At 42.2% G+C, this 238,134-nt stretch overlaps 2 protein-coding genes across 2 annotated transcripts; both read left to right on the top strand.

Annotated features, from left to right (window-relative positions):
* Positions 1–6,744: 6,744 nt before the first annotated feature.
* LOC135557178 (ras-related and estrogen-regulated growth inhibitor-like) lies at positions 6,745–9,414 on the top strand. Its single transcript, XM_064990417.1, has 4 exons — positions 6,745–7,343; positions 7,529–7,585; positions 7,759–7,832; positions 8,555–9,414. The coding sequence occupies exons 1-4, from the start codon at positions 7,223–7,225 to the stop codon at positions 9,038–9,040; spliced, it is 738 nt and encodes a 245-aa protein (XP_064846489.1). The 5' UTR covers positions 6,745–7,222; the 3' UTR covers positions 9,041–9,414.
* Positions 9,415–28,050: 18,636 nt separating this feature from the next.
* Positions 28,051–223,903, top strand: LOC135546763 (leucine zipper protein 2-like). Its single transcript, XM_064975403.1, has 12 exons — positions 28,051–28,307; positions 140,186–140,303; positions 144,313–144,383; positions 145,955–146,036; positions 153,754–153,816; positions 176,261–176,323; positions 188,493–188,555; positions 203,933–204,007; positions 205,352–205,519; positions 208,966–209,073; positions 216,550–216,624; positions 223,039–223,903. The coding sequence occupies exons 1-12, from the start codon at positions 28,246–28,248 to the stop codon at positions 223,141–223,143; spliced, it is 1,053 nt and encodes a 350-aa protein (XP_064831475.1). The 5' UTR covers positions 28,051–28,245; the 3' UTR covers positions 223,144–223,903.
* The last annotated feature ends 14,231 nt before the right edge of the window (positions 223,904–238,134 follow it).

Genomic DNA, 238,134 nt, shown 5'->3' with positions numbered 1-238,134 from the left:
TACAGCTGCAGCGATCGGTTAGCTGCTCAGATAGCTGATGTTTGAAGTTGGTGAGGGAGATAAAGGTCTCCAACTTCAGCGATTTTTGCAATTCGTTCCAGTCACAGGCAGCAGAGTACTGGAACGAAAGGCGGCCGAATGAGGTGTTGGCTTTAGGGATGATCAGTGAGATACACCTGCTGGAGCGCGAACTGAGATAAGGCGGAGCTTTACCTAGCATGGCCTTGTAGACGACCTGGAGCCAGTGGGACTTGCGACGAATATGTAGCGAGGGCCAGCCGACTAGAGCATACAAGTCGCAGTGGTGGGAAGTATAAGGTGCTTTAGTGACAAAACGGATGGCACTGTGATAAACTGCATCCAGTTTGCTGAGAAGAGTGTTGGAAGCAATTTTGTAGATGACATCGCCGAAGTCGAGGATCGGTAGGATAGTCAGTTTTACTAGGGTAAGCTTGGCAGCGTGAGTGAAGGAGGCTTTGTTACGGAATAGAAAGCCGACTCTTGATTTGATTTTCGATTGGAGATGTTTGATATGGGTCTGGAAGGAGAGTTTGCAGTCTAGCCAGACACCTAGGTACTTATAGGTGTCCACATATTCAAGGTAGGAACCATCCAGTGTGGTGATGCTAGTCGGGCAAGCGGGTGCAGGCAGCGATCGGTTGAAAAGCATGCATTTGGTTTTACTAGCGTTTAAGAGCAGTTGGAGGCCACGGAAGGAGTGTTGTATGGCATTGAAGCTCGTTTGGAGGTTAGATAGCACAGTGTCCAATGACGGGCCGAAAGTATATAGAATGGTGTCGTCTGCGTAGAGGTGGATCAGGGAATCGCCCGCAGCAAGAGCAACATCATTGATATATACAGAGAAAAGAGTCGGCCCGAGAATTGAACCCTGTGGCACCCCCACAGAGACTGCCAGAGGACCGGACAGCATGCCCTCCGATTTGACACACTGAACTCCGTCTGCAAAGTAATTGGTGAACCAGGCAAGGCAGTCATCCGAAAAACCGAGGCTACTGAGTCTGCCGATAAGAATATGGTGATTGACAGAGTCGAAAGCCTTGGCAAGGTCGATGAAGACGGCTGCACAGTACTGTCTTTTATCGATGGCGGTTATGATGTCGTTTAGTACCTTGAGTGTGGCTGAGGTGCACCCGTGACCGGCTCGGAAACCAGATTGCATAGCGGAGAAGGTACGGTGGGATTCGAGATGGTCAGTGACCTGTTTGTTGACTTGGCTTTCGAAGACCTTAGATAGGCAAGGCAGAATGGATATAGGTCTGTAACAGTTTGGGTCCAGGGTGTCTCCCCCTTTGAAGAGGGGGATGACTGCGGCAGCTTTCAATCCTTGGGGATCTCAGACGTTATGAAAGAGAGGTTGAACAGGCTGGTAATAGGGGTTGCGACACTGGCGGCGGATAGTTTCAGAAATAGAGGGTCCAGATTGTCAAGCCCAGCTGATTTATACGGGTCCAGGTTTTGCAGCTCTTTCAGAACATCTGCTATCTGGATTTGGGTAAAGGAGAACCTGGAGAGGCTTGGGCGAGGAGCTGCGGGGGGCCGGAGCTGTTGGTCGAGGTTGGAGTAGCCAGGCGGAAGGCATGGCCAGCCGTTGAGAAATGCTTGTTGAAGTTTTCAATAATCATGGATTTGTCGGTGGTGACCGTGTTCCCTAGCCTCAGTGCAGTGGGCAGCTGGGAGGAGGTGCTCTTGTTCTCCATGGACTTCACAGTGTCCCAGAACTTTTTGGAGTTGGAGCTACAGGATGCAAACTTCTGCCTGAAGAAGCTGGCCTTAGCTTTCCTGACTGACTGCGTGTATTGGTTCCGGACTTCCCTGAACAGTTGCATATCGCGGGGACTGTTCGATGCTATTGCAGTCCGCCACAGGATGTTTTTGTGCTGGTCGAGGGCAGTCAGGTCTGGAGTGAACCAAGGGCTATATCTGTTCTTAGTTCTGCATTTTTTGAACGGAGCATGCTTATCTAAAATGGTGAGGAAGTTACTCTTAAAGAATGACCAGGCATCCTCAACTGACGGTGTCTTGATTTACTGCAATTTGTAAAAGCAGGATAGGCCCATTCTCCTGCTGGGAGTAAGAGTTACACTCTTCATTTCATAGCGTTCCTCTTGGTTGCACTGCTTCCAGCCCCAGGTTGCCCCAGGTTGAGATTTGGAGGGCTGGTCTTTATGTTAGATATTTTATCCAATCATATTCAGCCATCATGTGTTGCCAGGGGTCTAAAATCTGCCCTCAGGCCTTCAGAATCAACAGTGCCAGCACTTGTAGCTTAAAGTGAATGGAAATTAAAATTTAGTGTCAACCAATCAGCTTTAGAGTTGGCTATTGTACGCCTGCTGGCTGGCTCCAGTGTTACACAGGAGCCAGCTAGCAGGCGGAGTGCCTGCACGTCTTTTGATTGGATTACCAATATTGAGAGGCAGGGCCTATATGGGCAGGTCTCAGAACTAGGAAACTGAAATTGATCAACAAATTAATTTGCGTACTACTAAACTGTTTTTTCAACCCACAATGGCGGAAGGAGAAGATATCGATTTGGTCGAGAATATAATTATAACGCCATTCTCAAGACAAACTTTTCAAGAAAAGTTAGACATTGTCAGGAGAGGTAGACGCCGACGCTACAAAGCCTACGCTACAAAGACAGGCTCCGAGAAGCACTGCAAACTGTACTGCTGGGAATGCCTATTATTTGCAAGTGATCGATTTGGTGTTTGGAGCCACACTGGCTTTGCAAACCTGAGTTGTCTAACCAAGGCAGCAACGAGACACCAAAGTACGGCTGGGCACTTACAAACAATGGTGCTTTTGAAAACTTTTGGGGACACCCGAGTGGATCTACAGCTCAACGAACAAGCGCGCAGGGCAACAAAGCTGCACAATGAAAAGGTATTGTACTCTTCCCCTGCAATTCTCTGAATAAAAATGTCAATTTCAAGGTGACGCAACACCTGCTTATACTGCGTTTCTGTCTAAATGTATAGTGTCTAGAGCCATGGCATCATAATGATGGTAAGAAGAGGTGGATTAATTCGGGTGGGACTGTGTAGGACTTCACTAAAGGCCCAGGCCCCAGAACCACGGCGCGCTACTGCGTCTTATTAATGATATATGTTATTTTTTAGGTATGTGGCAGCATATTTCTCATTCATTCACACCTATTTCTGCCTTCCACTGCATTTATTTATTCAATACTTGTTTTGCAACAACAAAAAAGTGAAATGTTGGTTCTTAAAGCTGCAATATGTAATTTTTTGGGGCGACAGACCAAATGCACATAGAAATGTGCGTTATATATCTAATTGAAACCAGTAGCTCTGTTCTATGTGCGCTATTGAAATGCTTCCTATTCTTACATTCATTTTTTGTTATTTTTCTTTCGGTTTTGTACACCAGCTTCAAACAGCTAAAAATACAAATATTTTTGGTTATGGAAATTATATTTCACAGCGGTTTAGACCGTACAATACATCTCCATACTACTCTTGCTTGTTTTGTCACAACATGAAATTAGGCAACTATTATAATTTTAGCAACCAGCAAATGGCGAAGGGATTTATGTATAATGCATCTTTAATTTCCTAATAGGAATAGTTTTTTATGGAACTTATTTTACTTGACAGTTATCCGGGGAATGTAATGACTGTAACGCCCACCGTTCACTGGCAATATGGCGCTGACTTTAGAGGAATGGATATCTGGAGATGCTGAGAGCGTGTTGGAGATTACAAGCACATTTGAAATTTCTTGTTCTTAATCAAATGGGTAGGTCGTTTACCCGTATGTCCACAAATCTAAACTGGTCGAATTATTCGTGCAGTGTATTATCTCTGAAATAGAGCAAGCTAAATTTGCACATTAGCTAACCATTACATATGATAAGCTTGATGGCTGTTGTGTTGAAATCAAAAGGAAATCAGCAGCTTTCATTAATGTGTCTCATCTGTATAAAATTGGTCGCAATTGAATGTATTGAGCATAATCTTGGTGTGTAAGTAATTTATAGCCAGTGAGTAGTTACACAACAAGCATGTATTTCAGAGATGAATGAATAGGATCAATCTCTCTCTGAGGGAAATAACTAATTGAAGAGCTGTCGTTCAGGACTTCTGTGTCCTGCCCTTGCACGTCATCAAAGTTCTCAGATCATCAAATTACCATCAATGTACAGTATATCCACTCAACTTCATAATGTAAAATTATTACTTCATACTCCATATTGATTCTAGATTACAATTCTTATTGTGTGATGTCTGATTTCAAGTTATTTAAAGAGAACACCTTCACCCACCCAAAATATGTTAGAATCAAAATAACGCAATTTCGGCTCATGTTCCCCAGCAGTTATGTACCACAGACGTCCATTCCAAATAGTAATAACACTCAGAATATAAAGCACACAGACCTTCTCAAGTCTAATCTGGTCACCACATTCACCATCAATGTGGTTTTCAATGAGGATCAGGTACTCATTTGTCACTTTCCATTGTCGACTTGCAAAATGGACACTCAGCTTCTCAATGACAGTTGCCTCTACTCTGACCAAATCACGACTACATGTGAATAGAGGAGGGGAAATGGCTGTTAGAATATGAATATGACAACAACAAAAAAGTGCAGTATATTCTACGCCTTACTGCATACATTCAAAACCCAAACATGGGTTTCACAAAGTTCACATGCGGTTCTGGAAAAGACACAGATACCAGAAGAAAAAAAGTATATATATATATATATATATATATATATATTTTTTTTTTACATGTTGATTGTTTTTCTTGATATTTTAGCAATGAGGTTAAAATAATATCTTAAACTGTGTAGTGTACAAATCTAAGCTAACACAACATTATTCCTTTATTCCCTTAATATTCATATGAAGGGTATTTTAATTTAATTGGGAAACAATCTAAACAACAACACTCTAATGTAAACGTCAAATATAATTTCCCAGGGAGAATTGTCAGCATGAACAAGTGTGTAAAAGCTGCAAGAGTTTTAGTGTGGGAAAGTGACACATTCCAGGGTAGCTAGTAGAAAAGGAAAGTGGGAAACCACTGTATGAATGGGTACACTACACACTTTTTAATTAAGGGATACATAGTTGGGTGATCACTGGATCATAATCATTTTTTTTAGATTCAATGAATGACCTAAATTCCTCTGTCCACACATGCCAATTACTGGTCAAGTATAATTTGATATTGTTTTCTTGGAGTAAACAGGAACATTAAATTTCTCCAGAGAGCGGAAATGACCCAGGATATCACAACAGAAAAGAGAGGCACACTTGAGGCCTTGCATTTTTCATGAATTATATGTTCATATATTCTAAAGGATATTCATCCTCTGAAGTAAATTCTGTGAAAGCAATATGAATAAACTGACAGTGTGTTTTTCAGAATAATTCTACATAAGTGTGGCTGCTGCAAGACTAACTATTGTCTTTTCCTTTTTCAGTTATTGTACAACCACAGACAGTGCTTCGGATCAACACAATTGAAGTTGCTCCCAGATTGACATGATGCTATATGTTTTGAATTGTAAATAAACGTTTGGTCAGTGAATGTGGCACTGAAATTGAGAACACGTGCTCAGTATGAAAATATAATGGGAAAACGTATTTATACACAACATTTGGTAACTTTAAAGTCACTCTGTACATTTACCTTTTTTATGTAAGCAGATGTGCTTATATTGTACATCTACAACAATCTGTCATAGGTCAATTATTTATGAATCTGTTATGAAATAGGTGAAATTCAGGCACAGTTTCTCGCCTATATGACAAATAGCAATATGATATGTTGCTGAGTTGAGAAACCTAGCTTGAAGAGAGAAAAGAAGGAAAACTTGAGGTATTCCAGCCTGGTATCATACACTAGACATAATATAGTAAACGAAAATCTGAGACAACGTTTTCACACTTGGTCCCTTTCAGACAGTTTTTGTGAACTCAATGTGGTTTGTTTAATTTTGTTTTGTGCAGTGCAGTGCGAACACTCCAAAATAACTCAGACCCCTCAAAAGAGCCCCGAAGCGATCCGAACTGAGACCATCTCGAGAGGTGGTCTGACTTCGCTTTGCTTGAATTTTGGGTCTGGTTCCATTTTTTTTAGGACAATGAACGCCAAGCTCCCCAAATTCGCTTGTCATTATTCCCGCACAACACACAAGACTACTGCAACACTGTTTTCCCTGCCATAAACCCTCACGTTGGTGTCACAAAAGAGAAGATGAGGATGTGCATGTTCGTGGGGAAAAACTGCTGTTTTTTGGATATTTACTAGCAATTGTCAAGGACTTTAATTTTTGTTGAGATATTTTTTTTTATATATGTGATCTATAGGCTAAGAGAGCTTCATAAGCTGTTTATTGATTTTGGAGATTGAATAATGTGAGAAGGCAATCTATTCTAGCTCTTAAAAGGGCAGTAGCCCCTTTGGGTGTACAATTTTCAATGACAGCATTATTTAGTAGTTACTCTATTGCTATGTATTATGTTACCAATCAAATGTACATGTTAATAGTATCTTCTGATTATAATTAATGTCTCATTTTTTAACTAAATGCAACCTATTAGATTCTAAAATGTAAGTAGTTATATCTAGCTGTCCGGGAACACATTTGGATAAAATGGCTTGTCCTGCACTTTGTAAAAACCCAGAGTGCATGTTGGAAAAAGATCTTGGTTCCATTCTAAACATAGCAATGTGAATGCAAAGAGGACTTGGCCCACAAATAGGTGACGTAAACTGGCAAAAGATTTGAGTCCTCATTGAAAGGTCGGTTGTTACTGTCTTCGGAGGGTGATTGGGCAGAGTGGACGTCTAGTAACCCAAATGTTGCGTGTCTGAATGTCATCACTAGCAACATTCGCATTTTAGCTAATTAGCAATTTTGCAACTACTTAGTATGTTAGGTTAAATTGTTAAGGTTAGCTAACCATACGAATTCTAATACCTAACATATAATAAATGGATAATGGACCCACAAATTAATACATACCATACATAACTTATCATACTAATTTGAGGGCCAGGCTTTTTGTTTACTATGTTACGTCGACCCCTGAGTCGAGGTTGCTACTCAGGAGTGTGGGTGCTGGTACAATCTCGTAGAGCTCGGGGAACGCATCGAATATGAATTGAAAACTTTTTATGGTTTTGCATGTTGAATTTGATGACTAATTTAACAACATCCAATGGATAAAGAAACCATGTCCACCAATTTTGGTCTATCAAGAACTATGAAAAGGACAGGCAGTTTGTCTTCGAGAACGGTCAGGATAGTGATATTGGGCCAAGCGGCTGTTGGCAAAACTGGTAAGCACAGAGCCACTTTAGCATAGAAACAATAATTGATGTAGAAAATATTATAGCATAGGTTATGTGTTATCATCAGATTATCCTGATTTGTGCTCTAGTTCCAGACTTGCTTCAGTTTCACACGTGTAATATCTATCAAAAGTAATTTTCATAAAACTCATATTTCATTTCGTATTTTACAGCAATGGCTGTGCGCTTTATCACTAGAAGATTCATTGGCGAGTATGACCCAACGCTCGGTAGGTATTCAGAGGGAGAGGGATTGCGTCGACTTTAATCCGATATGTCATGCCATGCGTAAAGACGCAGTGTAGCCTAGTGTATTAAGGATTCATAAATAATTATAATGAATATAATATAAATATGGATCACTCTATCAAGTTTGACAAACAATTGGCATGTATTTCTGCAGAGACCATATACAGACATGAGATGTCTATTGGTGGTGATGTGGTACACTTTGAAATACTGGACACAGCAGGGCAGGTGAGCGTGCTTGGCTTAACCTAACAGTTATGCAATCATCCTATGAAACAATCTAAATTGTTTTAACATAGCCTACAATTCTATCTAATCATCATTGACCACTCATGTTTCTGTCCAGATTCAGAATCCCGAGTATTCATTATAATGCAACCATGGTCAGCAGGTTGAAGACCTATGTGTTACCAGTCAATTGGCTATATTATTTCTGCAAATACATTCCACTCAATCATATACACTGAGTATACAAAACATTAAGAACACCTGCTCCATGACATAGGCTGACCAGATGATTTTAAAGTCTTGAGACATGGATTGTGTATGTGTGCCATTCAGAGGGTGAATGGGCAAGACAAAAGATTTAAGTGCCTTTGAACGGAGTATGGTAGTAGGTGCCAGGCGTGCATGTTTGTGTCAAGAACATCAACACTGCTGGGTTTTTCATACTCAACAGTTTTGTGTGTATCAAGAATGGTGCACCATCCAAAGGACATCCAGCCAACTTGGCACAACTGTGGGAAGCATCCCTGTGGAACGCTTTTAACACCTTGTCCATACCCCAACGAGTTGAGGCTGTTCTGAGGGCAAAAGGGAGAGGGTGGGTGCAACTCTATATTAAGGAAGGTGTTCCTAATATTTGGTATACTCAGTGTATAGTTTTTTATTGATATATGATTTTTGTGTTGTTGTTACAGTTCTATATCTAAATATATATTTATTGTAAGGAGGAAGATGCCCTGCTGATCGAAGAGAAGATAAAGTGGGGAGATGGATTTGTGATTGTGTACTCTGTAACAGACAGGTGTAGCTTTGACGAGGTCATGCGCCTCTGTTTCCTCGTCAATCACATCCACTCCTCTTCAGGCGCCCGCAAGTGCAGCCCTGACCCTCCTCCCATAGTTATTGTGGCCAACAAGAAGGACCTTGAGTTTGACCGAATGGTGAGTACTGAGGATGGAGAGGGCCTGTCACAGGGCCTAAAACTGCCCTTCCACGAGATTTCAGTGCGTGACGGATGGGAAGAGACAGCGGCCGTCTTTAGTGTTCTTTATGGAGATGTGATCCAGCAACTTGACACTTCCCCAGCCTCATTTCGCAGGAGAGCAGTCTCCAAGCTGATGGAGAAGATCCCCAGGATCAACTCCAATCCTCCTGGCCCCTCTGGCCGCAGCTTCAGCTTCAGCTCATTCAGGGACTTCCTGCCTGACTGAGCCGGATGGGTTGGGGCTCTGAACAGCGTCTGTGATTTGGGTATTCACAGGGGGAAAGTGAAACATGTTGTTTTGGCAGCATGCCTCTCTAGAATAGCTGTGTTAGTGCTCTATGGAAAGTGATACACTTGGACACCTGGATACCTGGATAAGAGACTTGGACACATTCGATCGGAAGATGGACCTAGCAACTACTGTAGAATGTAATTCTATAAATATTTGTGGGGATAAGATTAAAATCAAGCGTAATAAGAGTATTACAATTCTGTTTGTATTTTGATGAGACATGAACAACAAACTAAATATCAAAAACATCTAGTAATAAAATGTAAATATTTGTTACAGTATCATGAGAATAAAATGAACATTCTGAAGATGTGCACAGAGAGTATATTTTCGAAAGTAGAAGAGGCAGGTATATTTGATCTTTCCTCAAGATCGATATTTAAGGCAGTAGAAAGCATTACCTTTTTAGATGTTTATGTTTAAGTATATTCTTTGAAAACCACAAACTACACCTGCTATCTGAGGTACTGTATATACACAAAAGATAAAATGGAACTTAAAGTGGCCCCATCAAATATTCATGTTAACCATATACTCAGCACAGTTTAGGGCTTTTGAGTAAAAAGGGCATTTAAAAGGATCCTATTTCTGAAACCTGATACGGGCCTTTACGATTAGGGGCACCTGCAATAGAAAAGACTTCTATAGTTGCTTTGATGTGCTGGGGGTGCAAGGAATGTATTGTATATTGGCTATACTAATTTGATGTTTATACACATGGAAAGATGGATAGTTGTGAACACCAGGGAGAAGATGACTAAACCAAGCTTATGGGTTCTATTGAACAAAAAATATATATGCAACATGCAACAATTTCACAGATTCTACTGAGTTACAGTTCATATAAGGAAATCAGTCAATTTAAATAAATAAATTAGGCCCTAATCTATGGATTTCAGATATGCATCTGTTGGTCACAGATACATTTAAAAAAAAAAGAGGTAGGGGTGTGGATCAGAAAACAGTCAGTATCTGGTGTGACCACCATTTGCCTCATGCAGCATGACACATCTTCTTCGCATAGAGTTGATCTGGATGTTGATTGTGGCCTGTGGAATGTTGTCTCACTCTTCTTCAATGTCTGTGTGAAGTTGTTGGATATTGCCATGAACTGGAACAATTGGTCGTACACATCGATCCAGAGCATCCCAAACATACTCAATGGGTGACTTGTCTGGTGAGTATGAGGCCATGAAAGAACTGGGACATTTCCAGCTTCCAGGAATTGTGTACAGATCCTTGTGACATGGGCCTGTCCATTATCATGCTGAAACGAGGTGGTGGCGGCTGATGAATGGCACGACAATGGGCCTCAGGATCTCGTCACGCAATCTCTGTGCATTCAAATTGCCATCAATAAAATGCAGTAGTGTTTGCTGTCCGTAGCTTATGCCTGCCCATCCCATAACCCCACCGCCACCATGGGGCACTCTGTTCACAACGTTGACATCAGCAAACCACTCGCCCTAACACGACGCCATAAACACTTGCTATCTTCCAGCTACAATTGAAACAGATTTATTTGTGAAGAGCACACATCTCCACTCATCGAAGGTAAGCATTTGCCCACTGAAGTCGGTTACGACGCCAAACTGCAGTCAGGTCAAGACCCTGGTGAGGACGACGAGCATGCAGATGAGCTTCCCTTAGACGGCTTCTGACAGTTTTTGCAGAAATTCTTCGGTTGTGCAAACCCATTGTGCCATCAGTTGTCTGGGTGGCTGGTCTCAGACAATTCCACAGGTGAAGAGGCCAGATTTGGATGTCCTGGGCTAGCGTGGTTAAGCGTTTTCTTCGATTGTGAGTCTGGTTGGACGTACTGCCAAATTGTCTCAAACGGCGTTAGAGGTGGCTTAAGGTAGAGAAATTAAAATGAGATTTTCTGTCAACAGCTCTGGTGGACATTCCTGCAGTCAGCTTGCCAATTGTAAACTCCCTGTAAACTTGAGATATCTATGGCATTGTGTTGACAAAACTGCACATTTTAGAGTGGCCTTTTATTGTCACCAGCACAAGGTGCAATTGTGTAATGACCGTGCTATTTAATTAGCTTCATGAAATGCCACATCTGTCAGCTGGATGGATTATCTTGGCAAAGGACAAATGCTCACATTACAGGGATGTAAACAACTTTGTGCACAACAATTGAGAGAAGCTTTTTGTGCATATGTAACATTTCTAGCATCTTTTGTTTTAGCTCATGAAACATGGGATCAACATACTGTGTTTATATTTTTGGTCAGTGTAATATCAAAAAAAGCAGATTCTGAGGTTTCCAAACACTTTCCTTTGCCAAATATCTTGAATTGAAAAGATTAGCTTTATTTCACAATATCACTTTTCCAAGAATAAAGCTGTTCCATGTACTAGCGGCAGACGATACCCTACAGTAATATAAACCAGCCTTAGGCTTAATTCCACATTTTGTAATTGACTCCGATTTAACTCATTAATTGAAATTTGAATTGAATTGGCCACACCCCGCAGGCTGCAGTGATGCCACAATACTGCGATGCAGTGCCTTAGACCGCTGCACCACTATATTACATTTTAATCATGGTGCTGTTTTTGTACAATTTGAGAATTTGAGTGACAGGAAGTAGAATTGAATTCAGTGCAATTCAAAGAAATCCCACTCATTACATTTACATTTAAGTCATTTAGCAGACGCTCTTATCCAGAGCGACTTACAAATTGGTGAATTCACCTTCTGACATCCAGTGGAACAGCCACTTTACAATAGTGCATCTAAATCATTAAGGGGGGGGTGGTGAGAAGGATTACTTATCCTATCCTAGGTATTCCTTGAAGAGGTGGGGTTTCAGGTGTCTCCGGAAGGTGGTGATTGACTCCGCTGTCCTGGCGTCGTGAGGGAGTTTGTTCCACCATTGGGGGGCCAGAGCAGCGAACAGTTTTGACTGGGCTGAGCGGGAACTGTACTTCCTCAATGGTAGGGAGGCGAGCAGGCCAGAGGTGGATGAACGCAGTGCCCTTGCTTGGGTGTAGGGCCTGATCAGAGCCTGGAGGTACTGCGGTGCCGTTCCCCTCACAGCTCCGTAGGCAAGCACCATGGTCTTGTAGCGGATGCGAGCTTCAACTGGAAGCCAGTGGAGAGAGCGGAGGAGCGGGGTGACGTGAGAGAACTTGGGAAGGTTGAACACCAGACGGGCTGCGGCGTTCTGGATGAGTTGTAGGGGTTTAATGGCACAGGCAGGGAGCCCAGCCAACAGCGAGTTGCAGTAATCCAGACGGGAGATGACAAGTGCCTGGATTAGGACCTGCGCCGCTTCCTGTGTGAGGCAGGGTCGTACTCTGCGGAAGTTGTAGAGCATGAACCTACAGGAACGGGCCACCACCATGATGTTGGTTGAGAACGACAGGGTGTTGTCCAGGATCACGCCAAGGTTCTTAGCGCTCTGGGAGGAGGACACAATGGAGTTGTCAACCGTGATGGCGAGATCATGGAACGGGCAGTCCTTCCCCGGGAGGAAGAGCAGCTCCGTCTTGCCGAGGTTCAGCTTGAGGTGGTGATCCGTCATCCACACTGATATGTCTGCCAGACATGCAGAGATGCGATTCGCCACCTGGTCATCAGAAGGGGGAAAGGAGAAGATTAATTGTGTGTCGTCTGCATAGCAATGATAGGAGAGACCATGTGAGGTTATGACAGAGCCAAGTGACTTGGTGTATAGCGAGAATAGGAGAGGGCCTAGAACAGAGCCCTGGGGGACACCAGTGGTGAGAGCGCGTGGCGAGGAGACAGATTCTCGCCACGCCACCTGGTAGGAGCGACCTGTCAGGTAGGACGCAATCCAAGCGTGGGCCGCGCCGGAGATGCCCAACTCGGAGAGGGTGGAGAGGAGGATCTGATGGTTCACAGTATCGAAGGCAGCCGATAGGTCTAGAAGGATGAGAGCAGAGGAGAGAGAGTTAGCTTTAGCAGTGCGGAGCGCCTCCGTGATACAGAGAAGAGCAGTCTCAGTTGAATGACTAGTCTTGAAACCTGACTGATTTGGATCAAGAAGGTCATTCTGAGAGAGATAGCGGGAGAGCTGGCCAAGGACGGCACGTTCAAGAGTTTTGGAGAGAAAAGAAAGAAGGGATACTGGTCTGTAGTTGTTGACATCGGAGGGATCGAGTGTAGGTTTTTTCAGAAGGGGTGCAACTCTCGCTCTCTTGAAGACGGAAGGGACGTAGCCAGCGGTCAGGGATGAGTTGATGAGCGAGGTGAGGTAAGGGAGAAGGTCTCCGGAAATGGTCTGGAGAAGAGAGGAGGGGATAGGGTCAAGCGGGCAGGTTGTTGGGCGGCCGGCCGTCACAAGAAGCGAGATTTCATCTGGAGAGAGAGGGGAAAAGAGGTCAGAGCACAGGGTAGGGCAGTGTGAGCAGAACCAGCGGTGTCGTTTGACTTAGCAAACGAGGATCGGATGTCGTCGACCTTCTTTTCAAAATGGTTGACGAAGTCATCTGCAGAGAGGGAGGGGGAGGAGGATTCAGGAGGGAGGAGAAGGTGGCAAAGAGCTTCCTAGGGTTAGAGGCAGATGCTTGGAATTTAGAGTGGTAGAAAGTGGCTTTAGCAGCAGAGACAGAGGAGGAAAATGTAGAGAGGAGGGAGTGAAAGGATGCCAGGTCCGCAGGGAGGCGAGTTTTCCTCCATTTCCGCTCGGCTGCCCGGAGCTCTGTTCTGTGAGCTCGCAATGAGTCATCGAGCCACGGAGCGGGAGGGGAGGACCGAGCCGGCCTGGAGGATAGGGGACATAGAGAGTCAAAGGATGCAGAAAGGGAAGAGAGGAGGGTTGAGGAGGCAGAATCAGGAGAAAGGTTGGAGAAGGTATGAGCAGAGGGAAGAGATGATAGGATGGAAGAGGAGAGAGTAGCGGGGGAGAGAGAGCGAAGGTTGGGACGGCGCGATACCATCCGAGTAGGGGCAGTGTGGGAAGTGTTGGATGAGAGCGAGAGGGAAAAGGATACAAGGTAGTGGTCGGAGACTTGGAGGGGAGTTGCAATGAGGTTAGTGGAAGAACAGCATCTAGTAAAGATGAGGTCGAGCGTATTGCCTGCCTTGTGAGTAGGGGGAAGGTGAGAGGGTGAGGTCAAAAGAGGAGAGGAGTGGAAAGAAGGAGGCAGAGAGGAATGAGTCAAAGGTAGACGTGGGGAGGTTAAAGTCGCCCAGGACTGTGAGAGGTGAGCCGTCCTCAGGAAAGGAGCTTATCAAGGCATCAAGCTCATTGATGAACTCTCCGAGGGAACCTGGAGGGCGATAAATGATAAGGATGTTAAGCTTGAAAGGGCTGGTAACTGTGACAGCATGGAATTCAAAGGAGGTGATAGATAGATGGGTAAGGGGAGAGAGAGAGAATGACCACTTGGGAGAGATGAGGATCCCGGTGCCACCACCCCGCTGACCAGAAGCTCTCGGGGTGTGCGAGAACACGTGGGCGGACGAAGAGAGAGCAGTAGGAGTAGCAGTGTTATCTGTGGTGATCCATGTTTCCGTCAGTGCCAGGAAGTCGAGGGACTGGAGGGAGGCATAGGCTGAGATGAACTCTGCCTTGTTGGCCGCAGATCGGCAGTTCCAGAGGCTACCGGAGACCAGGAACTCCACGTGGGTCGTGCGCGCTGGGACCACCAGATTAGGGTGGCCGCGGCCACACGGTGTGGAGCGTTTGTATGGTCTGTGCAGAGAGGAGAGAACAGGGATAGATAGACACATAGTTGACAGGGTACAGAAGAGGCTATGCTAATGCAAAGGAGATTGGAATGACAAGTGGACTACACGTCTCGAATGTTCAGAAAGTTAAGCTTACGTAGCAAGAATCTTATTGACTAAAATGATTGAAATGATACAGTACTGCTGGAGTAGGCTAGCTGGTAGTGGCTGCGATGTTGACACTACACTAATCAAGTTGTTCCGTCGAGTGTAATAGTTTCTACAGTGCTGCTATTCGGGGGCTAGCTGGCTAGCTAGCAGGTTGATTGCGTTACGTTACCTTAAAAGAACGACAATAGCTGGCTAGCTAACCTAGAAAATCGCTCTAGGCTACACAATTGTCTTAGATACAAAGACGGCTATGTAGCTAGCTAGCTACGATCAAACAAAACAAACCATTGTACTGTAATAGTTACTACAGTGCTGCTATTCGGGGGCTAGCTGGCTAGCTACGTTAAAAGAACGACAATAGCTGGCCAGCTAACCTAGAAAATCGCTCTAGACTACACAATTGTCTTAGATACAAAGACGGCTATGTAGCTGGCTAGCTACGATCAAACAAAACAAACCGTTGTACTGTAATAGTTACTACAGTGCTGCTATTCGGGGCCTAGCTGGCTAGCTACGTTAAAAGAACGACAATAGCTGGCCAGCTAACCTAGAAAATCGCTCTAGACTACACAATTGTCTTAGATACAAAGACGGCTATGTAGCTGGCTAGCTACGATCAAACAAATCAAACCGTTGTACTGTAATGAAGTGAAATGAAAATGTGATACTACCTGTGGAGCGACGCGGAATGTTGACCGGGTAGTTGGAGTTCAATTCGGTAGAGGTTGGCTAGCTGTTGGCTAGCTAGCTAGCAGCATCTCCTACGTTAAGGACGACAAATAGCTGGCTAGCTAACCTCGGTAAATTAAGATAATCACTCTAAGTCTACACACTCTAAACTGCACATTTATCTTGGATACGAAGACAGCGAAGACAACTATGTAGCTAGCTGACACTACGCTAATCGAGTCGTTCAGTTGAGTGTAATAGTTTCTACAGTGCTGGTGGACAGTGGATGTTAGCTAGCTGCTTAGCTAGCTGCTGGGCAGATACGTTAGGACGACGAAATACGATAATTATGCAATTATCTTTGATACAAAGACGGCTATGTAGCTAGCTAAGAAGAAGTTGCTAAGATTAGACAAATCAAACCGTTGTACTATAACGAAATGTAATGAAAAGTTATACTACCTGCGGACCGAAGTGTAGATGCGACCGCTCGCTCCAACCGGAACCGGAAGTTTCACTGAAACTCTAACCCTCACCGTAACCATTTATTTACCCCCTTTTTTCTCTCCAATTTGGTGATTACGATCTTGTCTAATCACTGCAACTCCCCAACGGACTCGGAAGAGTCCCCCCGTCCAAACCCTCCCCTAAACCAGACGATACTGGCTTCCGGGTTAAGTCCCTATGGGACTCCCGGGCACTGCCAGTAATGGCACAGCCGGGGATCGAACCCCAGGCTGTAGTGATGCCGCAATACTGCGATGCAGTGCCTTAGACCGCTGCACCACTATATTACATTTTAATCAGTGTGCTGTTTTTGTACAATTTGGGTGCATTCAGTCTTTTGACAATTATTTGGAATATCTGATACATCTTTTCTAACATATAAACAGCAAATCCATATGAGACCTCGGTTTGGACGCTCAGATCTGTTTATCTTTATCGTGTGCCTTTTGACACAACTAGTACCTCAAATTGGATAGTACTGGGAGGGGAAATCCACCTGATGGCAGCAGATGACAAGTAGACTTTCAACAGATGTGTGTGCATGTTCGTGCGTGTGCGCGAGCGTGTGTGTTGTAATGCCTCAATTCCGGTCTTTAGGATTTGTATTCTAGTTTGGAAAAAAAAATGCAAAAATATATATATCCTTAGATGGCAGCATAGGCCAACTAATAACAAAGGTTCCTTTACAGCAGGCAGGTTGAAGTAAAGAACACTTGGACAAAGGTAACCTATGTATGAAACTGAATTGATACAGACTAACAGACACTATTTGACAGACTGACAAAATGTTGACCATTAAATGGACATTACACTCCAAAATCAAAGTTTGTTGGATGGTTTCAGATGTCAAAAGTAATGTCAGGATTAATCCATTCACCACACCATCAGGTGTGTATATCTAACTATATACCACAATCCAAAATGAATGGAAAAGATAATCGTCATGTCCAGATTTCTTCCATTTATTTGGCGTTAAGGCATATAGCTGGGTACACACAATTGATAAGCGACATTTCTAGTCATAAGAGGCCGCTATGTCAGTCGGGGTCTCCACTTGCTGTTGGTTAGAATAGCAGAATACACATCGTGCAATATCAACATTTGGTTGTGCATCAGCAGTTTTCCCTCTTGTTATGTCAGTCACTGACAGTCACTCAATTAGCCAAAGTCAGCTACGATTTTATAGATACATTAGTCTAGCAGCTAGCCTTGCCTGGCTACCCAGCCTTATTGCTAAGACCAATTGCAACTCCACGCAGACGAACATTCGTTTTTTCTCCGCAATGAAGTATGTAGCGGCCGATAGAGCAGCGGAAGAATTCAGTCGTCAGGCAACTGCTAGTCAGCTATCGAAACCTTGTAGTAACTATGGGTAAATTACTGACCGGGAACGCAAGGCACGTACGTGCCCAGGGGGAGACGTCTCTATCAATGGCTTCTAATCAATAGATCCCTTGTACGGAGTCTAGACAGGAAGTCTAACCCACAAAATAAATTATTAAAAGATGATCGAAGCTGCCTTTCCTTACCTGACCCGATTATTTGGATTTTGTTGGCGATTCATATCAAAGATTTGTCTACTGGTCGTGCAGGATCTTTGATTTGAGCCAATTTGCGACACAAAAATCATCCTGCAGCAACAGGAAATGGGAATATTTAAATGGTTTATAATTGATGGACATTTTTGTTGGGGTTGAAAAATGTTTCTGAAATTTTAAAGTGGAAATTACGAACTTTAGAAAGTATTTTTAAACCTACATTTTAAACCTGCATTGCAGGAAGGTTCTCCCGCAACAGGGTGATCAAATTAAGATCCTATGTCTGTACCAGAGTGGCATCCATGAAAGAAGCAAATCTACAGCTATATTCTGAACTTCTTGAAAATGCCTTTACATATGTTTTATAAACATTTCTAGTTTCCAGGCTTCCACTATATATATCTTGAGTGTTTTGAAGTTACAAGAATAAAACTTTATTTGATGTATCTTGTAACAAATCAGGTTTTCTTCAAATACATTTCACAGAAATACTGTCCTTCCTTATATCTTATTTTTCTGTGAGTCTTTGTGAACAAAAGCAATATATGATAATCCTTTTTATTTACTTTTGTCTTCTGATGTGATTGTGCATTTTTAGGAGTGTGTCTATTGATTCCTTGCTGTATCTGTTTATTAGAGGATACAGGCATTATAACGTGGACTTGGACCAAAACAATTTTTTATTGGTTGATTATTTTGTGTTGATGTTTGCCATGTACTCACTATATCGCAAAATTATAGTCAATACACCCATCTATTAACATGACAATTGTACCTTCCCAGTAGGTTCTATCACTTGTGTAAGGCATAGTGATAACCATCTGCACTGTGGCTCTGTGAGGCAGTCCATTGCCAGTGTTTTGAGGTCTCTCATCAAGTTCTCCCACACTGTATTCTATCAGCCCACACTATGATGGAAGACACTTGCAGCGTTTGCAGTGTGCGCCTTGCTCAACCATATGCTTTCATATTGCCAGGATTGAAAACTGCCTTGGGCCTCAACACTCTTGCCAACTTCCAGTTTATAGTGGGCTTTTACTGTGCCGTCTGGTGATTCTGTCCATTTCTTACAAAAAGGTCAGAATAAAATTGATTAAAGTGAGGACTGAAGCTCCTGCTATGTTTACACTTTGGTAATCAGAGAACAGGCTCAACTTAATTAAACATGCAATACAGTATTGATTTTTTACAAAGTTGCATTTTTGGTTGTCAAGTAATATCTCAGATATTACTCTATACATACTGGAAACATAGCACATAATGTACTGTAGATTCCCTCTGTGTGTGTGCACTGGCACCTACTTGTTACAAAACCAAAACCATGATAATTAGTTTATTCACACATTCATGATTTATGCTTTCATTCAAATGTGAGAATATTCCGACACTTCAGATTTCAGTTGAATTATTTTAGTCTCCAACTCTTTTCCCTTAAAATAATAAATGTGTTGAATTGAAGAAGTTACATGTTGTTTGGTCCTTCATTCTAAATCCTCTGGGACTCACTTTTGAGAAGTTCTATCACATCTACCCACTTTGCACCCGAGGGACTATAGGCTGCTCTTCAGCACCCCCTGCTGTGTTTGTGTGTGTGTGTGTGTGTGTGTGTGTGTGTGTATGTGTGTGTCATCATTAGTGCCGTAGAGGTATAATGGCAACAGCAGTGGGAGTTGTATACATTTATGGTTGTAGGGGTACTGAAGCCTGGAGGGATTGTGGGGCAGGAGAGGTAGAGTTTAGGATAGTGAGGACCAACGCTGTAGGGTCAGTGAGAGCTGTAGAAGCAGTTACAGTAGAGGCTGTAGCTCCTGCTGCTGCTGTGGAGGAGGTTGCAGATGTAGAATCCTCAGATGGAACTATGGTGCTTTGATCACACCGGGTCCATCATTCCGACAATGTTTACCATGTTTTCCCCCACAAGGTTCGGTGATGAATTTCGAGTGGATCTCAAGCTGATTGGGTTTTGGGGTTGTTTACATTTCCTCAAACAAACAACTAGCAACGTCTGAAAGCTAAAAACACATTTTGAGTGAAAGCTAACATTATTGTGCATCTATCAGCATTGTTTTGATGCTGTTGCACCCTGACTGACTCAGATTCTGTCCTAAAGTATCCGAGCAGATACTAAACGGTTATGAAGAAATTTCAACAAAAATTGAAAGAGCTCATACTTTTTTACTTTAGAACTCTATGTTAAAAACCTCTTAAGGATCATAACCTTTTTTTTTCAATTTTCGCCTAAAATGACATACCCAAATCTTACTGCCTGTAGCTCAGGACCTGAAGCATATTCTTAATACCACTTGAAAGGAAACACTTTGAAGGTTATGGAAATGTGAAATTAATGTCGGAGAATATAACACATTAGATCTGATAAAAGAATGAACATCATCTTTGAAATGCAAGAGAAAGGCTATACTTTAAGATAGGAGTCTAAGGGTTATTTTGATTTTGGCCACCCGATGGCAGCAGTGTGTGTGCAAAGTTTCAGACTGATCCAGTGAAGAATTACATTATTGCACAATAGTTTGTATCAAGTCTGCCAGGAGTTTGCCCAAATGTGCCGACTTGTTCAATTGATACATTTTCAAGTACATACAGTGGCAAGAAAAAGTATGTAAACCCTTTGAAATGACCTGGATTTCTGCATAAATCAGTCAAATAATTTGATATGATCTTCATCTAAGTCACAACAATAGACAATCACAGTGTGCTTAAACTGATAACACACAAATTGTTGCATTTTTTGTTGTTGTCTATATTGAATGCATAATTTAAACATTCACATTGTAGGTTGGAAAAAGTATGTGAACCCCTAGGCTAATTGGAGTCAGGAGTCAGCTAACTTGGAGTCCAATCAATGAGATGAGATTGGAGATGATGTTTTGAACTGCCCTATAAAAAAAAAACTCAAAATTTGAGTTTGCTATTAACAGGAAGCATTGCCTTATGTGAACCATGCCTCGAACAAAAGAGATCTCAGAAGACCTAAGATTAAGAAAAGCCTTGATGTTCATCAGTCCATGGAGTGGCCGTCCTGCAAAGATGACTGCAAGAGCACAGTGCAGAAAGCTCAACGAGGTTAATTAAGAAGAATCCTAGAGTGTCAGCTAAAGACTTACAGAAATCTCTGGAACATGCTAGCATCTCTGTTGACGAGTCTACAATATGGAAAACACAAAACAAGAATGGTGTTCATTGGAGGACATCACGGAAGAAGGCACTGCTGTCCAAAAAAAAAACATTGCTGCACGTTTGAAGTTCGCTAAAGTGCACCTGGATGTTCGACAGCGCTTCGGGAAAAATATTCTGTGAACAGATTAAACTAAAGTTGATTTGTTTGGAAGGAACACACAACACTATGTGTGGAGAAGTAAAGGCACAGCACACCAACATCAAAACCTCATCCCAAATGTAAAGTATGATGGAGGGAGCATCCTGGTTTAGAGCTGCTTTGCTGCCTCACGGCCTGGACAGCTTGCTTTCATCGACGGGAAAATGAATCAAGACATTTTGCAGGAGAATGTAAGGCTATCTGTCCATCAATTGAAGCTCAACAGAATTTGGGTGATGCAACAGGACAACGACCCAAAACACAGAAGTAAATCAACAACAGAATGGCTTCAACAGAAGAAAATACACCTTCTGGAGTGGCCCAGTCAGAGTCCTGACCAAAACCCGATTTAAAATGCTGTGGCATGACCTCAAGAGTGGTTCACACCAGACATCCTAAGAATATTGCTGAACTGAAACAGTTTTGTAAAGATGAACAGTCCAAAATTCCTTCTGGCCGTTGTGCAGGTCTGATCCGCAACTACAGAAAACTACATTGGCTCACGTTCTTTTTCCACTCAACACTGTGAATGTTTACACGGTGTGTTCAATAAGGACATGAAAACGTATACTTTTTTGTGTGCTATTAGTTTAAACAGACTGTGTTTGTCTATTGTTGTGACTTTGATGAAGATCAGATCAAATTTTATGACCAATTTATGCAGATATCCAGGTAATTCCAAAGTTTTCACATACTTTCTCTTGCCACTGTAACTATAGAGAACATAAAAAAATGATAAGGTAATAAAAAATGTAAGTTTACACACTCCCAGGAATTTCATACATGATGGATCATTAGCTTTTACACTAACTTTCACACATCTAGATGGCCGGGCGGGGTGGGTGTGGAGCCAGAGACAGCAGTGGGGTCAAACTCTAGACCTCAGTTCCTACATTTGAACATACAAATTGATTTTATCAAACAAAACTATGTTACATTTTATCTCTGGGACTCTCACCGTGACAAATCAGAGCAAGATTACCGAATGTAAGTACATTATTTACCTTCAGAGGTGAATGTATCAAACCAGTTGCCATGATACATTTTTTTGTTGTTGTGCACTCTTCTCAAACAATAGCATGGTATTTTTTCACTATAATAGCTACTGTTAATTGGACACTGCAGTTAGATTAATACGAATTTAAGCTTTCTGCCCACATAAGACATGTCTATGTCCCGGAAAGTTGGCTGTTGTATACAACATAATTCTAGTCACATTAGCGCACGTTAGCAACAACTGTCCTGGTTAAGGGACACCCATCCCGTAGAGGTTAAAGATGTGTAAGATGTCTGTTTCCCCAGCCACTTAGAGGCTATGACATTGACTCACTGACACACAGTAATGTGTGAGGATGTGAGGAGATAAACTACACACACAAATTTGGGTTCCTCAAGGGTTATTTTGTAAGGATGATGGTTCTATGTGGAAGGAACCATAATGACTCAAAGAACCCTTTGAGTTATTCAATGATTCATTACAGTTCACAAAAGGTTTATTTGCTTTTTTCGTGGTCATATCAATGTAGAGGAGGTGGCTCAGAATATTTTGGAGCGTTGTTTGCGCACAGAAACCATGAGTGGTGTGTCATTCTAGTTTATCTAATGTGTTGTGTTGTTCTATTACATGTTATATATGGCTACGGACATTGAGGGTGTATTGTTAAAGACTCACATATGGCATTGGGTCAATTGAGAACACTTGACTAAATCAGACAGTGCTTCTCAAATCTCTCCGCAGGAACCGCCAGCTGTTCCAGAGTTAGCTCACTTAATTGTTCCAGAGGTAGCTAACTTGATCATCTTGTCAATCAACACAATAATAACACCTATGGCATTTTAACAATATACTGTAATATGGCTGACAAGAATAAAAAACTCTGAATGGTTATTTTAATTGAGAAAAGTTCTTTATTTAACCATCCCCCATAAAGGTTCTTTAAAGAACCATAAAAAGTGTTGTTGTAATCATAGTGGAACTCTTTCTTTTGTGTTAAATATAACCTTTTTTAATGGTTCTTGATAGAACCTTAGGAAATGGTTCTTTATAGACAGGTTCCAACCGTATGAGCATGGTTCTTTATTGAACCTTCAAAAAAGGGTTATATATACAGTGGGGCGAAAAAGTATTTAGTCAGCCACCAATTGTGCAAGTTCTCCCACTTAAAAAGATGAGAGAGGCCTGTAATGTTCCTCATAGGTACACTTCAACTATGACAGACAAAATGAGAAAGAAAATCCAGAAAATCACTGTAGGATTTTTAATGAATTTATTTGCAAATAAGTATTTGGTCACCTACAAACAAGCGAAATTTCTGGCTCTCACAGACCTGTAACTTCTTCTTTAAGAGGGTCCTCTGTCCTCCACTAGTTACCTGTATTAATGGCACCTGTTTGAACTTGTTATCAGTATAAAAGACAAAAACAAATTACAGGCCTCTCTCATCTTTTTAAGTGGGAGAACTTGCACAATTGGTGGCTGACTAAATACGTTTTTGCCCCACTGTAGCTATGGTTACAAGTCAAGTAACCCCTATCTGGTACCTTTTAGAACAATTATTTTTAGTGTGTAGTATTCAGAGCTCTGAGTCATTTCAAGATATCTGAGAAATGTAATACAGAAACTCAACTAGAGGTTGATATGAATATAACACTGTGTGAAGGCCATTGGAAACCTATGTTGCGCTTGTAAAATAAAATAGTCACAGTGTATATTTATTTGACCTATGTGTAATTAAATGGTCTTTGTAATTAAATGACTATATCTCAGCATTCAACACCAGAGTACCCTCCAAGCTCATCAATAAGCTCGAAGCCCTGGGTCTGAACCCCGCCCTGTGCAACTGGGTCCTGGACTTCCTGACGGGCTGCCCCTAGGTGTTGAAGGTAGGAAACAACACCTCCACATCACTTATCCACAACACTGGGGCCCCACAAGGATGCGTGCTCAGCCCCCTCCTGTACTCCCTGTTCACCCATGGTTGCATGGCCTGGCACGACTACAACACCATCATTAAATTTGCCGATGACACAACAGTGATAGGCCTAATCACCGACAATGATGAGACAGCCTATAGGGAGAAGGTGAGGGCCTTGGAAGTGTGGTGCAAGGAAAATAACCTCTCACTCAACGTCAACAAACAAATGAGCTGATTGTGGACTTCAGAAAACAGCAGAGGGAGCACCTCCCTATCCATATCGACAGGACCGCAGCGGAGAAGGTGGAAACCTTCACATTCCTCAGTGTACACATCACTGATGTGTACTCCTAACTTGCGCTGATCAACTTGCAAGTTTCTTCACCGACATTTTCAACCTTATACTGAGTCTGTAATACCAACATGTTTTAAGCAGACCACCATAGTCTCTGTTCCCAAGAACACTAAGGTCATCTTCCTAAATGATTGCCGACCCGTAGGACTCACGTCCCCTCCTGTACTACCTATTCACTCATGACTGCATGGCCTGGCAAGATTCCAACACCGTCATTAAATTTGCCAATGATGGGTCTCCCGGGTGGTGCAGTGGTTAAGGCCGCTGTACTGCAGCGCCAGCTGCGCCACCAGAGACTCTGTCGTAACCGGCCGCGACCGGGTTTGGCCTAAAGGGAAATCCTTGTCTCATCTCGCACCAGCGACTCCTGTGGTGGGCCGGGCGCAGTGCGTGCTAACCAAGGTTGCCAGGTGCACGGTGTTTCCTCCGACACATTGGTGCGGCTGGCTTTCGGGTTGGATGGCGCTTTGTTAAGAAGCAGTGCGGCTTGGTTGGGTTGTGTATCGGAGGACGCATGACTTTCAACCTTCGTCTCTCCCGAGCCCGTACGGGAGTTGTAGCGATGAGACAAGATAGTAGCTACTAAAAAACAATTGGATACCACGGAATTGGGGAGAAGAAAAGGGCTAAAATTCACACAAAAAATTAAAATAAAAAATATTTTTTTAAATTGCCGATCAGCGACAACGATGAGACAGCCTATAGGGAGGAGGTCAGAGACCTGGCCGTGTGGTGCCACGACAAAAACCTCTCCCTCAACATGATCAAGACAAAGGAGATGATTGTGGATTACAGGAAAAGGAAGACCGAGATTCGCATCGACGAGGTGGTTGTGGAGCAGGTTGAGAGCTTCAAGTTCCTTGGTGTCCACATCACCATCAGACTATCATGGTCCAAACACACCAAGACAATTGTGAAGAGGGCATGACAAAGTCTATTCCCCTCAGGAGACAAAGGATTTGGCATGGGTCCTCACATCCTCAAAAAGTTGTGAGTGCATCCTGGTTGCATCAAATCAAATCAAATTTATTTATATAGCCCTTCGTACATCAGCTGATATCTCAAAGTGCTATACAGAAACCCAGCCTAAAACCCCAAACAGCAAGCAATGCAGGTGTAGAAGCAACATCACTGCCTGGTATGGCAACTGCTCGGCCTCCAACCGCAAGGCTCTACAGAGGGTAGTGCGTACAGCCCAGTACATCACTGGGGCCAAGCTTCCTACAATCCAGGACCTCTATACCAGGCGTTGTCAGAGGAAGGCCCTAAAATTTGTCAAAGACTCCAGCCACCCTAGTCATAGACTGTTCTCTCTGCAACCGCACGGCAAGCGGTTTTGGAGTGCCATGTCTAGGTCCAAAATACTTCTTAACAGCTTCTACCCCCAAGCCATAAGCTAATCAAATGGCTACCCAGACTATTTGCATTGCCCCCCCCCCCCTTTATGATGCTGCTACTCTGTTTATTATCTATGCATAGTCACTTTAACTCTATTTGGCTCGGCACCTAAAACCCTGACAACATTTTACAGATGCACAATTGAGAGCATCCTGTCAGGCTGTATCATCGCCTGGTACGGCAACTGCACCGTCTGCAACTGCAGGGCTCTCCAGAGGGTGGTGCAGTCTGCCCGACGCATCACTGGGGGCAAACTACCTGCCCTCCAGGACACTTACAGCACCCGATGTTACAGGAAGGCCAAAAGGAGCATCAAGGACAACAAACACCTGAGCCACTGCCTGTTCACCCCGCTATCATCCAGAAGGCAAGGTCAGTACAGGTGCATCAAAGCTGGGAGTCTCTGCTAGAGACGGAAAAACAGCTTCTATCTCAAGGCCATCAGACTGTTAAATAGCAATTCCTAGCACATTAGAGGCTGCTGCCTTATATACATATACTTGAAATCACTGGCCACTTTGATAATGGAACACTAGTCACATGAATAATGTTTACATATTTTGCATTACTCATCTCATATGTACAGTATATACTGTATTCTATCCTATTCTGCTGCATCATAGTCTATGCCGCTCTGACATTGCTCATCCAGATATTATATATTCTTAATTCCATTCCTTTACTTTAGATTGTGTGTATGGTTAGATATTACTTGTTAGATATTACTGCACTGTTGGAGCTAGAAACACAAGCATGGATCAGGGCAGGCAGAATGGTCAAAACCAGGAATACTAGAAAATGGGAACTATAGAAAAGACAGGAGCAACGGGGAAAACACTGGTAGGCTTGACTAACAAAACGAACTGGCAACAGACCAACAGAGAACACGTGTATAAATACACAGGGGATAATGAGGGGAGATGGGAGACACCTGGTGGGGGGTAGAGACAAGCACAAAGACAGGCGATACACATCAGGGTGTGACATTTACAATGACAGTAATGAAGTAATTATAAATAACATACAATTAACTCTTGGGCATTGCATTAATTTTCCCATAATAATGCCTGAAACAGGTTCACTCTCACTACCATTGGGACGTCAGCTTTCTGGCTGATAAGCTACATAATTGAGACGGATTATGGTGCCTCTTTTAGGTCACTCTCCGGTCACCAAAGCATGCCGAGGTCCAAAGCTCTCATCGAGAACTGGTCACTGTGTGTTTCCATGCATGGGGTTTGGACTAATTAGACCCCAATGAATGGGCAGAAGTCCTACAAAACGAGGTGTAGGTTACTACCCCGTGCACAATGGACTCCAAACTCTTTTAAATCCTTAATGGAAATCATTTATCATGCCTATGGCGTATGACCTCCACCCTTTTGTGTTGTCATGTTGAATATTCTGCCCGTATTTCACACCGCTCTATGCCTAATTTAAAACATGCACAAAATCCTCTACATCATGTTGAAGAGCACCCATCTCACTAAATATTTGATGAGGTCAAACAGACACCCAAAAAGTCTGAAGAAAGGATGGTGTGAAACAGGGTTGAAGGAATGATACATTTATCACTTGATATTTCCATCCCCCCTTTCTATCAAAAAGACACTTAAACTCTAGACCATTTGTTTGTAGCATTTACAGGTGTAATATTCAGCATGCTGAATAAATAGAATACATCCCACTGTGTTTGTTATGCTGGTGACCCCGTTGCTCCCATCCTCGCATAATTGCTCCTGTAGTCCCTTAGAGTGCAGGCAATAATAGGTGCTGAGTGAAAGGCGGGGGAGCTGCATTTGCCAGGGATTCTTCAAGCCACAATGAGGAAGAATGCCTCTCAGCTCTCGTCACCAGTGGCAGCCCACTGGGCAAAAACTGGTTGAATCAATGTTGTTTCCACGTAACAACAAAAAAAAAATGTGATGACGTTGAATCAACGTGGGAAACTGACTGGATTTGCAAAAAGTCCTCAACGTAAGAGAATTCCATAATTTTTTCTACCAACTTTAAAACTAAATCCAAAGTCATGGGGCTATTTATTTGTTGAATTCACGTTGAATTCCCCTATAGTGAACTCAGCCAAATGTAAATCAAAAATAGACATTGAACTGAAGTCGGTGTAGCCAGAAATACTGAGGAGTATTTTTGTTTTGTTTTTGCTAAATCTAATTGGGTGGGCCTGGCAGGGACTGGCTCCCTAGTGGGTGGGCCAGCGTCCACCGAGGCCCACCCATGCCTACGCCCCTGCTATGCTCAGTGGGAGCTGCTCTCATCTCTTCAGTCTGAATCTGCCAGTATCCCCCCCCCCATCCCCATTCATTTCCTCATTAATAAGTCTGTCTGTGTCACTGTGTTATTTAAAGCCAGAGATCCTCCCTTGCTCTGTTAGAGCCACTGGGTTGCATCTGTCTGCTTTTCTCTCTCTCTCTCTGTGTGTGTGTGCGTGTGCGTCGTGTGCGTGTGTGCGTGCCTGAGTGAGTGCGCGCAGGCAAGCGATCGAGCCAGTGAGTGAGCAAGCGAGAGAGAGAGAGAGAGAAAGGGAAAAAGAAAGCAATCGAGAGGGAGAGAGCGAATCGGAGTGCGAGTGCAAGACAAAGCTATGAAATTAATCCGAGCTATATGCCTCCTGCTTCTTTGTCCAGCTTTGAGCCTCAACACTAGGTAAGTCTAAAATATGAATGGTCTATTATTCTTACTTCACCTTCAATGATTCTGAAAGAAAGGGGGATGGTGAATGCAGAATGGCTAATCATAGAAGATACTAATCTTTAGCTCCGGCCAGTCCTGCGAAATAGGTTAGGCAGCCTGGGTTCTGGCGGGAGATGCATCTGTGCTGAGCATGATGTTCTGAGGCAGTCGACTGAAGGCAAAATAAAGCTTTATCTGTTGAACTATTCTCTGTGTTAAACTGAAAGAGATATGTCTTTGGTGGTGAAATTCACTGGCTAAAAATGCCTTGGAATTGTGTATGCATCGCTTACTGGGATTTGCGGCAGTTCTTGTCTCCGGCTTGCTGGAAAGGAGCAAGTTAAGTCAGAGAAGGAACTAAAGAAGGAACTGGGCTGCTCAGAATATTGCAATTTCTTGAGAGAGAGAGAGGGAAAGAAAGAGAGAGAGAGAGAGAGAGAGAGAGAGAGAGAGAGAGAGAGAGAGAGAGAGAGTGTGTGTGTGTGTGTGTGTGTCTGTGTGTGTGTCTGTGTCTGTGTCTGTGTCTGTGTCTGTGTGTGTGTGTGTGTGTGTGTGTGTGTGTGTGTGTGTGTGTGTGTGTGTGTGTGTGTGTGTGTGTGTGTGTGTGCAGAATAATGCATTGGGGGGAATAGTAGGAGGAGGAGGGGATAGAGGAGGAGGAGAGGCGAGAGAAATGGAGAGATGAGTCGACGTGCAGTGAGGAGGGAGGTTTTAATGATTAATTAAACCATTGATAAAATCATTCCTCTTTCAAACGAGTGCCTGAACACTACTCCCATTACTGGGGTCTTTGTGAAAGATAAGCCAAGGTTGTCAGAGAGTCTTAAATATGTCTTAAAGACAGATACACATTATAAAACTTGCACTCCTCTCATTGCAGTTTTGCCTACTTTGACCTGATGGAATTTTAGCTTGGGTTGGTAGACCTCTCTACAAGTGATGAATGTAGTGGCAGAAGATGCATGGAACAGAGACATAGACACATAGACAATCAATGCATCGGCACATTTTGCAGAGCCCTGAGATATTTGAATAAGCTAATTTGGTGATGCTGGAGATTCCGTTGAAAGCACAGTTTATATTGGATTATGAATATGTTGATGAATGTTTGAAGTTTGGATTGAGTTCACGAAGTTGAATGAGATACACTACATGATCAAAAGTATGTGGACACCTGTACTTCGAATATCTCATTCCAAAATCATGGGCATTAATATGGAGTTGGTCCCTCCACTCTTATGGGAAGGCTTTCCACTAGATGTTGAAACATTGCTGCGGGGACTTGCTTCTGTTCAGCCACAAGAGCATTAGTGAGGTCGGGCGCTGATGTTGGGCGATTAGGCCTGGCTCACAGTCGGCGTTCCAATTCTTCCCAAAGTTGATCGGTGGGGTTGAGGTCAGGAATCTGTGCAGACCAGTCATGTTTCTTCCACTCTGATCTCGACAAACAATTTCTGTATGGACCTCGCTTTGTGCATGGGGGCACTGATTTGCCTAGTTAAATAAAGGTTAAATACATATTTTTTTAAAATAGTCATTCTGAAACAGGAAAGGTGTTCCCTGGAAGCACAGAATTGTCTATAATATAATTGTATAATGTAGCGTTAAGATTTCCCTTCACTTGAACTAAGGGGCCTAGCCCGAACCGTGAAAAACAGCCCCAGACCATTATTCCATTATTCAAGAGTCTCCTATGACAGACCATTATTCAAGAGTCTCCTATGACAGCGCCACGTTGAAAGTCACTAAGCTCTTCAGTAAGGCCATTCTACTGCAAATGTTTGTCTATGGAGATCGCATGGCTGTGTGCTCGATCCCTGCTCGACCCCTGTCAAAAACGGGTGTAGCTGAAATAGCTGAATCCACTAATTTGAAGGGGTGTCCACATACTTTTGTATATATAATGATATATAGTGTAAATGTGTAAATGACCCCAATGAGACACTTGAAGTCATGATTAAGTGACTGACTGACTGGCTGCTTGATTGACATATTTAGCTAATAACTTATATGTAACAAGTGGCATTAATGTGTCAGAGGCTCAATGGATGTGTTAAGCTTATAAAGATATTTATAAAGATATACTGTTGAAGTCTGAAGTTTAAATACACCTTAGCCAAATACATTTAAACTCCATTTTTTCACAGTTCCTGACATTTAATCCTAGTAAAAATACCCTGTCTTAGGTCAGTTAGGATCACCACTTTATTTTAAGAATGTGAAATGTCAGAATAATAGTAGAGATAATGACTTGTTTCAGATTTTATTTCTTTCATCACATTCCCAGTGGGTCAGAAGTTTACATACACTCAATTAGTATTTGGTAGCATTGCCTTTAAATTGTTTAACCTGGGTCAAACGTTACGGGTAGCCTTCCACAAGCTTCTCACAATAAGTTGGGTGAATTTTGGCCCATTCCACCTGACAGAACTCGTGTAACTGAGTCAGGTTTGTAGGCCTCCTTGCTTGCACATGCTTTTTCAGTTATGCCCACAAATGTTCTATGGGATTGAGGTCAGGGCTTTGTGATGGCCACTCCAATACCTTGATTTTGTTGTCCTTAAGCCATTTTGCCACAACTTTGGAAGTATGCTTGGGGCCATTGTCCATTTGGAAGACCCATTTGCGACCAAGCTTTAACTTCCTGACTGATGTCTTGAGATGTTGCTTCAATATAGCCACATAATTTTCCATCCTCACGATGCTGCCACCCCTGTGCTTCAGGGTCGGGATGGTGTTCTTTGTTATGGCCAGTTACGGTCCTATTTTTGTTTCACCAGACCAGAGTCCCCATGTGCAGTTGCAAACCGCAGTCTTGCTTTTTTATGGCGGTTTTGGAGCAGTGGTGTCTTCCTTGCTGAGCGGCCTGTCAGGTTATGTCGATATAGGACTCGTTTTACTGTGGATATAGATACTTTTGTACCTGATTCCTCCAGCATTTTCACAAGGTCCTTTGCTATTGTTCTGGGATTTTTTTGTACTTTTCACCCCAAAGTACGTTCATCTCTAGGAGACAGAACGCGTCTCCTTCCTTGAGCGGTATGACGGCTGCGTTGTCCCATGGTGTTTATACTTGCGTACTATTGTTTATACAGATGAACGTGGTACCTTTAGCCATTTGGAACCAGGATGAACCAGACTTGTGAAGGTCTACACATTTTTTTCTGAGGTCTTGGCTGATTTCTTTTGATTTTCCCATGATCTCAAGAAAAGAGGCACTGAGTTTGAAAGTGGGCATTGAAATACATCCACAGTTACACCTCCAATTGAGTGAAATTATGTCAATTAGCCTATCAGAAGCTTCTAAAGCCATGACATAATTTTCTGGAATTTTGCAAGCTGTTGAAAGGCACAGTCAATTTAGTTTATGTAAACATCTGACCCACTGGAATTGTGATACAGTGAAATATAAGTGAAATAATCTGTCTGTAAACAATTGTTAGAAAAGTTATTTGTGTCATGCACAAAGTAGATGTCCTAATCGACTTCCCGAAACTATAGTTTGTTAACAAGACATTTGTGGAGTGGTTGAAAAACTAGTTTTAATGACTCCAACCTAAGGTGTAGGTAAACTTCCCGAATTCAACTGTGTCTATATACTGCCCTGACACCATGCCCTTTACTTCCCTTGAGAGTCCTCCATAATTGGCCAAATAATGACCATTTTGCACAAAAGCCCCAATTTTGACAGGCACACTCTGCCCATCTGGGATTTGCCAGAACTCCCCTATGGCCAGTCCATTTCTGTATATGGCTCTGACCTAGACTAATTCAGTGGTCCCTAAGCAGGTATCACTACTAGACAAATCTGGCCGTGTCTAGACTTGACAGTTCATGCAGCTTTAATATTTTGATCATAGAGTTCTGATCATGGAATTCTAAACCCATCTATCTACACCTACTTTGTGCGTCCGAATTCCCTTTTCCCACGCTATATTCCGTTTACAGTATGCATTCTACAAATGGTGGAATAGGTGCACAACAATAATAACACAATAACAACTGATGGCACCAGCTAACTACTGTAGCCAACTAGCCAGCTAACCTCTGTAGCAAGCCAGCCAGCTAGCAAGCAACGCTAAAGGGATTACAAACGGGTTAGCATAATAGTTTTGGTAAATATTTGAGGCCAGTCAGCATGTTCCTCACACTCTAGGAATGTATTTCCTCCAAATGGTATAATGAAAAGACACCTCTCGGTCCCAAAACACATGTTTTCTGGAGACTTGTGGTAGGAGTGTTGATGATGTCAGCCACTGAATGCGCTTTCGGGAGCCTGATTGCGTCCAGACTGAGGAGAACTCTGCAAAACAATGCTTCCCAGACCACCTCCTGAAGTGGCCAGCCAGATCTGAACACAATCAGACCACATAGCGACTTTTGTGAGTCTAGACCAGTCTTTTCAATGCTATCTTCATATTCTGAAAGCAGAAGTCAAAGGTAAGTGTCAAATGTGGACACAACCTCTGAATAAACTGATCTCAATATGCCGAGTAATGGTACCAGAGAAATTATATTCTGGTTGCTAATTGACATGAAAGGTGTCATGTTGACTTTTTGGTTTACGAAATGAATTGAAGTACATTGATGTGTGCATGAAGTATTATATTGTAGCATTCTATTATAGAGTAAACAAACGCAAAAACCGTAAATATGTTTTCATGAAGGTTCTTATTGCTAAACCTCCCCACAAACAAACAACACTAGCGGTTTTCTTATGATCAAATACATCCAGACCAGTTGCTTATCAGCTTTACTGACCTCTAATTGCTTCTTTTACCAAGCAGTACATTACTGCTGCTTGAGAGGCTGTGGTTCATACAAGTGTTCCCCACTTACAGTAGTGTCCTGCTGAGATTGAGGCTATCCTAATATGGACACCATAGGGTTAATAACATCCTGATCAGGACTACAGTTTGTATGTGTGTCAGTAACATACACAATGTGTTTAGTCTTTAGCCCCAAACCTGGTCCAAGTGGCCCACAATGTGTGTTGGATAATTATGAAGAGTAGGTCTTGATACATTTGGAGCTTCTTATTTTTAATGCTAAACTTAGCAAAAAAAGAAACGTTCCTTTTTCAGGACCCTGTATTTCAAAGATAATTCGTAAAAATCCAAATAACTTCACATATCTTAATTGTAAAGGGTTTAGACACTGTTTCCCATGCTTGTTCACTGAACCATAAAATAATAATGAACATGCACCTGTGGAACGGTTGTTAAGACACTAACAGCTTACAGATGGTAGGCAATTAAGGTCACAGTTATGAAAACATAGGACACTAAAGGCCTTTCTACTGACTCTGAAAAACACCAAAAGAAAGATGCCCAGGGTCCCTGCTCATCTGCGTGAACGTGCCTTAGGCATGCTGCAAGGAAGCATGAGGACTGCAGATGTGGCCAGGGCAATAAATTGCAATGTCCGTACTGTGAGACGCCTAAGACAGTGCTACAGGGAGACAGGACAGACAGCTGATTGTTCTCGCAGTGGCAGACCACCTGTAATAACACCTGCACAAGATCGTTACATCCGAACATCACACCTGCGGGACAGGTACAGGATGGCAACAACAACTGACCGAGTTACACCAGGAACGCACAATCCCTCCATCAGTGCTCAGACTGTCCGTAATAGGCTGAGAGAGGCTGGACTGAGGGCTTGTAAGCCTGTTGTAAGGCAGGTCCTCACCAGACATCACCGGCAACAACGTCGCCTATGGGCACAGACCCACCGTTGCTGGACCAGACAGGACTGGCAAAAATTGCTCTTAACTGACGAGTCGCGGATTGTCTCACCAGGGTTGATAGTCGGATTTGCGTTTATTGTCGAAGGAATGAGCGTTACACCGAGGCCTGTACTCTGAAGAGGGAGCGATTTAGAGGTGGAGGGTCCGTCATGGTCTGGGGCGATGTGTCACAGCATCATTGGACTGAGCTTGTTGTCATTGCAGGCAATCTCAATGCTGTGCGTTACAGGGAAGACATCCTCCCTCATGTGGTACCCTTCCTGCAGGTTCATCCTGACATGACCCACCAGCATGACAATTTCACCAGCCATACTGCTCGTTCTGTGCGTGATTTCCTGCCAGACAGGAATGTCAGTGTTGACAGGAATGTCAGTGTGCCCGGATCTCAATCCCTCCCAGAAATGTCCGGGAACTTGCAGGTGCCTTGGTGGAAGAGTGTGGTAACATCTCACAGCAAGAACTGGCAAATCTGGTGCAGTCCATGAGGAGGAGATGCACTGCAATACTTAATACAGCTGGTGGCCACACCAGATACTGACTGTGACTTTTGATTTTGAGCCCCCCTTTGTTCAGGGACACATTATTCAATTTCTGTTAGTCTGTCGAACTTGTTCAGTTTATGTCTCAGTCGTTGAATCTTGTTATGTTCATACAAATATTTACACATGTTAAGTTTGCTGAAAATAAACGCAGTTGACACTGAGAGGACATTTCTTTTTTTGCTGAGTTCACTTTCTCAGATTTAAAAACAACAAAGCGGCCACCCCACCAGTTGTTTTGTTATACAGCTGAGGGATGGGGCTAGGGAAATGTAACCCCTCTCAATTTCACAGGCAGTGGTCTTGATGGAAGAACTGACAGTCCATGACACCCAATAAATAGGTTTAACCATATTTTGAGGCTTTACACACTTGTTTTTAGAAAAAAACAAGTTCTAATTACAATGAATTGGTATCAAGAATTGAAATGACCACTGAAAATCCTAAAGGCTTCCGATGCTTCCCTCCCAGAATGTAGCTTTAAGATTCTGGGGACCAAACACCTATAACATAATATTTTTTTCTAGATAGAATTATTTGAGAGTACTTTGGATATCTCAACGATTTTATGGAGCTGAGTTGTTGGTTGATGTCAAAATTGGCACATAGTTGACCAGGGAGAAAGTAACTGTATAGAATTGATTAGGGGAAATTCAACCCACTTTTGCCACACTTCCTCATTGCATCTGATTTGGCTGAGAGTACTGTAACTGTTCCTGAGTGTGTGAGTGTGTGTGTATTTGTGTGTGTGCGTGAGTGTATATGCACGCATAAGCGCCTGTGGCTGCTCACTACTCACTACAATGCAGTCTAGCCTATTCGCCATTCATGGCTTTGCAAAGTCTCTTTTATGGTATTTACACAAAAGTTCTAATTATTGACACTAACTTTGATGTTTCCTACCTAGGCAACCATGTCTGGTAAATGCCGGTGTCCATTGGGACCTCCATAACATTAAATATTTAGCTACTGGCCCGCAATTAAAGACTGCCAACATCCTTGGATTATACTGTACATGTCACAAAGACAGGGCCTGCATTGCTTAGTCTCTTCACATCTGGCTGTAAACACTAAACCTATTGCATTTTAAGTTATTTCTTTGATGTTGGATAGTGTGGGGCATTAAAGAGGAACGCGGTTTATGACTGAGATTAACAATGGGAGCCTGGCAGTAGCTGTAATCGCCTGATAATACATGCTAATATCCAGTAGGTCATCTTGCTGAAAGGTGATGGGGAATCGAACAGGTCCTTTTGCAGTGAGAGCATAATGACCTAGCAGCTATACATGACAGTCGGTGGCTACTCAACTGATGGGTATCAGAAGCTTCCCATTGAAATGATGGACTACATTTCTAATTTGCCAAGATACAGTATATCCTGTGGCTAAGAAATTGTAATCTCTGAAAAATTGTAATCTTTCCCGAGAGTAACCCCAATTTGCCCGTCATTAATCCCCAAAGCCCTCGATGGCCGTCTAACCATGACAGATTCCTCCATATTTGTGGAATGCGTCATACTTATTGAGATCATATAACGGAGATAAATCTTATTTAACAAAAACGTTTGACTATAATATTATGTTTAGGCCTGCTTGTCTTTGGTTTACAACTTATTTCATAACTAATTGTTTTCCCACTGTATGTGATCCATACGTCATGTTCATGGCTAACAGCAAGCATTTACTCTCTAAAGCAGAGTTTCCAAAACCTATCCTTGATCCCCCCCCCCCAGCTAGCTCTACTTATTCATACAAAGTTCAAACTTATCTGGAATTGTGCTATAGATAATCAATTGTATTATATAGGTACCTATTAAGTAATTTAATAAAACAATCACATTTTACTTAAAAGACACAATCCCTTCTTGCAACATGGTAAAAAAATCAACCCCAAGAATGTTATTTTGTTTCTTTAAATGTTTTTCTCCCCTTAACTCTTGTGAATGGGTTTTGTTCAAATTGGGCCCTTGATCTAATTGGCCCTTTTGTGTAGTTCTAAGCAATGTTTGACAGAGAAGAAAAGCAGTGATTGACTAGACCAGAGGGTCAAGTGCAGGGCATCCTGTGAATTAGACTGAACTATTGACAGCGGCAAGAAGGTAACGATAATAATTATATGCATTGATGGACTGTGCATGCTTGGACGAGGGTAATGACCAAAGAGATCATCTCGTCTCATCGACCGCTATTGTTCAGCACCTGAGGTATTGAAAGGTAAATGTGAGTGTGATGGTGCTTGCTAGCCGTCACTTTGTCTATCATCAGGAAGCAGCTTTGGCTCCACTGCCAAGTAGTTTTAAGTTGTCTCTGTGATTACGGAGTGAAGGGTTCATCATTATTTTAATTAAATGCTCTGCTTGATTTATAACACAAGCATTTGGGAGACGGGTTTGTTGGATTGACATCTTGCTCAAATACTCATGTATTTTGCACAGTAGCAATTTGGAACAATAGTGGACGTTTTCAGGTGGTTGGTCATGGTGAAAAATGTATTCTTAAGAGTCCAAGCCGTTGAGGGGGGGGTTCTTAGTTGACATAATTAATTGTTTTAATCTCATACCATGGATAATTTTGCTATTTGGTTTGGCATTTTAGGACCTCTTTAGGTAGAAAAAAATATATTTCTAATGATTTGATAATATATGCAATTTGGCCTCACTATAGCCCATATAAATACATTGAATAACACATTAATAAATGTCAAAAAAGAGAGTCAAAGATGTATCATAAGAAATAAGGTTTTGACGTTTCTGTCCTATATCTAGCTCACATATTTAACCCCTTTTATTTGGCACAAATGTACCTCCATACTTCCATTCATTTGTATGGGTTACCTTTAGACGAGTACCGTGACACTTGTGGGGGTCATAGAGAAAAAGGGAGAGCACCATCGTGAGAGTCTCCACTTTCTATAGGCCATTCAGATGCTACAGAACTATACGTGAGAAGAGCGATTTTTGGGATGTCTCCTGGTCTGACAAACAGCGTTGTAGCTCTGCCACTTTTCATCGCAGATCTCGAAGGGCGACATAGGCGGATGTGGTGGATTGAGACGCAGCCCATGCAAAAAAAATAAAAACAGTTTGCTTAAATTTACGGAATTTCACTGGGATTTTTTTATTATGTTACTTACACATGGTTTCTTCAGTTGTCCCCATAGGATAACCCTTTTTGGTTCCAGGTAGAATCCTCTGTAGAACGGTTTCCACCTTTCTTTTCTAAGACTGACACACCGGTTGTCAGGACCCGGTTACGAACCTGGGTCTCCGGAGTGAGAAACAGTCACTTAACCAACTGAGCCACGAATAGTCAGCAGAACCCAGAAGATGAGGCAGACACAGCAGTACTTAAGACGGTGTATTTAATAAAGTAAAAAAGGAGAAGTCCTTCAATACAAAAATGGCAAATCCAAAAGGTGGTAGGAATAGCACAAAAAAGCCTCAAGAGATACTCAAAACAAAAACAGAATTCCACAAGCGCATCCACCGGAATCGACAAGAAAACACAGAACACTAGGGCTGGGTGCTAACATACAAACACAGAGCCCAGAACTGAGGGAAACTAAGGGTTTAAATACAATCAGGGGAAACGAGGCACAGGTGCAAATAATAATGGGGAACAAGGGAAAAAACATAAGGTCAAAAAGCACAATGGGGGCATCTAGTGACCAAAACCCGGAACAACCCTGGCCAAATCCTGACACCGGTGTGTCAATAGACTAGGGTTTACGCGCTGAAGGAAAGACTACCGTTAAGTTGCAGCTTGGCAGGGAACTGTTCGATGTTGGATGTCACCTGTTGTAATTGATAAGTTGTTAAATGGGGAGATCTTTTTTTAACCCTTTACTGCATGGTGTTGCAATATGGCAAAAATGAAAAAATACAAACACAATAACTTTTTACAGAAGTGTGTGTGTGTGTGTGTGTTTGTGTGTGTGTGTTGGGGGAGGGGGGGCATAGGCAGATGATAGTTGAACTGCATTTCAAGTGGGATGGGCCTGGTCATAGGAAAATTACAGTGAAATCATAATCATAACAATAGTTGTTATATATGCGTGGATTAAACAGTTATGTTTAATATTCATAACATTATAATAATGATCATATTATTTATGATAATATTATTTGTGTTTTCTTATTTTTACAAGAAAACACAATTTCAGATAGTGTGAATGAATAAAAACAATACAATTATAACTCAAACAGCACATTTCCATAAGAAAAACACATTTCTTATGTTTTTAGTGGTTGGAGATTGCCATACGGCAAAAATCCCAAAATTACACTTACATTTTTTTCCCCTCAAAAATGTAATTTTGGGCATTTTACATGAGGAAAACTTTTTTTGCATGGTTCTATTATAATGCATGCCGTAGAGGGTTAATTCGATTGAAGATTGCCTCTATGATTAGATTTTTTAATGTGCCTCCATCATTACCATTGTAAACAAAGCCCATGAGCTTTTAATCCCAATGACACAGCTCGAGACGGCCGGCCTGATTTTTTTTCTTGTCATCATATGATTTCTTAAATGCAGAGGCAGGGTAGGTCTCAAGCCCCGAGATGAGAAAAATGACATTTGTGTAAGACGGTAATGTCCTTATAGTGTGAGGCAAGATGTGAATGATAATTGAAATTCAAAGACACAGGGTAATTGGTGTGCCATGGCAACCACATTGGCCACATGACAGTAATGAAGTGGGCCACAATAAATAGAACCTTTGGTAGCTCCCGTCCAATGAGAAATTAATTAGAGGACACCATGATACTGTCATTTGGTATTCAAGGCCATACGTGAAGTAACACACCAAGTTTGTTTGTCTTCTTGCAAGACATTTGATATGACTGCTTCTTTGTTACTCAAATAAAGTTACAGTGAATAACTCCTTTGGTCTTCACCTAGTTCCCGGGAAACGAGAAGTTTTCCCGTCAAATGTTATCTGCATCTGCTTTTGTGTCTAAGATATCCTTAATGATGTTTTCTTGTGAGCTCGATGTTGAGGAATGAATGTGAACTATACAGACGTGCCAAGCAGGCTTTATTGCTGAAGGTATAAACAAAGATCAATACACATTATAGAGCAGGATTGTCCTCTCCATGCTGCTGCTGAGTGTAATAACATAGTAATGGGATTTTAAGGGTCAAATAAATAAATAAGTCAGAGGATTTTCTATTGGGAGAGATGGAAGCAAGCAGGCAAAAAGGGAGAAAAGAATATGCAGGGAGCTATTCTACAAAGTTAGTGAATGGTGCATTCAAAATGTAATGTTAAAGAGCCCTGCTCAAGGAGAATATTGCTAATGTCAAGCTGTGCTTCAAATGAAATCCTGGCAAAACAAAGCTACGCAAAAGAGGGGAATGATTCATTTGAAACATGTTGGCTGGAGTTCTACTGTTATCTATTGCCAGGGAAGGAAAGTTGTGACATATGTCGAGTGGGACTGGCAAATAGTATTTTTCTTTAGAACGTTCATAACAATGGCGTGGCTATGGTAAAAGTTAGATACGTTAACCGTGGCCAGGTTTGTCGGGGAATGCTTCATTGTTTTTTCTTCACATTTGCTTATTTTTTAGATTTTTTTAGTAGATGTTCTTATCCAGAGCGACTTAAAGTAGTAAGTGTATACATTTCCGCACTGGTCCCCAATGGGAATCGATCCCACAACCCTGGTGTTGCAAGCACGATGCTCTACCAACTGAGCCACACGGGACTTTTTTACTGGTTTAAAGCCAATTTCTGGCAAATCTCCACATTTTGCCATGGGACAGACACAACATTTTACAGTTTTTAAGCAAAGTTCCTGCAATTCTACACATTTTGCCATGGTACTGCAACCAAAAATGAATTTTTAAAGTTAATTTCCTGCAATTATATATATTATGCCATGGCTTTTGACATGTTTTTATGCTATCTGAGTGACTCAAACATTATTACAAAATCAATGCCAGACTGTCTAGTTTTTAATTTGGTTATTGTTAGTTCTCAAAGATGATCTTATTAAAAAAGATATAGCTCCATTATCATTTCTGCATACATTTATATTAGTTGTTTAAGTTTACACTGAAAACGTTTTACCAATCCTACATTACTCGGCTATCGCCTCGTATCTTCGACCGCAGCACAGCCAGGCAAAAGCAGTCGTATAACAGGCCCTCTCATGTGCAATTACTTCAATATACCCTTAAAATGTGTAGTGAAGGTTAAGACAGTCTGTTTCATCGTTTTAGCTGTCAAGATAGAAGATCATATATTTACAAGTATAACCACGTCATATTTGACGAGCAGGTGACTTTGAAAGAACGACTCCCACCCCTTTGTGCTTGCACGGCGGGAGAATTCAGACAGCCTTGACTCCTTCAAGACACTGTTACATGTCTTTGTCTGTTGGAGTACGTCGCTCCGATCGCTCAGGTCTCATGGCAGCGTACAAAGACCACAGGGGCGAGTGGCTACACAGGCAAGTCGTTGGTTGTTTTTAGTCAAACATCAATCAACCCATCAGTGCCACTCCCGAGGCCCCGCGAGGGTGAATGCACATTCTGACGTTCGGCGTGACGCTTAATGTCATTCCAGTGTGTCGAATCCTGAAGGGCAAAGCTGTGTTATGGAGACTGTGTGTTTTGAATATGTTTATATATTAAATAGAAAAACTGCTTTATTAAGTAAAATATTTCGAGTTGGCAGTAGCTGAAAAAGATAGTCAATTCAAAGGAGCACCGCCTAAAATTTGTTTTAAACGTTTGGAGTTTGTAGACCTCAAGGATCTGAGTAGATGTGTCAAGCGTCAATATGCAGAAACGGCAGAGAAATGACGAGAGATGGAATCCCAATGTAATGCATGACATGGTCTGATCAACTCTATGCCACCCCTATAATTACTATTCTTATCATTATTGGAATGTTACACATTTGGGAATATAGCCCACAGGTTACACGATGGTCCCGATCAAATATCATACAACATACAAAGATGGATATTTCAGTAATCACTACTCCACTGGTTTTTATCTACCCTATAATCATGACAGGTCGGCAGCATCCTACAGTATCATATCTGACTTATCTGAAGGATGATCTTGTCTCCCACTCCCTGGGTTCTGCATCTATTTATTCTCCCTTTTTGTCTTTTGGCTTTCTAATGGCCCATGATTGGTACCCTATGGGCAAACCAAAGTGCTCAGAGGCATTACTCACAAATGATTAGAGAGATCAGAGTGTGTGGAGAGAGATGGGTCTGGGCATGAACAAAAGAGCGGAATCATAAATAATACAGTTTAGAATTAAAGCAGAGTGTTTTTATAGTGTCGTTTTTCCCCCCTTCATCCTTTATTTATTCATTTATTTTCGCCAGCTACGTATCTCTGATTCTGACTATTCGCCTCTGAATGGCGGGGGGGAAATAACAGTTGTTTCCCACCCAGACCACACCCCAGATGGATTTGGTACCACTAGGGGGGACGTATCATGAGATCTATGTCTGGGAACAAAGGCAGGTGGCAAGCTCAGTGGGAGATGTATTGTTAATGTTTAAGGACAAACAAAAACTGTCTCACTCCATGCTAGAGCAAAAACTCAAATAACAGAATAGATTTTATGGGTCACATTTAGTCACAACAGACAGCTCCTTTTTCATTTCCTGCCTTTTATTAACCCCTCGCTATTCTCTCTCTCTCTCTCTCTTCTCTCTCTCGCTCCTCTCTCTCGCTCTCTCCTCCACTGAGCATACACGCTGCCAGTGCCCTGCATTCATTTTCAGGCAACATTATATTTGCTCTTTTCCTCAGGTAGAGCTACATACATTTGAATCCTTTATCAGCCACCTGCACACCTCTGCCAACGTTTGGATGGATTCTGTTATTTTTATCTAATCTCTCCTCCCGAAGCTTATTTGGTGTCTGGGATCCATCTTGGCTGACAAGTGCGGGTTCCATTTGAGTCCCTATCTCCCGTGTTTTGCCGGTGTTTTGCCATGACACCTGACTCCTGATAAGTGTATCCTCCTGTGTGTTTGGAGAGGGAGTGTTTTGCATGGGATACCTGCACAAATGAAATGGATAAACCATTCAATGAGGCTGTGGAGGTAGTTTATCTTTGGCGGTGGCCATGTTTTTTTTATCTTTATTTCAATGTGCCTTCATGCCCGGCGGAGAATTCAGCAATATGCTGGCGCTTCAGATACCATGCCTATTATATTCCCTGCAAATTGAGTATTGGATTAATGGAATGGTGAAGAGGCAGCAATGTTTCTTGATTATGCAAGGCCCAGCCTCAAGATTCTACTTCCTACACAACAACATTGTCATGGTGACCTTTCGAACACCTTATCGATTGTACAATCTTCATTTAGGCAAACTGAATAGGTTCAAGCTATGTACTCCTGGGAATGCCACAGAAGGGGGTAAAAAAAACAGAGGCCATTGGTATTTGCCACACATTTGTGGCATCCTTGAATTCTACATGCAAGTTTACCTACATCTGGACTAATGGGGGGTCATTGAGGTGAATCATAGCTTGGTAATAGTACTTTAGAGATCATTTGTGATGTGTCCAAGAAAAGAGTTGGATGTTGGCGGGCAAGAAAGCCATGTGTGGACACGCATGCTCGGGTGTTTGTGTGCGTGTGCACTGAACCCTGCCACTGGGCTGAGGGGTGGTGAGAGGGTGTTATGTTGCTGAGGTCCACCTCCTCCCATTTGCCTGTCTGTCAGAAGGCTTGCTTGGCCGCGCTCCACACAGTGACGGTGTTGACAAAATGACAGGAGGGAGCATACTCCAGTGAATGTCAATTTGGCATGCAAGCACTGTTTCCCAGGGAGCATAGAGGCTCCCTACTCTGCCAGACCTGCAGTGGTGCTATGTGTAGAGAGAGCAATGCAGGCTGCAGGCTCTGTGGAGCTGTGGGGCGTGCACACACACACACACACACACACACACACACACACACACACACACACACACACACAGAGAGAGAGAGAGGATCACATTCTCAAATGATTAGCTGTTTAATTTGCAGTGATTCTGAAGATTGAATGCACTGATACAAACACTAAAACATTTTTACAATTGTGACAGAATTGTTGTTAGCTCAGCTAGGCCTCCACAGTTCAGCAAACAAAGGAACGTAGGACGGGTCCTCAACAACAATATCAGGAATAAAAAATAGGGCTTACCCAGGAAAGTAGTCCATGTTAACTCTTGACACAGCACTTTGGGATTCTGCAGCTTCCTATAAAACATCTTCGGGAGGTAGCCTAGTCGAATGTTCTGATTTGACACAGAGGATTAGCGAAGCTTTCTAATGTGTTTATAATCTTATAATCTTTATAATAGGGGGCACATTATGAATATGGATGCTTTTTATGAATAAATGTTGTTGGAATCGGAGACTGTTGAGGTTACCGGGTAGAATGACAAGTAAAGAACTAGATCATCGAAGAACTAGATCACCCTAAATCCTGAAAGCAATCACTTTAAGTGGATGGAGTTGGTTTAACAGTGCTTGTTCTTAAATGTTTGTCTATCGAGTCACCACACAATCTGCTTGAGTATCCTGGTTAGCTAAGTAGCCGTTTTTCTTACAGGAGTGTGGATTTGAAAGTTTGACAAATGCCCCGGTAGGGTGGAGGTAGAGCAACATTTTGGATACTTGGGTTCTGTTCTGGTTCCGTCCCAATATCCATACATACACTTCCGTTCAAAAGTTTGGGGTCACTTAGAAATGTCCTTATTTTTTAAAGAAAAGCACATTTTTTTGTCCATTAAAATAGCATCAAATTGATCAGAAATACAATAACAATTGTAGCTGTAAACGGCTGATTTTTAATGGAATATCTACATAGGCGTACAGAGGCCCATTATCAGCAACCATCACTCCTGTGTTCCAATGACACATTGTGTTAGCTAAGCTAAGTTTATAATTTTAAAAGGCTAATTGATCATTAGAAAACCCTTTTGCAAATATGTTAGCACAGCTGAATATTGTTGTCCTGATTAAAGAAGCAATAAAACTGGCCTTTAGACTAGTTGAGAATCTGGAGCATCAGGATTTGTGGGTTCGATTACAGGCTCAAAATGCCCAGAAACAAATACATTTCTACTGAAACTCGTCAGTCTATTCTTGTTCTGAGAAATGAAGGCTATTCCATGCAAGGAATTTCCAAACAACTGAAGATCTCGTACAACGCTGTGAACTACTCCCGTCACAGAACAGTGCAAACTGTCTCTAACCAGAATAGAAAGAGGAGTGAGAGGCCCTGGTGCACAACTGAGCAAGAGGACAAGTACATTAGAGTGTCCAATTTGAGAAACAGACGCCTCTCAAGTCCTCAACTGGCAGCTTCATTAAATAGTACCCACAAATAGTATGGGCCTCCCACTCCTGTTTCTATCAAATTGTATTTGTCACATGTGACGAATACAACAGGTGTAGGTAGACCTTACAGTGAAATGCTTACTTACAAGCCCTTAACTAACAATGCAGTTTTAAGAAAAAAAAGGGAAAAAAAGATTAGATAAGTAAACAAATCAAAATAACAGTAACAAATAATTAAAGCACAGCAGTAAAATGACAAAAGTGAGGCCATATACAGGTGGTACTGGTACAGAGTCAATGTGCGGGGGCACCGGTTAGTCGAGGAAATTTAGGTAATATGTACATGTAGGTAGAGTTAAAGTGACTATGAATAGATAATAAACAGAGTAGCAGCATTGTAAAAGAGAGGGGGGATGCAAATAGTCTGGGTAGACATTTGATTAGCTGTTCATGAGTCTTATGGCTTGGCGGTAGAAGGTATTTAGGAGCCTCTTGGACCTAGACTTGGTGCTCCGGTACCGCTTGCCGTGCTGGAGTCTTTGACAATTTTTAGGGCCTTCCTCTGACAACGGGTGGTATTCAGAAAGGCCATCGTGCCCACAGAAGAGCAGCATGACCATGAAAGTCCATACAATATGTTAAGGCCATAAACTACTCAAATGCAAGATATAAAATAAACGTAAGGCCAGAAAATAAAACCCTGAGCAGTCTGTGAAACGCTGATGTGTGGAGCTGTGGTATTTTGCAACGCAACAGTGGTTGTCTCACATGTGGTCAAAATGTCTCCAGTGAACATGACCAATTCTCTACCTTATAAGGCACCATGCAGACAAAAGGGTCCCCCATGACACTTGTCATGGGCATTGACTTCACACTCTGTAGCTGGCCAGTTCTTCCTGGTTTCCTTCCTGTCCTTGAATGTGAGAGAATCTTTACCCACTATTGACTTGCATCATGGCAGATCCTGCATATGTAAATGAACAATAAGCTAACTATATTTAATTGATAACTTTAGTCATTCAACTTCAGAAAAAGGGCTTTGGGAAGTTATCACCTAGTATGAGAGAATTAATTCACATTCAATAAAAGATAATAACATTTGGTAATAAATAGTATTACGTTCCCAAATCTATTATTTAATATCAACAGTTCAGTTGAGTATTGCTTTCATGGATCTTTGAAAAGGATTTTCATTATAGCTTGTTCATCAGAATTTCGTGTTCCATCCCCTGAACGTTCATTTCGTTAAGTGACTGAAAGGTTGTGTAACGCGTTATACAACTTCCATTAATCCAACTACCAAGCCGACCTGACAACAACAGCATTCTGAATATAGAGCCTGGTAGCATGGTGAAGGGAATCCCATTATCTAAATGGATAGGACTAATAATAAAACATTACTTCTAACCTAACCGGATTAGTAATGATCATGTGCTCTTAGGGATCTGTTGAGCTGCCTCTCTACATAAATGCCTTTTATGTACAAAGCCTTTAAGCAACTCCGTTCACTTTGCCGCATTGTGTACCGAGGGCAAATTACGCATACCGGACAGATAGAGTGAAAGAAAATAGTATGCTTTTAAAAGGGAGGCTTTGGCTGTTGATATGTGTTAACACCAGCACTTTAACCAATAGAGACCAGAAGTGCACCGAATGCATTGCGACACCCAAGCAAACTTGGTGACGGCAGAAGACATGTTTACCGTTAAACTGAGACCCTTTAAGGTCTAATTGATCCATAACTATGGTTCTTATTGCAATTACACACATAGACATGTCAGCCACAGTTTTTCATCAACCTAATAGTTTGGAATGGAAGCAGCACTCAGCAAGATGCACATTTACACTACTGGTCAATTTTTTTAGAACATTTAAGGGTTTTTCTTTATTTTTTTGTATTTTCTACATTGTAGAATAATAGTGAAGACATCAAAACTATGAAACAACACATGGAATCATGTAGTAACCAAAAAGGGTCAAACAAATCAAAATATATTTTATTTGGCAAAGTAGCCACCCTTTGCCTTGATGACAGCTTTGCACGCTCTTGGCATTCTCTCAACCAGCTTCACTTGGAATGCTTTTCCAACAATCTTGAAGGAGTTCCTACATATGCTGAGCACTTGTTGGCTGCTTTTCCTTCACTCTGCGGTCCAACTCCTCCTAAACCATCTCAATTTGTTACATTATTCATATTTCATAATCAACAATATAATTAAAAAAAACTGAAAATCCGGTGTTTCTATGTCAAACGGTTTTGATATATTGCAGTATTCTGTGATGTATACTGAACAAGAATATAAATGCAACATGTAAAGTGTTGGTCTGATGTTTCATGAGCAGAAATAAAAGATCCCATTAGCACAAAAAGCTTATTTATCAAAACAAATGTGCACAAATTTGTTTACATCCCTGTTAGTGAGCATTTCTCTTTTGCCAACATCCATCCACCAGACAGTTGTGGCATATCAAGAAGCTAATTAAACAGCATGATCATTATACAGTGGCACCTTGTGCTGGTGACAATAAAAGGTCATTGTAAAATGTGCAGTTTTGTCACACAACACAATGCCACAGATATCTCAAGTTTTGAGGGAGCTTACAATTAGCAGACCATGTGTATGGCGTTGTGTGGGCGAGCGGTTTTCTGTCAGCGATGTGAACAGAGTGCCCCATGGCGGCGGTGTGGTTATGGTATTGGCAGGCATAAGCTACAGACAACAAACACAATTGCATTTTATCATTGGCAATTTGAATGCACAGAGATACCGTGATGAGATCCTGAGGCCCATTGTCATGCCATTCATCCACCGCCATCACCTCATGTTTCAGCATGATAATGCACAGCCCCATGTCACAAGGATCTGTACACAATACCTGGAAGCTGAAAATGTCCCAGTTCCTCCATGGCCTGCAAAATCACCAGACATGTCATCAATTGAGCATGTTTACAACAGCGTGTTCCAGTTCCTGCCAATATCCAGCAACTTTCCCACAGCCATTGAAGAGTAGTGGGACAACATTACATTGCACAGGCCACTATCAACAGCCTGATCAACTCTATGCGAAGGAGATGTGTCACGCTGCATGAGGCAAATGGTGTTCACACAAGATACTGATTTGTTTTCTTATCCACACTCCTACCACACTCATACCTTTTTAAGGTATATGTTGCCACCAGATGCATATCTTTTTCTAAACCCATAACCATGTGTGTGAGGTGTATACTTTTGTTTCAAAGTAGATTGGTTTAAGACTACCAAGAAACACTGTGTGACCCTGAAGGTTAAAAGCCCCTACCTCCTCTTTCCCAAACCTGGGTCCTATACTTTTAAAAGCCTAGAATACAAAACTAATAAAAATGTGTCACTCAAAGTTATGGGAAGTAAGTGAAATAATTATGAGTTTATTTGCTTTGAATCAATTAATGTTTCCCCCACAGAAAAGGCTTACTTACATAAGCCTGTGCTATCAAAGTACACGTAAGATACAGGGTGAACTTGTAACGGCTTTCTTCCAGGGAAGGAGAGGACCAAAGTGCAGCGTGGTAAGTGTCCATGGTTTTTTATTAAACACATACACTGAACACTCCATACAAAACAATCAACGTACTGTGAATTATGAAAACCGAAAACAGTACCGTGTGGTGTAAAACACAGACACGGAAACAATCATCCACAAACAAACAGTGAAACCCAGGCTACCTAAGTATGATTCTCAATCAGAGACAACTAACGACACCTGCCTCTGATTGAGAACCATACTAGGCCGAACACAGAAAAACAACCTAGACACACAAAACATAGAATGCCCACCCAACTCACGTCCTGACCAACTAAAACAAACAATTAACACAATAACTAGGGTCAGAACGTGACAGAACTCTTCTATTGCATTACATTGAATGAAAAAAATTGTACTGTAGAAGAATTTGATTCTTTATAATGCACAACAATAATGAATCACAAGGGACGCTCTAAGAAACAGAGAAAATGACTCCCGATAATGTATTTCTGATGCATGTGTAGTTGTGTATCCATATCTAGTTGGGAAATGTTATAATACAATGAGAGCATCGGGAAATAAATATGAAATATAGCTAGAATTATTCCAACTGATAATGATGTAGCATTTACTCATTTTAAGTTGTTTATATGAAGAAGGCCTATGTTGATGATAAAAACATTAAAGGTCCAATGTAGCTGTTTTATCTCAATATGAAATCATGTGTGGTTAGCAATTAAGTACTTTACTGTGATTGTTTTCAATTAAAATGGTCAAAAAGAAACAAAAATAGCTTCTTAAAAAAAGAGCAATATCTCAAGCAAGATTTTTGCGATGTCACCAGGCAGACCAAAAATCCAACCCACCAAAAGAAGCCAAAATGTAGGTTAGCTGTATGCATTTAATGTGCATTAGTGTATGCTTATTCAAAAAGTTACATATGCGTAGTTCATAGTATGAACTTGCACATGTTTGTTAATATAAATGCACAGGGATCATTTGAGCTTAGTAACATTTTGGAGCTCAAGAAGCTACTGGAGCTACATGTTTAGCCAGGCAGAAAACACTAATGAGACACACTGTTGTAAAGTTTTTACAAACGCAGAATCATCAGTGTTTCCCCTATATTCATAGGGGAAAACATTTTCAGTGTAAACTTAAATGACTAAAACCAGATAATGGAGATATATATTTTGAAATAAGATAATCTTGAGAACTAACAACCACCAGAAGAAAAACAAGACAGTAATCAGGGGCCTCTTTTATTAAAAAAAAACGTAGATTTATACTTGAACTTAGTCGTAAGATAATTTCCGACGGTGTGCTTACGTTCGATTCATAAAAGATACTGAGCATAAAAAACCTTGCTTACGCAAGTTCTAAGAAGCCCATTTGTAACTTACGCACCTGTGATCTATAAATCTCAAATTAACTTAAAATTGACGGTACCTGAACGTGCCTTACAATCAGTGATTTCCCCTTATAGAATACTAGCACAAATGATGTTTAGTCAGGAATAGCCATGGAACAAAAGAGAAAAGCAACATTTTTGGAAGACGAGATCACGGGGATGGTGGATCACGTATATATTCAGTGGACTAAATAGTGGGTTGACAAACAAATCCAAACAGGTAGCTTTGGGAGTGTGTTGCCGCTGCAGTGAACGAGGTGGGGCAGCAAGACAGAACTGGGGCTGATGTGAAAAAGAAATGGTCTGACCTTAAACTGGCCATACATAACCAGCAGGAAAATCCCTTACCTCAAGTCTAGACTTTGCGTCGAGATAAGATACAGGTTTTATACATAACTACTTTTGCGTTGTTTTCTGCGTAAGTCATACTTAAGATCAAAATTGATCATAAGTCCGTTTTATAAATGAAGCCCCAGGTTTCCCTCCAACCTTTTTATGCGAGTAAAGTACATGTTGGATAAAAAATGTTACGACAGGCCTGATGGAAACAGCAAATTTGTTGGTAAACTTGACAAGGTGTTAATTATGCTTGAAATGTTGGTAGAAATACCTGTATGAGCAAATATTGATATAATAACCATCATATCGAAGTAAACTTAGAGTAACGTGATGATACAATACATGACCATATGTGTGTGGACAAACTGCGATGCAGTGCCTTAGACCGCTGCGGTACTCGGGAGGTGCATTCGGAAAGTGTTCAGACCCCTTGACTTTTCCCACATTGTGATAGGCTACTGCCTTATTTTTTTATTTATTAAAAAATGTCTCATCAATTGAATCACAATACCCCATAATGACAAAGTAAAAAATCGTTTTTTAGAATATTTTGCAAAATGTATAATAATAAAAATAAATACCTTATTTACATAATTATTCAGTACCTTTTCTCAGGTGCATCCTGTTGCTATTCATCGTCCTTAAGATGTTTCTAAAACTTTACCCCTCATATACCAGTCGGAGTCACTGATCAGGCAGAAACAGAAATTGTTGGGACTTCAAAATACCTCTTTATTTAGGTTGATGGCACAGCGTTTAAACGATGATGTTGATTCAAACATATTCAAACATAGCATTTTACTATTGACATTGAAACCAGGTCAAATACAAATATTTCGAATCAAATCTACAGTTCAACATAATTTCAACCACCCAATCACTATATGAATACAGGATGTTCATTTTTTTTATGTTTCTACTGTGCCTTCAGAAAGTATTCACACCTCTTGACTTATTCCACATTTTTTTGGTGTTACAAAGTGGGATTAAAATGGATTTAATTGTATTTTCTTGTCAACAATCTACACAAAATACTCAAAGTGGAAGAATAATAAAACACTAATATAAATATTCAACCCCCTGAGTAAATACATGTTAGAATCACCTTTGGCAGCAAATTCAGCTGTTTTTCTAGGTAATTCTCTAAGAGCTTTCAACACTTGGATTGTGCAACATTTGCCCATGTTCTTCAAAATTCTTCAAGCTCTGTCAAATTGGTTGTTGATCATTGCTAGACAAACCTCTTCACTTCTTGCCATATATTTTCAAGCAGATTTAAGTCAAAACTGTATCTCGGCCACTCAGGAACATTCTCTATCTTCTTCGTAAGCAACTACAGTGTAGATTTGGCCTTGTGTTTTAGGTTATTCTCCTGCTGTAAGGTGAATTCATCTCCCAGTGTCTGGTGGAAAGCAGACTGAACCAGGTTTTCCTCTAGGATTTTGCCTTTGCTTAGTCCATTCTGTTTTGTTTTTTATCCGGAAAAACTCCCCAGTCGTTAATGATTACAAGCATACACATAACATAATGCAGCCAACACTATGCTTGAAAATATGAAGAGTGGTACTCAGTAATGTGTAGCAATGGATTTACCCCAAACATAACACTTTGTGTTCAGTACAAAAAGTTAATTGCTTTGCCAAATTTTTCTAGTGTTACTTTAGTGCCTTGTTGCGAACAGGATGCATGTTTGGGAATATTTTAATTTTCAATCTGTCAATTAGGTTAGTATGGTGGAGTAACTACAATGTTGTTGATCCATCCTCAGTTTTCTCCTATCACAGCCATTCAACTCTGTAACTGTTTTTAAGTAACCATTGGCCAATTTCATGGTGAAATTCCTGAGCGGTTTCCTTTCCCTCTCCGGCAACTGAGTTAGGAAGGATGCCTGTGTCTTTGTAGTGACTGAGTGTATTGATACCACATCCAAAGTGTAATTAAAACTTCACCATGCTATTTTTATGTTTACCCAGTCCATGCAATTTATTATGTGATTGTCCTGAACTTATTTAGGCTTGAATACTTATTGACCCAAGACATTTCAGCTTTTCATTTTGAATTAATTGATTTTAAAAAATTAACAAATTATTCCACTTTTACATTTTGGGTTAATGTGTGTAGGCCAGTGACAAAAATCTAAATTGATATCACAACCTGTTAGTAAGGTTAGGTACATGTATTTAAGTTGAAAGTTTTACCCTAATTTCAATGTTTACAATGCTGGTTGAAATGAGATGAAAACAGTACTGGTTGATGACTTTATTCAAATCCAATGTATTTTGCACGTTGATTCCACGTCACAATACGTTGAGAAATCACATTGAAACAACGTTGATTCAACCAGTGTGTGCCCAGTGGGGAAGCAGTTCAATCAAATGTATTTATAAAGCCCCTTTTTACATCCGCCAATGTCACAAAGTGCTATACAGAAACTCAGCCTAAAACCCCAAACAGCAAGCAATGCAGATGTAGATGCACGGTGGCTAGGAAAAACTCCCTCGGAGGGCAGGAACCTAGGAAGAAACCTAGAGAGGAACCAGGCACTATAGGATCACAGTTGGCCACTTAATTGTCTTGTGAAAGTATTTTCATTCACAGTAGGGTTGTTCATCCACTCTTGTTCTCTTGTGATATTAGAATAATGCACTCTGTAAGATGGAAACCCACCGGAAATTAATACCATTATATGTCTCGCCATCCTTTTGACAACAGACACTGACTTCTGTAGGTTGCAGGAATTGTATTATTGACGTATCACTGAGTCAAGAGGAATGACAAAGTCGACATTGCTCCTTGACAACCTATTGATTGACAGTCGCCTCTACTTTTGGACACATCGTTTATCAGGCACAGGGATGTGTCACACCCAAATAGCTGATTGAAATTCAGCTACTACGTACGTACCTATCATGCTGACAAAAAGTAATGTCAAACTATGTTGTTGGGGAGCCTTGAATGAGGAAAAAGCCACATAAAAGGGCCTCAGAGGCTTATGGACCATTGCTGGTGATGTGAAAAAATGGTGTTGTTCAATGTCATAATTGGAGATCCTTAGCACTTAGAGCTCGGACGATTTTACTTACTTTGGTAGTTGTCTGTTATTTTGCTACACAACATTCCTGTAGATTGTTCTAAAACCATTATTTTGTAAAGAGTAATAGCTCATGCATAATGTTGATTCATGCTATGAAAGTATCTGCCTGTCTCAGTTTCACTGTTGGCTGCTGACTCACTCCCTCTCCCGACTGTGAGCACTGAGGAGGGAGAGATGCATTCTGAGAAGCACAAACATATGACCATTGCTCAAAATGGTATTGAGTGAAAAAGTACAGTTTTCAAAGCAACTACTGTTATTGTAGTATAGTAGAGGAAAGTCATCTTTCTGTCAGTATATAACGTATATCTCACCTCTTAATATTGAGTTCCACTTGGTACCATTGGTACCACTTTGCAAACGGCGTAGGCTGCAGTTCAGGGTTTTCATTAGCCCGGCTTTTGGCACTAAAGCAGATAAATAAAATTGGCACTGGCCAATGGTCTGGAAAAGAAAAAAAATCCCATTGCAAAAAAAATGCTTTTTAGCCTATTCATTGATGGAAATTCAAGTCGATAGAAATACATGTAACCTGTGATGCTTTCTTTATCTTTTCTCGCACAGAACTACAAGCTGACTAATAGAATAGGTCAACTTTTCTACTATGGGGGATAGTAGATTGACATAGGCTAGTGATTTTGCTGTTTGTTATTTGTCTTGTTGACTGAGGAAAAGTAAATGTGGGCAGTTATTCTAACATCTTCAAAGTATGCATTGGAATTCGATAAGAAGGACTCGCGCCATTGCATCCTTGAGTTGCATGTTCTGTTAAGAATCATTTCCATATTCTAAATGTGACTTGGTCATTCTGAGCACTGTGGGTGGACGCCCTGATCAGGTTACGCACCCAATGCATATAGTACATTTCCAGGAAATGTATCAATTGTCTGGTAAATTTGAATGCTGCTGGTGTAATTTCCGGCACCTACATCAAGTAGCCTAGTTCTAGCTCTGGAAAGTTTTTGTATGACACTCCATTTACTGATAGATGAATCAATTAGCCTACTTGGCTATCTAGCAACTATTGTATTTAGAGTTAGCAATCTAGCTAGTGTTTTGACTTCCAAAGGTGGTGAATAATATAGCCTATAGATGTCAGCAAATTCTCAGAAGAGACCAAAATAATTAGAATAATTTCTGGATCCTATTTTGACAGGTTGCTACATCAAAATATCAATCATGCATTTCCTGGATAGATTAGATGAAATAGCTTACTTTTTTAGTCATAGGCTACCATCTAAATGGGCTTGCTTGCCACTGGTCTAGAGCCCTGCTGCTAATGTAAAGTAACTGTCCATTCTATCTTTTTTTTGTGTTATCGATATTATCTCGCAAAATAGTTACATTTATCGCAATATGACTTTTTGTCCATATCGCCCAGCATTAGCACCTCCCCCCCAAATGGTTTATCATAATTTATCACTGATTTACTGTTATCTAAAAATTTATCGTAATATAAATCCATATCACCCAACTCTAGGTACACAGTAATCTGGCCTACTGAAGTAAAATAGCTAGTTCCTACTGATATGAAATGGCTAGTTCCTACTGACATAAAATGGGTAGTTCCTACTGACGTGAAATGGGTAGTTCCTACTGACGTGAAATGGGTAGTTCCTACCGACGTGAAATGGGTAGTTCCTACCGACATAAAATAGGTAGTTCCCAATTAAATAAAATGGGTAGTTCCTACTGAAATGGTTAGTTCCTACTGACATTAAATGGGTAGTTCCTACTGACATAAAATGGGTAGTTCCTACTGACATAAAATGGGTAGATCCTACTGAAATGAAATGGCTAGTTCCTACTGACGTGAAATGGTTAGTTCCTACTGACGTGAAATGGTTAGTTCCTACTGACATACAAGGAGTAGTTCCTACTGACATAAAATGGGTAGTTCCTACTGAAATGAAATGGTTAGTTCCTACTGACGTGAGATGGCTAGTTCCTACTGACGTGAGATGGCTAGTTCCTACTGACATGAGATGGCTAGTTCCTACTGACATGAAATGGCTAGTTCCTACTGACATGAAATGGCTAGTTCCTACTGATATGAAATGGATAGTACTATAACGTGTTGTTAGAGTTGACCACGTTCTATTATTTTTCCTTAACTCCACACCTCGGTAATTATCCCTGTTGGAGATAACTTGTCACCAGACAATGGCTAATGAGGTTAATGTTAGGGAAACTTCACTGAGGTATGAAATACCCAGTGCACGAGGGAACTGCTTCTTTAGTTTATTGGGCATAAGATTAGATATGAGAATGTGTATGAGACGCTGTCACTTCAGCTAATTGGATTTTGTGGGTTCGTGCGAGCAGTAAGAAATGAGCTGTGTACCATGCAAACAGGACCTTTAGCATTATCTAGTGCCTGAATTGCTGGAACAATGCCCATGTGAAATAGCGGGACCCCAATGAACCAATGCCTGCTGCTGCTGAGGCCACACCAGACAGGTAGACATATGTGCACCTTCCAGGGATGCGGAAAAGGTTTCTCTGAGCCAGTTTCCTACCCGACAGGGTCCAAACTCTTCACAGGAGCACACACGGCGGGAGAGTGTTCCGACAACGCCAACCCAATGAAGAAATGATCTGGAAGCACAGCGGCCAATACTCAGCTCTGATGCGCGTGTACCTACAAGGGTACATTGCCCTCTTCCGATTTCAGCAGGCGCATATGGCGCCTCGCTCCCTTTCCTGCCTTTCACGCAACCACAGCTCTATTTTCAGAGTGTACACAGAGTTCATACGCTCCGTGCCGAGCTGCGTTGTTTTCCGGTTATCTGCCAGTATATTTGAAGTGCACGCAGTAGACAGAGCAGTCGTGGTTGGTCACGTTGCTGAGGGTGAGTTTTGCTTGGTTATCTCTCAAGGATAACTGTGATTCCGTGAAAATGACGTTGACGTGCCATGTGCACGGCTTGATTGACATTTCCCAACCAACCATTGACTGCATGGCTGGCATTCTTCTCATCCCTCAGGAGAAAGAAATCCTGCTGAGCCCCTTGTGAGCTACTCCAACCACTCCACTCTATTTATTTAAGTATATGTTTCACCCCTATATCTAATGTGACAGCCAACTTCACATGGGGACATTGATTACATTGACCCCTAAGGGAGCTAGGATGCATATTTATTTTGCAGTGGACAGCTGTCCTTAAGAATATTGTCATGAAGAGGGCCGGTGAGACGGCTTGACAGTGAAGAGTGGCCTTCCCAAAAGAGGCTTCTAAACTGCCCACATCATCAGCTTTTCTTGTATTCAAAATCTACATTCACCTTGAATTAGTTGATAAGCTTGACCTTGGGGGTGGAAAAAGTACCCAGTTGTCATACTTGAGTAAGAGTAAAGATACATTAACAGAAAATGACTCAAGTAAAAGTGAATGTCACCCAGTAAAATTCTACTTGAGTAAAAGTCTAAAGCTGTTTGGTTTTAAATATACTCAAGTTTCTAAAGTAAATGTAATTGCTTAAATATACTTAAGTATTAAAAGTGAAAGTATAAATCATTTCAAATCCCTTATATTAAGCAAACCAGATGGCACAATTCCAGAGGCACACTACCAACAATAAGATCATATACAAACCAAGCAAACAAAGTATTTGTGTTTAGTGAGTCCTCCAGATCAGAGGCAGTAGGGATGACCAGGTATGTTCTCTTGATAAGTGTGTGAATTGGACCATTTTCCTGACCTGCTCATCATTCAAATGTAACGGGTACTTTTGGGTGTCAGGGAAAATGTATGGAGTAAAAAGTGCATCATTTTGTTGAGGAATGTAGTGAAATAAGTGAGAAATGTAGTGAAATAAAAGTTTAAAACAAAATAATGTTGCTCAAGGTATCCCTAAGGCCAACCAGCAACATGTAACAACACTCAGCCAATTCCCTCATGCATATAACTCCATCCATATCACCATAATATTACACTTCAATACCCAGGGCTTAACGCCTTTCAATTTTTCTACTTCAGAACTATACAATAAGCTACGGCACTTTACCATTGCACATAAAGCCATATGTTTAAAATGTAGTATGTATGATCTTGACATGCGGATGTTATATAATTTTTAACCTGGCAATGCCCTCTTAATTGCCACTGAGGGGATAAATAAAGTTTTCTTGGATATACCAGAATCCCTACTCTTTCACTACTTTGTACAATAACTAATGTTACATAACCTTGACTGGCATGTCTACTCACTCAGTTCACTCACCCAGGCAAGGTTCAGAGTGTTTTGCTAGCCAGACTTTTAATATTGAGCTCAATAAAAGGACTGCCGGGATATGTCAAAACCCTGCTGAGTGCTTTGGCCTGGAAGCAATAAACACCTATTGTGTCGGCACCCCGACAATGCTGATGTCCTGGAGCAACCACTTGGTCTCACACAGACTTACTGCCGAGGAAGGGGTGAGAATACCCCGTGAAACAGTATAAAAACAGAATTCCAACACATTGGAAACAGTGGTTAGTAAAATCAGCAAAGGGAAATAATATTCATATACACTAATATGAATGTCCAAATATGCATCAAACCCATGTAGATTTTGTGGGTTAGGATCATGGCAAGGCTGTTGTACAATACTCATGAGGCATATTAGTTATATTCTTCAAGAATTAATTGGCATATAATTAATTTCAAAGTAGGCCTATACCGCACACCCATCATAACATACCGTATATTGTATTATCAAAATCTTAATTTCACTTTTATATATCATTCATTTAAATTAACATTGAACAGAGCATATCTTCCAAGTTGTGCTTTTAAGTCTTGTTCTGGTTAAGTCTGGTTTGCTCTCATGTCTTAGTCTCTGGTTTGCTCTCAGGGCTTCTGTCCCCTGGGGACTACTCTGTGTGGTCTGGCAGTGTGAAAGCCACAAAGATTTACACAGCTTCATCACCATGGGAACTCCCATAGTCTCTCGCTGACCTATATACAGTAGATATCCACAGTTCCACAACCACCATTCTTCATGGAGCTATGAGGAGCTTGCTTTGGTACAGTAGAAATGCTTTTACATGTTGTTGAATATGTGCCGCCATTGAGGTGAACTGTCAATCCTCGACAGTGACTCGGTGGTAGCTATGGTGGCAGATACCGCCCTTGATTATATTCAGGTTCAGGGGAGGATGGTGGATGTAATATTGTTATTGACACACGTGACCCGGTGACGTAAAAAATGCTGCCATAGAAGGTAGCATTTCAACTACTTTAACACCACACTCAGTTTTGAGGTCTGAAAACAAATGTTCAATTTGGCGTTGTCTGTCCCTCCAATGTCTAGTTAAAATGGTAACAGGACAAAAAGGGTTAGTTCAGCCAACTCCAATTGCTCTGATTTGATTTTAATTGCAGACTCTCCCTAGGTTACAGGAAACTGCTATGTGATGTTCTTTCTTGACAAAACCATCACAATGCATAAAAAAGGCGAGAAGGATCGGAGGACCAAAATGCGGCATGGTATGTGTTCATGATGAAATTTAATAAAGAAAACACACTATACAAAAACAATAAACGAAATAATGACGTGAAGCTAATGAGAACTGTGCTGACACAAGCAATCAACATAGACAATCACCCACAAAACCCAACACAAAACAGGCTTCCTAAATATGGTTCCCAATCAGAGACAATGACTAACACCTGCCTCTGATTGAGAACCATATCAGGCCCAAATACAGAAACAGACAAACTAGACATCCAACATAGAGTGGCCACTCAGATCACACCCTGACCAAACAAAACATAGAGACATACAAAGCAAACTATGGTCAGGGTGTGACTGTAACCCCCCCCCCCAAGGTGCGGACTTCGGCCGCAAAAGCTGAACCTATTGGGGAGGGTCTGGGTGGGCATCTGTCCGCGGTGGCGGCTCTGGTGCTGGACATAGCACCCCACTTCACCACAGTCTTAGTCCGCCTCATTGTCCGCTTCCGTGGCCTCCTAACCACGCCGACCCTTCTAAATGACCCCACTGGACAGAGGGGCAGCTCGGGGCAGAAGGGCACTGGCACCTCTGGACTGAGGGGCTCTGGCGCCTCTGAGGCGGGAGACTCCGGCAGCGCCGGACAGGCGGGAACACCCGTAGAGAGGAGACAGAGAGACAGCCTGGTGCGTGGGGCTGCCACAGGACCCACCAGGCTGGGGAGACCTCCAGGAGGCTTGGTGCTAGGAGGAGGCACCTGAAGGACCAGGCTGTGGGGGAGCACTGGAGCTCTGGTGCCCAGCCTTGGCACCACTCCCCCAGGCTGGATCACTACTCTAGCCCGGCCCTCCAGAGTGCAGGCACAGGTTGAACCGGGCTGTAGGTAAGCACGGGAGATCTAGTGCCTACTATGCGCACCTCTCACTTAGGCTCCACTCCCACATTTGCCTGGCATGAGCGGAGTGCAGGCATAGGACGCACTGCACCCTCCCAGCACCCCGGAGACACAGTATGCAGAGCCGGCGCAGGATACCCTGGACCAAAACTGTGTACCGGCGACCAGACACGCTGAGCAGGCACCATACGCCCTGGCTCGATGCCCACACTCGCATGACACCTTCGGGGGCCGGCCCTATAGCGCACCGGGCTATGGGCACGTACTGGCGACACAGTACGCTTAACCTCATAACACGATGACTGACCAGTAACGCGCTGCTTATAATAAGCACAAGGAGTGAGCTCAGGTCTGCTACCTGGCTTAGCCCCACACCTCGTGTGCCACCCCCCAATTTTTTGGTGGGCAGTCTCTCGTACCTGTCGCGCTGCCGTGCTGCCTCCTCATATCGCCACCGCTCAGCATTCGCTGCCTCCAGCGCTGCTTTGGGGGTGGCGATATTCCTCAGCCTGTGCCCAGGGTCACACTCCGTTCAATATGTCCTCCCATGTCCAGGAGTCCTGTGATGCTGGCCGCTGTTGTTGCTGCTGCTGCTGCTGTTGTCGCTGTCTTTTACCACGCCGCTTGGTCCTTGGTTGGTGGGTGATTCTGTCACGGTCCTCCTCCTCTTCATCTGAAGAGGAGAGGCGAGAAGGATCGGAGGACCAAAATGCGGCGTGGTATGTGTTCATGATGAAATTGAATAAAGAAAACACTGAACACTGAAACACACTATACAAAAACAATAAACTAAATAACGACCGTGACGCTAATGAGGACTGTGCTGACACAAGCAATCAACATAGACAATCACCCACAAAACCCCAACACAAAACAGGCTACCTAAATATGGTTACCAATCAGAGACAATGACTAACACCTGCCTCTGAATGAGAACCATATCAGCCCAAACACAGAAACAGACAAACTAGACATCCAACATAGAATGCCCACTCAGATCACACCCTGACCAAACAAAACATAGAAACATACAAAGCAAACTATGGTCAGGGTGTGACACACAGTCACATATGCCTCAATGCAGTCATATGCTTGGCTTATTGGGGGTGTGGCTTCCAGTTAGTTATTTTTGTCAGAGCCATTCCGTGAGAGTGAATGTCATTCCAGTTAAACTGTTCTGTTATATTTAATCAAATCTGACTAACCCAGTGTCCTTCTTGCTATGAATACTATTGGGTGGTGTTTGCATGTTTAGGTGAAAAGACAAATAATGTCCTGTTTAGGACACTGTCAAATAATCTGATTGGGTGGGCCTGGCTCCCCAGCGGATGGGCATGGGCGTGCCTCCACCCTTGACTAAGGTCACTGGATGATAGATACAATTGCAGCCATGTCTGAGGAAAGTATAGACCAACGCATGAGCAACTGAAAGTAAAAAAGAAACACATTTTTATTTGAATGTTTTAATAAATGTTTGTGACTTGATAATTAGCATGTTTTGTTCACTGTTAAGCGCTTCTAATAAATATTCCAGGATTGGGTAACACTTAATGATTAGGTGTGAAGATGGCAACATGAAAATGCCTCCCCCATCATTGATCACTGTCCTGTGACATTTCTCAAGTCTAATGTGATGCTTTCCTTCTTCTGTCACAACATCGTGGTTGTGTGCTTAACATTTAAGAATTAGACACTTTACATTTGCAAAGTCACGGATGACATGCTCTAAATGACGATGGCCGCTTGGCACTGTCAACTAATAGGTGTAACAATAATCCCTGACAGTTTGTCACACCGCACAAACCCTTGGGCTGCGAGTTTGAACCTCCATTTTCTCCCTCTGTCTTGCTGTCATGTCACTCCTGCTATCTCTGACCTCCACTTCCCACCTCTCTCTAGAGTAGCTGCTCAGATAGTGACTTCCTGTTGTGGTACAATTTACCAAAATAGCACTGCTTCAAAGTGCCCAGCTTTGTGTCAACTTGGTAATGGGTTTACAAAAGATGCTGTGATCAAATGTAAAATTATTTAATCTGCGAGGAGGCAGGTAATAATATGTTAATCCATACAAGGCATTTACAGCGCATGGGGATTTTCATTTCAAGAAGGGTGGGAATGGAGTGATCACAGAGAGTTATAGCATACTGGTGGTGAGTTTAAAAAGGAACTATCCTGTACCAGCTAAGATAACTAAACTGAATAAAAATAAAACAAAGATACATTATATAAAAAATGATAGGATAAAGCTTTGGATCACCTTAAATTAAATTTTGGGCAAAAAGGCAAACTCAGCTCCATCATTCATTGAATCAGATGGCTCATTCATCACAAAACCCACTGATATTGCCAACTACTTTAATAATTTTTTTCATTGTCAAGCTTAGCAAACTTAGGTATGACATGCCAGCAACAAACGCCGACACTACACAAATAACTGACCAAATTATAAAAGACAATTATTTTGAATTCTGAAAGTGAGTGTGGAAGAGGTGAAAAAAGTATTATTGTCTATCAACAATGACAAGCCATCGGTGTCTGATAAATTGGATGGAAAATTACTGAGGATAATAGAGGTTTGATATTGCCACTCCTATTTTCTATATCTTCAATTTAAGCCAACTAGAAAGTGTGTGCCCTCAGGCCTGGAGGGAAGCAAAAGTCATTCCGCTACCTAAGAATAGTAGAGCCCTAATTACTGGCACAAATAGCCGACCAGTCAGCCTGTTACTAACCCTTAGTAAACTTTTGGAATAAAATGTGTTTGACCAGATACAATGCTATTTTACAGTAAACAAATTGACAACAGCCTTTCAGCACGCTTATATGGAATGATATTCTACAAGCACAGCACTTACTGATGATGACTGATGATTGGCTGAGAGAAATTGATAATAAAAAGATTGTGGGGATGTTTTTCTAGGCGGCTTTTGATATTATTGATTATAGTCTGCTGCTGGAAAAACATATATGTTATGGCTTTACACCCCCTGTTATATTTTGGATAAAAGTCTAACAGATCACAGAGGGTGTTTTTTAATAGAAGCTGTCGAGATCCCTTACTTTTTTCAATCTTTACTAATGACATGCCGCCAGTGTGTAAATGTATGCAGATGACTCAACTAGAGGTCGACCGATTAATTGGAATGGCCGATTAATTAGGGCCGATTTCAAGTTTCCATAACAATCGGAAATCGGTATTTTTGGGTTTCTAATTTTTATATATTTTAAATTTTATTTTTTTAAACCTTTATTTAACTAGGCAAGTCAGTTAAGAACACATTCTTATTTTCAATGACGGCCTAGGAACGGTGGGTTAACTGCCTCGTTCAGGGGCAGAACGACAGATTTTCACCTTGTCAGCTCGGGGGATCCAATCTTGCAACCTTACAGTTAATTAGTCCAACGCAATAACGACCTGCCTCTCTCTCGTTGCACTCCACAAGGAGACTGCCTGTTACGCGAATGCAGTAAGCTAAGGTAATTTGCTAGCTAGCTTTAGTCTTTCTTATAAAAAACAATCAATCATAATCACTACAATATAATCACTAAAAACTACACATGGTTGATGATATTGCTAGATATTATCTAGCGTTTCCTGCGTTGCATATAATCTGACTGAGCATACAAGTATCTAAGTATCTGACTGAGTGTTGGCAGGCAGAAGCAGGCGCATAAACATTCATTCAAACAGCACTTTTGTGTGTTTTGCCAGCAGCTCTTCATTGTGCGTCAAGCATTGCGCTGTTTATGACTTCAAGCCTATCAACTCCCGAGATGAGGCTAATGTAACCGAAGTGATATGGCTAGCTAATAGCGTTTCAAACGTCACTCGCTCTGAGCCTTCTAGTAGTTGTTCCCCTTGCTCTGCATGGGTAATGATGCTTCGATGGTGGCTGTTGTTGTTGTGTTGCTGGTTCGAGCCCAGGGAGGAGCGAGGAGAGGGATGGAAGCTATACTGTTACACTAGTGCCTATAAGAACATCCAATAGTCAAAGGTATATGAAATACAAATGGTATAGAGAAAAAAAGTCCTATAATTCCTATAATAACTACAACCTAAAACTTCTTACCTGGGAATATTGAAGACTCATGTTAAAAGGAACCACCAGCTTTCATATGTTCACATGTTCTGAGCAAGGAACTAAAACTTTTTTTTTCTTACATAGCACATATTGTACTTTTACTTTCTTCTCCAACACTTTGTGTTTGCATTATTTAAACCAAATTGAACATGTTTCATTATTTACTTGAGGCTAAATAGATTTTATTGATGTATTATATTAAGTTAAAATAAGTGTTCATTCAGTATTGTTGTAATTGTCATTATTACAAATAAATAAATAAAAACCGTCCGATTGGTCGGTTACGGCTTTTTTGGTCCTCCAATAATCGGTACCGGTATCTGCGTTGAAAAATCTTTATCGGTCGACCTCTAGACTCAACACTATACACGTCAGCTACTATAACAACTGAAAGGACAGCAACACTTAACAAAGAACTGCAGTCAGTTTCAGAATGGGTGGCAAGGAATAAGTTAGTCCCAAATATTTCAAAACAGAAAACATTGTATTTAGGACAAATAAATCCTAAAATCCAAACATTAATCTTGTAATGAATAATGTGGAAATTGAACAAGTTGAGTTGACTAAACTGCTTGGAGTAATCCTGGATTGTAAACTGTCAAAGTCTAAACATGTTGATACAAAAGTAGATAAGATGGGGGGTGCATACCCCACAAGACATGCCATCAGAGGTCTCTTCACAAACCCCAAGTCCAGAACAGACTATGGGAGGTGCACAGTACTACATAGAGCCATGACTACATGGAACTCTATTCCACATCAGGTAACTGATTCAAGCAGTAGAATCAGATAAAAAAAAACAGATACCAATACACCTTATGGAACAGCGGGGACTGTGAAGATACACGCACATAGGTACAGACACACACATACAAACACTAGCACTCGCACTCTACAGACACGTATATTGTAATTTTGTTGTATGATGGTATTATACATTTTGTATAGTAGATATGTAGTGGTTTAATAATGTTAAATTATGTACTGTTTTATCTTTTGTTTGATGTGTAATGTAAGTGCATTAATGTGTTTGGACCCCAGGAAGAGTAGCAGCTGTCTTGGCAGCATCTAATGGGGTGTTGGGTAGGATTCTAATTTCTGCCAAAGTTTTTCAGTATTTTAGGACCCTTTCAGGTTTAAAAGTGTTGCATGATACTTAAGAGATTCACATAATGTAACGGGAAATATACACTGAGTGTACAAAACATTAACTTATGGCTGCAGGGGCAGTATTGAGTAGCTTGGACGAAAGGTGCCCAGAGGTGCCCAGAGTAAACAGCCTTATTATTATTAGTATTGGATAGAAAACACTCTGCAGTTTCTCAAACCGTTTGAATGATGTCTGTGAGTATAACAGAACTCATATGGCAGGCAAAAACCTGAGAAGAAATCCAAACAGGAAGTGAGAAATCTGAGGTTGGTATATTTTCAACCCAGGCCCTATTGAATTCACATTAGGATATGAATGAAGTTGCACTTCCTAGGGCTTCTACTAGATGTCAACCGTCTTTAGAAACTTGAATGAGGCTTCTACTGTGTTGTGGGACTGAACAAGAGCTGAATGAGTCAGGTTACTGGCAGAGAGCCTTTTCCTGGTCACGCGCATTCCACATGATATCGACTTGTGTTCAGTTGCTCCTCTGCACACAAAGGAATTCTCCGGTTGGAACTTTATTGAAGATTTATGATAAAAACATTCTAATGATTGATTCTATACTTAGTTTGAAATGTTTCTTCGACCTGTAATATAACCTTTTAAAGTTTTTGTCCGAAGTAATGCACGAGCGTTTGGATATGTGTACCTAACGCTAACAAAAGTACCTACTTAGACATAAATAACGGACATTATCGAACGAATCAAGCATTTATTGTGGAACTTCAATTCCTGGGAGTGCATTCTGATGAAGATCATCAAAGGTAAGGGAATATTTATAATGTGACTTCTGGTTTCTGTTGACTCCAACATGGTGGCAAATTTGATTATTTTTTCTGAGCGCCGTCTCAGATTTTTGCATGGTTTGCTTTTTCTGTAAAGTTTTTATGAAATCTGACACAGCAGTTGCATAACGTGTATTATCATCTACATTTGTGATGAGTATTTCTGTTGAATCGATGTAGCTATGCAAAATCACTGGATGTTTTTGAAACTAGTGAACGTAATGCGCCAATGTAAACTCAGATTGTCTGATATAAATATGAACTTTATCAAACAAAACATACATGTATTGTGTAACATGAAGTCCTATGAGTGTCATCTGATGAAGATCATCAAAGCGGCAGGGTAGCCTATTGGTTAGAGCGTTGGACTAGTAACCGGAAGGTTGTGAGTTCAAACCCCCGAACTGACAAGGTACAAATCTGTCGTTCTGTCGTTCTGCCCCTGAACAGGCAGTTAACCCACTGTTCCCAGGCCTTCATTGAAAATAAAAATTTCTTCTTAACTGACTTGCCTGGTTAAATAAAGGTAAAAAAAAGGTTAGTGATTAATTTTATCTCTATTTGTGCTTTTTGTGACTCCTCTCTTTGGCTGGAAAAATGGCAGAGTTTTTCTTTGGTGGTGACCTAACATAATCGTTTGTGGTGCTTTCGCTATGAAGCCTATTTGAAAAATGGTATAAAATACATGTAAGTTTGAGGAATTTTAATTATGAGATTTCTGTTGTTTTGAATTTGACGCCCTGCACTTTCACTGGCTGTTGTCATATCATCCCGTTAACGGGATTGCAGCCCAAAGAAGTTGTTTAAGGTCACCTGCTCTTTCCATGACACAGATTGACCAGGTGAATCCAGGTAAAATCTATGATCCCTTATTGATGTCACTTGTTAAATCCACTTCAATTAGTGTAGATGAAGGGGAGGATTTCTAAGCCTTGAGACAATTGAGACATGGCTTGTGTATGTGTGCCATTCAGAGGTTGAATGGGCAAGACAAAATATTTAAGTGCCTTTGAACAGGTTGTGGTAGGTGCCAGGCGAACTGGTTTGTGTCAAGAACTGCAATGCTGCTGGGTTTTTCATGCTCAATAGTTTCCTGTGTGTCAAGAATGGTTCACCACCCAAAGGACATCCAGCCAACTTGACACAGGTGTGGGAAGCATTGGAGTCGACATGGGCCAGCATCCCAGACCTTGTAGAGTCCATGCCATGATGTATTGAGGCTGTTCTGATGGCAAAAGAGTGGGGAACAACTCAATATTAGGATGGTGTGCTTAATATTTTGTACACTCTGTGTAGTCTGTACCTGTAGAAGTTGTTCTCTACTATACCCACTTGCATGTGTTCTATATGTGAGAATTGGAGAATCAGATCTGTAAAGGGAGATGTTGTAGACAATGATGACTGGCTAAACATGTAATTTAGGCTACTTCATTTTGTTTGCAAAATTCAGACAGCTCAGGTAATCAAGATTTTGGAGTAACAAAACAGAAAAACACAATATACTGCAAGAATACATGTTTGAGTTTTAATCGTGCAATTAATAAGGAAAAGCTTACAGAGTCAACCCAACAGAGACTCTTTGAACACAAACATTATTTCATGGTATTGCCAGGCCAGAAATGGTTTCATCTCAACCTGGAAATCTTTTATGAAGAGTTATTGCAGTTCTTCGGCCCTGACACACGTGTATCAAAATAGAAGCCTTATGTATTGCTTTCAATCAGGTCTGTAGTACACTGTTGTCTGTAAGAGAAGTACAGCATGAGTAATCCTCAATGACCTTGCTTCCTCAATGAAGCCCACCAAAGCCTTGTGGTATTTCTAAGACTTTTCAGGATCTGTGGACTCTAAGAACCCATTTTGTGTGAGATGGGGGGGAAAAATGTAATTTATATTATGTTTGATGTCCTTGGGAGGTTTGTTCGTAGTGAATACATTTCTATGTATGCATTCAACACATTACACTTACCGTACAACACTTCTTGGTTTTAGAAGTGGCGTTTCAGCTGTACTTGATTCTGTAGTCGAGTGATTACAGTGGAAGTTGGAATTTTACATACACCTTAGCCAAATACATTTAAACTCAGTTTTTCACAATTCCTGACATTTAATCCTAGTAAAAAATTCCCTGTCTTCAGTTAGGATCACCACTTTATTTTAAGAATGTGAAATGTCAGAATAATAGTAGAGAGAATGATTTATTTCAGCTTTTATTTCTTTCATCACATACCCAGTGGGCCAGAAGTTTCCATACGTTCAATTAGTTTTTGGTAGCATCGACTTTAAATTGTTTAACCTGGGTCAAAAGTTTCGGGTAGATTTTCACAAGCTTCCCACAATAAGTTGAATTTTGGCCCATTCCTCCTGACAGAGCTGGTGTAACTGAGTCAGGTTTACGTGTGATATTGAATGTGGTGGAAGACGTTTTAAATTTGCAAGATCAATAATTCCCATTGAAAGCACGTCTAAGAAGAGGTAGATCTGTTTTATCTGCACTATTTCTATGCTTTCTGTTCTTAAGTTTCGTTTTTGTGTCTTTCACTTTTGGCTTTGTGTACCAGCTTCAAACTCTGAAAATAAAATATGTTTGGTTATGGAAAATATATTTCACAGAGGTTTAGATGGTTTAATGATTCTCTACACTATACTTGCTTGTTTTGTCACATAAACAGAAATTAGGTGAACTACTAGAATTTTAGCAACCAGGAAAGGGAGGAGGGATTTCTGCATAGTGCATCTTTAAATGTGCTTCTGCTTTCATGTGGTACTATCTGAAATGCTAGGATGATTGGATGTCAACTCTTTCATTGAGTGTTAGAAACATGTAATAGTCTCCAATTTGTGAATTTGTCAATGTACCACTTAGGACATCCCCTTGATGTTAATGATGCACTTGTTTGCCACATAATAGGGCAAATAATACAGACAAATACTGCAAATATAAAATACTGCAGTTTGGTAATTTCCCATAGTTGGCTATCAGGTGAGAGCCCATTGTCTTATTATAAAATCTTTTTTTTTTGTTTCTGGGTGGGGGGCATTATTTTGGCTACCATGGCTTTGACCCCATAGGATAACAATGCCCCCATCCACAGGGCACGAGTGGTCACTTAATGGTTTGATGAGCATGAAAACGATGTGAATCCCTCCAATAGAGCTACAGACACTTTTAGAATCTATGCCAAGGTGCATTGAAGCAGTTCTGGCTATTGGTTTTTCCTTTATTTTGGAAGTTACCTGTATAAACACAGGAAAATCACTTTGAGCCTTTAATGAAACTTTGCAACACGTCACCTAATGACATACATTACTACATCAGATATGGAGCCCAAGTGAAGAATCTCAAAAGAATCAAAGAACATTCAAGATGATTGAGCTGTTGATGCATTCAAAATAGCACAATATTTTACTATACCAAAATAAAGTCAATCTCCGGCTTTGGCATTTGACTACATATCTTTAACCTTGCCCTTTGTATACGTATTCTCTGATTTTTCGGCAGTTATCCTATCCTTCTTCCTCTGCCTTACTGATTGCTGGGTATTTATTCCTGTCCACTTGTTGTCTTCTCAATGGACTGCTTGGTCCTAATTGTAAAGCAGAGTTAATTATCCCCTAGCCTGTACTTGGCACACCATCGACGCCTCGCTAGAGGTTAGGTCTGCCTCATAATCCTGAAAAAACGAATTCAGGGTACGAAATGGAGTGTTGACGGACAGAATAAGGGCACGTGATCGATTTATATGTATTGTGCTGCAAATACTGGACAACCATGTTTCGTACAACATTTAGCAATGTTTACTGAAATGGTTATGTGTCATATTTCAACGATGGTTTGGTTGCTGTTTCACTGGCTCTTTTTTATGTCTTACTTACTTGTTCAATGCATACTGTTTGTTCCTGGCTCTCTCTTTTGAATTTGCAGAGTCACAGCATGTTGCTGTCTTCATTTTTTTTTACATGTTTGGGTAGCCTTGCAAAAAGTTCCTGTTGGTAATCTCACATGAATTAAAACAATGAATTCCCATGGAATATCCGTCTCCTAAGGGCCGTGGTATTTTGAGAGCTTTTACTTCGAATGTTCCCTGTGTCTCCTTGCTTTTGTAACACAGGGTGCCACCACAGGAATGATCTCTGGGTGTGTGTGTGTGTGTGTGTGCGCATGCGCGTGCGCGTGTGTGTGTGTGTGCGTGCGCGCGTGCGCAAGTGCCTGTGTCTGTGTGCGTGTTTTCTTCAAAACAAGTGTGATTCATCTGCAAGATGTGACAACAGGAGAAGTGACTTTGATTTTGTTTGGCCTTCAGTTCCTGCAGAGAGTTCTGAAGTGATTGTAAGAGCACACTCTAACCTCATTGGATTTTACTGAGTGGGCTATTTACATGACTAAATAACTTAATATCCAAGGAAAAGGAGTACACCAGTCAGAGGAAAGAATCATCTGATTGATAGTGGCACATTCTCTCATGGGGCCTCATGTTCAATTTAACAGTAAAACATTATAAGTAGTGACATTTTACATCTTACATTATAAATGATAGAAACGGAAGCGACACCCACGAGGCTTATGTGGCTCGACAAAACTATATAACAACACAGCTCTAAGACATTACACTCGCATTCATTCTCTGTTTCATTTTTTTGATAGGGTAATAATGAAAGGCCATTTTTTATTTATTAAGAAGTGAACAATATCTGTACATTATCACAATTTAATAGTGTCCTAAGAGACCCAACCTGTTTTCCATTTACGAAGGCTACTATCCTTTTTTGTATCTTTCACTGCTCATAAATCTGCAATAACAGACATTAAAGTGGTTTTATGTTGAGCAATAGGTTTTATTAAAATAAAACTTTTTTTCTCGGTGTGTGTTAATGATGTATTATTAATATCATCATAGCCATCTATTATGTCAAGATCAGGAGCAACCTCAGATGCAATTTATGGCTTACTTGTGGTCTAGGAACATACAGAGAAGGAACTGACACATCTTGTCATAATAGGCTGGAAGAAAGGTCGCACTGGGAGCCAAATTTGAAATGCAGTAGGCCTACATTATATAGGCCTACATGGAGCAAGCTGAAAAATTGCATTAAAGGACGATTTAAATGTATTTTTGAAAGGGCTGTGGTCACCATTCAATTAATCCATTAAATATATACATCTCATGGCAGTGGGGAGCTGTTTTGTATTTCTTTCAAAAGGTCCATTATATTCCCATTTACATCTTATATAGCAAACCTATTTTATTGGAAGCCCTGGTGTGAAGTAGAGGAATGGCAGAGCAGACTGAGCAGAGCAGTCATATGACCCTAAATATTTTAATGTGCAATTTGGGAAAAAATCCCACATCTGTGTGGTTTGCGAGTGATGTTATTCTACATTGTGTCATTGTTTCCTCTTCAGAGCAGCACTGGTGCACAACTAATACATTGTATCATTTTGCTTGACCATGCGAACCACGAGTTCCTTCAAGTTTCGCATTGTTTGTACTGAAGGTTCATATACAAGTAAAGTGTATACAAGTCACTGGAGTAGGCTATAGGCCTACTATTTTAAAATAATCACCGCATCTAAATTGATTGGATCCCCCTCCCCTACTGAACGAACTCGCTATCCAGCGCAAAGGCAGTGAGTGACATGCTCTCCAGTCCAGACCACCCACTCTACCACTGCTTTGATCTCGGTTGGAAAAATGGTGCGCACTGCGCTCTTAGGGAGAAATTTCATCTCAGTGGTGGTCACTATTTTGAACAACTCCCCATATGGGCAGATGTAGGGTGGGATGGAATGGCAGGGCAGGAAAGGTATTTGTCTGATCTTGTTTGTTTCCTGCTGTGTTTTCTTTATGTTTTGTTTAGACCTACAGTTGAAGTCAGAGGTTTACGTACACTTAGGTTGGGGTCATTAAAACTCGTTTTTCAACCACTTCACACATTTCTTGTTAACAAACTATAGTTTTGGCAACTCTGTAAGGACATCTACTTTGTGCATGACACAAGTCATTTTTCCAACAATTGTTTACAGACAGATTATTTCACCTATAATTCACTGTATCACAATTCCAGTGGGTCAGAAGTTTACATACACTAAGTTGACTGTGCCTTTAAACAGCTTGGAAAATTCCAGAAAATGATGTCATGGCTTTAAAAGTTTCTGATAGGCTAATTGACATCATTTGAGTCCATTGGAGGTGTACCTGTGGATGTATTTCAAGGCCTACCTTCAAACGCTTTGCTTGACATCATGGTAAAATCAAAACATATCAACTAAGACCTCAGAAAAAGAATTGTAGAGCTCCACAAGTCTGGTTCATCCTTGGGAGCAATTTCCAAACGCCTGAAGTTACCACGTTCATCTGTACAAACAATAGTACACAAGTATAAACACAACGGGACCATGCAGCCGTCATACCCATCAGGAAGGAGACACGTTCTGTCTCCAAGAGATGATGCGAAAAGTGCAATTAAATCCCAGAACAACAGCAAAGGACCTTGTGAAGATTCTGAAGGAAACTGGTACAAAGTATCTATATCCACAGTAAAACGAGTCCTATATTGACATACTGACTGGCCGCTCAGCAAGGAAGAAGCCACTGCTCCAAAACCTCCATAAAAATGTCTGACTGCGGTTTGCAACTGCACATGGGGACAAAGATCGTACCTTTTGGAGAAATGTCCTCTGGTCTGATGAAACAAAAATAGAACTGTTTGGCCATAATGATCATCGTTATGTTAGGAGTTAAAGGGGGAGGCTTGCAAGTCAAAGAACACCATCCCAAGCGTGAAGCACGGGGGTGGCAGCATCATGTTGTGGGGGTGCTTTGCAGCAGGAGGATGAAAAATTATGTAGATATATTGAAGCAACTTTTCAAGACATCAGTCAGGAAGTTAAAGCCCAAGCATACTTCCAAAGTTGTGGCAAAATGGCTTAAGGACTACTAAGTCAAGGTATTGGAGTGGCCATCACAAAGCCCTGACCTCAATCCCATAGAACATTTGTGGGCAGAACAGAACAGAATTTTTACTTGGATTAAATGTCATAAATTGTGACAGGTGTATGTGAACTTCCGATTTTAACTGTATGTGATGTGTGAGATTTGCTAAGATTTCTTCTTGTAGGGCAAACGGGAATCTGAATCTGAATTGTTTTCACTTTTCCATCATATGACCATTATGATTCAAATGCATTGACATAGTTTAATTCAATCAATGTATCAAAATGTAATTCTGGTATTATTTTCTCTTTCATTGCGTGATGAGTGCAATAGCTATGAACTGGAGAGAACTTCTACGATAAGATTGATTAGCTTCTTTCTCTCTTTGATATTTCACACCTTCCCAATGCAGACCCAAACACACATTTGAGTTACACACATATGGTGACTTCTTTAACATAATGTGGGATGTGATGGGTATGGTCTTCTCTAGTGCTTGATCAAATCCCCGAGCTGACAAGGTAAAAACATGCAGTTCTGCCCGTGAGCAAGGCAGTTAACCCACTGTTCCCCGGGCACCGAAGACGTGGATGTCGATTAAGGCAGCCCCCTCGCACCTCTCTGATTCAGAGGGGTTAAATGCGGGAAAACATTTGAAAGCCAACAGCTTGATAAAAAAGTTTAAAGCACACATGTTAAAGCTTGATTACATAAAGAAATATCAGTGTCCATGACAAAAACAAGAGAATGGAATATAATTGGATAAATTAGAAAAAAAATATTGGTTGAGATGCAGCCACCACTAATGCGTGGACATCTGTTTTTAAAATCAATATGGACATCGCCTGATGCTGAAAGTTAAGGAAGCAAATTTAAGAGGGTTTTGTTGGAGCACTATTTAAGAAATAAGAGGTGGGCTTACCTGTTTGACAGACGCAATTATGTTATCTATATATTTGTCGGTATAATTATTTCCTCTATACTGTCACCATGGATTCCTTAAATAGGCCTACCTCCATTCTGCGTTCAACTCAGGCATCAGGTCTGGGGTGGATAAACAACTTCTGAAAGTATGACATCTCAGATTAAATTATTTTCAAACATTGACAGTTTAGTTGCAAAAAAGATGGCATTGTAGAAATACAGTAAGATTACTATAGTTTAGTAGAGTAGGTAGGCCTGTTAATAGAGACATCAGTGACACATTCTGAAAATACATTTAAATCGTGTTTTTTTTGCAGTTTTTTCTACCCTGCTCCATGTATTCAATGTAGTTAATTCGGAAAGTATTCAGACCCCTTGACTTTATCCACATTTTGTTACATTACAGCCTTATTCTAAAATTGATTAAATGCTTTTCCCCCTCAACAATCTACACACAATACCCCATAATGACAAAGTAAAAACAGGTTTTTAGAATTTTCTGCAAATGTATGAAGGAAAAAAAATGAAATATCACATTTACATAAGTATTCAGACCCTTTACTCAGTACTTTGTTGAAGCACCTATGGCAGCGATTACGGCCTCGAGTCTTCTTGGGTATGGCGGTACAAGCTTGGCACACCTGTATTTGGGGAGTTTCTCCCATACTTCTATACAGATCCTCTCAAGCTCTGTCAGGTAGGATGGGGAGCGTCGTTGCACAGCTATTTTTAGGTCTCTCCAGAGATGTTGGATTGGGTTCAAGTCCGGGCTCTGGCTGGGCCACTCAAGGACATTCAGAGACTTGTCTCGAAGCCAGTCCTGCATTGTCTTGGCTGTGTGCTTAGGATCATTGTCCTGTTGGAAGGTCAACTTTCACACCATTCTGATGTCCTGAGCACTCTGGAGCAGGTTGTCATCTAGGATATCTCTCTACTTTGCTCTGTTCATCTTTCCCTCAATGATGCTGCCACCACCATGCTTCACCGTAAGCATGGTGCCAGGTTTCCTCCAAACGTGACGCTTGGCGTTCAGGCCAAAGAGTTCAATCTTGGTTTTATCAGACCAGAGAATCATGTGTTTCATGTTCTGAGAGTCCTTTAGGTACCTTTTGGCAAACTCCAAGCGGACCATCACATGCTTTTTACTGAGCAGTGGCTTCAGTCTGGCCACTCTGCTGTAAAGGCCTGATTGGTGGAGTGCTTCAGAGATGTTTGTCTTTCTGGAAGGTTCTGCCAACTCCAAAGAGGAACTCTGGAGCTCTGTCAGAGAGACCATTGGATTGTTGAACACCACCCAGACCAAGGCCCTTCTCCCCCGTTTGCTCATTTTGGCCCTTATCCCAACTTCTTCCATTTGAGAATGATGGCGGCCACGGTGTTCTTGGGGACCTTCAATGCTGTTGACAATTTTTGGTACCCTTCCCCAGATCTGGGCCTCGACACTGTTACGCGGAGTGGAACAGGGAAACTCAAGAGCAGACTCAAACGAGGAGACTGGGATGAAGTAACCAAGGTATTTATTGAAACACTGTGGGAAGATGGAGTGTAGGCCAGGGGAAGCTTGGGGACTGGAGCTGACAGGTTCAATCAGGGACACATGGAAGGTAGGGTGGATCTTTAGAGAGTCTGGGAGTTTCAGGTGCATAACAGAGGGGTTAATGACACCATTAATCTCAAAGGGACCAATGAATTGGGGGGTCAAGTTTCTTGGAAGCCACTTTCAAAGGCAAGTCCTTCGACAAGAGCCATACCTTTTGGCCTGGAGTGTAGACTGGAGCTGAGGCATGGTGACGGTTAGCTTGGGATTGGGTTCTGGCGGAGGCACGGTGAAGGGCATCCCGGGCCCCCCTTCAGGTGCGATGACAACGGCGCATGTGCTCATGGACTGAGGGCACCGCCACCTCGACCTCTTGGGCAGGGAACAAGGGGGGTTGATAACCCAGAGCACACTCGAAGAGTGACATACCTGACGAGGCATTGATGAGGGTGTTGTGGGCATATTCCACCCAGGGTAGCTGAGCACTTCAGGAGTAAGGTTTAGCCGTAGTCACACAGCGTAGGGCAGTCTCCATCTCCTGGTTGGCCCGTTTGGTCTGGCCGTTGGTCTGGGGGTGATATCCAGATTAAAGACTAACATTAATACCAAGTCCCGAACAGAAGGATCTCCATACTTGGGATGTGTACTGGGGTCCCCAGTCGGAAACGATGCCAGTGCGAATGCCATGCAGCCGAAACACATGGGATACCAGCAGATCCGCAGTCTCCCTGGAGGATGGAAGCTTGGAGAGGGGAATTAACCTCTTGAAACTCCCCATCTCGGATCCGGGATTGTGACTAAGCCTCAGGCTCATTAGCATAATGCAACGTTAACGATTTCTGAAAATCGCAAATAAAATTAAAATAATGCGTTTGCTCTCAAGCTTAGCCTTTTCTTAACAACACTGTCATCTCAGATTTTCAAAATATGCTTTTGAACCATAGAAATTGACTAATTTGTGTAAGAGTATGCAAAGCTAGCATAGCATTTTGTGTAGCATGTAGCACGCAACATTTTCACAAAAGCCAGATGACCAAATAAATAAAATCATTTACCTTTGAAGAGCTTCTGATGTTTTCAATGAGGAGACTCCCAGCCACATACCAGATGCGCAGTGTTTCCTGAAAGCGTCTGTGTGTAGGAGAAATCGTTCCGTTTTCTACATTGCGCCTGGCTACCGAAACAAACCGAAAATGCAGTCACCTACAACGTGAAACTTTTTCCGGATTAACTACATAATATCGACCGAAACATGGCAAACGTTGTTTGGAATCAATCCTCAAGGTGTTTTTTCACATATCTCTTCATTGACATGCAGTTCGTGGAAGCTTGCTTCTCTCTCTTTCTCCCATGGAAAAATACTGGCAGGTGACTTTTGCGCACCAATTTCGGCGCAGGACACCGGGCGGACACGTGGTAAATGTGGTCTCTTATGGTCAATCTTCCAATGATCTGCCTACAAATACGTCACAATGCTGCAGACACCTTGGGGAAACGACAGAAAGGGCAGACTCATTCCTCTTGCGTTCACAGCCATATAAGGAGATCATGAAAGACAGAGCCTCAAAAATCCTTGTCATTTCCTGGATGCCAAGTCATCTTGGTTTTGCCTGAAGCTCACGTTAAAGGGCACGCACAGAGAAGATATTTGTATTTCTGGACACGTCAGAGTGTTTTCTTTCGAACAGTAGCAATTATATGCATAGTCGAGCATCTTTTTGTGACAAAATATCTTGTTTAAAACGGGAACGTTTTTCTTCCAAAAATGAATTAGCGCCACCATAGGTGTAAGAGGTTAAGTGAGCCGCTTTGAAAAATCTCGATAATGGTGAGGATGACTGAGTTACCGTTAGATGGGGGAAGGCCAGTGACAAAGCCCAGAGCTATGTGTGACCAGGAGTGACTGGGTATGGGAAGATGACGAAGCAGACTGGAAGTGGGTTTGTTGGTGGTTTTGTTCCGAGTATAGACCGAGCAGGCTGAGATGAACACCCGGACATCTCTCTCCATAGTGGGCTACCAAAAGCACTGATGCAGGAAGGCGACAGCCGGTTCATACCAGGGTGACAGGTGAGGTGAGTAGAATGGGCCCACTGAAGAACTTCAGTGCAAACTGAATCTGGAACAAACAGAGCCTTTCTAGGACCGTTACCTGGGTCAGGCTGGTTCTGCTGAGCCTGGCAAATACTGGACTCAATCCCCCAGGAGACAGCGGCAATGATGCAGGTGGATGGCATAATGGTCTCTGGCTCGGAACCTGTGTTGTCAGCGGTGAACTGACGGGAGAGGGTATTCTTAGAGCAGGGGCGATAAGTGAGTGTGAAGTTGAATCTCCCAAAGAACAATGCCCACCTGGCCTGCTGGGAGTTCAGACTTTTGGCGATCTGGATGTAGGACAGGTTTTTGTGGTCCGTCCACACAATGAAGGGGAGAACCGAGCCCTCCAACCAGTGACACCATTCCTCAGACGCCATTCCTCAAGAGCTTGTACAGCTTCACTGCCAGAAATTCCTGGTTACCAATGTCAAAATTCCTTTCTGCAGGAGAGAGCGTTGCAGGAAAAGAAAGCATGTGGGTGGAGCTTCTGATCAGAGGGGGAATGTTGAGACAGAACAGCACCTACCCCGATATCGGAGCAGTCCACATCAACAACGAACTGGAGTTCTGGGTCTGTCTGGGTGAGAATCGGAGCGGAAGTGAAGCGCTGCTTGAGTTCCCGGAATGCTGACTCTGCCTCAGGGTTCCAGTGGAACGGAGTGGAGGTGGAGAGTTGTGAGAGGGGCTGCCAAACAGCTGTAGTTACGGATGAAATGTCTGTAAATATTGACAAACCCCAGGAAACGCTGTATCTGCTTCAGATTTGAGGGCACAGGCCACTCTGTGACTGCCCTGACCTTGGCAGGGTCCACCCGTAACTGTCCTTGTGCAATAATGTAACACAGGAAGGACACAGAGGAAGCATGAAACTCACATTTCTCAGCCTTAAGAAAAAGCTTGTTCTCCAACAGCCGTTGAAGAACTTGACGAATGTGTTGCTGGTGTCCCTCAGTGCCCTTAGAAAAAATAAGAATGTCATCCACATAGACAAAAATGAAGCATCTAATCACATCCCTCAGAACGTCATTAACCAGGCTCTGGAAAACGGCATGACCAAATACTCAAAGTCTCCAAGTGTTGTGTTGAACGCCATTTTCTACTCATCCCCCTTTCTGATGCGGACAAGGTGGTAGGCATTCCGTAGGTCGAGTTTAGTGAACACCGTGGCAACATGGAGGGTGGCAAAAGCAGAACTGATGAGTGGCAAGGGATATTTGTTCCTAACAGTGATACCATTCAGCCCACGGAAGTCTATGCACGGCCTCAGTGACACATCCTTTTTCTTGAAAAAGGATAAAATCAGCCCCTACCGGAGAGGAAGAAGGCCTGCCATGTCCTGCAGCCAGGGAATCCTGGATGTACCCCTCCATAGCCTCTTGCTCGGGGCGAGAGAGGTTGTACAACCGGCTACAGGGAAGAGGAGCTCCAGGCTGGAGGACAATAGCACAGTCGTACGGCCGATGAGGCGGCAGCGACAGGGCGTGGTGCTTGCTGAACACAGGAGCTAGATCATGATACTCAGGAGGAACTGATGACAGGTCAGGAGGTTCTGGAATGGACTGGGGCACAGACAAGGCAGAGGCAAGGCAGACTGTAGACAATTAGAGAGACAAAATTAACTCCAAGTGGTGACCCTTCCAGCGGTCCAGTCGATCTGTGGATTGTGCTGCTTTAACCAAGGATGGCCAAGAACCAGGGGAGAGTGAAGGCAGTCGATTTTGTGGAGACTGATCCTTTCCTGATGATTCCCAGAGAGACGCAGGATGACCAGCTCAGTCAGGCAAAGATAACTGAACTAAAAGACTACCACCCCGTAGCACTCACTTCTGTCATCATGAAGTGCTTTGAGAGACTAGGAAAGGATCATTTCACCTCCACCTTACCGGCCACCCTAGATCCACTTCAGTTTGCATACTGCCCCAACAGGTCCACAGACGATGCAATTGCCAACACACTTCACACTGCACTATCCCATCTGGACATAGTACCCTCCAAGCTCATCATCAAGCTGGAGGCCCTGGGTTTCAACCCCGCCCTGTGCAATTGGGTCCTGGACTTTCTGACGGGCCGCCCCCAGGTGGTGAAGGTAGGAAACAACATCTCCACTTCGCTGACCCTTAACACTGGGGCCCCACAAGGGTACCTGCTCAGCCCCCTCCTGTACTCGCTGTTCACCCATGACTGCGTGGCCATGCACGCCTCCAACTCAATCATCAAGTTTGCAAACAACACTACAGTAGTGGGCTTGATTATCAGCAATGATGAGACAGCCTACAGGGAGGAGGTGAGGGCACTCGGAGTGTGGTGTCAGGAAAACAACCTCTCACTCAATGTCAACAAAACAAAGGAGATGATCGAGGACTTCAGGAAACAGCAGAGGGAGCACCCCCCTATCCACATCGAAGGGACAGCAGTGGAGAAGATGGAAAGTTTTAAGTTCCTCGGCATACACATCACAGACAAACTGAAATGGTCCACCCAGACAGACAGTGTTGTGAAGAAGGCTCAACAGCGCCTTCAGCGCCTTCTTCAACCTCAGGAGGCTGAAGAAATTTGGCTTGTCATCCAAAACCATGACAAACTTTTACAGATGCACAATCGCGAGCATCCTGTCAGGCTGTATCACCACCTGGTATGGCAACTGTACCACCCTCAACCGCAAGGCTCTTCCGAGGGTGGTGCTGTCTGCACAACACATCACCGGGGGCAAACTACCTGCCCTCCTTGACACCTACAGCACCCGATGTCACAGGAAGGCCAAAAAGATCATCAAGGACAACAACCATCCGAGCCACTGCCTGTTCACACCTCTATTATCCAGAAGGCGAGGTCAGTACATGTGCATCAAAGCTGGGAACGAGAGACTGAAAAACAGCTTCGATCTCAAGGCCATCAGACTGCTAAACAGCAATCACTAACTCAGAGAGGCTGCTGCCTACATTGACACCCAATCATTGGCCACTTTAATAAATGGATCACTCGTCACTTTAAACAATGCCACTGTACATAATGCCACTTTAATAATGTTTACATACCTTACATTACTTATCTCATATGTATCTACTTTATTTTATATAATCTATTGCACCTTGCCTATGCCACTCTGTCGTTGCTCATCCATGTCTTTATATGTACATATTCTCATTCACCCCTTTAGATTTGTGTGTAGTAGGTAGTTGTTGTGGAATTGTAAGATTACTTGTTAGATATTACTGCACTGTAGGAACTAGAAGCACAAGCATTTCCATACACTTACATTAACATCTGATAACCATGTGTATGTGACCAATAAAATTTGATTTGATTTAAATTGAGGACGGGCCATTGAGAAGCCCTAACGTCTTAATTTCCTATATGTTCAGTGCATTTACAAGTGTCTTTGCAATCTCTAACCGCCTACTCCCTCTGTCTCCTCCAAAATGAAATGTTTCAGGCTAAGGCCCAGGCTGTAAACATTGCTTAAGAGAGAACCCTTGAGAGCTATAGCAAAGGGAACACTTGGGAGAATTCGCAAAACGTATGATATGTTACGAATTCTAGCTAGGTGGCTAGGTGGCTAACGTTAGCTAGGCTAAGGTTTAGGGGTTAGGGTTAAGGTTAAGGTTAAGGTCAGGATTAAGTTTAGGAGTTAGGATAAAGGGTTAAGGTTAGGGTTGGGAGAAGGGTTAGCTAAAAGGGTTAAGGTTAGGGTTAGGGTAAGGGTTAGGGTTAGTGGAAGGGTTAGCTAACATGCTTAGCAGTTCCAAAGTAGCTAAAAAGTAGTAAGTAGTTATAACATTTTCTAAAATGCTAAAGTTGTCCGTGATGAGATTCGAACTCGCAACCTTTGGATTACTAGACGTTTGTGTTATACCATATCAAACGTAACATGTCATACCAAATGGAGTGTCTCCGGCTTACGTACAGAATAATACAAACTGTTCTGAGACCAGGTTGGGAGGTAGGCTAACTCGATGCTGAGGGAGTTTGTTCCCATGAATCGAGCTGTATGGCCATACAGTATTACTACGTGGAATCGATGTATCTAATCATTCAAATTGCACTGTACTTTCTCCTAAATCCATCTCTAGTTTCACATGCAGTGTCTCTCTCATTTATTTAAGCATTTCCCAACCCTTGCTACCATGGCATGTTTAACCCCTGGTTGCATTGATATTTCAGTACCTAAGTATATTGTTTTACCAGTCTTTGAATTTGATTTCAGTTTTTTTCTAGTTTCTTTTATGTTCAAATATTTTTTATTGAACACACACAAGAATGGTGTATAGGTATAAAAGAGAAGTATGCCATTCTTATGTAAACTTAAAAGAGCAGACAGAAACAACAAGACACAGAGTTCTAGGTACAAAACAAATAATACAAAACAAGACATACAGAACAAGGACAGGTAGAAAGAAAGAGGGTAGATGTCACCCCCCCCCCCCCAACTGCTCAGGTGCCAGGGCAAGCACATGCTGCCCAAAGGTAGATTAAAATATTACAAATCAGAGTGCGTTAAAATGTACAAATTCACAGCACCAACTGGTCCAAGTAAGAGAGGTAAGGCTGCCAGATTTGATAAAATGTTGATAATGTATTGTTCAGAATATATCTAATTCTTTCTAAATGTACAGTGTTTGCCATTTTGCTGAGCCATACTTTGGTGGAGGAAGCGTCCCTCCTTTTCCAAAACAACAAGATACATTTTTTTTTGCCGAAATGAGACTGTAAGAGATGAGTTGTTTTGGGGGGTTGGTTAATCCGTTGAGGGAATCAGACACTCCCAGGATTATCAGAAGTGGGTCTGCATCTATTGAAGTCTCCAGAGCTTCAGAGAGGATCCTAAAAATGTGTTAGTTAGAGCATAGGGCAAAGCAGTGGAGTAGTGTACCCTGCACAGCCTGACATTTATCACACATAGGGGATGTATCAGGAAATATCCTATGCAGTTTAGTTTTGGAATAGTTTAATCTCTGTAATACCTTGAATTATATGAGACGATGTCTGGAGTTAATGGAGCAGGTGTGGATATACTCCAAGCTATCTTCCCAGTCTGCCACAGAAATGTCAGTCCCTAGTTCTTCCTCCCATTTTGCCTTATTGGCATCTGGAGAAGGTATGCTAACACATTGAAAGCGTCATATAGATGAGATATCAGTTTGTCTGAGGTGGGGCATATTTTTATGCATCGGTCAAACATGGAAGGTTTAGCATTCCCAAATGCCGGGAGGTGTTTTCTAACAGTCTCTAATTTGTAGGTATCTGAAAAAGTGACTTCTGGGAAGATTATAAGTTTCCCTCAGCAACTCAAATATATACAGTGGGGCAAAAAAGTATTTAGTCAGCCACCAATTGTGCAAGTTCTCCCACTTAAAAAGATGAGAGAGGCCTGTAATTTTCATCATAGGTACACTTCAACTATGACAGACAAAATGAGAAAAACAAATCCAGAAAATCACATTGTAGGATTTGTAATTAATTAATGAGCAAATTATGGTGGAAAATAAGTATTTGGTCAATAACAAAAGTTTATCTCAATACTTTGTTATATACCCTTTGTTGGCAATGACAGAGGTCAAACGTTTTCTGTAAGTCTTCACAAGGTTTTCACATACTGTTGCTGGTATTTTGGCCCATTCCATGCAGATCTCCTCTAGAGCAGTGATGTTTTGGGGCTGATGCTGGGCAACACGGACTTTCAACTCCCTCCAAAGATTTTCTATGGGGTTGAGATCTGGAGACTGGCTAGGCCACTCCAAGACCTTGAAATGCTTTTATGAAGCCACTCCTTCGTTGCCCGGGCGGTGTGTTTGGGATCATTGTCATGCTGAAAGACCCAGCCACGTTTCATCTTCAATGCCCTTGCTGATGGAAGGAGGTTTTCACTCAAAATCTCACGATACATGGCCCCATTCATTCTTTCCTTTACATGGATCAGTCGTCCTGGTCCCTTTGCAGAAAAACAGCCCCAAAGCATGATGTTTCCGCACCCATGCTTCACAGTAGGTATGGTGTTCTTTGGATGCAACTCAGCATTCTTTGTCCTCCAAACACGACGAGTTGAGTTTTTACCAAAAAGTTATATTTTGGTTCCATCTGACCATATGACATTCTCCCAATCTTCTTCTGGACCAAATGCTCTTTAGCAAACTTCAGACTGGCCTGGACATGTACTGGCTTAAGAAGGGGGACACGTCTGGCACTGCAGGATTTGAGTCCCTGGCGGCGTAGTGTGTTACTGATGGTAGGCTTTGTTACTTTGGTCCCAGCTCTCTGCAGGTCATTCACTAGTCCCCCCGTGTGGTTCTGGGATTTTTGCTCACCGGTCTTGTGATCATTTTGACCACACGGGGTGTGATCTTGTGTGGAGCCCCAGATCGAGGGAGATTATCAGTGGTCTTGTATGTCTTCCATTTCCTAATAATTGCTCCCACAGTTGATTTCTTCAAACCAAGCTGCTTACCTATTGCAGATTCAGTCTTCCCAGCCTGGTGCAGGTCTACAATTTTGTTTCTGGTGTCCTTTGACAGCTCTTTGGTCTTTTGTTATTGACCAAATACTTATTTTCCACCATAATTTGCAAATAAATTCATAACAAATCCTACAATGTGATTTTCTGGATTTGTTTTCTCATTTTGTCTGTCATAGTTGAAGTGCACTAATGATGAAAAGTACAGGCCTCCCTCATCTTTTTAAGTGGGAGAACTTGCACAATCGGTGGCTGACTAAATACTTTTTTGCCCCATTGTATAGATCCCCTATAGTATTTATCCCTAGCTCACCCCATTGCTCTAAGGTGTTATCAAGGTTAGAGGGGGCAAAGGAGGGATTCCTCGCAACAGGGAGCATGAATAATATTGGTCTAGGATCAAAGTGGACTTCAACTTGCCTCCAGATTCGGACTGTGCTATGTATAATAGGATTGTTACTATAAAGTGACATCTCCAGATTGACAGGCGACAAAATCACAGCGCCAATAGAGAAGGGGTGACACTCTTCACGCTCCATACTAAGCCAGCTGGATGGCGGAAATGAGCCATCCAGCAAAAAGGTAACAGCGCGGAGGTTTGCGGCCCAATAGTAAAATATACAATTTGGGAGAGACAATCCTCCTTCCATCTTGGATTTACAGAGGTGTTTTTTTAACCTATCCTGTGTGTTTTATAATCCCAGATGAATGGATTGATCTGATTTCAGTTTTACATCTGAAATGCAACACATCTAGGTGTTGCTCAATTCCAGGGAGCAGAATTTCTATTTCTGACGGAAAGTCAAAATTAAATTTTTAATTTAACAACTGTCGGCACAGATGATTCACAGATGTATCCTCTCAACAGGTGACACTTTAATTGAGAAAGTAATTGACTGAATGTGGTGTCTGTCTGATCGCCAATGTACAACTCTGTGGGAGTAATTACTGTCTGTCGTTTCTCGCTTCCTCTGAAAGATAAACCTGGAAAACCACTCAAATTCTGATTTGACTCTCAAAAGTACTTTAATTAAGTTATAATTAAGGCACTGATGGTAAAACTTTTGATGTATTAACTGCCACACTGTGCAGGTGATGTAACTCTGAATTATAACTCAGTACTTAATCATTTCTAATTTTGAGGAAATTCTTTGGGATATAGTGCATTTTTTATTGTTTTTGGGGGTAGATCAGCTTTACTATTGCAGATAGATTGTAGCTTCCATCAATGTAATTGTCTGCATCATTTATAATAGATTTTTTTACATAGTGCCTTGCAAAAGTATTCATCCACCTTGGCATTTTTTCCTATTTTGTTGCATTACAACCTGTAATTTAAATTGATTTGTACTTGGACTTCATGTAATGGACATACAAAAACTAGTCCAAATAGGTGAAGTGAAATTTAAAAAATATTTAAAAAATCAACAACAAAAAAATTTAAAATGGAAAAGTGGTGCATGTGTATGTATTCATCCCTTTGCTATGAAGCCCCTAAATAAGATATGATGCAACCAATTACCTTCAGAAGTCACATAATTAGTTAAATAAAGTCCACCTGTGTGCAATCTAAGTGTCACATGATCTGTCACATGATCACAGTAGATATACACCCATTCTGAAAGGCCCCAGAGTCTGCAACACCACTAAGCAAGGGGCACTACCAAGCAAGCGGCACCATGAAGACCAAGGAGCTCTCCAAACAGGTCAGGGACAAAGTTGTGGAGAAGTACAGATCAGGGTTGGGTTATAAAAAACTATCAGAAACTTTGAACATCCCACGGTGCACCATTAAATCCATTATAAGAAATTGAAAGAATATGGCACCTCAACAAACCTGCCAAGAGAGGGGCGCCCACCAAAACTCACGGACCAGGCAAGGAGGGCATTAATCAGAGAGGCAACAAAGAGACAAAAGATAACCCCGAAGGAGCTGCAAAGCTCCACAGCGGAGATTGGAGTATCTGTCCGTAGGACCACTTTAAGTCCTACACTCCACAAAGTTGTGGGGATGTTTTTCATCGGCAGGGACTGGGAAACTGGTCAGAATTGAAGGAATGATGGATGGCGCTAAATACAGGGAAATTCCTGAGGGAAACCTGTTTCAGTCTTCAAGAGATTTGAGACTGGGACGGAGGTGCATCTTCCAACAGGACAATGACCTTAACCTGTCTAGGAACCTCGCCAACAGCCAATGAAATTGCAGGGCGCCAAATACAAATCAACAGAAATCTCACAAATCAAATGGCTCAAACATACAAGTATAAGGTATAATTTTAAAGGTAACATTCTCGTTAATCCAGCCATAGTATCTGATTTCAAAAATGCTTTACAGCAAAAGCTCCACAAACGATTATGTTAGGTCACCACCAACTCACAGAAAAACCCAGCCATTTTTCCAGCCGAAGAGAGGAGTCACAAAAAGCTGATGACACTCATGACACTCATGTTACACAATACATGTATGTTTTGTTCGGTAAAGTTCATATTTATATCCAAAAATCTTATTTTACATTGGCGTGTTATGTTCAGTAGTTCCAAAACATGCAGTGATATTGCAGAGAGCCACATGAATTCACAGCAATACTCATTATAAATGTTGAATGAAATACAATTGTTAGACATGGAAATATAGATACACTTCTCCTTAATGCAACCGCTGTGTCAGATTTAAAAAAAAACTTTACGGAAAAAGCATAATCTGAGAACGAAGCTCAGAGCCCAAACCAGCCCGAGAAACATCCGATATGTTGGGTAGTCAACATTATTCATAAATAGCATTATAAATATTCACTTACCTTTGATGATCTTCATTAGAATGCATTCCCAGGAACGCAGTTCCACAATAAATGCTTGTTTTGTTTGAAAATGTCCATCATTTATGTCCATTTATGTCCTACAGCTTCTTTTGTTAGGGCGTTTGGTAAACAAATCCAAATGTGCGATCTGGTCCATTCAGACGAAACATTCAAAAAGTTATATTACAGGTCGAAGAAACTTGTCAAACTAAGGATAGAATCATTCTTTGGGATGTTTTTATCATAAAAGTTAAAAAATGTTCCGAACGGAGAATTACATTGTCTGTAGAAATTGGGGTGAATAGTTATGCACGCTCAAGTTCATTTTTTTTGTTTTATTTCTTGTTTGTTTCACACAAAAACAATTTCCATCTTCAAAGTTGTAGGCATGTTGTGTAAATCAAATGATACAACCCCCCCAAAAATCTATTTTAATTCCAGGTTTTAAGTCAACAAAATAGGAAAAATGCCAAGGGGGGAGAATACTTTCGCAAGCCACTGTACTTACATACATATATAAATACACATACAGTACCAGTCAAAAATTTGGACACACCAAAATTAATACATGATTCCATACGTGTTATTTTATAGTTTTGATGTCTTCACTATTATTCTGCAATGTAGAACATAGTAAAAATAAAGAAAAATACGCTGGAATGAGTAGATGTGTCCAAACCTTTGACTTTTGTACAGTATGTACAGTTGTGGACAAAAGTTTTGAGAATAACACAAACATTAACTTTCACAAAGTCTGCTGCTTCAGTGTCTTTAGATATTTTAGTCAGATGTTACAATGGGAATACTGAAGTATAATTACAAGCATTTCATAAGTGTCAAAGGCTTTTATTGACAATTACATGAAGTTGATGCAAAGAGTCAATATTTGCAGTGTTAACCCTTCTTTTTTAAGACCTCTGCAATGTCAATTAACTTCTGGGCCACGTCTTGACTGATGGCAGCACATTCTTGCAGAATCAATGCTTGGAGATTGTCAGAATTTGTGGGTTTTTTTTTGTCCACCCGCCTTTTGACGATTGACAACAAGTTCTCAATGGGATTAAGGTCTGGGGAGTGTCCTGGCCATGGACCCAAAATATTGATGTTTTGTTCCCCGAGCCACTTAGTTATCACTTTTGCCTTATGGCAAGGTGCTCCATCATGCTGGAAAAGGCATTGTTCGTCACCAAACTGTTCCTGGATGGTTGGGAGAAGTTGCTCTCTGAGAATGTGTTTGTACCATTCTTTATTCATGGCTGTGTTCCTAGGCAAAATTGTGAGTGAGCCCACTTCCTTGGCTGAGAAGCAACCCCACACATGAATGGTTTCAGGATGCTTTACTGTTGGCATGACACAGGACTGATCGTAGCTCTCACCTTGTCTTCTCCGGACAAGCTTTTTCCCCCAAACAATCCCCCAAACAATCGGAAAGGGGATTCATCAGAGAAAATGACTTTACCCCAGTCCTCAGCAGTACAATCTCTGTACCTTTTGCAGAAGATCAGTCTGTCCCTGATGTTTTTCCTTGAGAGAAGTGGCTTCTTTGCTGCCCTTCTTTGACACCAGGCCATCCTCCAAAAGTCTTCGCCTCACTGTGCGTGCAGATGCACTCACACCTACCTGCTGCCATTCCTGAGCAAGCTCTGTACTGGTGGTGCCCCGATCCCACAGCTGAATCTTCACAACAATTGAACCGCTCTCCTTGAAGTTCTTGATGATCCTATAAATGGTTGATTGAGGTGCAATCTCACTGGCAGCAATATCCTTGTCCGTGAAGCCCTTTTTGTGCAAAGCAATGATGACGGCACGTGTTTCCTTGCAAGTAACCATGGTTGACAGAGGAAGAACAATGATTCCAAGCACCACCCTCCTTTTGAAGCTTCCAGGCTGTTTTTCGAACTCAGTCAGCGTGACAGGGTGATCTCCAGCATTGTCCTCGTCAACACTCACACCAGTGTTAACGAGAGAATCACTGGCCCTTTTGTGGCAGGGCTGAAATGTAGTGGATTTTTTGGGGGGGATTCAGTTAATTTGCATGGTCGAAGAGGGACTTTGCAATTCATCTGATCACTCTTCATAACATTCTGAAGTATATGCAAATTGCCATCATACAAACTGAGGCAGCAGACTTTGAAAATTAATATTTGTGTCATTCTCAAAATTTTGGACACGACGGTACAGTGTATTCGGAAAGTATCCAGACCCCTTTACTTTTTCTTCATTTTATTACGTTGCAACCTTATTCTAAAATGGATTAAATAAATATGTTTCAATCTACTCACAATACCCCATAATTACATTGCGAGAACAGGTTTTTTGAAATCTTTCCAAATTTCAAAAAATTTAAAACAGAAATACCTTATTTACATAAATATTCAGGCTCTTTGCAATGAGACTCAAAATTGAGCTCAGGTGCATTTATGATAGAGCCGCCAGACGGAAGCCACTGCTCAGTAAAAGGCACATGCCAGCCCGCTTACTCCCTTAGCCCTTACTCAGCCTTGAGTTGTGTTTTGGGTCATTGTCCTGTTGAAAAACAAATGATAGTATCATGTTTCAGGAGAAGACCCAGATGCAGACAGTGCCGAAGTAACAAAAGTTTGTTGCTAGAACATGGGGCAGGCAAAATGACAGGTCAAGGGCAGGCAGAGTTGTGACAAGGTACAGAACAGCAGGCAGGATCAGGGTCAGGGCAGGCAGAAATGGTCAAAACCGGGAAAACTAGAAAACAGGAAACAGAAAAAGACAGGTGCAAGGAGAAAAACTCTGGTAGGCTCGACGAACAAAACAAACTGGCAACAGACAAACAGAAAACACAGTTATAAATACACTGGGGATAATGGGGAAGATGGGCGACACCTGGAGAGGGGTGGAGACAAGCTCAAAGACAGGTGAAACAGATCAGGGTGTGACAGATAGTCCCACTAAGCGCAAATCAGATGGTATGGCGTATCGCTACAGAATGCTGTGGTAGCCATGCTGGATAAGTGTGCCTTGAATTTTAAATAAATCACAGACAGTGTCACCAGCAAAGCACCATCACACCTCCTCCTCCATGCTTCACGGTGGGTTCCTAACATGCGGAGGTCACCCGGTCACCCACTCTGCGTATCACAAAGACACAGCGGGTGGAACCAAAAATCTAAAATTCGGACACATCAGACCAAAGGACAGATTTCCACCATTCTAATGTCCATTGCTCGTGTTTCTTGACCGAAGCAAGTCTCTTCTTCTGATTGGTGTCCTTTAGTCGTGGTTCCTTTGCAGCAATTTGACCATGAAGGCCTGATTCACGCTGTCTTCTCTGAACAGTTGATGTTGAGATATGTCTGTTACTTGAACTCTGTGATGCATTTCTTTGGGCTGCAATTGGAGGCTGGTAACTCTAATGAACTTATCCTCTGCAGCAGAGGTAACTCTGGGTCTTCCTTTCCTGTGGCGTTCCTCATGAGAGCAAGTTTCATCATAGCGCTTGATTGTTTTTGCGACTGCACGAGAAGGAACTTTCAAAGTTCTTGAAATGTTCCGCGTTGACTGACCTTCATGTCTTAAAGTAATGATGGACTGATGTTTCTCTTTGCTTATTTGAGCTGTTCTTGCCATAATATGGACGTGGTCTTTTACCAAATAAGGCTATCTTCTGTATACTACCCCTACCTTGTCACAACAACTGATTGGCTCAAACGCATTAAGATGAAACAAAATTCCACAAATTAACAAGGCACACCTGTTAATTGAAACGCATTCCAGGTGACTACCTATGAAGTTGGTTGAGAGAATGGCAAGAGTGCGCAAAGCTGTCATCAAGGGAAAGAGTTGCTACTTTGAAGAATCTCCAATATAAAATATATTTTCATTTGTTTTTTTGGTTACTACTTGATTCCATATGTGTTATTTCATAGTTTTGATGTCTTCACTATTATTCTACAATGTAGAAAATAGTAAAAATATAGAAAAACCCTTGAATGAGTAGGCGTGTCCAAACTTTTGACTGGTACTGTATATATGTATAAAATACATATATAAATACACACCCTTTTGAAATATATTTTCCTTTATTATTTTCCACTAACCCTACCACCACTCCCCTCATTGGTGTAAACAATGAACAACAATTTAGTGCATGTTATAACATGTTATTAAACATGAGAGAACTGTAGAATGACTTTGGCTGTATGATTCACAGTAAACTATGCTATTTTTAAGTATAGTGATTAATTATTAGATGTTTACTAACTTACTTCTGTTAAATAAGAATCCTCTGACAATTACAAGTATTGCATAGGAGTGCTTGGAAAAGAGCTTTGGGTTCTCGGAGAGTGTAGTCCTACATTAAAGGCACTGTGCAGTCAAAATTTAGTTTCTCCTGTATTTTATATTATATTGTACAACAGCCAATGAAACTAGAAGTCTGAAAACAATGTAGCAGTGTTATTTCATGATAGTTGCTGGTTGAAAATACAATCTATGCAGAACCTTCTAATCAGCAGGCTTGCATGGGTTGGAGTGACATCACCATGCGATAAATTGGTTAATTGACCAATATCAAAGAAGAGTTTCAAACTCTTTGCAAATAACAGTTTGTTGTAATTTTTCCCCTCTCCACTCAGACCACTCACAGTGCTAGCAAAAGCCGTGCTTGACAAGTAGTTTTTGCTATTTTTGTCCATTTTAATAGAAATCTATTGCATTAAGGTACGTAATTGTTACCCAGAAATTATTTTATATAAATATAACAGCGTCTGAATTGGGCCTTTAATTAGCATTTATGCTTGTTGGTTATTCAGTCATATAATTTGAACAAGATGCGTGGTAAGGGGAGAGCGGACAAACATGAAAGCTTTGGCCAATTAATGAGATTGTACTTAGCACTCTGTATCCATCATATATGTGGCCAGGGATCTCTAGCTACTTGATTTGGACATCATTTGGTTTTGAGTTCCAGGCAGACACCACCTGATTGAATTTTCCATTGATTCTGCTGCAGTTGAGAAGGTCAGACTATTCAGATTCCTGGACTTAGTGAAGTTGATCTTCAGGGGAACTCTCCAACAGGCAGCGGAGCATTGATTTAAAACAGATTATTGCTTGTTTGATCTCCAGGTGTCCTTTTTCGAATGTGACATGAAGTATTATTTCCTTTCGCCCATTGCGTAGCACGTGTATTACACATCCCAAAATGATCCTGCTCAAATGTGCAGACCTTGATCCTGAAGGTCGCCAAAGGTTGGCACCTGCATTTTACGGTTCAATCTCGCTCGTATCATCACAACATCTCGAGTCCTCCTGACTCAGTCTGAGGTGCAGTAATGGAACTGTGCTTAAGTGTTGCCAATGTCCTCAGCCAATTTTTGAGTTATACATCCTTACGATCTCACAATTCGTCTTGCACAGTGATGGATTACATGTGAAATCCCGACCGTTACTTTTTCATCAAACAGCAAGCAGGAGAAATGGCCCAGCTTACCCTGCGAGCTACTAAAAATCTGTCACCATTGCAAGGTTAATGGCAAATCGCTTTGAGGGATTTTGGAGTTAGGGCATGGGATTCATGCAGCGTCACACCAGCTGTGATGGACAATTACTGTCTAGAGACAACAAACGTTAAAGGCAGAGGTTCCAGCTCATGAGGCCTTGATCTGTGTGGGCATCAGTGTCAATCCATGTGAGGTCTTCAAAGATCAAACTATCTCTAGGCTTCATTTAGCTGAAGGTCCTCGGCACGTTTTGTCATTGTGATCCATTTTAAGCAGCGCTAGACCTCCCCCAAACAGTACACAGTACTCACACATTTGGGGTTGAGTTCTGCAAAAGCAATGGTCAATCTTAACTTTCAGAGGTAATGTCAGAAATCATTCAGCAATTACCTGGCAGGAATAGGTTCAGTGGCATTGAAAGATTGGGTTTGGATAAATAGATATGTTGTACAGTAGATGTGGAGATCACCTCTCATTGACCAATCAGAATGTGGTCGTTGGCTGAATGTGTGGTTGTGCTATGCTGTGTATTTGCCATCTTTGGCAAGTCATACATTGACTGTACACAATCAACTGTGATACACAGATGTTTCTCCTACTCTGTTGTGGATTGTTAGGTGGTTCCTTCACTGGCATTATAATAACCATGAACAATGGAAACATAAGTCTTAACTAAAGCATCATTGCAGTAAATTAGCATGTTCAATTATCAAAACATTAATTTATACTGGGCTGTGTTTTCTACTTTTCTACTTGTATTGCAACGGACGTTATTTTACAGCAAATGCACCCGCCCCCCATTTTAGGTTGAGCCATCTGTGCCTCGGGGTTCCCAGCCATCATTATTTCTGCTATAATTTTAGACATGAGTGTAATATATTCAATGTTTGGGACTGTGCAATTTATTCTTCCTTCTCTGTCTCTCTCTCCTCCCCCAGAGGAGGCAGTTAGATGCGCGCTACCTGTGCTATGTTATGAGACATGGCAGTTTGAGGAAGAGACTCAATGTCAAAGACGATTCTGTTCATTGAGCTTGTCCTCAAAGGAGAAAGCCAGACACACTGAGCTTAAAATAGGGTTTTCTAAGCATGAAGAGCATCCTCAATGCGAGTTTGGGCAAAGCGTCTTGACTCACATGCTGTGCAGTTTTACATAATATGTTTAGCTTAGAGCTGCTGGTGGATGGAAGGGGGTCTGAAATGCACAGTGCAGACTCTCACCAGTCACCCCATAAGGAGGTGATCCTTGAGTCACTCCGCTCTCTGATGTTCTCCTAGCCCCCCCAGACACCCACAAATACGCATGCACACGCACGCACACACACACACACACACACACATGATAAACAACATGTGAGATGCGCAGTCCATTTATTACAGTGTATTAATGGCCTGGAGAAATAAGGGAATTCTGCTCGGCTCCATGTGTTCTCGCTCATTTGTAACCATGTGGGCACTGATATAAAGGATGGGTGTATATAACAGTACTGGTTGTGGATGACAGTATACGCTACCTAGGGCTTAGTGTCGTTTCAGTGATGTTCCAATTACAAAATGCATGAAAAATGTGGGTGTGCTGATGAGGCAGTGTTGAGGACCCAGCTTGTAGTTGCATTGATTATGTTGTGGAGGGATACTGTAGGGCAGCTTGATGATCAGTTGATTATTTGAATCAGCTGTGTAGTGCTTGGGCAAAAAACAAAACTTGCAGCCCTTTGGGTCCCGAGCTTGGGAAACGCTGCTGTGGGGCATTGTTTAAGAGATCAGGCTTTAGACAAGAAAGTGATGATATGACAACGTGTAATTATACAGGCGCTGTCTGCCAATCCCAGTCGGCCGGCGGTGTTGTCATAGCATTGCAGCAGAGGGGCGGACTGTCTGCAGTGCACAGGGGGAGACTGACTGGGGCACACTCATTAATGCTGCTCCTGAGTGCTCTTCTCTTGACATTGGCGATTTACTGTCTGGTGTGAACTCTCAAAATGTAATGTTGAGTGCCCCCCCCCCCCCCCCCGAGACCCAGAACAATGAGCAGCCTCTAATGTGAGTACACCCATGCAATCTTTGGCCCATATTCATTTAATTTGAGGCAGTAGTAGAGGAATTTCTCATTATGGCCATTTTCATTTGATTTGATAAAAAGTAAGTTCCCTAGAGCTGGATACCCTTACATGGCGCCCCTCTTTACCTCACATGCCATAATGATCAAGTGAAATATATTGGTTTGCGGGGTCTTTATTTTACTACTACTGTTCCACTTTTCCAATAACTTTTCGACTTCAAATCTATCTGAAGTCCTTAGGCTGTGCAATTCTAACCCCTGAGACACATTTTGAACATGATTCCATTCCAAATGCAAAACTCCTATTAAAAGCTCAATTATTTTTTTGAATGCCATTGTCTTTCATTAGGATCTATTCCGTATGCTACTTGCTACTCATGCAAAAGACATAATCTCCTTTAAAAAATATATATATATATGATAAGAAGTGGTGCATATTTCAGCAAATGGCCGTTTGGAAATTAATGTGGAAGTGGAGTTGAAACGCGCTATTAGGCAGATGAGCTGGAGAGATAGACCAGGTCAAGATGGAATTCACGGTCAAGGTGAAACAACACACGGGGTTGTATGTGGGTATACAGCGAGTAATTGACTGAACACTTAACACCGTTTAGACGATTAAACAGCGCATGTGTTAGCTTAACAATTGCTAGAGCTCAGACCTGTCAGCTCAGAATTGCATGCATAGCAGTTTCAGTTCGGTGAATCTTTGTTCTGGAATTGTACATTCAGTGTCATTTGTTTGCTGAGGAAATGTGACATTCTTCATGCTTTGGCTGCCGTATAACTGACTATATAATGCTGGTAGAAATTCATAATGGTTATGAGAGCTTGAATGTGCAACAGTGCTTATGTCTATGCAATCAGGGTGATGTGGTTAAATGACTTCATCAATTACAATGGGAGGCCATATCTCCATTGCCCATGAGTCACAACAATACGTGGGGTTCATTTCCTTTCATTTTAAGGTAGTAAATCAAATAAAGTATATTGCAAAAAAAGATTGAATGTCTTGTGTTGCAAGCTAGCTTGTTAGCATTTTGTGTGTAAACTCAAAACACGAGTGGAAATATAAACAAAACAAACTAGCTCACTATCTTACTGAGCTTACAAACACTTGACCACATGTCAACAACTTATGTAGCAAACTAACCAACGCTCTGAAAGGTTACGTTTGAAACATGAGTCAGGTTCATTTACCAATCTACTTTGCCAGTTTACTCTCTTGTTGACGTTTAGAATATTAGACTTACTGTCTGAGCGAGCTGCCTGTCTGCACTCAAAGGCTATGCTAATAATGTGATGAATAACACAATGCATTCACCTTACAATGACTAGAACGACTCTTCATCTGGAAATACTATAATTGGACTTTTCCAGGAATGCTTTAGTACATCAATGAGCTTGTTTTCTTTACAAACACACAATATAGATGTTACAAGCTACTGTATAGAAACACACAACACGACAAATGTATTTTGCAGTGCTGAATAGTAATAGTCTACTCCCTATGTATACAATTTAAAAGATTTCCATTTATTAACGAGATAAACTGTAGTTTACTCAGTTTGTATTAGAGCAAAGGGAGTAAACTACAGTTTAAAGGGATAGTTCACTCCAAAGTTAAAGCTCTTTCAAGAGGGGTGTAGTGTTGAGATTGGTCCACATCTCCTATCATACAGTATTTGGTGTAAATCCAGTCATGCCTACATTCCATAACAATAGGAAAAATGGTCCCCATCTAGTTTCGTCTTTCAAATGGTTTCTATCTTTCCCATTGAGGCCTACTGTATAACTGTATAGATGCACCAAAAGTTGGCATCGGACTTGGACTCATCTTGGCATTTGACCTCTATTGAAGTCTTAAAATGTTTGCTACACTTTGATTTTGGAGTGAACTATCCTTTTAAGTCACTGGTCCACTCATATAACTAGGTGTGCAGCCTTAAATGAGCATATTTTCATATTTTATTTCTGTGAATAAGGGGAATATGCTATCCCCACTTTTTTTATAACAAAATCAGTAGTTCACAGCTTTTAGAATCAGCTCCTTCGCACCCAGTGCTATTAATCAGAATATAATGGTTAATTGGCACATTGTCCCACTTTTAAGCACCTTCAAATGCCATTCTAAATATTTCATCAAAACCACCTGTGCAAAAAAAAAGAGGGTTGAATCGAAGATTAGAGTTTGTCGCTCATCCTTAATCTGAAAAGGTCATGAATGAACTGAGGCCCAAAGCAGCCGGAATGAGGGATCCTCCTGACTTTGACATCTCATACAAAGAGACGGGATAGCGGGGGTGACGGGGAGGGAGAAGGGAGGGAGAAGGGAGAGAGAAGGGCCCATGCTTTCTACATTATCATATCAGGTGAGGGTGGGAGGAGGAGAAGGGGGTGGTTGGGACCCAGTGCCTTCAGCATGCCGTCGTTGCAGAGAGATGAAGTGCACGTAAATGCAGAGAGACAAATGTAACACTTCTGCACCTAAGCAAGCGTGATTTTAAACCAGTTTCTGTCTCGTCTCATCAGAGGCCGCATTTTATGCCGCTGAAGCCTCCAGTCTAAAAGCAGAGTTTATCCAAGCTTTATAAGGTCGGATGGGCAGCGACAGTGATGCTCCTGTGTTGTCATTGGCCGGGCCAATTTCCAGAAGTCTAGGTAGGGTCAAGCTTACATTTATTAGCTTATCAAGCAGACTGACTATGATTACTGCACTTATGTAAAGATTGCTTAGGTATACAGTATGTTAATTATTGTGACTGCATATTGCCCGCTATGCAGCATATCAAATTCAAACACTTTACTAATTTACATGTACAAACAACAAGGAGACATGTTTTATGAAAAGATAATATACACCCAGCTTGTCAGCAATAAGCAGGGACCTACATGTTCTACGACCTGGGGTTTTGCTTGGGTTAATCAAGCTAGATGAATGTGTCTTAACGAATGTCTTGTGTTGCGTTTAATTATTGCAATTGACAATGTAATGACTGAAGCTTTTTGCAATCATTAAAGATGTACATGACTTTATGAAAGGCATTGTATAGCAACATTTTAAATGTGGATTTCACAATGTCTCCAATTTGTATATGTGTCGTGTGAACAACTTTTCCTGGAGTGGCAGGCAGCTTAGAGGTTAGAAGTTGCTAGTTTAAATCCCAGGTCTGATTGGAAATATCTGGCAGGATGTGAGCTGGGAACCTCATTAGCATCTCAGGGGCTAGTGCCACCACCATTGTGCCCTTACACTTAACCCTAAACTGCCCCAGAAGCCCTATTCGGTAGGGAGTTGGATATTGAGATACTGTAGATATAGCTGTATTCAGAAAATCGTGACTTGAGTCAAGAGTCCTGGACTCGAATACTACAACACAGGCCAAGAGGCTCATAACCCTGTTGCTCTTTGCATGATATGATTTGGAGCTCATTGGAGTGTTATGGTCTTTGCAGTTAGCTGTTGAGCCATCAATAATCAAAATCAACAGAGCTGTAAAAGAGGATTTAAATGGGATATGCAGTGTGCCTTGCTTACGGGTGCCCTGCCTTCCAGACGACAACAAAGTCTCTGCCCCCCTACTAAACTAAACCCTTTTATCTCAAGTCCACAGAGAAATAGAAAACCCCAGGTTACTACGCTCACTTGTTCCCTTTTGGTTTAACAAGAACTTGCGAAAACTGTAATATGAATTAATAGACAAAGTGACAGCGTTTTGAAGAAGGCGTGAGAGACCCAAATGAGTGCTCACAACTCTCCCCATTCATTTAATATGACTCGTATCAACTGAGTCGATTGGTGATCTATTTTGCGCTCGGCTCAAATTGAAAATAAGCAGATGAAATATCATTTAAGAGTGGCCTTTGATGAAATTGTCTCCCATGGGCAACTCGCTATTCTCCTTGCATTTTTGCCAATTTGGTTCAGCGAATGTTCCTGGTCAAGCAGCCATCACATCTATTTAGGTGGAGGGCATGGAGTACAGCTCTCGGTGGAGGCTGGCCAAGACAGTGTGATAATGCCTCCCTGTCAACCCTAGCCATGTGACAAGACAGCAAGGGACAATGTTTTGATCCAAGGAACCCTGCAAGGTCTTGGTATGAGATTTACACACGCTGTAGCCTATACTCTAGAAGTAGTACAGAAACCACCTGATTGAATTCCGGCTGTTGTTTACATATACTACATAGCAACTTGTAACTTTTATATGTTGGTGATGTTTATTAGCTCAAAAGGGTAGCGCCACTTCTGTTTATGTGTGACTACACAGCTCAGTGCAACCGTCTACTCTGCCCTGTTATATTCAAGGCAGCCAGACAACAGACATCATTCATTGTGCAGGTTTTTTTTTTATAGAACTCAAGTATGACACCTCATACAGTTTGTGAATTAAAATTCAGTCACACATTTACCTGCCGTGGATTCCTCATGTTATATGCATGTGTTTGTGTCAGAATTAACATATGCGCCACCATTAAAGGGTACGGGATCTAATTTACACTGGAGTGCTGATGCACATACTGATCCCATGCAGTGCTTTTACATTTTGATACACTGTATATTCAAGTATACACTACCGTTCAAAAGTTTGGGGTTACTTAGAAATGTCCTTCTTTTTGAAAGAAAAGCTCATTTTTTGTCCATTAAAATAACATAATAAATTGTTCAGAAGTAAATTGATCAGAAATACAGTGTAGACATTGTTAATGTTGTAAATTACTATTGTAGCTGTAAACGGCTGTTTTTTAATGGAATTTGTTCTTAACTGACTGGCCTAGTAAAAAAGGTAAAATAAAAATAAAATAAAAATCTACATAGGCGTACAGAGGACCATTATCAGCAACCATCACTCCTGTATTCCAATGGCACGTTGTGTTAGCTAATCCAAGTTTATAATTTTAAAAGACTAGAAAACTCTTTTGCAATTATGTTAGCACAGCTGAAAACTGTTGTTCTGCTTAAAGAAGCAATACAACTGGCCCTCTTTAGAACAGTTGAATATCTGGAGCATAAGCATTTGTGGGTTTGATTACAGGCTCAAAATGGCCAGAAACCAAAAACTTTCTTCTGAAACTCGTCGGTCTATTCTTGTTCTGAGAAATTAAGGGCATTCCATGTGAGAAATTGTCAAGAAACTGAAGATCTCGTACAACGCTGTGTACTACTCCCTTCACAGAACAGCGCAAACAGTCTCTAACCAGAATAGAAAGAGGAGTGGGAGGCCCCAGTGAGAAACAGACACCTCACAAGTCCTCAACTGGCAGCTTCATTAAATAGTACCCAGAAAACACCAGACTCAATGTCAACAGTTGAAGAGGCAACTCCGTGATGCTGGCCTTCTAGGCAGAGTTCCTCTGTCCAGTGTCTGTGTTCTTTTGCCCATCTTAATCTTTTCTTTTATTGGCCAGTCTGAGATATGGATTTTTATTTGCAACTCTGTCTAGAAGGCCAGCATCCCAGAGTTCTTTAATCAGCACAACAGTTTTCAGCTGTGCTAACATAATTGCAAAAGGGTTTTCTAATGATCAATTAGCCTTTTAAAATGATAAACTTGGATGAGCTAACACAACGTGCCATTGGAATACAGGAGTGATGGTTGCTGATAATGGTTCTCTGTGCGCCTATATAGATATTCCATTAACAATCAGCCATTTCCAGCTACAATAGTCATTTACAACGTTAACAATGTCTACAATGTATTTCGAATCAATTTGATGTTATTTTAATGGGCCAAAAAATGTGTATTTTCTATTAAAAACAAGGACATTTCTAAGTGACCACAAACGTTTGAACGGTAGTGTATGTTCAAATGTTGCCACCATCTCAGAATGTATTTATGCTGTTTTAATATCTGGATCAGTCATTATTTGAAAACATTGGCACAGTATTGATACTGTAAATGGATGTGTGGGCATTATGTTTGACCCATTTTGTCTTTTTGTAATTAAAGCAACGATATGTGAGAGACTACAAAAAAGGGATATTTCAATATCATTATTTTGATCTTCCTCTATGTGACGTTGCCATGATACCAACAGTGACATGGAATGTCATGTGCCTTGGTGATCTGTCTTGGAGATGAGATGTACTGAGCTCTTGCCATTCAGCAATTCTGGGAGATCCCATGGCACGTCTCACTAGAGTGAAGGTGTACTTACCTGGCCAGTCAATCATCCCTGGCTTTCAACTGGCTCATTGAACCCCATCCTCTCCACTTCAACTCTTCCCCATGTCATTGTTTTAAATGAGAATGTGTTCTCAATCAAATGATCTATTATGATCAAGGTAAGTCATTGTTAATTAATGACCTGTGAATGCATTGTAACTATATCTACAGTTAATATGGAATCAAATTAAGTTGTTCACTTCTCGTTGCATGTGGGACAATAATTACTGTGCAATCACAGTGTAATTACAAAAGTAGATATGAAGTTACCAACGTGGATGTTAAGTTACTTTAGTCTGTGAATAAACCCCACAGGCTGGTTGCATCAGAAAAGATGGAGGCAGGATGAGATGGGAAGAGGCGAACTCAAACATAACAGAATCTTGTCTTTGCTATGCTCCATTTAAACACTCAATGGTCCCTGGGCCTGATAATACTAGAACAGCATAAAAACAGAATTATCAGGGACCAGCAGGTTCACCATATTGGAATTTTAAGAGCACTCCATTTGGAATTGTTCCTAGGTGATAAAAGTTGTGCTTGATCAGCGTTTCACACTGGTGTGACTGTGCCATGTGTCTTTACCTTACTGTACATCAATCTAAGGACAGTACACTCTAAAAATGGTTTTATTCCGTCTATATCAGAGGGTAGGCCTCAAAAACTCAGGCCCTTGGATTCTGCAGTCGTGCTGCTTTTCATTTCTCCCTGACACTTAATTGATACATTAAAGTGTAAGTTTAGTCATTAAACATACTAATTGGCTTAAGAGTTCAAACACCTGGCTCCTTCCTAATAAAAATGACTTCGGGTTTCTTCTATTTGTCGAGTTTAAACATTTGGTAATATACTTTTGATGGAAGTGTGGAAGTGATGGAAGTGTACTAGATTGATATTAGCTTGACATCATAGCCTACTGTGAAACATAATTGAGCCCTAAAGAAATCCTGGTTGGTTTTTTAATATTGAGAAACTCCATGGGCCCTGTCAATCAAGCCCTGTTATGCAAAACTGGACTAAAATACGTAAGGCAGACATATTTTATGATGTCATGGGCTGGTCAAATAACAACACCCAAATAATAACCTAAAAACGTCATAACCTGGTTGTAATCTGGCTAATTGACATAAATCTAGCCAGAACATTGGATTTCAGCCAAATTTTGCCTGCTGGGATGCATCATTTGATATTCTGTTTGTGTTTGTTTCCTGCACTGAGAGACTTTCTGGCACATGGACATCTTGTGGAGTATTTTTTTGATTGGAAATGTGTGAAATGACATTGAGATTTTAACTAAATTGCCAAACCTATACATTCATGATAAGTCCATATGTTAGGGTTTTCCTCTGGTGAAAGAGAAGCGGACCAAAATGCAGCGTGGTGGTTATTCATGTTCTTTAATAAAGGAACTCGACATGAAATAACTAACAAAAACAATAAATGTGTGTCAGTTCCACGAGTATGCTCCATAACAATAAATGAACAAACAAACCAAACATGGGTACGAGGACCCGACGCGCACCTATGTAACAATCACACTATACTGACAACAAAACAATCTCTGACAAAGACATGAGGGGAAACAGAGGGTTAAATACCCAACAGGTAATGAATGGGATTGAAAACAGGTGTGTGGGAAGAAAAGACAAAACCAATGGAAAATGAAAAAAAAGGATCAATGATGGCTAGAAGACCGGTGACGTCGAACGCCGAGCACCGCCCGAACAAGGAGAGGCAACGACTTCGGCAGAAGTCGTGACAGTACCCCCCCCTGACGCGCGGCTCCAGCTGCGCGTCGACACCGGCCTCGGGGACGACCCGGAGGGCGAGGTGCAGGGCGATCCTGATGGAGACGGTGGAATTCTGATAACATGGAAGGATCTAACACGTCCTCCACCGGAACCCAGCATCTCTCCTCCGGCCCGTACCCCTCCCAGTCCACGAGGTACTGAAGGCCCCTCGCCCGACGTCTCGAATCCAAAACTCCCTCGATGTCTAGAGGAGGCGGAGGAACATCACGCACTTCAGCCTCCTGGAGCGGGCCAGCCACCATCGGCCTGAGGAGAGACACATGGAACGAGGGGTTAATACGGTAATGAGTGGGTAGTTGTAACCTATAACATACCTCGTTCACTCTCCTCAGGACTTTAAACGGCCCCACAAACCGCGGACCCAGCTTCCGGCAGAGCAGGCGAAGGGGCAGGTTTCGGGTCAAGAGCCAGACCCTGTCCCCTGGTGCGAACACTGGGGCCTCACTGCGGCGACGGTCTGCGCCAATTTTCTGGCGCCTTATGGCACGCTGAAGGTGGACGTGGGCTGCCTCCCAGGTTTCCTCAGCGTGCCGAAACCAATTGTCCACCGCAGGGGCCTCGGTCTGGCTCTGATGCCAAGGAGCCAGAACCGGCTGATACCCTAATACACATTGAAAGGGAGTAAGGTTAGTGGAGGAGTGACGTAGCGAGTTCTGAGCCATCTCTGCCCAGGGCACGAACTTCGCCCACTCCCCCGGCCGATCCTGGCAATAAGACCACAGAAATCTACCCACATCCTGGTTAACTCTCTCCACCTGCCCATTACTCTCGGGGTGAAAACCTGAGGTAAGACTAACCGAGATCCCCAGACGCTCCATGAACGCCTTCCAGACCCTTGATGTGAACTGGGGACCCCGATCAGACACTATATCCTCAGGCACCCCATAGTGCCGGAAAACGTGTGTAAACAGGGCCTCTGCAGTTTGTAAGGCCGTAGGGAGACCGGGCAAAGGGAGGAGACGACAGGACTTTGAAAACCGATCCACAACGACCAGGATCATGGTGTAACCCTGTGAAGGTGGAAGATCAGTCAAAGATTCCACCGACAGGTGCGACCATGGCCGTTGAGGAACGGGTAGAGGTTGTAGCTTACCTCTGGGCAGGTGTCTAGGAGCCTTGCACTGGGCGCACACCGAACAGGAAGAAACATAAATCCTCACGTCCTTAGCTAAAGTGGGCCACCAGTACCTTCCTTCAAGACAGCGCATCGTCCGACCTATCCCAGGATGACCAGAGGAGGGTGACGTGTGAGCCCAATATATCAATCGGTCGCGGACAGCAGACGGAACGTACAGACGACCAGCTGGACACTCAGGGGGAGAAGGCTCTGCATGTGATGCCCGCTCAATGTCCGCGTCCAGCTCCAACACTACAGGCGCCACCAGACACGAAGCTGGGAGTATGGGAGTGGGATCCATGGACCGCTCCTCTGTGTCATACAGCCCAGACAATGCGTCTGCCTTAACGTTCTGGGAGCCTGGTCTGTAAGAAAGAGTAAACACAAAACGAGTGAAAAACATGGCCCACCTTGCCTGGCGAGGATTCAATCTCTTCGCCTGCCGGATGTACTCCAGATTGCGGTGGTCAGTCCAGATGAGAAAAGGGTGTTTAGCCCCCTCAAGCCAATGCCTCCACACCTTCAAGGCTTCTACGACAGCTAACAGCTCTCGGTTCCCCACATCATAGTTTCGCTCCGCCGGGCTGAGTTTCTTCGAAAAGAAAGCACAGGGGCGAAGCTTCAGTGGCCTACCCGAACGCCGAGAGAGCACTGCTCCTATCCCAGCTTCGGATGCGTCCACCTCCACTATGAATGGCAAAGCGGGATCCGGATGAGCCAGCACAGGCACCGAGGTAAACAGAGTCTTCAGGTGCTCAAAAGCCCTGTTTGCCTCAGCCGACCACTGCAAGCGCACCGGGCCCCCCTTTAGCAGTGAGGTAATGGGAGCTGCCACCTGACCAAAACCCCGGATAAACCTCCGGTAGTAATTGGAAAACCCCAAAAAACGCTGCAACTCCTTTACCGTGGTTGGAGTCGGCCAATTACGCACGGCTGTAATGAGGTCGCTCTCCATCTCCACTCCTGAAGTGGAAATCCGATGCCCTAGGAAGGAGATGGATTGTTGGAAAAACAAGCATTTCTCAGCCTTGACATATAGATCATGCTCCAACAGGCGACCAAGCACCCTGCGCACCAGGGACACATGCTCGACGCGTGTAGCAGAGTATATCAGAATATCATCGATATACACCACTACACCCTGCCCGTGCAGGTCCCTGAAGATCTCATCTACAAATGATTGGAAAACTGATGGAGCATTCATCAACCCATATGGCATGACCAGGTACTCATAATGACCTGAGGTAGTGCTAAATGCCGTCTTCCACTCATCACCCCTCTTAATACGCACCAGATTGTACGCACTCCTGAGATCCAATTTTGTGAAAAAACGTGCCCCGTGCATTAACTCAATAACCGTATTGATCAGAGGTAGCGGGTAACTATATTTCACTGTGATTTTATTAAGACCTCGATAATCAATGCACGGGCGTAAACCGCCATCCTTTTTTTTCACAAAAAAGAAACTCGAAGAGACGGGTGAAATGGATGGCTGAATGAACCCCTGATGCAGGGATTCAAAGACATATGTCTCCATAGCCTCCGTCTCCGCTTGCGACAGGGGATACACGTGACTCTTGGGATATGCAGCGTCTACCAGGAGATCTATCGCACAATCCCCCCGTCGATGGGGTGGTAATTGAGTCGCCTTCTTTTTACAGAAGGCGAGAGCCAAATCGGCATATTCGGGGGGAATGCGCACGGTGGAGACCTGGTCTGGACTTTCCACCGTAGTAGCACCAACGGAAACCCCTAAATACCTACCTGAACATTCTCGCGACCACCCCGTGAGAGCCCTCTGTGGCCAAGAAACAGTGGGGTTATGACAAACTAACCAGGGTAGGCCTAGCACCACAGAATATGCAGGAAAATCAATAAGGAAAAGACTAATCTTCTCCTTGTGACCCTCCTGCGTTATCATACACAAAGGTGCGGTCACCTCCCTGATAAACCCTGACCCTAATGGTCGACTATCTAAGGCATGAATAGGGAACGGTATATCCACAGGTACAATAGGGATCCCTAAACTATGAGCTAGACTTTTATTAATGAAATTCCCAGCCGCACCTGAATCTACTAGTGCCTTATACTGGGAATGCAGTGAAAAATCAGGAAAAGAGACAGAGACAAACATTAGTGCATCAGAGGGCTCTGGATGAGAATGGTGCCTACTCACCTGGGGTGACGCCAGAATGCCCTGCCTGCCCTCTCTATTCCCAGAGGAACCAACCCGGCACCGATCAGCAGTGTGCCCTCTGCGACCATGAATGGTGCTCGAGCAGGAACCCCTCCGGTCTCCCTGCGCACCATCCCTCCCAATTCCATAGGTTCGGGAGAGAGGGTGCGGGAGGATGGAACAACCAGACCCCGATCTAGACGTCCACGAGTAGCCAGCATGTTGTCCAGCTTGATGGACATGTCCACCAGCTGGTCGAAGGTGAGGGTGGTGTCTCTACAGGCCAGCTCCCGACGGACGTCCTCACGTAGACTACAACGGTAATGGTCGATCAGGGCCCTGTCGCTCCATCCAGCGCCGGCAGCCAAGGTCCGAAACTCCAAAGCAAAATCCTGGGCACTCCTCGTCTCCTGCCTCAGATGGTAGAGAAGCTCACCCGCTGCTTTGCCTTCAGGTGGGTGATCGAATACTATCCGGAATTGGCGGGTGAACTCCTCAAAATGGTCCAACGCTGCATCCTCCCTTCTACACACAGCGCTGGCCCATTCCAGGGCTTTCCCGGTGAGGCATGAGACGAGGGCGTAACTCTTCTCACGGTCAGATGGTACTGGGGAGGCCGTGGCTAGATATATGTTCAGTTTGAGGAGGAAACCCTGGCAGCCGGCAGTATCTCCGTTGTAATCCCGTGGGTAGGGATAAATGGATCCTCGATTCCGGAGAGGAAAAAATGTTCACTGGAGATTCCGGTTGTGGTGGTGGTGGTGCTGGAGAAACTCCCTGTCTCTCCCAGTGATCCATTTTCTGGACAATGTGCTCCATGACGGAGCTGATACAGTCAAGCTCCCTCGCTTGTTCCTGAACGCGTTCCTCCAGGTCCATGGGCATAGTGTCCTCTCCTGCTGACTTCATATATATTGGTCAGAGATTCTGTCATGCATAGGTGTAATAGGTGGCAGGGAAGTCAGTCGCAGAAGAGTCAAACTGAGTGTAAAATGGAGTCTTTTAATGAAGTTCCACGAGTATGCTCCATAACAATAAATTAACAAACAAACCAAACATGGGTACGAGGACCTGACGCGCACCTATGTAACAATCACACTATACTGACAACAAAACAATCTCTGACAAAGACATGAGGGGAAACAGAGGGTTAAATACACAACAGTTAATGAATGGGATTGAAAACAGGTGTGTGGGAAGACAAGACAAAACCAATGGAAAATGAAAAAAGGATCAATGATGGCTAGAAGACCGGTGACGTCGAACGCAGAGCACTGCCCGAACAAGGAGAGGCAACGACTTCGGCAGAAGTCGTAACAATATGTGAAAACCTAAACAGTCCTATCTGGTGAAAACACAGAGACAGGAACAATCACCCACAAACACACAGTGAAACCCAGGCTACCTAAATATGGTTCCCAATCAGAGACAATGACTAACACCTGCCTCTGATTGAGAACCATATCAGGCCAGATATAGAAATAGACAAACAAGACATCCAACATAGAATGCCCACTCAGATCACACCCTGACCAACCAAAACATAGAAACAACAAAGCAAACTATGGTCAGGGTGTGACAGTACCCCCCCCCAAGGTGCGGACTCCGGCCGCAAAACCTGAACCTATCGGGGAGGGTCTGGGTGGGCATCTGTCCGCGGTGGCGGCTCTGGTGCTGGACGTGGCCCCCACTTCACCGTAGTCTTAGTCCCCCACCTTGTCCGCATCCGTGGCCTCCTAGCCACGGCGACCCTACTTAATGACACTGGACTGAGGGGCAGCTCGGGACAGAGGGGCAGCTCGGGACAGAGGGGCAGCTCGGAACAGAGGGGCTCTTCAGACTCCGGCAGCGCCGGACAGGCGGGAGATTCCGGCAGCAGCGCCAAACAGGCGGGAGACTCCGGCAGCAGCGCCGGACAGGCGGGAGACTCCGGCAGCAGCGCCGGACAGGCGGGAGACTCCGGCAGCAGCGCAGGACAGGCGGGAGACTCCGGCAGCAGCGCAGGACAGGCGGGAGACTCCGGCAGCACAGGAGAGGAGGAAGGCTCTGGCAGACCCTGGCTGGCTGGTGGTTCTGGAAGAGTCTGGATGACTGGCGGATCTGGAAGAGTCTGGCTGACTGGCGGATCTGGAAGATCCTGGCTGACTGGCGGCTCTGGAAGAGTCTGGCTGAATGGCGGATCTGGAAGATCCTGGCTGACTGGCGGATCTGGAAGAGTCTGGCTGAATGGCGGATCTGGAAGATCCTGGCTGACTGGCGGATCTGGAAGAGTCTGGCTGACTGGCGGATCCTGGCTGACTGGCGGATCTGGAAGATCCTGGCTGACTGGCGGATCTGGAAGAGTCTGGCTGACTGGCGGATCTGGAAGAGTCTGGCTGACTGGCGGATCTGGAAGAGTCTGGCAGACTGGCGGATCTGGAAGAGTCTGGCTGACTGGCGGATCTGGAAGAGTCTGGCTGACTGGCGGATCTGGAAGAGTCTGGCTGACTGGCGGACCTGGATGAGTCTGGCTGACTGGCGGATCTGGAAGAGTCTGGCTGACTGGCGGATCCTGGCAGACTGACAGCTCTGGCTGCTCCATGCTGACTGACGGCTCTGGCTGCTCCATGCTGACTGGCGGCTCTGGCTGCTCCATGCTGACTGGCGGCTCTGGCTGCTCCATGCAAACTGCCAGCTCTGGCGGCTTCTTGCAGACTGGCAGCTCTGGCTTCTCCATGCAGACTGGCAGCTCTGGCAGCTCCTTGCAGACTGGCAGCTCTGGCAGGTCTGGCAGCTCCTTGCAGACTGGCAGCTCCTTGCAGACTGGCAACTCCTTGCAGACTGGCAGCTCCTTGCAGACTGGCAGCTCCTTGCAGACTGACAGCTCTGACTGAGCCATGCAGACTGGCAGCTCTGGCTGCTCCATGCAGACTGGCAGCTCTGGCTGTTCCATGCAGACTGACGGCTCTGGCTGCTCCATGCTGACTGGCAGCTCTGGCTGCTCCATGCTGACTGGCGGCTCTGGCTGCTCCATGCTGACTGGCGGCTCTGGCTGCTCCATCCAAACTGCCAGCTCTGGCGGCTTCTTGGAGACTGGCAGCTCTGGCTTCTAGATGCAGACTGGCAGCTCTGGCAGCTCCTTGCAGACTGGCAGCTCTGGCAGCTCTGGCAGCTCCTTGCAGCTCCTTGCAGATTGGCAGCTCCTTGCAGACTGGCAACTCCTTGCAGACTGGCAGCTCCTTGCAGACTGGCAGCTCCTTGCAGACTGGCAGCTCTGGCTGCTCCATGCAGACTGGCATCTCTGGCTGCTCCATGCAGACTGGCAGCTCTGGCTGTTCCTTGCAGTCTGACAGCTCTGGCTGCTCCATGCAGACTGACAGCTCTGGCTGCTCCATGCAGACTGACAGCTCTGGCTGCTCCATGCTGACTGACGGCTCTGGCTGCTCCATGCTGACTGGCGGCTCTGGCTGCTCCATGCAAACTGCCAGCTCTGGCGGCTTCTTGCAGACTGGCAGCTCTGGCTTCTCCATGCAGACTGGCAGCTCTGGCAGCTCCTTGCAGACTGGCAGCTCTGGCAGGTCTGGCAGCTCCTTGCAGACTGGCAGCTCCTTGCAGACTGGCAACTCCTTGCAGACTGGCAGCTCCTTGCAGACTGGCAGCTCCTTGCAGACTGGCAGCTCTGGCTGCTCCATGCAGACTGGCAGCTCTGGCTGCTCCATGCAGACTGGCAGCTCTGGCTGTTCCTTGCAGTCTGACAGCTCTGGCTGCTCCATGCAGACTGACAGCTCTGGCTGCTCCATGCAGACTGACAGCTCTGGCTGCTCCATGCAGACTGACAGCTCTGGCTGCTCCATGCTGACTGACGGCTCTGGCTGCTCCATGCTGACTGGCGGCTCTGGCTGCTCCATGCTGACTGGCGGCTCTGGCTGCTCCATGCAAACTGCCAGCTCTGGCGGCTTCTTGCAGACTGGCAGCTCTGGCTTCTCCATGCAGACTGGCAGCTCTGGCAGCTCCTTGCAGACTGGCAGCTCTGGCAGGTCTGGCAGCTCCTTGCAGACTGGCAGCTCCTTGCAGACTGGCAACTCCTTGCAGACTGGCAGCTCCTTGCAGACTGGCAGCTCCTTGCAGACTGACAGCTCTGACTGCTCCATGCAGACTGGCAGCTCTGGCTGCTCCATGCAGACTGGCAGCTCTGGCTGCTCCATGCAGACTGACAGCTCTGGCTGCTCCATGCAGACTGGCAGCTCTGGCTGCTCCATGCAGACTGGCAGCTCTGGCTGCGCTGAACAGGCAGGAGACTCCAGCAGCGCTGTAGAGGAGGAAGGCTCTGGCAGCGCTAAACAGGCGGGAGACTCTGTCAGCGCAGGAGAGGAGGAAGTGTCTGGCAGCGCTCTGGCAGCGCTGGAGAGGCGAGGCGCACTGTTGGCCTGATGCGTGGTGCTGGCACTGGTGGTACTGGGCCGAGGACACTCACAGGAAGCCTGGTGCGGGGAGCTGCCACCGGAGGGCTGGTGCGTGGAGGTGGTACTGGGTAGACCGGACCGTACAGGCGCACAGGAGCTCTTGAGCACCGAGCCTGCCCAACCTTACCTGGTTGAATACTCCCGGTCGCTCTGCCAGTGCGGCAAGGTGGAATAGCCCGCACTGGGCTATGCAGGCGAACCGGGGACACCGTGCGCAAGGCTGGTGCCATGTAAGCCGGCCCAAGGAGACGCACTGGGGACCAAATGCGTAGAGCCGGCTTCATGGCATTTGGCTCGACGCTCAATCTAGCCAGGCCGATACGAGGAGCTGGAATATACCGCACCGGGCTATGCACCTGCACTGGGGACACCGTGCGCACCACAGCATAACACGGTGCCTGCCCGGTATCTCTAGCCCCCCGGTAACCACAGGAAGTTGACGCAGGTCTCCTACCTGGCTTCACCATACTTCCTGTGAGCCCCCCCCCAAGAAATTTTTGGGCGGGCTTCCATCCGCGTCGCCGTGCTGCCTCCTCATACCAGCGCCTCTCCGCTTTCACAACCTCCAGTTCTTCCTTGGGGCGGCTACACTCCCCTGGTTTAGCCCAGGGTCCTCTCCCATCGAGGATTTCCTCCCAAGTCCAGAAATTCTTATAACGCTGCTCCTGCTGCTGCCTTTGCTGTTGCCCGTTACCACGCCGCTTGGTCCTGTTGTGGTGGGTGATTCTGTAAGGGTTTTCCTCTGGTGAAAGAGAAGCGGACCAAAATGCAGCGTGGTGGTTATTCATGTTCTTTAATAAAGGAACTCGACCTGAAATAACTAACAAAAACAATAAATGTGTGAAAACCTAAACAGTCCTATCTGGTGAAAACACAGAGACAGGAACAATCACCCACAAACACACAGTGAAACCCAGGCTACCTAAATATGGTTCCCAATCAGAGACAATGACTAACACCTGCCTCTGATTGAGAACCATATCAGGCCAGACATAGAAATAGACAAACAAGACATCCAACATAGAATGCCCACTCAGATCACACCCTGACCAACCAAAACATAGAAACAACAAAGCAAACTATGGTCAGGGTGTGACACCATATGCCTATTTGTCTTGAGTCAATGTCATCTTTGTTCTAATAAACTTGGTGGTTCGAGCCCTGAATACTAATTGGCTGACAGCTGTGGTATATCAGATCGTATACCATGGGTAGGACAAAACATGTATTTTTACTGCTCTAATTACGTTGGTAACCAGTTTATAATAGCAATAAGGCACCTCTGGGTTTTGTGATATATGGCCGATATACCACGGCTAAGAGCTATGTCCAGGCACTCCGTGTTGTCGTTGTGCATAAGAACAGCCCTTAGTCGTGGTATATTGGCCATATACCACACCTCCCGGGCCATATTGCTTAATTAGAGCCAGACAGATCATCATTGCAGAAAGCCTATGTCCTCCGGAGTGGATAGCTAACCGTAAACTTATGAACCCTCTCAATAACCATATAAGTGTGGATTTAAATACTGGCTTTGCAATCCCATAAATTGCCATGACCACAAAGCATACGCCTAGAAGTTTGTCTGCATAATCATATTTTATACTATATTAGGGATTGTGCAAGGCACCCCAACCTCACCTCACCCCACTATGCAAATGGTCACTTCAAAAGCGTCTTCACCCTTATTTGGCTTAGAGATATGAATGTTTGCTTATATCATTAATATTCATTGACAAGTATTTGCGAGAGACCGTGAAATGAATGATGAACCACATTTAAAACCTTCCTGTGCCTCGGGGCAAAGGGAGTGCAAGAGCATGGCCCTTCCTCAACAAACATAATCAAGTAGTGGTTTATTCATCCGACAAGCAATTTAAGAGCAACTTTAGAGCAACTACAGACAGCAAACAAGACAACAACGCAAGTGGAGTGTGAAATGTGAGATGTGTCTTAGCAGTGAAATGATGGAAACTAGTTTGAAACGGGTACGACATGCAAGAGATCCTGGTTCCTAGTACCAATACTGGTAGATTGGTAGAGAGCACAGCTAGGGCATCCAAATGCCTGGGGGGATCAAACCAAGAAACAGTGTTTGTGAATTACAATGTAGCTCAGGGAAGACAGTTATGTCAGGCTACGGCAAGGTCCTTTGAGACAGTCTGTTATTATGCATGAGCTGAGAATTATATGAGTGAGCGTTAACTTTCCCTCTTGTTTCATTTGCATGCTTCCAAAGCTCCAGAAGCTATGGTAGGAGACAGGCTGATGCTAAAGACAGAAGAAGAGATGTAAGAGTTAACCTTTCTCTTCAGACTGCACGACGCGGAAATAGAACCAAATGAACATGGGAAAAGTGCACCGTCTTGCTCTCAAAAGAAAAGGAAATGTTTGGATACCGCTTGTCGAAAAGTGAGCGCAGCATCTGTCTTTCAAACCGCTATTTATTATTCTGAATGAAGAAAAAAAAACTCATTGTGAGAGGTGAGAATTACTCAGCCCTAAGGAGGTAAAGCACTCTCTGGAATTTCTACAATCTAAACCAGCGTTTCCCAAATTAGGTGTCACGATTTGAAAATGGGGTTGTGCGAGAAACTCTGGGGAAAAAATAATAATAATTGTGCTTGGTTCACAGAACCGGGGTTAAGTCAGTAACCTCCGGTAGCTGCTAGATGTGGTTGTAATAAACCGATCGGTTTCTGTTTTCTTCCTACAAATGTACAAATGTGGCATATGGGACATAAATGGGACATAATTAGTTATTGTCTACACAGAGGATCATACAAAATTATTGCCTGGTGATCTTCGGAACTACCCAATAGCTTTCTGATGCATTTCAGTCACTTCAAACCATACTTCTTTCAGATTGAAATATTGTCAAAAGTACTGTTAGACTGATTTGTAATAGACTTTCATAGCCACCATTAAAAACGTAAACATTGGCCGTTGATTACATCCCTTTTTTTTTACATGGTGGGGTCACGAAAAAAAAATTGAATCAAAATGGGGTTGTGGACCAAAAATCTTTGGAAACCCTTCCAGTAAGCTATGCAGAGTACACACTTGGACAGTACATGCAGGTGAGATCGAATTTTCTATTTACTCGTTGATTGAAGCTCTCACGAGACAACATTAGCCCCGTCATCCCAATCCTTTGGGGGATCTGCACTCATTCGGTTCTCCTCAGGCCATCCATTTCCCCAAGTTAACCAAATGTAACAACTCAATGAGGTGTCTCTGTGTTTTAGACGTATCTTCAACGTTCTTCAAAAAAGTAGGTTCAGCAACAAGTACTCTTCCACATCTCTTCCATTCTTTCTCTATCTAAACATGTGTTCAGATTATTTCAGATCAACAATGATCAAGTCAATTAGCACATATACTAATTGCTTTAGGTGGTGATACACTTGAAAAGAGCACATTTGAGTCACCTTCATTGAGTACATTATATGTTTTAGTAGCTAGTCTTGGCATTTGCTACACAGCTTTCCTGCTCACTGTACACTGACTAAACACTTGATGGTGGTTTGATGTTGTTTTCTTATAATTTTTTGTGAGCACACCCCAGATCAGGTTGCAATGAATAGTTTAGATCATTTTTTAAAATAATCATACTTGTAAAAATGGCTGTGGCAAGAATTGTACGTTGTGATGACATAACTCAAAACAAAGAGAGCGCCTAATTTTTGTAATAATAGTTTAATATGCCTGTTAGCCCACATAGAAATGAGCTTAATACTCCCTCTGACTTAGCTTAAACCATTTTTTTTTTACATTTGGGTACAGGACTCATGTCCTGACATTCTGGTTCTCTCAGAAACATGGTTAATGGTTCTGTGATAAAGACATGGATGTGAATTATTATAATGTATTTAGATGTATTTCGATGTGACAGATTACAGAAAGGGGGAGGAGTGGCTCTATACACTACCATTCAAAAGTTTGGGGTCACTTAGAAATGTCCTTGTTTTTGAAAGTACAGTACATTTTTATGTCCATTAAAATGACATCAAATTTATCAGAAATTGATCAGAAATACTGTGTAGACATTGTTAATGTTGTAAGTGACTATTGGAAACCACAGATTTTTTTATGGATATCTACATAGGAGTACAGAGGCCCATTATCAGCAACCATCACCCCTGTGTTCCAATGGCACGTTGTGTTAGCTAATCCAAGTTTATCATTTTAAAAGGCTAATTGATCATTAGAAAACCCTTTTGCAATTATGTTAGCATAGCTGATATTCCAGTAAAAATCTGCCGTTTCCAGCTACAATAGTCATTTACAACATTACAATGTGTACATTGTTTTTCTGATCATTTTGATGTTATTTTAATGGACAAAACATGTTGCTTTTCTTTCAAAAACAAGGACATTTCTGAGTGAACGGTAGTGTATGTCAAATCTAATTTCATGGTGTCCCAATCTTTAAACATTTCTGTTCCCAATAAATTTGAGCTCCTGGTTGTACTGTAGGTGTGTCCATAAACCAGAATACACATTTATGGGATTTACCACCCCCCTGCAGCCATGGTGGATGTTATTGGTGCTATATCTGAGGGATTAACACCAATACTGTCCTCCGAGTTGGTCATTTTTGAATGTAGATTGGTTATCAATTTAAGAGTACAGTGCATTCGGGAAAGTATTCAGACTCCTTTCCTTTTACACATTTTGATACGTTACAGCCTTATTCTAAAAATTATTACATACATTTTTTCCCTCATCAATCTACACACAATGCCCCATAATTACAAATCGAATACAGGTTTTTAGACATTTTAGCAAATGTATTACAAATAATAAACCTGCCACCATCCCTACGGTGAAGTATGGTGGTGGCAGCATCATGCTGTGGGGGAGTTTTTTGGCGGCAGGGACTGGGAGACTAGTCAAGATCGAGAGAAAGATGAACAAAGCAAAGTACAGAGAGATCTATCTCGATTAAGAATGCTAAATCAAGCTACTTTTTTTTTTTTTTTGCTTAAGATTGCTATAAAAAAAATCCACTGGAGCTGATATGCTTGATCCATTTTTGCTGAAGCTATCTGCTCCCCTGATTTCTCAATCATTAACCCATATTTTTAACCTGATGATTATATCTGGTACTCTCTCCAAGGTTTGGAAGGCGGCCCATGTAATCCCCCTTCACAAAGGTGGTGATATTTATACAAATAAACAAATATTTATCGGCCTATTTTTAAACTTTCTTGCCTCCCTAAAATATTTGAATCCTTGGTTAAAGATCTTTGTTATCTTTGAAATGTTTTCTAAATGTACATCAGTTGGGTTTTAGACCAGGTCATAGCATTATCTTTGCTGCTTCCCTAGTTATAAATTATGTGGTTAACCATAGGGATAAAAGGCAACATTGTGCTGCCCTCTTCATTGACCTCTCAAAGGCTTTCGATACTGTTGGTCTAATTCAGAGGCTTTCCTCAATTGGCCTATACCAGGCTGCTTATAACTGGTTTAAAAATGACTTGACAGATAGAGCTTAATGTAAAGCTACTGATGGTGTTAAATCAGGTTTCCTGGATATTTCGAAAGGTGTCCTGCAGGGGTCGAATCTGGGTCCTGTAATTTTTTACTGTTTACATTAACGATTACAACTTGTCTGTTAAAAATGGTTGTGTATGCTAACGCCCCCACGGTTGATAAGGCTCTATCTGAACTACAGTCTGCCTTCATTGTATTACAGTAAAACGTTATTGAGTACTGAATGCAGCTACAACGAAGTATATGTTGTTCTCTAGAGCGCAGAAAAATACGTCTGATGACTTAAGTATATGGTGTCAACACTGATCCTGGATGTGCTTACAAATATCTCGGCATCTGGATAAATGAAAATCTGTATTTTGAAAAGCGTATTGATGATTTAGAAAAAAGAAGCTGAGAATAAAAATGGTCTTCATAGAGAAAGTTCCTGCCTCTCGCTAAATAGGAGAAAGGAGATTATTCGGTCGACGTTCCGGTCGGTCCTAGACCAGGGCGAGATCGTCTATATGAACGCAGCGGCCACTTCATCAAAGCCGCTAGATGCAGTTTATCATAGCGCACTGCTCTTTATTACAGGTGACAATTTTAGCACTCATCGTTCTATTCCCTACCAGAAATGTGGTGTGCCCTCTTGGATATCACATAGGTTGATACGTTGCTATGTTTTCATTTATAAAGACATTTGACAAAAAATCCCACTGTACCTAACATCATTGAACTTTATAGATACGAATAGATACGAATTACCACACCCGGTCACAGGGATGGCGAACTCTGGAAATTCCTTTGGTCGCAAATGAGTTAGGTAAATCAGCTTTTAGTTCTCTTGCACCTTATTTGTGGAACAATCTTTAAAATGTTCTTAAATTTGATGTTTTGGTGCCTATAGGGTAATTCAGAAAGCTGGTTGAGGACCGTATTACTGATGAATGTGTTTTTTTATGACCATGTTTTGCTTTCTGCTTACATTTTGTATTTATATTTTGAGGTGTGTATTTTCTGTAATTTATGTAATTCTGGGCTCCTCTGTAAAAGAGACCTTCGTCTCAGTATGACTCCCTGATAAAATAAAAGTGAAATACAAATAAAATATAATATAATATCCAAGTGTTAATCTTGTAAATAAGCTGGAGTTTGATAAAATAGCTTAGGCAATTTAGTTCATGTAAGACTTCGTTACTCGACAGTAAATCAACACTAATGCCTAATCAGAGTTTGACATGAACTTTTTAAGCCACGTCCTTTGGACAAGTAGAACTGATTTTTTACTTGTCCAAAATCTCAAGTCACAAAATATGGTCTGTAACACACTTTTTACATCATTGTATGATGCAAGGAAACACTTTAAGGCTCTCTTGGCAAATGGTTGGTCACCCTTAGTAGCCTATAAAATATGGCAACATTACAATTACAACCAAATACTTTTTATGTCTTCATCAAATGTTAATAATCAGGGATCAAATGTTTAAGTTAGGCTACTTCAAAGGAAGGTAACTAACTGAGACATGTTTGAGAGGGAGAAGGATATATTTTATATTTTATATATATTATATATATTATCTATATTATCTATATTATCTACCTCACTCACTATATTATCTACCTCACTATTTATATATATTATCTACCTCACTTGCTTTGGCAATGTTAACACATGTTTCCCATTTCCCATGCCAATAAAGCCCTTGAATTGAATTGAATTGAGAGACACAGCTGCATGTAAGCTCTCACATTTTTCAGCATGTTTTTTACAAAAAAGATAGATTTGGAGTTAGAGAAACTTGGATGTTTTGGCAGGGACATTTTCAGGATGCTACCCTACACAGCATACCCTTCACTCCAGATCAAAACTCCACAGCTACAACCTAGTTTTGGACAAAATTACCTGCAAGCTACCATCCAACCTGGAACAGAGACAGACCAGACACACCAGATTCAACTTTAATTAGCACTGACGTGTGAAGCGAGAGGTGTCAAAGCCTTTGAGCCCAACAAATGGCAGGCTACCCCAACAAAATCCAGAGGCCTTGAAGCCCCCTCTTACTGTTCAGAGACCATCTACTGGCATTTTCTACAAGAAATCTGCTCCGAAAAAGCTTCTCCCAAGTGGGTGTGACACCTACTCCCGTTGCCTGCTGCACTGCTGCTTAGATTTCACCTGGCGATCTGTTCACCGTCTGCCCTGGTTGTCTCCCCCTGTCTGGTACAGGTAACCCCACCACAGTCCCCCTCTCTCCCGAGCTTTCGCTCGCCTTCAGCACACAGGCTGTTGTTTATCCAACCGTGGGACAGACTGTTTGTTCCCACACTCGGAACTCTGACTCTGTATTGGTTACACGGACTCTTGGCCTCCCATCCTATGCTAACCACCTCTCGCCGGCTTTGTATTCATGTTACCTGATGGAATTGCTGTTTAATATGATCTTGTTGCCATCTAATGCACATTCAAATGTCAGAAATCGACACTGCAGAGCTCTCCCTGTCCTCTGCCGTACTTTGATTGTATTACTGTTGATGATATCTGGAAATGTGCATGTACATCTACTGTTGCTAGCCCAAATTCTGATTTGCGCTCTGATATCTGTTTCAGTGATTTATGCTCTCGTAAAAGCCTGGGTTTTATGCACGTTAACACTAGAAGCTTATTACCTAAAATGGATCAATTGAAAGTGTGGGTTCACAGCTCCAATCCAGATGTGTTGGTCATTAATGAGACGTGGTTCAGAAAGAGTGTTTTGAATACTTATGTTAACCTTTCTGGCTATAACCTTTTTCGGCAAGACAGATCTTCCAAAGGTGGGGGAGTGGCAATCTTTTCCAAGGAACACCTTCAGTGCTCAGTTGTCTCCAACAAGTCTGTCCCCAATTTGATTTTAAGCATTAAACTTTCAAATAGCTCTTTGTTGACTGTTGCTGGGTGTTATCGTCCTCCATCAGCACTGGCCTGTAACCTACGTGCCCTACACTCTCTCCTGGTCCTTGGTGCACCAAGTCTGAATTCGTCCTGCTAGTTGACCTAAACTGGGACATGCTAAAACCACCTGACCATTGCTTTAGGGACTCCCTAAATCTTTATCAGATTATTACCAATACCACAAGGATAGACTCCAAACACCAGGAAAAGGATAGTCTCCTCGATGTTATCCTCACAAATAATCCTGATTAGGTATCAGTCTGGTGTTTTCTGTAGTGATCACTGTTTTATAGCCTGTGTTCGTAATGGCTGCTCAGTGACACGACCTGTCCTGATTTTGTCATATACTCCTGCTAAAAAACTAATGAGCAAGCCTTCTTCATGACCTGGCCTCTGTAAATCGGTGTAGAATCAGCTTAATCCCCTCTGTCAAAGATGCTTGGACCTTCTTTTTTGATATTTTCAGTGGTTTTGTTAACAAACACGCCCCCATAAAGAAAATGAGAATTAAAAACAGGTTCGGCCCCTGGTTCGACCGTGATCTTGAAGAATTACTCCACCTCAATAATTGCTTTTGGCGAAAGGTCTCGGCACATGCATACTCAGGCTGACTGGCTCTTGTTCAGGCAAATGAGAAATAAGTGCACTCAGGCTATCCGGAAGGCCAAAGTTAGTTACTTTAAGGAGCAGTTCTCTCTCTGGGTCTAACCCCAAGACGTTCTGGAAAACAGTTATAGCCCTCCTCCTCACAGCTGCCCATGTCCCTTAAAGTTGATGATGTGGTTGTTACTGACAAGAAGCACATGGCTGAGCTTTTTAATCAGCATTTCATTACGTCAGGATTCCTATTTGACTCAGTCCTTCCTCCTTGCCTGTCCAACATTTCCTCATCTCCCACCCGTTCTAATGTGACCAACCCCGATGCTCCTCCCTCTTTTTTCCCCTGCCCCGCTACAAAGTTTCTCCCTGCAAGCGGTCACTGAGTCCGAGGTGCTAAAGGAACTCCTTAAACTTGACCCCCAAAGAAAGGGTTTAGACCCTTTCTTCTTTAAGGTTGCTGCCCCTATAAACACCAAGCCTATCTCTGACCTTTTTAACCTGTCTCTTCTCTCTGGGGAGGATCCCATTACTTGGAAGGCAGCCACGGTCCATCCTTTATTTAAATGGGGAGATCAAACTAATCCTAACTGTTTTAGGGCTATCTCTATTTTTCCCTGTTTATCAAAAGCGTTGTCAAAAAAACTTGTCAATAATCAACTGACTGGCTTTCTTGATGTCTATAGTATTCTCTCTGGTATGCAATCTGGTTTCCACTCAGGTTATGGATGTGTCACTGCAACCTTAAAGGTCCTCAATGATGTCACCATTGCCCTTGATTCTAAGCAATGTTGTGCTGCTATTTCTATTGACTTGGCCAAAGCTTTTGATACGGTAGACTATTCCTTTCTTGTCGGCCGGGTAAGGAGTATTGGTGTATTGATCGATTTAGTGTTAAACGCTCTACAACAAAGCATTCTTAACCTTGTTCTGAACACCTCGAAAACAAAAGGTCATGTGGTTTGGTAAGAAGAATGCCTCTCTCCCCACAGGTGTGATTACTACCTCTGAGGGTTTAGAGCTTGAGATAATCACCTCATACAAGTACTTGGGAGTATGGCTAGATGGTACACTGTCCTTCTCTCAGCACATATAAAGCTGGAGGCTGAAGGTAAATCTATACTTGTTTTCCTCTATCGTCATTGCTCCTCTTTCTCCCCAGCTGCCAAACTAACCCTTATTCAGATGACCATCCTACCCATGCTAGATTATAGAGACGTTATTTATAGATCAGCGGGTAAGGGTGCTCTCGAACAGATAGATGTTCTTTACCATTCTGCCATCAGATTTGCCAGCAATGCTCCCTATAGGACACATCACTGCACTCTATGCTCTTCTGTAAACTGGTAATCTCTGTATCACCGTTGCAAGACCCACTGGTTGATGCTTATTTAAAAAACCCTCTTAGGCCTCACTCCCCCCTATCTGAGATACCTACTGCGGCTCTCATCCTCCACATACAACACCCGTTCTGCCAGTCACATTCTGTTAAAGGTCCCCAAAGTACACACAATCCCTGGGTTGCTCCTCTTTTCAGTTCGCTGCAGCTAGCGACTGGAATGAGCTGCAACATAACACTCAAACTGGACAGTTTTATCTCAATTTCTTAATTCAAAGACTCGAACATGGACACTTACTGACAGTTGTGGCTGCTTTGCGTGATGTATTGTTGTCTCTACCTTCTTGCTATTTGTGCTGTTGTCTGTGCCCAATAATGTTTGTACCATGTTGTGCTGCTGCCATGTTGTGTTGCTACAATGTTGTGTTGTCATGTGTTGCTGCCATGCTATGTTGTTATCTTAGGTCTCTCTTTATGTAGTGTTGTCTCTCTTGTCGTGATGTGTGTTTTGTTCTATATTTATATTTATTTTTAGTCCCAGTCCCGTCCCCGCAGGAGGCCTTTTGCCTTTTGGTAGGCCTTCATTGTAAATAACAATTTGTTCTTAACGGCCTTGCCTGGTTAAAAATATCCATAACCTCGTATGGCTAAAATCTTGAGGTTTCCGGGAGATCTATTGACAGCATGTGAGCTATTTTAAGAATATTTTTAATATCAAAATTACATGGTCAATGATGAATAGAGGGAAATCTCAGCTCTCCCACAGTGTCAGATTTATTTATCACCTCCACCTGACAGGTGTGGCATATCACAAAGCTGATTAAACAGCATGATCATTACACAGCTGCACCTTGTGCTGGGGACAATAAAAGGCCACTCTAAAATGTGCAGTTTTGTCACACAACACAAATCCACAGATGTCTCAAGTTTTGAGAGAGTGTGCAATTGGCATGCTGACTGGAGGAACGTCCACCAGAGCTGTTGAGAGAGAACTGAACGTTCACGAGAATTTGGCAGTATGTCCAACCGGCCTCACAACCGCAGACCACGTTTTAACAATGCCAGCCCAGGACCTCCACATCCAGCTTCTTCATCAGTGGGATCGTCGAAGACCAGTCACCTGGACAGCTGATGGAACTGTTTGCACAACAAAATAATTTCTGCACAGACTATCAGAAACGGTCTCATAGAAGCTCGTCTGCGTGCTCGTCGTCCTCACCAGGGTCTTGACTTGATTGCAGGCATCATAAACACCTTCAGTGGGTAAATGCTCAACTGTACCAGGCAGATGGCATGTAGGTGTCATGTGGGCGAGCGGTTTGCTGATGTCAACGTTGTGAACAGAGTGTCCCATGGTGGCGCTGGGGTTATGTTATGGGCAGGCATAAGCTACAGACAACGAACACAACTGCATTTTATCGATGGCATACAGAGATACCATGACGCGATCCAATCAACCGCCTGATTAACTCTATGCAAAGGAGACATGTCACATGAGGCAAGTGTTCCTGCCGGAACAGGATCCTGCACCTCTCTGTTTTGGAATGTTTTGTTCCGGAATCTATTTGGTCGGATCCGGTACCTCTCCTGGTATAAAATATAATGCATACTAAAAGTGATCAAAGTTCATTCGAGTTGCCTCTTGGTTAATTTTCCTTTCCCCACACAAAAAAAAAAATGTCTAGTGAAAAAGTAGATTTTCAGCTCAGGCCTAATTATCTAAGAGTTGATTTGGGTTGGGCCGGCCCAAGTTTATGGTTTGCGCAACATTGTAACCTATCTTTGAGACCAACAAGTGGCTGTGTGACAATTGTGCCAGTTTGTTTCACATAATTAGAATGAGATTCACTTCCTATGATCCATCTCTGCTCTGATAGACATGAGCCTGCAACTCTCATCTCTCCAGCGTTGTGCTTCATCATTTATGTACTTGTAGAATCATAGCCATGTGAAGGGTTCTGAACGAACTGCAGCACCCCTGATACATTTAAATACATTTGCCAAAGTAATAGAATTACTGCTGTCTGTTCAGAAATAAATTAAATTATCCAGAATAGCCTACTACGCCATGAGAAGGCTTATAATTTAATGACAGAGCTGTGGATCGTAGCCTAATAACAAGGAATAGCCTACAGTCGGGAATGTGTGCCAAATCTGTCAGTGCAAAAACAGCAAGCAGAGAAAACAGGCCTTCCGCAATATTTAAAATGCAATCAAGGGAAAACACAGGTTGGAAAGCGAATGTGTCCTGCTAAAAAGAGAAGACTATGCTGTAGGCTAACAAAATTATTTGATCAACTTCCAAATATTGTTTTACGAGAGAGAGAGAGACTTTTGGCACAAGCGCATTGGCCATCGGCAGTGAGTGAGCTGCGCATTATTGGGTGAGTGAGTGCAACTGGAAAGCATTTTTAGGGCTATGACTTAGTCCTCATATTATAGCCGACAATATGTTCCTAAATGTGATGATATGCATGTAATGCTTTATTATAAAGGTGATTTTTTTTGCACCTCATGTGTTCAGGTACCTCAGAACTCCCCAGGTCACTCCACTCTCCTGCTCACTTTTTGTTCAGGCACCTCCCAATTTACAAGTTTAGCACTGAGCAAATGGTAGTCGCACCAGATACTGGCTGGTTTTCAGATCCGCACCCCTAAAGTATCTGTGACCAACAGTCCATAGATTAGGGCCTAATGAATTTATTTCAATTTTCTGATTTCCTTATATGAACTGTAACTCAGTAAAATCTTGTGAAATTGTTGCGCATTGCATTTATATTTGTATTCAGTGCAAATGCTAATAGCTTCAAAGTTAACCAGGCAACACAGTGTGTTTTGAGTTGGCTATCTAATTGTCTGTTGTCTGTCATTATTATAGGCTACCTGCTGCTGCCATGTCTCTCTCGCTCCTCAGGCTCACAAGCATGTGATTCACACATTAGTTTTCCAGGGTTTTCATGACCGTATGTACGAACCCTGTTTGCGGACCAAAAATGTGCTTTAATTGGGTAAACGATTCACAAACTAGCAAGGAATATCAGCAAATGTGCACATGGAGGCTTCACATGGCTCTGCACTTTGATCTCAGAAGATAATTGAAAAGGACCTCCCATGCCTGTTAATGCAATACAATTCTACTCCGATGCGCTCTGCATAAATTGGGAGAACAGTGCACAAAACTCTGCATCCAGAGGACACTGATCCAATTGTAATCAAAGTAAATATATATTCTGCTTGGCCAAACATTTTTTTTTCTTTCGAGTGCGAACAAACGTTAATGTTGATCCCTGTCAATACCCTACTCCCCCAATGGTAATGCCTTTCTTTAACTCGATGTGGAAATCCAATTAATTTTGCCATTATCAAAAACAGGCTAGCCCAGGTTGGCGCAAGGTAACAACGCATTAGCCAGTGTTCATGAACGCTTGACTGGATGCAAGTGGATTTGGTCCTCGGAAAATTGCTTTGTGAGGGGGTGTGGAGCGACCTACAGCTACATTTTAACCTGCCTCGCACAGCTAAATTGAGAGGTCATTCTTTTGACTTGGATGCTTCTGTCAGATTGCTGCCTGTTGTTATCTCTCTCGTCAGCCAGGACCCCATGCAGTTGTCAATGCAGGTGCCCGAGTGTAATTAATTTGGATGGATTCTGAATGTTTCGCTGCTCTTGGAAAGAAAACAAAGACTCTTGTTATTGGTAATCTAGCTGGCGTAAATAAAATGTGTGCGGCTGCGCTTCTGCTGCACCAGAAGGACTCACCAAGGCAAGATGATTCCCATACAGCAAAAGTAAACAAACAAATGTGAGTAACTCAAGTGCAAACATCTCCTCTAATGTAAACTTCCCAGATGGTTGGCTCTCTTTTATTGTGATAATACACCAGCTATACATGAGAGACATCAAAATCAGATTTCTCAGCAAGATCGAAAGCTTTTGCAATTCTGCAACATGGCATACCACTGTTTATAAATGTTGATTGATCAGGATGCTAGGAGTTTGTAGAACTGTAATTCAAATGAGGGGTTATATCCTTCCTTGATTTTGAAAACATAATGGGCTCTTCCACTCTATGGGTGTATGGATTCCTTAATCTATTTAATTAAGCACGTTTACAGCGTGGTGTAAAATCAAAACATGCCTGGGGCTTGATGTCTTGTGGCGCTGGAAGAGTATGTTTGTGTCTTTTGTCATAAACATGTCATGCAGATAGGATGTGACTTTTTCCTATGGTCCAGGTTCTTATTAAAAATCCATTAACTAGATGTTAGAATAAAATGACTGTGTTGTTACACTGTTACGTGTTTGGATTCATGTTAACAAGGAATCAATGTTGTGAAACAAAAAGCAACGCATCAGCCAATAATTTCATCAAATGTATGTCAGACTGCATGTCTGGTACGGTCTGTGCAGGTGTAGTCAGAGGTTCTATGCCGTTCAAAATTAAGCAATTGGAATTATTTAACAAGAATGTTGTGAATCCTTGAATTTTGGTTCGTTTTATGTTCCAGGCTGAACTGACTTTGATGGGCTATAGAGCAAAAAAAAGATAGCTTTTTGGTGTGATACCTATTTCATTACATTCAGACATTTTGGGCGAAGGTCAGATAAATGTGTAAATGTGAAGTATTTGGACAGACCAACGTCTCATATTGACGTTTTGAAAGCACTGAGTATGCCATATTTGACCATTTTATCAAACCCTCCAATTTCATCTTATTTTTATCATTGTAAGGTTTATGATTATGAATTCAAGTTTGAGGTTGTTGAGGTGAAGGATGGGTTTAGAAGGCTTTTGGAGGTTAGGATTGACGTATACCTGGAGAAATTGTCAATATTTGACAGATTTAAAAAAAATCTAGACACACCTACTCATTGCAGGGTTTTTCTTTACTTGTACTATTTTCTACATTGTAAAATAGTGTTGAAGACATCAAAACTATGAAAAAACACATATGGAATCATGTAGTAACCAGAAAAGGTTTTAAACAAATCAAAATATATTTTATATTATTCAAAGTAGCCACCCTTTGCCTTGATGACAGCTTTGCACACATTCTCTCAACCAGCTTCACGAGGTAGTCACCTGGAATGCTTTTCAATTAACAGGTGTGCCTTGTTAAAAGTTAATTTGTGGGATTTGTTTCCTTCTTAATGCATTTGAGCCAATCAGTGGTGTTGTGACAAGGTAGGGGTGGTATACAGAAGATAGCCCTATTTGGTAAAAGACTAAGTCCATATTATGGCAAGAACAGCTCAAATAAGCAAAGGGAAACAACATCCCATCATAACTTTAACCTCTCTAGTGTAGGTAAGATGCTAACGTCCCACCAGGCCAACATCCGTTGAAACTGCAGAGATCTAACATTCTAAATACACCATTTGTTATAGTAAACATTCTTGTAAATACATGTATCTTACATAATTTAAAAGATGAACGTCTTATTAATCCAGCCGCTGTGTCAGATTTCAAAAAGCCGTTACTGCGAAAGCAAACATGTTCTTTTCTGAGGACACACACACAAGCATTTTCCAACCAAGCATTAGCATCATGAAAGTCAGAAATAACAATAAAATAAATCACTTACCATTGAAGATCTTCCTCTGGTGGCAATGCCAAGTGTCCTAACTACACAGTGAATGTTTGTTTTGTTTGATAAAATCCATTTTGGTGAGGAACATTTGTAAACCACTTGCGTCATGATTTCTGTCTCATTCATCTTTGGAAGATGCGTTCGTGGTAATTACACACACTAAACAAACGTTTATCCAGTCATGGTTGGTTTCATTGCAATCCTCTGGTTGTTACTAACACAACCATACTTGATGGGGACATATTGACCGAAAAAACAAACCGATTTGAAGACACCAATCAATGACATCATTGCGCACCAATGGTAGGACCGGTCTATCGTTGATTGACTGTATTTTGGCCCAATGACCACTGATCATCTTGAAATCTAGCTTGGAAGATAGCCAATGAGCTGAGGTAAACGGCAATATGTAATGGTTATACGTTTGAAGACCAGCCTTTGTCGTAAACTCTGGCGTAAAAGAGGTTCATTCGCCATTGCAAATCCTACTTGATGGAGCCACGGGTGTTACGCATAACAGTACATATTCAATAGCATTTTCAACAAGTTTATATATTTAAATTATGGCGAATAAATCAGGAAAAGTTAAAACAAAGTCTAGGTATACCGATTTAATCCAAAGTATAGAGGAAATGGATAGATACGTTGTCAGGCGTGTGAAGGACGGTGCCGGGGCATGGACCACAAAAAATGGCCCCATTCCAGCTGCTGTGAAGGACTACAACAAGAGCATGGGAGGTGTGGACCTGTCAGATGCGCTGCTAGGATACTACAATGTTCTCCACAAGACCATGAAATGGTACAATACATTTTTCTATCATTTTATTGACATTGCTGTGGTGAATGCCTTCATCCTCCAGAAGGAAATGGCTAAGAGCTGTGGACAGCCCCCCATCTCACAGCTAGCCTTCAGGGAGCTGCTCATCCAGGAGCTTGCTAGCTACAGCAAGTCCACTGTATAGCATCTTCTGTCCCCTCTACCTCTGTCCCTTCTGCTCCAACCAGCGGTGTTATCCTGCCCAGATTAATCTCTGCAGGCATGAATGTACCTCAGTTTGTCACAGAAAATGCCCCAATACCAGCACCACCTGTTTAGTAAGCTATTGCTTTACAGCAGAAAGGGACTGCTATGGGCCATGGCACCAGCAGCACAATATTGTGTGGAGGACTGAGGGTCTTCACAATATTGTAAATAGAAAATATGTAAATAGTTACCCTTGTTAATTGTTTGTTTTATTATTATTATTATTAATTAATTTAAAAAATATATATATATTTTTAAATATATACATGTATATATATATCTTTTTGGGGGAGGGGGGTGTTAGAATAGCATTTATGTATTTTGTATATAGTTCTTTCCTTCAAAATGTATCACTGTACCACTTCTGCCACCGGGGTACATTTGGGTACATTTGTGTGGGACACCTGGGTGACTTCATGCTCAATGTCATGTAGCTCGCTCATTTTTGAAGTTATCTGTCTAAAACTTTGCTCAGCTATTGTTTCCATCTTATGTTCTTCATTCAAATCATCCACAGCATCCTATCAGTATGTTTGGCTGTTCTTGGTAATTTGAAAGATGATGCAGCAACAATAAAAAACAGGAAATGTATGTTTATTTCCTTGTATTTTCTTCTACCAGATCTTTTGTGTTATATTCTCCTACATTCAATTCCCATTTCCACAAAATTCAGTGTTTCCTTACAAATGATACCAATAATATGCATATCCTTGCCTCTGGGCCTGAGCTACAGGCAGTTAGATTAGGGTATGTCTTTAAGCGGAATTGAGAAGAAGGGGGGGGGAGTACCCCAAAAAAGTTAAGACATGAAGGTCAGTCAATGCGGATAATGTGAAGAACTTTGAAAGTTTCTTCAAGTGCAGTCGCAAAAACCATCAAGCACTTTGATGAAACTGGCTCTCATGAGGAACGCCACAGGAAAGGAAGACCCAGAGTTACCTCTGCTACAGAGTATAAGTTCATCAGAGTTACCAGCCTCAGAGGTTGCAGCCCAAATAAATGTTTCACAGAGTTCAAGTAACAGACACATCTCAACATCAACTGTTCAGAGGAGACTAAGTGAATCAGGCCTTTATGGTAGAATTACTGCAAAGAAACCACTACTAAAGGACACCAATAATAAGAAGAGACTTGCTTCGGCCAAGAAACACGAGCAATGGACATTAGACTAGTGGAAATCTGTAGTTTGCGCTTAGTGGGACTATCATTGTTTTTCAACAGGACAATGACCCAACACACCTCTAGGCTGTGTAAGGGCTATTTGACCAAGAAGGTCAGTGATGGAGTGCTGCATCAGATGACCTGGCCTCCATAGTCACCCAACCTCAACCCAATTGAGATGGTTTGGGATGAGTTGGACCGCAGAGTGAAAGAAAAGCAGCCAACAAGTGCTCAGCATATGTGGGAACTCCTTCAAGACAGTTGGAAAAGCATTCCAGGTGAAGATGGTTGAGAGAATGCCAAGAGTGTGCAAAGCTGTTATCAAGTCAAAGGGTGGCTACTTTCAAGAATCTAAAATATGACATATATTTTGATTGGTTGAACCATTTTTGATTACGACATGATTCCTTATGTGTTATTTCATAAACTCAGCAAAAAAATAAACATCCCCTTTTCAGGACCCTGTCTTTCAAAGGGAATTTGTAAAAATCCAAATAACTTTACAGATCTTCATTGTAAAGGTTTTAAACACTGTTTCCCATGCTTGTTCAATGAACCATAAACAATTAATGAACATGCACCTATGGAACAGTCGTTAAGACACTAACAGCTTACAGACGGTGGGCAATTAAAGTCACAGTTATAAAAACTTAGAACACGAAAGAGGCCTTTCTACTGATTCTGAAAAACACCACGCGCCTTAGGCATGCTGCAAGGAGGCATGAGGACTGCAGATGTGACCAGGGCAATAAATTGCCATGTCCGTAATGTGAGACGCCTAAGACAGCGCTACAGGGAGACAGGACGGACAGCTGATCATCCTCGCAGTGGCAGACCACGTGTAACAACACCTGCACAGGATTGGTACATCCGAACATCACACCTGCTGGACAGGTACAGGATGGCAACCACAACTGCCCGAGTTACACCAGGAACGCAAAATCCCTCGATCAGTGCTCAGACTGTCCGCAATAGGCTGAGAGAGGTTGGACTGAGGGCTTGTAGGCCTGTTGTAAGACAGGTCCTCACCAGACATCACTGGCAACAACATTGCCTATGGGCACAAACCCACTGTCGCTGGACCAGACAGGACTGGCAAAAAGTGGTCTTCTCTGACAAGTCATGGTTTTGTCTCACCAGGGGTGATGGTCGGATTCGCGTTTATCGTCAAAGAAATGAGCGTTACACCGAGGCCTGTACTCTGGAGCGGGATCGATTTGGAGGTGTAGGGTCCTTCATGGTCTGGGGCGGTGTGTCACAGCATCATCAGACTGAGCTTGTTGTCATTGCAGGCAATCTCAACGCTGTGCATTACAGGGAAGACATTCTCCTCCCTCATGTTGAACTCTTCCTGAAGGCTCATCATGACATAACCCTCCAGCATGACAATGCCACCAGCCATACTGCTCGTTCTCTGCGTGATTTCCATGGCCAGCAAAGAACCCAGATCTCAATCACATTGAGCACGTCTGGGACCTTTTGGATCGGAGGGCGAGGGCTAGGGAAATATCCCAGTAATATCTGGGAACTTGCAGGTGCCTTGGTGGAATAGTGTGGTAACATCTCACAGCAAGAACTGGCAAATCTGGTGCAGTCCATGAGGAGGAGATGCACTGCAGTACTTAATGCAACTGGTGGCCACACCAGATACTGACTGTTACTTTTGATTTTGACCCCGCTTTGTTCAGGGAGACATTATTCAATTTCTGTTAGTCGCATGTCTGTGGAACTTGTATGTCTTAGTTGTTGAATCTTGTTATGTTGATATGTAACGACCCTGGGTTTATAAGCGCGAAAATTGACCCTGCCGCACAAGCATGCTTTTGCGGCACAGTCGAAAGCGCGCCGGACCTCGTGCTCGAAGGTCGAGGGTTCGAGACCTGCTCCCTGCTGTTTCATTACACATACAAATATTTACACATGTTAAGTTTGCTGAAAATAAACGCAGTTGACAGTGAGTTTCTGTTTTTGCTGAATTTAGTTTTAATGTCTTCACTATTATTCTACAATGTAGAAAATAGTCAAATAAAGAAAAACCCTTGAATGAATTGGTGTGGCCAGACTTTTGACTGGTACTGTATCTATTGTTGTTTTTGGCATTAATTCCTGTTAGTTCACATTCCATGTAATGTAAAAGTGAAACTACACTACAGTCTCACAGCTGCTTAAAAACTGGTGGCAAAATATGCTGTATTCTGAGCATGTAAGATAGCAATCTCTTGGAATATTTGAAGTTGTAAGACAAACATGAGTAGGGCAGGTTTTAAAGATGTGGTTTGTTTGAGGGGTTGGGTCACTGCTGAACAGCAATTTATATCACATATCAATGTAATATAACCACATATTGTCTTCATAACAGTAATGTATGGTGTCTCGTCGCAGCCCACTACTCCCTGATGTTCATATTTCACATTTGTTGTTGATGTATGAATGTCAATTTCAAACCTGTCAAGAGTTTCATTTCAGTGTGTCAATCATCCTGAGCACTTCCTCTTAGTTAAGCTGCGATTTGTGAAAAGCCCCATATTGCATGCTTGACATTGCATTTCATAATGTTAATCTTGCAACTCTGCCAAGATAGTGTGGAGAAGCGACATCTAACCTTGTAACAAGATAGTGTGGAGAAGAGACATCAAACCTTGTAACAAGATAGTGTGGAGAAGAGACATCTAACCTTGTAGCAAGATAGTGTGGAGAAGAGACATCTAACCTTGAAACAAGATAGTGTGGAGAAGAGACATCTAACCTTGCTATGGTATTCTACACAGTAGACCAGTAGAACACAAACAAATTTAATGAAAAGCCTGATTGGGGATTTTATTGAGGAGTTGGTGAAGTGGCAAATCACTGTAGCAAATAAGCGACAGAAAACAAACTCAAAGCACTCCCAGAGACAGGCCCGACTGACAGCTCGCCTGTGCCCAAACAATGGAATCAAACAGGGTCTTGCCTACTCTAAATTGATCATCCCACCGCCAAAGGTTTCCTCATCCAAAACTGAATGGAGCACCAGCAGGGTAGTTAACCAGTAATCAAGTCACATCCGTCATCCAATTTTCTCTCTCTCTTGTGCCAAAAGCCTCTCTCTCGCTCTCCCCCTCCCTCTCTCTCTCTCTCTCTCTCTCTCTCTCTCTCTCTCTCTCTTCACTGATTGCCCTTGATGTGAATCAGGTGCATGTGCTTGCCTATTACCAACTTCACTTCTTCCTTCACTATTGGTCAGAAGGGGGAATCGGACCCACAGAGCCACTAAAGCTCCAATAGATCATTGTTTTTCAAACATGTCCCCCGGGACCCCCAGGCATTTCACAATGTTGTTGTAGCCCTGAACTAGCTCACCTGATTGCCCTAGTCAAAGGCTTGATGATTAGTTGAATCAGGTGTACTAGCTTTGACAAACATAGAATAGATCAAATACATGGAATGGCTGCGGGTCCCCGAGGAGATGTTTGAGAACCACTGCCATAGATAACCGGCGTGCTTGAGGGGATCAGTTTGAGCAAGGTGAGGCGCAGAATTGTGATTTGAAGATCAGTGATTCTATAAAACCCCAGTGCAATGTAGTCGATCTCAAAACACATCTTTGATCGGTCATTATTCCACACTTACATGTGATTAGGCATTCCACTCTCTCTGCAATGAAACAGAATTCATGGGAGGGTTTTTTTTTCTCTATATGTAGTGCTACTTCCAAACACGTCTGCTCATTGTGGTGTGTGTCTAAGGCGATTATACAGTCTTTATTTATTTACTAACCGAGAAATTCTCATGTGGTCTGACCAAGAAGCTTTGGTTGCTCGCATCATCCCCTTTTTATCCCATCTTACCACTACAGCCTATTACACTTGATGCTCTGTTATAGCGCTCTATCCAACCCGTTTAGTGAATCACATTAGGACTTGACTCATTCCATCATTCATTCAGTCCACCATTCTCAAATAACGCATTTCATATTATGCCGTTTTCCATTGTGTATCTGGGTTCATGGACACACTTATCTTCATTCTGCGACAGCAGGAACCTTTTTTTAATTAGTAGGAGTGAAAGATGTGAGCTTTAAAAAAGGCATGCAAAGAAGAAAGGCATGCAAAGTCAAATATTTTACTCTTGCTCTGGCAAGCCTCGCATGTACAAGCCTCCTTTCTACATTGGCACACTGAGAGATATTGATATCATACAACCATATAAAAGATTCATACCACAGTTTATATTTATTTAACTAAGCAAGTCAGTTAAGAAGAAATTCTTATTTTCAATGACGCTCTAGGAACAGTGGGTTAACTGCCTGTTCAGGGGTAGAACGACAGATTTGTACCTTGTCAGGTCAGAGGATTTTGAACTCGTAACCTTTCAGTTACTAGTCCAACACTAACCACTAGGCTACCCTACCGCCCCACATTCTATTCTATATGGCGCATGTTTTACAAGGCCGTAACAGCATTCTAAATGAAGAAGAGTAAACGATATCAGTGGATTTCAACTGAATACAAGATGTTATGTTCAATTCTTTTTTTTTGAACGGGGCTGAATGCTACTCGCACTATGACTTTTTCTTCCTACACATTTCTGCCTGGTTGGTAGGTGTGTACTGCCTTTTCAGCAGCCTAAATTTTCTTTGACTGAAAAGGTGGTGTTCTCTCTCTCTCTCTCCCACACAATGAAAGTCTATTATCTATAGCCTCAATAGAGAGATACTTTGTAGCTTTTGATGTTTGGCAGGTGTGCCTTTCAAAGAGAAGAGTAAAGGCATTCCGCTTGATTGGAACACAATAATTGCACAGGGGTTTCTCAACACAAACCATTACAGGAACTGGATGTTGGTGGGCGCTGCATTCAAAACACTCCATATCAAAGATTTAATGGGAGCTGGCAACCTTGGTCAAATCTAGGGATATCTTTTTAACACCCTCTTTGTAAAATAGGCCCCAGTCGAGAGCTTCTGCATGCTACCACAGGAAGGGAGAGTGAGTCACAACTCGTCTGTAAATCAGGCGGGAAGGAGCAAGACGCTCCTTGTCTCTTTGTGTTCTAGGGCGTATTTCTTAAAGGCACAGAAGACAGTTTGGGTTTTACATTTGTCAGAAAAAGCGATTCCTCCTAGGTTTTTTTTCTCCCTTCGCCGGATAACACTTTAATGCAGGCTGCACGTCTAGACGGCTCGGGCCAAGTGTTATTAAATAAAGCATGCCGTTTTGAGATGTGGCCACAGCTGGGAGGATGGTTTCATGTTGAACGTCTACTGTGAAAATGATTCAGAGTGTGCATGACAGAGGGGAGAGCAGACAGAATGCTGACAAGCTCTCACCTCCAAGCAAGTACATTTGGTTTACCTTGAGATAGGCTTAAACCTGGAATCCTTAATGGTGAAACAGCCACATCCATCCGCACTATGAGGTTGGAATAATATTGTGAAATTGTAAAAATGATGATTATGCCATTTTAGTGTAAAAGCTGTTTGAAAAGGCTGCTCTTTTGTTGGAATGGAGTTTTGGCCTGCCTGTTGCCATCACCAGGCGGTAAAATAGTTAATAGACCAAGAAAGAGAGTTTCAAACCTCTCTGCCAATAACAGGTCGTTTTTAGTCCCCCCCCCCCACTCAGACCACACCCAGACAGTCCTAGCAAAATTCTTGCTTGAGAAAATGCTGGCTGTATTTCTATATATTGAAGGTTACATATCTTGAAAACTTGATTGCTGACATGCAAAACATATTGTGACTATATCAACAATGGACTAATGAAACAAATACCAAAAGATCGTTTTTGGGGTGGAATTTTCCTTTAAATGTCATTACATCCATTTATAACTATTGTGTTATTCATATACAGTATGTAAATGAATGCCCCCAAAAATAATACTGTCTCCACATAGGGAATATCAGAATGGAGTGTTTAACATCAAGGGAAGTAATTGGCATACATTTATGCATGAAAATGCCTGCAATAAATTATTGAATTATTAATTTATTATGCTAAGTATTTCTATTTCAATGTCTTCAAATTTGAACACTGTAGAATATTAGGCAATTTAAGTGATGAACAAATTAGCTGGCCTTGCTACGGGAAAGAAGAAGCATATTGCGAGAGAATCCTGTTCACTTCAGATAATATGGGGCTTTCACTTCCTTGGTCAGATTATTGTAAAACTTCTCCACAATCAAGTCCATTGTATCAGTTGCTGTGTACCAGCTTGGGTTGGGTGACACTGAAAATGGTCTCATATATCGACAATGCATCTTTATCCTGCACATGGATAATCAGGGGCCATTTTGGGGTCGAGCTGTTCCCCAAAGATCCACCCTAAGATCATTTGGTCCGGTTGATCATCGAAGATGCAGGCCAGGTCAGTTCAGCCAGGGGATTTTTCATTTTTAAATGTAACTTTTATTTAAAATGGCAAGTCAGTTAAGAGCAAATTCTTATTTACAATGACGGCCTACTCCGGCCAAACCTGGACGACGCTATGGGAGCCCTATGGAACTCCCAATCACGGCCAGATGTGATACAGCCTGGATTTTACACAATACTCACAGACACACACACAGAATTACCTCAGAACTTATTTGGGTGGCCTCTTGAAGGGAAAAGTTAAAACTAGGTCATCTAGGACTCACTCAATAGAATAGTTCATCTAGCTCAAGTTTCGTTTAGTCTTGTCACGGTTGTATGGGGGCCGCAGACTGGGGAAAGTCAACCAACGGAACTGACACTACAATCTTGTCATTCCAAATGAAAGGTCAAATATTTCATTCTCTGCTCTAAAAACTAGTCTGCAATGTTAACACAAATGAAAGTAAAATGTGCTTATTTCTACCTGGTAAAGATAGTTGAACATTTTCAACATATTTCTTGGAACAGCTAATTTAGTTTTAATTACGGAATATCATCAGAATACTGTTGACTGTATCTGTGAAAAATGTATCAGTCAATTCGTTAATCAATTAATCAAAGGTTTTCAGGCCCATTCATAGTAGGTCACTGACAAAGAAATTGGGTCATCACATTACAAAAAAGCACACACATAAAATTACACGCCACTTTGAAAGTTCGTAAATAATTTTCATCAATTAAAAAAGCTGATTCGTTTTTTTCATTGGCATGCACATTTACATTTTAGTGTCTCATTTAGTCTCAGAACCACCACTCTTTAATTTCAGATATAAATCACAAAGAAAAACAAATCAATATGAAATGGAGAACATTCATCTCATGCAAGACCTTGGAGGGAGATACAATTGGATATTTTATTTCATATCAAACAACTCTGTTAGCTGGCATTGGATACTGTCACTGAATATGCCATGGATCAATATACTTTAAAATATGAGCAAGCGATCCTTTTTCAGGGATATATTACCCTTTTGGACTGCGTCACGTTGTGTCCACCATTCTTAGGCGTCGTCTTACCAACATTTGATGCCAAATTAGCTTCTTCTAAACCCATTGTTTTACCATGTCCGTCAACCAAACAATAAAAGAAGATTTTGTGCCAGATAGCCTGACAACGCAATTAATATTCCCTGCTGTCTGCTATGTTTATACAAGACAAGAGTCAGTAAACATGACGGATTGATTTTGTCACAGGTGTTGGGTGGTAGTCACGCTTGGGTAGAGAAATAAATGAATTTTTTGACAAGCCTCGGGCAGTCCCCCTTATTACAACTATTTATTTGCACCCTCTTAATGACACAATTAATCCAGCCTGAACTTGGAGGCACTATATAAACCGCTGTCTCCTCATAATCTGCATGACAGCAAGAAAACTCCTATACTTGACGGGTTAAATGCTAGCACTTACAAATAAACTCCTTCTATACTTGACGGGTTAAATGCTAGCACTTACAAATAAACTCCTTCTATACTTGACGGATTAAATGCTAGCACTTACAAATAAACTCCTTCTATACTTGAGGGGTTAAATGCTAGCACTTACAAATATACTCCTATACTTGACGGGTTAAATGCTAGCACTTACAAATAAACCCCTTCTATACTTGACAGGTTAAATGCTAGCATTTACAAATAAACTCCTATACTTGACAGGTTAAATGCTAGCACTTACAAATAAACTCCTATATTTGACAGGTTAAATGCTAGCATTTACAAATAAACTCCCATACTTGATGGGTTAAATGCTAGCACTTACAAATAAACTCCTATACTTGACGGGTTAAATGCTAGCACTTACAAATAAACTCCTATACTTGACGGGTTAAAGGCTAGCACTTACAAATAACTCCTGTTGTTGGTTTTGTAGCTTGTTCGTCGTAAAATATGTTCCCCTTCAGTTTATTTGCCACACAATATTGGTTTCGATGTGCATTCTTAAATGTGTGTTATCGGATGGGGATATTTCCATCCAGCTACCGGGCAACTCTTAATAAATCATAAGAAGACATTTCTAAATGTATTTACTAAGAAACAAAGCGAAAGTAGTCTATGATCAGTAAGACTGAGTTTACAAAAGATTAGGAATACCTGCTCTTTCCATGACATAGACTGACCAGGTGAAAGCTATGATCCCCTTATTGATGCCACTTGTAAAATCCACTTCAATCAAGGTAGATGAAGGAGAGGAGACAGTTTAAAGAAGGATTTGTAATGCTTCAGACAACTGAGACTTGGATTGTGTATGTGTGCCATTCAGTGGTTGAATAGGCAAGACAAAAGATTTAAGTGCCCTTGAACAGGGTATGGTAGCAGGTGCCAGGCGAACTGGTTTGTGTCAAGAACTGCAATGCTGCTGACTTTTTCACGCTCAACAGTTTCCCATGTGTATCAAGAATAGTCTACTACCCAAAGGACATCCTAAGGTTTTGTACACTCAGTGTCATTTTGTGTTCATATACTATCTACAGATTGTCCTCACATGGGCCACAATTGGAATTCTTATTATTCATATTCCTTGTATTATCATACATCCTTACAACTGGTGTGTCTGGTGTGAGTAGGATCCTTTCAAGTACATCCATTAATATCAATGTATACCTTGTTTATTTTAAAACAAAGATTTATGAATTTTCATTAGGTCATTGATTTTTTTATGAAATATTGCCAGCTACAGTACAGTGTCTTGCAAAAGTAGTTCTTCAAATTGTATTGTGTTACAGAGTTGGATTAAAAGGGATGTACTTAATTGCCAGTTTTTGTCAAAAATCTACAACAGATATAAATATTTAGAGATGCCTTCGTTAATGATTTATTAAGCATTGCACGGTAGCTGGATGGAATTATCCCCATCAAATGAGCTACGCTTATTTTTGGTTCCTCTTTTAATCCCTCTAGTAGTGCACAGCCACATGTATGAATTCACAACTGAAAACTGTGCCCGCAACACCAGTGTGCATAAGCGAGACAGGCCTACATACTGTTTTTCTGTACACTCACAGAAGGCTTCGCTCCATCACCTCCTACACATCATCTCCACACGTTGACTGCCGTGGCGTTGCCCAGAGAGGCTGAATGATCTCATAAGCTATTAGCCGTTATTAAAAAAAGGCCCGGGTCAATAGCTGGTAACCGGTGCTACGATAGAGCGTTTACAGGCCAGTGCTGTCAACTGAACTGAAGACCAAGCTGCTTCTGCAGCTGCTCTCTAGGCAGAGAGGGAAAGTGGAAGGGCCTTGCTACCTTCCCCTTATTGAGCTGTTGTTTTGCTGTTGATTGTAGACCTCAGCACTTTTCCCTCTCCAGGCCCACGGCTCAGCACTTGGCAGGGTCAACCTCATATAACTCAGAAACTTGCTGTGATTTCAAGGCTAGAGAAATGTTTGCCCGCAAGAAGTTAACGCAGGATCCACCAATAAATGATGATGCTCCTCATATAGGAGAAAGCTAAATCTTTCTTCATTTTTTTTTGCGTGTGGCACTTTTCATTATTTCGAGCCAGTCGTGTTTTACTATCTTGACTTAAGATGCTAGATCAAGATGGATATAAAAGAATGTGGAAATTGCAGAGGCCCAACTAAAAAATATTTAATTAATGTGATCACTGGCGGCAGAATTCTGAGGACAGCGGCCTCGTATCTGATCATAAGACTGTTTGTCAGACAACCCGATTCTCATTAGCACACTTTTCTCTCGTCCAACAGATCCGTGAAAGCGCGAGGTTCCCCGGACGCTGGTGTCGGGGAAAGGTCATGACATAATTGTGAATCTGCCGCCATTTTTGGCAGTAGTTAACAGTTAATTTCGGACCATGCGCAAAGTTTTTTTTACCGTTATCTGTGACTCTTCATGTGATATAGCTAGTTCTGTTTCAGTGGGCCTCAAATTACGAGTCTTATTCATTTCCCTCCCACGGATGGGCCAATTCCATTGGGTAATGAATAAGCTGGCAGACAGGGAGTGATTTCCCCATCTCTCTGTTGCGTGAGCCTGCAATAGATTTCACAGATGCCATATGGTGGCAACTCATGCGCAGGATGCATTACAGCATGTTATTTATTTATTTCTTAGGTGCTGCTTTTCTATTACTGATTTATGTGCTATTGTGCTTGATCCGGTGATGGGGTTTGTGACATGAGGTGCATGAGACTTTTGGAACAAGGCCCCAGGTCGAACGGGTGGGGAGGGTGGGGAGCCCTCTCGGATTCAGCCGAATATGGCGGGCAGCAGTGTTGCATTTCAAAAGCACAAGGAAATGACACAGTATATTTATTTTTCCACACCTGGTCCCCAAAATCCACTCTCAGAGGGGTTTACAGGAAAGCTCATTAAGCTGCATGGCGGGTTGTTGTTTTTCTCCAGACGTTAAGTAACATTTTCTTGCACTTGGGGCTCTACTCTTTCCTCTGGAGCTTCTAGCGTAAGAGAAAGCAATGCCATTTGGGTGTTTGTCTTACAGGCATTTCGGCAGTGTTGGAAGGATGTTGTTTTTCCCCTACACTTCCTGGTTTCTGGTTTTGATTGTAGAGGGCCCTTGATGTTCTTGTGACTTGTAGAGATCGCGCTTTTATTGTCTATTTGCCACCTTAAATTAATGTCAAATTAGGGGAGTAGTTAAAGTGAGATGTTTAATGTTTTTGTAACACAACATTTGCAAATAATGATTACATTCTGGGGGGGGTTGAAAGCAATCAGTGATGCACAGCATGTCGATATAAAATTGACGACCGGTTGCGTCGAAAACCACTGGCCGACCAGCTTGATCTTGAGGAAGTTTCCAAAAGATTGATTCATTTATTTTTTGTTTGTAAATGAGCGTGTTGCGTTCAATAAACATAGATTTCTAATCTGATATCGGCAGTTGGCACTGGGGAAGACGTAGGCAAGCTGCAATGTCTTTATCTATGACCACAAATATGAGAGAGAGAGAGAGAGAGAGAGAGAGAGAGAGAGAGAGAGAGAGAGAGAGAGAGAGAGAGAGAGAGAGAGAGAGAGAGAGAGAGAGAGAGAATATCACATGGCTAAGCGTAGCCCCAAAGGGCCAGAGCTGTCAGTTTCTTCTTCACCTCTTTATTTGCCACTCCTGAGCTTTCACTCTCTATTCCCTACTCCTCCAACCACGGGGTCCCCTAACTCTACTTCACTTGGCTGATGTGAATGCTTGTCGTTCAAGAGCCACATGTCTGTTATATCAATAGGTAAGCTAGTAAGGTAAGAGACGCATACCCCTAAAATAGTACGCAAAGGGTATGGACAAAGTCGAACGGAATCTTTTATCAGTATACCCAGCAAACAAAAATTTGTTATGTGAAAGTTCCCAGAACTTTCCCATAATGTTCTATGGTGGTTGTTATATAGATTTATTTTTCCAGAAAAAAAAAATGTTTTTCAAAAAAAAAAATTGAGTGTTTTAGGGATGCTATTGTCCTAATGTTAGATAAAACCCTAACTATAACTTAATGGGAATCTTAGCTAATGTTCTGGAATGTTCCTGGTTGTATCATATGGAATGAATTCATTCAGAATTCTCAGACAAGAATGTAATGACCAAATTTTGATGCACATTTGCACAAAAAGTAATGTTTGCCTCTTGGCAAGGTCACCATAAAAAATGTGCTCATTTACATTTCAATAGTTTGATTTATAAAGAAATAGAAAAGGCATTTGACAAATGGGTTTCTGTGGATATTTCAGTCTTTTTGACAGTTGGATTATTTGTACTTAATAGAAATGCAGAGGCCGACCTCTGGTCAAATGACACATTGGAGTAAAACACTTTCCCAAATTGACAAGGTGATTGAAGTGCTTTTTTTTTATCTCGAAACCAAGGACTGAGCATTGAGTAGATATTAGTGTGTTTGTACTTCTTTACCCTTTTGCTCTAATGACACAACACTTTTAGTCCGCTTTAACGCCGTCTCATACTCCCAAGGGTGCCAATAAAAACTGATTCCCTCAGGCGGTGGACATAAAGTAGTGAAATCTCTCTCTCTTCTCTCTCTTCTCTCTCTTCTCTCTCTTCTCTCTCTCTCTCTCCCTTGACAGACAAGGCTATGAGGGGCTGGAGCAGAAGCTGAAGGAGGTCTTCACAGAGCGGACTGGCATCCTGCGTCAACTCTCCAAGACTACAAAGGAACTGGACAGCATAAAAGGCAACCTTCAGGTTAGAGCCCCACTGTTTCTTTTCTGACAGATTATAGTGGGATGTTAAAGAAAGGTGGATGGCTTTGAGTGCCTTTGGAACCATGGGGTTATTTCGAAAGGCTGTGTTTAAGAACTTGGTTTAAAATGGTTTAGAGATTCAGCTGAGCCTGTGATCCACTTTTTCTCATCCGCTGTCCTGGGGTATAATGAGCCCCTACATACCTGGGGCCTCGTTTATTAAAAGCAAATAAGCAATATGTTCTGCGTTTTTGGACCATCCCTCCACCTGATATGAATACGAATTGGAAGTGGAAGTCCTGTAGTTGAGGTGCAGTTGTAAAAACTGGAAAATTACACCAAGGTGGAAGGGTTGAGAAATCTGTCTCTACACTCTTCGGGGGAAAAAAGGGTTCTTCAGCTGTCCCATAAGAGAACCCTTTTTTGGTTCCATGTAGAACCCTCTTTAAGGGTACTACATGGAACTAAAAGGCTTCTACCTGGAACCCCAAAAATATTACTCATCAGGTTACCCCATGGGGATAGCCGAGGAACCCTTTCAGGTACTAGTTTGCAGAAGATTTTTAATGATATGATCAAGTGTCTTTTCGCGACAGGACGTGCATGTGTGGTGCTGATGGGGGATGTTTATATTACATTATTTTTTTGCTTCAGTGCTGTATTTGACATCTTTCAAATACTTTAGATGTGCTTGACTGACATGGCCTTGCTCAATGGAGCCAATGGAATAGTTCAAACGGTGCTAACCCAGTCCACCTGGAACTCCAGGCAGACTCAAGCTAATACTGAAATGATTTGAATGACCCAGGTCTACTTTAAAGGGTATCTAAGCTTCTACCCTTGACATCTACCACAGCTCGATGTCATCTGTTTTTGACATACAGATCCGCCAATGCTGTGTATACAGTATGTTGTATGTACATGTACGTTACAGCGTTACTCTTTCCTGTGAGCACAGTGCAGAATAGGAATGACAGAATTGGGGAATGACAGGTGATGAGAGGTAGAAGATGGAAATGTATGATAAAGATCATCACTCCCATAGTGGATGCTGAGAATTGGTAAATGCACAGCTTGGATGGAAGACCACGTAAACATAGCTAATCCTAGATCTTGAGATTCCAGTGTAATTTGGTTGTTAAATTGTATACTGCAGCAAGGCAATACATTTTTCTCTGATACATCTGTATATCGCCACTGATCGGGGCTGCAGTCGATTCCATTTCAGTTCTCATCAAACAAGTAGGGAATGAATTGAATTGAGCAAATAGATTGAAAAAGACGTTCGGTTGTATGAGTATTTTCAGTCCAAATTCTACTTTCAACATCCTGTGTCCCACAGAGAACCAGCAGACACATATGTCTCTCAGATGTTAGCCAGGGTACCGTTGTCACATAGTCAGTCTTGAATGGAATCTCTTTTGCCAAATTTGGTGGCAGTTGTCCCTTGGGTTTGTCTGGGCCACTGTGTTCTTTTTAGTGGGCTTGGATGGCTGTAGACCCTCTGACTGATTTGGAGGGCTGGAACAGTCAGAGTCAGGGGGTCAATTTCATTTCAATTTTAATCAATGACTTCCCAATTAAAACCCTGTGAACTTGTATGACATGTAACCTGGTGTCACGTCTACTCCCGTTCCCTTTATCTGGCACTTGTTGTCGCCAGTTTACTCATTATTACGCACACCTGCCACCATTGTGACGCACACCTGTGCCTCATGAGACTCACCTGGACTCCATCACCTTCCTGATTACCTCCCCTATATCTGTCACTCCCTTTGGTTCTACCTTTGCGTACACGGTACGCATCACCAAAGGGAAACAACAGGGATTTTTTTGTGCGTTTTTACTGGTGATGTCGGGTCCAAGGGAAGCTGCCGACGCAAAAGGGGATGCCTCAGCTGGCTCGTCAGGCTTCCATGCCTCAGCTGGCTCGTCAGGCTTCCATGCCTCAGCTGGCTCGTCAGGCTTCCATGCCTCAGCTGGCTCGTCAGGCTTCCATGCCTCAGCTGACTCGTCAGGCTTCCATGCCTCAGCTGGCTCGTCAGGCTTCCATGCCTCAGCTGGCTCGTCAGGCTTCCATGCCTCAGCTGGCTCGTCAGGCTTCCATGCCTCAGCTGGCTCGACAGGTTTTCAAGCCTCGGCTGGCTCGTCAGGCTTCCATGCCTCAGCTGTATCGTCAGGCTTCCATGCCTCAGCTGGCTCGATAGGTTCTCAAGCCTCGGTTGGCTCGTCAGGCTTCCATTGCCGAAGCTACCGAGGATGCCTCAGCTAGCTCATCAGGCTTCCATGCCTCAGCTGGCTTGACAGGTTCTCAAGCCTTGGTTGACTCATCAGGCTTCCATGCCTCAGCTGGCTCGTCAGGCTCCCATGCCTCAGCTGGCTCTACAGGTTCCCGCACCTCAGCTGAATCTACAGGTTCCTGCACCTCAGCAGAAGCGTCTGGCCCGATCCTGGTAGTCGGGACCGTCCCTCTGGTCGGCGTCCTGCGGCAGGAGCCGCGTGTCAGGGAGGGGGTACTGTCACGTCTACTCCCACTCCCCCTCTGTGGCACTCGTTGTTGCCAGTTTACTCATTATTATGCACACCTGCCACCATCGTTATGCGCACCTGCGCCTCATGAGACTCACCTGGACTCCATCACTTTCCTGATTACCTCTCCTATATCTGTCACTCCCTTTGGTTCTTTCCCCAGGCATTATTGATTCTGTTCCTGTGTTATATGTCTGTACACTATTTGTGTTTCTTGTTTTGTTCTATGTTTCTTTTAATTATTAAATTCCCTCCCTGTACTTGTTTCTCGACTCCTAGTGTACCCGTTACACCTTGGACAGCATGGGTTCATGGTGTTGTCCTCCTGACAGTTTTTGGTGGCATTCATGGTCCCTTGGTCGGGTCTGGCTGGCACTGTGTGTCTGTCTAAGCTACCACTGTCCTCGGGTCAGGCTTTGATTTCAGTTAGCTACTGTACATTATGTGCAGACTTGGATGGCAGTGTCCCCAGTGCCTTGTACAAATGTACCGGGCAAAGCAGGTGGTGGGAGATGAAGGGAGAAGCGAGGGGGGATGGATCTCTTATTAAAAAGGGGGAAACAATCAACCGTAACTTTTTATAATAATCCATTATGTATGTGTAACTGAGTAACCTTTCTGGTGGGGATTTACTGACCTTAGTGTTTATTATTTTAATTAGACATCACTTGGGTGCTGGGTCAACCCTTCATAATTAAACTTTGTCTGATAGATCTTTGATTCTTGGCAGTTGCTCTGTGGTGTGCAAGTATAGGGTTTAATGGGGGCCATTCCTTTGCACTTATGGAGGTACCCTGGTTTGTTATGGTAGTGTCAGCACCTCTCTAAATCAAATCCAGATGGGATGCACCCAGATTAAAGTTTTTGTGATACAGAAATATGTTTTTTTTCTGAATGTGTCTTCTTATTATTATACTGAAGCACATTTTTAAAACTGTTCTGTAATCTCGCAGAGCTGCAATTATTGAACTCCAATTATTGTGTTTATGGAAATGAGAATCAAATGTATTATTAACAAGATACTGTACCACTTGAATCTTCTATAATTGTATTCAAAAGTTTCTCTGCCAGAGTTTTCTTCCCCAAAAAGTGTCAGATTCATAATTACACTCCAACCTGAATATAACCTATATGAGTTCCTACAAGCTTATAAATAAACTACAACTTGTTGTATCACAATAAGTATTTTCGACTACCCTCGTAAAAGCATAAACATCAATCTATGAGGGGTTACACAATATGGACGAAAAATAATAATCATTATTCGCATCTTTTTTTGCCTGAGTATAGACTGTATGACAGCTTGGAGCAACATGTGCATTTACACTCAAAAGGAGAACTGTTGTTTTCTTTTCGTTCCTACTGTATGAGGTCTTTGAATCAGCTCCTTCACTTTGGAGTGTTGGAGTGAGCCTGTGAGTGGTCATATAATAAACCAATTTCTCTTGTGAGACTGAAATGCTCTCCTTCCTCATTTCTAGACACTGAAAAATGATGACTCCGTGACCAAGAAGGATGTCCAGAGAATCCTGGACCTCAGCCACAAGCAGAGGTAGCTCTAACCTTCTTAACCATTTGCTATTGCACATTGCTACCACATGGATTATTTTGAAGAGCAACATGACTTTTAATTACTTCTATGGTGCAAGCACAACGTGATTTTACCTGCAATTCAGCCTTTGGTATACACCGTATATACTTATACCCTACTGCTTTATACATAGCAAACCAACATATCAACAACACATGACAATCATAAACAAACCATTAGACAATGTTTTATTGGAGCAATGGCTCCTGGTCCACAGACAATTTGTGCGGCCACCTGCGTTCCACTTTAAATCCGATTAATCCTGCATTTGATTCGTTCCTTTGCCAAGAATGATTATCAAATGACTTCCTCACGAGATATCCAGGCAACTGAGTTATGGAAAATCATTTGTTTTTGACACCTTTCAATCATGTTTTTGATTGCTTTGGGGGGAGTAATAACTAGCAACTCTTCTAATGTGAAACCATGGTAGCCACATCCTCAAGTCAACACATGTCGGAACATTTACAAGATGCTGTCATTCCAGGTTTAGAAATGTTATTTAATTAAGACACTGTAGCCTTTATAAAAGCTGAAAACAGACATATTATAGTCAGCAACATGAAAAAACACAAACGTTAACCCTCGTCCTTACCACCACATTTGACCTAATCGTGTACATAACCAATTACTATATTTAATCTGCAAATATACAGACAACTTGAGGGGCCAATGAAATATACAGAGGGGTGTGGGAAGACAGTACTACAAGTCAAACATTCTGTCCAGTTTACTTTTGTGCTTTGGTTAATAAAGCAAATAACTGCCTTCCCACAAATACCCATAATGGGTTATGCACTATTTTATACACAGTCCAGTGCTGTGTTGCCTGAGGAAAATGTCACTCAGAATAATTTTGGGTTGTTTGTAGCCCATAGGCAAATGTCTCTAAATATCGGTGAAGCGTATTTACAGCACCAAATGTTGTTGGACCCTCCTTAAATGTCAACCTCAAATTCATTCCACGCTAACTTCTTAAAAATGGTTCTGTCTACCCTTAAAACGTCATAGTGCTGGTTTTAGGGTGAGATCAGAAAAATGAAATCCCAAGTAGCGGAAAAGAAAAATGTTTGCTTGACTGGGCTCATGCCAACAGACACAACCATTGGCATGTGAAATACGACAGGGCATCGCAGTAGTGAAGAGAGACTTTTCCTTCTGAGATTGACACACAGTGCTGTTGACTGCAGATGCTGCTCCTCGACTGCACAATTGATAGACCATGACCATGTCATATGTAGTTAAACTCTAAACCTACACTAAGCCCAGTGAAAGGGAATAATTCTTTGCTGCTGTAATCGTACACCGGCATTCTGGATTGAAGTTTGGTATTTCGTCACGCATTCTATCACAAATGTTTGGTAGAAAAAATAAGCATGAATTGATTTGATGATTTTCATCCTATTCAGTGCTCAGTCAGTCAGTGTTTGAGATACTATTACTACTGCCTCGCCACTGCGAGAAGTCAGAGAAGAGTTGGAGAGGAGAAGGATAGGTGCTAACTGAGTGTTTCTCACCTTTCCTCTCAACAGGGAAGAGATGAAGTCCCTCCAGACTGCATTGCAGAAGCAGCTGGACGAGGCAACGGAACAAGCCGAGAAACAGCAGGCCACAGTGAGTAGGAGCCCTTGGTACACCTCACTCCTCTAACCTCCCCCTTGTCACCTGTCACCCAGGCCTGTGAGCGCCCGTCACCCATCTCATTATCTAGCAGCTATCTCTCCTGACTGGTCCCCTTACTCCCGCCACTTAATAACCAGTCTGGGAGAGTGAGAGAGCTCGGTGTAACCCAGAAATAGGAAGCATAGTGAGGGAGGTCCTTCTGCTCTCCACTCTCTCCTCAAAGGATAGGTTTCTGATAAAAATTATTTGTTTTGTAAAAGCTAAACTTGACAGGATGGAGTATGTTTTTCCATAATGGTGATGAATAATTTCAATGAAACACACCTGTAGAGTACGAGTATAAGAAACACTTAATAGACCAGGCGCCTTTTTAATATTTTTTTCCTTTTGTTATCCTGTCATAAACATTGCTTTTCATTCGCCAAGTATTCCAGGCCTCTATCCATCATGCAACTCAGTCCTTTTTCTATTGTACTTGGCTGTCATTCTACTATAAATTATATTCTACTCAAGTTGCATTACATTGCCAAGCTATTTCGACGTCTGAGAATAGCAGGCTACAAATGAACTCCGATACCACACATGCAGTCATGGTTAGACCTACTGTATGAATTGGACCTATAGGTAACAGTTTACTGTAGGCCCCCAATGTATAAATTAATTTTATTGTAGGTCCCCTATGTATGCATTTACTGTAGGCCCCCACAATGCCTTTCTAGCAGCTTGTTATAACAGCTACAAAAGCTTATAACATCAGTAATTAACATGATACTCATGTGGAGCCTTTTTCATACCTACTGTATAGATTAGACCCTAGCTGTTTTTATTCCCACTTCCCAAAGATATTTACTGCTGCATCTCTTGTGGCTATCTGGTGAACCTCTAATTCCCCCTCAAAACAAATGAAAACCAACGGGATGCCTAATTAATGTCCCAAACAGACCGTGAAATGCTTTTGAGATATTCAATATTTGCTAATAAGAACAACATGGCCTGAAACAAGTGTGGACGTCTTGCAATGGGTGTCTGTCTTATTTTCAAAGTGCATAACAAGGGGGGCTGGTGTTGCTAGCCAACAATCAAACTGTTGTTGTTGAAATTTTCATGTTAAGATGAGTGACAAATCCCTGGTGTAGGGAGAAAATTATGGTCTATATTTATGGAAAGTGTATTGGCTACTGCAATGCATCAAACCAATGCCTGTCTTTTCACAAGGGGAATTTTTTTACGAGGTTACCAGCCGGTTACTACATTTCTGGAATAGCACAAAATAAGTGTTGTAAAGTTGAGTTTCTTGGTTGTATCATATACAGCATAACTCTGCTACTGCCACTATTCAGTGTACTAATGGAGTTTTGTGAAAATGCACCCTGATGCTATATGAATACCTGTCTTGTTTGTAATAAGGTAGAGTTGTGTTATTTTCAATTGAGACCATTCCTACAGCTCGAGGCGAAGAAACAGAGTGTGAGTTGAGGTTTTTCTCCATAGCTGGGCGAATTTGATCTGAGGCATTGGGTAGAAAACATTGCTTGATTGGTGTTGCACTCTGCCCCTAGGGAGCTCTATCGTGTGTTTTGTCTAAACCTACTAAGCAGCAAAAAGTGGAAACCAGGGTTAGTAAAAAGCACTGTCAAATGAATTTGGTTTGGGACGATACTGCACTAAACCACTAAACCACTAAACCATAAGCACTAAACAAACTTATGTTTCAATGAGCTGTTCTCACTTCAAACATTTCATCATCTTGGCTCATTTAGAATTGATGTAATTAGTGCAACTGATAATCAATTATCAATACGGTGTTAAAGGGAATACATTATTTCAATCAATTAGGAGCTGAATCTTTATTTTCCTTTTCCCTACACGCAAAAACTATAAATTAGTACCCCCAGTGGACCACATACAGCAAACAGCTGTAGCTGTACTTGGAAATTGACACGCACAATAGGAATTCATTTGCGATGGTAAACATACTCATCATAAATGCCTATAACATGTAGAGCATTTGATGAATGTGAAGCTGTGGTTCCACTCAAAAGATCCCTTGTTATTCTATTGTATTTATATTTAATTCAAATGTTCATATAATGTGGTGCAGAAACCTTGTTGGGGTTCACATACTCAATGTAAGTTCCCTGGAGTAGCACAGTTTCTCTGGACCCCCTGTAAAGTTAAAGTTTGCCCCCCCCCCCCACCCCTAAAACATGTGACTGCGTCAGCCACTCACACAGTATAGCCTACCGATCATTGTCAATGGTTCTGAAATTGCGACGTCTACGCGGCTGCTTATCGGTAGGCTTTGTGGTGCTAGTGCTTGAAGTAGACGGTAGCTTTGCTTTAATGGGTACATGTTTATTTATATTTGGTCGTCATTTTATCATGTTAAAAGGATCAGACCATTTAAAAGGACATATCCAAATCTAATTGCCTGTAGCTCAGGACCTGGAGCAAGGAAACAGCAGAGGTTCAAACTTTAGAACCCAGTTCCTACATTTGAATATAAAACTGTATTTTATCAAACTAAACTATGCTACATTTTATCTCTGGGACCCTCATGATGACAAATCAGAGCAAGATTATTGAATGTAAGTACATTATTTACCTTCAGAGGTGAATGTATCAAACCAGTTGCCGTGATAAAAGTAGCAGCATCCCAGTCTCGACAGAGACCTCACTGCCTGGGCCCAGAAATGACAGAGACCTCACTGCCTGGACCCCCCCTTGCTGGGGGGGTCCCAGGACCATGTTTAGGAAACCCTGGTCTAGCCTACCTTAGGCTATATACAGTATTTAGCTAGTAGCCTATTTATATTACACATTGGAACTCGGACTCCACGCTGTCAGGGCGATCCATTTCATCACTCGTAGGCTTACCAGTGTTCACAGAAGGGGGGTCGCTCTCATGAGCACCGTTGGGTCTCTGGCAGTCGTCATCTTGGTTTTCTGGGAGAGGAGGAGGAGGAGGAGAAGGAATGCCAGCACTCTCACTAGAGGAAATGTCCGATTTTGAGAATCGGGACATTCCCTCTCGTGAGAGTGCTGGCAGGGTAGATGAGGACGAGCAGGGCCACTGTCATTTCTGGGCCCGGGCAGTGAGGTCTCTGTCGAGACTGGGATGCTGCTAGTGCTAGCTGCAGCATAAATAGGCCTACTAGCTTCCACCTTCAACGGTTTTTCATCAGTCGAGGAGTTGGTAGCTTTGGTGACGTGGTTATCTTCGGTAATTTGGCGCGAGCTTGATCAGATAAAGCTTTTTAGGGCGGTTTTGTGCACAACTTGGTCTTGACTTTTGTTTATTCATCTTGAACAACGCAATCACTCTCCATCCAAGTCTAACCTGATTCACCAAACTTTTTTTAACTTGATAGCCAATTAGGTGAGGAGGCCCGAGGCAGACTGCTGCCGGCGCCGCTGAAGAATAGGCTAACTAGATGCATGAAAACTATATTGTCTTTCTGACTCACCTACTGCCAGGTAGATTGGACAACAGAAACACTTTGCTTGCCACATGTGGAAATTAAAAAGGAGGGTTACTGTCAAAATTATTTATTTACAAAATTAATATAATTTAGACATACAGTGCATTCGGAAATTATTCATACATTACAGCTTGATTGTAAAATGTATTACATTAATTGTTTCCCCCTCATCAATCTACACACAATACCCCATAATGACAAAGCGAAAGATTTAGATTTTCTTTGCAAAAAATAAATAAAAATGTATTTACATAAGTATTCAGACCCTTTCCTATAAGACTAAAAAATTGAGCTCAGGTGCCTCCTGTTTCCATTAATCATCCTTGAAATGTTTCTACAACTTGATTGTAGTCCACCTGTGGTAAATTCAATTGATTGGACATGATTTGGAAAAGGCACACACCTCTCTATATACGGCCCCACAGAACAAAAATCAAACCATGAGGTCAAAGGAATTATCCATAGAGCTCCGTGAGAGGATTGTGTCGAGGCACACATCTGGGGAAGGGTACCAAAAAATGTCTACAGCATTGAAGGTCCCCAAGAACACAGTGTCCTCCATCATTTTAAAATGGAAGAAGTTTGGAACCACCAAGACTGGCCCATACTGAGCAATCTGGGGAGAAGGGCCTTGGTCAGGGAGGTGACCAACACCCCGATGGTCACTCTGACAGAGCTCCAGTGTTCCTCTGTGGAGATGGGAGAACCTTCCAGAAGGACAACCATCTCTGCAAGACTCCACCAATCAGGCCTTTATGCTAGTGTGGCCAGACGAAAGCCACTACTCAGTAAAATGCACGTGACAGCCCGCTTGGAGTTTGCAAAAAAAGGCACCTAAAGGACTCAGTCCATGTGGAACAAAGATTCTTTGGTCTGATGAAACCAAGATTGAACACTTTGGGATGAATGCAGTGTGTCAAGTCTGGAAGCAACCTGGCACCATCCCTGCGGTGAAGCATGGTGGTGGCAGCATCATGCTGTGAGGATGTTTTGCAGCGACACGGATTGGGAAACTAGTCAGGATCGAGGGAAAAATGAATGGAGCAAAGTAGAGAGAAATCCTTGAAGAAAACCTGCTCCAGAGCACTAGGAACCTCAGACTGGCACGACCGTTCACCTTCCAACAGGACAACGACCCTAAGCACACAGCCAAGACAACGCAGAAGTGGCTTCGGGACAAGTCTGTGAATGTCCTTGAGTGGCCCAGCCAGAGCCCAGACTTGAACCCGATCGAACATCTCTGGAAAGACCTGAAAATAGCTGTGCAGCGACGCTCCCCATCCAACCTGACAGAGCTGAGAGGACCTGCAGAGAAGAATGGGAGAAACTCCCCAAATACAGGTGTACTAAGCTTGTAGAGTAATTCCCAAGAAGACTCAACTCTGTTATCACTGCCAAAGGTGCTTCAACAAAGTACTGAATAAAGGGTCTGAATACTTATGTAAATGTTATATTTAAGTTTTTTATTTTTAACAAACGTTCAAAAATGTCTGAAACTGTTTTTGCTTTGAAATTATGGGGTGTAGATTGATGAGGGAAAATACAATTTATTCCATTTTTGAATAAGGCTGTAACGTAACAAACTGTTTAAAAAAGTCAAGGGGTCTGAAAAAGTCAAGGGCTCTTTCCAAATGCACTCTAGGTGTGAGATGGCGGGCACATGGGCCCCCGGAGCTGATTTCTGCTATGCTAGTGTGTAAGTTGCTCTGCATAATTGAACATTAGGCCCGCATTTCATGAATTTTCACCCAAAAAATGTCAACCATTCATGGATGAATGCTACTCTAGACGAGACAGTAGCAACAACACTAGATGACCCAAAACCCATAAACGTCTTAGCTTTCTGTGGTGCTTATCAATAAAACACAGATCCAATTGTATTACCTCTGGATGACTAGTCTACAAAACGGACATCAGTAAAGTTAAGGAGTGATGCTGCATGTAAATAGACTTACAAAATATTAACAACTTTAGGTAGGCCAAGAAAATAGGTACACAAACTCCAATAGATAAACCACACACAAAAATGTATGATTGAATTTCCCAGTTGGAGGCATGCCATTCCAAAAAAGTATTACAACATGATGAAAAAGATTGGCCTGGTTATTTCATCACTATCATAGCAAATGTGGCATTATACTTGTAACACTAGTTGCAAATGCTGTGCATTGCAATATACAGTTTAATTGTATAATAGCTCTGGAAAAACAATAAACTCTCCAACACTGCTCAGGCTTATTGCTCTGATTTATCAGTAAGTCATAAGAATTAATTATACTGTAATAACACAATTGAACATGTCAAATGTTAACAATGTAGCATGCTACAGTTTTCTATTTTACATCCATCCTTTCATTGTGTCGTGCCGCAGCCCAAAGGGAACGTTGTGCTGGGATGTGTTATCGACCTACCCATGGGCAGAGGCAATGAACTCCAGATGCACCAACATGAACTGTGATGTTATTAGTGTGTCAACCACCTAGCCATAGTTTAAAGTCTCCCGGGTGCCTTCAGAGCTGAGGTCAGCTGGGCCTTGAATTCTCTCCCCTTTCTCCCTGGGACAATCTCAATGACCTCATTGAAGGACAACATTTCCCTTAGAATCCTTTGTCGCAGAGGTGAAACAGAAAGCAGAATCGGATTTGGAATCTCCCCCCCCCACCGCTATCCAGTCTTTAAATGTAGTCCTGCACTGCAGTGGGCCGCCATCTACATCAGCCGTTTGGGGCTGGACACGAGGAATGGCTGCACTACAGGACACCGCAGTACAGGATACAGGACACGAGGAATGGCTGCACTACAGGACACCGCAGTACAGGATACAGGACGCGAGGAATGGCTGCACTACAGGACACCGCAGTACAGGATACAGGACACGAGGAATGGCTGCACTACAGGACACCGCAGTACAGGATACAGGACACGAGGAATGGCTGCACTACAGGACACCGCAGTACAGGATACAGGACACGAGGAATGGCTGCACTACAGGACACCGCAGTACAGGATACAGGACACGAGGAATGGCTGCACTACAGGACACCGCAGTACAGGATACAGGACACGAGGAATGGCTGCACTACAGGACACCGCAGTACAGGATACAGGACACGAGGAATGGCTGCACTACAGGACACCGCAGTACAGGATACAGGACACGAGGAATGGCTGCACTACAGGACACCGCAGTACAGGATACAGGACACGAGGAATGGCTGCACTACAGGACACCGCAGTACAGGATACAGGACACGAGGAATGGCTGCACTACAGGACACCGCAGTACAGGATACAGGACACGAGGAATGGCTGCACTACAGGAGACCGCAGTACAGGATACAGGACACGAGGAATGGCTGCACTACAGGACACCGCAGTACAGGATACAGGACACGAGGAATGGCTGCACTACAGGACACCGCAGTACAGGATACAGGACACGAGGAATGGCTGCACTACAGGACACCGCAGTACAGGATACAGGACACGAGGAATGGCTGCACTACAGGACACCGCAGTACAGGATACAGGACACGAGGAATGGCTGCACTACAGGACACTGCAGTACAGGATACAGGACACGAGGAATGGCTGCACTACAGGACACCGCAGTACAGGATACAGGACACGAGGAATGGCTGCACTACAGAGACATGCCAAGCTTACGATAAAAAGATTGCGATAAACATAGATATCACTCTGACACAATGAGCATATGGGCTATTATATTAATCACACAGTAGAAAATAATCAGTCGCCCACCGTGGGCATAAATGCCTCCAATATGAGAAACAGCAACCCCACCAACAGTCAATCCACCTACTCTAGATACACCCATTTCCGATAAATCGTAGTCAAAACTAGCAGTGAATCATAATATTTTACATAGTTCTATACATGTTTTTGTAAATCTTTAGAAGCTAACTAAAATAGCAGTAAAAACGGTGTAATATGACCATATGGAGGTACTTGGAGCATTAGCAGGAAGTCTGCTTTAAAGGCAGAGAATCATTTTAAGTTGTTTGACCTTGGGATGTATAGAACTGTTTTGAAGATAGAGCAAGAACATACAGTAGGATGAAATCCAGTGCAGGCAGGAATAGCTGGCATGGTTGATGATAGTTACTACCTTCATGATACCTTCATGTAAATGTCACAACATTTTAGATGTAGTTGACAGTCTGTCAGAAAACACATGTCATTAATTTGATTTATTTCGCCTACAGATCAAGTTCCTCAAGATGGAGATGGAGAAAAAGACCAAAATAATCAAGGACCTGCAACAGGAGGTACTTGTGCTCACCCCACCTACTGACTCGTGGCTGACTCATTTCTAATTCATGATCACCGTGACCTGTAAATGTTATGTTAATGTCAGTCATCAGAGAAATGCCTTAGTAATCGTATCATTTGATATGGTCATCGACATCACTTGAACTTGTAATGTGTTTCGATATCCTTTTCTAAATCTATATGATGCTGTCATTTTGGATTGCAAAGGTCACAGATAGCCATTGGCAACTGAGGGCCTTATTCTGTCAGTGTTGAATGATGCAATTGGTGGAGAGGCCTATTATGAGCACTAATACCACTGGATGCACTGAATTCGTCGGAGCCTCGGGGCCTTGAACAGGGCTGGTGTCGTGGGACCTTCTAATTGGTCAACCTGGGGGCAGTTACTGGCTGCAGCGTGGCTGGCGCAAGATCCTATAGTTTAAGGGCATATGCCTCAGGCCAGAGGAGAAGAAAGTAATCAATCAGAAGTCACAACGGTTTGCAGCATGATAGAGCCTGGGTAAAGAAATGAGAAGCTACCACAATATTCAATGAAAAAGTCAGGTGAGAGGTAGAGCGTTCACATTGCCCGGGGAGGTCAGGGGACATTCTATGACATTATTAACTCTACTAAAACAAAAAGGGGGAAATACTGTGCAGGCTTGTGTGACTACACAGCAAACTCCCAGAACAAACTCTAGAGGCAACATAAGCGACCCCAGCAAACCTAGGAGTACTCCAGTCAATGTTGATGTTTTCACATCAGAGAGTAACATTGGACATGGCTGTAATGTTGTACAACAGATTGGTCTAAATTACCTGTAAATGAGGCAATGATTGGACTACATAATGACCAATTAGATGGTCTTCAAACCTCAAGCACCAAGTTCATTATGGTGAGAGAGCCAGCTTGGAGATGAGAGGAGGGAAGATACAAGATTCTTGTCTGTGGTCACCATGGAGATGTAAGGATACAGTCCTTCGTGTGCCACAGTTCTAAGTAAAAAAATATATAATTAGCTGGTAATTTAGAAAAGAGCAAAAATAGAAATGCACCATGCAACAATTTCAATGATTTTACAGAGTTACAGTTCATGTAAGGAAATCAGTCAGTTGAAACAAATTCACTAGGCCCTAATCTATGGATTCCACATGAATGGGCAGGCAGCCATTGGTGGGCCTGGGAGGGCATAGGCCCACCCACTGGGGAGCCAGGCTTAACCAGTCAGAAGGGGTTTTTCCCCACAAAAGGTCTTTATCACAGACAGAAATACTCCTCAGTTTCATCAGCTGTCCAGGTGGCTGTTCTCAGACGATCCCACAGATGAAGATGCCGGATGGGGAGTTCCTGGGCTGGAGTGTCACGCCCTGGTCGAAGTATGTTGTGTTTGTCTTCGTTTATTTGGTCAGGCCAGGGTTGTGGCATGGGTTTTTGTATGTGGTGTGTGTTTGTATTGGGATTGTAGCTTAGTGGGGTGTTCTAGATAAGTCTATGGCTGTCTGAAGTGGTTCTCAATCAGAGGCAGGTGTTTATCGTTGTCTCTGATGTGTCCTTTTCACCAGATAGGACTGTTTAGGTTTTCACACATTTATTGTTTTGTTAGTTATTTCATGTCGAGTTCCTTTTATTAAAGAACATGAATAACCACCACGCTGCATTTTGGTCCGATCCTTGCTACACCTCTTCGTCAGAGGAGGAAGAAAAGAAGAAAAAACGTAACACGGAGTAGTTACAAGTGGGCTGCAGTTGTGAGGCCGGTTGGACGTACTGCTAAATTCTCAAAGCTACGTTGGAGTCGGCTTATGGTAGAGAAATTAACATGAAATTATTTGGCAACAGCTCTGGTGGACATTCCTGCAGTCAGCATGCCAAAAGTCAATTGCACGCTCCCTCAAAACTTGAGACATTTTAGAGTGGCATTTTATTGTCCCCAGAAAAAGGTACACCTGTCTAATGATCATGCTGTTTAATCAGCTTCTTGATATGCCACACTTGTCAGTTGAATGGATTGTCTTGGCAAAGAAAAAATGCTCACTTACAGGGATGTAAACAAATGTATGCACAACATTTGAGAGAAATAAGCATTTTGTGCGCATGGAACATTTCTGGGATCGTTTATTTCAGCTCATGAAATGTGGGACCAACACTTTACATGTTGCATTTATATTTTTGTTCAGTATAAATCCTTGATCACGTCTTTAAAAATACTTTCAAGGCATACAATCACACCAATTACTATGCCAAATAAAGGCTTGTTAAATAGTGCTTCCGGTAGTCTGACCAATGTAGGAGTGAGTCAAATTGTACTGTAATCAGAAAATAAACATTGGTTATTTGGGAGAGTTACAATTGAAAATGTTTTACACAGTTCATTGAAGTTGTATTTGGGCAGAACATCTGAGATTTCTGCTGGCAGTCAGAAGCACTGTAAATGGGCACTGTGAACACTTTGAAAGTACATTATGTAGGGCCAGCGCTCCACTATCAGTTGGTCGCTGTAGCGTTGACATTATAAGTCTTGGATTTTTCCTGTGCCAGATCTATCTCTCCAGTTGTGAGTGTCTTTGTAGCTTGATACAGAGGGGTCATCAGTAGTAGATAGTGGAGTCTGAGAACTACTTTGGCGGCTGTAGCTTTGACATTTCGATTCTTGGCCATATCCTACACCAGATGTATCATGAAAAATATCTTGACATCTTTGGGTGTCTTTTTTTTCCCCTAGACACAGAGGTTTCACCTGTTGTGCATTCCTACTGTGTAGGTCAGAGAGGTATCCTAGTTTTGTCATATCCTATCAGACAATGTATGTCATTGGACATGGACATGCTTTTACTACACTCTGCAATGCCATTGAGGCTAGATGGAAGTAGTTTGCTTAGATTTCAGATGCGTTTTAATCTCACTGTGTCAAACCATTGGCATTGACTTTCTAAAGGCTTAAACAAATGTATGTCTAAAATAACCATATAAGAACAGAAGTTCCTCAGTCTTATTAGGATGTGTCTTAAGTCTGGGGAAATTGCTGAAAGCCATTTTTTATCAATTACAGTACAGAACAGAGATATATCCTTCCAGTCCTGTGATAATTAATGAAATGTCATGTGCATAGATAACTGGATTGTGGCTACTATTTCAAATTCCCTTATTATCGGCAGTACCTTATTTAATCAGTAAGGGGCTTGAGATAAATATGCAAATAGGAGAGTAGATAGTGGGCCACCCTGGCTTGCGCTTCTGTCCCTATTACCGGAGGGGGAACAGGACTAATTTAACACCCTACACCTGGAAGCGATTGATAGATAACTTGAGTCCATTTGACATTCAAGTTATCACAAAGCCCAAAGCGACACTAGGCAATAAGTAAATACTTCCATTCAATGTCATCAGCAGATATAATAAGGCCTCTCAGTTGAGTCTGGAGTCAATATTTGTATTTATTATGGGTCCCCGTTAGCTGCTGCAAAAGCAGCAGATACTCTTCCTGGGGTCCAGCAAAATTGAGGCAGTTTATACAATTTTAAAAACATTACAATACATTCACCGATTTCACAACACACTGTGTGCCCTCAGGCCCCTACTCCACCACTGCCACATATCTACAGTACTAAATTTGTGTGTGTGTGTGTGTGTGTGTGTGTGTGTGTGTGTGTGTGTGTGCCAATGTTTGTGTTGCTTCACAGTCCCTGCTGTTTCAAACGTTTTTTAGAATCTGTTTATTAAATCTAATTTTACTGCCTATATGAGTTACTTGATGTAGAATAGAGTTCCATGTAGACATGGTTCTATGTAGTACTGTGTGCCTCCCATAGTCTGTTCTGGACTTGGGGACCATGACGAGAACTCTTGTGGCATGTCTTTGGGGGTATGCATGGGTGTCCGAGCTGGGTGTACCAGTAGTTGGGTGTGCCAGTAGTTTAGAAAGACAGCTTGGTGCATTCAACCTGTCAATACCTCTCATAAATAAAAGTAGCGATGAAGTCAATCTCTCCTTTACTTTCAGCCAGGAGAGATTGACATGCATATTATTAATATTAGCTCTCTGTGTACATCCAAGGGCCAGCCGTGCTGTTCTGTTCTGAGCCAATTGCAATTTTCCTGTCCTTTTTTGTGGCACCTGACCACACGACTGAACAGTAGTCAAGGTGCGACAAAACTAGGGCCTGTAGGACCTGCCTTGTTGATAGTGTTGTTAAGAGGGCAGAGCACCGCTTTATTATAGACAGACCTCTCCCCATCTTAGCTACTACTGCATCAATATGTTTTGACCATGACAGTTTACAATCTAGTGTTACTCCAAGCAGTTTAGTCGTCTCAACTTGCTCAATTTCCACATTATTTATCACAAGATTTAGTTGAGGTTTGGGGTTTAGTGAGTGTTTTGTTCCAAACACAATGCTTTTAGTTTTAGAAATATTTAGGGCTAAATTATTCCTTGCCACCCACTCTGAAACTAACTGCATCTCTTTGTTGAGTGTTGCAGTCATTTCAGTCGGTGTAGTTGCTGACATGTATAGTGTTGAGTCATCCACATACATAGACACTGGCTTTACTCAAAGTTAGTGGCATGTCGTTAGTAAAAAAAAAAAAAAAGCAAGGGGCCTAAGCAGCTACCCTGGGGAACTCCTGATTCTAACTGGATTATATTTGAGAGGCTTCCATTAAAGAACACCTTCTGTGTTCTGTTAGACAAGTAACTCTTCATCCACATTGTATAAACTTACACATAGAACATGTTATCACTATTGAAAGAGAGTAGCCCTTGCAATGAAACACATCTGAATGGGGATGGAATTAACTGTTTACATCACCATTCTGTTTGCTAACCATTCTGGATAGAATCTCCCTGGGCACATTAATAAGTAATATGGGGCCTTGCAGATGCTGATTCATATTGAACCTTGTTTTTCTTCAATATCAGGGACACTTCCTTAGTTAAACTTTGTAGGCATAGGCCTCTGTTGATACTGTAGCTAGAAAGGTCTGGCATTGAAGGCCATCAGCTTTTCATCTTACTAATGATTTTTGTGGCAAACTATGTATTGCTATATACATTTGAATTGGTAATAGTAATAGTAATTTGTACACTGTACCTACCTGTGTAACTACACTGTATTTACATGTTTTTTTGCACACAAGGAGGTGGTTACCCGGATGCAGATTAAGCATGCACTAAAAAGCGTCAATAGATTCTCCAATAATTGTGAGTTTGAGTTGAGGATTAGGCTTGATCTGTGTCCGGGAAACCACCCCTTTGTGTAAAGTGTGACCATTTTATATTTCTCTCTAAAACTGCCTGATTTGTTAAGTGACCTGGTAAGATTATTGCCATGTCTGCCATGAAGACAGGACACTCAGACCTCTGGGTTTCCACTTGATCCGGTGCTCTGATGAGCTCTTTGTAAAGACCTTGACTCCGCCAATTCCTTTACATACATCCATTACACGGTTAGAAGCTTTCTTCTCCAATTAGAATCATACCTTAGCTAAGCTACATGTTTTTCTTTTTTGAATAAAATATTAGCGCATAGAGGTCTTGTTCTTGATCTTATTCTTGTTCTTCTTAGTCTTCTTCTTCAACTTTAACAACTTTTTAAGACTTTGACTCGAGTTTGGATTGCTTGTTCACTGAAACAGAATTAAAATATGTTGTCGGTGGGTGTGATGTGGTCATTTGCATGTGCAGATACCTCTTAGTTACAATAATTTACAAACCATGCTCCTTTCACACCAGCCCTTCCAAATCAGCCCTTCCAAGTATCAGTTTCAACCGATCATGTCACCAGAAAATCTTTATGACTGCAATTTGCTGTAAACTCATCTTCTATAATGTACTTTTAAGGCTGAGGATGTGCATTTTGGGATTAAAGCTAGAAAAGGATTGAGCGATCGACACAGACACCGTTTCTGCTGTGATATGACAGTCTATGAGAGAGGAACTTCTGTAGGAGACAGCTGATCCATGAGCTACTCAATCTCTTTGCAGTGAGTGTGAAGGAGATCCCTCTGACAGGTGGAAATAGGGTATGAAAAGTTCTGAGGATCAATGGAAGTTTTATATGATGCTTTCATTGGTGACCATTTAGATGAGGGTGACACGTGTCTCTTCCAATCATCCTCTAGTGAACATCTGCACCTGTAACTTTAACAAGTTGAAGAGAGATATGATGAGGCATCTAAGCAGCCATCTTTTGCTGATTAGCCTGGATTCCCTGACCGTCAAACTTTGTCATTGTAGCGAATGATAATAAATAAAAATGAAAGGACCAAATGTCAAATCTGATCCCAGGATTTGTCATTTGTCATATTGTGTATGAAACCTTAAAGGGATACTTAGGGATTTTGGCAATAAAGCCCTTTATCTACCTCCCCAGAGTCAGATGAACTCATGGATACAATTTTTCTGTCTCTGCAGAAGGAAGTTGCAGGTAGTTTTGCAAGCCAATGCTAACTAGCCATTTCTGGAAGTCTATGGTATCTACTAGCATGCTAGCATTTACTATAGACATTGAGTCATTGCACTAACGCTAGTAAGCAACTTCCTTCAAACTGCATGCAGAGACATAAAAATGGTATCAGTGAGTTAATCTTACTCTGGGGAAGTAGCTAAAGGGTTTTGTTGCAAAAATCCGTAAGTATTCCTTTAATTCACTGAAGATGTAGAAAATAATGTGGTCCTTTATATACACTCCCATTCACTAAATTGTCAGAATAATTTGGACAGACACCCCTTAAGCACTTACTAATGGCATGTCTTAGTTGTGCTTTGCTATATTCATGCTGCATTGCTAGCTTGATGATCAGTACATAAGCACACTGAACAGCTTAAAAGGTCAAACCAAATGTATTAATTTATTCATACAGGGAGAAAATCATTTAAAATGCCAAGTAACTGGCAGTTAAAATAACTTGAGCCCTTCTCAGTAGACATACTGATTTTAGAGGGTCCCTGTCCTACAGAGGGGAGAGTAGAAGAGAGTAGAATCTGGGGAAAATAACTAGGCATACAAATCAAATCAAATTGTATTTGTCAAATGCACCGAATACAACAGGTATTATTACAGTGAAACACTTACTTACAAGCCATTAACCAACAATGCAGATTTAAGAAAAATAAGTTAAGTAAAAAAATAGACAAGTAAAAAGTAAATATAAAAATAGCAAATCGTTAAAGAGCAGCAGTAAAATAACAGTAGGGAGGCTATATTCAGGGGTACCAGTACGGAGTCTATGTGCGGGGGCACAGGTTAGTCAAGGTAATTGAGGTAATATGTACATGTAGGTGTTAAAGTGACGATGCATTGATAATAACCAGAGAGTAGCAGCAGCGTAAAAGAGGGGGGCAATGCAGGTCGTGGATGGCTGGAAGTTTAGCCCCAGTGATGTACTGGGACGTACGCACTACCCTCTTTAGTGCCTTGTGGTCTGAGGTCGAGCAGTTGCCATAGCAAGCAGTGATGCAACCAGTCAGAATGCTCTCGATGGTGCAGCTGTATAACATTTTGAGGTTCTGAGGACCCATTCCAAATATTTTCAGTCTCCTGAGGGGGAATAGGCTTTGTCATGTCCTCTACACAACTGTCTAGGTGTGTTTGGACCATGATAGTTTTACATATTTTATAGTTGATTTTTTATTGAATATTTAAAACATGCAATATACTTGCAGTGAAGCAACAACTACATCACATTAGTCATCTAACGGACTCCCATCCAGAGCGACACACAGAAGCAACCAGGGTCAACACCCTTCTCAAGGGCACGTTGACAGATCTCCCACAAGGTCAAAAACGGGGAACCAAACAAGCAATCCATCAGCCACCAGCTCCCAACTGCCAGGCCACCAGCCCTCCTGTCACGTCTAATCAAGGTGGGTGGAATCAGGCGCATAGAGCAGATAGCGATATGACAGTTTATTCTCCGGTGAACAAGAAACACGGTCAACCCAACACACACAGGGTGAACAATCCAACACAGGATAAAGACGAACCGGAGAATATGAACACAAGATACACCGACTGACATGAATAACAAAATAAACAATCCCGCACAAAACAAGGGCGGGACAACCTACTACATATACAGACACTAATTAACTAAACAACAGACAGGTGAAACCAATCAGACAAAACCAACAGATACACTAAAAGGGATCGGTAGTGGCTAGTAGGACGGTGACGACGACCGCCGAGCACCGCCTGAACAGGCAGGAGAGCCAACCTCGGCGGAAGTCGTGACACCTCCAAGATTGTTAAGTTTTATTTTGGTTTTATTTTTCTACTTTTATCTTTGACCGTCATTCTATCCCCCGCCCAGCAACTCCACTCCCACTCGTCTCCAATTCCACATCCCAACAAATCAAATCAAATCAATTTTTATTTGTCACATACACATGGTTAGCAGATGTTAATGCGAGTGTAGCGAAATGCTTGTGCTTCTAGTTCCGACAATGCAGTAATAACCAACAAGAAATCTAACTAACAATTCCAAAACTACTGTCTTATACACAAGTGTAAGGGGATAAAGAATATGTACATAAAGATATATGAATGAGTGATGGTACAGAGCAGCATAGGCAAGATACAGTAGATGGTATCGAGTACAGTATATACATATGAGATGAGTATGTAAACAAAGTGGCATAGTTAAAGTGGCTAGTGATACATGTATTACATAAGGATGCAGTGGATCATATAGAGTACAGTATATACGTATACATTTGAGATGAATAATGTAGGGTATGTAAACATTATTTTCGGTAGCATTGTTTAAAGTGGCTAGTGATATATTTTACATCATTTCCCATCAATTCCCATTATTAAAGTGGCTGGAGTTGAGTCAGTGTGTTGGCAGCAGCCACTCTATGTTAGTGGTTGCTGTTTAACAGTCTGATGGCCTTGAGATAGAAGCTTTTTTTCAGTCTCTCCGTCCCAGCTTTGATGCACCTGTACTGACCTTGCCTTCTGGATGATAGCGGGGTGAACAGGCAGTGGCTCGGGTGGTTGTTGTCCTTGATGATCTTTATGGCCTTTCTGTAACATCGGGTGGTGTAGGTGTCCTTACTACCCTCTACACTACTGTTCCATCGATGTGGATAGGGGGGTGTTCCCTCTGCTGTTTCCTGAAGTCCACAATCATCTCCTTAGTTTTGTTGACGTTGAGTGTGAGGTTATTTTCCTGACACCACACTCCGAGGGCCCTCACCTCCTCCCTGTAGGCCGTCTCGTCGTTGTTGGTAATCAAGCCTACCACTGTTGTGTCGTCCGCAAACTTGACGATTGAGTTGGAGGCGTGCATGGCCACGCAGTCGTGGGTGAACAGGGAGTACAGGAGAGGGCTCAGAACACACCCTTGTGGGGCCCCAGTGTTGAGGATCAGCGGGGTGGAGATGTTGTTGCCTACCCTCACTACCTGGGGGCGGCCCGTCAGGAAGTCCAGTACCCAGTTGCACAGGGCGGGGTCGAGACTCAGGGTCTGCCTGGGAGCAAGACATCCTGGTCCGTGACTGGGCTGGTTTTTCATGTTTCCAGTTACCTTGCCCTGATTAAAAGCAGTGGTTCGCACTTTCAGTTTCACGCGAATGCTTCCATCAATCCACGGTTTCTGGTTTGGGAATGTTTTAATCGTTGCTATGGGAACAACATATTCAACGCACGTTCTAATGAACTCGCACACCGAATCAGCGTATTCGTCAATGTTTTTGTCTGACGCAATACGAAACATATCCCAGTCCACGTGATGAAAGCAGTCTTGGAGTGTGGAATCAGCTTGGTTGGACCAGCGTTGGACAGACCTCAGCGTGGGAGCTTCTTGTTTTAGTTTCTGTCTGTAGGCAGGGATCAACAAAATGGAGTCGTGGTCAGCTTTTCCGAAAGGAGGGCGGGGCAGGGCCTTATATGCGTCGCGGAAGTTAGAATATCTACGCACCATATATCTTTCAACTATGCTGTGATGTTTAACATACAATTTCAATCTATCTAATCGAATAGAATCCACAGATTGCGAGTTGAAGATAAATACTTTTACTAAGAGTATTAGTATATTAGTAATAGTAATACTATTTCTAGGGTAAATTTTAAATCAATGTTATGCATTTTCAGTCATTCCTGAACCCGAGATCAGAAACAGGCTACCTGAGGGCAATACCAAAATAAATGGTCTATTGATTCTGTATCCTCGCAACACAATCTGCAGAGCTTCGATGATTGTACGCCCCAAATATATATATATTTGTTGGTGGCAAGAATTCTATCTAATAATTTTAGCCGAAAAGCACAGTCTTTAATCCCGTGTTGTTTTATATATATATATCAACCGTGGGATCGGTACATCAAAAATCTCTTCCCAAATATTTTGCAATCTGTATCGCACAGCTTTCAACATCCTGATCCTCAAATGACACTGGTATACTTTCCTATTTATGCCATTTTTTCCTCCGCCAGTTTTGATCCTTTATATTGGGCAGACAAACCAGTTCCCTACCTCCTCCCGCTGCCACCTGCCTCCTCCATTTTTGGGGTAATGCTGTAATCTTGGATTGAGCAGACCTTCTCGTACAATTCTGATAACTCCATGAAAGACATAACCCTACCATTCCAATTGATAATATCATTTTTTAAGTACCCTTTTCAAACATCTTTCCCATAAATACAGGTCTTTTATCAACCAGCACATTTGAGTTATAGCCATAATATTTGTTGTAATATTTGTTCTATTTTTTTCAGGGGGTGAAATTGAAATTGTAGGCAGCTGCTAAATGCTTGTTTGAAAAAGAGAGATACTTTGAAAAAAGGGTCATTTTCAATGAATCAAAAATGAAACATGGCAATGCACAAAGGCAAAAAGGCCATTTTTAAGCAATGGATGATCTTTTCTTAGTAATCTACTTGAAAACCATATAGGGTTCAAGTAAATCTTTTGAATAAGTGACACCTTTAGAGAGAGGTTTAGTGACTTTTTATTTAATCATCTCAACCCACCCTATTCATTATATAGATGGGCACCCTTTATTTTGTTTGGTTTAGCTTCCCAGATAAAGCAAAATACTTCTGCTCATATGATTTGAAAAATGAATCATCAGGAGTAGGCAGCGCCATAAATTAGTGATTAAACTGAGATATGATTAAGGAGTTTTTTTCTATTGAAATTCATTGTGGAGAGTTTATTTGTATCTTTTGTGATATGAATACCAAGTATGTCTACTTTACCGTCAGTCCATGTTATAGGTAAACTGCAGGGTAATGTAAAAGTTGTATTTTTTTAAAGATTCAACACTTAATATTGTACACTTATCATAATTAGGATTTAGTCCAGAGATTCCATAAAAGGTATCTAGATCTTTAATGAGACATTGCAGGGTCTAGCTTGCAGGCTTAATATAAAACTTGAGTCATCAGCATACATGGACACCTTTGATAGTTTGTTGGTGATGTGGACACCAAGGAACTTGCAGCTCTCCACCTGCTCCACTACAGCCCCGTCGATAAGAATGAGGGCGCGCTCGGTCCTCCTTTTCCTGTAGTCCACAATCAGCTCCTTTGTCTTGATCACTTTGAGGGAGAGCTTGTTATCTTGGCACCACATGGCCAGGTCTCTGACAACCTCCCTATAGGCTGTAGCGGCAGGGTAGCCTAGTGGTTAGAGCGTTGGACAAGTAACCGGAAGGTTGTGAGTTCAAACCCCCGAGCTGACAAGGTACAAATCTGTCGTTCTGCCCCTGAACAGGCAGTTAACCCACTGTTCCTATGCTGTCATTGAAAATAAGAATGTGTTCCTAACTGACTTGCCTGGTTAAATAAAGGTCAAATGAAAAAAAAAATCATCGTTATCGGTGATCAGGCCTACCGATGTTGTGTTGTTGGCAAACTTAAGGATGGTGTTGGAGTCGTGCCTGGCCATGCAGTCATTGGTGAACAGGGAGTACAGGAGGGAACTGAGCATGCACCCTTGAGGGTTGAGGAACAGCGTGGCAGATGTGTTGTTACCTATCCTCACCATGGGCGGCTGTCCAGGAAGTCCAGGATCCAGTTGCAGAGGGAGGTGTTTAGTCTCAGGGTCCTTAGCTTAGTGATGAGCTTTTGTTGAACGCTGAGCTGTTGTCGATGAATAGCATTCTCATATAGTTCCTTTTGTCCAGATGGGTAAGGACAGTGTGGAGTGCAATAGAGATTACATCATCTGTAGATCTGTTGAGGCAGTATGCAAATTGGAGTGGGTCTAGAATTTCTGGGATAATGGTGTTGATGTGAGCCATGACCAGCCTTCATGGCTACAGAAGTGAGTGCTACGGGTCGGTAGTAATTTATGCAGGTTACCTTAGTGTTATTGGGCACAGGGCCTATGGTGGTCTGCTTGAAACATGTTGGTATTACAGACTCCGACAGGGAGAAGTTGAAAATGTCAGTGAAGACACTTGCCAGTTGGTCAGCGCATGCTCGGACTACACATCCAGGTAATCCGTCTGGGCCCGTGGCATTGTGAATGTTGACCTGTTTAAAGGTCTTACTCACATCGGATACGGAGAGCATGACCACACAATCGTCCAGAACAGCTGATGCTCTCATGCATGCTTCAGTGTTGCTTGTCTCGAAGCAAGCATAGAAGTAATTAACTTGTCTGGTAGACTCGTGTCACTGGGCAGCTCTCAGCTGTGCTTCCCTTTGTAGTCTGTAATAGTGTTCAAGCCCTGTATTGATTACCCATTTATTTGTCTCTGCCTGCAAATCTTCCTCCTAAAAGGTAGGCTACATCCTAAATGCAAAACGTAGCAAGTGTTGCTGTCATCATTCTGGCTGCTTCAAGTTCAGTAGCCATTCCTGCGAGATCCGGTGTGGTGTGTTCTCAATTAAATAAAGTGGGCTATAGCCTATGCATGGGCGGAAAAGCACGGGGCAGTATTCTTTCCAAGGAAATGTACTTCCTAAATATGATTAGGCTATAGTTTACTACATTGCCTAGAAATAAGTATTGATCACCTATATTTCTCTGTCTGAAAATCATCCCACTTCTAAAAGGTAGGCTACAGAAATAGCTCAAGAGAAAAACGTCTCCAACTCTCCTCTCTTCAAACTACATCTATCATATTGGCTGATATACCCCAGTAATACAGATAGCCTAATATAATGGGCCATGTGAGAATCTCTGGTAATTTAACCTATTTCTGCACTGCATTTTTGCACTTTGATATTATCCATAGGGCGCAAAATTGTAGGGACCATATCTGGCAAGTTAGCTGCATCACATACAGTGCGTTCGGAAAGTATTCAGACCCCTTGACTTTTTCCACATTTTGTTTCGTTACAGCCTTATTCTAAAATGTATTAAATAGTTTTTTTCCCTCATCAATCTAGACACAATACCCCATAATGGCAAAGCAAAAACAGTTTTTTATCATTTTTTTGCAAATGGAAATAACATTTACATAAATATTCAGACCCTTTACTCAGTACTTTGTTGAAACACATTTGTCAGCGATTATGGCCTCGAGTCTTCTTTGGTTTAACGCTTTTTGGGGAGTTTCTCCCATTTTTCTGTGCAGATCCTCAAATCCTCTCAAGTTCTGTCAGGCAGGATAGGGAGTGTCACTGCACAGTTATTTTCAGGTCTCTCTAGAGATGTTCGATCGGGTTAAAGTCTGGGCTTTGTCTGGTCCACTCAAGGACATTCAGAGACTTGTCCCGAAGTCACTCCTGCGTTGTCTTGGCTGTGTGCTTAGGGTTGTTGTCCTGTTGGAATGTAAAACCTTGCCCCAGTCTGAGGTCCTGGGTGCTCTGTGGCAGGTTTTCATCTAGGATCTCTGTACCATTCTCCATTCATCTTTCTCTCAATCCTGACTCGTCTCCCAGTCCCTGCCTCTGAAAAACATCCCCACAGCATGATGCTGCCACCGCCATGCTTCACTATAGGGATGGTTCCAGGTTTCCTCCAAAGAAGGCATTCAGGCCAAATAGTTCAATCTTGGTTTCATCATACCAGAGAATCTTGTTTCTCATGTTCTGAGAGTCCTTTAGGTGCCTTTTGGCAAACTCCAAGCGGGCTGTCATGTGCCTTTTACCGAGGAGTGGCATTCATCTGGACAATTCCTTCGAAATCACGGCTTGGTTTTTCCTCTGACATGCACTTTCAACTGTGGAACTTTGTATAGACAGGTGTGTGCCTTTCCAAATCATGTCCAATCAATTTGTAGAAATATCTCAAGGATGATCAAACCGGATGCACCTGAGCTCAATTTTGAGTCTCATAACAAAGAGTCTGAATACTTACAGTACGTGTCAAAAGTTTGGACACCTACTCATTTCAGGGTTTTCTTTATTTTAACTATTTTTTACATTGTAGAATTTTTTTAATTTTTTTATTTCACCTTTATTTAATTAACTAGGTAGCAAGTTGAGAACAAGTTCTCATTTACAATTGCGACCTGGCCAAGATAAAGAAAAGCAGTTTGACACATACAACAACACAGAGTTACACATAGAGTAAAACAAACATACAGTCAATATTACGGTAAGACAATAAGTCAATATACAATGTGAGCAAGTGAGGTGAGATAAGGGAGGTAAAGGCAAAAAAGGCCATGGTGGCGAAGAAAATACAATATAGCAAGTAAAACACTGGAATGGTTGATTTGCAGTGGAAGAATGTGCAAAGTAGAGATAGAAATAATGGGGTGCAAAGGAGCAAAATAAATAAATATAGTAGGGAAAGACGTAGTTGTTTGGGCTAAATTATAGATGGGCTATGTACAAGTGCAGTAATCTGTGAGCTGCTCTGACAGCTGGTGCTTAAAGCTAGTGAGGGAGATGTGTTTCCAGTTTCAGTTTCAGAGATTTTTGTAGTTCGTTCCAGTCATTGGCAGCAGAGAACTGGAAGGAGAGGCGGCCAAAGGAAGAATTGGTTTTAGGGGTGACCAGAGAGATATAGCTGCTGGAGCGCATGCTTCAGGTGGGTGCTGCTATGGTGACCAGCGAGCTGAGATAAGGTGGGACTTTACCTAGCAGGGTCTCGTAGATGACCTGGATCCAGTGGGTTTGGCGACGAGTATGAAGCGAGGGCCAGCCAACGAGAGCGTACAGGACACAGTGGTGGGTAGTATATGGGGCTCTGGTAACAAAATGGATGGCACTGTGATATACTGCATCCAATTTGAGTAGGGTATTGGGGGCTATTTTGTAAATGACATCTCCGAAGTCGAGGATTGGTAGGATGGTCAGTTTTACAAGGGTATGTTTGGCAGCATGAGTGAAGGATGCTTTGTTGCGAAATATGAAGCCAATTCTAGATTTAACTTTGGATTGGAGATGTTTGATGTGAGTCTGGAAGGAGAGTTTACAGTCTAACCAGACCTAGGTATATGTAGTTGTCCACGTATTCTAAGTCAGAGCCGTCCAGAGTAGTGATTTTGGACAGGCGGGCAGGTGCAGGCAGCGATCGGTTGAAGAGCATGCATTTAGTTTTACTTGTATTTAAGAGCAATTGGAGGCCACGGAAGGAGAGTTGTATGGCATTGAAGCTCGCCTGGAGGGTTGTTAACACAGTGCCCAAAGAAGGGCCAGAAGTATACAGAATGGTGTCGTTTGTGTAGAGGTGGATCAGAGACTCACCAGCAGCAAGAGCGACATCATTGATGTATACAGAGAAGAGAGTCGGTCCAAGAATTGAACCCTGTGGCACCCCCATAGAGACTGCCAGAGACCCGGACAACAGACCCTCCTATTTGACACACTGAACTCTATCAGAGAAGTAGTTGGAGAACCAGGCGAAGCAATCATTTGAGAAACCAAGGCTGTCGAGTCTGCCGATGAGGATGTGGTGATTGACAAGAGTCGAAAACCTTGGCCTGGTCAATGAATACGGCTGCACAGTATTGTTTCTTATCGATGGCGGTTAAGATATCGTTTAGGACCTTGAGCGTGGCTGAGGTGCACCCATGACCAGCTCTGAAACCAGATTGCATAGCGGAGAAGGTATGGTGGGATTCATAATGGTCAGGAATCTGTTTGTTGACTTGGCTTTAGAAGACCTTAGAAAGGCATGGTATAGGATAGATATAGGTCTGTAGCAGTTTGGGTCAAGAGTGTGTCCCCCTTTGAAGAGGGGGATGACCACAGCTGCTTTCCAATCCTTGGGAATCTCAGATGACACGAAACAGAGGTTGACCCGGCTAGTAAGAGGGGTGGCAACAATTTCAGACGATAATTTTAGAAAGAAAGGGTCCAGATTGTCTAGCCCGGCTGATTTGTAGGGGTCCAGATTTTGCCGCTCTTTCAGAACATCAGCTGACTGTATTTGGGAGAAGGAGAAATGGGGAAGGCTTGGGCGAGTTGCTGTGGGGGGGGGGGGGGGTGCAGTGCTGTTGACCGGGGTAGGGGTAGCCAGGTGGAAAGCATGGCCAGCCGTAGAAAAATGCTTATTGAAAATCTCAATTATAGTGGATTTATCGGTGATGACAGTGTTTCCTATCGTCAGTGCAGTGGGCAGCTGGGAGGAGGTGTTCTTATCTCCATGGACTTTTCCAAGAACTTTTTAGAGTTTGTGTTGCAGGAAGAAAATTTCTGCTTGAAAAAGCTAGCCTTGGCTTTTCTAACTGCCTGTGTATATTGGTTTCTCGCTTCCCTGAAAAGTTGCATATCACGGGGCTGGTCAATGCTAATGCAGAATGCCATAGAATGTTTTTGTGTTGGTTAAGGGCAGTCAGTTCTGGAGAGAACCGAGGGCTATATCTGTTCCTGGTTCTACATTTCTTGAATGGGGCATGCTTATTTAAGATGGTGAGGAAGGCATTTAAAAAAAAACAGGCATCCTCTACTGACGGGATGAGATCAATATCCTTCCAGGATACACCGGCCAGGTCGATTAGATAGGTGAGTGGAGGTCGTTTGACCGCTGACCCATTACGGATGCAGGCAATGAGGCAGTGATCGCTGAGATCTTGGTTAAAAACAGCAGAGGTGTATTTAGAGGGCAAGTTGGTTTTAGGATGATATCTATGAGGGTGCCCATGTTTACGGCTTTGGGGTGGTACCTGGTAGGTTCATTGATAATTTGTGTGAGATTGAGGGCATCAAGCTTAGATTGTAGGATGGCTGGGGTGTTAAGCATGTTCCAGTTTAGGTTGCCGAGCAGCACGAGCTCTGAAGATAGATGGGGGACAATCAGTTCACATATGGGGGGCAGAGGGTGGTCTATAGCAGGCGGCAACGGTGAGAGACTTGTTTTCAGAGAGGTGGATTTTTAAAAGTACAAATTGTTTGGGTACAGACCTGGATAGTAGGACAGAACTTTGCTTTGCAGGCTATCTTTGCAGTGGATTGCAACACCGCCCCCTTTGGCCGTTCTATCTTGTCTGAAAATGTTGTCGTTGGGATGAAAATTTCTGAATTTTTGGTGGTCTTCCTAAGCGAGGATTCAGACACGGCTAGAACATCCGGGTTGGCAGAGTGTGCTAAAGCACGGAATAAAACAAACTTAGGGAGGAGGCTTCTAATGTTAACGTGCATGAAACCAAGGCTATTACGGTTACAGAAGTCATCAAAAGAGAGCGCCTGGGGAATATGAGTGGAGCTAGGCACTGTAGGGCCTGGAGTTACCTCTACATCACCAGAGGAACAGAGGAGGAGTAGGATAAGGGTACGGCTAAAAGCTATGAGAATTGGTCGTCTAGAAAGTCTGGAACAGAGACTAAAAGGAGGTTTCTGGGGGTGATAAAATAGCTTTAAGGTATAATGTACAGACAAAGGTATGGTAGGCTGTGAATACAGTGGAGGTAAACCTAGGTATTGAGTGATGATGAGAGAGATATTGTCTCTAGAAACATCATTGAAACCAGGTGATGTCATCGCATGTGTGGGTGGTGGAACTGAAAGGTTGGATAAGGAATAGTGAGCAGGGCTAGAGGCTCTACTGTGAGATAATCCAATAAACACTTACCAGAACAGCAATGGACAAGGCATATTGACATTAAGGAGAGGCATGCTTAGTCGAGTGATCTTAAGGGTCCAGTGAGTAGTGAGGTTGGTTGGGGTCACAGCGATTCAGACAGCTAGCCGGGCCATCGGTAGCAAGCTAGCATAGGTTTGAGGTCTGTTTTTAGCCACCTCATGCATTTCCATCCATAGATTAGTGGGGTTCCTTGTGGTACAGGGGATCAATCCAATTGGCAAAATCAATATAGTTATAGTGACCCAAGAAAAATTGTCCGATAGATCGATTCAGATAGCAGCCGATAAGACAACTAACGATTATCGGGCCGCAGATGGGCGTTGAGGTAACGTCGCGACGGATGGGTCAGTTGGATAACTCCCTCGGGCTGATAACGTCAGTAGTCCAGTTGTGAAGGCCAGGTGGGGCTCTGCATTGGCAGTAAAAAGGGTCCGGATAGGTATTTGTAGTCCAGGAGTGGCTGATGGAACTCTTCAGCTGGCTAGCTCCGGAATAATTGCTCCAGGATCGACGTAAGCCAATAGTCACACGGAGAGCAGCTTGCTAGCTGTGAGATCCAGGTGTAAATGTCCAGAGCTTGCGGTTGAAATCCGGGGATATGGAGAAAAAAATAGGTCCGGTATGTTCTGGTCTGAGTCGCGTTGTACAAAACTGGCAATAGAATTTCGAGCTAAAGGATAGCTGATGACCACAAACCGTGGTTAGCTGAATACTAACATTAGCCAGTAAACTGGCTAGCTTCTGGTTAGCTTTTGGTTAGCTTCTGTTTAGCTTCTGGCTAGCTTCTATTGTGGATTTCAGATTTGAGGTCAATAATACTTTTTTTTTAATTGGTGAGGCTGATTGCAGGAGAGAGTTTTGAAGTTGAGTTTTTGGAAGTTAAAATATATAAAAGATATGCGAAGAAAGGTGGAAATATAGACAAGGACAAAGGATGTCTGACTGCTATGCCATCTTGGGATAGATGAATAACAGTGAAGACATCAAAACCATGAAATAACACATGGAATCATGTAATAACCAAAAAAATGTTAAACAAATCAAAATATATTTTATATTTGAGATTCTTCAAAGTAGCCACACTTTGCCTTGATGACAGCTTTGTACACTCTCGGCATTCTCTCAACCAGCTTCATGAGGTAGTCACCTGGAATGCATTTCAATGAACAGGTGTGCCTTGTTAAAAGTTCATTAGTGGAATTTCTTTCCTTCTTAATGCGTTTGAGCCAATCAGTTGTGTTGTGACAAGGTAGGGTAGTACACAGAAGATAGCCCTATTTGGTAAATGGATAAGTCAATATTACGGCAAGGACAGCTCAAATAAGCAAAGAGAAACGACAGTCCATCATTACTTTAAGACAAGAAGGTCAGTCAATCCGGAAGATTTCAAGAACTTTGAACGTTTCTTCAAGTGCAGTCGCAAAAACCATCAAGCGCTATGATGAAACTGGCTCTCATGAGGACCACCACAGAAATGGAAGACCCAGAGTTACCTCTGCTGCAGAGGGAAGTTCGTTACCAGCCCAAATAAAACTGACACTTCTCAACATAAACTGTTTAGAGGAGACTGCATGAATCAGGCCTTCATAGTCGAATTGCTGCAAAGAAACCACTACACCAATAAGAAGAAGAGACTTGCTTGGGCCAAGAAACACGACCAATGGACATAGAGCGGTAGAAATCTGTTATTTTTTCTGATGAGCCCAAATTTGAGATTTATGGTTCCAACCATCGTGTCTTCATGAGACGCGGCCTAGGTGAACGGATGATCTCTGCATGTGTGGTTCCCACAGTGAAGCATGAAGGAGGACGTGTGATGGTGTGGGGGTGCTTTGCTCGTGACACTGATATGATTTATTTAGAATTCAAGGCACACTTAACCAGCATGGCTACCACAGCATTCTGCTGCGATATGCTGACCCATCTGGTTTGCGCTTAGTGGGACTATCATTGTTTTTCAACAGGACAATGACCCAACACACCTCCAGGCTGTGTAAGGGCTATTTGACCAAGAAGGTCAGTGATGGAGTGCTGCCTCAGATGACCTAGCCTCCACAATTACTTGATCTCAAGTCAATTTAGATGGTTTGGGATGAGTTGTACCACAGAGTGAAGGAAAGCAACCAACAAGTGCTCAGCATATGTGGGAACTCCTTCAAGACTGTTGGAAAAGCATTCCAAGTGAAGCTGGTTGAGAGAATGCCAAGAGTGTGCAAAGCTGTCATCAAGGTAAAGGGTGGCTCCTTTGAAGAATCTCAAATATTAAATATATTTAGATTTTTTTGGTTGCTACATGATTCCATATGTCTTATTTCATAGTTGTTATGTCATCACTATTATTCTACATTGTAGAAAATAAAGAAAAGCCCTTGACTGGTACTGTATGTAAATAAGGTCTTTCTGTTTTACATTTTTAATACATTTGAGAATTTTGTTGTCGTATTTAATCATTTTAGAATGCGGCTGTAACGTAACATGGGAAAAAGGGGGTCTGAATACATTCTGAATACACTATACTCCTAAAAATAACATCTCGGGGCCTCCCGAGGGACTCAGCTTGTAAGTCACTGCATCACTATGCAAGCTATGTCAATACAGATGCCGGTTCAATACCTTGCTGTGTAGTGACATGACGCACAATTGGTTTGGGCATGCACGCTGACACAGTTGCCAGGTGTATGGTGTTTCCTCTGACACATTGGTGCAGCTGGCTTCTGGGTTAAGCGGGCATTGTGTCAAGAAGCAGTGCGGCTTGGCAGGGTCGTGTTTCGGAGGATGCACGGCTCTCGACCTTTGCCTCTTCCAAGTCCGTACGGGAGTTGCAGCGATGGGACAAGACTGTAACTTCCAATCGGGGAGAACAATAACATTGCAGGACTGCGGTTGGGTTTTGGACCAGTTCTTGCGGTAGCGGTCGGGAGTCGGACAGAAACAGGCGGGGTGCGTTATGAAATGCTGTGGGAGCAATCAGTCCTGTGCAGACCTATATATAGCGGCGTAAGTACAACAATAAATATAGAGGAAAGTATGATCATAATGAGTAATGTCTCACACACTGTTGTATTATGAAGCTCTCGCATGGCTCTGTTGGATTTGACATTTTGAACATTGAAATATTAAAGACATGATAGATCAGATGCGTAGTATATTAAGGAGTGAGATCTGTTGGAAGACAGAGTGGCTGTGGAATGTGCTCGGTGGACATGAGGAGATGATTGCTATAGGGGAGTTAGATGGACATCTGTGGACTAGGGTAAAGGAGGAGTTGAGGTCAGGAGGCGAGGTAGTATCCTGTTACCCTCTTCCTGTAAAACCATAAGATGTAAGGATTGGAGAGAAGGAGGTGTGTCTTAAGTGGATATATATACATGTGACAGTGAGAAATGTTTGGCTGTCTGAATTACAGCTGTAAAGACCCTTTGGGCAGAATTAAACTTGGTTAAGCTTCTCTAGTGTCTGTGAGTTATTTACTCTGAAAAATAAGAACCTCCCAATATGGCAACACTTGGTGCATAACATATTATGACATTTGCGGTTCACTGGATCTCATTTAGCATAATATACCATGACATATGAGCTCTACTGGATCTAAATTTCACTGTGGGTCTGTTCTCTGGCAGGCGCACATCACCTTGTATGACAGCTGCCATTTTTCTTCTTTCTTAAGTGTCTGGAATGGATGCCCGGCCAATTCTAGCTCACATAGTGCTGTCATTCCACCTCATTAACTCTGTGTGTGAGAGCGAAAGAGAAAAGAGGGAGAGAGAGAGTTTAAAAAAAAAAAAATTATGCTGCCTTTTGATATGCTATTGGTCCTTACTAAATTACACTTGAGCTGTGCTTACCTACACTGTAATTACATGCAAATAGGTTGCAACCTATGTAACTACAGTACCATGTACATGCATAGTTATGCATAGGAACAGTTATGATAAAGTGCATGGAACCAGCATTTTTTATATTTATATGACCAACATCGAAAGCCTCCAATACAGCAATTCTCAGGAAAAGGGCTCTTCACTGGTACAGAAAACCTTTGCTTTGTAAGGCCAGCTCTCGGATCTTACCGCATGCCAGTCAGTCGGCACCACTGCTCTGTGTTGTGTCCCTGCACATGTTGTTTTGATGCATCTGTGTGAGTGAAGAAACAATTAAGCTATAGATGTACAATAGTGCACCTGTGTATGTCTCTCTCATGCTATCAGCGGTTTCTATTGATTCATGTTCATTAGTGATTATTCAATGCTTAGTCGTGTTATTCTCATACTGCTTGTGTTAAACAGAGAGTGGTTGAATAATAGGCTTTGGATTAGCTAATTATATCATTGATTAACTCATGTACTGTCGTAAAATGTGTTCTGGAGTCAATACTTAGGCCTGATGAGTCGAAACTGGCTTGTATGATTGTCTAATATAATTGCATTTGTCACTGCAGATTAAACAGAAAAGCAGTGCAAGCTTCATAACTACATGATATCAACCCCTGAACTAATACCACATTTATTTATTATTTTTTTTACTTGCAGAACAAGAGCTTGAAAAATAAACTGCTATCTGGCAACAAGCTGTGTGATGTCCATGCAGAAGAGGTAAGCCTTTTTGAATCACACTGATGAACAGTGGGCCTTGGGGGGGGGGATATGGTCATAATTCAGTTTGATTGCATTGGGGCCCAAGTCTTTATTGATTAGACTGGGCCTCACTTTACATGAAGTTGCTCTACTCATGCATATATTATTCAAACCAATCTTGGCATCGCAGCCTTCATAAGAGTGCTTGTCATGAAGGCTGACGAAAACGTTTGGCTTTAATAATAAATAATCACTTTTTGTTGAACTTTAATTGTACCCCATGTGGCTGAATTTCTCCTGCACACAAGCTCTCTTAGAACAACCCACCCAGCAAAAACAAACTGTTGGTGCCTTGGATAACTTTGTACTCCAAAACAGTTAACTTTTCAGCAATTGAAAAAGCAGTGGTGTAGTCATGTAGGTTTCCAAATGACTTTGAATGGTCCTAGAGTCATATAGTTTTCACAGTACATGGAGGGGGAATGATTAATTTCAATCTATGTAAAAAGGAAATAAATTGCCAAATATGGATGCTGACGATGAAAAACACAAGACTTTATGTTCTGTGCAATTTGGCTTTTCCCTGCTCTAAATTTGTATATTTTTGTCTATTCAAAAAAAGCAATGTTTTTTTCAAGTACCAGATGCTCTTTCTCTAGTCATTTGATGGAGGTGTAACACAAATACCTTTTCCCTCAGTGACATGTTCACTGAAGAGAAACCAAAACCCTTCAGAGCTTGACGAATACACGTTCTATCATCTTGATCCTACTGGTCATTGGCCACTTTCAATGGCCACTCAGCTGAACGTACACTACATGACCAAAAGTATGTGGACACCTGCTTTTTTCGAACATCTCATTCCCAAATTATGGGCATTTGTATGATGTTGGTCCCCCCTTTTCTGCTATAACAGCCTCCACTTCTCTGGGAAAGCTTTCCACTGGATGTTGGAACATTGCTTCAGGGACTTACATCCACTCAGCCACAAGAGCATTAGTGAGGTTGGGCACAGCATTCCAATTCATCCCTAAGCTGTTTGATAGGGTTGAGGTCATGGCTCTTTGCAGGCCAGTCAAGTTCTTCCACATTGATCTCGACAAACCATTTCTGTATGGACCTCGCTTTGTGCACAAGGGCATTGTCATGCTTAAACAGGAAAGGGCCTTCCCCAAACTGTTGCCTCAAAGTTGGAAACACGTAATTGTCTAGAATGTTATTGTATGCTGAAGCGTTAAGATTTCCCTTCACATGTGGCAGGGCTTGCAAACTATTACGGACAACAAAAGGATACACAGCCAGGAGATGACCAGTGACGTGAGCCTACCAGACAAGCTAAATGCTTTTTATTCTCGCTTCGAGGCAAGCAACACTGAAGCATGCACGAGAGCATTACCAGGACGTGTACTCAGCGCATGCGCAGACTAACTGGAAAGTGCATTCACTGACATCAACACTGTCCCAGAAACCCTAGATCCACTCCAATTCACATACCGCCACAACAGATCCACAGATGACACAATCTCAATTGCACTCCACACTGCCCTTACTTACCTCACCTATGTGAGAATTCTGTTCATAGACTGCAGCTCAGCGTTCAACACCATAGTGCCCACAAAGCTCATCACAAAGCTAAGGACCCTGGGACTCTGCAACTGGACTTCCTGACTGGGCTTTCTGACTGGCCGTCCCCAGTTGGTATGGGTAGGCATCAACACATCTGCCACGCTGATCCTCAACACGGGGGCACCTCAGAGGTGCGTGCTTAGTTCCCTCCTGTACTCCCTGTACTACCACGACTGTGTGGTCTAGCACGACACAACGGTGGTAGGCCTGATCACTGACAATTAATAGACAGCCTATAGAGAGGAGGTCAGAGACCTGGCAGTGTGGTGCCAGGACAACAACCTCTCGCTCAACGTGAGCAAGACAAAGGAGCTGATCTTGGACTACAGGAAAAGGAGGGCCAAAGACACCCTCTTTCACTTCGATGCGGCTGTAGTGGAGCAGGTCGAGAGCTTCAAGTTCCTTGTTGTCCACATCACCAACGAACTATCATGGTCCAAACACACAAAGACAGTCGTGAAGAGGGAATGACAATGCCTATTCCCCTCAGGAGGCTGAAAAGATTTGGCATGGGTCCCCAGATCATCAAAAAGTTCCACAGCTGCACCATCGAGAGCATCCTGACCGGTTGCATCCCCACCTGGTATGGCAACTGCTCGTCATCAGACCGTAAGGCGCTACAGAGGGTAGTGCGTACGGCCCCCAGTATATCACTGGGGCCAAGCTTCCTGCCATCCAGGACCTCTATACTGGGAGGTGTCAGAGGGAGGCCCCAAAAATGGTCAAAGACTCCAGCCACCCAAGTCATAGACTGTTCTCTCTGCTACCGCACGGCAAGCGGTACCGGAGCACCAGTTCTAGGTACAAATGTCTCTTTAACAGCTTCTACTCCAGACTGCTGAACAATTAATCAAATGGCCACCCGGACTATTTGCATTGACCCCCCCACTGCTACATGCTGTTTATTATCTGCATAGTCACTTTACCCCTACCTACATTTACATATTACCTCAATTACCTCGACTAACCTGTACCCCGGCACATTGACTCAGTACCGGTACCCTCGTTATTATATAGCCTCGTTATTGTTATTTTCTTGTGTTACATTTTACTTTATTTTATTTTGTTAATATTGTCTTAACTTTTATTGTCTTAAAACTGCATTGTTGGTTAAGGCTTGTAGGTTATCATTTCACGGCATGGTAAAGTCTACACATGTTGTATTCGGATCATGTGACAAATATCATTTTATTTGATTTTGGAACTAAGGGGGCCTAGCTCGAACCATGAAAAACGTCCCCAGACCATTATTCCTCCTTCACCAAACTTTACAGTTGGCACTATGCATTGGGGCAGATAGCGTTCTCCTGGCATCCACCAAACCCAGATTAGTTCATCAGACTGCCAGATGGTGAAGCGTGATTCATCACTCCAGGGAACGTGTTTCCACTGCTCTAGAGCCCAATGGCGGCGAGCTTTACACCACTCCATCTAACGCTTGGCATTAAACATGGCGATCTTAGTGGCTCCACGTTGAAAGTCACTCAGCTCTTCAGTAAGGCCATTCTACTGCCAATGTTTGTCTATGGAGATTGCATGACTGTGTGCTCTATTTTATACACCTGTCAGCAGCTGGTGTGGCTGAAATAGCCCAATCCACTAATTTCAAGCGGTGTTCACATACGGGGGTGCCACAGAATTGCATGCGCTCCCCACTCCTCTACTCACTCTACACCAATGACTGCCCCTTTCTGTCCTTGAGCTATTCTTGTCCATTGCGGTTCTGTATGATGTCATTCTGTATTATGTTTCATGTTATGTGTGGACCCCAGGAAGTGTAGCTGCTGCTTTTGCAACAGCTAATGGGGATCCTAATAAAATAACAAAAAGAATACCTCCAACAACGCACTGTCAAACTACTCAAGTTTGCTGATGACAGCACCCTGGTCAATCTCAACTCCGACAGCGATGAGTCCAAGTACCATGGAGAGGTTGACCGTCAAGTGACCTTGTTCAGTCGCAACAACATGGAACTCAACACAGTCAAAACCATGGAGATGGTGGTTGACTACAGGAAATGACCCCCACCATCTCTCAAGTTTAATTAGTCGTTTGTACGGGATACAGATGGTATACACCGTCCAACGAAATGCTTACTTGCAGTTTCCTTCACGACAATAAGAAATAATAGAAGATAAGAATACATAAAGTAAATGGCTCAGTAGAATAGAATAAATATTTTATTATAAGTATACTGTAATACAGGCAGGTACAATGAGGGTCTCCCCCCTCTAGATTGATGGCTCAGCTGTCAGCACGGCCAAGTCATTCAAATTCCTGGGAACCATTATCCCCCACAACCTCAAGTAGGAACATCACAGTAATGACCAAGAAGGCTCGACAGATGATGTACTATCTGCACCAGCTGAGAAAACCAAAACTCTCTCAGACAATTCTGGTTTGGTTATACGTCCATCATTAAGTCCATCCTCACCTCTTCTATCACCTTCTGGTTTGGATCTATGTCTGCCAGCTGCAAGGGCAACCTGCAGTGCATCGTCCGGTTTTCGAAGGTCATCGGGTGTCACCTGCCATCCATCAAGGACCTGCACGTCTACAGGCAGTGGTGTAAAGTATTTAAGTAAAAAAATACTTGAAAGTACTACTTATGTCGTTTTTTTGGGTATCTGTACTGTACTTTACTATTCATTTTTTGAGTACTTTTACTTCACTACATTCCTAAAGAAAATATTGTTATTTTTACTTCGTACATTTTCCCTGACAACCCAAAGTACTCGTTAAATTTTGAATGCTTAACAGAACAGGAAAATTGTGAAATTCACGCACTTATCAAGAGAACACGTGGTCATCCCTACTGCCTATGTTCTGGTGGACTCACTAAACAAAAATCTTTTATAAATAATGTCTCAGTGTTGGAGTGTGCCCTTGGCTATGCTTAATTTAAGTAATTTGAAATTATTTATACTTTTCCTTTTGATACTTAAATATATTTTAGCAATTACATTTAGTTTTGATACTTAAGCATATTTAAAACCAAATACTTTTAGACTTTTACTCAAGTAGTATTTTACTGGGTGACTTTCACTTTTACTTGAATCATTTTCTATTAAGGTATCTATACTTTTACTCAAGTATGACAATTGGGTACTTTTTCCACCACTGCCTACAGGACAAGGAAGCATACAGGTAAGATCATCACTCACCCCGGACACCCCATATTTCAAAGACTCCGCTCTGGCGGACGGCTTAGGTCAATCAAGACCAAAACCGCCTGCCACCTGAACAGTTTCATTCCCCATGCTGTTGCCCTCATCAACTAGCCATCGGGCTCATAGGGATTAAGTGACTTTGCATTGGGCCGATTACTGCGCCTTGTCATCAATGACCTCAAATAGTAATCTGCACTATACTACTATAGTGCATTTGCACTATGTACACCGCCACACAACACTGTATATGCACTGTATATATTTACCATGGTAGCATCCTTTCCTCTGCTATTTTACAGTGCTTTCGGAAAGTATTCAGACCCCATTGACTTTTTCCACATTTTGTTACAGCCTTATTCTAAAATGGGTTAAATAAAAAATGTTCCTCATCAATCTACACTCAATACCACATAATGACAATATGGGGTATTGTGTGTAGATTGATTCGGGGGAAAAAATATTTTATCCGTTTTAGAAAAAGGCTGTAACGTAACAAAATGTGGAAAATGTCAAGGGGTGTCACGCCCTGGTCTTAGTATTTTGTGTTTTTCTTTATCTATTTAGTCAGGCCAGGGTGTGACATGGGTTTTTGTATGTGGTGTGTTTTTGTATTGTTTTTTTCACATGTATTGGGATGATAGCTTAGTGGGGTGTTTTAGGTGAATCTATGGCTGTCTGAAGTGGTTCTCAATCAGAGGCAGGTGTTTATCGTTGTCTCTGATTGGGAACCATATTTAGGCAGCCATATTCTTTGAGTGTTTCGTGGGTGATTGTCCTTATTGTCCTTATGTCCTTTTGTCCCTGTTCTGTGTTAATTTACACCAGTATAGGCTGTTTCGGTTTTCATTACGTTTGTTGTTTTTGTAATTGATTCGTGTTTACTTTTGTTTATTAAACATGGATCGTAATCTACACACCGCATTTTGGTCCGACTCTCCTTCGCACAAAGAAAACCGTAACAGAATCACCCACCACAACAGGACCAAGCGGCGTGGTGACAGGCAGCGGCAGCAGGAGCAACAAAGTTTGGAGTATACGACTTGGGAGGAAATAGACAGGTGGGCGGTCGATCCAGGGAGAGTGCCGGAGCCCGCCTGGGATTCGCTGGAGCAGTGCGAAAAGGGTTATAGGAGAATGGAGTTGGAGAGACAAGCACGGCGGCGCAGAAGGAAGCCCGAGAGTCAGCCCCAAAAATTTCTTGGGGGGGGGGGGCTCAGGGAGAGTGTGGCAGAGTCAGGAGTCAGACCTGAGCCAACTCCCCCTGTTTATCGTGAGGAGCCAAGGAGGAGACCAGAACCAGAGCTGGTGTTTGAGGTGAGCGAAGCAGAGACTGTGAAGGAGTTAATGGGGAAATTGGAGGAGAGAGTTATGAGGGAGTTGCTGTGTTGGTGCTTTAAGCATGGAATTCGCCCGACGGAGCGTGTCGGGGATTTAATGGCGCCTGGGTCAGCGCTCCATACTCATCCTGAGGTGCGTGTTAGTCGGCTGGTGAATATGGTGCCAACCTCACGCACCAGGCCTCCTGTGCACCTCCCTAGCCTTGCACGTCCTGTGCCAGCCCTGCTCTCAAGATCTCCAGTACGCCTTCACGGTCTAGCCCATCCTGGGCCACCTCCACACACCAGCCCTCCGGTGGCAGCTCCCCGCACCAGGCTTCCTGTGCGTGTCCTCGGCCCAGTACCACCAGTGCCAGCACCACGCACCAGGCCTTCAGTGCGCTTCGCCTGTCCAGCGCTGCCAGAGGCTCCCGCCTGTTTAGTGCTGCCAGAGCCTTCCTCCTCTCCTGCGCTGCCGGAGTCTCCCGCCTGTTTAGCGCTGCCAGAGCCTTCCTCCTCTACAGCGCTGCTGGAGTCTCCTGCCTGTTCAGCGCAGACAGAGCTGCCAGTCTGCATGGAGCAGCCAGAGCTGCCAGTCTGCATGGAGCAGCCAGAGCTGCCAGTCTGCATGGAGCAGCCAGAGCTGCCAGTCTGCATGTAGCAGCTAGAGCTGCCAGTCTGCATGGAGCAGCCAGTCTGCAAGGAGCTGCCAGTCTGCAAGGAGCTGCCAGTCTGCAAGGAGCTGCCAGTCTGCAAGGAGCTGCCAGAGCTGCCAGTCTGCATGGAGCTGCCAGAGCTGCCAGTCTGCAAGAAGCCGCCAGAGCTGCCAGTCTGCAAGAAGCCGCCAGAGCTGCCAGTCTGCAAGAAGCCGCCAGAGCTGCCAGTCTGCATGGAGCAGCCAGAGCTGTCAGTCAGTATGGAGCAGCCAGAGCCGTCAGTCAGCATGGAGCAGCCAGAGCAGCCAGTCAGCATGGAGCAGCCAGAGCCGCCAGTCAGCATGGAGCAGCCAGAGCTGCCAGTCAGCATGGAGCAGCCAGAACCGTCAGTCTGCCAGGATCCGCCAGTCAGCCAGACTCTTCCAGATCCGCCAGTCAGCCAGACTCTTCCAGATCCGCCAGTCAGCCAGACTCTTCCAGATCCACCAGTCAGCCAGGATCTTCCAGATCCACCAGTCAGCCAGACTCTTCCAGATCCGCCAGTCTGCCAGGATCCACCAGTCAGCCAGACTCTTCCAGATCCGCCAGTCAGCCAGACTCTGCCAGAACCGCCAGCCAGCCAGGATCTGTCAGAGCCAACTACCTGCCTGAGCTTCCTCTCAGTGCTGAGCTTCCTCTCAGTGCTGAGCTTCCCCTCAGTCCCGAGCTTCCCCTCAGTCCCGAGTTTCCCCTCAGTCCCGAGCTGCCTCAGTCCCGAGCTGCCCCTCAGTCCCGAGCTGCCCCTCAGTCCAGAGCTGCACCTCAGTCCAGTGGGATCCTGGGTGAGGACTACTAGGCCATGGTCGGCGGCGAGGGTGGCCTATCTAAGGACGCGAGGAAGAGGGACTAAGACTTTGTTAGAGTGGGGTCCCACTGGCCCACCCAGACCCTCCCCTATGGGTTTTGGTATGCGGCCGGGAGTCCGCACCTTGGGGGGGGGGGGGTTCTGTCACGCCCTGTTCTTAGTATTTTGTGTTTTTCTTTATGTATTTAGTCAGGCCAGGGTGTGACATGGGTTTTTGTATGTGGTGTGTTTTTGTATTGTTTTTTTTTCACATGTACTGGGGTGATAGCTTAGTGGGGTGTTCTAGGTGAATCTATGGCTGTCTGAAGTGGTTCTCAATCAGAGGCAGGTGTTTATCGTTGTCTCTGATTGGGAACCATATTTAGGCAGCCATATTCTTTGAGTGTTTCGTGGGTGATTGTCCTTATTGTCCTTATGTCCTTTTGTCCCTGTTCTGTGTTAATTTACACCAGTATAGGCTGTTTCGGTTTTCGTTACGTTTGTTGTTTTTGTAATTGATTCGTGTTTACTTTTGTTTATTAAACATGGATCGTAATCTACACGCCGCATTTTGGTCCGAATCTCCTTCGCACAAAGAAAACCGTAACAAGGGGTCTGAATACTTTCTGAATGTACCTTAGATATATCCCTTCTGTAAATTGTACATTCCCACTAATCAGCCTATACCCCAGAGTTTTTATGCTTAATGTTCCAATATCCTATATTCTGTATGATGTCCCTGTTGTCTTTATTCTGTTTGTAAATTGTCTATGGCCGACAACACCTTCTCACCAAGGCAAATTCTGTGTATGTGTAAATGTACTTGGCGAATAAAAGTGCTTCTGATTCTCTCATTGCTTACCCATAGTGGTCATGATTTCCTCATTAGCATATTGGCATGACCCATTCATAGCTTACTTGTCCCTCTCAAAGCAAGTGAATCCCAACCTTGACTTTAGATTTGAATACAGCAGTTAGTGAGCCAACGCTTGAGTATTTTGTTAGGATAACAAAATGCACCAGTTAATATTGCTCCACTTATTGCTCCACTCCACTTTCTTGATCCAAATTCATTCGTTTCAGGCACATTTCACTTTATGATCAGCTCGCTCCTAAACAAGTTTAGTGAACCCTGATAGAAAATGCAGGTGGGCATTTATTGCCATGAATGTCGTCCTGGAGGCAGCCCTGCATAGTGGTCACTGGCTGGCACAGCCACAAAGTCATACAATCTAAACCTAACCCTAATCTTAACCACACTGCTAACCCTAATGCCTAAGCCTAACCTTACATTTTTGTTTTCATGAATTTTTACGATATAGCCAATTTTGACTTTGCAGTTGGCCCATCTAGCAGAAATCGCTCAGTTCTGCCTCCATGGGAAGATTCATGACAATAAACATCAACCTGTGATATAAAATAGAGCTTGCCAGAATGGAGTTTTTTGAAAGTTGCTCAGATATTTATTTAACCTCTATATTTTATGGGAGATCTCAGGATATATGAGCGTTCAATGGATGCGACATGGCTGTCTTGTGATGTCCCAACTACTGTAGGAATAGGGATATTAAGATAAAGAAACTCATAATTTGTTTTATAGTACTCATAAACTATATAGCTGTTTCGTTGCCATGGGTTGAGTGAGCTCATGCACTTCGACATTTTACAAAATGGATTAACAACATTGGTTGTTAATAACGATCACACAAGTGATATAACATCTAAGACCAGTGACAAGTTAACTGTGCTTGGGTTACCATTTCAACAGTGCTCAATGAAAAATATAGGGGGGGGAACTCACTTGTGACACTCAGTGCCCAATTTATTCAAGTCGAAACAAACTTGAAGATGCACCCCCCTCACCACAGTAAAAAATATTTTCACACTACCCTCTCCTTGTACTGTCAAATAAATGTAACACCCTCCCCCCTCATAGAATAAACTCAAAATAATGTTTATGACCTCAAATAACAGTGGCTGTAGCGACTCTGTGTTAATAAAGGGGATATCGAGTTTGACACTTTTTGTGGCTCATGATTTTGTGGCACAGTCGATGCTATGGAGGGCTACTGGCAAGAAGGTTGAAGGTTTGCTGACCACCACAGACAAGCTCACTCTCCCTGCCTGTTTCATTATAGTATGATCAGAGACGGCTGCAGAGAATGATCAGCTAGGGGGAAATCAGATATTCAATATTTTGATGCCATATTTATAATTCTATAAAATATAGGTAACAAATTTTCCACCACCAGGTTTCTGTGCCAACGCACCACACAACCAATAAACAAAGCATACCAATTTTGGGCACAAAACTAATGTTTTGTAACCAATGTATTTTTCCATTCATCAACTGGCGACTGTACAGTTTGGATTGATTAAGTGATTGATTTTATTTGTCAGTTAAAAGATTGCATAATGTATATACAAAAGTGACAGGGAATAAATAACATATATGGAATCATGTATGAACCCAAAAAGTATGGGAAAAAATCTAAATAGATTTTAGATTCTTCAAAGTACAAATTATGTTGGGTAAAACAAAGGGCGAATTAAAAAGTACAAATCTCGGCGCATCGTTGCACCATTAGGTGCAGAAACTCGACTTACCCAGTTGTTTTTTGTATGCTATTTTAATATATGAGAATTAACCAATGATATCTGGCCACACCCAGCCGTGATTACAGACACCGGTGTGTGTCCTTTGACACTATATAAACTAGTCACCCCGCAGTGTTTGTCATTATACCTTGATGAAGACAGCTTGTCTGTTGAAACGTTGGATTTTAGTTTATTAAATTATTGCATCTGAGCTCCTAGAGTGTGCGGCTTTCCTTTCATTTTTCAAAGATTCTTCAAAGTAGCCACCCTTTACCTTAATACACTATCACTTCTGATTTGCGCTTCATGGGACTATCATGTTTTCAACAGGACAATGACCAAACACACCTCTAGGCTGTGTAAGGGCTATTTGACCAAGATGGAGAGTGATGAGGTGCTGCATCAGATGACCTGGCCTCCACAATCACCCGACCTCAACCCAATTGAGATGGTTTGGGATGAGTTGGACCACAGAGTGAAGGAAAAGCAGCCAACAAGTGCTCAGCATATGTGGGAACTCCTTCAAGACTGTTGTAAAAACATCCCAAGTGAAGATGGTTGAGTGAATGCCAAGAGTGTACAAAGCTGTCATCAAGACAAAGGGTGGCTAATTTGAAGAACCTAAAATCTATTATTTGTTTAACACTTTTTTGGTTACTCCACGATTCCATGTGTTATTTCATAATTTTGATGTCTTCACTCTTACTCTACAATATAGAATTTTTTTCTTAAATTTTTTAAGAAAAACATTTGAATGAGTAGGTGTGTCCAAACTTTTGACTGCTACTGTATATGGCCTATATAAAGGAAGAGAAGCTTAAGCCTTTCCCCGGAGAGATAGAGATATTTGTCAGATGACTACTATTCAGATATAGACCTATAGATGGAGGGTAATTTGTACATTTTATATCCAAATATTTTGTAAAAAGATAAGCATTATATTGTTAGATTATTGGAGTAACTCTGATAGTCCTGTAACAGTTCATCTGTCAGTTGGAGCGCTGGGGCGTACTGCCTTCATATCATAGGCCTGCAGTAACTTAAGCTTAATAATAGCCACACCATACCAAACCTTCACAAATGTTTCTAAACTTTATTAGGGTAATATCGAAAGTAAGTCAAGCCATTGTTTATAGGGAAAATACGAGCAGAAGAGCAAAAGTAAAGCTGGGAAAAAAACACACTACCCTCCCCCTGAACCCCCAAAAAAGCACACAACACTCCCTAAAGCAAAAAGAAAGGTTTGACAATTCTTCCCTATTTTAGACCACACTTCCCCTAGTAAATTTAGATCTGTCTATAACCTAATTTCACTCTCACCTATTTATGTATTATTTTGAAATAGGCATTTCTACCTTTCATGTTATCCACCTTTTGTTTAAAGAAGTTACTTCCCCGGGGGGATGTAAACAGCTGTTAAACTCTCATTGGTGCAAAGGTTCCAAGAGGACTGAGAGGACTGACTGTATCTCCAGCATCAGAGAGCCAACCCCCATGTGCTTCCATGAGCTTACTGATGTGTAACCATAGTAATGTCAGGGAGAGCTGGGCACTGTGTGTGTTTGCGCACACGTGTGCTGCAGTTATGATCAGAGGCCAGGGAAAGACATGCATTTTGCAGACTGTCTGAGCTCTGTGTGTTTGTGTCTGTATGTGTGAGTGTGTGTGGCCATCGAAACGAGAGGGGTGCTACCAGGGAACTGTATGTGTGGTAGTGGTTGTGTGGAGTGAAGTGAAGTGGGAGTGAGAATAGGGCTTTAGACAGTGGGCAAGTAGCCAGTGCAGGACTGAATCATTGTGTGGGCTTTGCAGTTCACTGAATGGGAGATTTTACATTTTCTTGCTCTCTGTAGGTCCCTCCTTTGAGCTGGAGCTTTGCCCAAAGAACACGCACAAAGGAGTGCTCTGCTGCAGCCGGGCAAAATCCTGCTACGTGATCTAAAACCAATTTCACTATTTGAATAAGCTAACACTTATTTTCTTATCTTCTCCTTGCAGTCCAAAAAAATCCAGGCTCAACTGAAAGAGCTGCGGTACGGGAAAAAGGATTTGGTTTTCAAGGTAAGCGCAAAGTGAAGGGGCTGCTTTATTATGGTTCCAGACCAGGAGTAAACAGGTGCTCCAGCCCAACTTGAAAAGATTATCCTATCCGGGGGCACTTGGCTTAATTAGTAAGTCCCCATTGGAAGGGATGGCCAGTACACAGAGGGCTCACAGGCTTTTGCACCATTGCTTGTCCCTCTTATACTGTAGTCAGTGCAACGTGCCTTATTCTATTACCACCCTGGAAGGTTTCCTTTGGTTTCATGATTATTTACAGCTTTGGACAGATAGCGTGCAGTTTCTAGATCTGTTGGTGCTGTCTCGTCAACTCCTATGGTCACTGACATGCCACACATTGCTTACACTGTTGTCACATCCCAAAGTGAACAAGCCCCTTTCCAGAAATACATCTAATTTGTCATGTGTTGCATCTGTTTCCACACTTGCAGCATGAAGGATGTTATAGCTGCAACAACCATTACCGATAAGCACATTACCCAATGCCAAACCTTTTCTGAGATATTGTTGAAAGTGAAGTCAGATCTATGCAGAATTACCACAAAGTCCTTGAAAGTATTATGCATCAATCAATATGTGGTGTTAAATATATAATTGAATCCTTAAGCAATCCATGAAGACGATAAACCAACTACAATAAAATGTAACCCCCAGCAGTGAAGAACATCCATAAGTCTATCACATAAAGTAAACTATATGGTTACACACAACTACACATTATAATCCCATTCTAATTGGAAGAATTTACCTTTTTAAGTGTTGTTTTTTTTGTATCTAAGAATTCATGTAATAATCATTGGCATATATACGGGGACATAGGCTGACCTTTCGGTTCTTGTTTGGAGGGCTGGGTCGAGACATGTCAGTTTCTGCCACAGTGGCTCAGGGCTGCCAGAGTGTCTCCTAATACCATTTAATCAATGCAAGATATGATCCCTCAGATCTGTCATTTTTTAAGCTCTGTCAGATGGAATAATGACAGTGGCTAGAAAAGGGCTCATTCCTCCCCACTGGGTTTAATGCTTCCTATAGCAAATTGTCTGAATATATTGTCCAGTTGTGCCTCTCGACATTTCAATCTCAAGGATGCATGGACTTTTTTTTGCGGATCGTGTCACAGGTTGTAAATTGTTGTCACCAAATCTCTCAGGGTTGCTCATCCAGAACAACCTTATTTTTCAAGCTCCCTGAATGTTTCCAACTCTACATCCTAAGAAATGGGTTTTAGAAGATTAAATGCAGGTGATATAGTAGGCAAAAGAGGCTAATTTGATTTAATTCCAGTTTTCAGTTCCTGTTTAGTCAAATGAGGCACAGTGAGCAATCGGAACTGGCAGTGATGTGTAAGACCTGACCAAATGTATTCACTTTAACGGAATGTAAGAGGTAGACACAGACTTTATATTTTTTCAGCTTTGCAGTGGTGATGCTGAGGTCAGCTATTGGTCATAATCATTCAATGTAGGTATGGATGACTTTACCAATAAGTTCCTGGATGTGACTGTTACATAACTGCAGCGATTTTTGCAGTAAACATAACATATAAACCTCTATTTCTTCTCAACAAACATGACCAACCATTATTTTCCACCTCGTAAAATCAAAGATACAAGTGTTGGACATTTTCATGTACAAATCTAAAAACACTTTTATTGCTAATACTTCACTTGATTCATATATGATAGCATTTTATTCTAACTGATGAGAAGACACCATTCCGATTGTGTGGCTCATTTTCATGGTTTGCTTCCAAGAGTAAAAAAAAAGAAAAAATTCAGAGAGTACCATTTATTAGGTTTTCAAGTAATGTAATAACAATGTACCACTAATGTTTTTCCAGTAAACCAAAATTAGTTCAGTGAAAGTTCCCAGAACATTCGTAGGGTCGTGGCAAGTTTTCTCATAACACAAAAACTGTCCATTCGTGGTGATGTTTATAGAATGTTTGTGTAAAACATTTGCCTGATGTTGCAAGAACGTTCCTGTAAGATATTTAACCTGTTCTTTAAAGGTTCCCAGGACGTTTCATTAGGTTGTGGGAAAAGATATGTTCCCAAAATACAAGAACTGTCTAGTTGTGCGGATGATCCTACAATGTTTCATATGGGTGCAAAAAACATTCACCTGATGTTACAAGAACGGGACACACTTTATTTGGATAGTCCAGATTTTCCATCTGTAGATGCTCTGCAGATGGTCATACTATCAACAAACTACAGTTGAAGTCGGAAGTTTACATACACTTAGATTGGAGTCATTAAAACTAGTTTTTCAACCACTCCACAAATTTCTTGTTAACAAACTATAGTTTTGGCAAGTAGGTTCGGACGTCTACTTTGTGCATGACACAAGTAATTTTTCCAACAATTGTTTACAGACAGATTATTTCACTTATAATTCACTGTATCACAATTCCAGTGGGTCAGAAGTTTACATACACTAAGTTGACTGTGCCTTTAAACAGCTTGGAAAATTCCAGAAAATTATGTCATGACTTTAGAAGCTTATGATAGGCTAATTGACATAATTTGAGTCAATTGGAGGTGTACCTGTGGATGTATTTCAATGCCTACCTTCCAACTCAGTGCCTCTTTGCTTGACATCATGGGAAAATCTAAAGAAATCAGCCAAGACCTCCACAAGTCTGGTTGATCTTTGGGAGCAATTTCGAAATGCCTGAAGGTACCACATTCATCTGTACAAACAATAGTATGCAAGCATAAACACCATGGGACCACACAGCCATTATACCGCTCAGGAAGGAGACGTGTTCTGTCTCCTAGAGATAAACGTACTTTGGTGCGAAAAGTGCAAATCAATCCCAGAACAACAGCAAAGGACCCTGTGAAGATGCTGGAGGAAACATGTACAAAAGTATCTATATCCCCAGTAAAACAAGTCCTATTTCAACATAACCTGAAAGGCCGCTCAGCAAGGAAGAAGCCACTGCTCCAAAATCGCCATAAAAAAAGCCAGACTACGGTTTGCAACTGCACATGGGGACAAAGATTGTACTTTTTGGAGAAATGTCCTCTGGTCTGATGAAACAAAAATTGAACTGTTTGGCCATAATGACCATCGTTATGTTTGGAGGAAAAAGGGGGAGGCTTGCAAGCCGACAAACACCATCCCAACCATGAAACACGGGGGTGGCAGCATCATGTTGTCGAGGTGCTTTGCTGCAGGACGGACTGGTGCACTTCACAAAATAGATGGCAAAATGAGGGAGGAAAATGATGTGGACATATTGAAGCAACATCTCAAGACATCAGTCAGGAAGTTAAAGCTTGGTTGCAAGTGGACAATGACCCCGAGCATACTTCCAAAGTTGTGGCAAAATAGCTTAGGAACAACAAAGTCAAGGTATTGGAGTGGCCATCACAAAGCCCTGACCTCAATCCTATAGAACATTTGTGGGCAGAACAGAAAAAGTGTGTGCAAGCAAGGAGGCCTACAAACTTGACTCAGTTACACCAACTCTGTCAGGAGGAATGGGCACAATTCACCCAACTTATTGTGGGAAGCTTGTGGAAGGCTACCCGAAACGTTTGACCCAAGTTAAATAATTTAAAGACAATGCTACCAAATACGAATTGAGGGTATGTAAACTTCTGACCCACTGGGAATCTGATGAAGGAAATAAAAGCTGAAATAAATAATTCTCTCTATTATTATATTAGGTTCCCAGATTGTTTCATTAGGTTGTGGGAACAGTCTGGTGGGAACATCGTGGAGACATCACAAAAGATATGTTCCCAAAACGTAAAAACTTTCCAGTTGTGAGGATGATTCTACAATGTTTTTTTAGGGTGCATAAACATTCACCTGGTGTTACAATAGCATTTCCAGAACACAGTTAATCTGTTCTTTAACACTAGAACTGCTAAGGCAGTAATTTTGACTGCTCATTAATACAACAAATGTATTAATCTTCCATTACATGCCCTCTTCTTTCTTGACATTTCCTAAATAAGTATATTTAACACACTGTAGGTGTAAGAATCTTACTATCACAAACAGAACTGGAGTTATAACCTTCAGGAGGGCATGTTCTTTTTGAATGGTTGTCTCCCGTTGCCCCTTCTCCTCCTGACAGTTGAAAGTGCAGTGCACAGCTGATAATCACCCTGATACTTGCCCCTCGAAACTGAACCTAAAACAAAACCAAGTTTACACACACTGTACACTGAGTATACAAAACATTAAGAACACCCGCTCTTTTAATGACAGACTGACCAGGTGAAAGCTATGATCGCTTATTGATGTCACTTGTGTAATCCACTTCAATCAGTGTAGATGAAGGAGAGGAGACAGATTAAAGAAGGATTTTTAAGCCTTGAGACATTGAGACATGAATTGTGTATGTGTGCCAGTGGGTGAATGGGCAGGACAATTTTTTTTTTTTAATTTTACCTTTATTTAACCAGGCAAGTCAGTTAAGAACACATTCTTATTTTCAATGACTGCCTGGGAACAGTGGGTTAACTGCCTGTTCAGGGGCAGAACGACAGATTTGTACCTTGTCAGCTCGGGGGTTTGAACTCACAACCTTCCGGTTACTAGTCCAACGCTCTAACCACTAGGCTACCCTGCCGCAAAAGATTTAACTGCCTTTGAACGGGGTATGGTAGTAGGTGCCAGGCAAACCGGTTTGTGTCAAGAACCGTAATGCTGCTGGATTTTTCCACAGTTTCCTGTGTGTATCAAGAATGCTCCACCACCCAAAGGACATCCAGCCAACTTGGGGGGTGTGGGTATGTACCCTATATCAGTCCACCGAATCCAAACAGTCTTATCACTCTACTCTAGCCTACTTGGAGTAAGGGCGTGCATAATTGTACATGCTGAACGGCTTTCAATATATGGGAAAAGATCCTCATCGGCAGCAGGTGAGCGACTTTTGGAGAATGTGGTGATGAAGCTTGTGGATCCTTACATAGGCAAGTGGCGAAATGTCACCATGGACAATTTCTTCACTTCACTGTCATTGGCCGGCACCATGAACAAAGTGAGTTGGGAGCTCCCTCACTCTGCACAATATAAGACACCTGCACAGCCGTTGTGCAACGGTGCTGAAAAATGACAAGATGACAGGAAACAATAAAGAGTGAACCGGATACGATTACGCACTACAACCAAACAAAGCTACTGTATGTCAAAGTGTGTCAAGCAAGTGAAAGGTACGAAGATTTGTCAACTGTTAGGACAAGGGATAACAGCTAAATGAAATCCAACTGATGCCATTGTGTGAAGACGCACACAATGTAAACACGATCGGACAATAACTGACTATTGTATGAGTTGACAATGATTGACATTTTGACACTTATATGAATTATAATGCCATTATTGCTTTTGTGATGATTTTCACGACTGATGTTTTTATCATTTGACCCTGCGTCTTGCTGACTCTGCGTCTTGGTGTTCAGGGTATAGATTTTATTTTGTCATTATAGAAAGAAGCTGTTACCCGTGTTCCGACACATACAGTGCCTCCTGAAAGTACTCATACCCCTTGACTTATTACACATTTTGTTGTATTCCAGCCTGAATTCAAAAATGGATTAAATATATACATTTTTTTCACCCATCTACACACAATACCCCATAATGACAAAGTGAACACATGTTTTAGGAAATTTGATTGAAAATGAAATACAGAAATATCTCATTTACAGAAGTATTCACTCCCCTTTGTTGTGACACTCCAAATTGAGCTCGGATGCATCCAATTTCCTTTGATCATCCTTGAGATGTTACCACAACTTGATTGGAGTCCACCTGTCTCCATGATTTAGAAAGAAACACCTGTCTATATAAGGCCCCACAGTTGACAGTGCACATTAGAGCAGAAACTATACCATGAATTTCAAGGAGCTATCCGTAGATCTCTGAGATATATATCTGGGGAAGGGTATGAAACCATTTCTAGAGTGTTGAAAGCTTCCAAGAGCATAGTCGTCTCCGGAAATGGAAAAGAAATATGGAAGTACCCAGACTCTGCCAAGAAATGGCCGTCCGACCAAACTGAGAAACCAGGCAAGAAGGACCTTGGTCAGTGAGGTGACCAAGAACCCAATGACCACTCTGACAGAGTTCATTGGCTGAGATGGGACAACCTGCCAGAAGGACAACAGTCTCTACAGCACTTCACCAATCTGGGCTTTATGGAACCGTGGCCAGACGGAAGTCAATCCTGAGAAAAAGGCAAATGACAGCACGTCTGGAGTTTGCCAAAAGGCACGTGAAAGACTCTGAGAGCATAAGGCAAAAGATTCTGTGGTCTGATGAGACAAAATATAAGCTCTTTGGCCTAAATGCAAAGCGCTATGTCTGGAGAAAATTAGGCACAGCTCATCACCCATCTAACACCACCCCTACTGTCAAGCATGGTGGTGGCTAGGGCTGTTGGGGTCACCGTATTACCGCCACACCAGCAGTCATGAGTCATGACTGCAGTAAAATTCCACATGACCGTTGACAACGGTAATCTCCTCCTATGCACTCTGGACATGCTTTGGTAGTACCCAACTCACTAACGATCATCAGGTCGCTAATGGCTTGATACTTTGTGCTCTATTGTCCCTCTAACCACTCTGACATCAATGCAAATGCAATCAAAAATCACATCAAATACTTATGATCAAAACAGTATGTGCTTTTAAAACTCACTTCACTTTGATGAATGGTAAGAAAGAAGTTCAATAACAGTGGAAAACATTGTTGTGGATGTTGTTTCAAAGCCTATCGAAATGGACAGCACTTTGTAAGGTGATGATTAATTCAAAACCCTCATGCATAGCATAGGCCTATATATGAATCCAAGCCCGATGATGGTGCCTTTATACAATACGTAGCCTACTTATATTACGCATGGCAGAATTATTATTTGTTTTAACTGATTGACAATGTCTTTGTTACATAATTGGTCTAGACTATATTCCAAAATTAAACATATTCTAGGAATCAACTTTGAGTGCTGACTGTATTATTAGGAATACTTATGGACTGGTTACCTTATGCTATGCTCCAAGCTTTCTATGAGTCTGGGTTCTATCCATGAGTCTGGAAGAGAAGCTATAGCCTAGGCGATGCGGTTGGTTCATTGATTGTTTAGGGCGGCTTACAGAGTCAGCCTACAATTATAGTGAATTTGTATTTGATTTTGAATAGCCTAGTAATAGGGCATTTTTTATATTTTCATAATTAATAGGCTGACACATTACCTTTAGCTACAGAATATCTCACCACCGTGCATTTCCATCTCTTCCCCTTTCTCCTAAATTCCTTTCCAGAGAGTGGGGCTGTCAACAGTTTAATGAACTATTGATGTTCCCAAACAGATTTAACTTGGCTTCCCAAAATTAAGCACTGGGTAGCTGCAGGAACAGGGTTGGAGAACCCATGGCATATGAGTGGCTGCATGCTCCTCAAAGTGGTTGATGTGTGGAGTGAAATAATCTGAGTAGTCTATGCCATGAAAAACGTACTGGCACGGAAAATGGTCTCCATTCGCTATTCGAGTGCATATGGATGACATGTCTTTTTTCCTCTGCCCCTGTTCCTGCTGATTTGATAATGGTCTAATTCAAATCTAAACGAATTTGACATATTAGTAAAGACAAGATTAAATTGAGAACAGTCTGATGGGTGAAAATATGATCACTTGATGAGAGAACAGCGTGTGCAGTCTGAGGCAAGGAACAGAGCGCAAGCTTTATTTGTGACTTTCTCAAATCATCAAAAGCCTTTAGTTGCATCATGCAGCCCATATATGTTTTGATATCTACGACATTCTAAAGTTTGTATCATTCACAATTAAAATAGACAAATAATTCTAAATCTAGCGTATAGGACCTGTTTCAAATGAAACTGTTACACTCAACATAACCACTTCATATGCACACTCGCTCCAGGATGGGAAAAATATCCTTTCTATTTAATGCACTTAAGTTCAATTATATTCTTCTTACTAAAAGATCATATAATATAAAATAATGGCATGGGACTTATAAGATTATCTTGTCAAGCCTCCAGTGTGTGGCATGGCACATACCCAGATAACATACAGTAGGCCAACTCATATTCTGTGCTTCTGAAATACAGTACCATTAAAACATTTGGACACACCTACTCATTTCTTTATTTTTAGATTTTCTACATTGTAGAATAACAGTGAAGACATCAAAACTATGAAATAACACATATAGAATCATGTAGTAACCAGAAATGTGGTAAACAAATCAAAATATATTTTATATGTGACATTCTTCAAATAGCCACCCTTTGCCTTGATGACAGCTTTGCACACTCTTGGCATTCTCTCAACCAGCCTCATCTGGGATGCTTTTCCAACAGTCTTAAATGAGTTCCCACATATGCTGAGCACTTGCTGGTTGCTTTTCTTTCACTCTGCAGTCCAACTCATGCCAAACCATCTCAATTTGGTTGAGGTCAAGTGATTGTGGAGACCAGGTCATCTGATGCAGCACCTCATCACTCTCCATCTTGGTCAAATAGCCCTTACACATCTGGAGGTGTGTTGTATCCATTGTCCTGTTGAAAAACAAATGATAGTCTGACAAAGCGCTAATCAGATGGGATGGTGTTTGCTGCAGAATGCTGTGGTAGCCATGCTGGCTAAGTGTGCCTTGAATTCTAAATAAATCACAGACAGTATCACCAGTAAAGCACCCCCACACCATCACACCTCCTCCTCCATGCTTCACGGTGAGAACCACACATGGAGATCATACATTCAAGAGCACTCGGGATGACTATTCGGGCAAAGTGACCTACAGTTGAAGTCGGAAGTTTACATACACTTAGTCATTAAAACTTTTTTTTCAACCACTCCACAAATTTCTTGTTAAAAAATACATCACTCCCTACCTTTTAGGCTTACCCAGTATTGAGGACTTGGCTTGATAATCTCCGAATGTCATGAAACTTTTTTGGCCGCTGTACAGTTTGGTTTGATTGAGTGATAGCATTTTTTTAACTGACAAATAAAATCATACAGTTGAAGTCGGAAGTTTACATACACTTAGGTTGGAGTCATTAAAACTAGTTTTTCAACCACTCCACAAATGTCTTGTTAACAAACTATAATTTTGGCAAGTCAGTTAGGACATTTACATTGTGCATGACAAGTAATTTGTCCAACAATTGTTTACAGGCATATTATCTCACTTATCATTCACTGTATCACAATTCCAGTGGGTCAGAAGTTTACATACACTAAGTTGACTGTGCCTTTAAACAGCTTGGAAAATTCCAGAAAACGTTATCATGGCTTTATAAGCTTCAGATAGGCTAATTGATATCATTTGAGTTAATTGGAGGTGTACCTGTGGATGTATTTCAAGGCCTACCTTCAAACCCAGTGCCTCTTTGCTTGACATCATGGGAAAATCTCAAGAAATCAGCCAAGATTTCAGAAAAAAAATGTAGATACCCACAAGTGTGGTTGATCCTTGGGAGCAATTTGCAAACGCCTGAAGGTACCACGTTCATCTGTACAAACAATAATACGCAAGCATAAACACCATGGGATCACGCAGCCGTCATACCTCTCAGAAAGGAGACGCGTTCTGTCTCCTAGAGATGAACGTACTTTGATGTGAAAAGTGAAAATTATTCCCGAGAGCAACAGCAAAGGACCTTGTTAAGATGCTGGAGGAAAGCGATACAAAAGTATCTATATCCACAGTAAAATGAGTCCTATATCAACATAACCTCAAAGGCCGCTCAGCAAGGAAGAAGCCACTACTCCAAAACCGCCACAAAAAAGCCAGAATAAGGTTTGCACATGGGGACTAAGATGGTACTTTTTGGAGAAATGTCCTCTAGTCTGAGGAAACAAAAATAGTACTGTTTGCCATAATGACCATCGTTATGCTTGGAGGAAAAAGGGGGAGGCTTGCAAGCCGAAGAACACCATCCCAACCATGAAGCATGGGGGTGGCTACATCATGCTGTGGGGGTGCTTTTATAGAGAGCTATAAGGTCATGGCTTCCCTGCCAGGATTAGAAGGGTGTGCATATTTATCTAGGCATTAAAATAACAGTTACAGTATATCCAGGCAGAAAAAAACCTGGCATCTTCAGGACACACAATTGTAATTTGATGATACCTGCAGGGTTTCTGTAAGGGCACAAGGCAGGACCCAGATGCAGACACAGGAGGCAGATGGTTAGAGTCCAAGATGTTTATTAACAATCCAAAAGGGGTAGGCAAGAGAATGGTCATGGACAGGCAAAAGGTCAACACCAGTTCAGAGTTCCAGAGGTACAGAATGGCAGGCAGGCTCGAGGTTATGGCAGGCAAGAATGGAGTCCAGAAAAACAGGCAAAGGTCAAAACCGGGAGGACTAGTAAAAGATAAATCGAAAAGCAGGTGCATGGTGGAAAACACACTGGTTGACTTGAACATATAAGACGAACTGGCACAGAGAGACAGGAAACATAGGGATAAATGCACTGGGGAAATTAAGCGACACCTGGAGAGGATGGAGACAATCACAAGGACAGGCGAAACAGATCAGGGCGTGACAGGTTTCAATGGGAGAGCCTTCCCAGCAAACCAAAATTGGTTCTGTGAAAGTTCCCAGAACATACTTTAGGTCGTGTTTCTTGGCCCAAGCAAGTCTCTTCTTCTTATTGATGTCCTTTAGTAGTGATGTCTTTGCAGAAAATTGACCATGAAGGCCTGATTCACACAGTCTCCTCTGAACAGTTGATGGTGAGATGTGTCTGTTACTTGAACTTTGTGAAGCATTTATTTTGGGCTGCAATTTCTGGTAACTATAATGAACTGGGTCTTCCATTTCTGTGGTGGTCCTCATGAGAGCCAGTTTCATCATCAGCTCTGGATGGTTTTTGTGACTGCACTTGAAGTAACTTTCAAAGTTTTAGAATTTTTCTGGATTAACTGAACTTCATGTCTTAAAGTAATGTTGGACTATTGTTTCTCTTTGCTTATTTGATCTGTTCTTGCCATAACATGGACTTGGTCTTTTACCAAATATAGCAATCTTCTGTGTACCCCTCTACCTTGTCCCAACACAACTGTTTGGCTCAAATGCATAAAGAGGGGAAAAAATTCCACAAATTAACTTTTAAGTAGGCACACCTGTTAATTGAAATGCATTACATGCTGCTGGTTGAGAGAATGCCAAGAGTGTGCAAAGCTGTCATCAAGGCAAAGCGTGGCTATTTGAATAATCTCAAATCTCAAATATTTGATTTTTTTAAACATATTTTTGGTTACTACAGTACATTATTCCATATGTGTTAATTCATAGTTTCGATGTCTTCAATATTATTCTACAATGTGTAAAATAAAGAAAGAACACCTACTCATTCATGGGTTTAAAACTGGTAATGAATATTGACATTTTCAAATTACGTCTGTATAGCCACGTAAAAAGAAAACAGCCTTCATTGCATCTACAGCTGATATGTTTACAGCATTACAATAACCCCACATGTTATGTAACTGTAGGCTACATACCATTGCTGAAAGAACCATTACCAGCATCTCATGTATGTTTGTGGTGATGTGTTTAGAACCCCATTTCTTCCCTGGCTGAATATTGACCAGCGATGTTTAATAATAATAAGACTATCCATTTGAAATGAGAGCTTTTAGAATTCCTCTATATGTTCTGTCCAATTACCTTGAAAAGGGCCGCTTTGAACCATTTGTAAGCACTTCAGTATCCACTTTCTCCTCTATATTCTTCAGAGCAATTTAGTGTAGGAAGCAATGAATACCTCTGCCTTTTCAATCGTCATTTGATATGAGGAAATGATATACCAGCCTTTATACCTGTGATTAAAGAACTGCTTCGGAAAGTTTTATTACATTCGTTTCCCTCTCAAACACAGTCGGACAGCTACAAATGGCTTTGTGTGATAGTCTCACTTCCCCATAATATAGAAATACCTCAGCGGAGTAAATTGATTCCTTGATTTCCGTGCAAGCGGTTCGTTCTGAGTTACAGTTCCGTCCATGACTGTGCTCTGCAAGCAGCCCACTGCAATAACAAAACGAAACTACTGCAATGCCTCATTCAAGAGACTGACTTGCTACATCTCAGTGATGCCTTCAATGGCACAGCAGTTAATGACCTTGCTCGCTCACTGACACCTGGAAACAACTTGACAATAGTACAGCCACATAGAGATTATATTTTATACCAAAATGTATTTAGCCAATAGTTTTTCTGTTGACGGATGCTGGACAACAGAGATGATTGCCTGTCAAAAAAAACGGCTAAGATGTCTGCCTTTGTACGTTTGCAACTTGCACTAAAATAAATTGAGTTGAGTTGAGATTTTGACTAACAAAATCGGGCAATGAGGAATGCGTATGTGTTTTTTATACGTCTCTGTGAGTGTACTTCCTCTGGGTTTTTTTACCATGTGAAGACCAATTAAAAAATTAGGACTATTTCTTCTATTTGATCGGATCAATTGAGTGTTCTCGGCAGCACTCTGGATTTGAGTATTTCACTTTTACACAATGTTGCTAATGCAACACCCAACATGTAAATGTACTACAAAGGAGGGTGTAAACCAACCTTGTCACATAATCAACATAACACAGGTGCATTCCTATTCAAATGAAAACCAGCCACTATGACAGTTCAAAGCGCCTTTACAATGCCAATGACAGTTGAAACATGAAATCAGGTGTAAGCATCCTTGTATGATCTAGGCACGAGCAGGAAACTACAGGATACATTCAGACTCTAGACAACTCAGAATGGTTACGCAGTCTTAGAAGAAAAAGGTGCTATATGGAACCTTAAAGTTTAAAAAACATTTTTGGTCCCAGGTAGAACTCTTTTGGTTTCCATGTAGAACCTTTTCCACAGAGAGTTGGAATCCAAAAGGGTTCTACTTGAAACCAAAAAGGGTTAGACCTGGAAGATGGGTTAAATGGAATAGTAACTGAACTGTACAATGACTGTAGGCCAACCTCTCACATGTAGCCAAATATAAAATTAACTTGTGCAAAATGAACTATTTCTTGCAAATGTTAATTTTGTCTCGGGAACAGGAGTGGAGACATATTTAATCAAATCGAATACAACAGGTGTAGGTAGACCTTACCGTGAAATGCTTACAAGCCCTTAACCAACAATACAGTTTTAAGAAAATAGAGTTAAGGAAATATTAACAAAATAAACTGAAGTAAAAAAAAAAAGTAAAACAATAAAATAACAATAACGAGTCTATATACAGGGGGTACCGTTACTGAGTTAATGTGCGAGGGTACAGGTTAGTCGAGGTAATTGACGTAGGTTTTACATGTAGGTAGGGGTAAAGATTATAAACAGTGAGTAGCAGCAGTGTAAAAACAAAGGGGGGGGAGTCAATGCAAATAGTCCGGGTGGCCATTTGATTAATTAATCAGCAGTCTTATGGATTGGGGGTAGAATCGGAGCCTTTTGGACCTAGACTTGGTGCTCCGGTACCGCTTGCTGTGCGGTAGCAGAGAGAACAGTCCATGACTTGTGTGACTGGAGTCTTTGACAATTTTTGAGGCCTTCCTCTGACACCGCCTAGTATAGAGGACCTGGATGGCTGGAAGCTTGGCCCCAGTGATGTACTGGGCCGTACGAAGTACCCTCTGTAGTGCCTTTACGGTCCAATGCTGAGCAGTTGACATACCAGGCGGTGATGTGACCGATCAGGATGTTCTCGATGGTGCAGCTGTAAAACTTTTTGAGGATCTGGGGACCCATGCCAAATCTTTCAGTCTCCTGAGGGGAAGGGGTAGGGGAAGATACATCACATAACATTATGCATCCAAGACAAACTGCAATCTTATCAGAAACATGTTGGATCATTTTCACAGCCTTCATTTCCTTAAAATCAGTGAAACCGATGTTCTTTAGCATGGGAATATTCATTCCCCTGTTCTATGATTTTCTCCCTGGTCCCTAAACGTTGAGTAATAAGTAGCCTCCCAAATCTCTGAAATGATAAGCAGAAACATATCTATGTAGACTTTTTTTAAATCCTGCACCCCTATGAAAAAATCTTTTTGCCGTCCCTGGACATATTTTAGTACATTTTCGGTTGTAGTCTGATGTAGCATGTATATTATGTACACCAAGCACCAAGCCAGAATACACTCCACATCGCCATAATAGCCATAGGTCTTATGGGAACAGATACCCCCACATATAATCTCCTACACATATTCATGGACAAACATTTAGACCTGAGCTTTTTCCATGGGTCTTGACACTGTTTGTGCCAGAAGACGTTGACCTTGTAATTTGCGAACGTATGCCTGTACAGTATATCTTTCTAAGAGCCCTATAAAAAGCGCACCATAAACTTTCACAATGTGAAGTCCATCACCCGGGCCGTTTTACACACCCTCTCTGTAAATCCCCTCCTATTAAGCGTGTCCTCCCACCCTGATGAGTTCCTCAATATTGTAATGAGTCCTTCTAGAATCGGGAGTCAATTCATTTGAACTCAGACAATTCACATAATGAATCAGCTTACATTTGTTCACAGGGCGAATAAAAATAAGCCTTTTTGAAATGTCCAATTTATGGATGGAATTTTAATTGAGTTGAGATAGAGTTGACCTCCTCCTGCTCTCGAGCACTCTTGATGGTTTTACTGGTGCCATTTCTTTCATTGACAAGATCAAACCGTTGGTGAGGCGCCATCTTGTTTTAGTCGAGACGGTCTTGAATACATCCAGGTTTGATCCCTTTCCTCCACCTTATCCTTCTATAGCATGTAACCCTAAAGTATGCACTACACATTGAGCTGCTTTTGAGGATAAAGTGTCTAGCAGTCTATAGCTTGGCTTACAGTTACCACATCATACAGGGATAAGTTGTGGATATGTTTTATATTAAGTTAAACGCAGAAGGGTATTGGTATTCCTAAAAGCCCGACTGTAGGCTACATCTTCAGTCTGTTGGACTCAAACTGTTGGAATACTGGAACTTGAAATTGCACAAATATTCTGCCTTTTTCACGGATTGTAAAAAAAGGTAGTTTTGTGATATATCAGTTAATTAAAGTACCATTCATTATCCCAATTCACCTTATTGCTCAAACAGTTTGGTATGTACTGCAATTGAGCCATGTGGAATCAAATCTTCTTGATTCTGTCGTGTTTTTCATGTAGGCTTTTGGGGTAATACCTTCGATTTCAGCCAAAAGTGAAGACCCACACAGAGCAAGTCTTACACTTAGCCTTAGTAAGCGCCTCTGACTGAAGTGACCGCCTAATCTATATTCAGTAGTCAAGACACGGTAGGTTAGGAAATTGCTGTGTTTGCAAGAGTGCAACAGTTCAATTGTTTCAGCTCAAGTATCTCGTCTTTCCACAGGGACAGCAGCTAATGGATCTGGAGCACAAGTTGACCATTGCCAAAGAAGAGTTGGAAAAGGCCTCACTGGACAAGGTGGATGTCATTAAACTTTTACTTCATCGTAATCCATCACTTTTTCGTCTTTCACTTTGATATGTTGCCGTTTCTTGTTTGTATTGTGTTTCTCCTCTTCATTTCTCCTCGGGGGTAATGTTCTCGGTCTGACCTGTTGAAGTGCTTTGCGATGGCAAAAATTTTGAGAGGTGCTTTTATGTATTTATTGCATTTTATTGATTTATTTACCCCACTTTTCTCCCCAATTTCGCGATATCCAATTGGTAGTTAATCTTGTCTCATTGCTGCAACTCCCGCACGGACTCGGGAGAGGCGAAGGTCGAGAGCCGTGCGTCCTCCGAAACACAACCCAGCCGAGCCGCACTGCTTCTTGACACAATGCCCGCTTAACCCGGAAGACAACCACACCAATGTGTCTGTGGGTCTCCCGGTCGCGGCCAGCTGCGGCAGAGCCTGGACATGAACCCAGAATCTCTAGTGGCACAGCTAGCACTTTGATGCTGTGCCTTAGACCAGGGAGAGTACACTTATGCCCTACAGTTTTCTCTGCTTTATTTATATTTATGGATGCTTCGGAGAAGGAGCTTCGATGTGCCATTCTACAGTAGGTGTAGGGATGGATGCATAATTGTGGAATGGCTGGTGACCAAAAAGCTCCTGAACAGCTTCTACTCCCAAGTCTTAAGACTGCTGAACAGTTAATCAAATGGCTACCTGGACAATGTTTCTATTGATCCCCTTTATTATTGCACTGACTCTCTTGCACTGGCTCTATGCACACTCACTAGACTCTACTCACCCATACTACACTGACACTCCAAACGCACACTACATACGCTAACACACACATGCGTATTGAAGCCAGACACTCACACATAGACGCACTTTCACACTCTTCACATACGCCGCTGCTACTCTGTTTATGATCTATCCTGTTTGTCTAGTCACTTTTACCCCTACCTATATATACACAGTGTATTACCTCAATTACCTCAACTACCCCGCACCCCTGCACATTGACTCAGTGCTCATACTTCTTGTATATCGCCTCGTTATTGTTATTTTATTGTGTTACTATTTCCTTTTTTATTTAGCAAATATTTGTCTTGCTTTAACCACATTTTTGGGAATGTTCTCATAAGTAAACATTTCAGGGTGACGTTGTATTCGGCGCATGTTACCAATCAAATTTGATTTGATAACGGTTACATTTTATCAGTGGGTGGATATACAATAATTGGTGTGTAATTGAGGGAATTGTCAAATGAATGTAGAAGGGGAAGCCCCAGTGATTTTTATTTACTGTTACCATGGATGGATGGTCAAAGACTCATATCTGCATGCCTCTGTTTCTTGGAACAGGAGTCTCAGTTGAAGGCACTGAAGGACACAGTGCACATCTGCTTCTCTGCTGTTCTGCACAACCAGCATACCAGCAGCCACAGGTTCCCCGCCACCCCCACCCACTTGTTCAGATACTCCTCACTCGTCAACAGCTCCAGAGTCACCTTTCAGCAGCCACACGCCAAGGTAATGCACACTCTGACTCACACTCAATGGGCATAAACTTTGCAGCAGATGATCAATTTAGATTTCCGGGGTGACAATCACAGAGCCAAGTACCGATTTCTCAACCAAATGCCCCTAGTGACACTCTCTGGAGAGGAGACGTTCCGAACATAATTACAACTAAAGACAATAGTCGGGGCAAATAGGATTGCAGAAGTTGCTCAAAATAATAACATGTCCAAATACAGCAGGCATTTGTGTAACTTATGTTACTCTTCACACTCTATTGCCAGGAAAATAAGACCCAATTATTTTTCACTGTAAGGGTGTGCGATCGGGCTCTTGTTTTCAATAAAAAAAAAATATAATTAAATGTGACACTTTCTTTTGTTGAATGTCTTTCAAAGTTCTCTTCATACAGCAGTTAACAAAAGGCCAAGGACTTAATCCCCTGAGACAAACCAAGGGTGACAGCGGTAAGGGAAAAGTTATCTAGTGAAAACAGGATTAGAACTATGGAGGACTAACCTGGGGAACCTCTATATGCAAGTTTTCATTAACAAAAACGGTCACTATGATAGAGTGCACAGTGAAACACCAACTAGCCACAATAACTCAAAGTTGGATATGTTGGGAGTGATTGTATAGATAAGAGCAGTAAGCATTTATTTTGAGGGGCGCTATTAGTAACTAGCGTACAGGAATGACAGCTGATTTGTTATACTGACACCTGGCTGTCACTAAGATTAGTTGGGTAAGTACTGTCACAAGAGATAGGCCTAACATCCTCCACCCACCCAAAAAAGGATGATAAGAAAAATAAATATGAATTGTAATGGAGTAGGTTTCTAGATCATTGGTAGCTTATCATTAGTAGCTTTCCACAATAAATAGAAAAGTGATTTACCTCTATAAAGAATATAAATAAATACTCTGCCCAATCATATGTAAGCAAAATTTGTCAGCAGCATTGCAAAGAGGATGAACCCTTTGAGGGCATAGATTTTGTTTTTAAGAAAAAAAAAGATGTGTCTTTTTCACATGAAACCCGAAATTGAGCTCAATTCTTCCATCACATTAATCTGTTCTGAACTACACCTCATTCACTTTATTTATACGCTGTGCAAAGTCATGTTGGACCTAATCACAGGTTATATCAGTCAACCACTGCAGTCATATCAAAATCAGAATATCGAAGTCAATCATAGCTGTGTTGTAGTTTCTTATCGGCCCTGATCCTAGTGAGCAATCCTGTTTCTAAGAGGCTTTTCTCCATGATGCAGTCAGAAGTCATTCTGCCTCTCGGTGTGTTGGGTGTCAAGCTAAGAGCCTTGACATTAGCTATGTGCCACCCAGAGGACTCTACAGCTCTTTCAGAGAACGCTCCAATACCCCTCCACACAGAAGCACCACATAAAACAAGAAATGTAATGGCCACTTTATTTCCAAAGATATAAACTATAGTCAATGTTCACAACGGCAGAAGATGACTCCATTACAGCCGATGTGAGTGAATTGTGCTGGGCCTCGTCTCATATTCCAAGCGGGGGTTGAGGGTGGGGTGTGAAGGAGGGTAGCGGGTCTGACAAAAGGAAAGACGACAGAGGGAAAACATAAGTATAGGTGCCAGGGACCTGCTTATGCAAATCAAGATTTTACCTCTCACTTGATTAGCATCCACGTAGCTCCACTCCATCCTGTGCAGCCCCTTTGGCCATCCGCTGCTATATCCACGGATACTGTCTGCGGCGTGAATCAAAGATGGTTCTCCTCCCTGTAAAGATGACTAGTCCTCCCCATCTGTTGTTGCTGTCTGTTCAATGTGAAGGGGCCCACGTCTAATATAAAATCACTGTCAAAGATGGACAAAAAATGGGGACCACTGACAACCGTAACACCACCCCACATTTCGCTTGTCGATTTGCCATGCGGTGTTTCCTCCTTTTCTTGTGAGGACAACTCTAATGGACTCGATATGCTAAGGCAAGCCGGGCCTCTTACAAATGTAACCAAATGTATTCCATTAGCCCTTTCATGGCCCAGTCTCCATTGCATATTTGGTTATCTATTAGGTATTTAATAGAAATGAATAGCTACTAAACACATTCTGTTGGACATGCTGATATTTGTTAGTATGCCCGACTAGCCCAACGGGGGCCATTATTGTCTGTGATCAAAGGGCAATTATTTTGCACAGAAAACAATATAATGTTACATCATTGAAATGAGAAAGGTTTAAAAGCCTACCATTATTTCCTCTACAGCTTCACAAAATATAATGCTTATGCAGGCACTCTGATGCTAACGCCCTCTTGCTGTCTTTGGATTCCAAAGTGGTTAAGATCTGGGATATTTGTGTGTACCAGCTACCCTCTCAGCATTATGTTTGGTATTTGAGTTCCTAAACATAATGGGCCTTAAGCTCCACTAAACAACCATTACTAGATAAGACTCCAGTCTTTGGCTGCAGACACAATCCCCTGCCGGTGAAAGATTCATTAGTGAGAGGTTGCCGGGATCAGCAAGATCAGGGTGGAAGTCTCTTCCTATTTAACAGGCCTAGGGAGGAAGCCAAGTCTTGCGGTGGTGATAGCATGCAATTTTCATCAAAGTAATTGAAGATGATGTGTGGAATGTGGATTCTGTGGAATGCTTGGGGCAGTAATTTACTGCCGGAGGAAAAATCGGGATCTTTATTTGCTGGCTTCCTCTCTGAACATCCCTTTTGACTTGTTGATGGATTCTCCAGATGAAATCAGTTGCAGGGGTAAACAGAGTTTATTTTTGGTATTATTATTTTTTTTACAGTGTAGAGAAGTATTGCTATGGCCAGAACACATTGGATCTCTAAAAATATGCAACATTCATTTGAATGAGTTTAAATCTCTCTTTTAACGAAGTCCATGAGATGGACAGGATTAATTCATGCAGATTGAAAGGGAAGTGGCACGGAGTGAAGTATTCAAGAAAACTATGTCAAATGTTTTGGTTGATTTGCGTAGGATCTCTGCAATTTGCATATTTCTGTCTATTTGAAATGTTATTGTTTTTTTTGTTCATATTTCAGTTCAGATCTCTGTGCTGTGAGACCTGTTCAGAGAACAGAACCATCCGTGCATGAATTACGAAAGACATGGCATCTCTTGTGTTCCTTGAGTAGCAGGACCGTTGGGTGCAGAAAGCCATTTCATCAGCCCCCATAGCTTTTTGTGAAGTGAAATCATATCTAATTTTTAAAAATCTATTTTTCTCTATGGACAGTGGCTGTGGTATAAGCAAAATGAAAATACACCGGGCTGTCCAGTTCAATGAAAAACAAACCACTTTAAATCTCTTGTCATGGTCTATTTCTACAGAGCTACACTATGTGTCATGGCTTATACAAACCTTACCCATACCTGTCATGTTCCACCTTCCATATTTAGAATTCCTAAACAACTCCTTTTTCCGCACTTCTTTTCTCGCAGGATATCCCGAAGGTTCAGAGAATCATCATGGCCAGTAAATCGCCTGCGAACATTGGGGTAATGAGGAGAGAAAGTAATCCCGGAGTCAAGGCCTGCCAGATGGAAAAGGTGAGCCTTTGGACTAATTAAATTGTAATAGCCCATTTGTGACCCTCAGGCCCCAATCCAGCAGCTTCATCTGTTCATTAAATTCATTTTAATCCTTCAATCTTTTACCCCAAAACGGTTATGATGCCTGGACAAGGAAGCCGAATATGACTGCCCAACTCTATTGGATTGGGCGGCAGGGAAGGGACAGTTCCAGGGAGAAATGTTCTTCTTGACTTGTGATTATCAATAACCATGACAGAAATGAGGCGGAGGGACACTGGGGAGATACAGTGCACTGTCCAGAGGGATCCTTTCCAGACAGAAAATTACCCTCTATGGAGAAACGTGTCAAAAAGATAGTCCCTTAATGAATCCGTGCCAAAAACAATGTTCGCTCCTGTCGTGTTATTGATGATATAATTTTGGCAGCGCCGTAAAAGGGGAAATCCTGCTGCAAAGAGACGTGTCCCCCAAGGACACCGTCAAGACACCGTCAAGACACCGTCAAGACACCGTCAAGAGATTAGAAATGAGTTATGACAGTTGAAAACAACTGTTATAATGCGCTATAAGTATACATCAAGGCATGATAAATGCATGCGTAAGGCATCGTGTGTGTGTGTGTGTGTGGGCGCGCACGCCTCATAGAAAGTGTTACCATGTGTTCTCTTACAATGTGCACATTTAGAAATTGTTTTACTGCAATCCTTAAATCTCCTCTTTATAGGCAGCTTCACCAACCACCCTTAGCACTTTTAATAGTCCTGTATCATACACAATTAATGAGCTTGGGGATTTCAAAATGGTGTTGTGAAACAACTATGATCTCTTTTTAGGATCCTTCTCGCCAGTCAAAGTTTGAGTTTAAGAACATGCATTCCAACATAGTTTAACAGCAAAAGATGCCTAGGGCAATAAACATTTTTGCACATCATGTTTATCCAAACAGACAATTAATTCACCAAATTATGTGATGATTTCAGTGAAGCGATGAGTGTTTTCCAGAGTGCTCAAAGCTCTGCACACAGGTAATGTCGTAAGATGTATTTGTACTAACCTAATCAGCTTCAATGGACAGTTGTGTTGGCTGGTATAGTCGGTCAGGCTAGTGTTAGAGACATATCAGATATTGGAGAATTGAAAAAAAAGACCAGAAGACTAGAATAATTGGTTTTACTGACCGGCTTCAGCCAAAACATGTTCTGTAGGTGTTATGTTATTAGGTCTTATTTACTATCCCCTTGTGTCTTTTCTGGGGATCTCATTTGTGACCGACCACCTGGATTTGGTCCGACAGTGCATTCGGGAAGTATTCAGTCTCCTTGACTTCTTCAACATTTTGTTACATTACAGCCTTATTCTAAAATGGATTAAAAACAAATCCCTCATCAATCGGCACACAATACCCCATCATGACAAAATAAAAACATGTTATTAAAAGTAATAATCTGAAATATCACATTTACATAAGTATTCAGACCATTTACTCAGTACTTTGTTGAAGCACCTTTGGCAGTGATTACAGTCTTCTTGGGTAGGATGCTACAAGCCTGGCACAACTGTATTTGGGGAGTTTCTGCCATTCTTCTCTGCAGATGGGGAGCAATGCTGCACAGATATTTTCAGGTCTATCCAGAGATGTTAGATTGGGTTCAAGTCTGGGCTCTGGCTGGGCCACTCAAGGACATTCAGAGTCTTGTCCCGAAGCCACTCCTGTGTTGTCTTGGCTGTACGCTAAGGGTCGCTCTCCTGTTGGAATGTCAACCTTCGCCCCAGTCTGAGATCCTGAGCGCTTTCATCAAGGATCTCTCTGTACTTTCTTCTGTTCATCTTTCTCTCAATTTTGACTGGTCTGCCAGTCCCTGCAGCTGAAAAACATCCCCACAGCATGATGCTGCCACCACCATGCTTCACCGTAGGGATGGTGCCAGGTTTCTTCCAGACGTGACACTTGCATTCAGGCCAAAGAGTTCAATCTTGGTTTATCAGACCAGAGAATCTTGGTTTCTCGTGGTCTGAGAGTCTTTAGGTGCCTTTTGGCAAACTCCAAGCGGGCTGTCATGTGCTTTTTACTGAGGAGTGGCTTCCGTCTGGCCACTCTAGTATAAAGACCTGATTGGTGGAGTGCTGCAGAGATGGTTGTCCTTCTGGAAGATTATCCCATCTCCATAAAGGAACTCTGGAGCTCCTTCAGAGTGACCATCGGGTTCTTGGTCACCTCCCAGACCAAGGCCCTTCTCCACCAATTGCTCAGTTTGTCCGGGTGGCCAGCTCTAGAAAGAGTCTTGGTGGTTCCAAACTTCATCCATTTAAGAATGATGGAGGCCACAGTTGATTTTGAGATGGGTTTGTTACTTGAACTCTGAACTCTACTGAACTTATCTTATGAAGCAGAGGTAACTCTGGGTATTCCTTTCCTGTGGCGGCCCTCATGAGAGCCAGTTTCATTATAGCGCTTGATGTTTTTTCTGACTGCACTTGAAGAAACATTTAAAGTTATTGAAATTATCCGGATTGACTAACCTTCATGTCTTAAAGTAATGATTAACTCGTTTCCCTTTGCTTATTTGAGCTGTTCTTGCCATAATATGGACTTGTCTGTTAAAAAATAGGGATATCTTCTGTATACCGCCCATAGCTTGTCACAACACAACTGATTGGCTCAAATGCATTAAGAAAGAAATTCCACAAATCAACTTTTAACAAGGCACACCTAAGAAATTGTAATTCTTCCAGGTAACAACTACCTCATGAAGATGGATGAGTGAATACCAAGAGTGTGCAAAGCTGTCATCAAGGCAAAGGGTGTCTACTTTGAAGAATCTCAAATATAAAATGTATTTTAATTTGATTCCATATACAGTATGTTAATTCATAGTTTTGATGTCTTCACTATTATTCTACAATGTAGAGAATAGTAAAAATAAAGAAAAACCATGGAATGAGTAGGTCTGTCCAAACATTTGGCTGATACTGTATATTTAAAAAAATATATGTTTTCCTTTATTATTTTATCTTAACCTTACCACCCCTCCCTTAATTGGAGTAAACTAATAGACAACAACACTTAGGCTTTTACTTCCATCTTATACATACTATATTCATTTTACGGACACAATGTATTTTACAATAGTTATATTTTCTTTGTTTTTAATCCCGTCCTTCAGCTACCCTCAACCCCTCCCTCTACGGTATCTCTAAAGATGATCCAGTTCGATTTTTATTTGCCATATATTTTGAACTGCGATGCATCACAAAAGTTCTGAACCGATATACATTTTACGGACACAAGCTTTAGCAATGTTGCCAGTTATCCATCCATAGGATAGAGATAGAGCATTTGTCATTTTAGGGAACTATCTCGTTAACAAATGTGTGATGAGCATTAATTAACATATTGGATGATGTGATTAGAAAGAAGGAAGAGTATTATCTTTATGTAATAATAAATGTCTGTACTTTTCTATTGAAATTGAAATAATCTGTATATTCTGAACCCAGATTGACCTTTCAGAGTCATACGGTTGTACTGTATCTGCAAATGCACCCCCCTAAAGCGAGAGCTGCATGTAGCCACGTGCGCACATTTGTGTCACAACCGGATGTGACCAGGAGTCACATTGGGCGGCGTACAATTGACACCGTGGTTATCTGGGTTAGGGGAGGGTTTGGCCATGGGGGGCTTTACTTGTCTCATTGCGCTCTAGTGACACCTTGTGGCGGGCCGGGCGCTTGCAGGCTGACTACGTTCGTCAATTGTTTCCTCCGACACATTGGTGAAGCTGGCTTCCAGGTAAAGCGGGCGGGTGTTATGAAGCGCGGTTTGGTGGGTCATGTTTCGGACGATGCATGACTCGACCGTTGCCTCTCCCGAGCCCGTAGGGGTGTTGCAGCGATGAGACAAGATCAAAATTGGGAAGAGTAAAAAAATAAAAAGGTGCTGTGTTGTATTTTGAGACAGGCTTGAATAAGCTAAGTAGCCAATAAGCAGAGGGTAGCATAATTTGTCTAATTCTCTAGAGTAATAATTTGAGAATAATAATTAATTAAATTTTGTTAAGTGCATCTATCAACACAACAAAATGTTCAGTCAACTCCTTGTGGATTAACAGGTTAATGTCAAGCCCTGCATGTTTGTTTCAAAAGTCTCATGGAACACCACACATTGGCTGTAGGCTGATCTTTCATAACATAAAATGTTATGTGATGCATTTTCTCCATAGTTATTTATGGTAGGCCACTCTGGTAGGCCTACATTATGATCAAATTGCCAGAGTAGCCTACTTGGCCGCTGTTAAAACAGTCAATTAAAGCAGGTACAGCATCAGTGTTCACAGTAAAGTCGCCCCGGAAGTTGCACAGAACTTTCACAAGGTTCAACTTTGCACTCTGCAGACCTGAAATTTGCTCAGTGACAGAAAACATTTTAGGGAACATTGGTCCCAAGTTCTAGAAGGTTTGCACCTTTTGACATTTGGTAGTGCATCAACAGTTTTCCTCTTGTTATGGCAGTCACTGTCAGTGACTGACATAACAATTAGTCCATGTCAACTAACATTTTATAGATTGCTAAGTAAATTAATCTAGCCAGGTATCTAAACCTTGTAGTAATCATGGCCAAATTACTGACTGGGCATGCAAGGCATGCATACTCAGATACGTGTAGCATATTAACATGGCATAAGTCATGGCAAAATGGGTAGAATTGCAGGAAATTTGCTTTAAAACTGTAACATTCTATCTTCATCCCATGGCAAATGTGTAAAACTGTATTAAATTTGCTTAAAAATGCAACGTTTTCTCTCCACTCCTTTGCAAAATATGTAGAATTTCAGCAATTTTGCTTTAAAATTGCAACGTTTTCTCTCCGCCGATGGCAAAAATATGTACAATTGCATTAATGTATTTTAAAACAACTAAATATTCTCTCTGGCCCATGCAACAGTGTGTAGAATTGCAGAAAATGTGCTCTAAAACTGCAACATTATCTCTACGCCCCATGGTAAAATGTGAATAATTGCAGGACATTAACATTAAAACTGCATTTTTTTCTCTCCACCACCAAGAGGTAGGCCATTAACAAGTTTCTCCTGCAAGGTCAAGAGGCCCCCAACCAAATCTCGCTTATGGTCCCCAAAATGATAGAGCAGGCCTAAATGTTGCTTAAACATTTGTGTTTGTAAACTGAGGAGTGACTCTTAGGAAATGTACAGTTGAAGTCGGAAGTTTACATACACCTTGGCCAAATACATTTAAACTCATTTTTTACAATTCCTGACATTTAATCCTTGTAACAATTCCCTGTCTTAGGTCAGTTAGGATCACCACTTTATTTTAAGAATGTTTAAATTATTTAACTTGGGTCAAACATTTCAGGTAGCCTTCCACAAGCTTCCCATAATAAGTTGGGTGAATTTTGGCCCATTCGTCCTGACAGAACTAGTGTAACTGAGTCAGGTTTGTAGGCCTCATTGCTCGCACACACTTTTTCAGTTCCACGAATGTTCTATAGGATTGAGGTCAGGGCTTTGTGATGGCCACTCCAATACCTTGACTTTGTTGTCCTTAAGCCATTTTGCCACAACTTTGGAAGTATGCTTGGGGTCATTGTCCATTTGGAAAACCATTTGCGACCAAGCTTTAACTTCCTGTCTGATGTCTTGAGATGTTGCTTCAATATATCCATGTCATTTTCCTCCCTCATGATGCCATATATTTTGTGAAGTGCACCAGTCCCTTCTGCAGCAAAGGACCCCCACAACATGATGCTGCCACCCCCGTGCTTCACGGTTGGGATTGTGTCCTTCGGCAAGCCTCCCCCTTTTTCCTCCAAACATAACGATGGTCATTATGGCCAAACAGTTCTATTTTTGTTTCATCAAAAAGTATGATCTTTTTGGTTTGCAACTGCATGATGCCATATATTTTGTGAAGTGCACCAGTCCCTTCTGCAGCAAAGGACCCCCACAACATGATGCTGCCACCCCCGTGCTTCACGGTTGGGATTGTGTCCTTCGGCAAGCCTCCCCCTTTTTCCTCCAAACATAACGATGGTCATTATGGCCAAACAGTTCTATTTTTGTTTCATCAAAAAGTATGATCTTTTTGGTTTGCAACTGCACATCAGGATAGTCTGGATTTTTTATGGCGGTTTTGGAGCAGGGGCTTCTTCCTTGTTGAGCGGTCTTTCAGGTTATGTTGATATAGGAATCATTTTACTGTGGATACAGATACTTTTGTACCTCTTTCCTCCAGTATCTTCACAAGGTCCTTTGCAGTTGTTCTGGGATTGATTTGCACTTTTCGCACCAACGTACGTTCATCTCTAGGAGACAGAACACGTCTCCTTCCTGAGCGGTATGACGGCTGCATGGTCCCATGGTGTTTATACTTGCGTACTATTTTTTGTACTGATGTACGTGGTGCCTTCAGGCGTTTGGGAATTGCTCCCAAGGATGAACTAGACTTGTGGAGGTCTACATTTTTATTTCTGAGGTCTTGGCTGATTTCTTTTGATTTTCTCATGATGTCAAGCAAAGAGGCACTGAGTTTGAAGGAAGGCCTTGAAATACATCCACAGGCACACCTCCAAATGACTCAAAGTATGTAAATTAGCCTATCAGAAGCTTCTAAAGCCATGACATAATTTTCTGGAATTTTCCAAGCTGTTTAAAGGCACAGTCAACTTAGTGTATGTAAACTTCCGGAATTGGGATACACTGAATTATAAGTGAAATAATCTGTCTGTAAACAGTTATTGGAAAATGTTCTTGTGTCATGCACAAAGTAGATGTCAGAAAAGGCTTGCCAAAACTATAGTTTGTTAACAAGAAATTTGTGGAGTGGTTGAAAAACAAGTTTTAATGACTCCAACCTAAGTGTATGTAAACTTCCGTCTTCAACTGTAACTGCCACTGAGCTATATGAATTCTGTGGTAGCTGTCCACGAACGCAAAGATGATGTGGCAGTCACAACAAAATGAAATACTATTTGCCAGGACCCACACTGGAGGGTAGAAACGGAGATTGAGGTGTATGTCTTCATATTATCTGTGGTAGTTGAGCCAAAGTACAGCACTGTAGGTGTAACGAGTAAAGTAGATCTGTTCAAAGGGAAATGTTGGATTCTAATTTCATCCAACAGTGAAAGGATACAAGTTGTGAGAGACCTGGATCCCACCTCTGTATATTGAAGTTTTGTCTTTGAAATGATCACACTGGCTCTAATGCTGTCCTTGTATGACTTTTACACATGAATGCATGGACACGCACAGTGAACATTGTTTTAATCTATTGCAAAATAGTTATTTTCATCTCATGCATTTTCATTAGACCAGCTTGTTTGTTCAGGCCTTATGAAGTTAAGATGAAAATGATCTGTTTAGCTAACTCTGGCACATTTACATAGATGTACACTGACATTTTAATTCATGTGCACTGTCCCAGTCACATAAATAAATACATTGAAGTTTGTGTTTCTTTGTCTCACAACAGATTGGCGGGGATTGCTTCCAAAACCAGACGGAGACAGAATCCTCTCCCGACAGTAAAAAGCTGCTTGAACAGCAGGTTAGCATTTAAATGCTTATGTACATAACATAATACCCATTCTACAAGGTGACTCTTGCATTTCTCCCCATGTGAATTTTCTAATTTCTCTTGTGACAATGGCACTGTGTGGGATGTTATGGTGAAATCAATACATTGCATGTACATACATATTGTTACAGCAAATGCCACCACAATCTACTGAACCTTGATATTGATTGCATTGCACCCTGCCAAACTTATCCGTAGCCTGGCTCGCTCAATCATAAGGAAGCAGTGTCAACCCTGTTTGGATGTGGCAGATGGTATAGCGACACAGATCCCATTGCAATGTAGTGTAACACTGTGTAACTGAGCTGCTGCCATGCATTTTGAGTGGGATTTCTCCATCTCTGTCATGCTTAAATAGGATCTGCTACCATCGATTCTGTAACCGTTTTCAGGGGATATGGCTATACCTTACCTACAGTATGATCTCTGTTAAATCACCCACATTCAAACTAGTGTTTATTCTTAACCTCGTTCTTAACCTTATGCGTCTTTTACCAGGGTCCCTGGTAAAAGAGATTATGTTACAATAGAGACTAACCTGGGACGAGAAAAGGTTAAATAGAATGAACGTGACAATATTATTAGGTCACAGGCAAGCTTTGGAAAAGCGAAGGCCCAGTGCTTTCTCCCTCCTGTGGTCATTGTCAGATTGACTAATAAAAATGGAGAGGTGCTCACAAAGGGGCTGATCCCTCACTGACAGGGCCATGTGGTAGCCAGCCACCCAGAACGTGATACTAAACAGCCTGACTGAGGGAGACGAAAGAGACCTTAAGTCACCCTAAATTCCACTGCCATGTTGGGTAGTCACCATTCAAAAAGACTGAGAATAACAACAATTTTGTATTTTTTTCTGAAATGTATATTTCTTTCAGGGTGTGTTTTGCTTGATAGACTGATATTAGTTTGTTCGTCACTAAAGCTGACAGGATAAATGTAGCCTAAAGATGTAGGATCTTAATTTGGCTGAGATGGCTGAGATGGCGCTGCAGTGGATAGCTGCCGTCTTATGAGCTCCTGACTAATTCTGCTATTTTATGTGTTTTTTAATGCTGATCTTAAATTTCTTTGCCATAATTTCCTATGACTGAAAACAGCTTCTGGAAACAGAACAGCAGTTACTAACCTGCTCGAATTCAATAAGTCAGCAGCTCTCGACGTTATGTTTACCCCGGACCAGGCCCTGATCATCCAGGTCTTGAAAAGAGGAAGTGGAGTCGAAAGAGAGGTAAGCGAGGTGGCATCATAATTAAACTACCTCGGCGAGCATCTAGACTGCCATGCCCTCTGTTTTGTTGGCCAATGTACAATCACTAGAGACCAAACTGGAAGAGCTCCATTCAAGACTATCCTATCCTATGTTTCTCAGAGTCGTGTCTGAACAAGGACACATCCAGAGGCGACGCTTCTCATGGCCGGTGATTTTAATGCAGGGAAACTGAAATCCGTCTTATCGAGTCCTTTGGCAAATCTGATGATAAAGCTATCCTCCTGATTCCTGCTTACCAGCAAAAACTGTAACCGGAAGTACCAGTGGCACACTCAATACGGAGGTGGTCCGATGAAGAGGATGCTAAGCTACAGGACTGTTTCGCACACACAAACTTGAATATGTTTCTGTCACGTTCTGACCTTAGTTTCTTTTTATGTCTTTGTGTTAGGTTGGTCAGGGTGTGACTTGGGGTGGGTAGTCTATGTTCTTTTTTCTATCTTATATTTCTATGTATTGACCTGGTATGGTTCTCAATCAGGGACAGCTGTCTATCGTTGTCTCTGATTGAGAACCATACTTAGGTACCCTTTTCCCCACCTGTTTTGTGGGAAGTTAACTTTGTCTTTGTTCAGGGCACATAGCCCAAAGCATCACGGTTTGGTTTTTGTTCTTCGTTTTGTCGGCGTCATTTTTGAATAAAGAAAAAATGTACGCTTACCATGCTGCACATTGGTCCAGTCCTTCAGCCAGCCGTGACAGAACTTCCCACCACCAACGGACCAAGCAGCATGGTAAGGTGGACTCCTGGACATGGGAGGACGTTTTGGACGGCAAGGGAGTCTACACATGGGAGGAGATCCTGGCGGGAAGGGATCGCCTTCCATGTGAACAGGTGGAGGCAGCTAGGAGAGCAGAGGCAGCTGGAGAAAGGAACCAGCGGTATGTGGGAACACGGCTGGCAAGGAAGCCCGAGAGGCATCACCCAAAAGAAATTGGGGGGGGGGCACACGGGGAGTGTGGCAGAGTCAGGAAGCAGACCTGAGCCAACTCCCCATGCTTACCATGATGAGCATGGGACTGGTCATGCCCCATGCTATGGGGTGATGCACACGTTACCGGGGGTGAGTATTCATAGGCCGGTATGCTCGGTGCCAGCGTCCCGCATTTGCTGGGGGGAAGCTGGCATCCAGCCAGAACGGGTGGGGCCTGCTCTGCGCTCGAGACCGACCAGTGCGCCTGCACGGCCCAGTGTATCCTGTGCCTCCTCCCGCACTCGCCCTGAGGTGCGTGTCCCCAGCCCGGTGCCACCAGTGCCGGCACCACGAACCTGGCCTACAGTGCGCCTCGGCAGGCCAGAGCCGCCCATCTGTCCTGAGCTGCCAGAGCCGCCCGTCTGTCCTGAGCTGCCAGAGCCGCCCGTCTGTCAGGAGCTGCCAGAGCCATCCGTCAGTCAGGAACTGCCAGAGCCGCCCGTCAGTCAGGCGCTGCCAGAGCCGCCCGTCAGTCAGGAGCTGCCAGAACCGCCGTCAGTCAGGAGCTGCCAGAGCCGCCCATCATTCAGGAGCTGCCAGAGCCGCCCGTCAGTCAGGAGCCTCCCTTCACTCCGGCACTGCCGGAATCGTCCTTCGCTCCGGTGCTGCCGGAATCTCCCGTCCATTCGGGGCCCACAGGGGTCCCCAGTCCGAGGTCAGCGGTGAGGGGCGCCGCGCCAAGGGCGCCACTTAAGTGGGCCAAGACTATGGTGGAGTGGGGTCCTCGTCCTGCGCCAGAGCCGCCACCGCGGACAAACGCCAACCCAGACCCTCCCCCATAGGTTCAGGTTTTGCGGCCGGAGTCCGCACCTTTTGGGGGGGGGGTACTGTCACGTTCTGACCTTAGTTTATTTGTATGTCTTTGTGTTAGGTTGGTCAGGGCGTGAGTTGGGGTGGGTAGTCTATGTTCTTTTTTCTATGTTATATTTCTGTCTTGGCCTGGTATGGTTCTCAATCAGGGACAGCTGTCCATCGTTGTCTCTGATTGAGAACCATACTTAGGTACCCTTTTCCCCCCACCTGTTTTGTGGGAAGTTAACTTTGTCTTTGTTCAGGGCACATAGCCCAAAGCTTCACGGTTTGGTTTTTGTTCTTCGTTTTTTCGGCGTCATGTTTGAATAAATAAAAAATGTATGCTTACCATGCTGCACTTTGGTCCAGTCCTTCAGCCAGCCATGACAGTTCCGGGATTCATCCAATAACATTGAGGAGTTTACCACATCAGTCACCGGCTTCATTAATAAGTGCATCGACTAATTCGTCCCCACAGTGACCATACGTACATATCCCAACCAAAAGCCATGGATTACAGGCAACATCCGCACTGAGCTAAAGGCTAGAGCTGCCACTTTCAAGGAGCGGGACACTAATCAGGACACTTATAAGAAATCCTGCTACAATCTCCGACGAGCCATCAAACAGGCAAATTGTCTATATATGACTAAGATCTAATTCTACTACGCCGGATCTGATGCTCATCGGATGTGGCAGGGCTGGCAAACTACCACAGATTACAAAAAGAAACCCAGCCATGAGCTGCCCAGTGACTTGAGCATACCAGATGCCTTCTATGCTCGCTTTGAGGTAAGCAACTCTAAACTATGCATGAGAGCAACAGCAGTTCCAGATGACTCTCTGATCTCGCTCATCGTAGCCAATGTGTGTTAAACAGGTTAACAATCACCAAGGCTGCGGGACCAGACAGATTACCAGGACACGTACTCTGAGCATACACTGACCTGCTGGCAGGTGTCTTCACTGACATTTTCAACATCTCCCTGACCGGTTCTGTAATACCTACAGTACATGTTTCAAGCAAAGCACCATAGTCCAGGTGCCCAAGAATGCCAAAGTAACCTGTAGCACTCACATACAGTGGAGCAAAAAAGTATTTAGTCAGCCTCTTCCCCCACAGGAGGCTGAAAAGATTTGTCATCGGCCTTCAGATCCTCAAAAGGTTCTACAGTGCACCATTAAGAGAATCTTGACTGGCTGTATCACGGATTGGTATGGCAGCTGCTTGGCATCCGACCGCAAGGTGTTATAGAAGGTAGCGCGTATGGCCCAGTACATCACTGGGGCCGAGCTTCCTGCCATCCAGGACCTCTATACCAGGCAGTGTCAGAGGAAAGCCCTAAAAATTGTCAGACTCCAGCCACCCAAGTCAGACTGTTCTCTCTGCTACCGCACAGCAAGTGGTACCGAATCGCCAAGTCTGGAACCATCAGGACCCTGAACAGTTTCTACCCCCAAGCCATGAGACTACTAAATAGTCAACCAAATAGCTACACAGACTACCCATATCTACATTGACCCTCTTTGCACTAACTCTTTAGACTCATCACATACAGTACACTGCTGCTACTGTTTATTATCTATCCTGTTGCCTAGTCATTTTACACCTACCTATATGGACCTATCTACCTCAATTACTTTGCACCCCTGTACATCGACTCGGTTCTGGTACCCTGTGTATATAGCTAAATTATCTTTACTCCTTATTTATTCTTTGTGTTATTATTTTTATAGATGTTTCTCTCGCATTGTTGGGAAGGGCCCTTAAGTAAACATTTCACTGTTAGTCTACACCTGTTGTTTACAAAGCATGTGACAAATACCATTATATTTGATTTAGCCAGTTTGCTACAGCAGGAAAATAATCCTGCAGCAACATGAAACGTGAATTATTGTGTGGATTAAAAGGAATGGACATTTTTGTAGTGGTTGATGCATGTTTTGTAAGGGAAAATCAAGCCTGAAATTTCAAATAGTCAATTACAAACTTCAGAACCCTTTGTAAATCTCAAATACACTGCAACAGAGTGATCAAATTAAGATCCTACATCTGTACAGGTATCTGTTGATTGTTTGTTTCAGCTTTACTTCCGGCAATGAAAGGCTTGGCCACTGACAGAGTGTGATTTTTTATTTTAACCTTTAACTAGTATCTGTTGTTTGTTTGTATTGGCTTTACTTCAGGCAATGAAAGGCTAGGCCACTGACAGTGTGATATTTAAACTTTTAACCTTTATTTATTAACTAGGCAAGTCAGTTAAGAATAAATTATTTTTACAATGAGGGCCTAGGAACAGTTGTGGTTAAGTGTCTTGTTCAGGGGCAGAACGACAGATTTTTACCTTGTCAGCTCGGGCATTCGATATAGCAACCTTTCGGTTACTGGCCCAACGCCATGCAGAACTCGGCAAGCATCAAGGCATCCAGCAATGTGACATTGGTTAACACTAAACAGATGCTAGCTGACTTTATTTCATCCCAAGTCATCATCTCATCTTTATAGTGCTGCTGCCTATGCGGTCTGACAAAATCAAAATGTTATTAGTTCCCAAAGTAAATAAGGAATACTTAGATCATGTATTTTCAGGTACAGATACCTCGCAAAGGAACTGCTCTCTATCCCTCTACATCGTGCATTCTTCTCTCTGTCTCCGTGCCCACAGAGACCGGGCAAGTAGGAGCGCAATAGATTATGGTCATTGTAGTTAATTACCACATTTTATACGCTAAAACTATGTTGTATATTGGCCTGTTGGAAACTACAACCCTCTACTACATTGCACACTTTGGGCTTGATCTAATTAATCTCTAGAGAAACTGCGCAGGAAAAAAAAACATAATGAAAAGGAATTCAAATAATTGAACTGATGTTGGTCAATTAATTATTTTTTTTAATACATTTTGGTTAATGCTCAGCTCTAGTCATTATATCAATATTTGCAAATTAAAGAGTTTCCACCACCATTTCTCACATAATTAATTGAACCGACGCAAAAAGATCCCACCATGTCAAACTAACAAATTATTGGTCGGCATTTATAATTTGTATCCTGTTTCTATCACAGCTGTCATGATTTTTTTTATAAGGTTTGACTTTACTTGCATAAAAACTGTGGATGGAAACGTAGTTATAAATCACACAATAATTTACTTACAGCAGCTTTTCATCTTCAAGTTTAAAAAAAAATATATATTGATTGCAGTATTTGTTAAGTAATACTGCTGTATTGTTAGTACTGCTGTCATTAAACCTATATTGTTTCTGCACAGTAGCCCGTTGTTTCACTGTTACTCTGACACTGTTGTTAATGAGCTATACATTCCTGTCTTTTGTATTGTCAACAGCAAAGGACTGCAGCGCAGATTGGAAAATCTAATGCAAAGCCTTCCGATGACAGGGAGGATGTAGAGGGAGGCAGCAAAAACACAAAACTACACAAAAACAACTGAATGGATGGGATATCAATGGAGATGCATAAAATCTGGAGATCTTTTTCAGAGCACATACTTGTGCGCACACACACACACACACACACACACACACACACACACACACACACACACACACACACACACACACACGTGCACACACACACAGTTTGCAGACGAGACACAGGAATTGTTGGATGAAAACAAACTTCTCAACCCTGAAATTTTGAACTTTCTCGATTGAAAACCTGCATAATAAAATGGCATGCATTCTAGACTTCTTTTAAAGGTAGCAATGGCACTGGTAACTTGTTTTATGATTGTTCATAGTTTTTTTTCAGAGCGAGGACACTACTTTCTACAGTAAATGTGTGTTATTTCTAAATAAATCCCTTTGCACTGGTAAGGTCATGATATTCTGGTATATAAGTACTCCCATTATCAAAAACTGCTGTAACACCAAACTTACAAATATGGTTTGTCAGTCATTGTAGCAAGGTTAATTTACTCTCTCCTCCATATTTTGAACTATATAGGCTCTCAAGTTGGCTGGCCAACTTCTTTCAACATTTAATATTTCAGAGCTCTTTCTGCCTTTAACATGCTAGAGGTGAAGAGCCAAAGACTCACAATGAGTCGTCTCCCTGAGAATGTGCCATGCACTGAGTAGTTACTCCTAGCTACATTTATTTGTGTTATTTGACCTTTCTGTGTTCTTTCAATAAACTGTGATTTTCAGTAAATGTGTGAAGATTAAATGGATATTTGTGGAGAAAATGAATTGACTGGTCTATTTTTTACCTATAGAAGGAAGAAGAACTTTTTACAAAATGTAGACCTTATGCCACATTAGTAAAAATGTATCACACCCTTGTAAGTACAATGTAATTGCAGCGCAGGTAGCCTGAAGTGTAAGGGGAGAATCAAGCAATATATTTCAGTTCGCCAGTTCGCCAATTTCAGTTGGCCAATCTATTATGTGTACAAATGACATGTGTTAATTACATAAAATTCAACTAACCATCATAGTTACTATATCATGTTTTTTAGGCCAAGGGTATTTATAATGTTATGGCATAAGGTCAATGAAATGTAAAATAGGACCTGAAGAAAATACTGCAACTGATATTTTTGTGTGTTTTGTGTGAGGATCATACAAACAAAAAACCTTAGCCATTAAAGCAAATACTTACTCTTTTGTTGCTGAACATCAAATAAACGCCATTTATTCAAGTTCTGTTCATTCCAACATTGACAATTGCATACTAATTCAATATGGAAGAAATCTCAAAGGAGGACAGAAAATAATTCTTCCAGATTTTATAAAGGAACAGAGTTAAAAAAGAAAAGTCAAGTATTTAGTCTTGGGGTGATTTATTTTTATTTTTAGCAAAGCTATGTTTGGCTAATTAATATAACCGGAACGTAATGATTCATAAAAATATTGCTTATCATACGCTAATACCTCTACCATTATAGGGCTACCATCATCGCCTTTTTTTAGCATATCCATGACCAATGACATTAGCAACAACATGCGCCAGATACCCTATTTTACTTTCTCAAATTAATACAAACAAGACAGCAAGGAATCTAGAGCTGTTAATCATTAGGGATCCAATTAAATATACTTTTGGGGGGCTAATTTAAAAACAATGTGAACAAATTGTGGGGAGTCTCTTGTTGACATGATACAACAGCAGTCACAGTCTGTTATGAATGTATGTGTGTCACTTTAAAGGAAGTAGAATGATACACAACAGATGTGTTACGAATGTCAAAAGGTGTGTAATTTTAAATGATAACAAAGCTTAGCTTTTTTTATATTACACAGCTTTATAAAGCAATCTATATATTTCAACATCGGTGTCATAAACCACTGTGTAATTTAGGGGTGGGTCCCGAAGACATTTTAATTTGGCTTACTGCTGATGAGGACTGTCAATTGAAGGTGATGAGGACTGTCAAAGGTAATAAAGAAAATATATGAATCATTCAAATGGCAATGACATTAACAATTATGATACATAAGTATGTATGTGTTACAGGCTTTGCTTTTTTTGTCTTGATTTTGAGGTTGATTCTGTTTGGGTGTGGCGCGCGCACTGATTGGAATTATCCTCTTTGGTCAAGACAGGGTTCACCTGTCATCTCGTTAGTCAGGCGTTCCATATGTGCTGGCCCAGCTGATATTTAAGACCTGCTGGGCCAGTGCAAAAATTGGCAAAAGATGTTGGGAGAGCAATCACTTCACGTTGGATCTTCCACTTTAGGTTATTGAACAAAGCCTTTGCTTCTGTGTTTTCTCCTGCTTGGGTTTGTTTCCCGTTTATTTTTACTTCCTAACCCAGGGTTTCCCAAACTCGGTATTGCCCTAGCACTACACAGCTGATTCAAATAATCAAAGCTTGATGATGAGTTATTTGAATCAGCTGTGTAGTGCTAGTGCAGAAAAACTAAACGTGCACCCAGGGAGGGCCCCAAGACACCCAGGGAGGGCCCCCTGCCCTAACCTGTGGATCTTTTAAAACCCAACTGGAGTTGCTTTGCCAGCACTCAGTAGACCCCCCCATGGATGCCTTTCGGAACCCATTTGTTTTCGGAACCCCCTGTTTCATTTTGGTTATCAGTAACTTATTGGTTAGTTTGTAACAGTATGTATGTAAGTATATAGTTAGTTAGTTGTAGGTAATTGTGGTACTGGACACAGTAGGCCTACTGTATCACATGGATATCTTTTTTAATATTTGTTTTTTTAATCCCCTTCCTGTGACATTTGGTACAGTCAGCAGGATCTGAGGGTGTCCGAGGAGGAAAATATGGGAAGACAGGTGTCATGTGTCTTTTTAGCCCTCTAATCCTTCTTTGTGGCAAGTTATAGCATATCCTACTGGTCTAGTGGAGAGCTTTCTAACAAAGCAACAGGGTCCTTTCCCAATGTTTTGACTGGACAATGATGGATTCCATGAGTGCCTAGGGCAAAGGCAGTGCTGGTGTAACTATGTAGCTTCTAAGGAAACAATAGTTGCAACCCATACGTCATGCAAAAGTAGCACATTCAGATTTTACTTTTGGGTTGTCCAATACCTATGCACTAACGTGTTAGTTACATAAGATTGTTACATTCTGTACCAAAGTACATGTTGTTCCTGTTTCCAGCATCCACAATAACAGTGATTTTCAAAAAAGCTCACCATTGAGATTGAACACTGAGTGATCTAATGCCCCGTTCTGGTTCTAACATATTGGGTCCTGATTTTGTCCACATTCTGATTGTGACCACATTTTCAGACAGGTGTAGACAATTAAAAGACCCTTTGTGGTCTGATTGTGATCAGGTCTTGACCACCCCCGGAGGAAGTCAGGCACGCATTGTGTCTTTTACAAGTGTAGACGGATCTGGACAGTGAAACCTTTTAAAATCATCTTTATCCCACCTGCTTAAATCTTTGACAGGTGGCACCATTGCCTTATGGCATCAATATGTGTCTTCAAATACATAAATCATATTATTTTGAAAGAATAGATGTCAAATAATTTGCATACAGGGAGGGAACAGGAAATGTGGTCACAATACAGACCCAGTGGAAGGATATGAGCCACGTGTCGACATATTTCTATAAACTGTGGGTACAATCAGAATGAGGGCAAGATCAGGACAAAAGACATATAAACAAGGCTTAGCATTTTAGAAGGTTGCTTAGACACAATTGTAAAACAAATAAAACGTTTTTCATGCATAGGATATAATAAATGAAATGCAATGCAAATGTTCATACAAAGTGTAACTAAACAAACTGCAAACAGGTATGACTGTTGTGTGCGCTATGTGTTAATTACACCATAACATCTTTTGTAATTAAATACATTTGTATTAAGGAGGCTTTACGGTGCCACTTCAAGATAAGAGTCCCCACAATGTGTGGCAGTATTCAGGGCACTTCTAGCTGACAGACAGCCAACTGTAAAAATGACAAACACTGTTAAAGAATCTTTCGACCAATTGTGAAGTTTTCAAGAGCCTTGCACAATATAAAATTGAAGGGATGTGAATAGCATTTGGTACACTAGACACACAACCTAATTAAACACTCACATTAATTACATTAATTACACAGCTTCCCCCAGCTTCTTTTTTTGTACTTCAGCTGACAGTGATACTCAAACTAGGCATGCATAAGCAATTGCAAAATCTTTAAACAGAGTGTGCAGGAGAGTGTGTTGAGATTGCCCACTTCATCCACTATTTATCCACAGTCTTTAAAAGCTAAGCTTAATGCACTGAGAGGGCAAGTGATTCAATTGGGGGATAGTTAGGTGGGTGTACCATACAATCACTATCAACTCCCACTTGTTCACATTAACAGCAGTTCAAATTGTATGTGTGTGGATTGGTGTTGTCCATTGCCCTAGGCATGGCAAAACAAAGGCTGTGAAAGGTACTGAAGCATGTAGAACTTTTCCCTTCAATTTGTCCATTTGTATTTTTTTCTCTCCATGTGTTTTGCTAGAGAGGAATAGTTATTGTACTTTGAGAATCATACTGTAGTTTAGTCCAAAACATTTGACAGGTTTACAAAAATTACAGTTTACCAATTTGCACGTTTTTATTACATTTAAACAACAACAAAAACTAAATGAAAATGAACTTGTCAGTATCCTCGCAGGGATTTAAATGGCGACGTTGTGTTTGTAACCTTTTATACAACGGGTAAGTCTAATCCTGAATGCTGATTGGTTAAAACCGCATTCCAGCTAGTGTATATTCCACAGTTACCATCGGCTAAATCTATGACATTAAAATGCCTATTTACTCTGCTCCATCTGACTGCGCAATCCACTGTCTTATCAGCCCAGCCAGGCATTTATAAACTTGATCTCCACTATAAAAAGCATCTAGACATTATCTCACATTTCTTTTAGACTGACATTTAGTTTTTTGTATAACCTTGCGGTCTGTTTCTCTAACATTTGCAACATTGTTTCAGTATTCAAATTCGATCTCCAGCTGTGCCATAAAAATGAACGTGTCGGGAGTCGGGACGAGACAGACAGCGTTTCTCAGCCAGTCGAAATCATAAATCAGCTGGCGTGATTTTATAGATGGCAATGTTTAAAACAGACCTAGCTTGTGCATCGCTATTACTGGCTACCACCAGAGACAAAGAGGCAAGCAAGAGGATTATCTCCACCCAAAATCTGTCCCCACGAGATAAGCAGACGATTTTGCATTGAGGTCTATGAGAGTGTGTCAAATTACATGAGGCTTATTTGACCAAATAAAGTCATGTCTAGGTTGTTACAAATGTACTGATATATGTGGATGCACGTGGCATTCGGTAACTTTGAGAAAAACAACTTAGTTGTGCCTGTGTCAATATATCTTGTCAATATAATAGATCATCTTTGCTATCGCTAGCAAACATGAGGGAAAAATTCCGATCCAAAGACAGTAGAGAAACCAAGACACCCCTTAATTTCTTTCTGGTCAGGGTGGGGCCACTCTGATCTGCTTACTGCCCCTGGCCGCGGAGGGGGTGCCCCAGAGCGAAACATCTCACTGGCATGTTTCGCTCTGGGGCACACCTTCTGCGGGACAGGGGCCATAAGCAAACACTGGTCCCCTGCTCAGACATTACATGCATCAACCAATGCTTGCGTGCCATGTCATCGACTGTGTCATCAACTGACAGAGTGCTATAACATATGATGTGGTTAGCTGATACTTAAAATACTTATTCAGGCGCCAACAACGTCTAAGCAGAGGAATGCTCCCCAAGTCACATGGGTGCGTTCCATAGCTAAGGTAAGGCCACGCAACAATCAATGGTTGCGCGCCTCGTCATCGTCTGTGTCATAGACTGACAAAATGTTATAACATATGTGGTTAGCTGATACCTAAACTACTTATCCAGGCAATGTAAGATCTGTAAGGCGTCAGCAACACCCAAGCTCTGGAACACGGCCTGAGATTGATTTATAATTTAAAGCTAACCAAACCTATGACCATCACCTTATTACTTTTCCCCAGTGGCATGAAGTGACATCCCAAAAAACACAAACTATAAGCCTACAACACATAAATGGCTCCTATTCTCCCACGCATACGCTACCTTCTGTCCCACAGGAGGTTGGTGGCACCTTAATTGGGGAGGACGAGCTTGTGGTAATGGCTGGAGCGGAATAGGTGGAATGGTATCAAACATATGGAGATGCAATTTCATTTGCTCTGTTCCAGCAATTATTATGAGCCGTCATTCCCTCAGCAGCCTCCACTGTTCTGTTCCTAACATTAAAACTGAAACTACAGTGCCTTGCGAAAGTATTCGGCCCCCTTGAACTTGGCGACAATTTGCCACATTTCAGGCTTCAAACATAAAGATATAAAACTGTATTTTTTTGTGAAGAATCAACAACAAGTGGGACACAATCATGAAGTGGAACGACATTTATTGGATATTTCAAACTTGTTTAACAAATCAAAAACTGAAAAATTGGGCGTGCAAAATTATTCAGCCCCCTTAAGTTAATACTTTGTAGCGCCACCTTTTGCTGCGATTACAGCTGTAAGTAGCTTGGGGTATGTCTCTATCAGTTTTGCACATCGAGAGACTGAAGTTTTTTCCCATTCCTCCTTGCAAAACAGCTCGAGCTCAGTGAGGTTGGATGGAGAGCATTTGTGAACAGCAGTTTTCAGTTCTTTCCACAGATTCTCGATTGGATTCAGGTCTGGACTTTGACTTGGCCATTCTAACACCTGGATATGTTTATTTTTGAACCATTCCATTGTAGATTTTGCTTTATGTTTTGGATCATTGTCTTGTTGGAAGACAAATCTCCGTCCCAGTCTCAGGTCTTTTGCAGACTCCATCAGGTTTTCTTCCAGAATGGTCCTGTATTTGGCTCCATCCATCTTCCCATCAATTTTAACCATCTTCCCTGTCCCTGCTGAAGAAAAGCAGGCCCAAACCATGATGCTGCCACCACCATGTTTGACAGTGCGGATGGTGTGTTCACGGTGATGAGCTGTGTTGCTTTTACGCCAAACATAACGTTTTGCATTGTTGCCAAAAAGTTCAATTTTGGTTTCATCTGACCAGAGCACCTTCTTCCACATGTTTGGTGTGTCTCCCAGGTGGCTTGTGGCAAACTTTAAACGGCACTTTTTATGGATATCTTTAAGAAATGGCTTTCTTCTTGCCACTCTTCCATAAAGGCCAGATTTGTGCAATATACGACTGGTTCTTGTCCTATGGACAGAGTCTCCCACCTCAGCTGTAGATCTCTGCAGTTCATCCAGAGTGATCATGGGCCTCTTGGCTGCATCTCTGATCAGTCTTCTCCTTGTATGAGCTGAAAGTTTAGAGGGACGGCCAGGTCTTGGTAGATTTGCAGTGGTCTGATACTCCTTCCATTTCAATATTATCGCTTGCACAGTGCTCCTTGGGATGTTTAAAGCTTGGGATATCTTTTTGTATCCAAATCCGGCTTTAAACTTCTTCACAACAGTATCTCGGACCTGCCTGGTGTGTTCCTTGTTCTTCATGATGCTCTCTGAGCTTTTAACGGACCTCTGAGACTATCACAGTGCAGGTGCATTTATACGGAGACTTGATTACACACAGGTGGATTTTATTTATCATCATTAGTCATTTAGGTCAACATTGGATCATTCAGAGATCCTCACTGAACTTCTGGAGAGAGTTTGCTGCACTGAAAGTAAAGGGTCTGAATAATTTTGCACGTCCAATTTTTCAGTTTTTGATTTGTTAAAAAAGTTTGAAATATCCAATAAATGTCGTTCCACTTCATGATTGTGTCCCACTTGTTGTTGATTCTTCACAAAAAAATACAGTTTTATATCTTTATGTTTGAAGCCTGAAATGTGGCAAAAGGTCGCAAAGTTCAAGGGGGCCGAATACTTTCGCAAGGCACTGTATATCATATACAAATTCTATGGATTCATTTTATGAAACGGAAAGAACATAAAAACGAGTAAATCAAATCTGAAAACAAACTGAAACTAAACTGAATATCAAATAAAATCACAAAACTATAATAACCTTGGTCCATACTCACATAGCATCCTCTGTAGGTTGTTTAGGTTCGTCATCTGTTCCTGTAACTATTGTTAGTAGTACTGGGTACCTGGTATCCCCCGAAGCACTTTGCCCATTGCTCTTTGTCAGATGGCTGGAACCGAGGCTATCCCGAAAACAAGATGGTTGTACTAGAATAAGCCTTTGTGTGTTGATTGTCAAAAACTACTTTGACGATTCCTCTATTTCCATTTGTAAGTAAGCTTGCACTAGGTCTATCTTCGTGAAGCGTCCCGCTCCTGATAGGGAAGCAAATATGTCCTCAAAGCGAGACAGTGGATACTGAACAGTGTGGAGTACAGGGTTGACTGTCACTTTAAAGTCCCCACAGATGCGTACGTTTCCAGCTTTCCCTTTCTTTATAACAGTAACAATGGACGTAGCCCAGTCACTCCAGTCCACCTTGGACAGAATCCCAGAATCACTTTAGGTCGGACTGTATATGGCACAGGACGGGCCTTGTGAAATTTTGGAGTAGCCTTTTAATCTATCTCAATCCTGGCCTTTATTCCTTTCTGTTTTCTAATTCCCTTTTCTAAAACTTCCCGGGAATTTGTGAGCAGTTGGATAGTCTCTTAGCAGTGGCCCTGCTGCTGCTGCCTAGTGATGACACATTCAGTGCAGTGCTTTGATAGTGTTCCAGTCCTGTTGAATTTTTCATTCATGGCCATTCACATCCAAGCTGTTCTGGTCCTCCATTTTGTAGTACATACATGTCTAGCTGCTGTGTTTTGCCTTTGTAAAATGAAAATGTATTTTGCCCAAATGAAAAACCTTTTCCACAGTGTGTGTTTTGAGCATCACTGTTCTCTTCTGTAATGATATTTATGCAAAGAGTCTGTTGTAATCTGTTGCTGACATTACTGGTAATGCTGACCCGGTGTCTAACTCCATTTTTCAAGTTGATTCCTGTCAGCTCTCTGGACTAATCCATATTATTCTGCGGTCTGTTTCTGTAATGCTATGCTATGCAGTTCAAGGCATGACCGAACATATTTCTATGAGTTTGTGATGTTTCCAGTTATGTCTGACTCTCAGTCACTTTGTGTACATTTGTAGTTTTGCGTTTCTCTCTATGCGATTTCTGTTTGCTATGTGTGTGCTGTTTGTCTGCTTTACACAATCTTTCTTGCTTGTGCCATTTGATACACTCTTTTTCTTTAAACCAGTGGTCACCAACCATGATCACGTTTAGTCAAAATGCAGGCAGAGAACTCAGATTTTGTATTAAAAGTGACTTTAAAAAAATTGTAAGCCTATGCAACATTAACCTATTAAAACCAGTTTTGTAACAATGAGGTTTGTGCGGTAGGCTATAGTTCAATACATACATTATCACTGCATATTGGTAATTCTTGAATTGCCCTGCCACAGTTGTTCTTCTCAGACCAGTTTAAAATGATGGCTTATAAGTGTTGAATAAAGTGTTGTCAGTGCTGAATAAAATCTTAAACATGAACTAATTAATAAAAACAGCAGCTCTTTGCTGTAGTCTATTCGTCTCTATTCATATTTTTAGTCACACAGTAGTCCACTATTAACTTTGCTGTGGGCTCGTGGAGGCTGCAGACATGGTGCAATAAGCTATCTGATTGGTCAGCGGTAGGCCAATAGATGCACTTGATTTGCTCTCCGGGACCGCCAGGTAGGCGGAGTTTGTACCTTCAGACACATGAAATGGTTAAAAAAATGGGGGAACTTTGACTGCCCAGGGCGCAGGGCAGCTAAATCGACTGCATCTACTGCTAACAGCTCCAAAAAACGCTTTTTACAGGAACGTTTGGCGATCAACTAGGAAAGCCTTGGAGTTCAACCAGTCGAGTGCGATCTACCAGTTGTTGACCACTGCTTTAAGCCAACAGCGAAAACATTGGCACAGCAAAAACATGTTTCTCTCGTTATATTTTAAATTACATTTTATTTTTTGCACATTCAATCAATTTCTTTGCAATTCAGATGCATCGTTTGCTGCACTCGCCATTGAAATTGTAATGATCAGTGCACGTTCTATGTCAAGTCCTTTTCTGTTAGCAACCTCTTTTGTGTGCTTTCTCTATGCATGCCACCAGTGGCGATTTTAGCATGTAAATCTTGGTGGGGTAAAAAATAATGAAACTGGGATGCATGCCAGCAAAGCCACTACACAACACTAAACAATACATTAATTGATCTATAATGGTGACAAACAGTACCCACAAACTGTTAGGGCCTACATAAAGCTGTCCCAACAGTCGTCCCAAAATCTTACCACTGCTACACCTGGCTATCAGCAGAGCCTTGTTTGGCAGCGAAACAGTTCATTCAGCCTCATTTACTGCCTTTCAAAAAAACATAACTGTTATGACTGACTTGCTTAAACAAATGTGTTTTAATGACAATTGAGATGTACAAACTATGACATAAGAGGACGACAAGCGGATAAGAGGCCATCCGTAATTTTGATTAAGACATTAATGAGCGAGCTAGGACGGACGTAGTCAATAGAACTATTTGTTTAGCACTTTTGAAATGTAAAGCGACAGAATTCAGAACATGGGCCGTTCTTACAGTGTTCTCCCTGTACACCAAGTCAGAACCGTACGATAAATAAATGGGGCATATAAGCAGACAATGAAAGCGCTTACAATATTTGATGATTACATTTCTCTAAAACAGGTTATAGGCTACAGGTGCACCACCAAGTCAGAACAGTAGGCAAAATTAAGAGGAGTAAATAGACCAAATGATTAGGTTAATGCACATGGGCTACTAACATCTTACTACACAACATACACTTAGAATTACTTTCTTAGCTACAGTATACATATCTCCCTGGCATATTACATCATTTATGCAGCAGCATACAATACATTTTTGGACTCACCTTGTTGTGCTGTGCTCACTTGAACAGGAAGGTTCAAGTGGCAGTATTTCATGGGCTAATTTTGTCATCAAAGTCTGGCATTCTCTGGATTTATGGTGCCTTCAAAACAACTTGGATCTCGGAAAAAAACAAGGTTGAATCATGACGTCATTGAACTTCAGGTCGTTATCCAATTCTGAGATGGATAACCGCTCAAAGCACATTTTCCCAGTCGGAGCACGTTTATTCCCGACTTCCCAGTTGTCTTGAACGTACTGAAGTCAAGTTTTCAAAGTTCAGAGTTATTTTCTGCTGGCTTGCCCCACCACCACAGAAAGCACTGAGCTAGGCTGAAATACCTGCATTTTGGAGCTGCTAAACTCAAGAAAACAAAAAAGAGACCATTTTTGTATGTGGCTTTATTAACTCAATGATGATGATGATGATATATATATTTTTTTACATTGTTCACAAACTGATATGTGACACGTATTAATGCCAAAACAACATACAAAACAGACAAGCCCCCCACCCACAAAAACCATTGATTTTTTTGCTAAAATTGTGAGGCTCAAAACAGAGGGATCTGCCCCGAATGACGGGTAACCGCTGCATGCCACATACAAGCGTGTCCCTCGATGCATCTGACAGGCCTGCGCCAAATTGCCAATATTCTGATAATTTCCTCAGCTCTGCAATGTATTCTGATATGGTCTCATTTTTTGACTGGCTCCATTTATGGAAGAAGAATCTCTCTGCTACTGTTATTACAAAAGGTTTTGGGCTTAAATTGTTTTGTAATGTGTCAACAATGTCTTTCGGCTGGCTTTTCTGGTGTTAACAAGCTGCGTAGCAGGCAGTATGTCTTTGCAAAAATAACGTTAAAGCACAACGGAAACTTTCCTCCCATCATCCACATCGTTAACGTCACATTAAGTTCCACTCTTTCAATGTAGGTTCCAATATAGGTTCCAATATACCCCAACATTTGTATTAATGTAAGCGTTTTCACATTCCTTAGCTAACTTTCATGCAAAGTCATTCTGTGCCTTTTCAATTCACTCACGCATCCCTCAAACTAACATAGACGGCGCATTCTGCATGCATCCTTTCGCTCCTCTCGATTTTTCTGTCCTCTCTTCCAAGTTTTGCTGTAATCTCAGACTGGGGTGGCACAACGGTAAAACGCAGGTTCAATCTTGTCGCCAATTTGTCGTGTTTGTAGCCATATAAACACAACTAAATAAAACAAGACTTGAGTCAGAGCTGTATTATGATGCAGGCATGTAATTCTTGCTTCAATGACACACAAATAGATCAATACGCGCACTATAATAGGCGCAACCTGAGGGGGTCTACAAACACTATATGTAAAGTATACTGAACAAAAATATAAACGCAACATGTAAAGTGTTGGTACCATGTTTCATGAGCTGAAATAAAAGAGCCCAGGCATTTTCCAAGCTATTTCTCAAATTTGTTTGCATCCCTGTTAGTGACCATTTCTCCTTTGCCAAGATAATCCAACCACCTGACTGGTGTGGCATATAAAGAAGGTGATTAAACGGCATGATCATTACACAGGTGCACCTTGTGCTGGGAACAATAAAAGGACACTCTAAAATGTACAGTTTTGTCACACAACACAATGCCACAGATGTCTCAAGTTTTGAGGGAGCGTGCAATTGGCATGCTGACTGCAGGAATGTCCATCAGAGCTGTTGCCAAATAATTAAATGTTAATTTATCTACCATAAGCAGTACGTCCAACCGGCCTCACAACCGCATACCATGTGTAACCACGCCAGCCCAAGACCTCCACATCCAACTTCTTCACCTGCTGGATTGTCTGATTTCTTCTGATTTCTTCATATGAACAGTAACTTAGTAAAATTAATGAAATTGTTGCATGATGCATTTATAATTTTTTCAGTATACTAAGTATAGTTTTCCCCCCTAATTCTTATCTCCACACACCTGCATACACAGAAATCCCAACCGTTTATAGCTATGTATGTAACCCCACGGACTTGGATGAAATACCTCGTCCAGTCCGTTTGGTTCCTCCTTCTGAAAAGAGGAAAGAAAATGAGTGGGTGGCAAAGAAAAAAAGAAATGTTTAGTCATTCCAGTGGTTTATGGTCTGATATACCATGGCTGTCAGCAAATCAGCATTCAGGGCTCTAAATGCTGATTTACCTATAGCCATGGTAAGTTAGACCGTATAGCACTGGTATGATAAAAAATATATACAAATTCAGGGCTCATAACACCCAGTTTATAAATACAGTTTAAACCAAATCCCCTACTTTAATTTAAAATATAATTACAACTTTGTCAATTTGAAGAAATTATTCTCAAAATTGTGACTATTCTCCAAATGAATTGTCTACTTTTTTCTCAAAATATTTTGAAGTTTAATTTTGACTTTTTTTCTCAAAATGTCCTGTTTATTCTCAGTAGTATTTCGAGTTTTGAAGTACTATGTATCACCGTTTTGATTTTCTCTTCACTTGGCCCTGATACTCTTCTGTAGCGAAATTACTCAAATGTAAATGTATAAAAAGAGTTGACAGTGAAAACATTGGCCCCCTGTCTGCTGGTAATTCTTTTTAACAGTCCCACTTCCACTGGTATTTAAGAATTGTTTCCCCACACTACATGAAAATGAGTCTATTTCACTGTGTAGGAGACAAAGAAAATAGTAGTACTGAATGTTACCAAAAGCATTGAGCTGCATTTCATATTCCTTATAGAGCAAGAAACTTAGTTTGTCTAAAAACAAAAGCAATCGACACTTTAGTAAGCAGTTTTCCTTTTTCCTCAAAATTATTGCTGTGTGGCACGTCTAACTCATAAGTAGCCGACAATGTAACTGAGGAAACATTTCATAACAAGATACAAGTTTCCTGTTAATATTTCATTATTGTGGCCCAATGTGATAATCAGTGAAACTGACATGTTTTATTAATCAGTAGCCCACATGCTGTGTGCCTTCTGTGAACCTTCCTCTCCATTCCACTGCATACAAGTTACTTTCCAGATCGCAAAACACAGATTTGTCACAAAAAATTGCTTAGGAGACAAAATAACGTTGTTTTTTTTTTTACTGTAGAATGCTACTAGATTGCCTTATTTTCATTGTAGTCTCAGCAGTTTACACACTTACAATGTTAAGTATGCTCCTGCATTGCAATCTATCACTTACGAGGCTATTACTATTGGACAGTATTCAGCAACTGTAGAATAGTAATTTTTTTCTCCTCTGGTATTCAAGTCAAATGAGGAGGAACACATGGGAATTGCAGCTGGCCTTCCTCTCTACTGTACATTCATATTTTTCGATATTAGTCTGTGTATGTGCACATTATGACTAGCGACAGCAGAAATGTCACTCCAGGAACAAGACAGGCCTTTTTAGAATAGCACATTAAAGATGTGGGGAGACATCAATAAGCTCCCTCAGAGAAGGGGTTTCTCTTTATCGTCTCACGAGAAATAAGACTTTGTGACAGTGTTTTCCACTGCTTATGCAGAGAGGGAATATATTTCAGATCTCTTTGAGACAGATTTTGTCATCCTGTAGCTGAATTCAGCATACATTTGGCAATGCTGAATAAACATTTCCTGGGACTTGCACCTGAAAAGCTTGTTCAAACCTTGCTTTGAAAAGTCACATCCTCAACATTTGCTTTTAAATGTTGCATCCTCAGTATTTAACCTTGCCGAAGCATCATGTTTCAGAACAAAAACTACTCTGAATGAAGTACAGTACACTTGAACAGACTGGATGGACACCAAAAAGTCACCAAAACTACATTTTTACAGCTTATTCACAAAACTTTTAGGAAATGTATCCAAGCCCAATCTTATACAATCAGAACATACTGTATTGTCTTCCAACTTCTGGATAAACCTTCAATTGCATTCACTAACTGCAATCTTACCCATAGCATGTTGACTGGAGTACATCTGTGACGTCACCCTCCCTGAGATCCGAAAGCCAACTGTAGCACACAGAATGACAGATATGTCTCTTGCTCTGTTGTCCAAGATATTTGGCTTGAAATT

Source organism: Oncorhynchus masou, chromosome 1, assembly GCF_036934945.1.
Source record: "Oncorhynchus masou masou isolate Uvic2021 chromosome 1, UVic_Omas_1.1, whole genome shotgun sequence".
NCBI lineage: Eukaryota > Metazoa > Chordata > Actinopteri > Salmoniformes > Salmonidae > Oncorhynchus > Oncorhynchus masou.
This window is presented reverse-complemented; position numbering and strand designations above follow the sequence as displayed.

Bases quoted from the DNA above. Each gene is read 5' to 3' on its own strand.
- LOC135557178 (XM_064990417.1), top strand. From the start codon at position 7,223: ATGGATAAAGAAACCATGTCCACCAATTTTGGTCTATCAAGAACTATG. The intron at 7,344-7,528 runs GTAAGCACAGAG...CGTATTTTACAG, and splicing joins AGCGGCTGTTGGCAAAACTG to CAATGGCTGTGCGCTTTATC. The intron at 7,586-7,758 runs GTAGGTATTCAG...GTATTTCTGCAG, and splicing joins CGAGTATGACCCAACGCTCG to AGACCATATACAGACATGAG.
- LOC135546763 (XM_064975403.1), top strand. From the start codon at position 28,246: ATGAAATTAATCCGAGCTATATGCCTCCTGCTTCTTTGTCCAGCTTTG. The intron at 144,384-145,954 runs GTAGCTCTAACC...TCCTCTCAACAG, and splicing joins GACCTCAGCCACAAGCAGAG to GGAAGAGATGAAGTCCCTCC. The intron at 216,625-223,038 runs GTTAGCATTTAA...TATTGTCAACAG, and splicing joins AAAAGCTGCTTGAACAGCAG to CAAAGGACTGCAGCGCAGAT.